General features: G+C 43.4%; 10 protein-coding genes across 15 annotated transcripts; 7 read left to right on the forward strand and 3 right to left on the reverse strand.

Annotated features, from left to right (window-relative positions):
* The first annotated feature begins 21,118 nt into the window (after nucleotides 1-21,118).
* rbm42 (RNA binding motif protein 42) lies at nucleotides 21,119-29,748 on the forward strand. 3 transcript variants are annotated; one of them, XM_079504767.1, is made up of 12 exons: nucleotides 21,119-21,222; nucleotides 22,090-22,152; nucleotides 23,135-23,282; nucleotides 23,668-23,737; nucleotides 24,197-24,265; nucleotides 25,146-25,411; nucleotides 25,994-26,170; nucleotides 26,631-26,768; nucleotides 26,988-27,108; nucleotides 27,804-27,901; nucleotides 28,232-28,328; nucleotides 29,117-29,748. In XM_079504767.1, exons 2-12 carry the CDS (start codon nucleotides 22,091-22,093, stop codon nucleotides 29,227-29,229), a joined length of 1,359 nt encoding a protein of 452 aa, XP_079360893.1. In that variant the 5' UTR covers nucleotides 21,119-21,222; nucleotide 22,090; the 3' UTR covers nucleotides 29,230-29,748. The 3 variants fall into 3 exon arrangements, with proteins under 3 accessions (XP_079360893.1, XP_079360894.1, XP_079360895.1); XM_079504768.1 differs by having other exon boundaries at nucleotides 26,991-27,108; XM_079504769.1 differs by having other exon boundaries at nucleotides 25,146-25,366.
* A 1,997-nt stretch (nucleotides 29,749-31,745) lies between these two features.
* On the forward strand, nucleotides 31,746-106,781 carry arhgap33 (Rho GTPase activating protein 33). 2 transcript variants are annotated; one of them, XM_079504759.1, is made up of 30 exons: nucleotides 31,746-32,061; nucleotides 58,949-59,040; nucleotides 60,263-60,353; nucleotides 65,310-65,393; nucleotides 69,932-70,069; nucleotides 70,910-71,002; nucleotides 72,971-73,093; nucleotides 78,275-78,352; nucleotides 78,899-78,974; nucleotides 79,310-79,375; nucleotides 79,798-79,947; nucleotides 80,202-80,304; nucleotides 82,441-82,585; nucleotides 82,779-82,861; nucleotides 82,994-83,101; nucleotides 83,678-83,823; nucleotides 86,912-87,080; nucleotides 89,777-89,901; nucleotides 90,580-90,654; nucleotides 91,592-91,767; nucleotides 92,315-92,758; nucleotides 92,881-92,967; nucleotides 93,188-93,368; nucleotides 94,569-94,729; nucleotides 95,217-95,387; nucleotides 97,623-98,011; nucleotides 98,922-99,312; nucleotides 100,221-101,564; nucleotides 102,165-106,071; nucleotides 106,332-106,781. In XM_079504759.1, the coding sequence occupies exons 1-29, from the start codon at nucleotides 32,056-32,058 to the stop codon at nucleotides 102,537-102,539; spliced, it is 5,670 nt and encodes a 1,889-aa protein (XP_079360885.1). In that variant the 5' UTR covers nucleotides 31,746-32,055; the 3' UTR covers nucleotides 102,540-106,071; nucleotides 106,332-106,781. The 2 variants fall into 2 exon arrangements, with proteins under 2 accessions (XP_079360885.1, XP_079360884.1); XM_079504758.1 differs by having other exon boundaries at nucleotides 78,899-78,983; nucleotides 102,165-106,781.
* Nucleotides 106,782-108,610: 1,829 nt separating this feature from the next.
* Nucleotides 108,611-120,316, forward strand: ppox (protoporphyrinogen oxidase). 2 transcript variants are annotated; one of them, XM_079504766.1, is made up of 13 exons: nucleotides 108,611-108,668; nucleotides 111,159-111,245; nucleotides 111,423-111,557; nucleotides 112,482-112,597; nucleotides 112,928-113,060; nucleotides 113,418-113,568; nucleotides 113,801-113,994; nucleotides 114,206-114,266; nucleotides 114,591-114,709; nucleotides 116,066-116,179; nucleotides 117,245-117,394; nucleotides 117,890-117,932; nucleotides 118,732-120,316. In XM_079504766.1, the coding sequence occupies exons 2-13, from the start codon at nucleotides 111,162-111,164 to the stop codon at nucleotides 118,866-118,868; spliced, it is 1,437 nt and encodes a 478-aa protein (XP_079360892.1). In that variant the 5' UTR covers nucleotides 108,611-108,668; nucleotides 111,159-111,161; the 3' UTR covers nucleotides 118,869-120,316. The 2 variants fall into 2 exon arrangements, with proteins under 2 accessions (XP_079360892.1, XP_079360891.1); XM_079504765.1 differs by lacking the exon at nucleotides 108,611-108,668 and adding an exon at nucleotides 108,740-108,981.
* A 1,559-nt stretch (nucleotides 120,317-121,875) lies between these two features.
* Nucleotides 121,876-130,270, forward strand: fbl (fibrillarin). The gene is made up of 9 exons (XM_079504773.1): nucleotides 121,876-122,050; nucleotides 123,893-124,090; nucleotides 124,507-124,644; nucleotides 125,297-125,391; nucleotides 125,994-126,164; nucleotides 127,891-128,023; nucleotides 128,592-128,704; nucleotides 128,883-129,028; nucleotides 129,680-130,270. The coding sequence occupies exons 1-9, from the start codon at nucleotides 122,041-122,043 to the stop codon at nucleotides 129,705-129,707; spliced, it is 1,032 nt and encodes a 343-aa protein (XP_079360899.1). The 5' UTR covers nucleotides 121,876-122,040; the 3' UTR covers nucleotides 129,708-130,270.
* A 4,326-nt stretch (nucleotides 130,271-134,596) lies between these two features.
* On the forward strand, nucleotides 134,597-210,627 carry dyrk1b (dual-specificity tyrosine-(Y)-phosphorylation regulated kinase 1B). Of its 2 annotated transcripts, none has more exons than XM_079504762.1 (13): nucleotides 134,597-135,439; nucleotides 195,244-195,398; nucleotides 196,959-197,078; nucleotides 197,554-197,742; nucleotides 198,233-198,380; nucleotides 199,931-200,080; nucleotides 201,263-201,399; nucleotides 203,552-203,698; nucleotides 204,045-204,185; nucleotides 204,678-204,798; nucleotides 206,216-206,398; nucleotides 208,009-208,112; nucleotides 209,814-210,627. In XM_079504762.1, the coding sequence occupies exons 2-13, from the start codon at nucleotides 195,324-195,326 to the stop codon at nucleotides 210,330-210,332; spliced, it is 2,034 nt and encodes a 677-aa protein (XP_079360888.1). In that variant the 5' UTR covers nucleotides 134,597-135,439; nucleotides 195,244-195,323; the 3' UTR covers nucleotides 210,333-210,627. The 2 variants fall into 2 exon arrangements, with proteins under 2 accessions (XP_079360888.1, XP_079360887.1); XM_079504761.1 differs by lacking the exon at nucleotides 134,597-135,439 and adding an exon at nucleotides 175,076-175,778.
* Nucleotides 210,628-214,335: 3,708 nt separating this feature from the next.
* Nucleotides 214,336-224,118, forward strand: zp3d.1 (zona pellucida glycoprotein 3d tandem duplicate 1). The gene is made up of 10 exons (XM_079504760.1): nucleotides 214,336-215,084; nucleotides 217,394-217,786; nucleotides 218,947-219,059; nucleotides 219,216-219,319; nucleotides 219,421-219,595; nucleotides 219,731-219,842; nucleotides 220,208-220,293; nucleotides 220,814-220,884; nucleotides 221,131-223,532; nucleotides 224,018-224,118. Exons 1-9 carry the CDS (start codon nucleotides 214,527-214,529, stop codon nucleotides 223,410-223,412), a joined length of 3,894 nt encoding a protein of 1,297 aa, XP_079360886.1. The 5' UTR covers nucleotides 214,336-214,526; the 3' UTR covers nucleotides 223,413-223,532; nucleotides 224,018-224,118.
* An 11,748-nt stretch (nucleotides 224,119-235,866) lies between these two features.
* Nucleotides 235,867-237,810, reverse strand: LOC306925740 (uncharacterized protein). The gene is made up of 2 exons (XM_079504774.1): nucleotides 237,381-237,810; nucleotides 235,867-236,698 (listed from the first exon to the last, which is right to left on the reverse strand). Exons 1-2 carry the CDS (start codon nucleotides 237,680-237,682, stop codon nucleotides 236,434-236,436), a joined length of 567 nt encoding a protein of 188 aa, XP_079360900.1. The 5' UTR covers nucleotides 237,683-237,810; the 3' UTR covers nucleotides 235,867-236,433.
* Nucleotides 237,811-256,211: 18,401 nt separating this feature from the next.
* LOC306925734 (uncharacterized protein) lies at nucleotides 256,212-260,637 on the reverse strand. The gene is made up of 4 exons (XM_079504764.1): nucleotides 260,295-260,637; nucleotides 259,094-259,482; nucleotides 258,411-258,970; nucleotides 256,212-257,412 (listed from the first exon to the last, which is right to left on the reverse strand). Exons 1-4 carry the CDS (start codon nucleotides 260,539-260,541, stop codon nucleotides 257,169-257,171), a joined length of 1,440 nt encoding a protein of 479 aa, XP_079360890.1. The 5' UTR covers nucleotides 260,542-260,637; the 3' UTR covers nucleotides 256,212-257,168.
* Nucleotides 260,638-266,091: 5,454 nt separating this feature from the next.
* On the reverse strand, nucleotides 266,092-267,228 carry LOC306924959 (ADP-ribosylhydrolase ARH3-like; the record flags this gene model as incomplete). Its single annotated transcript, XM_079503638.1, has 1 exon — nucleotides 266,092-267,228. The coding sequence occupies one exon, from the start codon at nucleotides 267,226-267,228 to the stop codon at nucleotides 266,092-266,094; it is 1,137 nt and encodes a 378-aa protein (XP_079359764.1).
* A 1,330-nt stretch (nucleotides 267,229-268,558) lies between these two features.
* On the forward strand, nucleotides 268,559-285,619 carry LOC306925733 (aldehyde dehydrogenase, mitochondrial-like). Its single transcript, XM_079504763.1, has 13 exons — nucleotides 268,559-268,746; nucleotides 272,365-272,469; nucleotides 274,028-274,168; nucleotides 276,691-276,770; nucleotides 278,236-278,347; nucleotides 279,779-279,907; nucleotides 280,050-280,163; nucleotides 281,176-281,278; nucleotides 281,372-281,556; nucleotides 282,743-282,907; nucleotides 283,163-283,320; nucleotides 283,491-283,605; nucleotides 284,845-285,619. Exons 1-13 carry the CDS (start codon nucleotides 268,627-268,629, stop codon nucleotides 284,875-284,877), a joined length of 1,560 nt encoding a protein of 519 aa, XP_079360889.1. The 5' UTR covers nucleotides 268,559-268,626; the 3' UTR covers nucleotides 284,878-285,619.
* The last annotated feature ends 2,739 nt before the right edge of the window (nucleotides 285,620-288,358 follow it).

Raw genomic sequence — 288,358 nt, forward strand, 5'->3', positions numbered from 1 at the left:
CTGACAAGTGTCCTGCTCACTGACAAGAGTGACATCCTAGCCACCAGTGCAGAGACAGTGAAAGCACTCCAACAAACCACTTCTGGAAAGGCACCAGGAGGTGATGGGTTGCCCGCAGACATCTACAAGAATGGAGGCATGGCACCTGTACCAGGTAATCTGGATAGGGGGAAGTCCCTCAAGACTTCAAGGACGCATCCATAGTGCATGTTTACAAGAGGAAAGGGGACAGGGCATACTGCGATAACCATCATGGTATAGCTCTCATGAGTCCTGAACATCACAGGAAAGATCTTAGCAAGAATCATCCTCAACCGGCTAATCAGCCATGCTGATGCATGGCATGCAGATAATGGTGATGCATCCCCAGTCAGGAATGGAGTGAAGCTCCTGCTGCATCTTGTCTCCAGTCCCTGGCACATGAACAGATTTTCTGGCATAGGCCAGGCTGGCTCTAGATGGACAGGGGACCATCACTGAGAGACCATCCATACTCAGTGAAGGGATGTCCGGCTTGGCGATGCACGTCCCTGTCAGGGATGATTGTCAACATAAACAGAGGAAATGCCAACAGAAACAGTAGAACAAAACCAAAATACAGCCAGAGGGATGTCTTTCTGCAAAGAAACACCCCAGAACAATAATACTTAATAGAGGGAAATTATGGCTAAAATATTTATATATCTCTCATGGTTAGAAACCATGAGTTTGTATTTATAGCTCATCTGGTCCAGAATTTAGAGACAAACCTATTTTCTGGGTGCTAGTATTGTGGTGGCCATATTGGATATCATGGAAACTTCCAATACAAACCATTATGGTATTCAAATTCATATCATTGATCAACCTGTGATGTTTTGTGGAAATATCCCTCAGTTAAAAATGTTGCCCTATTCACCCACATTATAGGCTAATGGGGGCTAATATTGTGGTGGCCATATTGGATTTCCAGCAAAGAAATTGACCGGTGTGTCCATATAGGTTGTGATTCTATTGGGTCATAGATATTTCTGGTGGACAACCTTTGATGTTATGGCAAATGCAGGTATCCAAAAAGGGGTGGTTTTCCCCCCTGGGTAATATGATCTGACAGGAAATGTAATGTCTCTTTTCTTTTTCATGTTTGCAGCCATTTTGACAATATGCAAGCTCAGGAAAATATGTTCCTTCTGTGCCATGAATCTTAGCCAATGGATTAATATTGCTTGTGTTTGCCAAAACAGTCAACAATCATGGTAGAAATCATGGTAAAGCACTATTCCGGGTAGCCACCATCTTGTAAATATGCACAATAAGGGTCCAGACACACCCAATAATAAAAATAGGTATTCCATTGAGTCTCTCATGGTCAGAAACCATGAAATAGACACCAAGTTTGCATTTCTAGCTCATCTGGTTCAGAAGTTGGAGCCAAAACCAATTTTCTTGGTGCTAATATTGTGGCGGCCATACTGTGGTGGCCATATTGGATTTCATGGAAACTTGCAATACACATTTTTTTCGTATTCATATCATTGATCAACCTGAGAAGTTTCGTGGAAATATCTCTCAGTTAAAAAATCTGCCCTATTCACCCCCCATTATAACTAATAGGGGCTAATATTGGGGGCGGCCATATTGGACTTTCGCAACAAAATTGACCGAGTTGTCCATATATGTTGTGATACTATGGGGTCATAGATATTATTTCTGGTGGACAACTTTGTATGTTATGACAAATGCAGGTCAACCCCCTTTGCCCCCTGGGTAAATAGTATAAGAGAACAAACACTCACAACAACACCCGCATCAATCAGTACAATGTTGTCTTTTTTCTTTCTTTCTTTTTTTTCTTTTTTTTTTACAAACATGCCTAAATCCCCATCTGTCCCATCAGTCCTCATACCTCGATGGAGGTTTTACAGTGCGGCCTCTTCGGGTGGTTTTAGCCTGCTTGTATGCACAAGTGTCCTGTTCGTTCACCTGTGCTGCTGCCCTTTGTATTGGGCTTTTTGTCACCTCACCCTGAGGCGACGCTTCCGCAGTCTGCTCCTCCACTCTTCCCGTCCTCATGAGATGTCTACGGTTGCGCCGCAGATGACGTCCCCGGGCAGTCTCTATGAAGTACGAGCGTGGTGTCCCAGCCACATCCTTGATCACAGCCGGGCTCCATTTCCCTGTGTCATAGTCCTTCACCCTCACAGAGTCACCTTTGTGCAGAGGAGGCAGATCTTTTGCTGTCCCGTCGTAGTGTAGTTTTTGCCTTCGTTTCTGTGCGTCAATCGTCTCCCGAATGTCCTGTGTCGTCTTGTGTATCATGGGTAGGAGCTTTTCGGTGGTGCATGGAATGAGTGCCTTCAGTCTTCTGCTCATCAGCATTTGAGCAGGAGAGCCACAGCTGCCTATGGGGGTATTGCGGTATTCAAGGAACCCTATGTGTGGGTCAGAACCCTCCATGTGAGCCTTCTCCAGTATGCGTTTAACGATCTGAACACTCTTCTCCACTAGGCCGTTGGCTTGAGGGTGCCTTGGTGACACCGTGGTGTGCTTGAAGCCCCACTCTCTGCTGAATCTCTTGTACTCCTGTGTGTACTGGGGCCCGTTGTCGCTTTTTACGAGATCGGGAACGCCATGTCTCGCCAGTATGGTCTTTGTCTTCCGAACCACTGTCGCTGCCTTGGTGTCCGGCAGCTGTTCAACTTCCCAGTATCTGGAGTAGTAATCCACTATTATCAGGAAATCATGACCATGCCATGCAAACAGGTCAGTCCCTAGAATTTGCCACGGGCGTTCTGGTGTCTCATGAGGCATCAGTGTCTCCTTTTGCTGTGCATTTCTGAGCGTAAGACAGACGCTGCATTTTGAAACAACGCTCTCGATGTCTTTACTCATTCCTGGCCAGAACAGGAGCTCTCGTGCTCTGAGCTTACACTTTTCTATGCCAAAATGTCCAGCATGTATTGCCTTTAGCATATCCTTTTGCAGCTGTTGTGGTATTATGATCTTGTCTCCTTTCATCATTAGTCCCTCCACTTCACAGAGTTCATCTCTGTAGTTCCAGAATTGTCTGATTTTGACAGGGACCTCCTTTATGTTCTCTGGCCATCCATGTTTCACTATTGTTTTCAAAGTTGCCAACGTGTCATCTCTCTGTGTTTCATTGCGTATTGTGTCCATTTTGTCATCGCTGACAGGCATGTGGCTGACAACGAGGTGAATTTGAGCGTCCATGTCTCGTTCCAGCTTGTCATCTGGGTCCGAGTCATCGTCCGTGACCTTGAGAAACGCTCTAGACAACGCGTCAGCCACATACATTTCTTTCCCTGGTGTGTGGTTCACCGTCAGTTGGTATGGTTGTAGTTTGAGAAGCAACCTCTGTATCCTTGGAGAGGTGTTTCCTAGTGGCTTCTTGAATATGGACACCAGTGGTTTGTGATCAGTTTCAATCTCTGTCTCCTTGCCATATATGAATTGATGAAACTTTTGACATCCAAAGACAATAGCAAGTGTTTCTTTTTCTATTTGGGCGTAGTTGATTTGTGTCTTGGTTAGTGCCTTGGATGCATACGCAACCGCTGCTCCATTCTGTAGTAGGACAGCACCTAGGCCTGCCTTGGACGCATCCACTGACACTTTCACTGGTTGTGTGACATCGTAATACCTGAGTGACAACTGCGCTCTGTCTATTAGAGTCTTCTTGATTTCGTGTACTGCTTCGTCATGTTTTTCATTCCAATGCCACGCAATGTCCTTTTGAAGCAGCTCCCTGAGTGGTTCAGTAGTTGCTGACAGGTTCGGAATAAACTTGGCTAGGTACTTTACCATTCCTAGGAACCTCTCAAGAGCCCGCTTATCCGTAGGTATTTCCATCTCTGCTATAGCTTGGACCTTGCTGGGGTCAGGCTTCAAACCCTCCTGGCTGAGTATGTGTCCAAGATATTTCACTTCCTTTATTCCAAACTTGCTTTTTTCTTTGTTTAGCCTGAGATTCACGTCTCTGGCTCTCTGAAGTACTTCTCTGAGCCTTCGGTCATGTTCATCCTTGTCTTTGGCAAAAATCAAGAGGTCATCGATGTAGGTGACCACTCCTTCAATATCTTCAAACAGTTGCGACACTCTCTTGTGGAAGACTTCCTGTGCACTGTTTATCCCAAATGGCAAGCGTAGATATTTATATCTGCCGAATGGCGTGTTGAAAGTTGTCAGGTTCGATGATTCCTCTGTGAGAGCTATTTGCCAGTATCCACTGCTAGCATCTAGTGTGCTGAAGTATGATGCTCCAGCCAGCTTGCTCATTATTTCATCAACAGTTGGTATTTGAAAGTGCTGCCTGCAGATGGCGGTGTTGAGCTCCTTTGGGTCTAAGCATAGTCGCAGCTTGCCATTTGGCTTTTCTACAGTCACCATAGAGTTAACCCATTCTGTTGGGCCATCCACTTTTGCTATCACTTTCATTTTCTCCATCCTTTGTAGTTCCTTTTTCAGTCTGTCAGTCAGTGTCACTGGTATTTTCCTGGGTGCGTGTATAACAGGCTTCACTTCTGGTTTAATCTGAATGTGGTATGGCTCTGCCAGGCACCCTATTCCTTTGAACACGTCTTTGTATTCCTCCATTATCGGGTGCTCTTCCTTCTCCTCGACGCTTCTCACCAGCCTGACCACATCAAGCCTCTCACAGTCCTTCAGGCCCAGTATGGGCTCAGCAGTGGGCATGTCTACAATTGAGAATTCACACATGTAGGTCTTTCCTTTGAAAGTGCATGGCAGCTTGCATTTGCCCACAACAGACAGTTTGCTGCCTCCATATCCAGTTAGGCGTTTTCTGTGCTGTCTGATATTGAATGGGCAATATTTTTGTATCATTCTGGCTTGCTGTTTTGAAATGGCATTTGTCTGTGCAGCTGTATCTATTTTGAATTTGACTTTGTTGTCTTTAATGCCCAGTTTGACATACCATGCATTTTCCTCTGCACTGCTTGTAACCTCTTCAATATTGATTGCTTCAATATGAAGATCATCATCTGATTCACTATCTGCCTGTATCTCATTCACAACTCTGCTTCTGCAAACTTTTGCAAAGTGATTTGCTTTGTTGCATTTTGTGCACAATTTCCCATATGCAGGGCATCTCCTTCTAGCATGTGTCTGGCCGCAGTATTTACAGTCCACCATGTACTCTCGTTCAGTGTAATCATTCCTCCTGTCACGTGATCCTACTGTCGGAGTTTCCCTGCCTCTGGTGCCGTAGCGCCCTCCGCCTCTCTGCGCATGCGCGTCCCGTACATTCCTTGTCACTGCGCTAACGTTCTCACAAGTGTCAGTATTGGAGCCAGCCGCTCCAGCAGTCAAAGTCTGCATCTGTTGTTGTGTGCACTCTGCTGCACGGCACATGTCAATGCACTTTATCAAAGTTAACTGGTCTTCTCTCAGCAATCTTCTACGAGTGTCATTGTCCCTTATGCCTTCTATTATCCGATCTCTGATAAGTCCATCCAATAAATCTCCATACTCACAGTTTCTGGATAAGATTCGTAGGTCTGTGACATACTGATCGATCGTCTCATCTGGTTTTTGTACCCGGTTGTTGAATACATGACGCTCGTACGCCGTGTTCTTCCTTGGTGTGCAGTAGTCCTCAAACCTTTTAATGAGAGGCGCAATCTTATCCTTCTCGTCATCTCTGAATTTGAACGTGTTGTACAGCTCCTGCGCTTGCTCCCCGGCACAGTGAAGAAGCATTGCACATTGTAGTTTCTCGGCTTTCTTGTCTTTTTCACTGGCGCACATGAACAGCTTGAAACGTTGAATCCATCTTCTCCAGTTTTCTGCTGTGTTCCCGTCAAGACACAGTGTCTGTGGTGGTTTTAATGACTCCATGTCTTTGTATAAAATCGTAGTTTTACTCTGACACCATGCAATATTATATCAATATTCAGAGAGACGCCGGTTCTGGTGTTATCAGTCAGCCATCTTTATTTCAGAATCCCCTGCCTCCCCGCAGGGGGCAGTCTTATCACAACACTAAGCTGGCTCCCTTCCAAGCGAACGCAACAACTCTTCCCCGAATCTCTCTCATGTGACTGAACTTCTCACTCTATCTCTAAGGGAGATGCCAGCCATCCGTCTGAGAAAACTCATTTCGGCCACTTGTATCCGCAAACTATCCGCAACCTTATTCTTTCAGTCATTTCATGACCATATAGGTGAGAGTGGGAACGAAGATTGCTCAGTAGACCGAGAGCTTTGCTTTCTGCCTCAACTCTCTTTTCCTCACAACAGTGCGGTACAGTGACTGCAATACCGCCCCTGCCGCTCCGATTCTCTGGCTGATCTCCTTCTCCATCCTCCCCTCACTCGTGAACAAGAGATACTACTGTGAACCGGTCCAGTGAGAGCTGAAGGTCTTGGACCTGATGGTGCCATCAGGATCACATCATCTGCAAAAAGCAGTGAAGAAACCCTTAGCTGCACTGAGCCGTATACCCTCTCTGCCACAACTTCGCCTCGAGATCCTGTCCATGAAACAATGTGCAGCCCCTGGTGGAGGCCAACTCCCAAGCAGTGTTGTTTTCGTCGACTAAAACTAAGACGAAAAATGTTTGTCGACTAACTTTTTTCACTGACGAAAACTAAACGGAAACTGAATGAAAACTAAGCTATGATGACTAAAACTAAGACTAAATATAGTGACAATTTCGTCAACAAATAAAAACTAGACTAAAATGTTAGGAAGGGACTAGTGGACGAGAGATACAGTACAAGTCATTTTACACTTGGTTGCATGCTGAAAATAGCCGATCTACAAGCTCACAATGCGTCGCAGCGCAAATCAGTCATTACGACGGCATCAAGGCCCACCAAAATACATTTTAGTCGACTAAATTAACTGTAGATTTAGTCTACTAAAATCTTATGATATTTAGTCGACTAAAACTAGACTAAACACTAAAACATTCCAGGTGACTAAAATGTGACTATAACTAAATGAAAGCTATTCAAGAGACTATGATATAGACTACTATATAAAAATTTGCTGCCAAAAACAACACTGCTCCCAACTTAAGTACACAGTCATAGTCACAGCTCTCTCTTTGGGTGTACAGAGATTGGACGGCCCTCATCAACCCGGTCATATGCCTTCTCCAGGATCCCTGCAAGAGTATAGATCTGGTCAGTTGTTCCACGGCCATGGGACGGAATCCACATTGCTCCATCTTGAATCTGAGGTTTGAGTATCGGCCGAACCCTCCTTTCATTGGTACATTGGCATAAACTTTCCCGGGGAGGCTGAGTCATGTGATACCTCTGTAATTGGCAAACACACACACACATCCATGGAGAAAGTTATTACTTGCGCAAGCAGAGCACGCACGTAATAGTTTTCGTCCAGGGCGATGTTTGATGCGTATGCGCCGTGCCAACGTATGACATAATGACTACTTGTGCTTGATATGGCAGTGGTGTCAGATTACATACATGTATACATAGGGGCATTACCTCTAATCCTCCCGACACTAAAACATATCGTCATTATGTCACCATCGAAAACCAATTACACCCTGGCATTGGGTCCTTTAATCCACATCTTTATTACGTCATCATTGAGAGCTAGTTATACCAGTTATACCCCGACGTCATATGCTGCTACGATACATACGCAAAGTAACCACAGTATACCGCTAATCAACTTACAAATGACACATACATATACATAGAGGCATTTCCTTTAATCCACCAGAGTCACCCGACACGGATCGACATATACGCCACCAGTACTTGCGCGCTCTGGCATTCGCCAGAGTGCAGTTCTAGTTCTCCATGGATTCTCATAACTCAACCACATTTCTACACCTGGCCCAATAGCGGTAATTCATAACCTGACTAGGAATCAAGCCATATTAGTATGAACTATGAACATGTTCTGTCATAGCTTTGTCTCTCACACAACCAAACCAACTATTGGTTTGTAAGTGCAGAATATAGTACTTCCTTATTAGTGCTGATTGAAAACAGGCATGTTTCCCTCACACCATCTGTCTTCACAATTATGTCTAGAATAGCATTCCTTGTAATTATCTGTTTAATATACAAACTGATTGTAGTGTATATTGTTAAAGGATAACTTTCTTTCTTTTTTTTAAAGACACAACTCAGCAATTTGTTTAATTTGTGTGAAACTGACACCCTACCACTAGTGAACAAGCGTCGGTAATACTATATTTCACTAGCTAGAAGAGTCCATTCAAAAGCCGTATCTAACAAATTGAGTTATCTACTCACTTTGCTTAAAATGTAAGCTAACTTTATTCAAATATCATATAATACAGCGTTGATCATGTTGTACGTGTCTTTGTGTTGGCAGGTTATACGGATGAGAGAGAGAGAGATAGAGAGAGATAGACACAACTCAGCAATTAGTTTAATTTGTGTGAAACTGATACCCTACCAGTGAACAAGCGTTGGTAATACCTTATTTCAACACACAAAGGATGTAAACTATACAGTATAACTTTATAAAACTCAGTTTGTCAAGAATTGCAGGGATAAATCAATTTACTATATTATGCACAGTTACTAACGGGAGGTCTGACAGCAGTCACCTGCTATATTTTAAGATGCACTTCGACTTACATCATACACTTTCAAAAGTAGTCCAGTGTCTTCTCCCAGATAAACCATCAAGCAGCGAATGATGACCTCTCTGGTCTTGTTGATGTCAGGGTTGCTTGGAGACTGAAATTACAAAAGGAAACAAAGATTCAAGTTCATAATGCAAAAATTGTCCACCGATCTAAAGTTGTTGTAAACACTGATGCAAACTAAAAGTGCATCTTCTTAACATATCAGGCTTATAAGGAAACCCCTATCAAAATCATTCAGGTAATATGTCACTGTGTCCAATGAAAACACTTCCTGTCAGTTTTCTAGGACACCAGCTGACTTCAGGAGGTCATTGTTCCCAGTAAATAATGTATAGCACATGAGCCTATACACCTACACCTCCTACAACCACTACATCTTGCGTACTGTATGGATTAAAGTTCCAGAGGTGCCCGCCCTTTTTTGATTTGAGAGCTACTTTCAAAATGACAAGCTGAAGTAGATCTACCCAAAGAAAATGTTATCCAATTGCTGAAAATAGTTAAACAATGTCCCCGAGTGGGATTTGGAATAGTGACGTTTGCGTTACATATAAGACTAATGCACTTGGAATGGGAAATACAGAGGGAACATTTTGAATTGGTAAGGTTTTCTTGCATATCATTTTATAATGCTACTGACATTTGTGATACAATACTTGCATTTTGGGTTTGAGCTGACAGCAACATTCTCTTATGAAAAACAAACATTAAACCTGCATATAGCGCCCCCTCAATAATATATTTTTAGGGCATGCCATGTGATCTACCTGCACAGCCGATCTACCTTTAGGGCACCCCTGGATTAAACAAACAAAACGTGAATATGTTAAGCAGGGAGCTTTATATGTACTGGTAGGCAACTTTTGTTAGGAAGAAGGAAGGCACTGGTCCTATGTATTGACCTTGAAAAGTCACATCATTTCCACGCAACCATGTTATTAAAACAGGCTCTAATTGTCAGAGTTTGCACGAGTGCCTTCCTTCTTCTACACTTACCAGTCCCGCTCCTGAGATGCACCAGACTGAACTTGGCTTGAGGTGCGTTGGAGCCGCTTTTGTTATGGGGGGCATACTTTGGTTAGACATAGCATTGGTTACACATAGCATTGGTTACACATAGCATTGTTCCGACTGGATTAAGGTTGGTGAGGGGTGCGTTAAGGGTTGGGAGAGGGTTAAGGTTAGGTTTAGGTGTGCTGCCCCGTGGGAGGTTCGGGTGAGGGTTTGAGATATCGGACCAATGGCATGTCTAGCCAGACTAGGTGTTTCCCCGTTTCCACTTTGTATGAGAAGCTACTATGATCCTGGTTGTAGATTAAGTTTAAATCCAACCTGCATCATACAGTCGTATCTCATACAGTATGTAGTTTGATCACAAAATGCATGAAATAAAATAGCAAATATAATACTCAAAGAGTATTTGAACAATACCGTGAGTAGTATGGCCTGTAACTTTACCCCCATGGCTCCACCCTTGGTGTTGAAGAGGTCCATTAGACTAGGAGTGTACTCGTCAAGCTTGGACATGAATGTTGATTCAAGGGACAGCGTTGTTATCCTCAGGAACTCATCCACGATCTGAAAGACAAAACAATGGAACTATCTTTAAGGCATGAAATATTTCAAGTGCACTGTACATATTGCGCTTAGTTTTTTAAAGGCAAGAATCCACCTAAACATTTTATGAACTCCATTTATGCTGATAGCTAACTGTACTGTATGCGTGTGTGTGTGTGTGTGTGTGTGTGTGTGTGTGTGTGTGTGTGTGTGTGTGTGTGTGTGTGTGTGTGTGTGTGTGTGTGTTTTCACATTTACTTAATGATTTTAAATTAGTATTGTTATAACTGTACAATTACACATGTATATTTTCACAACAATCTACTAATATTTCTAATTAGGATGCACTTGTAACTCACATGAAGTATCTCAAATAGAGCAGGCCATCTGGCTTTGAGGTCCTCCATGCTGGGTGACTGGTTGATGATTTCTTGTCTTCGATGTGCGAATGTCTTTGTCATTTTTTCTTTTATCAATGTCTTATTGTCTCTTTTCATTACTTCACTAAGCAACTGAATCCTCTCTTCTTCTTGACTTCCTTCATCCTCACCTGCCGGGTATGGAGGGAGGAAGTTCACTTCTGCCTTCCGTGGCTTTTTTACACCCTTTGCAGATTCTTCTTATTCTTCAGTGCATTGCACATCACCTCAGGATTGTCGAAGCGTCTGAGTTTGGTCCTATGATTTGCTACCTTGTTTTTGATGTATTCTACCCAGCCTAGGTAACCCGCGTAGGCAGTAGGCTCTGTGAGACAAGGATGTTTCAATATCAGTGCTTTAGCAACATGAATTCTGTCATGTTTATCTGGATAGGATTTATATTCGTTCATGGCTATAACCAGCTTTTCAAGTATGTCTTTCTTAACCAATAAGTGAGATATAGGTTTTCCAGTCTTTGTGTATTCTGCATTGCCTTTTTCAAGGCACAACTCGACTTCATTGCCAAACTTGGGAATTGGGAATGGGTTTGGGCATGGCTTATACTTCGTTTGGCAGGAGGCTGGAGTTCTGTGCATTAGATGACCCTGCATCTGACGCTGTCAAATCTGCACTTGCACTGGACTGTGTACCAGAAGGACTAGAATGTGCATCTGGTACACTGAACTGAGATGCACAGGACTCTGCATATGATTCAGTGGACTCTGCATAAGAGGACTCTGCATAGGATGCACTGGGCTCCGTTAAAGATTCATAGTTACAGTCAGTTGATGGTTGAGTTAACAAATTGTCATCAACTGTTAAATATGTCAGAAGTGATTGGGCTGGGTAGTCGAGCTTGATGGTGTCTAGATTTTTTATCTGGTTAGTCCTACGGAGACTAAAGTACTTGTCGAACTCTGAGTCATAGTAGCTAATCTTGAAGTCATAAGAAAGTTCAAAAGTGTCCTTCAAGACGGTTTGGAGCTCCTCCACAGTGGGTGGAATTCCATCAGAAAGGACCAACTTTTCAATCCGGTCTTCATCAATGACTACTCTGAGTTTTGCCTCCATCTCTGCCAGCCTGAAAAGAATGTAAATAGACAAAAGGATATATGAGAACAAACGTACAGTAGTAAAATAGTACAATACAGAGCCTGGAGAAGAATTGTAAAAAAAACATTCAAATTAACCAAAACAGAATATTAAGGTATTTAAATATAACATTTGACATTCTTTATAAAGGAAATATAATTATGAAATGTCATGTGACGGTTGTGACCACTAAAATCCTTTGTACTGTAGGCTGTTTTTCACTCATGAAACTACAATTGTAAAAGTGTAACAGATGTAACGCTTGAGTGTAACCAAGCGTTTTCCTTCCACACTGTATGCAGCCAAGGGGTACACATCACCAAGGTTCTGTTGCTCCAAAAGAGTCATTCTCCCAGAGTTCTCCAGTTGAAAAGATCTCAGATGCTCCTCATACCAGGCAGCAAGCAACTTTACAATAAAATGTACACAGTTGTCCAAAATGGCTATCTGAATAATCTCAGCAAAGTCAGGTAGTCCACCAGTGGAGCCATAAGATGATAAGACAAGATCATTCCAACAGTGTACTTTGTTCCACAGTAGGTGACAGAGCTAGCCAATGTTACAGTCGACATAAGTGGTCATGTTTCTCTTAAAGCTTCCTGTTGATTTGATTGATTGAAGAATTTATTAACAGTTTGCAGAATTACAGTACATTTCAAGCACAAACTCAATACAAAGGCTGTTAACTGTGAGTGGACGACCCAATTAAGCATTACACTTGTTTCCAATAGGGTCCACCATGTTCAAATCATCAAAACATTTAGAGACGTACAAATAGACACTTCTATAGACAGAACAGGAATTCATCATAAAGGAGGTAAAAAGGGAAAGGGAAAGAAACATATACAGTGAGGGAAAAAAGGGGTGGGCGGTGGGGGGGATTCACGTTCAGCTCCATTAATTTGTTTGTTTTCCTGGGAGGAGCTGCGTTGGGTCCCCAAGTCGGCTCCGTGGCCGTACCTTGAGTTGGCTGTGTGGCCGTGACCGTCTCTTGTGTTGTCCTTGTGTTGGGTCCCCAAGTCGGCTCCGTGGCCGTACCTTGAGTTGGCTGTGTGGCAGTGACCGTCTCTTGTGTTGTCCTTGTGTTGGGTCCCCAAGTTGGCTCAGTGGCCATACCTTGAGTTGGCTGTGTGGCCGCGACCGTCTCTTGTGTTGTCCTTGCGTTCGTGTTTGGGGGATTCCGATTTTACTGTATATCTGAATGCTCCCAGGCAGAATCGCCCTCAGAGACGCGTGAGCCAACAATGAGTGGCAACAACCGTATCAGGGCCCAGTTTTCATGGGCATTTCCACCTATAGTTTTACGTTGATGGTGGGTTTCAGGGATAGTTTGAGGTTTGTTGACTTTGTCAACAAGCCAATAGCCAATTTAACATTATTTTAGATGGGGGTCTGCGGCCCAATGTACATTCATGTGGGGGTCTTTGACAGGAATGGTTTGAGAACCACTGAATTGCATGTACATTATACATACCTATTGATATGATTCAGTCAGTAGTTTAACCAGGAACCCTGCTCCTGGAATCCTGGAAACTGCACCTGAAGAGATATTTAGATGAACTTATTCAGTGTAATCAATACTATTATATACACATAACAGGGTACATACATAGCAGTGTTTCCTGTGTGTTATTATGTGGCCACCATGCAATCATAATGGGGGTTCCAGATGGTCCCCAGCTAAATGATGGAAAGCTGGCAAGCAAATTGACCCTTGTAGATCAAATGGACGAGTAAGGGTCAGTTTGGTTTCTTTATACACTCAATTAGAATTACATTATTGAGGGGCGCTAGCCTTTAGTTAGTCTTTAGTTCAATGTTTGACAATGAAGGGAAAATTTACATCATAATGTAACTCATTACGTCATATTGTCTCTTTATTGTTAATGGCATTTAATGTTTGTGTTGGCACCGTTTGTTTTACATCACCAAACCAAATCAACATGAGTTAGACTTTAATATATTAGCGCCCCTCACTTCACACAGGTGTGATTTTTGTTCTGCATTAGGTCTAAAGCCCCAGGGCTCTAATCTAATGCAATGGCAGCAACGGCATTAGGGCTATGGACCTATGGATATAGGTAGGCTGCAACTTGAGTCTACAAATTGAGGAAATTAAATGCAGTGCATGTAATTCATAATTACTCACCTCATCACCTGAGTCACCTCCAAGAACAAGAATGTGCATGAGCGGTGGGTGTAATCACAAGCAGAGTCCTGCAAAATGAAAGTAGATTAGCATATATTTTAAAAAGGCATCAGCTAGCCTATAATGTTAAATGCAGTGTTAGGAAAGTTCACTTTCTACATAAACTAGTTCAGGTCACATTTTCACAAATTTAAAAATAAACAGTTACTTTGTATTTACACGTTGCTGCAAGCTGGGTTTCCCGAACGCATTAAGTACCACAGACGAAAAACAGTCCAAATGTCATTCTGACCCCTCCACGAAAAGACCTCGTTGTCCTGAACCCTTATCTATCATTTATACATATGGATCAATAGTGTGGACTTAGACTGTTATTCGTCTGTGGCATTTAGTGTAAGACTTGTAGTGCCGCACATGCTCAGATGCCCTCTAGGTCGCACAGGGTCTGAGCACACTTTGTCTTTAGATTCCATGCGCGGACAGAAGAAGCTGTGTTTTGCGTCATTTCCAAGTTTTTAGACAGCTGGTGGATGGAAATGAAGCTCCGCACCCACGCGGCAAATTGCCGCGTCGGCCAGATGGATGGTACCTGATATGGTACCTGATACCGGTCACGTGATCGTGTGAGCTGTGTATATAAGGAAGTGAAAATAAACATACAGCTCTCAGCCATTGTCTAAGAAGCAACAGTATATCTGTCTCTCTGAGTTTCTTTGTTTGTCCTCGGTCATGGTTCAGGCTAGCTTTGAGTTATTGTTGGTTTGACGCGATGCGCTAGCTTTGTTTAACAGGTCATGGAGCCCAGTGTTAAGAACAACAACGACCAATGGAGCTGAATTCGTTTTGACGGAGATGAAAGGAACTTTGATCACGGCACTGAGGAATGCAGAAGAGACTTTGAGTGATGGCTTGCTAACAGCAATGGTTCTGAAGGGGCTGCCAGAATCGTGTAAGCCATTTTTCCATCCACATCGCACAGAGTGACGACAGGATCACCTTTGCCGACTTTGAGGCCAAACTGAGGAGTTACGAGATCACTGAAAGGTTCAGTAGCAGTTCCGGGGATGACAGCGTGATGAGACTAAGAAGCAAGGACAACGACATGAGACTGTCCTGTTATAATTGCGGCCAGAGGGGGCACAAATCGTTTGAGTGCGGAGATGTTGCTGGTCAGAGAGAACAGAGACAGTGGTGCAGTCTTTGCAGAAGTCCAACACATAACGACACCAACTGTAGACGGAGAAGACGAAAAGACAGACTGTCCTGTTATAATTGCGGCCAGAGGGGGCACAAATCGTTTGAGTGCGGAGATGCTGCTGGTCAGAGAGAACAGAGACAGTGGTGCAGTCTTTGTAGAAGTCCAACACATAACGACACCAACTGTAGACGGAGAAGACGAAAAGACAACGTCAAGGTGACGCAGGATGAAGAGGAGCACACGGTCGCCTTCGGGGTGGGCCAGGTGAACCGCGACTCGGACGGCGCCGGGAGACCGAAGCAGAGACTTTGTCGGAGTAATACTCTGAGCAGAGGGCTGATGGTCGACACCGGGGCTACGTCACATATTGTGACCGACGTGAAGAAGTTCCGAAACTTCGATGAGAATTTCGAGCCACGGAGGAATGTTCTGGAGATGGCTGATGGAGTGAGGGCCTCTGGCGTAGCGCTGAAGAGGGGTACTGCAGTGTTTTACCTGAGAGATACCAAGGGTCGAGAGGTGGAAACGATGCTGAAGGGGGCGCTGTATGTTCCATCCTTTCCCCAAGACATTTTCTCAGTCAACGCAGCAACATCAAATGGAGCCACATTCATCTTCAAAGAGGGACAGAACAAGTTCATCCAGAGAGACGGCACGACATTCGACATTAAGGTACATGACAGGTTGTTTTATGTAAACACCGTTGATGAGAGTATTGATGTTGATGAATGTCATGGGTGCTATGACATCAAGACGTGGCATGAGATTCTGGGACATTGCAACTACGAATATGTGTTAAAACTGCAGAATGTAACTGATGGTATGGAAATTAAAGGCAAGGTTGATATTTCCAAGTTGTCATGCGATGTGTGTATAGAAGGTAAATTTGCTCAGAGCCGAAATAGAGAACCAGACCAAAGAGCTAAAGCAGCATTAGAACTTGTACACACAGATTTATCTGGACCAATTGATCCAACGGCTAAAGACGGATTCAAATATGCTTTAGCATTTACTGACGACTATTCAGGAGCTACTTTTGTTTATTTCTTGAAATCTAAGAGTGACACAGTCCAAGCTACAGAGAAGTACATTGCCGATGTTTCACCTTATGGGAAAATTAAGTGTATTCGTTCGGATAATGGTACTGAGTATACTTCTGGTCACTTTCAGGCATTGTTAAGCGGAAAGTCCATTAGACATGAGACCTCAGCTCCATACTCACCCCATCAGAATGGGACAGCTGAAAGAAATTGGCGAACGCTGTTTGAGATGGCCAGATGTATGCTGATTGAGTGCAAATTACCAAGGGAATTGTGGGCATATGCGGTAATGACGGCTGCTGTTATTCGAAATAGATGTTTCAATAAGCGTGTAGGACAGACCCCATATTACATGCTGACAGGAAAGAGGCCAAACCTTTCAAGAATGAGAACTTTTGGGTCCCCATGCTATGCATATAAACAAAATAAGAAAAAGTTGGATTCACGATGTGAAAAAGGGATATTTGTGGGATATGATAAGAATAGCCCAGCCTATTTAGTGTTTTGTCCCGACACTGGGAAGGTAACTAAGCACAGATTGGTAAAGTTCATTCAAAGGAATGTCATTGAGATTCAGACCCAAACAGAGTGGGATGATGATTGCAGTGGGGGAAGGACTGTAAACCACCTCCCTGAAGATAGGGAAACTAACGAGACACAAGAACAAGAGGTGTTTGTTGAAATGAGTGATTTGGCAAATGTTCAGGCAGGTGAAGATGGCCAAACCAGTGAGATACAGGAACAAGAAGCAGGGGAGATGGATGATTTGGTCAGTGCTCAGGCAGGTGACAGTGGCCAGAGTGCAACATATCCCAGAAGAAAAGTGAAACCACCTCAGTATTTGGAGGATTATGAGTGTCAAGTAAAATCTGATGACCTAGATGACATAACCTTTGATTATTGTTATAGAGTCATTTGTGATGTGCCACACACAGTAAAGCAGGCAATGGAATCACCTGACTCTAAGTTATGGGCAAGAGCTATGGATGAGGAAATTGAATCACTAAAGGAAAATGACACGTTTACCCTGACTAAACTGCCAGAAGGCAAAGAAATAGTGGGGGGTAGATGGGTGTATGCTTTAAAAACAAATGCAGATGAATCTAAACAATTCAAGGCACGTTATGTAGCCAAAGGTTTCAATTAGGGCCGGGACTTTAACGCGTTAATTGAGATTAATTAACTACAGAAAAATTAACGCGTTAAGAAAATTAACGCATTTAATCGCACCTTTTTTTCCACCGCGGAACGTTTCTCACTGGGTGCGTTTCTAGTAGTACTGAATAGGCTGCAGCACGCGAGCAGCAGCAGCAGTTGTTCACAACTTCACTCTACACTACAGGCTACAGCTCCGTCAGAAAGCCCAAAGTCCAAACCCAAATGAATCGAATGAAGAAGCCGCTTATATCGCTTTTGCTCCATGGATGGGACATTTAGATGTAAAAGCTATCGGATGGACGCGTGGATAGCGGCATGGCTGTGTGCAATGTCAGAGGGAAAGAATCCATTTATGACCAACGTTAGCTTCTATGCTAGGCTTGCTAGCTGCTTCAGTTTAACATGTCTCACAGACCACCGGAGAGCTGTCAAGCTGTCCTCGATGCGAAACATACTGAAGTAGCAAGCGTGGGTCAGCCCCAACCTCATGTGAAATGTTTCCCCCATAATAAAGTTGTTTTTATTTGTTCTCATGCCCCGCCATGTAAAGCACATTTGAGTATTCATATACACACTGAAGACACAATATAGGCACTTGCTGCTCTTGTTTATCTGTTGGGATAAAAAAGTTGTATTGCTTAAAGGGGAATACCACTCATTTTCAACATTTTTCTATGTTGTTGTGTGCACTGGAAATAATAAAGTCACCCCATTATGTGTTGCCTATAGAACTGGAGGTCTGAAAAAAACAGTAACATTATGAAGTACATCTCAGTGACATCACAAAAATGTACTTCATAATGTTACTGTTTTTTTTCAGACCTCCAGTTCTAGGCAACACAGAATGGGGGGGGACTTTCTTATTATATCCACACAACAACTCTAAGGTATATTAATGACAGTAAAATGTTGAAAATGAGTGGAATCCCGTAGTCACTATTCACTGGGATACCAAAAAACATTTGAAAAAAAAGGTTTCTCACTGTTCTCGGGTTGAATATTGATATGCGATTAAAATGCGATTAATCGAGATTAATTAACTACAAAGCCTCTGATTAATTAGATTAATTTTTTTAATCGAGTCCCAGCTCTAGTTTCAATCAAAAACCAGGTGTGGATTATGAAGAGACTTTTTCACCAACGGCAAACCAGACTAGTGTGAGGGTATTGATGCAAAAGGCAGCACAAGAGAATATGATCTTACACCAAATGGACGTCAAAACGGCCTATTTGCATGCACCAATAGATTTTGAGATTTACATGAGACAACCAGAGGATATGACGTTACATCTGAGAATGGGGACATGCTGGTGTGTAAACTAAATAAATCTTTGTATGGTTTAAAACAATCGGGGCGAAATTGGAACAAGATGTTGCATGATTTTTTAACTAAAAATCAATTTATTCAGAACCCAGTTGATTATTGTGTTTACACAAGGGAAATGAAGGATCAAAAGGTATTCATTTTATTTTGGGTCGATGATATAATAATTGCAGCAAGTGATGACAATGTGATGATTGATGTCAAAGAAATGCTTACAGCAAAATTCAGAATGAAAGACTTAGGCAAATTGAAACATTTAATTGGTATTGATTTTGAACAAGGTGAACATTATGTGACTATGTCACAAAGGAAATATGTTGACAAAATATTGACTAGATTTGACATGCAGGACTGCAAGCCAAGAACAACACCCTGTGAGGCAAAATTAAACTACACTGACAGCAGTGAGTCATTGGGGGATGTGAGAAAGTACAGGGAAGTTGTGGGTAGTCTAATATACTTGACTACTTGTACCAGGCCAGATCTGAGTTTTGTAGTGGGAAAACTTTCACAATATTTTTCTAAACCAACAGAAGAGCAGTGGATCACAGTGAAACATGTGCTGAGATATCTGAAGGGAACCAGGGAAAAATCCTTATGCTATAGAAAATGTGAGGAACTAGGCTTGATAGCATATAGTGATGCAAACTGGGCAGAGGATGCAAGTGACAGACGTAGCACTAGTGGTTATTGTGTCAGCCTAAACCCAGAGGGCCCTTTGATTTCATGGAGGTCTAAAAAGCAATACACCGTAGCACTTTCAACTTGTGAAGCTGAGTACATGGCTTTAGCGGCAACTCTACAAGAGTGTTTGTATTTGATTCAATTGTTACAATGTATTGATGAATTTCATTACATGCAGCCAAAGATTTACGAGGACAATCAAGGTACAATAGCGTTAGCTAAAAATCCTGTACAGAGACAGAGGTCAAAACATATTGACATAAGATACCACTTTGTAAGATCAACTGTCAATGATGGTAAAGTGATTCTCGAGTATTGTCCAACTGAACAAATGGTTGCCGATGTTATGACAAAACCAGCCAGGCTGTGTCAATTGAGACATTTTGAGGGTTTCATGTTTGGAGAATAACACACAGTCCAAAGTTTTTTTTTCAAGGGTTCTTTGTTTTTTGTTTGGTTATTTATCTTTATGTTAACCAATTCACGATCAAGTGGGGGTGTTGAGATGTATTAAAAATGATCATTAATTGTCTGTGTATATAAATATATCATTGTCACTGTATGTATATTTATATATTGGAATGTATGATCATTAATTGCCTGTATATATATCACTGTATGTATATTTGTATCTATACCTTTAAGAGCACGTGACCTGATACCGGTCACGTGATCGTGTGAGCTGTGTATATAAGGAAGTGAAAATATACATACAGCTCTCAGCCATTGTCTAAGAAGCAACAGTATATCTGTCTCTCTGAGTTTCTTTGTTTGTCCTCCGTCATGGTTCAGGCTAGCTTTGAGTTATTGTTGGTTTGACGCGATGCGCTAGCTTTGTTTAACACCGTGCATACCATGCAATGGTAGGCCCCAGGCCTGGTATGGCCTGGTAGGCCTCAGGTCTACCATTCTGAAATTTAATTTAATATTTGGACTGCTGGACAGCTGATAGTAGGCTCTTTTTACTCTTTACTCTTACTTACTCTATTATTTTTTTAAGAGTAAAGAGAGCCTACTGATGATATTATTATCATCATCATTATTCATTTTATTTTATATTTTTACATTTTGAAAAAATAGCCAACACTGAGGTGCCCACAATGTGTAGGTGCCCTGTGCCCAACCTTCCTGCACCCTTTTGCAATGTGAAAATGCCACTGAATGTGTAATAGTTTTCCACTTTGCTTGTCTTTATATGGGGAAATGAACCCCCAACTTGTGAAAGCTCATATGCTTTTATTGTGATGGCAAAAGTTTCTGAATGTCACTGACTCACTCACAGCCTGCATATTTCTGCTTGCTGAAAATAACTGATCCACAAGCTCACAATGTGTCACGGACGTGACGGGTTGTGAGCTTGTAGATCAGCGCGCATTTTCAGAACGAGAGCACGGAACACGTATGATGAATAATACATCAGCCTCCACTGCTCACTCAGTTCACTGTGGGAGGGTTTTTGGTCGAGGCGATTAATGTACAGCATGTCTTAATGACTGTTGGTAGGGCGTTCCACATTTTGGTGGCATAGGAGCGAAAATAATTTAGTCCCTTCTTTGTATCAAATGGAACATAACCACCTGTCCATCCTAGACTAATTTAATTGTGTGTATTCCTGCATCTGCATCAAGTGATCTTGGTACATAGAAATTGATTTATTGGAGATTCTGACTTCCAATTGTAGGCTATACATTTTGTTTTGATTGTATTGTTCCACTTTTTGCTTTGGCAATGTATGTTTGCTCATGCCAATAAAGTGTGTGTGTGTGTGTGTGTGTGTGTGTGTGTGTGTGTGTGTGTGTGTGTGTGTGTGCGCGCGCGCGTGCGTGTGTGTGTGCGCGCGCGGGAGGCAGAGATGCGGTGGATATGACGCCAGAGTTATGCGACATGCGCCGGAAGTAAACTACGAGATTTAATACTAGCAACATTGAGCAGCAAACGTCCAGACAGAATCAAAGGCTGGTGAAAGTATCGCACTTTAAAGTAAGATTTACTTTTCATAATTATCCATTTCTTCGTCGCTTGCATTAATGGCTCACCCGTACTCGATGCAATGCAATCTGTTGCGACAGAAATATCAAACAAGTTTGCGAATTAGTGAAGAACTGCAAATAAGTGAAGAACTAGCTAGTAAAGCTAACGGCCAGAAGAAAGCTACTCATGTCTGGTTGTGTGTTTTAGGCCATCACAGGACATGAGCGTTGGTTAATCACTAGCTCTGGTCCATAGCTCTAATGCGTTGCATTTAGACGCATTAGAGCTATGGATCAGAGCTAGTTAACCACACTATTTTGTGCATGTCATAGGCAAACTTTTTAAAATATTTTGAATAGGGCTTGTGTGAGCGGTTAACTTTCGTCTTATCCTCCAAACGACCCTTTGTTGACCACATAGTAATTTCCCCCTCTAAACAGTAAACACCAAATATCTATGGCGAACATAGCCTAACTTCAAGCTTGCGACGTGCGTTGTCGTGAGCTTGTAGATCTGTTTTTAGGTGAATGTTCAACTATGTGGTTACGACTCTATGGAATTGATCTATCTGTGAATGTTTAGTTTCTGCATTTGAGTGTCTTTTAATAGCATTAGCATATGGTCTTTGGATGAGTTGAGGATAGGGTAACACTTTTGACAAATGTAAGTGTTAAACTTGTATCAATGATCTCTGTCTATCACTAACACAAGTTTAAAACCCTCTCTCACAAACATCTGTTTTTTTGTGTGGTTGTGTTTTTAATGGACTGTCACCTCCTTTATTCCTGTAAATATGATTGATTTGCTTGATGAATTATTAGATGACGTATATTGATTGACTAAAAACGGAGTGATACTGGTCGTCTGTGTTTTCAGCATGGCGGTGAAGTCTGGGATAGGAGAAGAGCGTCTGAAGGAGATGGAGGCTGAGATGGCTCTGTAAGTACAAGACATGAAATAAAAACTCGGCTTCAAGAGCTGTCCCGTTTTTGTATAAATCTGTGCCACACTGTGCCCTTTTTGAGGGGCGCTAGTCCCTTCTATAAACCAGCTTTTGGTGTATGTGCAAACTTTGTCCTACACAAACATTAAATGCCATTGACAATGAATGGACAATGTGTAGTGTTTGTGTAAACACAAACATTGCGTAACGCAAACATTGAAGATGAAGGTGAGGAGGACGCAAATTCTGATTGGCCGGAATGAGAGGATGTATGATGATGTACGATTATTTTTTTTTTCAATGTATTTTTATTGAGGCTCTGAGATTTCACAACTGTTCAATCACAATTCAATGTATATAGAACCACACATTTTTCTTTTTTCAACATAGCATAGGAAAACAACAAGAACCACAATACGGACATTACAATGCACAGACAAAAAACAAACAAACACAAAAAAAAAGACAAAACGAGTACACCACAGTCTTGACATGATTACATTACATTACAGGTCACCAGAGTCTTTGTTATTCACTACTGTTCAATAAGGTACATTGAAGCACAGTCTAGAAGGGTCCACTGTATCTAAGACTGGTTCCCATACCTTTGTGAACCCTTCCATGTTATCACGGAGGAGATAAGTCAGTTTCTCCAGAGGAACCACAGTCATTACCTCCTTGTACCAATCATCCAGTGTAGGAACGTCCCTATGAATCCAAAGCTTGAGTATAGTCTTCCTCGCTATGTATAAGAGTATTCCAACCAATTTGGCGTTGTCTGGTCCTTGCACTGGATACCGTAGCTGATAGTACACACTGGAGAGGTATGATGTACGATTATAAGATCGCCCATCACTTCAAAATGCTGGATCCGTGATTGTATGCACGGGTCCACCATATCATGTGATCGTTAACTTATGCTACACACAGGCAATAATGTTTATATTTGTCTAACATCTCTCTCTCTCTGTGGTGTAGCTTTGAGCAGGAGGTTCTTGGTGGTCCAGTAGCGGGTCCAGCAGGTGGTCCTGGTGGACTGGATGCCGTGCCGGCGGCTCTGGCTGTTCCCCCGATACCCACTGTACCAGTGATCCGAGCCATTATAGGAACAAACACCTACAGACAGGTTGGTATCCCCACAGTCTAGGGCTTTAAGCAACTAGTCGACTAGTAAATCCACTAGTATGACTAGTTGATCTTGCTGGTACCAGTTGATAAAAATACGTTTTTTGTTTTTTCCCCGTTTTTGTAGGCCTCAAGATCAGCTAGAATGCTAGATTATAGTCAACAATGTAGACAGTTTTTAAATGTACAAATATTATTATTATTATTATTATTATTTTACATAATGGGTAGTAAAACAACTAGTCGACTAGTAAAAATCACTAGAAGTGAAAGCCCTACCACAGTCCATGTACTGTAATGGGATTATCTCATCTAATTGTTCAAAACCATCCTGGACAGGACTGTTAAAACCAGGCTGCTCTCTCTCTCTCTCTTTTTTCTTTTAGGTCCAGCAGACATTGGATGCTAGAGCAGCTACATTTGTTGGGCCTCCACCTCTTGCATTTGTTGGACCAGGTGACAGTAACACACACACACACACACGGAATGTCTTAGATTAATCCACACCAAGAAGCTCATAATGATTGGTTAACTCATTAAAGCTGCAATACAGAACAGAAGTGAAAAGTGAACTAAAGAATATTACAGGACTGTTGAGATAGAACTTTTATATTGTGATGGTGATGCATTTTAAATGTAAGAGCCTATTACCAGAAGTCTTGATAATGGGTTCCTAAACAAAATATCTGTGTGGTTATTATCATCAACTAAAACTATAAGAAACTGTTATTGACTTTTTTGTTTTCACCAGTGTACTCTTGTTTTAGTTTTCATGTATAAATGTGTAAATTAAATTAAAACGAGCAAAACCACACTGTACTGTAAAGCACGGTTAATCTGAAGTTCACATGAAAATGGAAAATCAAAGGTCATAAATTAAGCATGAGACTGTCCGTCTGTCTGTCCCTCCAACAGTCCCCCCTCTTCGCCTCCCTCCGCCCATGATGAGGCCAGCTTTTGTCCCTCACATCCTGCAGAGACCCGGTAAGACCTAATAATCCACTGACTTTTTCTTACACATGTCTCTGGGAAATTCCTATGGTTTATCTAAAAAGATGAGTGATGTGGGGATGGCAGTGGCTCAGGGGTAGAGTGGCCGGATGGGAACCTCACAGTTCCCAGTTCGATTCCGGGCTCCCTCAGGCCTCATTCACACGTATCAAACACTAATCAAGCAAATGTTTGGTCATTTTTTTAGGCCACCACAATGCTTTTCCAATGAGAGTCACATGGTTTGACCAAACATTTGTGTTTGATTGCTGGTGGTGTTCTTCCCCTCCCCCCCGATCAAACACAAATGTTTGGTCAAACCATGTGACTCCCATTGGAAAAGCATTGTGGTGGCCTAAAAGAACCGACCAAACATTTGCTTGATTGGAGTTTGATACGTGTGAATGAGGCCTCAGAGTTAGTGTTGAAGTGTCCTTGAGAAAGACTCTGAACTCCTAATTGCTCCCTATGTGCAGGTTGGTGCCTTGCATGGTTTCCTCTGCCATTGGTGTGTGAATGGGTGAATGTAATGCACAATCTTTGGATAAAGTAATTTAATGGAAGGAAATAAGTGTGTCCTATAACATCTGAAACGAGTTAATTAGAATGCTGTTTTGCTGACTAAAAGCACTCATGGATGATAAAGAAAATCTTCAACACATAACTAGGCTTTGTTCAGTGTGCAGGGAAATGGGTTTTGCTTCTCAAAGACGATTTTTCCACATTACTGTTGGACATACAGGCTGATGTTTAAAAATTACATTGTTTTGTGTGTGTGTGTGTGTGTGTGTGTGTGTGTGTGTGTGTGTGTGTGTGTGTGTGTGTGTATTTATTTTTTGTGATGCATGCATCTGTTCTGTGTGTGTGTCTGCAGGTGGTCCGAGGATGCCGATGATGCGTGGGCCTACCCATCCGGGAATGATGGCCCCCCCTCTCCCTCGTCCTCCCCCGCCCCCTCCTATGATGATGCACCCTCACATGCAGGGCCATGGTCCTGGCCATGGTCCTGGTCATGGGCATATCCATGTCCCTCCCCAGGCAGCTCCTCAGGCTATGCCTCAGGCCCAGCATCCACATATGAACACAGCGCCCCGGGTCAGTGGAAACCCTCCGTTCACTCCCTCTGATTACTCCTGCTCGGTAACTGACTCTCTGATTACTCGTTCTCTATTACTTTCTCTCCTGCTCGGTAATTCACTGTCTTCGCTATCAGCCACACACACATTTCGAGAGACTTGTTGCCAGCAAAGCCGTTGTTTGCCTATGGTACAGAGGGCCTCCTGGCTTGCGTTCCTCCGTTGCACAGCATTTTGTGTTTTTCTTTTCAGATGTATTTGACGCACATAAAAGTTTAAATATTCTCAACGTCAAGTGCAAGGCGCAGAGTCATTCCAGTCCTGTTTTGAATGGTGGTAGATGTGGTAGCAATGGCAAATACAGAAGTTTCATATTTTGCTTTGTGACTCATCTGCTTGAATCAATTTTTCCCTCTTATTTGATCAGCTGTTTATGCATGGCCCACTCGTAGGTCCACTCTACGGGCAGAGCACTTTGAAGAGTCTGCGTCTGTAGTGGCATGTCTCTGTGTGATGATCACAATCGTTTTCTGTAACGCCTCTTTTTCTCTCTGTAACTCACACCCTTCTCTCACTCATTCCTGTGAAATCTCACGCTCTGACTCTTGCTCACTCTATAACTCTCTCGTCTCTCGCTGTGTTGCAGGTTAATGACATGGCTCCCATGGTGTCGCCTCAGCCCATTAGACCAATCGCCCCGCAGGCCCCTGCCAAACCCGCCCCCTCAGTCTTCCAGGCAGCGCCAACCGTCTATTCTGCCCCCCCTGCCCCCGTCGCTGGACCCAAAAAACCTGACATCAGGGCTCAGAGACAAGCTAGGATGGTAACGCACACACACACACACACACACACACCTGTGTACAGGATCACAGTCTGGTTCAAATTCCTGGATAGGCTAGGAGACCTTGAAGATTGGATATCATGATTTATCATTTAGTTCCATCACACAATCTATTCTGTGGTAAACATATGAAAAAGGATGGGATGGAGAAACAAAATGGTTTTTTTAAAGGTTTTGGGCGTTGTACTGTGTAGAGAAAACACTGTCTTTAACTCTGTGTGTGTGTGTGTGTGTGTGTGTGTGTGTGTGTGTGTGTGTGTGTGTGTGTGTGTGTGTGTGTGTGTGTGTGTGTGTGTGTGTGTGTGTGTGTGTGTGTGTGTGTGTGTGTGTGTGTGTGTGTGTGTGTGTGTGTGTGTGTGTGTGTGTGTGTGTGTGTGTGTGTGTGTGTGTGTGTGTGTGTGTGTGTGTGTGTGTGTGTGTGTGTGTGTGTGTGTTTTTCCAGGAGGAGTTAGCAGCCCGAGTAGCAGAGCAGCAGGCTGCAGTCATGGCAGCAGGTCTGTTGGAGAAGAAAGAGGCTGAAGACAACAGTGCTGTTATAGGACCCAGTATGCCTGATCCTGGACCACCTCCCGGCACAGAGGTACAGTACACACACACACATCCAGGACCAGCTTCCACGAGAGGAACTGCATCCATCACAAAATATGGGGAAATTAAAGTGTGTGTGTGTGAAAATACAGCAGAGTATCTGTAACAAATAAGCAAAGCTTTAGACTGACTTGCAATGTGCTGCTGTTTTCCATGTAAAAAGCACTGAAAACCTGACTGGTCTTGGTGCGTATTCTTTCCTTTGTTCCAGCAGCCAGCAGAGGGCGCTGCAGAGGAGAAAAAGAAAGGGAAGGGGGAGAAGGCAAAGAAGTGTATTCGTACTGCAGCTGGAACGGCCTGGGAGGACCAGAGTTTACTGGAATGGGACTCTGGTAAAATAATAAAAATATACCCACTGGATATCACCGTCTCCTTCTCAGCTTTCCCAATGTCTCTTATACTGTTTCACTCTCAGATGTCCTACTGTCTGTGTCTCATACACTGTCTTCCCTCTTAGCTTTCCTACTGTCTGTCTCTCCTACACCGTTTTTCTCTCAGCTCTCCTACACTGTGTCCTCACCTTTCCTGCTATCCGCGTCTCATGCACTGTCTTCCCTCTCAGCTTTCCTACTGTCTGTCTTTCCTACACCGTTTTCCTCTCAGCTCTCCTACTGTTTCCCCCTCACACCGTCTCTCTAAGCTTTCCTACCGTCTCTTTCCTATACTGTCTCCCTCCTACTGTCGGTGTCAATATATATATATACATAATAGTAATTATACATAATTGCCTACACAATGCCAACTGCCCACTGTACTTTCTTATACTGTATATTGTCGCTGTTGGTTGAAAACCTATGTTCAAAACCGTTCCTTTTTATTATTTTTTTTGTAGTGAAAATAACTGCTCTACAAGTTCACAACGCGTTGTAGATGTGCTATTTCAAACACTACTTTCGTGAAATATCGAGATACAAGCTTTCTGCCTGGCAGCTACGATATACTATACAGTGTACACTATATAGCAATATATTAACATATACATGAAATTAAAAATACAATTCTCTTGTCTATACTTGTGTCTGTGCAGATGATTTCCGTATATTCTGTGGTGACCTGGGTAATGAGGTAAATGATGACATCCTCGCCAGAGCGTTCAGTCGCTATCCCTCATTCCTCAAAGCTAAGGTACTATTTTCGGTTATTAGTTTTTTAAAGGGTATTACTAGCAATAGAATATTACTGATTGATTGATGGAATACTTTATTATCAAGTTGCAAACAGTACAGTACATCAAGTACAATTACGCAAGGAATTCTCAAAGGATAACACAAAAACATGGGTTTGATAATACTTAAACATTAACATGCTGTGTTAATTGTCTAGGGGTGTGCGTGGGTGTGGGAGAGGGGAGTCTCTTTTCACAAATCGTAGATTAGGATGAGGCCTGACAACAAAATGTTTGAGTCATGACTCTGAGATTGTATTTTGCTTCATTCCATGTGTTATTACTACCAGGTGGTGAGAGACAAGCGCACTGGGAAGACTAAAGGTTACGGCTTTGTGAGCTTTAAAGATCCCAACGACTACGTCAGAGCCATGAGAGAGATGAACGGTGAGAAATGCATTACTGCATGGCTGAAGGCAAAGCTTTCTATTACTAGTCTTTTTGTACCTAAATGGATTGAGAGGGCGTGAAACCTGGTAAACCTTGAGTGCCCTGAAAGGCGCCTTATAAATAAAATGTATTATTATTATTAAACGGAAGTTCCCAGGTTCGAAACAACGGCCCTGGAAATGTGTTTAGGTGTCTGCTTTGCGCTGAAGTCTGACCACTTGGGCAGCAATCGACTGGGTTAAGCTGAATTTCCCCGGCAAGATCAAATTATTCTTTCTTATTGTTTAATTTCATTATTATTATTATTACTCGGCACCAGTACTTGAGTCATAAAGTATAGATATACTCCTGGTCAAATATGAATCGCTCAATCGCTCATCCCATGGTTTGCGAAAGTAATTTCTCTAGGGAGAATAACATTGGGTCATCTTAAAATCGTCTCTCATAAGCATTGTGGTCCAAAAATAAACAAAGATATTGTCGGGTAGGTGTCCCTGTATCGTTTAGGACAGTCAGTCACACATATTTGATACAGTCTGTATCTAGTGAAAATGTAACTCAGTCGGCGGCAGTAACATTAGTGTTTTCTCGCAGTCAGTTGATTCTTCATTTCCATATGAGTGAAACTGTTTTCATTTGTTTTTTATCAATTCATTCTTAACGCGATTTAAAAAAAAAAAAAAAAAAAAAAAAAAAAGATAGTATGGGAATTCAGAATGGTTAGGATGTGAAATTACATCAGACTTCAGTGCTGAGTCTATATGACTGACTGTCTGTGTTTCCAGGGAAATATGTGGGGAGCCGTCCCATCAAACTGAGGAAGAGCATGTGGAAAGATCGCAACATTGAGGTGGTCCGCAAGAAACAGAGAGAGAAGAAGAAGCTTGGCCTCAGATAGTAGTGTGCGTGTGTTTTTTTTAATGTATGTGTGTGAGTGAGAGGCTACCAACAGGACACTGATTTTTGTCCATATAAATCGGTAAATGTTTGTTTTTGAAGCTATACAATTTAACAATGGACATTTTATGTCCATTCTCTCCCTCTCCTGACGGACAGATGTAATTGCAACGGTATACGGATTACAATAAAGGTGGAATCTATAGTGTCCAGTCTAGTACACAGTCTGCTTCAAATAACTTTATCGACAGTGTCAGCCAGTAGGTGTCCTACCCAACACCAAATGTGCTAGTATTGTATTACCATACATATACCATACAGATGTGTTAAAATGTTTTATTCATTAACATAAGTTCCGGAATGTAGTTTAAAAATGATTCCCTCAACCGCTGTAGATACATGTTTTTGTTGTTTGTGTTTTTTTTACTTGCAGACAGTAAAACCTTGTGACATTTCAATCCAGATTTACAATGTTGTACAGTACAAAATATGAAAATAAATCATTTTCTGCTCACCCTTACACTCTAGCCTGACGCAATGTATGTGAACAAACACTTATCAGGATGCCTCAGTTCTTTGCCTAAAAGATAATGGTACAATAATTATGTGACCCATAATGCATCTGAATTGCTCCGTTGTAACAGATATTGTCATGTGTTAATAACTTTGTTGTAATGCTTGGTTTTTAAATTCATTAATTCTAAGATGTTTTATTGGTTGAATACTTTATTAACATGATTATTAACAGTACAGTTAGTACAGTCAAAGGTGCTAAAACAAAGGATGTCAAAAAGTCCCAGGAATTTGTTTCCATTGTACTCAATTCATCAGTAATGCATAATACATGGAATACAATAACAATACAAGTGTATACTACAACATATCCCAGGGTATAGCCTATTTACAGAAAAGGGAGGGGAGGGGGTCAGAGAATTCTACTATCAAGGAGTTAAACTATGTTCACTTGTATTTTGACAGGACAGGAATTCTTTTAGGTTGGTTTTGAGTTTGGGTAGGGAGTCGAGAAACTTCATGTTAAGCCTCTGAATCATTTGGATAAATTATGTTGAAATAAAGTCCCTCTGATCATGTGATTGTGATCTATTAATGTAATAGTGCAGTAATCCTCAAACCTTTTCATACCAAGGACCCACAAATTCATATTTATTTGACTGTGGGGACCCCCATCTGAAAATATTCTGTGCCAGGGATCCCCAGAAGAGAAATTTTGTGGTTAAAAAAACCCCATTTATATTGCATTTTTCCACATTTTTTGTATATTTTTTCCAATATTCTGCTTTTAGACCGGCTATTTTTTAATAGCCCTCACATAAATTGATAAAGTGCTTAAAATGATTGCAATGCTATGTTAGCTGTTTTTGCTGGGGGCCCCTTTGAACCCCTCCAAGGACCCCTGGGGGTGCCCGGAAGGCGCAACCCACTTTGAGAACCAATGTAGGGGGCAACCAATAGGGGCAGCGGTGGCCGAACGGTTTGCGGAGCGGTCTTGATACCGGAAGGTCGCCAGTTCGAATCCCCGGACCGGCACGTTAAAATTACCACCGCTGAAGTGCCCTTGAGCAAGGCATTGAACCCCTACCATGAAATGTTCTATGAGCAGGGTGTGGCTGTAAACAAGCATCTCGAGCTTAGTCCACTTCCCTGGGTAAACAAAGAACTTTGTAATAGTTGCATACAGCATTTACTGGGATTTCAAGAGCTCACATGCATTGTCCACTATGTCCACTAGAGGGTACTCTAACTTCGTGCCACTGGCCACAGCCAGTTTAATGCCATAATGAGATGATGAGTCCATGTCGGATTTGTGTGTGACAGTGTGGGGATTAAAATATCTGGAAAGCAGCGGGAATGGAATGCGATAGTCTGATTATATCTATAATGGGAATTGGAAGCAAAGAATTAAGAGTTCATACATCAGCTATGCACAAAATACGATCATTCCAATGTTTCACACCCATTGCTCTATGGTAGTAGGCCTACTAGGCAGTAGGCCTACATGATACATCACAACTGTATGCAATCTAAATGTATTTATGAACATCCCCTTCCCCGAACTGGTCTCTTCTCGCATGTCCCTGTCTCTTTCCATGATGTGTTGTCTCCTCTGGGGTTCATTTAAGGCACCACTAGTGTCATATTTCTGAAGATTGTAAAGGTTCCATTATCAACACGAGTCACACACGTGACACATGTGTGGCACACCTCTGCACATCATGAAGTGTGTGTCATTTTAACAGACGGAATATACAAGCCAATTTGTAGAATTATCTCACCAGTTTTAAATTATAAAAAATGTAGGCCTACACTTTACTATACCTATATTTGTTTTGGTTTGAGCGTCTGTAGAATAAAAACAAATTGTTTTACTCAGTCTCTCTCTCTCTCTCTCTCTCACACACACACACACACACACACGCACGCACGCACGCGCACACACACACACACACACACACACACACACACACACCTCCCTCTTTCCTTCCTCTCCTCCCAGCTCCCACACCGCCTCTCAGCCTCTGACTGACTCTCTCATCTGTGTGTGTGTCTCGGTTTCAGAGAGACGCTCCTTCTTCGTATTGAGAGAAAATCACGTCAGAAGAATAATGAGCCTCATCAACACACAGAACGCCGCTCAACAACAACGAACAACGGTTCGAATGAATGAACGAACGAATCAATGAATTGAACGTGTTGTAGTGATTGTATCACTGGATCTATCTGTCTATAGAGTGGATTATAATCTTCATTCACCACGGCGTCCCTCCGTAACGACCAGACAGCCTGTCCACCGACCCACGACTTCGGAATGGTGGTAAGAGATTTTTTAGATGTTGTCTGCGCGTTTTATATTTATTTAACAAAAAACACCATCCTTTCATGTATTGTATTCTTACTTACGTAATGGGGAGAAGAAAAAAACAGCAGTCACTACTAAGGGGGTTAACCGTTAAAAACCTGCCTGATGTTTCATTATTGCAACACACAGTTCTATAAATTATTCAGGTTCATTTTATTAATTAAAAATACGTCATTTTTAGCTGAAACGGCAAACTTGTTGTTCATGTAGTGGGATTTTAACATGATACATTATAAATAAATGTAACGAGTTATAAGAAAGTCATATTTATACGTCGACGTAGGACTGTACACATGAAGCAGTGTTGGCTCAAGTTGTTGGACTTCATTATTATTTAGGTTTTATTTTTGGTTTGGTTTTTTTACCAAAATAAAACGCCATATAAAGCAATTTTTAATGGACGTTAGGCTCACATTAATACCAACGGAGTGGGTTGTTGTAGGGAATTACAGTACAATGATGCACTATATCTACTGTAATTTCACAACATTAACGTCAACACGTTGTTGTTAAAGTCATTTTGGTCATGGTCGTTGTTGTTGTGATGACAGCCGCTGTTAACTGGACGGGTTGTGTCGTGAACACTTTAATAAAAGACGTTACAGCACCCAGTATAACGTTACAGTAGTTGTTGTTAGCTATTGTTAGCATTGGTGCTAACCCAGGCAGCTAGCCACGTCCTCCTGAAGCCAAACGGAGATGCTTCTTGGCGCCGTTGTTGCCATTAGTAACGTCACTGTTACACAGGCAAATGTGACTTGTCGATTACTGCGACTCCAGCAGGGGGTCTCTCTGCCCTGGTTTGTTGTCTGCAAATGAATGAAGGAATATTTATGAATGGATGGATGCATGAATCAATTAATGGATGGGGTTCATTTCCATGTAACATACAGGGAAATTAAGACAGTGTCCTTTGACATGTAGAAATGCAGAAAATGAGGGAAAATGGCAGCAGTGAGTTTGATTTGATTGAAGTATTTATTAACAGTTTGCAGAATTACAGTACATTTCAAGCACAACTCAATACAAACACTGTTAACTGTGGACGACACCATAAAGCATTACACTTGTTTACAATAGGGTCCACCATTTTCAATTCATCATAACATTTAGAGACGTACAAATATAAGGAGTGAATGCCATCTCCTTATGGAAAAGTGAGTTACCCCCCCCCCTTTTGGTCTCCTGAAAAGATGGAATTTAGGCCTGTTTGATGGATGGTGTCAGCCAGGGCATTCCACATTTTAGTAGCAGAGTATTAGAATGAGAATTTTCCCAAGTTTGTTCAATAGGAGAGTAGCACCAGATCACAGATCTAGAAGTGTCTCTCCATAATGCTATCTAGACTACTATACTTTTATTTTGCCCTGTAACCTGTTTTGAACTGCTGTACTGTCTTTGGCGCTTGGATTACCCTAGCCCTGGTCCAATGAGAGAGAGCTATACGCACTGGACCAGGGCTAGGATTACCTCATCGGGATCAATACAGGTCTTTTATATCTTACCTTCCCAGTTCCCACTGAGAAAAGTCTAATTTCTCAAATAATTAGCTAGTCAATAGAGGGTATGCGCGTGACAGCATCATCAAACCAGGAAGTTATGCAGGAACGCCTACTGAGTGGCAAAAAACTACTTTCTGGCCTTGACAGCCCATACATCCACACAGAAAAGTCATATCTGATTGCATTAAACAACATTAAACAATGTTAAACTCACTTTGCCTGTTGCTTTGCCACTCGATGTGCCATTCACTTTAAGCATGCGCATACTCTCTATAAGATGTAAACAGAACAGTGACCTCTGGCGGTTACACAATTCGATAAGTTCACCGCTCTGGTGTAACTCTTCTCCTCGTGCCGCTCAACTTGGTGACAAATGGCCATTGTCTGTTTTTAGCAGCCAAAGTAGCGTTTAGCCGGTTAGCTCCGACAGGTCTGCCTGCTTCAGCAGAACACATGGACTTCGCATAGTTATATTAATAGTAATATTGATAAATAGTCATGTTGTTGATACATGTCTGTAAGTCTGTTCGAGCAGACAGACCCTTCCATGGTACTAGCCAGCCGGCCCCTCCCTGAATGAACATGTCTCTCCTCATGGCTCCACTGACTGCCAGCTGAACACAACCATCAGCTGGCTTGTCAGTCACACTCACATCCCTTATCATTTCAAGGACCCCTAATTTGATGTGCACTATAGGCCCACAGACACCCATTTGATGAAATGTATTTGTTTTTAATTTCTGGGACAGCAATCTGGGAAGATTTGTTACTGTTGGACACGATTTTGGTCACATGGTCTCATTTGGTCCAGAATCCCTTTACTCAATGTGCTGTAGACCTAGAGATAACAGTCAAGACAGATCAAAATATAGGCTTCATTTTGGTATGTACTTTATTTGCTTTTGCTGCTGGAACCCCCCTCAAAGACCCAGAGGGGTTCCCCGACCCCATGCTGAGAAGACCCACATGGTTTACACACAGCCAACAGAGAGCAGATGATACAATTTGTAAATTAAAAATGTCCTCATGCGTATAATATTATAAATAACAGCTGTAGAGTTTCACTTCCCCTCTTTGTAATAGCCACAAGCGGCGGATCTCAGCTGTCCATGTTGTTGACCCAAGCTTCTGTTCCGGAGTGAATATGTTAAAATGGTCGATTTCTACAGTCAATTGAATTGATTATGGTAGATCATTTTGCTTACCAATTAGGTTGACCTAATTATATTGACTGGGTGGTTACAGCGAGACTGCCGTAGATACTGAGCATCTTTTGTCTCTGCCTCTCTCTCTCTCTCTCTTACAAGCCTCTTTCCATGACCTCTTTTCTTCATTTCACTCTTCTCTCCTGTGTGAGCATCCCTCCTCCTCTCTCTGACTCCTCTCATCTCTCCTCTTCTCCATGTAGGCCAGGGTAACAAGCTGAATATTGTGACAGTTATTGAGGTAGCTGAATCATTTCACAACAACCACAAAGCCCACCTCAAAACGGATCTTACATGAAGGCTATTCGTTTTATGTAGGCTGGATTGTAACTTCAATATTTTCAAATGATGCAATTAGTCATTATTACTCAGAGCTTTGAGTAGCCAGACAACTATTCCACTATCTCCAAATGCTAGTATAGAGTCTGGAACTACACATCCTGAAAGCCGATAACGGAAGCTGTCATCTGTTCATCTTTTTCCGTTCACGAAAATATATTTTTAAAATATCTTTACATTTTATTTTAGAATGTCCATTTCTGATAAACAGCAAGCATTATGCAAGATTATTACAAAAAACAAGTGGGGAGGAGGCTTTGCGCTTTAGCCTCATTGTCAGATCTTGCATTATTCAGACTTTATGAAATATATTATTGCGACCGAAGAACTATGGTTAATCGGGCATTTCCCATCGGTGTGTTGGTTGGTCGTGGTGAGAGACATCACGTGACATCAGGGATGGAGCACGTGACATCATCAGGGATGGAGATCCCTGATATCATCAATATTTTAGCCCATATATGGAGATCCCTGATGTCCTCAATATTGGCTAGCAACTGACCTCAAACCCTTAGATCTCCATATATGGAGCTGACCTGTTCTGAGCTCGGGTTTGGAGAGAAGTCATCAGTTAAAAATCTCATCAGGAAAGTTCAATTTCACTTTCTGTTTTGTGATGCCATAGAAATGACATCAGTAGGTTGGGGTGGCTTATTTTCTGTAACGGCCGAGAACAACGGGTGTCTGCCCTCTTTTCATTGCGCTAGAGACCACTGGGAGATAGATTGCTCGGGTGGAGCGCAACATGTACCATCATTGATGAGGCAGCGGTGGCCGAACGGTTTGAATCCCCGGACCGGCACGTTAAAATTCCCACCGCTGAAGTGCCCTTGAGCAAGGCATTGAACCCCTACCATGAAATGTTCTATGAGCAGGGTGTGGCTGTAAACAAGCATCTCGAGCTTAGTCCACTTCCCTGGGTAAACACAGAACTTTGCTTTGCTTTGCTTAGCTCCCATGTGCTTACTGTAGGTCTTAGTTACTGTGGCTTTATTATTACATCTTGTGTACAGGTGCATAAGAATATTATTATTTAGTTCTTATTCCTTAGACATATTGTAGCAGCAATAATAGTAATAGTACTTTCTTATAACAAGAAGAATAGCAACAGCAACAACAAAAAAGTAATCAAGAATCCGAGGAGCAGCATTATCAAAAAACGTTTCGGTTCTGGCTTGGAATCTTTAAAGACCATAGACCAGGTCAAGACCATAAATAGCATGGTCTTTTTTTGTTGAGGAACGCAATGGAAAGTGTCATGATGATGAGATAACTTCTGTTGTGATTGAATGACTCAGTATAGGACTAGACATGTCCAGATGATGATTCCATAATATTGGAAACTCCTCGGTACTGGTTTCTCGTTCTTTATAAAGTGAACGATGCCCTGGTGTACCGTATATTGAATATAGTATGTTTACAATGGCAGCGGTGGCCGAACGGTTTGCGGAGCGGTCTTGATACCGGAAGGTCGCCAGTTCGAATCCCCGGACCGGCACGTTAAAATTACCACCGCTGAAGTGCCCTTGAGCAAGGCATTGAACCCCTACCATGAAATGTTCTATGAGCAGGGTGTGGCTGTAAACAAGCATCTCGAGCTTAGTCCACTTCCCTGGGTAAACAAAGAACTTTGCTTACTTACAGTTCACACCAGATCTTAGCATGTCTTTACTGCTTTAGGGACGATGCTCTTTGAAAAGCTGCTTTACTTTCATACATAGAACTTGGCTCGAACCGCTTTACAAACAGTTGTGATCATAGAAACGTAAAGATGAGGCAGGAGCAGGCAGGCAGGCAGACAGACAGACAGACAGACAGACAGACATCCCTTTCATCAGCCTCTCTTGTTCCCCATTCAAACAGGTAGTCGGTGGTCTCATAGCAACAGCAGTAGACATGCCTAGCACTTCCCACAAGGATCTGTTTAGTAAAAGAAAACGGAGCTGCCCTTTTGGACATGGGGACCAGCCTATGTCTACGACGGGACGGCTCTGTCAATACGCAGACATCTAAACGGAATAATGGCCTGTCTATAGACCTGACCGTGCCACGGTTCTAGAAGCAAGCGGTGTCCGGTGGCCCGCGGGCCAATAAAAAGTCACATCAGGCCAGCGAAGCAATCAGTCACTGTCCCAGTTGGAAGTAGCACTTGGCAGGGCCTCTGAAGTGCTCACATCCGCCCCTGAGATTATTAATGTGTAGATGAGATGTTAATTTTAGGAGCACAGTTTTCACAAAGCGATGATTCAACCTATTTTCCACCAGGAGCAGCAGATTGTAATAGGATCTCTGTCCTATGTAGACATATACTTTAGACATACTTTACACAGAAGCAGAAACGAAACGATTCCGCCAGCAGCAGCATGCAAATGGGAGCTGTGTGTGTGTGCGTGCGTGCGTGCGTGCGCGCGGTCTGATACTGTGCGTTTGCATGCAGCCACACAGTGATAGCAGGAATTGACTAGCTGAATAAACCCACATGAGACATGACTGGACATGAATCTAACTAACCTGCTCCATCTATACCACTGTTTCCCAAACAGTGGGTCCGGACCCATTATGTGGGTCACAGACCAATTGCGGTTGAGAATACCCCTATTTGTTTCCTGCATTTAGTTTTTAATTATTATTTCAAAAGATACAAAAATAATAATACCCCATTTCAAAAGAAATTCATTAAAAAAAATCCATTAAGTAGAGGGGTAAAATACTTTTCAGAAGTATTGAAAATAGCAGATGTACAAGCTCGTCTTGTCTTGTCTTTGTCTTGTGTGCTTGTAGATCGGCAAATTTCACTAGTTTGGGTCCATGGAGACATCAAATTATTTTTTTGGGTTTATTCGAGCTAAAAGGTTTTTGGGACCACTGATCTATACAACATGCGTACTTGAGTGTCAGTGTTCCATTACTTACTGTATGTGTGCGTACTTTACCACCTGTTAAATATTATATTTCTTTATGGTGTCATTATGGCAATGGAGATGGTGTCGTCGTGTCCTCCTCGTCACTGTGACTCAGCTTCAACTCCATGGGTGAAAGTCTTTGTACAAGCTCCCAACATAAACAAAGTCGGATATAACCAGAAGACCCAATAATATCAAATATACACTGTCAAATGTACATATGGTGCATGTCAGAATATGCATAGTCTTCTGCAAGTAGAGACAACATTTGTAGCACATATAAATAGCAGCAGATATAGAAGAAATCACAGTATCTTGTGCTGGTGAGAGAAAGCCAGCAGATATAAAACATGTACATGAACTAAGGAGTCATATGAGGACTGAAAGCAGTAGAATCCTATTGCTCCTCCTCACTTTCCAAGCAGTTATTTTAGGATTAGCGTTAGGTCAAGGTTTAGGCCACTGGGTCAGGTCACTGGTGAATGCCGTGTCAGACAGTGGAAAGTAACCAGTCTAATGGCCGTTAGCCGCACACTAGGCATGTAGGCACACGGGCATGTGTGTTGTTAGCTGTTAGCAATGCTGGTGGTTTGGTTTTTACATAAAACAAACACAGAGTGGATCAGCTTGTTGAACTAGGATGTGCAGTCAGTTAGACATGACGGAACACGTGCTTTGCTGTACATGGAAGTGTGGTGAAACGTTCAATAAGACCTGGAATAAACCAGAGACCTGAGCGCTCTCTCTCTCTCTCTCTCTCTCTCTCTCGCACTCGCTCTCTCTCTCTCTCTCTCTCACACACACATTTGAATCCACAAATTACAATTCATTTAACAGGGAGACTAATGTAACACCTTGTAACGGGGTTGACAGTTCATGGGCACCTAAGGATACACATGGCACTTTCTCCTCCACACAGACAAAACTGCCTAGTATAACAGCCGAAACAGAGCAATTTTGGCAAGTTGTTTGGCTTTGCTCTTTGTAATGCTAGCTATTGTTAGGCCACTCGTGGTCAGTTTATGTACATGGCCCAGGCTTTCAAATATATTTGGAGATATTTATATATGCAAATATCTTCATCTGTACCGATGGTTTATCACAGACTCATACACACACACACACACACACGTCACACGTGCACGCACGCAGCGCAGCGCACGCACACACGGTTTTCCTGTCAGTGTCACAGCCCTGCTAATCACCAACACTAACAATGGCTGTAAAAACCAAGGGACAGCCTGTTGCTCATACAACTACTTAGTTTGCAAACATAATAAAAAAACAAAGCAAATCGTTTTGGTGTTTATTGACTCGGGGTCAGGTCGGTTTGTTATCCATGTGTTGCGTAAACAGCGAATACTAGCTATATAATTTGTTTTCTTTCAATTCAAATGCAGTAACTGGAATGCAAAACATCTGTAGCTAACCAATAACCATGCATGTCTTGTAGTGGCATCAGGACAAAGTCTGGAATCTTTGACTCTACTCATAGCTGTATTCTGGAATATCTGAGCTGCTTGTATTATGTATATATTTGACTCTACTCGTATCAGGAATATTTGAATATAATATCTGTTTTCATTGTTCTTTCTTTCTACCTCCATTCTTCATCCCTTTCTGAAAACTACATATGGGAGCTTGTACGAAGAATAATTTCACTCCATTTTTTACACATGTAAACCGGCAACAATGTAACAATAAAGTTGAAGTTGAACATTGATTGGATATCGGCAGCTGGAAAAAAAATTACTGATATATAGCCTTTAACCTCTTAAGCCCTATTTAAATAATCGCCAAAAGAAATGGTGAACATAGCCAATCTACAAAGCTCAGTCTGAACTGATCAGATTTTCAGACTCTGACGCTTCCTGAAGCAGTTCACTCAGTTCACTTAGTGCACGGGGTCTGTGGGCTGGAAACCAGGCTAAACTGAGGCAATTTAGCAATTGTGTCTATAATGATGACATGGCCAAATAAAACAAGTAAAAAACCCTGTGTTGTGTTGTGTTGTCTAGTCAGGTGAAGGTGTGTATGTTCAATATGTCCACTGTCTTGAGTGTGCGTGTGTTGAGTGTTGGGCACGGTGCTACAGTTGGAGGCCATCGATATTGTCCTTTTCTTTTTGCTGAGGTTTGCGTGATCTGCGCAAAAGGACAGTTAACCCATTTTGGGCGGGAACCCCTTTTGGTGTTTTAAACATTATGTTATAATTTAGCTATTGAAAAATAGCAGATCTACAAGCTCATAGCGCGCCACCGAGTGGCGCGCTACGAGCTTGTAGGTCTGCTATTTTTGAAAAAAAGATTTTTTTTAAATGTTGAGGTCAGGCCTAAATGGGTTAAATGATAAGGGACAATATCGGTGGCACCCAACTGTATAGTAGAGGAGGACAAAGGCTGGACTGACAGATGGGTTGAGCCGCCGTGGCCCGTGTGTCCCACAGAGTCAGACCATCGTCCTCCTGGACTGTTTCATTACAGCCTCACCACCACTAACGACATGCAGCCATCCACCCTGGATGGAGGGAGGGAGAGGGAGGATCATTTACTGGTTTGTGTGTTGGTTAACTGGGTGGGAGATAGAAGGAGAGAGAGAGAGAGTCTGCACATTTGAGAGACAGGCAGCGCATGAATGTGTTTTTGTTTAGTATTCCGCCGGTGGAGAGTGTGTGTTGTTGCGCGTGTGTGTGTGTGTGTGTGTGTGTGTGTGTGTGTGTGTGTGCGCGCGTTTGTGCGCGCGTGCGTGCGCTGTGCATTAGCCCATTGCTTATCGTTGTATCTTAATGGCGTCTCTTTGCTGCCGATCAATACAACACAGACAGAACACAACATCACTTTGTCGGTAGCATTACAAACCACACAATGTCAACATCATGATGAGACCACACCTTTCACTCTACGACCGGCGTCCAGCTCAGGAGAGTCAGGACAGGTTTAAATTGTATGTTTTTAAAACAAAAACATAATTATTTTGGTATTTATTGTTATTTTGTTTTTGTTCATGGTTTGATGTGCCTGTTCTTGATGTTTGCAGACATTCCTGTCCGAGAGAGCATCAACAGACTATTTACACTAGCGTCTATCTTGAGTGAACGAACCATTTAAAATGCCTCCGTGGACCATGCATTAGGCATTATTGGTTGGAGCGAGAGGAGAGGAGAGGAGAGGAGAGGTGGGCTAACAGTGGAATGCCTTATAATTATCTTAGTTTCCTGTTTATCTCGCCATCCTTCCCCTACATCTCCTCCTCTTTGCTCTCAGTCTGCCTCCTGGAGATGGTGGGGGGATGGGGGGTGGGGTGTGGGGATGGGGGGGGGGGTCAGGCTTTGTAGTTATATAACACCAACAGCCTCAACACACAAAATAGCTAACATGATGCTCTGTGCATGCATGTTTGTGTCTTTGTGTGGGCTATCTGTGTGCATGCAGGTGTGTGCGTGAGTGTCTATCTTCATCTGTGCATGATGCGGGTAGTGGTGCGTTTGTGGTGTTCAGGCTTCAAATGGCTCTTTTCCATTCCAGCAACTGTAGACACAACCTGAAAATAGCTGAGCTCCTTCTGTGACAACATTTTCTCCCCAATGTAGTTATTACCAAATGTCACTTCCGACCCTTACAGTTGGTCTTGGGGGGGGGGGGGGGGGGGGCTGTAGACAATCGCATGTCTCTTCCTATAGAGCGTCGCAGTCCCGCCCCCCCCAGGAAACGATTCTCCGTTCATTTTCCTCATAGACATTTCAGAAAGTATTTAAAGACGTTTACGCCGCGGACAAAGCCAACTCTTGTCGTGACAAATCATGACAACAAACACAATATTTCGGGCCAAACAAAGAATTAGAAAGTAGAAAAAAACGGCAGGTTACAACACTTTCTTTGTTGTTTTTCTTCTATGTAATTATTTGTTTGGTCCAAAATATTGTGTGTGTTGTCATGATTTGTCACGACTCGAGTTGGCTTCGTACGACGCTTAAAAGGTCTTTAAATAAATACTTTTTGAAATGTCTATGGGAAAAATGCATTGTGATTAATTTCCTGGGCCTGGAGTCGTCATGAAAGGGGGCGGGACTGCGACGCTCTATACGTGTGTGTCTCTCAAGTGCTCGGACACCCAGTGGCGTGTCTTTAGTACGCGTGAATGGCACCAGTATACTAAACCGTTTCAGAAGAAACCCTGCATAACATCTATATAAAAAAATCACACCCGTGTGAACTGAGTGGTGCAAGGTCTTATATAGCCTGATCAGCTGTGGTCTGACGTAATGTCAGTGACCACAGTAACCATGCTCATTTCTTTGGGTCCCACGTACAGGTACACACACGTATAGGTACACACATACATAGATACAGACAAAGCTGGTTATTGGAGTGGTTTGCACCACTCAAAAAACTGTTGCTGTAGTCTTGTAGAACTTCTAAATGAATGAACTCGGCCGGTTTGAGGAGGTGGTTTAGTGGTAGTCTGAGAAGACGAGGTCAGAGAAGTCCCTCTCTCTCTGCTCGCTGGGATGATTCTGTGGTTCTGGCCCATTTATTTCTGGTGTGGTTATTGAGCCGAGTGGCAGAACATGTCAGTCATTCTTGCTGTAAACGCAGATCTGGCTAGAAGACGTAGTATGTCCGGGATGTGACTATAGTGCTGTACGATTCTTGCTCAAATGTGAATCTCGATTTTTTTTTTTCCCCCACAAGAATTGAGATCATGATTCTCACTGACGATTCCTATTTTTCCATGAAAATATTTATTGTCTTTTGTCTTTAAACAGACAACATCAAAGTGCTTGACTTAAACCACTCTTAAAGTCTCTCTCTTGTAGCAAAAACCTAAGACAGACTAACTACTGCTGCACGATTCTTGCTCAAATTTAGAAATGAGATCTTTATTCGAATGATTGTACAGCACTAGATGTGACTGGTGGGAATCGAGACTGATTTGAAAGCTTGAACAACGCTAGTGCACACGCATACAGTACACATGCACACGTGTGCACACACACACACACACACACACACACACACACACACACAGGGCTCCTAGGTGTGTGTGTATGTGTGTGCACGCGCACGCGTGTGGGGGGTGTGTGTGCTCTTCCACACACTGTCAGTCAGCATCTCATCACTGTACCACACCCAGAGCTGTGTCTTGTTAGCCATTTCTCCAGCCAAGTATTTTTGTCGAGGAGAATTATGGTGCATCACAAAAGCTCAATGGGGGAAAAGCTTTTTATCAATAAATCTTCCTGTACAGTGCAGTTTTAAGCTGCGACCACACACAGCTTGCATGTCTGTCTGTCATTTTCAAGAGCAAACCTTAAGAGCTGGTAGCACGGGATGCTGTGCTTATCACACATTCCATGCTTTGTTCACACATATTTATCCCATCGAGACCTGAGGCCGATTCTACAAATTCCTTCTAAATTATTTGGACATTTTTCAAACACTTTCAAAGATTCTTTCAAAGATGTTCAAAAAAATTGCAGATGTACAAGTTTCTCCAATGACAGACACACAGGGGACCCATATGCCGACCCTCTGAACGAATTGTTGATTGAAACATATTTTTTCGGGGGGGGGGGGGGGGGGGGGTGTGTGTGTGTGTGATCAAATATTGAAGATGGCAAATATATAAGCGCAAACCATCATACAACAAAGTATAGGCCTAACATATGGCTTAATAATAACATCCCTATACACTGAGCTGCAACTGAGTGGTTGTGCCTCTCTTTCTCTCTCTGGTGTGTGTGACTGTTATTCATTGTTTATGTCTGTTTCCCTTTCAACTGTGTGTGTGTGTGTGTGTGTGTGTGTGTGTGTGTGTGTGTGTGTGTGTGTGTGTGTGTGTGTGTGTGTGTGTGTGTGTGTGTGTGTGTGTGTGTGTGTGTGTGTGTGTGTGTGTGTGTGTGTGTGTGTGTGTGTGTGTGTGTGTGTGTGTGTGTGTGTGTGTGTCACAGAGCGACAGCGTTTGTATGGAGAGTGTGACTGTGTTTTTCTTTCCCTTTCTCTCAGCTGGCATTGAGGCTGTGTGTGTGTAGCGCTTTAGTATGCTGTTGGCGTATGTGTGTGTGTGTGTGCGCGCCTGCGTGTTGCCTGTTGAAGAAAAGGGGCATACATCAGCCTGTAATGTCTACCTACCAGTCTATACAAATGACAGACAGCCAGGAGTGAAACCGCTACACCATTCAAATTAAAAGTTAGATTTGTTGTTAACGGCTGGGTAAATATCTTATGCAACTTATTTCCATTCAGATGCCTTTGTTTTACCCTGGTTTTGTACTATATATTGCCTTGTTTGTGATATTGTGCCATCTGAATTGATCACAAGGTGAATAGAATAATCAGTTAATGTATCAGTAATACCAGCATGTGCTGTACATCCACAAAAGTTAAATTATTTGGTTTCGGTTCATCAACGTTGTAACAGTAATAATAACAAAGACACAATTTGATAATAGCAACAGTACGAAGTACAGAAAAATAGCACAATTTGAGCCGGTGCTGTGTGCAATGGGGCCTACTTCTAAATATTGTGCATAAGTACCTGTAGTGCTGTGAAAGTGCTTCACTTGCTGTGGTATTAATTGACATGATTGTACTGTTTGTAATGTGACCAGCTGTGACATGATGCAGAAGTGTGAGTAACAGAATTAGTTTTGTTGTGAATAGACCAAATTTGACAATTTCATCGGACGCGAGCAGTCGGAAAACTGAGGGCTTCTGATGAGATGTGGTGTGACAAGATGTTGATTTTATAGTTCGATGCACCTGGTTACTACAGACCTCAGCACTTCCTCAACCTAAAGCCTCTAGGCCCAACCTTGCACTCAGTTGTTGGACACTATTTGCACGTACAGTCATATCTTTTCAAATCTCTATTGGTGCAATGAATCCTCCTCATTTTGGAAGTAGTAGAATTGAGCGTGTGTGTTGTGCTCTGGAATCCGATACAGCATTCCTCTCCAGTGTATGGTTTCCCCTCAGTTACTGTCTCTCTCTCTTTCTCTCTCTCTCTCTCTCTCTCTCTCTCTCTCTCTGTGAAGATAAAAGCAAGTGAACTCTCTCCCTTTTAAAAAGAACAGAATTAAAGTTTGTTTATTTTCCTTTACTGGTGGTAGTTCAGCGTTGACAGTCCCAGTTGTAGGAGATACTACCTTGTTGTTTTCACCAGGCCGCTGTTTGTCTCCGAGGAGGTTTTACGAGGAGAAAACATGGAGGGGAGGAGCAGGGGAGAGAGAAAGAGAGAGAGAGTGAGAGAGGGAGGGAGAGTTGGACAGGAGAAGAAGAGGAGGAGGGGAAGGCTGGTGTGAAAGAGGGGTTTCCAAGGGAGACCCTCTGGAATGTCAAAGGATCTAAACCTCCTCCTCTCCTCTCCTCTTCTACATTCAAACGGTTAAAACCAAATTCCCCTCCAAAATAATAGTGCTAATTAGCATTAGTTCCACAAGGCCACAATTTACAGAAAAAATAACGTAGCCTAATGTTTTTAAAACATAGTTACAGTGTTGTTTTACAGAAGTCTGCTGGATGTAATGCATTCCCAAAAAAAAAAGAACATTCTCCAGATAAATAAAAGTAGGTCGTCTTCCCTTTTCTATCAAATCACAGCTTCACTTTATTGAACTCCATATGGCTTTATGATTCGCTGGTTGTTATTAACCCATTCTGGGCGGGAAGTGGGAACCCCTCTTGGTGTTTCAAGCGTCATGTTACACTTTAGCTATTGAAAAATAGCGCTATGAACTTGTAGGTCTGCTATTTTTGACTCCCTATGTGGACATGGAGGAACATGAAGTGATGTTTGTCAGTTTGCTCCCTGTCTGTCTCTTCATCCTGTATATGCTGTCACTGTGCACTCCCGCACGCACGCACGCACGCACGCACGCACGCACGCGCGCACACGAACACACACACGAACACACACAATAAAAGTAGATAACAATAGGAAAATGTGGCTTTTTACGGCGTGAATGTGTTTAGATCATTCTTGTTTTTTCAGACATGGACTTAACACATCCGTGTCATCATTCTGTCATTTTACGGGAGGTGGGCGGGGCTCCCAGGGAAACCATAAAGATGGATTCAGGTTCTGTGTTTTGTGAACAAGCACCCGGGGCTGCAAATCAACCAACCAGATGACAATGAAGATTTTTCCCTTTTTGTTTTTTTTTGTTTTTGACAGGAATAAAATAACAGTTCCATGTCTCTCAGTAAAGTCCTGGTTGTTATTAAACCATTTAGGCCTGACATCGAAATTTAGAAAAAAGTCTTCTGAAAAAATATATATTCAAAGATTTGTGCCGCATTTTCACGATTTTTCAAAAATAGCAGACCTACAAGCTCGTAGCGCGCCACTCGGTGGCGCGCTATGAGCTTGTAGATCTGCTATTTTTCAATAGCTAAAGTATAACATAATGCTTACTTAAAACACCAAAACCCAAAATGGGTTAATATGCGTTTATTTGCACAATGCTAAATAACTCACTCACTCAAACACATGCATGGACGTGTAGTGCAGTGTAGTGTGTAGACAAGACATGCTCACAGATGTTGCACATCTGTTGTGCAACACCCTGAATCCTGTGTCTTTGTGTTCTTGGATGGCAGAAGTGTATTGGTTATTGATTGTTTGCGTCACACTGTGTTACAGTGCGCTATAATGTTTATTGATTGCTGATCGTTTGTGCTTTGAAGTTAACCATGTATTGATTGTTGGTCGTTTATGATTCGACGGTATAGTCATCATGTATTGATTGCTGTGTCATCGTTTCGTTACACGTTGATGATTGTCGTGTATTTTGCTTGTTTGTTGTGTTAATGGTGCGGGGTTTCTTGCAGCCTTCTTGTTTGTTACTAACACTGACCCTGGATCTGTCTTTCTATAGCCAACGGCTTCACAGCAACCTACTTGACTGTATGTAGGACTGCTGGGCTGACCCTGGATCTGTCTTTCTATAGCCAACGGCTTCACAGCAACCTACTTGGCTGTATGTAGGACTGCTGGGCTGACCCTGGATCTGTCTTGCTATAGCCAACGGCTTCACAGCAACCTACTTGGCTGTATGTAGGACTGCTGGGCTGACCCTGGATCTGTCTTGCTATAGCCAACGGCTTCACAGCAACCTACTTGGCTGTATGTAGGACTGCGTGCTTCTTGCTGAACTGGCCTTGTTTAAGGTGTTTAGTAGTTTATACATTATATTCTTGTACTTTAAAGCGTCCTCAGCTGTGTGGATGGAAACTAAAATAGAAAAGATCTGTCTGTCTCTGTCTGACTCTAACAGCACACTTCCTGAAGACAATAGACTAAAGATGTAATTTCTGCTTTACTGACCTCCCTCCGCCCACCCCTCCTCCACCCCAATTAACTATCCTTGATTTGACCCCACTCCTCTGTCCCGTTCATCTAGCCAGCCTGCCTTGTAAAACCTGCTCCCATCCATCAATCCATCCATCCATCCATCTCACCTACCTCCATCCTACATGTATATTCCATCTATTCCTCAACTCCAGGCCTTTCTCTCTCCCCCCCCCCCCCCCCCACTCTCTCACCCATCCATCCTGTATTGTCTTACAATGAACTGATGAGGGATAAGAAAGAGGAGCGGAAGACAATGAGGATTGAGGAGCATCTCTTCTGCTTCACTGATCAGCCCCCCCCCCCCCATCGCCTTCTCCTCTATTGTCTTCTGGAGGGCGACGCACACAGTGTGTGATTGTGGCATGCAGTAGTTATTCTGGGATCGTGTAGTTTATTATTGTGTGTTGTGTGTCGTGTGGTTATTATTGTGCGATTGCACTTTGTGGTGGTGGTGGTTGCGGTTTAGAGCGTGACTGAGTTGTGCGGTGTGGTGTGGGTAATTATTGTGCGATTACACTTTGTCGTGGTTGGTTAGTGCGTGACTGAGTTGTGTGGTGTGGTTGTTGTGTTTGTATTGTTGAGTTAATGGGGTTAGGGCCGGACCACCTGCTGCTCAGCATGACTGACAGTTAACGACAGTATGTTTATATGTTGTTGCTCTCGGGGCAGAAACCTTGTATCTCCAGACTTGGGGTTATTTTAGGGTCTGTCTTGTTGTGAACGAATGCCGTTCTTCATCATATAAGAGTGTCACACAAGTAGTGAAAATACTAGTGCGTTGTTTGTGAGGCTATTTTCACTATTTTAAATATTTGCTTTAAAGAATAATAAAAAGTAGCGGTTTTTGGCGGAAACCTTATAAGACGGCAACGATATGATTATGAAAACACAAGAAAAAACAAATACGGTTTCAGTTCTGTCTATAGTGGTCCAAATAACGTCTAATTAGCATAGCTTAATGGAATAATCAAATCAGATTAGCCAATTGTGAAAATAATAATTAATTTCAGTCCTATAAATACACAAGAAACGGAAGGCTTGACCAATAGATCTCATACAATCAACCAAAAGTCTGACTATAAAATATCTTATCAATGTTCATATTGAAAGAGCGGCGTGCATTTCTTCCATCAAGGGAGCGGAGATCACAACATCAGGCCTATGTCATTTAATTAAAACGTTCCGCCTGCACAATTCAAAGATGGTTATGACATTTAGTCCCTATTGGTGACAAAACCTTTGTTCGGAGGAGAGGAATTTAACCTGGGACCTGTTGGGATAAAGTAGACCTTTAAGCAGTAACCATTCATTATATGAGAGTGCACCTTAGCTGTGCTCAAGCAAGGTCACAGAGCGACAGAAAGATTTCTATATAGTGTCTGAGAAAGTAGAGACACGTCAGAATTCTCCAGGATAGACAAGCCTTCTGTCCTGCTTCCAGGGGCGCCCCGATCAACGGACTGATATGAGCGAATCTGATTTGTGATGTAACAGGTCGTATTTGCTATAATCTATGCCTTTGCTGTTCATATGCATATCACATGACCATTCATTTTGGGATAAGTATCCCGGGAAATCATTAAATATATGATTCCATGACTTATGTATACAGCCTGTTTATTGGACTCTCTGATAACTCCCGAACACCATGACTCATCAGACCACACGGTGGATGTATGTATGTACATCTGGTGGTAATGTGATTGTTTTGATGTTATCACACAGTTTTGTCTTTTAGATATATTCTAAGGACATGCCCGGAATAGGCAGTTGAAAGTGTTCCTTTGTCCAGGACCTCTGACCTAGTTTTGGGTCCCCATCATGCCCAGGTGTTCTGTTTGGGTCCTCAGACCTGCTTTACATCCAGACTATACCAGACTGAAGATGACCTAGTTTGGCAGAACACCTTCAGGCATGGCCGTTCATGACCTCCCCCCCCACCGTGCCCCCCCCCCCCCCCCTCTCTCTCTCACTCTCTCTCTCTCACACTGTAGTGTAGACCTGACTAGAGTTGTTAATATACTTGAGCTCTGTTTTTTTTGTGTCATTTCCTGTTTTCTTCCAGTTGAGAGAGAGAGAGAAAGCGAGAGAGTAGAGAGGTCTGGACCAAGACAGACAGACAGACAGACAGACAGACAGACAGCTACCAGTATTAATGTTAACTGGTACGGACAGACAGACAGACGGACTGTACTCACTCAGACACGTGTGTATCTACTGAAAGCCAACTAGCCTTAGTATCTATTCCTGTTTCCCCTCTGTGTCGTGTTTGTGTGTTTGTGTTTCTGTTTCTCTCTCTCTCTGTGCGTTGTGTGTGTGGGTGGGTGTGCGTGCCGTCTGTGTGGGCGTGTGTGCCATGTATGTGTTTTGGTTTCTGTGTGTGTGTGGAGGGAGGACCTGTAGATTTGTATAGGCAGGGTAAGCTGGACACCACTGTCTGGTAAGTCATCACTGTCTGTCTGTCTGTCTGTCTGTCTGTCTGTCTGTCTGTCTGCCTGCCTGTCTGTCTGCCTGCCTGCCTGCCTGTCTGTCTGTCTGCCTGCCTGCCTGTCTGTCTGCCTGTCTGTGCCTGCCTCTGTCTACTTTTACGTCCGTTTGTCTGTGTGAGTACGCACTACGCAGGTTCCCTGAATAGTGTGCAGTCACTCATTAATGTGACTGATCAGTGTCTCAGGCAGGTCGATATGAACTGTCTGCTCCATGTTGACTGACTGTGTGCGCTGCATCCTTCATGGCATGAATAAAACAAACGAATAAATAAATAAATATGACTGGATGGAGGGTGGGCGTTCATGACGACCTTTGCTGCATGTCTCCCCCTGTCTCTCCCTCTTTCCTGTCGATCTTCACTTGTGTCTGTCAATAAAGGCAGAAAAAGAAGGAAAAAAAATCTTAAAAAAATTATATATGACTGGATGGAAACTTTGGTTGCTACAAATAATGCTGCTCTCTGTGTTGTCTGTACGATATTATGGCCGAAGCTGTGTGCATATAGATGTATTGATGCCGGTATAGGGTCATTTTTAACCCATTAAAACCGGGAAAGCATCATGTCATCTGTGTCATTTCATACTTTGGCTTTATTTTTACTTTGGTTATTCAAAGAAATAGCACATATACAAGCTGATAGCTTGAGCTCATAGCTTGAAGCTTGAGCTTCTGGGGGTCCCTGGAAAAAATATTTTGAGAACTAATGATATAGCAACGTTGAAAAATGGTACCATTTAGAAGACCTTTGCAGAATTGGCCTCAGGTCTTAATGGGTCAAATGTGAGTGTAGGTCAGGTCATACACAGAGAACTGGTTTCCATTCTATTCAGGGACACCAATGCCTGTCTGTCTCGCTGTCTGTCTGTCTGTGTTACTGCATGTCTTTACTCTTTTCTGTCTGTCAGTTCAATTCAAAGGAGCTTTATTGACATGACAAAACACTAAAACAGGTCTATATTACTGAAGCAAGTGTCTAAACATAATAAAAACAATTTAAGAAAAACACGGGGAAACTATGTGCAGTTTGATGGGGGTATAGCATTGCGTTGTATACCTTACTGTTTGTCATATACTTATTGCGACCGAAGGTCGCAGTTAACTATGGAATTGTGCGTTTTTGGACCTAACCCACAATCCCGGTCACTCTGTCATGACACTCGCAATTCCCGTCACTCACCCCAGGCAAGCCCCAGGTCATCGTGACATCGCGTGACGTCAGCCCCCTGGTCACCCCAGGCAAGCCCCCAGGTCAGAGGTGCCCAGGTCATCGTGACATCAGCACCCATATATGGTGCCCAGGTCATTGTGACATCACGTGACATCATCGTTTTTCATTTGCTGCCTTCTTTCGTTTTAGCGATTTCAGCAGTTATTGACAGGGGGGCGGGGGGCATTCAAACATGGGGCTAATTTCTTTTTTTTTTTCATTATTTACTAGTCCTACTAGACCCCAAGAAAGTCGTGAAGACTGTGACCCGTAAAACATGTTCTGTGACCCACAAATGGGTCCCAACCCACCGTTTGGGAACTAGGGATCTAGAGGTCCACTCGGTACAGATAGTGCAGGTCAGGATACTCCGACTCCCTCAACCAGTCTGCTCACCTGGTCCAGCCTCTGACTCGGGTGTAAACTCCCTCATGTCACAATGGATATAATAATAATGATAATAATAATCATAAGGATTCACAACAGAATCGTGGTCTGACCAGGCTCTGACTGAAAGTCAGTATTCAAATCCCAGCTAGCAGCTGGGATTTGAATACTGACTAAACCAACCTGTACCAACCTGTACTGTTAATGCTGCCAATTTGACACACAGGGCCGAAAGACGGGAGGCAGCTGTATTCTGATAATACTGTTATCTTGGGAAGCCCTGAACACACCGTGCTCTCTGTGCGTGTGCGTGCGTGCGTGCGTGTGTGTGTGCGTGTGTGCGTGTGTGTGTGGTTTAACCAGAGATGGTTCAGAAAGGCAACGGCACACTTTTAGAGTCATTTCCTGTATCTGTGTCACATGAGTTTTCAGTTTTGCCACTGTCGGCCCTTTTAAGCAGACTCCAATGGGAGAAGTGAACATGAGAACAGATTATTTTTGACCCATCCTTTCGCCCCATATTAGTCATCAAAGAAAAATATTGGGCTGATTTATCGTGACCCCAAGAATCAACCAAAATCAATCAATTTGTCATCTCACTCATACAGGCAGCAAAATGATGGGGCGTCATGTCCACAAGACAATAACATCCACCTATCGTCTGAACGTGCTTTTTTTTTAAAGACAAATATATTCAATAATATATAATAATATATTTCAGCCTTTTACAGTAGAGCGAGAGACAGGAAACGGGGAGAATATCTGGGGGGAGAGACTTAGTCCGGCCGGCCCAGGAATGGAACCAGGCACTCACAGTCACAGGAAAGGAACCAGGCACTCACAATCAAAAGAGCGTTATGTGGTATCGTATCATTCCACTGTCGCCCCCCCCCCCTATTGTTAATATTATTAATGAATTGTCTTTTTTGATGGCGGATCCTTGGTTTTGAAACCACTGAATGTAGATCAGGATAAAGGACTGAAGTGAATGATGTGACGGCATTGACACACTGACATCAGGAGGGGGGGTGTTGTATGTCACTGTTGTGTAATTATTTTCCCACTCCTCATCATTTTTCCACTCCCCTCAGAGTCTTAAGTCCCCACCGGTGCTCACATCGTAGAGAGACAGCTGGGGACAGTGATCTGTAGCCGGGGGGACAGTGAGAGGGGACGAGAGGCGGCGTGTGGAGCTCTCAGCAGCCGGGGACAATGACAGGATGGACGGGGGGGTCAGTGACAGGAGGGACGTCGGTCACGGACACGGGGGACATGCGCTCTCTTCAACGTGAGCACGGGCGGGGAGTTGGATTGTGACGGAAGTGGAAAAATGACACAACAGGCGCTTCACCATAGGTGATGCCTCTCATCTTTGCCCCGACCTCAACCTGTCATGTCTATTTTGGGCATGTAATTATAGGGGGGCGACTGTGGCTCAGGAGGTAGAGCAGGTCGTCCAATGATCCATGGGTCGGCGGTTCGAATCCCGGCTCCTCCTGGCTACATGTCGAAGTGTCGTTGGGCAAGACACTGAACCCCAAATTGCTCCCGATGTGCTGGTTGGTACCTTGCATGGCTTCCGCCGCAATCGGTGTATGAATGTGTGTGTGAATGGGTGAATGTAATGCACAATCTATGTAAAGCGCCTTGGATAAAGGCGCTATATAAATGCACCATTTACCATTTACCATTAGGGAAAACATTTCTGTTTTTTTTTTCTTTTCTATGGAAATAGCAGATATACTGTATAAGGTCTTTTCGCTGCACTACCCCATCATGCGTTTAAGTATAACACTTTAAGCTTAAAGTTTTACACCTTTTACACCTTTTTTGTCATTTTAGATTTTTGACATTTTTAGAGCTTGTATATCTGATATTTCTGGACATTTCTAGAAAAAATCCTGAACTACTTATTTAGAAGGCAATTGTAGAATGGCCTCAGCAGGTCTTAATATTGGCTGTAATGCTGGACACGCCCCTGGCCATGGATTGGATACCACGGTGCATAGTACTCCAGAGGTCGGGTCACATGGTTCTGTTGACCAGAGGGTTAGTGGGTCAAAGCCCATCTGCATTAGGACAGTCAGTTGGTCATGTGACTGACCACCGGTCACTGGTCTGTTCTACACCTTGACTTTTAACTGACGCTCTGTCCTTCTGACCGACCGACAGAGAGAGAGAGAGAGCACCGAGAGAGAGAGAGAGAGGCTGACAACTCTGACCCATGCTTCTTGTACTCTTAATAACATCAAATATTCAACACTGTGTGTGTGTGTCTGTGTGTGTGTGTGTGTGTGTGTGTGTGTGTGTGTGTGTGTGTGTGTGTGTGTGCCTGTGTGAGATGTGTGTGTGCCTGTGTGAGATATGTGCCTGTTCGCCCGTTCTCTGGTTACCTGCCTGAGTACACAGACCAGTGACAGCAGCAGGCGGACATGGAGGCTCGTTGAGAGATAAAAAGAGACATGACAAAGACATACAGACAGATAAATGGACAGACAGACAGGTGGAAGACAGTGTTGAGTGAGTGAACGTGTCAACGCACAGAAACAGACACCATGTTTAAGAAGAGGAAGATGCAAAAGGTATGTCAGGTGTACTGTAGGGGTGTGAGTGCGTGTGTGCGTGCAACAGGTAGCTCTCCATCTATCATATTGGAAAGCTAGTTGTATCGGTTGATGTACTGCTATTGTTGTTGCGTCAAACACATAGTTACTCGAATAATATGATTTCTAAAAACGTCTAGGAGGACATAGTTAGCAGGTTAGCTTAGCTATTTGAGCTGTGGCTGGTATAGTCATATAGCCAGTTTGCTTAGCAGTTTGACTTTATAGGTCGCTAAAAGCTAGCTCTCATCTTGTGGTCAGACTGGTCAGTGACAGCCAATCGGATGATAGGTGCTGGTTACTTTTCTTTTTCCCTTTTGACTTCATGTCTTTACTCACGTGGAGCCAATCAGCTGCTGGCTTGTTCACAGACAACCAATGTGGTGTCATCACCACGAGAGCTTGTGTGATGGGACATTTTTGTCAAGCTTGATCTTTTCCACATGTGAGTGGCAAATGATGTTACAAAATGAGTGGTAAATGATATTGCCAGAAACACTAGCCATGAATATATATACTAGTGGACTCGGACCTGGAGACTGACAAGTCAGTGTATACTCTAGTGCAGGGGTCCTCAATAGGCGGACCGCGGTCCACGACCGGACCGCGGACCACCTCTCTGTGGACCCTGGGCAAGTTTTTTTTAAACTTGACAAAATAAAAGTGTTCTTTGTGCCTCAACACAATACCTCTCATTTGCTGTGAATTTTTGGAGGGGAATATTTGTGAAACATTTTATTTCCATACTCTGCACCCCAGTATTGGTTGGTTCGCTCTCCGCTGGCCGCTGCGTGGCCCGCGCCGCGCTCATGGGACCGGACCGGAGTCTTTTTCAAAAATGATTAGTGGACCTTCAGCATTTCTAGTTGAGGACCCCTGGCATAGTGTATATGCTCTACACACTACACAAGCATCAATGCAGGGTGGATGCTGGTCCAAGTCTATTCCATGTTTGAGATTTCAATAATTGGGTCTTATCCGTAGGGTACGGTGCAATCATGCGGTACAGTACAGTACAGTACTTTGATCGCACATTGCATGAACAAAATAAGAACATTTTAATTGAAAGTAAGTGTGATTGTGGACCATGTGTCATCAATTAGAAGACTCAAAACCCCTCTGTGGCGGTGATTCAGTATTTAGTCCATTCTGGGCGGGAACCCCTTTTGGTGTTTTAAACATTATGTTATAATTTTTTTATTGAAAAATAGCAAATCTACAAGCTCATAGCGCGCCACCGAGTGGCGCGCTACGAGCTTGTAGGTCTGCTATTTTAGAAAAATCGTGAAAATATTTATTTCAGAAAACTGGAGGATTTAGAAGAATTGTTTTAAATTCCGAGTTCAGGCCTAAATGGGTTAGTCTACTATGTGGCACTGTTGGCCTCACCACTCATTGGGTGTACAAGCACCCCCCCCCCCCGGTACTGAACCAGTACAAGGTCTTGTCCAGGCCGTAAACTGCAGTCTGTTATGTTTCCCGTAGGACCGATGTTTGGCAGGCGAGTTGTGTGTAGTTCGTCCTCCATTAAATGGACAGATTTTTATGAATCCTGCCGGAGTGAAATGTGAAATATTTCCAGTTCCTATTGGCACCGACCGCAGCCACGGTCCCCCATGAGTCTTTAACTGTGCTTAAACGCCCCTCAATTCACATTTAACCCCTCCTCAACAACAGTTGCTCGCTTTAAAATGGCCATTCTTAACCTTTGTTTCATTTCGAGGACCCCCACTTTGATATGCAGTATATGGGCCACACATTGTCACTTGACGCTATCTTTTTAAATTTTTAGCTGGGACCATTTCAACTCTAGACGGGTAGACCTATAAGGGTCCTGGTTCCCGATCGACCAGTCATTTAGCTGGGGGACCCCCTGGAACCCCCTCAAGGAACCCTAGGGGGTCCCCGGGCCCCAGGTTGAGAACCAGTGCTCTAAAAATAAGGAATAAGGAACACTACAACCATCAGCACTCGACTTAAACGGGAAGTGATTTCTCTCTCTCTCTCTCGAATGTTAAATCCTTCCAGTCTAGAAGAACCTCATCAAGGTAATCTTAACGTTTAACTGTACTATTGCTATCGTTCTGCTTATGAATAATTCTATTGTTCTGTATGTTAATGCTGTATATCCATCCGTAGTGTGTCAGTAGTCACCCATTATGACCTGAAGACGATTCTACAACTGCCTTCTAAATCAGTAGTTCTCACACTTTTTCGTGATTCAAAATTGTTCTACATTTTCCTAACACAACAAACAAACAATAGAAGATTTTTCAAAAATGTCACAAAATAGCAGATGTACACGCTCGCAGCTGTGAGCTTCTATTTGCTATTTCTTTCTAATAACCCAACGCAATAAATCCAAAAAAAATGCTTTCCCGGTTTTAATCGGTTTAATAGTTGTAAATAAATATCCTTGTATGAACCTCGGCTCATACTTAGTTTGTTGTTAATATGAACATTCCAGCGTTAATGGCTGCTTATGAAAGGGCAGAGCCTCGGCTCACAACATTGACCTGATCTAATGTACAAACTGTAAAGCAACATCATTGAGGTCAACAAAATGAAGCTGTCATTTGATAGAATCATGTGGCAGATGATGACCACACACAGGAGTTTCCATTGCTGATATTAAATGGCTGAAATGTTACTCTTAGTGTATACAGCTTTTGGTGTTAGCTATTGAAAAATAGCAGATCTACAAGCTCATAGCGCGCCACCGAGTGGCGCGCTATGAGCTTGTAGGTCTGCTATTTTTGAAAAATCGAAGAACGACTGACAGAAACATAGCTTTTTCAGAGAACTGTCAGGATGTAGAAGACATTTTTAGAATCTGATCTCTGGTCAAAAAGGGTTAATTATACATATTATAGGCAAGAATACTATATTAACGCCAGGATAATATAATAACGATAATAATTTGGTCTGCACTCCTCCTAGCTGACCGTGGCGGTATTTGCCACTGTAGATTTGCCTATCTATACCTTTGATATCTACGGTATGTTGCCTGTGCATTTTCCTAAGTACCAGGAGCAGTGGGCTCCATGGGGGCAGCGCCTGCCTTGGGGAGCAGTCAGGGGTTATAAGTCTTGCTCTGGGACTACTTCGACACGTGGGCTGGGAGTCTGGGACGTGAACCCGGGAACCTTCTGTTTCCCAGGCGCCCTCTCAATCTATACCACCGTTTCCCAAACTGTGGGGGACGGTCGGGACCCATTTGTGGGTCGCGGACACACACATTTTTTTTCATGGAGAAATAAAATAAAATAAGAAATTCTATAATTTAGAAAACAACTGTTTAAAGCTGGTCTTTGTGACCTTGTCTCACACTCTTCTAGACTATACACCACATTTCTGGGGCCCAACCCACTGATTGAGAAACTCGGGTACAGAGGATATGAGTGAGGGAACGACAGCAGAGATGAGAGGATATATAAATGTTTTTCTTCATTGCAACACGGGTATGCTCGCGTGCGTGCGTGCGTGCGTGTGTGTGTGTGTGTGTGTCCGTGTGTGTCCGCGTGTGTGTGCGCGAATGATTTCATCGGTATTGTGTACACAGTGCAGCTGTTATTTCCATGCAGGTGAAACCAGAGAAGCACTCAGTCTCCACAGCGCTACAGTACGTCATAGAGCCATAGATCAGATACACTGTTAGGATGCACTTGATTCACTGTTCATGTCACTTGGGTACATTTACATTGTAGAGGAATCTTCACTTCACTGTTTAACTCTTGAGAGTGTAAAATAGTTTGAACGGGTGAATTCAGGACAACACATTTTGCAGTTTTTTTGTTATGTGCCGGGCTGCCAGCTCACTGCCTCAATTTTGAGCATTTCCAATTTTAAGTACTTTTACTTCTACTTCTACTTTTACTTCTACTATTCTGCAAAGTTTTGTTACTTTGTAGATTTTGATTATTATTGCAAAACATACATTTCCCACTTAAGCCCTATATACATGGACAAAGCCATTTGAAAATAGCTCAAAATGCGTTGTGTGAGCTTGGGCCACGTCAAACACATGATAGGCAAACAATCGGTGAAAACGGGCAAACATTTACCGGAGAGATTCGGTGACGAGGGGGGGAAAAAGGAGGAGTAGACCAGACCTCAGCTCAACTGATAAACTGGTGGTGTGACCGTGCACTAGTTCCACATAGTCAAAGTGCTGAGTGGAGCGGAGAATCCTAGCCTCGGAGACCACAGGCGCTTTCGTTTTCACAAGAAAAAGAAAAAGCCTGGGAAAACGAGCCACATGTCCTGGTCTAGGAGTGGCAGTGAACTACAGTGCAGAATGCAGATCGAGGGCCGTCGCGCCAAATGTGGTGACGTCAGTGTTCTCCGCTGTTTTCTACCGGGGAGGGGAGGAGGAGGAGGGGGGCGTGGGCGGGCGCTCAGATCGGTGAAGCAATAGGATCCACCGGCACCCGCCCCTCTATAGCAGACTGGCCGGGCCATGCTAGGTCCAACCTATACTGTAGCTGTGGTGACTCGTCAGGTCAGACCTCTAAGCTGTTGTGAGTCATCAGATCAAGCCCAGGCTGTGGCTGCCAATGGCCATGTGACTACCATCAGTTTCACTGATGGTACAGTGGCCATGTGACTGTACCATCAGTTTCACTGATGGTACAGTGACCATGTGACTGTACCATCAGTTTCACTCAGCGATGTGCAGTGAAGGTGCTGAACATTATATGACATGTGACAACCACATGTTTTGAGAACGTTCTCAAACTGGGATAACTGGCTCCTCTGTTGACGTTTCAATAGAGATTTATCTAATGGATTTCCTGATCTCTCTCTCTCTCTCTCTCTCTCTCTCTCTCTCTCTCTCTCTCTCTCTCACCAGGCTCGGAGCTGTGATCCATTGGATGGTTCAGGTGAGCCAGCCACACATTCAGTGGTCGCTCCAGCCAACCACAAGATCAAAATGAACAAAAGGTACACGCACGCACGCACGCACGCATGCACGCACGTGCTCAGAGAATTCTGAGAAGTGAACATTTAATATAACTTATTATAATAAGTTCTCTTTCCTTCAAAGCAACTGACTTCTGAACTCACACAACATTACATTTATTTATATTAATATGTGATCTACTTTAGATTGAGCACCACTGTTCTACTGTTTGCTCAGTTGGGGCCAGCAGCACTGTCCTATAAGACTCTATAGCGACTGTTTCTTCAGCTTTTTATCTGACCTAACCAATCAACAACAGGCCCTCACGTGGCTCTCATCATGTCACATGTAACGGCTCCATCTATTGGCCGGGGCCGTAGCATTTGGGAAACTATATAAACGGTCTTGTCCCCTCCAGATTTCCAGGAACACACACGCGCACACGCACGCACACACACATAAAGAGGTAATAACGTAGAGTGACTGATGTTGATGTCAGATGCTAAATCTTTAGTCTCACACCTAACCGTGCGTTCATTGGTGATGAATGAAAAGAGTGGATGAGTTGTGATGAAACCTTAATGATCCCTGTGGAGGCATTAGTCTGATTGATCTGTCAGTTAGAACAGGACACTACATTCATGTCTATCTCTCTCTCTCTCTCTCTCTCTGTATATATATCCACTCTTTTCAGTTTTCATTCTGGGAATCAATAAAGGTTTATCTTATCTTGGATGTCTGTACAGACAGACAGACACGCACGCACGCACGCACGCACGCACGCACGCACGCACGCACGCACGCACGCACGCACGCACGCACGCACACACACACTTTATGACTGTAAATCAGTTAAAACACACACACACACACACACACACACACACACACACACACACACACACACACACACACACACACACTTTATGACTGTAAATCAGTTACAACACACACACACACACAACACACACACACACACACACACACTATGTACACTGCATACTGCCCATGGGAAATCGTGTTGAAAGTGTTGTGTGTGTTGTTAAATTCATGGCTGATCTCCCATAGAACACCTCCTGAATGGAGTCATTCACTTGTTCGTTACTTTCCAACAGCTTGTATTGTAAAACACTCTCTGACTGTAAACTGAGCTGAATAACACCCTGCTGTCACTTCTATTTCTGTGTGCGCGTGTGTGTGTGTGTGTGTGTGTGTGTGTGTCTGTGCGTGCGTGCGTGCGTGCGTGTGTGTGTGTCTCTCCAGGTTGTCAGTAGTGAAGGGTCACTTCCCTAAGCTGGCAGACTGTGCCCACTTCCACTATGACAATGTTGACTTTGGATCGACCGGTATACAGGTAGGTGTGTGTGTGTGTGTGTGTGTGTGTGTATGCGTGTGTGTGTGTGTGCGTGTGCGTGCGCACACTGTATGCACATGTGTGTATGTTATGGTATGAATCAATGTACTGACCTTCTTAATACATACAATGTATAGTGGTAGCAAAGCCCATCCCCCTCATGTTGCTTCCACTGATAATGCTAACTGGCGTGAGTGCGTGAGTGCGTGCGTACGTACGTGCGCGCGCAGTCTCTTCATTGCATTCATTCGGAGTACCATGATTTTTATGCCAGAATCCAACCTATCATACTACTACTTCTAGAAATAGCTCTACATTCCAATAGAAATCATAACAATCACTTACAGCAGCTCTAATTCCACTACTAATAGTGTTTACTACCACTACAACAAAAACTAGTTTCAAGATTCAAAGGTTTTATTCGTCAAATTGTCATACATGTACAGCATGTGCAGTGAAAAGTATAACATTGTTATACTTTAGCTATTGAAAAATAGCAGATCTACAAGCTCATAGCGCGCCACCGAGTGGCGCGCTACGAGCTTGTAGGTCTGCTATTTTTGAAAAATCGTAAAAATGCGGCACAAATCTTTGAATATATATTCGTTCAGAGCGAACGATTTTTTTATTCCGACGTCAGGCCTAAATGGGTTATTTATGTGAGTAACACAGGTGCACGGCTAAGCACAAATCAGGGGCTCCCTTTCTTCAGCACGACAATGAGATTGACTACATCCCGAAGGTTTAAAATTCTGACATGTAATTCAACATTTTGTGTATATGCTGTGTGAATACACTCTATTCCCAGTACATTTCATAGATATTTAACCCTTGAACTCCCGTTGTGCGGTTTTGACGTAATTGACGTCAAAATCCAGCACTCCCGTTGACGTAATTGACGTAATGAAAAATAAAATGATTATTTTATTTTTATTTTACACAATTATTATTTTTGTGTTCAAAAATGTACTGGCAGAAGGCACTGAAAAGCTGCTATTAGGGGTGGCAGGTGTCTTTTACTTGCCAAATTATATTTGCTATTGTTTCACTCAGCTATTGTTTAATAGTTGATATATATCGACTATCGTCTATTGTGCTTATACTCAAAACTGTCTGAATGGAAAAGATTGGCTCTCGGCTGCTTGTGTGCGTTGCGAGTCCGCGGGTGCGAAGCTTGGGTAGGACATAATAGTCACGGCTTGCAGCTTTAAATCATAATACACGGATGGACGTTGCTCGTCTGTAACTTGCATAGCTTGCATACAACCTCGCCTTGGGGTTTGACAATCTAACTATTTCTAAAACTGGGCTTTTTAGATGCTAATCACTTTATCTATAGCCTCAGAAACCCAGACGTTTTTATTTCCAGGAAGAAAGAAAAACAAGTCTGGGCTTGAGTCCACTTCAATTCGGCATACAGTAGCACTAACGTCTAAGCTCTCTCTCTCTGCTGATTTCTGATCGTCTGCAGCTTTGTTAAATTGACGCGCACACGTACACACACACACACACACACACACACACACACACACACACACTCCCCTTTTTGTCACTCTAATTAATTAGTCTCATATCCTACAGCTGCGTCTATAGTTTCTCCCGGCGCATCCTGCCGGGAGCTGCCTATGCCATAGAAAGCATAGGTCAGTTCCAGTCTACTTTATCTGTGGTCTTTATCAGCCATGCTGTTATTTATGGTTTCTGTTCAGCTCAAAGAATAGGCCTGCCTTGCATTTGATTTGATTTGATTTTCAGTCCGCTATGAAATCAGACGTGCAGACGTCCATCACCCAACAGTCTGCTCTGAGTGAAAGGGTTTATGTGTGCCTACTCAAAGGGAAGGAATAGAACGGGCCGGGTGTCAATTTATAGCAGCCGTCTTCCTTTCAAATAGTGTTGTGTTAACCACATGTGTGATTGATGCACGTCTACTCAAAGCCAAAGAGTGATGTGTGCCTAGTACCTACTCAAGGCGAACGTGATGGTCATGCCTAGTGCCTACTCAAAAGCGAATGAGTCTGTTTGCTTGTTTTGACCCAAAAAACGCAACGTGGGAAAAGAATCCGAGATAAATGCATTTTCTAAATATGATAACGTGGTGGCGGGCAGCAGGCAAAATGTTCACTTTCGGTTAATTTCCGGTTGTATCTGGTTGCTCAGAAACCTAGAACCATTCATGCGTTGGCGAAGACTGCGATCTATCATAAACCACTGAAAAGACCACATGACAGAGTTCTCCATCAACGGCAGGGAATGTGTTTTAATTTAATGGGTTAAAGGACAAAAGCATATTTATGTTCCCCCATGTTGCATGTTTTCAAGAAATACATGAAAAAGGTCATGCAAGGTGCATAATTTCCCTGACACAAATAAATAAACATGTCATAATGACACAGCGTAGCCAGCATATTTCTACCCAGAGAGACAGGACCTACCTTTATATGACATAATAACAAACAGGTTTGTTTTTCTATCAGCTGACGAACCGTAAAAACCGCACGCACGCACGCACGCACGCACGCACGCACGCACGCACGCACAGACAGACAGACACACACAGAGTCACAGACACACACAAACAGACACACACACACACACACACACACACACACACACACACACACACTGTCATCCATTATTCAGCAGCATTTTACTACTCTGCTACAGTAGGAGACAATATACCTCTTCCTGCTGGAATATAAGCTGCCCTGTTTGTGAACAGCTGCTGTGTGTGCGTGTGCGTGTGTGCGTGCATGCGTGTCCGCGTGTGTGCATGGCTGCATGCGTCGTGCGAGTGTGTGTGTGTTTTTGCGTGCGAGCCCTCAAGAAAGAAGAAAGATGAAAGGGAATATAAGTACATAAGTACATAATGTACCTCTCTCTGATATGAGAAACATGCCTCTTGCCTTGACCTCTTTTCTTCTTTCACTATCTCCTCTCTTCTGTTTGCATTTCCGCTCTCTTCCTCTCCTCTATATCGGAATGTTGATGTTAAAAGATATCCTCTTTAATTCTATATGGGTGTTTATTGTTTAATCAAGCATCCAGCTGATTACAGGCCGGTACAGTCAATTGTGTTGAACCAGTGAGATGAACAGATACCCGTCACATGTTGTACCTTACCTGCATGGTATTGAGATCTGAGAGTGACTCACTCTCAATGCGATCCAAACTAAGATCTTGAAAAATGGTATAAACACCAAACTGAGACTCTTCAAACCTCTCTGGATCCAGTGCAAAACTCCAAATAATGCATGCAGGGCAGAGTTAGGATGATACGCCACTCATAATCAAAATAAAAAAAGAGAGCATATACATTTTATAACCACCTAAAAGAAAGTGACCCAGATGCACTCCATAACAAGGCACTCAACACACACAGAGAAACTTGTCTAGAGAGATGCCTCCTCCGTCCTCAGCCAGCTGGTCCTGGAACTCTGAGCACAAACACAAGCAGAGCCACCAGATAGAAAACTCACTGAACTAAACCAACTTATAAAATAGTGAAAGGAAAGCTATAGGGCTTTAGGCAGTGGCTCAGAGGTAGAGTGGCCGGATGGTAACCGCAACGTTGCCAGTTCGAACCCGGGCTCCCCCAGAGTTTGTGTCGAAGTGTCCTTGAGCAAGACTCTGAACCACTAGTTGCTCCTTATTTGCTGGTTGGTGCCTTGCATGCATGGTTTCCGCCGCCATCGGTGTATGAATGTGTGTGCGAATGGGTGAATGTAATGCACAATCTATGTAAAGCGCCTTGGATAAAGGCGCTCTATAAATGCACCATTTACCAAAGCTACACAGCCAACTGAAAGAAGCAACAAAAAAGCAGAGCAAACTAGAATGCTGTTTGGCCCTAAACAGAGAATACACTGGCATAATACCTGAGCACTGTGACCGACCCAAAACAAAGACAAATCTTAACTAGCCCATTCAGGACGGGAACCCCTTTTGGTGTTTTAACCCATTTAGGCCTGACGTCGAAATAAATAAAAAGTCTTCTGAAAAAATATTATATTCAAAGATTTGTGCCACATTTTCACGATTTTTCAAAAATAGCAGACCTACAAGCTCGTAGCGCGCCACTCGGTGGCGCGCTATGAGCTTGTAGATCTGCTATTTTTCAATAGCTTAAGTATAACACAATGCTTAGTTAAAACACCAAAAGGGGTTCCCGTTCAGAATGGGCTAGATACAGACTAGTATACAGTCTTGTGATCGAGAATGGCCGTCATAAGCAGACCTGCCTGGTTCCCTAGAGAAAAACGGACTACCACTGCACACATTTAAGTGGAAACTGAGCTACGTTTCCTAACCGACATCAGAGACACATACGTACTGTACTTCCCACAGATTACAATCGCCCCAGGATAGTTTGAAAACATGACTAATGACAACAAAAAAAAACGTAGATGTCCCATGAGGACATAGGTGCATGCTGGGAAGCCCAAGCCCAAGGTTTTCATGCAGTAAAACCGTACCACTTCTCTCTATGCCCAGAATGTCAATGCCCCCCCCCCCCCCCCCCCCTTCTGACAAAATGATGAATGGTTCTAGTCTTGAGTGCTTCTTAGAAAGAAAGAAAGAAAGAAAGAAAGAGAGAAAGAAAGAAAGAAAGAAAGAAAGAAAATAACATGTAATAGTCCATTCACAGACTTGGTTCAAGTCATTCATTAGTCAATGATTATGGCTAGCCAGTGCCAACTGGAGTAAAGTATACTTTTCACATACTTAAATATTTTCAACTTTCTTACGGAGCATAATGAATAATCTTAATACCACCTTTTCATGTGTCTTAAAAACGCTTTTTGTGTGTGTGTGTGTGTGTGTGTGTGTGTGTGTGTGTGTGTGTGTGTGTGTGTGTGTGTGTGTGTGTGTGTGTGTGTGTGTGTGTGTGTGTGTGTGTGTGTGTGTGTGTGTGTGTGTGTGTGTGTGTGTGTGTGTGTGTGTGTGTGTGTGTAGCTGCAGTATTACAGCGATCAGAGTGAAACCAACTGGACGTCCTCAGCCAAAGACATTGTCTTCATGGTGCAGGTCACATGTCAGGTAAGATACACACACACACACTGGTATCCTTCCAACAACTCGTGGGGAAGCTACACAGAGCATTGTCTCAACTGTTTCTCAACCATGTCAGTGAAATTAGCTGGATCTGTCGGATGAAACGTGTGTTGTTCCATTTGACTGGGGTGAAGGAGTCACGTACTGACCTTAGAGAAGCTGCTTGCGTGTCTTTGTATGAAGACATGGAGGTTAGCTACTAGCTTAACCACTCTTAAAGCCTACAGTTGGGTGCCACCGATATTGTCCCTTATCATTTGACCCATTTAGGCCTGACCTCAAAATTTAAAAAAATCCTTCTAAATCCTCCAGTTTTCTGAAATAAATATTTTCACGATTTTTCAAAAATAGCAGACCTACAAAGCTCGTAGCGCGCCACTCGGTGGCGCGCTATGAGCTTGTAGATCTGCTATTTTTCAATAGCTAAATTATAATGTTTAAAACACCAAAAGGGGTTCCCGCCCAAAATGGGTTAACTGTCCTTTTGCGCAGATCACGCAAACCTCAGCAAAAAGAAAAGGACAATATCGATGGCCTCCAACTGTACATCATTGACCGGAGTGCCCCCGGGGTCTATACTAGGCTCCCTTTTTGAGGGGCTCTAGCCCCTCCTATATACAGGTTTAATGTTTGTTTTTCCTTAAACAAACATTAAAAACGCCATTGAAATGGACAGAGTTTAATGTTTGTTTTGTCTGATAATTACGTCATGATGTATATATTGCGCCCCTCGCTTCACACGGGTGTGATTTTTTTCCCCTCTACTACACCAACATCTTTTTGCTGAATGTTCGGCACAAAATAGGGATGCTAGAGACGGGGTTCATTTGGTTAAGCAACAAAAATATCAATGATATACTTATATACCAATAAGTACCAAAATCCTGAAACGTTAAAAGATGACCAATTCTCTTTACATTACGAAAGAATGTATAGGCCAACATTTAGGAATAAAAGCTGAACGTGCAATTTCCTTTGATACTCTGACGCTGCTGACAGTTCTGCAGACTGTGAAACTCCACAAATATCCCTGTCAACCGTTTGAAAACACCCCTGTAGCGTAAGAGCACAGCGCCGCTAGGAAGCTGGAGAAGTGCTGACACAGCAGTGCTCCTCCTCTCACTTCCATGTTTGGTAGCTGAACCAAACCTTTCCAACGAGGTCCTGTAGATCGGTGGTTTTCAACCTTTTTCATATCGAGGCCCATTATTTATTCAGCATTTGAGCCACATGGACCACCATTTGATGAGATTTAACCCATTTAGGCCTGACCTCAACATTTTAAAAAAATCTTCTAAATCCTCCAGTTTTCTGAAATAAATATTTTCACGATTTTTCAAAAATAGCAGACCTACAAGCTTGTAGCGCGCCACTCGGTGGCGCGCTATGAGCTTGTAGATCTGCTATTTTTCACTAGCTAAATTATAACAATGTTTAAAACACCAAAAGGGGTGCCCGCCCAAAATGGGTTAACCTCTCGGAACCCAAAACTAAAGAAGATTTTGTTGTCGTTGGATAAGATTTTGTCCACAATTCCATGCTGTATTGATGTTGGTGCCATTAGGAGAGATAACAGGCAAACGTTGATCAAAATAACGTTTTTTTTTACATTCTCTAATTGTGTAGACTTCTTGTAAATTAAGTAATGCAGATTTAACAATAATTTAACTCTTGAGAGTGTAAAATGAAACCAAATGGACCCGGAAGGGTCCATTTCATTTTATTTTACACTCTCAAGAGTTAAAGATCTTATAAGGGTCCATTTGGGTACCAACTCTGCATCATTTAGCATGGGGACCACCTGGAACCCCCTCAAGGACCACTGGTGGTCCCCGGACCACTGGTTGAAAACCACTGAGGCAGATGACAGATTTATTTTGGTAAATCAAATCTATACTGCAGGAAGAGCTCACGATTATAGAGCGTCGCAGTCCCGCCCCCTTTCATGACGACGCCAGGCCCAGGAAATTAATCACAATGCATTTTTCCCATAGACATTTCAAAAAGGATTTATTTAAAGACCTTTTAAGCGTCGTACGAAGCCAACTCGAGTCGTGACAAATCATGACAACACACACAATATTTTGGACCAAACAAATAATGACATAGAAGAAAAACAACAAAAAGTGTTGTAACCTGCCGTTTTTTTCTACTTTCTAATTCTTTGTTTGGCCCGAAAAATTGTGTTTGTTGTCATGATTTGTCACGACAAGAGTTGGCTTTGTCCGCGGCGTAAACGTCTTTAAATAAATACTTTCTGAAATGTCTATGAGGAAAATGAACGGAGAATCATTTCCTGGGCCCTGGTAGGGGGCGGGACTGCGACGGTCTATAACATTGAGGTTTAACCACTCAAGCGTCATATCATCATAAATATCAGTCAGTCAATCCACAGTGAGTATAATTAGGAATATACAATCCAACCACAGTTTAAAAAATATATATACCGGCAGCAGTTCGCCTTAGCGGCCTCTAATTATGATTAGTGAATATCCCAGTAGTCAAAAAAAACGCCAGAGTTATGAGCATGAGTCATTCATTCAAGGACAGAGTTGAACGCCTGGTTGACTTCATGGCTATATCGGCACAAATGTAACATCTGATCTCCTGGATCTCCTTTGCATCATGGGACGATGAATCTGCTGCTGGTGCTTATCTTGGACGAGGTGGCAGGGATTCATCATCAAGATGGATTATATGTAGTCTTTGGGTAAAAGAAGTGTTATATATATGATTGCCATCATTGTCGTATGGCCTGGCTAAATTTAAACCCTTTGTAAAAACATGAACATACATACGGAGAATGAATAGAAACTAATTAACTTAGAATAGAACTGGCACGGGCGGCTGGCGTAGCCGTCTGGGCACCTTGGCTGGTAATCCAATCTGGCAGTGTGCCGCGGGTTCGACTCCCGATCCCGACGGCCTTTACTGCGTGTCACCCCCCCCATCTCTATCTCCCCATTTCCTGTCAGCCTACTTTATACCTATCCCTCTATGAAAAAGAAAATAAAGGCGAAAGCCACAAAAAATATATCTTTAAAAAAAAAAAGAATAGAACTGTATGAATGAATACATCTAGATATGAATAACAATTCCTTACAGGGATATTTCACTTTGAAAAATAATTATCATTTTATCAGGCTTTTCAGAATCAGAATCAGAAGCCTTTATTGTGACATGTAAACACGTTAGGAATTTGGTTTGGTGGACAGCAGAGTGCAGTTACAACATTCGGACAAGTGCAAAACAGGACAAGACAGTGCAAAAACAACCTAGTGCAATGAATAGTGAATAAATATAAAGTGCAGAGAGTTCAATTGTTCAGGTCAGACAGCACAAGTCTTTTTGTTTTTAAGTTACTTGATTCAGTGTTCTTATGTAAAGCGCTTTGGGTATTTAGAAAAGCACTATATAAATGTATTATTAGTAGTAGTAGTAGTAGTAGTAGTAGTAGTAGTAAATTCCATTTGAATCATGAGAGATTCATCAATAACAACGTCCTTGGTTCTGGTGATAAAAAAAAGGGAGAATTAAAAAATAAATAAATCTTTTCTCACACGTAATTTCAGCGATCCTATTTGTTAGTTTCAAAGTAATTATTATTACACAAGAGGGTGTGTGTTATCGAGATTATTGGAACGCCCAGTGATGCGTTCAAGAACAAGGCGGCGCCGGAATTCCGCACTGCCACACTGCATCACTCACACTGCAGTGTGCTAGTGAAATGAATAACATTATCCTCCTAAAGAAGAATGATCTTTCTCTCTGTGTCTGTGGGTATTTCAGGGTATTTCAGGAGAATGATCGTTCTCTCTGTGTATGTGGGTATTTCAGGGTATTTCAGGAGAATGATCGTTCTCTCTGTGTATGTGGGTATTTCAGGAGAATGATCTTTCTGTCTGTGTATGTGGGTATTTCAGGAGAATGATCTTTCTGTCTGTGTATGTGGGTATTTCAGGAGAATGATCTTTCTGTCTGTGTATGTGGGTATTTCAGGAGAATGATCGTTATCTCTGTGGGTATTTCAGGAGAATGATCGTTATCTCTGTGGGTATTTCAGGAGAATGATCGTTATCTCTGTGGGTATTTCAGGGTAATGATCGTTCTCTCTGTGTCTGTGGGTATTTCAGGGTATTTCAGGAGAATGATATTTCCGTTTGTGTCTGGGTATTTCAGGAGAATGATCGTTATCTCTGTGTCTGTGGGTATTTCAGGAGAATGATCGTTATCTCTGTGTCTGTGGGTATTTCAGGAGAATGATCTTTCCGTCTGTGTCTGTGGGTATTTCAGCGTATTTCAGGAGAATGATCGTTCTCTCTGTGTCTGTGGGTATTTCAGCGTATTTCAGGAGAATGATTGTTCTCTCTGTGTCTGTGGGTATTTCAGGGTATTTCAGGGTAATGATCGTTCTCTCTGTGTCTGTGGGTATTTCAGGGTATTTCAGGGTAATGATCGTTCTCTCTGTGTCTGTGGGTATTTCAGGGTAATGATCGTTCTCTCTGTGTCTGTGGGTATTTCAGGGGAAGTCCTGGATGGTTCGGAGGTCTTATGAGGAGTTCAGCACATTGGACGCTCACCTGCACCAATGCATCTATGACAGGAGATACTCGCAGCTCGCAGCTCTACCTTCTCTGGCACAGATAGGAGACAGGACAGAGGTACACACACACACACACACACACATTCACTCTCACCCACACGCACGTTGCACACAACCACACCACATAGACACACTATGATTAGCATGCTGATGATGAGTCATATATTATGATCACATACCATTCCACAGTGAACTAAACATGAGGCGACATAACAGAATATGAAAGCATGCACTCACATGACCACTGTCACCACTAATACTCTCCATGTGTCTCTCACTCTCACTCTCTCTCCCACTCTCTGGGTCCTCTCTCTCTCTTTCTCTCCCACTCTCTGGGTCCTCTCTCGCTCGCTCTCTCTCTCTCTCTCTCTCTCTCTCTCTCTCTCTCTCTCTCCCTCTCTCTGGGTCCTCTCTCTCTCTCTCTCTTTCTCTCCCACTCTCTGGGTCCTCTCTCTCTCTCTCTCTCTCTCCCTCTCTCTCCCACTCTCTGGGTCCTCTCTCTCTCTCTCTCTTTCTCTCCCACTCTCTGGGTCCTCTCTCGCTCGCTCTCTCTCTCCCTCTCTCTCCCTCTCTCTCTCTCTCTCTCTCTCTCTCTTTCTCTCTCTCTCTCCCACTCTCTGGGTCCTCTCTCGCGCTCTCTCTCTCTCTCTCTCTCTCTCTCTCTCTCTCTCTCTCTCTCTCTCTCTCTCTCTCTCTCTCTCTCTCTCTCTCTCTCTCTCTCTCTCTCTCTCTCTCTCTCTCTCTCTCTCTCTCTCTCTCTCTCTCTCTCTCTCTCTCTCAATCTGCCTCTCTCCATATATATCTGTCTACCCTCTCTCTCTCTCTCTCTCTCTCTCTCTCTCTCTCTCTCTCTCTCTCTCTCTCTCTCTCTCTCTCTCTCTCTGTGTCTGTCCATCAGATACTGTGTCCCCTGCTGTCCGAGTATCTCAGTCGTCTGTCCATCATCTTGGACGACAAGCTGAACTGCGGTCCCGTCCTCACGTGGATGGAGGTGAGATTGTTGGAGGAAATGATGATGCCTTGCCAAAAGGCTTGGCACGGGCCAGAGTAATATAGTAAGAGAGTGGCGACACTAGCGTGGACTCCCATTGTAACAATGGAAGTGCTCATTCTATCTCAATGGGATAGTTCCAGCCATAGGAGCAATATTTGAAACTATAGCCCAATAGCCCATAGGCACCCGCTTTGTGGCGAGATCAAAGCATGTCGCTACTCTCCTACTCTACACTCTGGCACGGGCTGGACACAGTGTACCTTTGTTTGATTGAAACCTTTATTTCAGGGGAATCCAATTGAGACCAGGGTCTCTTTTTCAATGGCGCCCTGTATACAAACACGAACATTTACAGCAATGATTTTACATACATGACATGGACACACAGTACAACAAATATAATACACAAGCACATACACACAGAAACAAAACCCTTACAGAAAGCAGGTGCATATGCCTTCCTCTAGTGTGAGGTCAGTTAAGAGTATTTTAAAAGTAGTAAATTAAACAAAAACATTCAACTTCAATTTGTTTTGACAATTATTCCAGAAATGTGGAGCATACACCCTGAAGGCAGTATCTCCCAATTTAGTGGTAGTTTTTGGTACCTTCAATAAAAGCATATCTTGTGATATGCTTTATACTACTTACTTTATCATGGCTTTATCACTTACAGTACTTACTTTATCATGTCTGGGCACAGTGTAGCACGCTGCTCTGAGGTTTATCACCACAGCTCTCATTCTTTCATTTAGTGGTTCCCAAACATTTTAGCTCGAGGCCCAAGAGAGAAATTAGAGAAGAGAAGACGTTTGCCCGGGACACAAACCAGTGAGAATAACAGATCTACAAGCTCAGAGCGCGTCTCTTGGCGCCGCGTTGTGAGCTTACAGATCGGCTGTTTTCACTACTTCTTAAGCATTTGTTTTTCTAATTTATGGAATTTCTTTGTTTATTTTATTTCTTCGTGAAATTACCGAAGAAAATAAATAATTTAATTTGTTCCTAATTCATGAAAAATGTTGTTTTATTTGGGAATGTTTTTTTGAAAATGTTTTGAAATGACGATAATTAAAAACGAACCGTAGAAAACAAAAAGCTAAATGGACCCATACAAATATATCCCACAAATGGCGAAACGGTTGACCACTGGCTAAATGGACCATAAAAATATATCCCACAAATGGCGAACCTAGTTGACCACTGGTGACGTGCGGCGAAATGAGCCAATCTGCGATAAGCTATAAATCAGGCTTCGCTCATCATTGTACTGTACTTGTACTGTACAGCCTGTACAACCTTGAAAGTCCAAAACCGTTCTTTTTCAAGATTAAAAAAAAAACCCAAAAGATTTAAAACAGTAAAAAATGGTGATCTGCAAGCTCACTCAACTCGACTCAACTCAAACTCTATTTATATGGCACGTATCAGGTTAAAAAAAATAGAAAAGACATGCATGGCAACAATATGGAGGAACAGATAGACAAAATAAGAATACATAGAGCTAAAGGCAGTATTTACATAATCAGGCATTGTCGAAGGCCACAGAGACAAAGTGAGCCTTTAATAGGGACTCACAACGCCTCGTGTTGTAGACCTTGATCTGCTCTTCTCACTCTTGTATGATGAAGTAGGGCCATTCTGCCAATAATCATAATTATTCTTTGAGAGATACATCCAAGATTGTTGCTGTAGATGAGGTCTGCATACTTAGTTGGGACACATGTGTGGCGCCCTCTGGTGGACAGATCCACATACAGGAATCTAAATCTAAAGGTAGAAAGTCCTAAGGTCAGGTGTGTGTGTGTGTGTGTGTGTGTGTGTGTGTGTGTGTGTGTGTGTGTGTGTGTGTGTGTGTGTGTGTGTGTGTGTGTGTGTGTGTGTGTGTGTGTGTGTGTGTGTGTGTGTGTGTGTGTGTGTGTGTGTGTGTGTGTGTGTGTGTGTGTGTGTGTGTGTGTGTGTCAGCTTGACAACAGAGGGAACCGTTTCCTGCTGAAAGAGGAAGCGTCTCTGAATGTTCCCGCCATCGCAGCTGCTCACGTCACCAAACGCTACACTGCCCAGGCCTCTGACGAGATCTCTATAGAGGTATACTGTCCCACTACACTACACTACACTGTCCCACTACACTACACTGTCCCACTACACTACACTGTCCCACTACACTACACTGTCCCACTACACTACACTGCCCAGGCCTCTGACGAGATCTCTATAGAGGTATACTGTCCCACTACACTACACTGTCCCACTACACTACACTGCCCAGGCCTCTGACGAGATCTCTATAGAGGTATACTGTCCCACTACACTACACTGTCCCACTACACTACACTGCCCAGGCCTCTGACGAGATCTCTATAGAGGTATACTGTCCCACTACACTACACTGTCCCACTACACTACACTGCCCAGGCCTCTGACGAGATCTCTATAGAGGTATACTGTCCCACTACACTACACTGTCCCACTACACTACACTGCCCAGGCCTCTGACGAGATCTCTATAGAGGTATACTGTCCCACTACACTACACTGTCCCACTACACTACACTGCCCAGGCCTCTGACGAGATCTCTATAGAGGTATACTGTCCCACTACACTACACTGTCCCACTACACTACACTGCCCAGGCCTCTGACGAGATCTCTATAGAGGTATACTGTCCCACTACACTACACTGTCCCACTACACTACACTGTCCCACTACACTACACTGCCCAGGCCTCTGACGAGATCTCTATAGAGGTATACTGTCCCACTACACTACACTGTCCCACTACACTACACTGTCCCACTACACTACACTGCCCAGGCCTCTGACGAGATCTCTATAGAGGTATACTGTCCCACTACACTACACTGTCCCACTACACTACACTGTCCCACTACACTACACTGCCCAGGCCTCTGACGAGATCTCTATAGAGGTATACTGTCCCACTACACTACACTGTCCCACTACACTACACTGCCCAGGCCTCTGACGAGATCTCTATAGAGGTATACTGTCCCACTACACTACACTGTCCCACTACACTACACTGCCCAGGCCTCTGACGAGATCTCTATAGAGGTATACTGTCCCACTACACTACACTGTCCCACTACACTACACTGCCCAGGCCTCTGACGAGATCTCTATAGAGGTATACTGTCCCACTACACTACACTGTCCCACTACACTACACTGCCCAGGCCTCTGACGAGATCTCTATAGAGGTATACTGTCCCACTACACTACACTGTCCCACTACACTACACTGCCCAGGCCTCTGACGAGATCTCTATAGAGGTATACTGTCCCAGGAATACACACACACACTGCCCAGGCCTCTGACGAGATCTCTATAGAGGTATACTGTCCCAGGAATACACTCACACACCAAACGCTACACTGCCCAGGCCTCTGACGAGATCTCTATAGAGGTATACTGTCCCAGGAATACACTCACACACTGCCCAGGCCTCTGACGAGATCTCTATAGAGGTATACTGTCCCAGGAATACACTCACACACCAAACGCTACACTGCCCAGGCCTCTGACGAGATCTCTATAGAGGTATACTGTCCCAGGAACACACACACTCACCAAACGCTACACTGCCCAGGCCTCTGACGAGATCTCTATAGAGGTATACTGTCCCAGGAACACACACACTCACCAAACGCTACACTGCCCAGGCCTCTGACGAGATCTCTATAGAGGTATACTGTCCCAGGAATACACACACACACCAAACGCTACACTGCCCAGGCCTCTGACGAGATCTCTATAGAGGTATACTGTCCCAGGAACACACACACACACCAAACGCTACACTGCCCAGGCCTCTGACGAGATCTCTATAGAGGTATACTGTCCCAGGAATACACTCACACACACTCACCAAACGCTACACTGCCCAGGCCTCTGACGAGATCTCTATAGAGGTATACTGTCACAGGAATACACTCACACAGTGCACACACACAGGTACACTGTACTGGGAACGATGCGATACCTCTCCACCCATTTCTTACCGCTTAACACCTTGAGGGCCCGGACCTATTTAATCCATTAATAAAATGTGCCCATAATTTATAGTGCCCGGACCACTTTTACCGGGGCACCGGAAGTTGTTGTGAATGTCTGTGTAGCAGCTAACAATAGCCACACCACTCTAGAGTCGAGCGACAACAACGGGAGGTAAGAATAAATATATCGCGACTAGCGACTGGACCGCGGAGCGCCGTCTAACACAGGATCTTTTTTCATAATTAGACAGGATGATTTAGATCGCGAGTTATGAACGTTATGAAAGATTTTCGTTTTCGTCCGCTAAACAGGCAGGGAACATTTTCGATGACGTGTCACTGTTGTGCAACACCGAGGATTGGGCAACAAGCGCTCCTAGGCTGTGGAGCGATGCGATCGGTTTTGATATCTTTAATCTCCGTCCCGTTTATCAATCTCCGTCTGGGGCACTTGACCATGAACTTGAACTTGACGGTGATCTCCGTCCTGGGCCCCGATGGTGTTAAAGGACAACTTTAGTTTTTTTCAACCAAGGTTCATGTTTTAGGTTGTAATTTTTTCATTTGCTGCTTTCTTTCGTTTTAGGGATTTTAGCTGTTTTTGACAGGGGGGCGGGGGCATTCGAGCATGGGGCTAAATATGTATTTGTTTTTACAAAATGTTATAGCGATTTATTTTTTTTATTATTTACTATAGTCCTACTAGACCCCAATAAATTACATCTGGCCACAAAAGATCACAGGATCTACTGAATGTGAAGGTAGCTTATAACTGGGGGAAGCCACACTGTGTGTCATAGGCTAATATGTCAGTTTGTCACATTCAGTAGATCCTGTGATCTTTTGTGGCCAGATGTAATTTATTTGGGTCTAGTAGGACTATAGTAAAGAATATAAAAATATAAATACATATTTAGCCCCATGCTCGAATGCCCCCGCCCCCCTGTCAAAAACAGCTAAAATCCCTAAAACGAAAGAAAGCAGCAAATGAAAAAAAAAAATTACACTCACCTTTTACTTTGTCTAATTACAACCTAAAACATGAAGCTTGACAAAACTAAAGTTGTCCTTTAACACGGCAGCCGTTTGGCCTCCATGTGAAGTGGTCAAATGGGTGGGGCGTTTAGAGAGCACGTTTATTTTAATGATCATTTAATAATTTTTTGTTTCGGGCTTGGGTCAACAGAACCAACGTAGTATACTTGAACTCTGTATTTATCTGTACAAACTTTATCACAACTAATTTATTCAAGGTTTTTGTTTTTCTTAAATTCTTCATTACAATTATCAATAAAACCCATAGTTCTTTGTAATGATCTGGGAGCCCGCTTTCAATGTCCTCATGGCCCCACCGGTTGGTTGAGAACCACTGTTCTGTATAACCCATTTTGGGCGGGAACCCCTTTTGGTGTTTTAAAGCATTATGTTATACTTTAGCTACTGAAAAATAGCAGATCTACAAGCTCATTGCGCGGCACCGAGTGCCGCGCTATAAACTTGTAGGTCTGCTATTTTTGAGAAATCGTGAAAATGTGCCTCAAAAGGCTCAAATCTTTGAATATATATTATTACAGAGTGAATATTTTAACTAAAATCTTTGCTTCTGGGGAGGTCCCTGGAACAACATATTTTCTGATGGGGGGCGGAGGCATATTACATATAATTTTTGGGGTCCTTGACACGCTATGGCGCGCTATGAGCTTGTAGATCTGCTATTTTTCAATAGCTAAATTATAACATAATGTTTAAAACACCAAAAGGGGTTCCCGCCCCCAAAATGGGTTAAAGTGGTCAAAAACTAAGGTGACACAGATGCTACCTCAGGTCTAAAATGGTAAATAGTAAATGGATGTTCTAGGGCTGAGTGGCCCACATCAGCCTCTCCTCACACAGAACACACACACTCCAGCCTCTCTCCTCTTTAAGATGTGCTCTCCTTTCTGTCTTAGCGTATCTTTCTCCCCGGCAGGCAGGCTGGCACTCTCCTCCTTTGTTTGATGATCCTCTCTTTAATGTACCTCTCTGACTCTCTCAATATCCTGTGGCTCTTTGTAAGCAAACAGCGCACATCCTCCGTCGTTGGTGCCGAGCCAAACCGTTAAAACAGACGAAGTAGAACAAACTAGCGGGGGCTCGCAGCTCACTTTAACCCATTTAGGCCTGACGTCGAAATAAAAAAAAACGTTCGCTCTGAAAGAATATTATATTCAAAGATTTGTGCCGCATTTTTAGGATTTTTCAAAAATAGCAGACCTACAAGTTCATAGCGCGCCACTCGGTGGCGCGCTATGAGCTTGTAGATCTGCTATTTTTCAATAGCTAAAGTATAACATAATGCTTAGTTAAAACACCAAAAGGGGTTCCCGCCCCAAAATGGGTTAAGGATGCTAAAAAAAATACGATCATGTGTTTTATAGTTATAGTTAAATAGTTTTATAGGTCTTTTGTCAAGTAGTTTTATATACGCCGTCGAAGCGTCTGATTGTTTTTTTGCCTGCTGTGACGCTGTTTATGATCGATTTATTTACTTTTTGCATCCTAAAGTGAGTATACCAAGGCAGTATACCATTTACATAATCAGGCATTGTCGAAGGCCACAGAGAAAAAGTGAGTCTTTAACCCATTTTGGGGCGAACCCCTTTTGGTGTTAGCATTATGTTATGCTTTAGCTATTGAAAAATAGCAGACCTACAAGCTCGTAGCGCGCACGTGGCGCGCTACGAGCTTGTAGGTCTGCTATTTTTGAAAAATCGAAGAACGACTGACATAGAAACATAGCTTTTTCAGACTCACAACGCCTCGTGTTGTAGACGTTGATCTGCTCTTCTCACTCTTGTATGATGAAGTATCGATTTATTTACTTTTTGCATCCTAAAGTGAGTTGCGAGCCCCCGCTTTGTTCCTCTTCATGAACAAACACATCGGAGTCGTGCCTCATCCTGACTTGTACCGCCGTGATGTCATATTGTACCGCTATGAGGTCATATACTGTACCTGTACCGTTGTGATGTCATATTGTACCGCTATGAGGTCATATACTGTACCTGTACCGTTGTGATGTCATATTGTATCGCTATGAGGTCATATACTGTACCTGTACCGTTGTGATGTCATATTGTACCGCTATGGGGTCATACTGTACCGTTTGTTATGAGATCATATTGTACTGTTCTCTCCTTTTGTGTTAACCTCGAGTGCATTGAAATGATTAATTAAAGGTGTGCGCGCGTGTGTGTTTCTGCTTGCACAGGTAGGAGACATCCTGTCAGTCATAGATATGCCTCCGAGAGAAGAGACCAGCTGGTGGAGAGGAAAACAGGGTTTTCAGGTACACGCACGCACGCACGCACGCACGCACGCACGCACGCACGCACACACACACAGGAACTAATGTAATGTTATTAATCACTGTTTTTAACCCATTCTGGGTGGGAACCCCTTTTGGTGTTTTAAGCATTATGTTATGCTTTAGCTGTTGAAAAATAGCAGATGCCGCGCTATGAACTTGTAGGTCTGCTATGTGGCCCAAATGTTTGAATATATTCTTTCAGAGCGAACGTTTTTAGCTCACATCTTTGCGTCTGGAGGGTCCCTGGAACTACATATTTTCAGATGGGGGTCGGCGGCCAATTACATAATAATCTTGGGGGTCGACTGACATAGAAACATAGGGTTTTTCAGAAAACTGCCAGGAAGGCGTTTGTAGAATCGTCCTCGGGTCTAAATGGGATCAGAAATGACGACACTGACATACAAAAGAAAATGCTTTGGTATTTAATTATAGTTATTTTTTACTTATGCTGTAAAAACAAACCATTATACAAAAGTATTCTAATGCAGGTGTTCTATGTATTGTGGTGAATGTCTCCTGCAGGTCGGGTTCTTCCCCAGTGAATGTGTGGAACTCATCCACTCAGAACAACCTCATTCTGTGGAGTGTGCGTCCAGTGGTAAGACAGGTAAAACACACACACACACACACTCACCCATGCAGTGCACGGCGCACATACACATTTGTAGAGTACACAGATAGACAAAGACCATCCCACACATTCATTCGTGTGTGTGTGTGTGTGTGTGTGTGTGTGTGTGTGTGTGTGTGTGTGTGTGTGTGTGTGTGTGTGTGTGTGTGTGTGTGTGTGTGTGTGTGTGTGTGTGTGTGTGTGTGTGTGTGTGTGTGTGTGTGTGTGTGTGTGTGTGTGTGTGTGTGTGTGTGTGTGTGTGTGTGTGTGTGTGTGTGTGTGTGTGTGTGTGTGTGTGTGTGTGTGTGTGTGTGTGTGTGTAGATGGAGACCAAGTCAGCTCCAAGTCTACAGGAACAGGATCTCCTGGGCCCGCCTCCCCTACATCAGGTACAAACAGTTGTAAAAAAAAAAGTGTATATATTGCATTTAACCCATTTTGGGGCGGGAACCCCTTTTGGTGTTTTAACTAAGCATTCATTATGTTATACTTTAGCTATTGGAAAATAGCAGATCTACAAGCTCATAGCGCGGCACCGAGTGCCGCGCTATGAACTTGTAGGTCTGCTATTTTTGAAAAATCGTGAAAATGTACCATCAAATCTTTGAATATATATTATTACATTTTTTTTAATTTTGACATCAGGCCTGGTTAATTTCAACTTGCTGAAACATGCAGTTTGTGACATCATCAGAAGCTTTTCACCATCTGCGATTCAACCCTCATTCATTGTATGACGGAGGAATGAGTGTGTTAATCGTGTGTGTGTGTGTGTGTGTGCGTGTGTGCCTCGCGTGTGTGTGTGTGTCAGTGCATAAGAAGCATGGGAAGCTGCTGGGCTTCCTGAGGACGTTCATCAAGTCCAGGCCGTCCAAACAGAAGCTGAAGCAGAGAGGAATCCTGAAGGAGAGAGTGTTTGGTTGTGACCTGGGAGAACACCTGCTCAACTCTGGACTGGAAGGTAGCACGCACGCACACACATGCCAATAATGTTATTTAGATAACAGATATTTATCTGGTATCCTGGTTGTTTGGAAGCACTCCATTGTTTACTCTGCACTCTTATTTACTTGATCTTCATACTCTTGTGTGTGTGTGTGTGTGTGTGTGTGTGTGTGTGTGTGTGTGTGTGTCTGTGTCTGTGTCTGTGTCTGTGTCTGTGTCTGTGTCTGTGTGTGTGTGTGTGTGTGTGTGTGTGTGTGTGTGCGTGCGCAGTGCCTCAGGTGTTGACCACTTGTTCAGAGTTCATAGAACAACATGGAGTTGTGGATGGAATCTACAGACATTCCGGAGTGTCCTCCAATATCCAGAGACTACGGTAAACATTTAATTTCTGTTTTTTATACATGAAGGCCCTACTCCAGAGGTTCTGTTTTTCATACATGAAGGCCCTACTCCAGAGGTTCTGTTGTTCATACATGAAGGCCCTACTCCAGAGGTTCTGTTGTTCATACATGAAGGCCCTACTCCAGAGGTTCTGTTGTTCATACATGAATGCCCTACTCCAGAGGTTCTGTTTTTCATACATGAAGGCCCTACTCCAGAGGTTCTGTTGTTCATACATGAAGGCCCTACTACAGAGGTTCTGTTGTTCATACATGAAGGCCCTGCTCCAGAGGTTCTGTTTTTCATACATGAAGGCCCTACTCCAGAGGTTCTGTTGTTCATACATGAAGGCCCTACTACAGAGGTTCTGTTGTTCATACATGAAGGCCCTACTCCAGAGGTTCTGTTTTTCATACATGAAGGCCCTACTCCAGAGGTTCTGTTTTTCATACATGAAGGCCCTACTCCAGAGGTTCTGTTTTTCATACATGAAGGCCCTACTCCAGAGGTTCTGTTTTTCATACATGAAGGCCCTGCTCCAGAGGTTCTGTTTTTCATACATGAAGGCCCTACTCCAGAGGTTCTGTTTTTCATACATGAAGGCCCTACTACAGAGGTTCTGTTTTTCATACATGAAGGCCCTACTACAGAGGTTCTGTTTTTCATACATGAAGGCCCTACTCCAGAGGTTCTGTTTTTCATACATGAAGGCCCTGCTCCAGAGGTTCTGTTTTTCATACATGAAGGCCCTACTCCAGAGGTTCTGTTTTTCATACATGAAGGCCCTACTCCAGAGGTTCTGTTTTTCATACATGAAGGCCGTACTCCAGAGGTTCTGTTTTTCATACATGAAGGCCCTACTCCAGAGGTTCTGTTTTTCATACATGAAGGCCCTACTCCAGAGGTTCTGTTTTTCATACATGAAGGCCCTACTCCAGAGGTTCTGTTTTTCATACATGAAGGCCCTACTCCAGAGGTTCTGTTTTTCATACATGAAGGCCCTACTCCAGAGGTTCTGTTGTTCATACATGAAGGCCCTACTCCAGAGGTTCTGTTTTTCATACATGAAGGCCCTACTCCAGAGGTTCTGTTGTTCATACATGAAGGCCCTACTACAGAGGTTCTGTTGTTCATACATGAAGGCCCTACTACAGAGGTTCTGTTGTTCATACATGAAGGCCCTACTCCAGAGGTTCTGTTTTTCATACATGAAGGCCCTACTCCAGAGGTTCTGTTGTTCATACATGAAGGCCCTACTCCAGAGGTTCTGTTGTTCATACATGAAGGCCCTACTCCAGAGGTTCTGTTTTTCATACATGAAGGCCCTACTCCAGAGGTTCTGTTTTTCATACATGAAGGCCCTACTCCAGAGGTTCTGTTTTTCATACATGAAGGCCCTGCTCCAGAGGTTCTGTTTTTCATAGATGAAGGCCCTACTCCAGAGGTTCTGTTTTTCATACATGAAGGCCCTACTACAGAGGTTCTGTTGTTCATACATGAAGGCCCTACTACAGAGGTTCCCAACCACTGGTGCTAGTACCACTGGTGGTACTTTAGCGCCCCCTCTGGTGGTACTCAGAGAGAGTGGCCCAGAAAAGGAGATAAAAGACAAAAGTGGAATGATATATTACTACAGGTAGTTCTTCTGACCAAGCAATTGGTTGAAAAAGCCTATGCTCCATCATACAAGAGTATGTCATTTGACATTTTAGTGTTAGCTGTTCAAAAATAGCAGATGTACAAGCTCGCAGTTTGTACATTTTTTCCATTTTTGAGTGGTGCAACAGCAATGTCCCTATGTCCTAACCTATGTGACTATGTCCGTTTAAAGTACCATTAGGGGCAAAAGTGGCGCTGTTGTGCCAGAAACCGAGAGAGAGAGAGAGAGAGATAGTGTTGCACTGTTGCCTGCTAATGAGAGAGAGAAATGGTGAAATCTTGAAAGTGTGAGAACTACTGATTTAGAAGGCATTAATGGTTTAACTCCCCCCCCCCCCTCTTTCTCTCTCTCCTTCCCCCTCCTACCTCCCTACCCCCCTCTCTCTCTCTCTCTCCCTTCCCCCCTCCCCCTCTCTCTCTCCCTTCCCCCCTCCCCCTCTCTCTCTCCCCTCTCCGTCCCTCCGTCCAGTCATGAGTTTGACAGTGAGATGTTACCAGACCTCACTAAGGAGGTCTACATTCAGGACATCCACTGTGTCGGCTCTCTGTGTAAACTCTACTTCAGAGAGCTGCCCAACCCACTGCTCACATACCAGCTCTATGACAAGTTCGCTGTGAGTGCCCACACACACGCGCGCACACACACACACACACACACACACACACACACACACACACACACACACACACACACACACACACACACACACACACACACACAAACACACACATTGCATTCACATGGACTTATCCATTCTTCTCTCTCCCTCTCTGTGTGTGTGTGTGTGCATGTGCGTGTGTGTCCAGGACTGTATGGGTGACTTGACAGATGATGAGCGCATGGCAAAGGTCCATGATGTGATCCAGCAACTACCACCTCCTCACTACAGGTAATCTGTCTGTCGGTCTGTCGGTCTGTCGGTCTGTCGGTCTGTCTGTCAGTCGGTCGGTCGCTTCAGTTATCTCCAGCCAGTTGTAATCCCCCAGTGTATTCCTAAGAGTCAATACTCTCCTCTCCTCAGGACGTTGGAGTATTTGATTCGTCATCTGGCCAGGTTGGCTACTTGTAGTGGAGAGACCAACATGCACATCAAGAACTTGGCTATAGTTTGGGCTCCTAACCTGCTCAGGTAAGCAGCCAAATAGCCCTTTGACTGAGCCCTCCCTGCCTCCCTCCCTGCCTCCCTGCCTCCCTGCCTCACTCACTCACTCACTCACTCACTCACTCACTCACTCACTCTCTCACTCAGTGGTTGGCACTGTTGGCTCTCAGCAACAAGGTCCAGGGTTTGAACCGTAGGCATAAATACTTAGACCACCACCTTGGCCACTGTACAGTCTGTGCCCCTACTGGGGCCTTCCTGTGTGAAGTGTGCATGTTCTCCCCATGATTTGTTTTGATTGATTGAAATATTTATTAACAGTTTGCAGAATTACAGTACATTTCAAGCACAAACTCAATACAAAGACTGTTAACTGTGAGCGGACGACCCAATTAAGCATTACACTTGTTTACAAGAGGGTCCACCATGTTCAATTCTCCAAAACATTTAGAGACGTACAGATAGACACATTTCTGTCAGTGCCGTTGAGCAACACATGGAATGGAAAATTATAGCGTGCAAGTTTGAATCTGTGTGGTGTGTTTGTGTTTGTGTGTATGCGTGTGTGTGCATGTATGTATGTGTGTGTGTGTGTGTGTCCAGGTCTAAGGAGATTGAGACAGCAGGTCTGGTAGGCTCTGATCCTTTCAAAGAGGTTCGGGTCCAGTCTGTGGTCGTGGAGTTTCTGCTGAGTCACGTTGACGTCCTGTTCTCCGACTCCTTCACCTCTGTCGGAATGTTCACTCAAGGTAAACTCTTCTCTCCTCTTTTTCTACTTCTTCGACGCTGAAACAACGCACCAAACATTCCACTGTTCCGCTATAATGGAGAATGGGAGATATTTCCCTTTGAGTTGAAGGCAATACCTTTAGCCCATTCTGGACAGGAACCCCTTTTGGTGTTTTAAGCATTATGTTACTTTAGCTATTGAAAAATAGCTGATCTACAAGCTCATAACGCGGCACCGAGTGCCACGCTACGAGCTTGTAGGTCTGCTATCTTTGAAAAATCGTTAAAATGTGGAGCAAATTTGGAATATATATATTTTTTAACGTTTCTAACTCAAATCTTTGCTTCTGAGGGGTCCCTGGAACAACATATTTTCAGATGGGCGTCGGAGACCAATTACACATAATTTTTTGGGTCCTTGATACCCATGTTTCAGCACCACTGAAACATGGGTACTTCAGAAAACTGGAGGGTTTAGATAAGATTTATTTTAAATTTCGACGTCAGGCCTAAATGGGTTAGTAAACCACTAGTTGTCCTCCCCAACCACGGGATGCGAAGGCCAATACAGAATCCTACCGACGTCGGAAAATGTCCCGGTTGAGGAAAAGCTTCCCGAACTATAGTTCCGAGTTAATCCATTGAGACCTGGAACGCATCCATGTCACGTTAGCGTTTAACCACATTAACCATTAACCCATTTTGGGGCGGGAACCCCTTTTGGTGTTTTAAACATTGTTATAATTTAGCTATTGAAAAATAGCAGATCTCCAAGCTCATAGCGCGCCACCGAGTGGCGCGCTATGAGCTTGTAGGTCTGCTATTTTTGAAAAATCGTTAAAATGTGCCTCAAATCTTTCCGAAAATTGTCATGATTTAGAAAACTTTTTTTTTTAAATTTCGACGTCAGGCCTGAATGGGTTAAAGTTCTTTCCGAAATTGACGTAAATTTGTAATTATATCACCTCCTTTATGGAAGAAGATCAGAGGGTTGGGAAGGAGTACTATGGACTATGGAAGAGAACGGAAACCTCCTGTATTTCTATTACCGTAATTTCCGGACTATAAGCCGCTACTTTTTTCCCATGCTTTGAACCCTGCGGCCTATACAACGGTGCAGCTAATCTATGGATTTTTACAGCTAACGGCCACTAGGGGACCTTCTAAATCTATCTCTATGGCCGGTTATGGCCTCTATGCGGCTTATAGTCCAGTGTGGCTTGTATATGTACACATCTGTTTTTTCCCTAAATGTAGCTGTTGCGGCTTATATTCAGGTGCGGCTTATAGTCTGGAAATTACGGTATGCTAAATGTGTTATGCGCTACCATGCAGATTGGTTACAATAATGCTTGATTCACAAAAAAACGTTTATGGAATTGCAGCTTTAATTAACCTATCTCTCTGTCTGGGTAAATTGGCTGGTTTTGAAGCTGAAGAACATTCATGTGATAAACGGGGCGTACAGGTTAAAGCCGTGACTAAGAGTCAGTTCCACTTTGTCATCAGATCTTCACACAAAACAAGCCAGTGCAGAGCAGAGCAGAGCACAGAGGCTGCTATAGATCGATGCCAGCATCTAAAAGCAGTGTGTGTGACAAATCATTCCGCTAGCGCAACCGGTGGTCCGTGGACCACTGGTTGTCCGTGAAGGTAGTGCATGTGGTCCCTGACTCTATGCATTCAGTAGTGAAGTGAAGACCAGTTGAGAAACGGCACCGCTACCTGGTGACCTATGATGGCGTGTCAATGTCGCTGGGAAGTCTGAGGTGAAGAAATACCCCAGGCTCACAAGAAGGGATTAAGGGAAAGTGTACCGGATTCACTGGTTGAGTCATCATTATTTGTGTGTGTGTGTGTGTGTGTGTGTGTGTGTGTGTGTGTGTGTGTGTGTGTGTGTGTGTGTGTGTGTGTGTGTGTGTGTGTGTGTGTGTGTGTGTGTGTGTGTGTGTGTGTGTGTGTGTGTGTGTGTGTGTGTGTGTGTGTGTGTGTGTGTGTGTGTGTGTGTGTGTGTGTGTGTGTGTGTGCTCATAATTTACATATAAAGTTTATTTCATTACTTCCGATTTCACACGTTTATCCTATATCCCAGTCTATGAGATCTCTCCTGACTGGATTAAAAATTGATATCTGGCCCTGAAAATGTATTTCAGTATAACAATATCACTTGCATTACACCCCCTTAAACGGCGAAACTATATAGTAATGGTAAATATACCAACTATATATAGTAATGGTGAATGTGGTGTAGTTTCCCGTGTCTAACGGGGCTTCTTAGAGGTTTCACGTATTCACTGGCGTTACAATGTACCTCCTCTGTTGCCATGGATACCACCGCAGACCAAGAACCAGTTGCTACATCTCCGTGGCAACGTGGGGGTGTGAGGTTACTAGGCAACCACGGAGCATGACTAGGCAGACGATGACAGCAGGGTGTGGAACGAAGAGGAGGGGTGGATACAGTCGGCATTATTATTACACTGCTGAAGAGTTGTACTTCAAGGGATGGATACATTAAGCCATTTAGGCAGGACGTCGGAATTTTAAAAATGTCTTCTAAATCCTCATGTCTCTGTATCGGTGGTGCTCAATATTATATGTCAAGGACCCCAAAAATGATATGTAAGTGGCCACCGAGCCCCATCTGAGAATATGTTGTTCCAGGGACCCCCCCCCCTCCCAGAAGCAAAGATTTGAGTTAAAAACGTTCGCTCTGAAAGAATATATATTCAAAGATTTGCGCCACATTTTCAAATTTCTTCAAAAATAGCAGACCTACAAGCTCGCAGCTCGAGCTCAAATATTATGTTCAAATATTATGTTGGAGTGAGCCTGAAAAGATTGAGAACCACTCTGCCCTACAAAGGCAAAGTGCAGTAACTACGTTTTTGGACACACCGACCTATTTGTGTATCCCACAAAGGTCAAATTACCTCAAGAACATATTTACAGTTAGTGCAATATCACTTATTTGCCGATATCTCATTTGGCTGACCAGTTGAAACACTTTTAAACCCGATATCAGGCAATTTATTTTCCTGTCATTGCATTGATGCTAACAGTCACAACAATCTCTCTCTCTCTCTCTCTCTCGTTCTCTCTTTCCAGCAGGTCAGCAGCCGTTTCTGGCCAGACCAAAGTCCTTTGTGTCCACTCGTCTGTTATCTCTGGAGGAAGCCCAGGCCAGGACCCAGGCGCCTCTGCTCCTGCAGGGGGCGCCAACGCCGCCGATACAGCAGGGACAGTACCACACTGTGCTGGACGTGCAAGATAACAGGTCGGTCCCACATGTAGATCTAGGTCAACAACTTGACATATGTTGGACTCACTATGAACAATGAGCTCCGTTTTGATCAACTTCTGTACCCATAAACCATAATACCAGCAAAGTGCCAGTCTGTTGCCTCCCCCACCTACTTTTACTTACCTTATACAAAAGCATAATTCAACACTACATCCTGTAGTGCTGTTCCTCAGGCGTCTTCAACATGTTGACCATCTCAAACAAAAACAAACTTACCTGCAACACACATGCTGCCTCTAAAAATCATTAGCCTTCTCCCCACGGCCCACACCCAAACTCTCGGACATGAACGACAGAGCCGTCACACACACACACACACACCCCTGCCACTCACGATATAACGCCGTCTGACCGGAGATACGGGGAGATACCTTCCTTTAGCAAGGGTTTTGTCCACTCTGCCATTCCTGAAGCATTGAATAAAACTGCCGCACTTACAATGTTGTGTGTGGGGATGTGTGCTGCACGATTCTCGAATATGAATCTCGATTTTGCTCCACAAGAATTAAGATTCTCACACGATTCAATTTTTTTTTGTCTGTAGTTGCTGAACATTATTTACTACATTCAAATTGTGGCACCTGGTGCTTCTCTCTCTTGTAGCAAAAACATAAGAGTGAATTGGACAGCCAACTAGTGCTTTTTTTATTTATTGTGCAGCACTAGATGTGTGGATGTATTTCTGGGGATTCTATGGTCTTTACCTGTATGTTGCTGTGTTGGCTTGTGAAAGCAAATCTCCCTCTGGGACAAACACAGTCTGATCAAATACAGTATACAGTTGATCCTACTGGAATCTAATCTAGCATTACCGAAATCTGCTGAAGCTGCTGAATACTGCTGAAACCTATTGAAAGTACTGAAGTCTTATAAATATTGAAATGTACTCCAAGCTATTACAAATATATAAATCTGTTAAAAGTGTTGAAATCCACTGAAACCTATTAGAATCTACCGTAACCTATTCTGAAATGTACTGAAATCTAAGTATTGAAATTTCTGAAATGGTGAAATCTAATCAAATCAATAAAAAAACTGTATTGAAATGTACTGTCTGAAATGTATTAAGATGTACTCAAATCTGGAACATATTGAATGCTACCTACAACTATTGAAATCTATTGAATTCTGATGAAGTTTAATATATAAAAGGGTCTACCGAAATCTAATTAAAATATTGAAATCTACTGAAATATATTAGAATGTACTGTAATCCATTTAAAGTATTGAATTCTACTGAAATCTAATAAAGTCTTCTGGAATCTACTGTATTAAAAGGTACTGAAATGTATTGATGCAATGAATTCTACTTCAATTTATTGAAAGTATAGAAATGTACTGACCTATTGAAATCTACTAGAATCTATAGAGATCTATGGAAATCTACTGGAGATATTGAATTCCACTTAAATCCATTAAAATAATTGAAATCTATTGCATCTATTGAAAATATTATATAGTGTTAATTTTGACAGCAAATTCTGATTTAGTCTTTTGAATAACACCATTTAGTTTGAGTCCTATTTATTCATCAGAAATTGTTTGTTTAGTCTTAGCCTAGTCTTAGTTGACTAAATATCAAATCTTTTAGTCTTTTGTCTCTTAGTCTTTGCGTGTTTTAGTCTTAGTCTTAAGACTAAGACTAAGACAGTGTTCATTTTGACAGCAAATTCTGATTTAGTCTAGTCTTTTGAATAACACACCATTTAGTTTAGTTTCCTATTTAATCATATGAAATTGTTTAGTTTTAGTCAACAAAATGAACACAGAAGTATTGAAATGTATTGAAATCTGTCTTCAAAGCTACTGAAAGTATCACTGTACTGAAATAAAGTATTGAAATCTATTGAAAACTATTGCAATGTACTGAACTCTATTCAAATCTACTGCAATGTAATGTATTGATGCTTTGAATATGACTGGAATCTAAAGTATTGAAATCTACACACTTCTATTTAAAAGTACTCAAATCTCTAGATGCATTTGAAGTCAACCTAAATCTATTCAAATCTATCTCCAAATGTCCGCCTATTATGACGTGCCAAGAGTTGGGACGTGTCTAGGGTTCAAGAAGTGGTTACATGTACTTTAAAGGACAACTTTAGTTGTTTTCAACCAAGGTTCATGTTTTAGGTTCCTATTAGAGAAAGTAAAAGATGAGTGTTTTTCATTTGCTGCTTTCTTTAGTTTTAGCGATTTTAGCTATTTTTGGGCAGTCGAACATGGTCCTAAATATGTATTTATTATTTTATTATTTACTCTAGTCCTACTAGACCCCAAGAAATTATATCTGGCCACAAAAGATCACGGGATCTATTGAATGTGACAGACATATAGAGCCTACGACACACAGTATGGCATCCCCCTAGTACCTCTAGCGTCACATTCAGTAGATCCTGTGATCTTTTGTGGCCAGATGTAATTTCATGGGGTCTAGTAGGACTATAGTAAATATTAATAAAGAAATCGCCGTAAAATGTTGTAAAAAATGACATATTCAGCCCCATGTTTGAATGCCCCCGGCCCCCTGTCAAAAATAGCTCAAATCGCTAAAACGAAATAAAGCAGCAAATAATAACAACCTAAAACCTGAAACTTGGTTGAAAAAAACTAAACTTTAATGCTATTGAAACGTGAGTCCAGATGTTGATTGAACGATGTCTCTGCAGGAGGAAGAGGGGCCTGAAGGAGAGGAAGAGTGCAGGAAGCTGGAAGACCTTCTTCGCCATCGGGAAGTCGACCCGTAAGCCAATGAGGATCAGCTCCCTGTTCCAGCCCACCATGTCCAACGCTGGTACGTAACGTGACCCAGGGACGTGCAGAGAGTGTTACAGAGGCAGGGGCTACAATCCCTTAACCCATTCTGACCTGAGATCAGATTCTAAAAAATGTCTTCTACATCCTGACAGTTTTCTGAAAAAGCTATGTTTCTATGTCAGTCGTGTTAAGGCAGTCTGTAGGACACATGCTCAGAAAGACAATTATAATAATGAGTCAACACAAGAATTCAGAGTTTGGAAGTATGAGGATTTTACTCAAGTAAGGAGCCAAAAACTTACATGTCGACCTATTCAGGTATGGAAACCCCAGTCTGGCTCAAAGAGCTACATTGGGTCACAGCCTTTATAGCTTCACTCCCACAACAGTCAACCCCCAACATAGCCTCAAGACTTGACAACAAATTGGACAGTAACAGAGTAAACAAACAGCACCACAGGGGTGTGACAGATGAGATAATATCAGAGTGTAACTTAGGAGATACTCTTTTATAAAGGGGTATTATTAAATGTTTGCATCTAAATTTCTACGACAGTCGTTCTTCGATTTTAGACCTGGTACGTTTGCATCTAATGCATTTTTATCCTGAAAAGTTACATTTTCCACCTGAACAAATATAACATCAATAACTCTTTATCTCCCTTTCCCGCTTTGTCTTCGTGTGCGTGTGTGTGTGTGTGTGTGTGCGTGCCAGGTTGTCATGTGGACAGTGGGACTCTCAGGTCAGCTAAGAGTGAGGAGAGTTTGTCTTCTCAGCACAGTGGGCCAGGTTAGTATCACATTACCATAATCTAATGACATCATGTTATCCCATCGAGGACCCAGGGTTGCTACAGAGCTATTCTGAGTCTCCAAGTGATATGTGTTCTTCACAAACCCAAAGCTACGACCACATGAGCCTTCAGTAGACAGCAGTGTTTTTGCGCCAGCTTGCTTGGAACCTTGCCAGAGATATATATAATAATGGTACAAAATAAGTAAATCATTATAATGATAATAATTGGGTCGCCATTCCTAACTATTAGGAGCAGTGCAGTGGAGGTGAGAGAGAGAGTGAAACCAAAGTAGGCGAAAAGACAACAAGAAAATAGTATAGGTGCACAATATAATCGGTAGCGTATCGAAACCGGACGAAAAATGCCATAGCGGCATCGAACCGATCTCAAAATGATCCTGGTTATTTTCACCGATATTGATAATGTAGTAATAATGTGACCTCCAATGGCTTTGTACTCGCAGAGCAGCCAGTCAGCTGTCAGTGGGGAGGTGGGCTTACCATCTACTTTCACCAGCAAAACAAAACATTGAAATAAATATAACATGAGTTCAATATGAATATAATATACCGGTAATAATGTAATATATCGGTATCGGCCAATATGACCCTGCAAATAATCGGAGATCGGGTATCAGTCATAATTTAAATTCCGTGCACCTCTAGAAAATAGCATCGGATCAACACATTGCAGCACATGGTGTCACATTAACATACTGTTACCGGCCCTAGGGCTGATATGGCTTATCGCCCTCTCTGTCATTGTATCACGCTCCCCAACCAGGGCAAATAAAGGCCGGGTGTGTGATCATATTGAATAACACAGCTACAGCTGATTACAGAATATATTTAGCTTACTGCTCCCTTCTTCGGTCTCTCCCCCCTCTCTCTCTCTCTCTCTCTCTCTCTCTCTCTGTCTGTCTCTCTCTAGCACCAGGGGAGGTCCAGCGGTTGCGTCGGCCTCGATCCAGTAGCGATGGCCTGTCATTAGCTGCTGCCATGGAAACCCATCTCCACACTCACCGCCCCCCGTCGCGTCTGCCCTCCTCCCGCTCCTATGACAGTCTGTTGCCAGGGGAACAGCGCCATGACAACCGCGACGAGGAGGTAACCACGTCTTAAATCTTGTGTTCCTTAATTCGTCAAGATAAAATTGTCGAGTTCACGTCTTCCAACTCTGAAAGAATGTCTCTTTTGAATTTCTGTACACTCTAAAACACATGAACACACTTGTTTAATGTAGTTAAACAAGTTAATGTTGTTAAAATTAGGGATGCACCGATGTATTTTAGTTTTTACTCTATGGCTTACCATAAGCTTACCATAATCACGGTAAACATTATCATGTCATTTTTAACTAACTCCAGTCACTTTCAGTTCAACACAGCTGAGGTGTGTGTGTGTGTAACTGGCACCCTATGCCAGTATGCATGCACGTGCTCAACTTTTTTTGAATGTGCTGCAGTGCTGCTGATCCTAGGTCAGCAGTACTTCTCCGAGTCTTCTCGGATCCAGTCTCTATCCACTCTACTCTATTAGCGATACGATAAATAGACCCAGAACTCGAGTAACACGTTTTTCACTATTGGTTGCCATGTGGGCAACCTGCAGAGATAGTTGGGTGAACTGTTTAAATGTGTTTGTTTCGGCTCAGGAGGATGACGGCGATGGAGATGAGGAAGACGAGGATGAGGATGAGGATGGAGACGGCGTTTACATGATGCCAGATTTCTCCAATCAGGAGACAGCGTCTTCCTGGATGGCTGAGGACGTCATCGACTTTAGCCCCACCTTCCTGGAGGACGGGCCAATCGGACTGGGCAGTACTCGGGACTCTCCTCCCACGGGCAGCCCTCCGGCCTATCACTGCCTCAACCACCAAGTCCAGCGTCCAATGACAGAGGATCCAGACTCGGTGCTCAACCAATCGGAAGCTGTTGCCCGGCGGAGTTTGATCCTGGCTGCCACAGCGCCGCCACAGCAGGTGTTCTGTCAGCACCGACCATCCAATAGCAGCCCAGAGCAAGGCGAGGCAGCGAATCAGAATGCTTCTCAAATCGCTTTCCCCGCCCCTGAGAGGCGGTCCTTCACTAAGAAGGTGGGGCTTCTTTAACGTGTTTGGAATATATATGATACTGTATATATGCACATACAATATACCGTATATACTTACATACTATTTCCGCTGGCTTACAGTATGTCATGTTGTCTCCTGTGTAGATGGTCCATGCTTTGTCTTCTAAACCTCCACCCAAGGCAACAACAATGGACATCTCTCAACCAATCGCCATCAGCGTCCCTGCCAAGGTCCGTATGCAACATGTGTTTGTTAATTACTAATTGCATTGTATTGAAATTAAACGTTTATTACTGCTTATTGGTCAATATTATGTTGTTAAACCACCTCGTCTAGATCCTGTTAACTCACGCTGACCTCTCAGTTGATTTCTCTACACTCCCACAATATCCAGAATATATCTCCATTTCTGCCCCGGCCAATCAACTGTCTTCCTTCGCATCCTGTCAGGTTTTAGAGATGATTGGCGGACGGGCGGGCGAATCGCAGCAGCCCGCTGCCCCTGGTGGCTCGGCCCCGCCCCCTCAGATGATCTCCATGTTGCTGAGGTCATGTGACTTCCAGCTGAGTGACAGCTGCCAGCAGGAGCTCCACAGCAAACTGGGGACGGCCGTGCCTGGGTCTGTCAAAGGTGAGAGAGAATAGCCTGGCATGCCCTGACTAATATCACTGCATAGATATTAGTCTGGAGTCTCTGTGTATAACCTGCATTTCCAAGGGGGGCGAATTAAAAACATACCTCTGGTGATTTGCTTACTGGGTCCTGATTGGTGCCCCGCAACTTCGGGCGCAGGGAAATCCAATCACAACCAAGCAATCCAAACACTACCAAGCAGGGCCAGACCAAATCTGGCAGAGGACAATTTTGTTTTGCACTGACCGATTCGTCTGGTTTCCAGGCTAAGCAATTGTGTTGATCTTATTTTTCTCTAGTCTCAATGTTTTCTGTTGAACGTTTACGCTTTTGCCGTCGGTTTCATTCATCTAAGTTTCAGTACAACATTTTTGGATCTTATTATTTTGTGAATCACCGTAATACACACAGTTCCTGCCGAAGCTCAGCCACACGCGCTACTTTTAAATGGTTTTGAATATTGGGAAGAAGTAGTAGCTAGAGACGGTCTATCTGCAGCGCATTAACAAAACACGGAGGACAATGTGAAAAGAAAGAGAATGTTTTACAACGAAGGACTATAGATCTTGCTTTTGTAAATAACACCTGTGACACTATAATAGTTGTTATATGATGCAAAAGAGAGTTGAGCCAGAAGGCAAAGCTCTCTGTCTACCGAGCAATCTTCGTTCCTACTCTCACCTATGGTCATGAAGTGTGGGTCATGACCGAAAGAATAAGGTCGCGAATACAAGCCTGCCGAAATTAGTTTTCTTCGGCGGGCGGCTGGCATCTCCCTTTCAAGTTCAGTCACATGAGAGAGACTCGGAGTAGAGTCGCTGCTTCTTCGCCTGGAAAGGAGCCAGCTTAGGTGGTTCGGGCATCTGGTTAGGATGCCTCTCGGGCGTCTCTCCCTAGGGAGGTCCTTGAGGCACGTCCCACTGGGAGGAGACCCCGGGGCAGACCAAGGCGCAGTTGGAGGAAACACATCGACTCACTGGCCTTGGAGCGTCTCTGTTCAGCCTGTCTAAACGTGTTATTTAACATGCTGTGGTAAGTGTCAGTAGTCATGTATGTCTGTCCATTTATGTCTGTTTTGTCAAAGTATATTCCTTGTGTTTATGAACTGTCTCTCCCTCTCTCTGTCTCGCTCTCGCTGTCTGTCTGTCTCTCTCTCTCGGTCTCTCTCTCTGTCGCTCTCTCTCTCTCTCTCTCCAGGTATACCAGGACCCACCGGAGCCCCTCTGCCCCCCCAGCAGCCACCCCCACCCCCTCCTAAAAACCCTGCCCGCCTCATGGCTCTGGTCCTGGCAGAAAGCGCCAACCGTGCCCTCCGTCAGCAGGGCTCCTCCCCGCCCTACCACCCCCCTACTGGCAAGGTAACGTTCCCTCCCTCCCTCCATGACACATTCAATTCAATTCAAACCTTCATTGTCCCACAGAAAACTAGAGTTCTCAACAGGCCCGAAAATGTAGGCCCTGGGCCCTCATCAAACCCTGTACACTAAAGACACTGCCCCCCACTGCCTCCCTTAGATCTCCATATATGGAGCTGACCTGTTCTGACATTCCATATGTTGATCTGACCACATCAAACCCTGTACACTCAAGACACGCTCCATATAATTATGGCCAGTAAAGAATTCATTCCATATGTCGATCTGACCCCCCCCCATGCCAAAGCGCCAGCGCTCGCCCAGCAGTCTGCTGTCACCTAGACGGATGCGTGCACTTTTCACCCTCAGGCGTCTTACCGGTTATTATTATTATTTAGTTAGTTTTGTTTTTATTCATTAAACATTATGATAAAAATCTCAGTGTTTTGCCTGTTGCTTAGAGTCTCCTGTGTCGTTCTGTCATCCTCAGGCCGACAGAGACTCTCTCCACCAGCTCTCTCTGTCAGCTGATGCTCCGGAGCTGCTGGCCTCTGAACCCACCGTGTACTCCTCTGTGATGCAGCGCCCCCTCTCTGCCTGGATGAACAATAACGCTGCAGAAAGTACACCGCCGGGCCAGGCCACCAGGACACACACACAGGTGTGTTAAATAATAGGAAATTACATCTCGATTGTGCTCATTTACCAGGTGTTAAGTTATGTTTAGATATTATCAAATGTGTTTTTGAGGGGCGCTAGACCTTCCAACGTCTGGCTTTCGGAAATGACGTCTTATGGCAGCCAAGTCTATGGACTTTTAATGAAGTAAAGAAAAAAACAGATGTCATGTGGCAGAGAAGTCTATGGAGTTTTATCGAGTGTGATTATTTTTGAGCAGTGCCTCCACTCCATTACGCAGCAATGTGTGTCCCCGTATGTATGTCTGTATGTCTGAGCACAGACAGCTGCAACACCTAAAGTGGCCAGTAGAGTACAACACAGAGTAAAGTGAGCCCTGGGCTGTTCCTGGGGCTTTGGATGTTCCGGGGACCCCCACACAGACCCCCACATGGTCATGGTCATTTCTCGACCGTTTCGGACGCCGGGCGGCTCGCCGGAACCGGTCCGGCCCCCTGGGCTCGCCCCTCGCACAGTACACTACAATACTGTACAGAGCACAGTACAGTACAGTAACTATAACAATAAATGTATAGTTGCACCACTCAGTTCACACAGGTGTGATTGTTTGATGAGGGACTGTAGGCTTGATTCAGTGGTTTCTGAGAAGGTAACTTTGCATTAACACCATGAGACCATCAGGAGACAATACATTCAGCACTTGGGTGGCGCAGTGGTAAAGGGCCTGGCTTTGGCTTTGTCAAGTGTCTGTACAAACACAATTGGCCTGTGTTTGGGGGAGGGTCATATTTGTCACTGCACTGTATTGACCCAAAGTGTTTTCACACATAAGCCTCTAGTTTGAGGACACTAAGCAGAAGAACCTAACTTCAGTGATGTAAATAGGTTTTCAATGTAATGAGTCCCGGGATGCAGGGATGCTCTTTTAGAAATGAGTCCCAGAGACATTTTATGAGTCCCACTTCAACGACGTTAGGAGTCATATTTTGCCATTTTTACAAATTGCAGCATTTAACTCCCATTTAATTTTATATGGTTAAATGTTGTTATATTCATGTAGAAAACAGAAGAAGAAATTATAACTAAAGCTAGCAAAATATTGCATCATTTTTTATGTGTATTATTTTTACTGTACATGCTGAGTACAGTAGTGCATCCCGTGGATGCAGATGTCGTTGTTTTAACTAACGAACTTAACTATAAACTGCCTTTTGGGATGCAAAATGCACCCTATTTTAATCTCTGCTACTTTAAATGTATGTAGGCCTATGCAAAGTTTTCAAAAGTGTGGTAAAGTCGACAAAGTCACCCTTTAAGTGTGTGTGTGTGTGTGTGTGTGTGTGTGTGTGTGTGTGTGTGTGTGTGTGTGTGTGTGTGTGTGTGTGTGTGTGTGTGTGTGTGTGTGTGTGTGTGTGTGTGTGTGTGTGTGTGTGTGTGTGTGTGTGTGTGTGTGTGCGGTCTTAAGTGGTGCGATTGGGTGTATGTAGGTCAGGTTCTGTTCTAGTCTCTCTGTATGGGTCAGTGGTTGTGGGATTTAAACATCTCTGTTCAGGCTGACTACTAACCCATTAAAGCCAGAGCGCATTCCGTTGCACTTTTGGCGAGGTGAGCTAGCAATTTCCGGCAAGAGACACCGCCTTACCATTACAACAGGGTATACATTGACAGCTGGAAGCATCCCCTAATTAATCAAAGAATCCATAAAGTTTGAATAAATAGCACTTTCTTTTAAAAGCACCAATGAGTGCAGTAGATTAAAGGACAACTTGTTTTGTTTTTCAACCAAGATTCATGTTTTAGGTTAATCACACAATCTTCATATACCGGCTGGTATCATCCTGCTTGCTTGCTGCTCAACCCTCCTCCACCCCAGCTACCACCTGTCGTTTTGGATCTGCTGTTTAGGTACGGGGGATTCGGAGTCCCTATGGTTGGGACTGATGCGCTTGATCAGATTACCTAAAAAGCAGATCCAATTTATCGCCAAACCATAATAAATATATATATATATATATATATATATATATATATATATATATATATATGCTCATTTTATATTCAATAAATCTATATTCCATTCATGAGTTGTCCTGACTGAAGTGGCTAAATATGTCTTTTTTTTAAAGTAATTTGTCATTTGTTTGATCTCAGATTGTTTCCTTACTGTTTTCTTATTTTTGCCATTGAAATGACTGTAAATCCAAATGTACCTCATTCCCACTCTTAATATGTGTGTTTGTTTACGTGTATCTTTCAGGACACCGGCACCCTGTCCTCCGAGACGTCCGTCTCCGACTCCGTGGCCACCGACCAATCGGGCGGCAGCTCCTCGGGAGACGAACACACCCCCAGCCCCGTCTACACCAATCAGAGCCACCAGGGCTCCAGGCGAAGCCCCTCCGACGACCCGCGGCCGGCCAGGCGGAAGCCTCCCGCGTACGGCCGCCAGCTCTCCGCCCCTCATCTGCACCAGAAGACGACCGTCTCTTCTCCCGCCTCCGCCGCCACCACCGTGTCGGCCTCCGTCTCCACCCAGAACATCTCGGCGGTGGCGGCCCAGCAGCCTCAGCTGCAGCACTCCCAGCACTCCCAGTCGCAGTCCGTGGCGTATCCCCAGTCCTCCCAGCTCCACATGCACCACTCCAGGTTAGGGGCAGGCTGTCACCGTCATACACATTTAGTGTAGTGGTTAGAGTGGTGGTTCTATAAATGTACTTTAACCCATTTTGACCTGAGATCAGATTCTAAAAAATGTCTTCTACATCCTGACAGTTTTCTGAAAAAGCTATGTTTCTATGTCAGTGGTTCTGGTTCGATTTTTCAAAAATAACAGACCTACAAGCTCGTAGCGCGCCACTCGGTGGCGCGCTATGAGCTTGTAGATCTGCTATTTTTCAATAGCTAAAGCATAACATAATGCTAACACCAAAAGGGGTTCCCGCCGAAAATGGGTTAAAGGTAGAAATAGCGGAAATAGCTGACCTACAATCTGACAAGTAAAGCTTACAAGTAAGCTTGCAGATCTGCTATTTCTGTTTTTGTATGTATGAACATACAATGAACAAGATGGAAACGATTATGACGATTATGACTAGGGATGCGCGATTAGTCGGTAGCATAATCGGAATAGGCCATATTGGCCATAAAAATGCCATATCGGTATCGGAACGGTCTCAAAATGATACAGTTTATTTAATAGTTTTTTACCAGCAAAAAATAAATATATATATATTTTTAAATCTACATTTAATTTGTGTACTCAACTCAGTTGTGAAAACAGACACAGTACAGTATTATGCTATTTATTGATTGATTGAATACTTTATTAACAGGCTTTGGGCCAAGCCCCTATAGGGCCTAGGCTTGTTTTCATTGTGGTCCTCTGTATAATATCGGATTCGGTCAGAATCGGTATCGGCAGATATGACCCTGCAAATAAGCGGATATCGGTCATAATTTCATAATTGTGCACCCCTAATTAGGACAATAATAAATAATTGCGATTCTCTCTCAAATAATTGCACTGTAATAACAATTGTGACAACCTCAACTCCAGGTCTGAGAGCTCTCCGCTGTCCCAGGCCATCGCTCATCAGCCCGGGAGACCCAAGGTGCCGCCCAAACCCCTGGACCTGGTGGCCCCCCAGCGAGACAGAGACCCCCCGACGTCCCAGAGGAACAGAGACCTGGCTCTCCAGGTGGCCCCTGGGCCCCCCAGGGAGCACCGCGACCATAACCCTCTGACCAGGTCGGAGCTGCGGCGCTCCCTGGACGCCGACAGGGTGCGTCGTCTGGTGGGGGAGCCGCCGGGCGGCCAGCAGCCCCCGCTGGCCCGGGCCTTCTCCGAGCGTCTGAGTGGAGCTCCAGACAGGCTGGCGCGGTACCATGCTGCCCGGGCCGCTAGCCAGCCGGTCCCTGCCTGCCCTCCACCGCCCGCCTCCGCAATGGTACGTACACAGTACATACAGACAGCAGGGAGTACGGGGGGACGTGGGGAAACGGTGTAGAAGAGACGGGACAGTAGGAGAGTGACAGGGATGCAGAATGTTGGAAAGCTGAGAGGGAGGCCGTGTAGTAGAGACAGATCGTAAGAAACGGAGAGGAAGATGGATGACAAACGGTAGGGAGACGGCGTACAAGAGACAGACAGTAGGAAAGCTGAGAGGGAGACAGCTTAGAAGAGACAGACAGTAGGAAAGCTGAGAGGGAGACAGCTTAGAAGAGACAGACAGTAGGAAAGCTGAGAGGGAGACAGTTTAGAAGAGACAGACAGTAGGAAAGCTGTGAGGGAGACAGTTTAGAAGAGACAGACAGTAGGAAAGCTGAGAGGGAGACAGTTTAGAAGAGACAGACAGTAGGAAAGCTGTGAGGGAGACAGTTTAGAAGAGACAGACAGTAGGAAAGCTGAGAGGGAGACAGTTTAGAAGAGACAGACAGTAGGAAAGCTGAGAGGGAGACAGTTTAGAAGAGACAGACAGTAGGAAAGCTGAGAGGGAGACAGTTTAGAAGAGGCGAGGGAGAGAGCGCTCTGGTGGGGATCAGATCCTACACCAGCAGGTGTCCAAAGTGTGTAAAAGGTAGACACACAGTAGCCTTTGTTATTTCTGTTGTAAGCTAATAACTATTTTGTATATTTTTTTGGAAAGAAACAATTATAAAAAGAATATTAAACGTGTCAGTGATTTCTTTGTATATTTCATTTATTTGTCATATCTGCCCTATGCAATTTGTGATTACGAAGCCTAAAGGGCAAACAGAAATACATATTGTAACATTCCAATGTTATATGCAAAAAAAAAAAACACAATCGTCAACTTCATTTTGTAATGGTAACCTCCTGTTCCTCTTCCTGTAGGCTCACCCCATGGCCTCCTCCTGCTCCGCAGACGACCAGGGGAAGATGGAGAACTTCTACTACGAGATCGGGGCTCCCCGGGGCGACGGCCCCTTGCCGCTCCACCCGCACCCCCACCCCTCCCCCTCCGGCCCGCCCAGCTATGCCCGCCACGCCTACCTCAACATGAGGTCAGAGGACTTCCTGTGCGACCGCCCCGGCGGCAGACCCCTGTCCCGCAGCGGCGGCGGTGGCGGCCCGGCTTACCACGGCTATCCGGGGGGCGGGGCGGACGGCGGGAGGCGGGGCGGCCAGCTGTGGTCGTCGGACGCGACCAGAGCCTGGGCCGCCTCCCGCTCCCTGCGTTGCCACGACGACAGCAACAGGCCCCGCCTCCAGCGGCAGCCGGCGTCTGCGTCGTCGGTGCGGCTGCCGCCGGCGCGCAACGAGATGCACCCGCTCGCCAACGCCTCCTTCTCCCCGCTCGTCTCCAACTCCGCGCTGGCCCCTGCCGCGACCCCCTCCCACCCCGCCCCCCTCCACCCCTACTTCCAGAACGGCCGGGTGTATTACCGCTCGCAGCCGGACGAGGCGCCCGCCGCGGGGCAGCACGGCGGCGACCGCCCGGAACCCGTCTACGTCAACTACCCGTTCACCACCTCCTCCTCCTCCTCCGCCCCTCCTCCATACGTCTCCTCCTCTTCTGCTCCCGTAAGCCGCGGTTGGGCCACCAGCGACCTGGACCCTCCTCAACCTCCTCCCCATCCCCCGTCCCCTCTCCTCTCCCCGCTGCTCCTCACTCCTCCCGACCAGGACCAGAGAGACTCCTCCTCCTCCTCTCCCTCCCCGCCGTCTCTCAGCCCCTCCCCCGTGGCTCCCGAACCCACCACGCCGGAGTCGGATGGAGACGCCGCCGGCCGCCGCGGCCACCACCACCCCGGAACGGACGGCGGGACGGACGACCGAGAAAGAGGAGAGAGGAGGGAGGACGGAGGAGGAGGAGGAGGAGGTGGAGGAGGAGGAGGAGGAGCCATGGACGGGAGAGAGCGGAGGTCGGGGGAAAGCCCCCCCGCGGGGTCGCGGGGCCGTGACGTCACCCCTCCCCCTCCTCCTCCCCCTGCCATGTCCGGCCAGGACATCGCCGCTCTGCTGATGGAGAAGATGACGCAGGAGGAGAGAGAGGAGACGAGGAGCGCCAGGGGTCCTCCAGACGCCACCACCACCACCTCCCCGCCGCACGGGCACCCCCCGAACCCCTACGCCCCCGCTCCCCCTCCCCCTCCCCCGCCTTACCACCACCAGGCCGCGCAGCGCGGGGAGGCGTGGTGGCGTGCCGCCTCGGCGGGCGGCCAGCGCTACCGGCAGGTACGGGATGTTAACTATTTATCTATAGACCATTCATTGCCATTAAGAATTTACTCTATTAAATGTATTGATTTTTCAATTGATTTTGGGCTAGTGAAAGTTATAGGTAGTGTGTGTGTGTGTGTGTGTGTGTGTGTGTGTGTGTGTGTGTGTGTGTGTGTGTGTGTGTGTGTGTGTGTGTGTGTGTGTGTGTGTGTGTGTGTGTGTGTGTGTGTGTGTGTGTGTGTGTGTGTGTGTGTGTGTGTGTGTGTGTGTGTGTGTGTGTTATGAAATGTGAGCTTACCATAATCACAGTAATCTCATATTCAAGGAATTTTGGTTAGAAATTAGACAGACTCCATAAAGCACGGCAGAGGGGAGGTGTGTGTGTGTGTGTGTGTGTGTGTCTGTGTGCATGCTCATTGACACTGGTGAATGTTATATACACATCATAACAACAATAAGCAATTATGTTTCTGCACTAATTTTCGGTTTCGGACAAGAATTTTCCTTTTGATCCTACAACAAAACACATCTTATCAATTAATCAATGAATCGATCAATAATGTTGTCACCTAATCAATTATGGAATTAATGGATAATTTGCATCCCTACCGGCAGGTGTTTGACGTCCTGCCCTCCGGCGACCAGGTCCTGAGGTTCCACCGCTCGGAGGAGGAGGAGGCGGCGGCGGCCGCCGCCGAGCACAACCCCTTCCCGACCCGCTCCGGGTACCAGGAACCCCCCTACCCCCACCACCGCTCCTCGTACCCCTCCCACCAGCCCTCCGCTCCCTTCGGGGGTCCCAGAGGGAACTACCCGCCGCCCGCTCAGAGCCAACCGCAGCACACGAGTCACTACCCTCCGCCGCAGCCCCTCTACCCTCCCCGGAGGGAGATGATCCCCGACCCCGGGGCCATGAGGGGTCAGAGAGGCCTGGTCCGACAGGGCAGTCTGCCCGGAGCCCCCTGGAGCCAAACCAGGTCCTACTGCTAGACCACGACTCCCTTCAAAAAAAGATCTAATCGTAAAAAGAAACGAGGCAGGTCTTTTTAAAAGGCGTTCCAGCATTGTTAAGACAGCACAGTTGAGAGACCGGGGATGTCAAAAGCCCAGATTTGAACCCGCAATGTTTTACGACGATGTCTGTGCCTGCGGAGATACAGTCTGAGCCATCAGGGAATCTGATCTCAGATCAGTAGGAGGGGTGTGGCGTCCCATCCCACTGCTGAAAAACATTGAGCCGTTGTGTTCAGAGGAGTGCTAATGCCCTGCTCTCCCATTGCTAGTTAGTTTGATAACACAACCTTACCCCTGTACAAACACACTGCATCAATGATAGCTAGTATGTTGTACCTTCAACTGTGTTGTGGGACCGATAAACATGTTCATATCTTACATCGGTGGTGTCCAAATGATGTGTCATGAAGGGACTGAGGTTTTAGAGTGAAACAAAACACAATATCATTTCACAAAAATTTTAACCAACGACCAACACTGGGGGGATAATTATTAGTGAATGAATCAGCTGATGTAGTGTTTGATTGGGATAAAAACCTATACGCACCCTCCATGGCATACGAGTGGACACCACGGCCTTAGACTGATAGCTCAGAGCGGTGGGGTACGTTCAGCGGGGATTCATGGAACACGCAGCACGTCAAGGCATAGTGTTGTGCCCGAGTTCCCATGCCAAACCTCAGTTTATACCCCATGAGGGAGGAGGCTGCAGGGTGGGAGGCATAGTGCTTCTGTAGTGCAGAACAGCCCTCGGAGAAGTGTGACGCTGCCTTCGACCGAATCTGCTCGGTCTGTGCTGCTGTAATTCGCTCTGGAATAGACCTGAAATGTTCAGCATGGAGATACGGTAGAGCTTCATCGGGAAGCGCTACTCTCTTTGAGTCCTCTCAAAACTCCTGTGGGGTGTACACAGGTCTCAAGACCACAACGAGACAGAGCATTCTGTCACCCGTCTCAACTCTGTTGTTACTTTAGCTGTCGCTCGTCATCGCTCAAAGCGCCGCTCGGACGATTTGCGAAGTGTCAACAGCCTGTAAAGAGGTTGTGGGCTTCTGCTAGGGAGACTATGATTATCAACACAAGCACATGTATACTGGTTGTAGTCAGCGCCAAGGGACCAGGCTGTCACCAGCCAATCAACTCAGCACACCACTAACAGCTGGACCAATGAGGAGACAGAGAGCCAGACGAGGGCGGTACAATCACGGAGAGGAGGAAGTGTCTTATAGGAGAACAGTACCGGCTTGGTTTGACCTAATGGGCTGGTTTTTACTGATACCATTTGCGCTCCACATGGAATGTCCAGGATAAAGGACATGGAATGGAAGCGGATGGGAGCTCTGAGGACTGGGTGGAGAACAGGGCTGTAAGGACCTAATGGACTGGATTTAACTGGAATGGACCAGAACAGGACTGCCTCAGTAGTATGTGTACATAGAGGTGTGTGTGTGTGTGTGTGTGTGTGTGAGAGAGAGAGAGAGAGACTACAAAAAGTGTCTGGCTCACCTATGACGTATTAGTGAGGAGACAGACATGTAGAGTTTAAATTAGCAAAGGCATCATTTTTAAGTTTAGTTTTCGCTCATTGTTTTGTTTTTCGTTGGATTAATTCTTTGTATTTATTTAGTTTGAGCCCTGTTTTCCAGCAATGTTGGGATGGATACAACAGTATAGCTGGTTTATTTACTTTAGTCTGAGCTGCCAATGATTGTGGTGGTGGTGGTGGTGTGTGTGTGTGTGTGTGTGTGTGTGTGTGTGTGTGCGTGCGTGCATGCGTGTTTGCACGTTGTGAGGTGTACAGTAACACTGCCTTCTCGTTTAATAAGTGGCCTGTCTGTCTGTACCTGTCCCTCTGTGTGTGTGTGTGTGTGTGTGTGTGTGTGTGTGTGTGTGTGTGTGTGTGTGTGTGTGTGTGTGTGTGTGTGTGTGTGTGTGTGTGTGTGTGTGTGTGTGTGTGTGTGTGTGTGTGTGTGTGTGTGTGTGTGTGTGTGTCCGGCTGTTCTGCTCAGATATTAGCCATAAGGATTATTATGCCTCTATGCAACGTAATATATTCGTGTCAGGCTCTGCAGATGTACTTCGATGACGTCGTCGTTCAGTCACACAGATAAATAATACTGATCTTGTCTTCTCTCCATAAACACTTGAGGTGTAAAGGGGCGTCTGAAAGGTGTCGACTCACAGGGAGAACCGTTGCTCCTTCACCGAACACACACGTCCTCGGAGGCACGGTTATGGAGTGTGACCGGTGGCGGGAGGAGAAACAAAAAAAACTCTCAAAGTCCCAGACAGTAGCTCGGTAAATCCCGACTGTGTCACTTGGCAAAAGAACAGATTTTCAAGAAAATTTGAAAATTGTGTTTTTTTTCCGGCAAGCGGCGGGTGGCTTTGTGCTCATCCATGTGACTCCAGGCGTTTCAGACCCCCCTCTCCTCCCTGTGATCGGAAAACAATGTAACCGCTATACATTCCACTCCATGCTGATATAAGCACATTGTATGGTAGGCACTGGTCCTGGACTACAGTCTGTATTAAGCTGTGAAGTTTGTCCACCGCGACATTCCCTACTTTCACCATTGTGTCTTAATGCTTACCTCTGTTCTATAACCTGCTAGACTCGCATACACAACGGCCATCAACTGCCTGTCTGTCTGTCTGTCTGTCTGTCTGTCTGTCTGTCTGTCTGTCTGTCTGTCTGTCTGTCTGTCTGTCTGTCTGTCTGTCTGTCTGTCTGTCTGTCTGTGTTTTAGTGTGCAGTCTGTCTAACTGGATTCATAGTTGACAGTTTAGTCGTACAGTATGTCTCAAGCATTGAGATGATCAGTCAGGATGCCATGGAACTACTAAATGGTGCATTTAGATGTAGTATAAACTGCTTCAACAGAGGTATACAGTACTGTGTTATTCAAAAAGTACTGGGAGTCCATGACGTCACGGTCAACGTATAAATCCCAGTACTCCCAATGTGATGAAACCACTAGAGAAGTACTGCATGCCTGCCGGTGGCATTCTGACCTCTACGGCGGGACGGGGAGTAGCTCGTCTTCGCCTCGATTTAAGTCGCCGTGCGGCAGGTGTCATGCGCCGAAAATAACCGATCTATAAGCTTGCAGCGCAAAGCATCCGCGATGTGTTGAGAGCGTATAGTTTGCCTGTTTTCGGCGTGCGGGCCCGTAACACGCGACAGAGCATGCGTTAAGCATTACAAGGTACGTTTGATTAAAACGAATAGTGGCTGCATGTTTCAATATTTAATCGGTACACATTTTTATTTGACCGTTTCTTTGTCATCTTCCTGTACGCCACCTCAGTTTTCAGTACATGTAAGAGACTTTTCTGTTTTAACGTTTATAACTGGACTGTTAAGCCAAAATAATTCTATTCCGTGTGAGCTGAGCCGTGGATGTTGGAGCTATACGCGCCATGAGCCACAGCTTGGCTCACACTGCATAAATTAGGCTTTAGAAACTTTTCATTTGATCCTGCATCAGTTCATATAACTTTTTGAGTGGTGTAAACCACTCCTACAACTGGCTTTGTTAGTTTACGTGTCTGTCCGTCTGTCTGTCCGTCTGTTCGTACCAAAAAATGAGCATGGTTGCTACGGTCACCCAGTTCACCCGGGTGTGATTTCATTAGGAAAGTGGTCACTCAGTTCACACAGGTGTGATTTCATTACGTCAGACATTACGTCAGACCACAGCTGATCAGGCTATATAAGACCTTACACCACTCAGTTCACACGGGTGTGATTTTTTTATAGAGCAGCCAGCTGTGATGCGCGGCAGAGGTCGTTTCGCTTTTTACACACAAAATGGGGAATTCAGTGTGACACCCACCCCGGTTAGGGTCAACACAATTATGCTTCTATGATGATGCGTTTTACACTATATGTTTACATTGTGTGTGTGTGTGTGTGTGTGTGTGTGTGTGTGTGTGTGTGTGTGTGTGTGTGTGTGTGTGTTTCTGTGTGTGTTTCTGTGTGTGTGTGTGTGTGTGTGTGAGAGAGTGTGAGAGAGATACCTGTTCTTTTCATATCTATGCAGTGACATATAAGTCAGTGAAAGTTAGAAACACTTCGTGACTGTACTGTGTGTGTGTGTGTGTGTGTTAACCCCAGTGTATGATAGACTTTGGATCTTGCAGCATTTGTGTTCAGGCAGTGGTGTTGATATTTTGTCCGAATTCTGAGGTGTGAATAAAAGATGCTGGCTCAACAGGAAACAACGAGTGCTGCTTATGTGTCCACTTATGTACCATATATTTCAACCAAATACTGACTAATACTTGTCTGGCCTGGGCTGGCCTAGCGGTCCAGGCACCTAGCCAGAGAGTGTGTCGCGGGTTCGAGTCCCGATCCCGATGAACTTTTCTGCGTGTCTTCTCCCCATCTCTCTCCCTGTTTCCTGTCAACTTACTGTGTATATATTATCAATAAAGGCAAAAAAGCCCCACAAATATATATATTTTAAAAAAAAAGAAAAAAAAAAAAAAGAAACTAATACTAACCTACACCTAAACTACCCCCTTTATCTGGTTGAAGGTCATATCTAGTGCCAAAGATGTCCCCCTGGCAACTGTTTCAACTTTGGGTCAGCCTGATTGAAATATTGAATTGATTGAAATATTTATTAACAGTTTGCAGAATTACAGTACATCCTACATGTAAAAGTGCCCAAAGTTGAAGGGCAGAGCTTCAACTTCAGCTACCCAGTACCCAAGGTTGAAGCCCTTCAACTTTGGGCAGATCTACAAGCTTGTAGTGCGGCACAGAGTGCCACGCTACAAGCTTGTAGATCTGCTATTTCTCAGTGGGGTACATTGAATCACTGGTCCTGGGTCAATCCAAGGGCCTACCACTCCACTCTCTTGATATGTTGTTCCCCAACTCTTGGAGAGTATTTAGGCCTTTTACTGGAGGTCCCAGCCCCTAAAATGACCCCAGGAGGAAGTGTTGACCTTTACTGAATTGCTTCAGTTTGAGTTCATTTGAGCACCTACATTCAGATTTGGGCACCGTAGCATGTGGTTTTTAAGTGGTGGGCCTCGGGTCATCCTAGGGGCTAGAAGGTCCAGGGAAAGGCCTACATACTCTCCAAGAGTTGGGAAAGAACATATCAAGAGAGTGGAGTGGTAGGCCCTTGGCTTGACCAGTGGATGCAATGTACCCCACTTTGAGGTGTCACGTCTTAGGCCTAGATTTAGGGTAGGATTGAACCAGTCGCCCTGTAGCCATACAAAGGCCTAGGGTTCCCAGATTGTAAAATGTTGTTCCTCCATCTTGGGAGAGTATGTAGGCCAGGGGTGCCCACACATTTATGACGTGAGATCTACTTTCAAAATGACCAGCTCAACAAGATCTACCCACTGAAAAAATAAGTGTACCATTGCTGAAAATAGTTTAAATATATAATGTACCTGGGGGGGCTTTGGAATATGGAGGGGGAGAAATTATGACAGGCAGTTTCTGCTGTCAAAATATGTCCCCCCTGTATTTAAAGGGGAATTTCTCCCTAAACCTTTTTTTACAAAAGTAAGTTGATAATTATGTATATTGACCAAAACAAAATATTAAAAAATAAATTAAGATATAGGGGAGCTGGGGCTGGGGCTGGGGCTGGGGCTGGGGCTGGAGCTGGGGCTGGGGCTGGAGCTGGAGCTGGAGCTGGAGCTGGGGGGGTGTAACACCAGCTCACGTAGACCAGGAAGAGTGGTCAATATACATAATTATCAACTTACTTTTGTAAAAAAAGGTTTAGGGAGAAATTCCCCTTTAACTTAAACGCCCAATTTGAAGGAATCAAGAAATAAAACAAGTCCCATGTCATCCTTATTGCCATTGTTATGTTTGGCCATTATCAACCAAAGAGTTTGTCATCCGTAATGCCTGTATGTGTATAAACCATGTATATTTATCTTATCTGCAACAACACATCTTTTGAATTCCATTCCTTAGTCCTAACAGGAAATGTGACTTGTCGATGTTGCTCATCAGGACATGAATGAGTGCAGTTTCTCTTTCAGGCCACCAGGTGGTGGAAATAACAGCCATAAAACAGTGAACATTCACCAACAAAGAAGAATATGTATGCCACCGGAAGCTACGTAAGATATTATCAACAAACATTCACACACACCAAAAGGGTTTTGGATAATTATATAACAGGTCCTCAACTACCAGACGTCGTCAACTACGCCATATAATGCATTCTTGTGAATGTTCATGTATCAGTCACAAAGCTTAGCCCCCGAGGCAGTTTTATTGAATGATGGACGCCGTTAGAGAGGCTTTTATTTTGGAAATTGTACCGGAAGTCTTATTTTGTATTGTGGAGCACTTGACAGAACGCTAGTGTCGTAACTGTGGCTTCTGTCAGTGTCCTGTCAGTCATCATGATATGATATTAAATCCACTAAGGTAAGGTCACCTCTTATCATCTATGTGTGCAGTTTAAAAAGACCGCGTTCTTATTGGCGTTTGTAGCGTTTGTTCATGTAATAAGTCTTAAGAATAAGAATAGTCCTTCAGTGTTGTCGCCGTAACCATGTCACTTTAGAGAGTAGGTAAGAGGCTATACCGTCGGCGGGGGGTTCAAATGATGAGCTGTGGTGTGTGGACTGTGTTGACATGATCACTGATCATGTCAACAGACAGTCCACACATCATTGATCAGGGTGGAAAGTAACTAACTACATTTACCCTTTTAAAGATGGTCTGTAACTCTGAGGGGTCCATTTGGTTCCATTGGTATACCCTTTGATTGATTGATTGATTGAAATATTTATTAACAGTTTGCAGAATTACAGTACATTTCAAGCACAAACTCAATACAAAGAACTGTGAGTGGACGACCCAATTAAGCATTACACTTGTTTACAAGAGGATCCACCCTCAGAGTTATATGAGGGTCCTTGAAATTAAAGAAGTTGAATTGATTGATTGATTGAAGTATTTATTAACAGACTGGAGAATTACAGTACATTTCAAGCACAACTCGATACAAAACTGTTAACTGTGGACGACACCATAAACATTACACGTGTTTACAATAGGGCCCACCATGTTCAATTCATCATAACATTTAGAGACGTACAAATATACACTTCTATATAGCCAAAAACAGGAAATCATCATAGAGGAGGTAAAAAGGGGAAGAAAACATATACAGTACAGATTTTACGGTGGCCAGTTTTGAATTGCAGCCGTCCGTAGGTGCCCTTTGAGAGCGGTTTTGAAGGAGTCAAGGGATTCACATGTCTTAATGACTGTTGGTAGGGCGTTCCACATTTTGGTGGCTTAGGAGCGAAATTAATTTCGTCCCTTGTTTGTGCCAAATCTGGGTTGCACATGGTTTGTTGAGCTCCCTCTGGTGTTGTGGACTGTGAATGAGAACCACTGACTGCTCAGCGGTTTGTTTCATGTCTTTATAATGGTACTTAATTAAAGAGGGAACAGTCACTACTATGTGGCTCAGGAGGTAGAGCAGGTCGTCCAATGATCCCTGGGTCGGCGGTTCGAATCCCGGCTCCTCCTGGCCAAATGTCGAAGTGTGAGTGAGGACTCTGGCGTTGACTGTTCACCGCTTCAACTCCCAATGTATGAATGAATGAACCATTGTGAAGCGCTTTGAGCACTTGTAAAAGCGCTATAAAAATGCAATTCATTATTGTGTTTTGCAACACTTTCTGTCTAGTTTCTCCTATAGAAGCTTAATTCATGTGCAGTTGCACAGTGACGTTTTCTCTCTACAATCTGTCTTTCACATCTGCATTCACCCTAAAACCATGAAACAAGGGTTCTAATTCTATTCCAAACCCTGGTCACTTCTATCAGGGTGTCGCTCTCTCCCTAACTTTAATATTTCCATAAACATGCTTATCTGAGCCATCATGTTTTGCACTGCAGTACAGTTTAGTACTACAGTACAGAGACGGAATAAAACAGATAAAATAACTGCCTGCCTCTTATCAACAGACCTCGCCCCCACAGCACACACAACCCAGCCCTACCCCAGCACACACACACACACACACACACACACACACACGCACAAAAACAACAAGTCTAAATAATAAACACTCTTCTTCGTGTGGAAAGTTGGTTTCACATGGGGAGTTGGGAGTCCCCAAATATTGTGTTCATCCATGTCATGGTGAAGTCAGCATGACAGCACCCATTCATTAACACAATGTTTTATTTGTTTTGAGGGGGATATCTCACAACATATTGTAATAATAATAATAATATCTGGGACTTATATAGCGCTTTTCTAATACCCAAAGACGCTTTACATGTGTGTGTGTGTGTGGGGGGGGGGGGGGGGGATGTTTTTGAGGTGAAAGAATGCTGTTTTTGTGATGTGGTTTACGTGGGGGAGGAATGAGAGGGTAGGGTCAAAGATGACACCTAGGTTGCGGATGCGTGTGGAGGTTGTGATTGTCCTGGGAATTGAGATAAACCAGTACTTGGCACTTTGTGTGTGTGTGTGTGTGTGTGTGTGTGTGTGTGTGTGTGTGTGTGTGTGTGTGTGTGTGTGTGTGTGTGTGTGTGTGTGTGTGTGTGTGTGTGTGTGTGTGTGTGTGTGTGTGTACTAGTGAATGAAGACAGTAGCTGTGTTAGGAGGGGGGATCGGGGGGTTGGCGGCATCTTACTACCTCACCAAGAGCCCCCAGGTTACCAAGGTAACACACACACCTTGCTGATACATTTTTCATCTGTCATCTATTTGTCTTTGAACCTTTTGTTAACTTGTTTGTACTGATGTTTTTCAGGTGCAACTACAGTTGTGCGTCTTCTTGACATTATCCATGTGTTCCAACATAGTAGACTACTGCTAATGGCGTTTATGTATCCTGCAGGTCATCGTGTGTGAGTCCAGTGGGCGTTTCGGGGGCTGGTTGTGGTCGACCCGGAGGTCAGACGGGGCGGTGTTTGAACATGGCCCCAGAGGCATACGACCTGCGGGGGCGGTGGGACAGAACACGCTCAACATGGTACTGTTAGTCAGTGTTGTTGGTTTTTTTTGGCAGCAAATTTTGATTTTAGTTTTAGTCATAGTCTCTTCAATAGTTTTCATTTGGTTTCAGTCACATTTTAGTCACCTGGAATGTTTTAGTGTTAGTCTAGTTTTAGTCGACTAAATATCATAAGATTTTGTATTTTGGTGGGCCTTAATGCCATCGTAGTGGCTGTTTTTACACTTGCTCACAACGCGTCGCGACGCATTGTGAGCTTGTAGATCGGCTATTTTCAGCATGCAACCAAGTGTAAAATTACTTATACTGGATCTCTTGTCCACTACTAGTCCCTTTTTATTTATTTTAGTCTAGTTTTTATTTGTTGACGAAATTGTCAGTATATTTAGTCTTAGTTTTAGTCATCATATCTTAGTTTTCATTTAGTTTCCATTTAGTTTTCGTCAGTGATATTGTGAATGTGAAATATTACTTATTTTGTTACCACATGTTTTTTTGTGGGGGGATTGTGCTGCAGCTTGTTACTATGTCACTGCAACATTTTGTTAATATATTATTACTCCTACAAATTTTGTCCAAACATCACGCAAATCGCTACACATTATCTAATTCATTATTCTTTACACACGCACGCACGCATGCACGCACGCACACAGTCACACACGCACACACACAGTCACACAGTCACACACACACACACACACACACACATCAAGACGGGTCCGTTAGATTTTTTATATTCCAACCTGATTGGTGTATTCCGAACATTGCTGGCCCACAATAAACCTACCTGACGTGGCGGAGACTTGTGCCCTCGTTTCAATGCACATACATGTATGAGTCATTGACAAATAAACCTTGCTGACAAGTCATGACATGACTCTAAAGTCAGAAGAGAAGTTATTAAATAGTAGCATTATTCCCGTCTGTCTGCCTGTGCAGGTGGAGGACCTGGGTCTCCAGGGGGAGGTGTTGCCGGTCACCTACAGTCACGTTGCCTCCAAGAACAGGTATCTGTACGTGGGTGGAGAACTACACCGCATGCCGTCTGGGATCAGGTGAGACAGCTTGGACCATTGGAGGAGGTTCAACTCACTGTTGTTAAGCGTTATTCATAGTCTGGATCTTCGGTGGTGAGGTGACCACCGAACTACAACATGACGTCACGAGCTGCGGTGAAGAGCAAACCACCGCCACCGCTCCAGCCCTTCTCTCTGTTTTTACTCACCACCGCTCAACGTTATTTCAGCTCCGGTGGTCACCTCACCACCGGAGCGGTGGTCACCTCACCACCGAAAATCCAGACTATGAATGAGCCTTTACAGTGGTAGTTTGAATTCGAATTGAACCACCTCTCTCTCTCTCTCTCCCTCCCTCCCTCCCTCCAGTGGAGTGGTCCAGACGGTTCCTCCCTTCTCTCGTCCCATCCTGCTCAGTGTGGCCAGGGACCTGCTGGTGAGGAGAGGCAAGGAGGAAGACGAGTCCATTCACTCCTTCGTCTCCAGGAGGCTGGGGGAGGAGGTGTGTGCGTACGTGCGCGCGTGTGTGTTTGTGAGGAGTGTGGTTCTGAGAGTAAAAATGGAACCACTTAAACCCTATACTGAACTTGTACTTTGTTAACCGGAGTCCTCCAGGGGTCTATATTAGGCCCCCTTCCTTTTTCCCCTAGTCTACACCACCAAATTTCTATGCCAAAAATAGCTGATCTGCAAGCTCACAACGTGTTGCAACACTACACGTTGTGAGCTTTTGAATCGGCTACTTCACAGAATGTTTGCTGTGAATGTTCTTCTAGCAATGTCTACCATACAAATAAATTAACCGTTTTTCCCATTTGAATGTGTGTGTGCGTGTGTGCGTGTGTGCGTGCGTGCGCAGCTGGCAAACATAGCCATTGACAGTTTATGCCGTGGTGTGTTCGCGGGGGACTGCAGGAAGTTGAGTGTGCGCTCCTGTTTCCCTCCCCTGTACAACGCCGAGCAGCAAAGAGGTTCCATAGTGCTGGGCATGCTGCTGGGAACGGGTAATGGTAATTACATGAAAGATACCCCTTTTTTATCAGTGTTATAGCGACATTAAACGTTACTGTAAACACTTCAGCTTTCAGAAATTTCAATTTCAACACTCTAATATGAGGGTTCAACAGTTAATCAAGCTAATCAATTTTTTCACAACATTATAATATCTAGCCCCACTCTAATCCACAACAACTGTAGTTTCCTTTGGAAATGGAATGACAAAACGGCCTCCCTGTCTTCCAGACTCTGGTCCCCAGGTTGTTCCAGGTGCACTGGCCCAAAGGTCCAGGCGAGAGGCGTGGGCTCAGTGGTCGCTACGGAGAGGCATGGAATCTCTCCCCGAGGCCATCGCTGATTGGCTGGCACAGAGCGGGAGGGTCCAACTCCACCCGCATGCCTCTGTCAAACAGATCCGCCCCTCCGTGTCAGGCTGGGAGGTCAGTGAGTAAACGATATCAGAACGCACCCAACCTGGTTTTAATTATCTTGATTAATCTGTACACATACAGTACTAGTGTAACACATGTGTAACCCAACTCTGTAAACCAGCTCATCTTGCATCTGACTTGACGGTTGAGGGGAATTAATGGTGGAAAATAGTTTCGATAACCAGTAGAGTAAACTGTGTGTGTGTGTGCGTGCATGTAGATCCAGTTGGAGGATGGAACCATATCTGCTGACCACATAATCTCTGCTCTGCCGGCCAAAGGTAAACTACTGTCCGGGACCCAAACCAGTGAAAATAGCAGATCTACAAGCGCACGACGCGACCGTTTGCGCTGCGTTGCGAGCTTGTAGATCGGCTATTTTGACTTGGACCACTGTGACCTCACCTTTTTAAGGCTCAATCATAATCACTGCTTCCGTCCGATGGGTGGCTATGGATTCCTATGTGTTCTGTTAACCTTCATAACATCACTAATAGTTTAATTATTATTTTTTTTTTTACCGTAACGCACTATAAAAGCCAAATGTTTGGAACGCTGTATGTATTTGACTGTACTTTAAGAGAGAAGTCTGTCTCTCTCTACAGCTCTGTCGGCTGTCCTTCCATCCTCCCTTCAGACGCTCGCCCAACAACTCCAGGACATCGTCACGGTAACGGTTGCCGTGGTTAACCTGGAGTACAAAGGTTCCATCCTCCCTGTGACGGTAAGAGGCAGACCGTAGTCTCCATTAGGGCTTTAAGCAACTAGTCGACTATTCAACTAGTCGACTAGTAAATCCGTAGTAAAAAGTTAAAGTATTTAAAAAAAAAAGTGGGGGGGATTTCCCATTTTTGTAGGCCTCAAAATCAGCTAGAATAGATTATAGTTATAGTCACCAATGTACACATGTAGTTTTTAAAAATTAATTATAACAATTATTTAAAAAATAAATAAAAAGAAGAATTTTGTTTGTTTTTTACATAATAGGTAAGCCTAGTTAAACAACTAGTCGACTAGTAAACTAGGCAACTAGTAAAAATCACTAGAAGTGAAAGCCCTAGTCTCCATAAAAAACCTAGATGACTCATTCGCTGATCCAGTTCATTGGAGTGATCTGTATCGCGGGGAAGGCGGAAGGCATGCTGCCACTCAAGTGACTACTACGGGCCAATCACAGCGTGTCTTTTCTGGGACGTACGTTTCAATTCAGAGGAGCTTTATTCATGTCACGAGGAAACAAAAGTTTACATTGCAAGTGCCTCTGGGAAAGAGGCAAGAGTCCAGCCTCTGTTTGGCCTAGCAAACGTCCACTCTGTGACGCACACGAATGCTGCCTTCCCTGTATGATGACGCCTGAAATACAGACGCCCCAGAGCTGAAGGAGGCGTCTAGACACCTTTCTATGTCTATGGTAGTCTTTAACCACTGGTTGGACTTGGTTGGTAACAGGAGGAGATAAAAGTATGGTTGTTTCTGTTGGATTCATTAACATCCACACAATTGGCGAGGGTTGGTTCTGTGTGGCATTTCTCTGCTTCTAAAATGCAGGTGAAAATGAGAACGGTCAGGCTGTATTAAAGGAAGGTCGCCGTGGAGATGACACTAATAAAGGTTTCACTCAGTTGTTCATTTATTTGAATAATTAAACTTCTGGTCTACTTATTCATCAAAGTAGTCCATCTGGTCTGGATGAAAATATCACAGAACGGCTGTTCCAGATGATTAGATTGTTCCTCACACCCAACCAAAATATTTAATGCACCACACAAAAGGTTTATTTAAACACGCTATAGCCTACAGTATACTGTACTTTATAGTGAAAATAGCCGATATCCAAGTTGACAACGTGTCTCAATGCAACACGCAGTGAACTTGTAGACCCTCTATTTTCGCTATTGCTTTTGAAATTTTTTGGTGTGTGTGTGTGTGTGTGTGTGTGTGTGTGTGTGTGTGTGTGTGTGTGTGTGTGTGTGTGTGTGTGTGTGTGTGTGTGTGTGTGTGTGTGTGTGTGTGTGTGTGTGTGTGTGTGTGTGTGTGTGTGTGTGTGTGTGTGTGTGTCCGTCCGCCCGCCCGCCCCCAGGGTTTCGGTCACCTTGTGCCATCGTCAGAAGATCGAGGTGTATTAGGAGTAGTGTATGACTCGGTTCCCTTCCCTGAACACAACAGTTCCAATGGAGATACAACACGACTGACGGTATGCATACTCGCATGCACACACACACACATTTTGTTCTGTGATCCACAGACCTGCAAATACACAGATGGTAGTTATCATACATCCAAAACAGCTACTTAACTTAATATATAGTTTGGGATGAAGCTCGTTAATTTCGTCCGAGGAAGGCCTTCGTAACGAAGCGTCCGTATGTTTGCCTGCTGCTGGGGGAACGCTGAAAAATAAAACAATAATCCTGCTGGTATTCTTTTCTATGGACTGATTCTACAAATGCCTTCTAAATTGTTTTTTTCTTTTGGGGAACTTTGGGTACAGATGTACAAGCTCGCGGCGTGGCACGATCTGCTATTTAAAAAATCTAAAATGACGCAGATGCTTTCCCGGTTTTAAAATAAAAATCGAGCGCTCCAGTTCTTGTTGTGGGTCATTCAGAAGTGGCCCATAGATCATCTCTTTTATGAATGGATCATTAAAACATAATTAGATATCCTACGCTACTAAGTATCTTCTTGAGTGCTGTCGTTTTCCAAATCTATCTGTGATTAATCTCCAATGTCACCCATGGTGCCACTCCCCTCTACAAACCCTCTGCATTGCACTGCGTAAAAAAAACAAAAAACAGAACACACATTTCTTTAGCTGGTGTGTTGGAGGTGAACTTCATCTCGGAATATGAAATAATTGCCACACACTGCTCTTTGAGTTAACAAGGCACTGGGGCAGTCACTTTTATTAAATCTAACATTCTGGTCCAATGGTCCATACATCAGGCTTATCGGTGTATTTGTTAGTATCCCCATTAGCAGTGACATACAGCTCCACCTCCTGGGATCTACATATAAATACAATGTTTTTTTTTACATTTCATTACATTTAAAAACACAATTTTTTCCAACGCAACGCTGATTAAGTGCTTACCGACCCCAGATCCATTTTCCAAGGTGTATGCCTCACCTCATCTCATGAATTACTTATTATTTATTGTTATAAAGATTCAAATAAAAATTCACTGAAATTCAAAACTGAACAGTGTGGGTTGAAGCTCATGGCCCCGCTGATCGTTGTGATTGGTTGTCTGCTTAGGTGATGATGGGTGGGGCCTGGTTCCAGGAAGTGTTTGGGAATCCAGAGGAAGTGACAGAGGGGCGTCTCCTAGCAACGGCCACTGAGGCGGTCCGCAGCCACCTAGGAGTTACCGTAGAGCCCAGCTGGAGCAGGGTGGCTCTGCACAGGGTAGGACACTGTCTGATATACCACCCCTTACTCTGTGTGTGTGTGTGTGTGTGTGTGTGTGTGTGTGTGTGTGTGTGTGTGTGTGTGTGTGTGTGTGTGTGTGTGTGTGTGTGTGTGTGTGTGTGTGTGTGTGTGTGTGTGTGTGTGTGTGTGTGTGTGTGTGTGTGTGTGTGTGTGTGTGTGTGTGTGTGTGTGTGTGTGTGTGTTGACCTGTTTACACTGTCCAGAAACCCTGGAAATCTGGTGTGCATATCAGTGATGTTGTGAATGAAATCAAATAATCTCATGTGTTTTTGTGATGGTGTTGTCCTTATTTAAGAAGATCTGCAGCCAGTAGCCACACATACTAGTATATTAATAATGTGTAATAAGTACAGAAAGCTCACATACAGAGATGACAGTTTAGTCTGTTGTGTGCAGCAAATAATCGATCATTGCATCAGGTGAGAGTAGTATATAGTAGGATATTCATGATATTCTGTCTTTTGTGTTCAGGACTGTATACCTCAGTACTATCTGGGACACTGGAGAAGAGTCGGTGAGTTTCCATGGATTCAGTGTTCTATCAGTGTCATACTTTTGTAGTGACGTGAATGATATGCGTATATAATATATCTGACTGTTTATCTTATAGATGAACATGTGTGATACCTTTTTTTATAGAAATCCAGGGCTTCTTGTGTAATAGACCATAATGGAAACAAGCCACCCAGGGCTTTTATTGTGTTATCCTTTTAGCTTAGGGTAAGGGTTAGGCCGCAGAGGTGCCCACACTTTTATGACGTGAGAGCTACTTTCAAAATGGTCTACCCACCATTACTGAAAATAGTTTAAATATGTACCTGAGGGGGCTTTAGAATAGCAGCGCTGGCATTACATATAGGACAAATGCACTTGGAATGGGAAATAAAGGGGAAAAAATCTAATAGTTAGGGTTTTCTTTGTATTTAATTTGTAATGCTACAGATGTTTGTGCACAGCAACACTCTTGAAAACAAAATATTGCATTGTGAGTTTGAGCTTCCAGGCCCCTTTTGTCAATCCATCAAGTCACCTTTAACTCAAGTGAAGTGGCAGATGCCAAAAATAGTTTTTTATATATTTAAATTAAATATTCTTTAGGGACATGTCCTGTGATCTACCTGCACAGCCTTTGTGATCTACTGGTAGACCTTTTGGGCACCCCTGGTAGCGTTAGCGGGACCCTTTTCTTCTCATCCTTTTAGCATAACCTTTGACTGCACTACATGTACTGTTAACAATCTTGTTAATAAACAATCAATCAATCAATCAATCCATCAATCAATCAAACTGTGTATGTGTGTCCCTCTATCCAGAGTCCATGCGTAGGTACATAAAGGAAAGGAACCTCCCCTTGTCCCTGATCGGCTCCTCCTACAGCGGCGTCTCCGTCAACGATGTCATCTTCAGCGGACGCTCTTCTGCAGAAGCGCTGCTGGGAACTGGAGTATGACCGTACCGACCAATCAAGACAGCTGGGGCTCTGACTGACAGACGGCCTGGGAACGACCAACTGCTGATTTCTGCTCATCGCGGCGTTGACTGTGTCACTGAGGACGGAGAGGGTCTGACATTTGTCCTGAACCGTAACGACCCGTTTACAACATGATGTGGCTCTATACAGAACCAACTAGGTTCATTTGAGTTGGTTTCGCTAAATGGGACTATAGGATCACAGATTTGAACAGTTCCCTGTGTGTGCGTTAGGACACAGAAGCAGGTCACAAGATGTTCTGAGAACAACTTTAATATTGTTTTATTTAACATATTTGCTTAATGTTGTGGAAGATTGTTACAATAACACTGGCTGTTATATGCTTGTAAGTAAAATCCTCCATTTATATTGCCTTTAAATGATGTCACGGTGTTGGTAGTATTGGTATAATACTGTGTGTCCTCCTTATACACCATATTAGCCTCAATCTGACAAATGAATTTACTGCTGCTGTCACTCTAAAAGCTTCCTGATTTGAACTATATGGTTACAGGGTTCTTTATGTGCCATCTGTAACGCCCAGGATTCTAACATGGGTCTGCAGCGTGGAAAACCAAACACGCACAAACACAGCCAAAGGGCAGTCCCCCTTTGACCAGGCCTAATAATAGGTTTGATAGGGCTTGACAGTTTCCAGATAGTCTTCATGCAAGGATGATTTCTGAACTGATACAGATCTCGTTTTCCAGTCATTACAGGTCTACAAGTATGAAAATATCTAAACCCTATATACAATATACTCGTTGACCAGAGTTAGCCTGTCATGGTCAGACTAATATCACTGGGGGGGGGGTTCGTCTTCTTTTTCTTTTCTCCTTTGTTTCCAGGCTAGACCAGAGTCGCTGAAGGCTCAATACTATGCCTCACATAATGCATTGTGAGCTTTATAGATTATAGGTTATTTATGCTGAATGTTTGCCCCCAAAATATGGGTGCGGAGGTTCAAATGAAGAACACCAGACCATAGCCCTTTTAACTCATTTGCAGTAGCCGCTGCCTGCTGTCTGATTGGCCTATTGTCGACGGGTAGTCGAATCATGCACACAAAAAATACTTTTTTGTTTGTTTTGCATGATTTGACTGAGCTTTGCAGTTGAATGAGTCTGATTGCATACCATGTCTGATTTAACATATACTTGCTTGGTTTTGCTTGGTTTGCTCTAGCCCTAGAATGTCTCTGTTGTTACATACAGTTGTTACAGTATTTCACATACCAGAGCCATAGAACTCTTCCATAGACTTGCGGTTTCAGCGGCAGAACGGCGGCATAAATGTGGTCGGCACTCCGTGTGTACTCGCTCAATAAATAATTCCAAAGACTTGGGGGTCAGATATGGTCCTCAACTTTCATATCCATGTGAAAGTTCTGTCATAAAATGTTTGTTTGGTCAATATCTCCTCTTTTTCACGAGCTGCACCCGGACAGCTTTCTCTCCGGTTAAAAGGGGACCGGCTGACAGCTGGACTTCATTTATCAAAACTTCCTCTGATCACCACAAACGTCATCACGAATTGACCAGGGAAGCACAAAAGTTTGGGGCACACAATTGGCAGGTGGTGTGATTTACAATTTACAATTTACAATTTAGGCATTTAGCAGACGCTCTTAATCCAGAGCGACTTACATTAGGCAGGAACAAAAGTATGGGAATACATCACATATATAAAATGCATTTATCAAGAAACATGCGTAAGCTAAGAATGTAACTAGAACATATCTATATAATGACACTATACATATTAACTATACATATATACTATACTATGCTATACATATGTACTATGATGTCCTATGACTACATACAATGCAATTATTGTGCTGTCTACATGACATGCTATTAGTCTGTTTCAAATGCTATCTAAGTCTAAAAAGTGCTATCTAAGGGGGTAGGATAAGTGCTATGGGCCATGATGGAGTCTGAAAAGGTGGGTCTTCAGACTACGGCGGAAGATTGGGAGTGATGCTGCAGTTCTGATTGCAACGGGGAGTGCATTCCACAGTTTTGGGGCCAGAAGGGAGAAGAGTTTGGGACGTGTGGAGCATTGTCCCGATTTATTAGGCCTCTCTCACACATAAGACACACGCAAGACACACTTGTGTGTTGTGTGTGTCATGGCCGCCTCAATGCATTTCCAATGGGAAACCTTGTTGCATGGGGGGGAGGGCAGAAGACACCCATGCAACAGCCTTCTAGTATAACTTATATGAGCTTATGGAAATGGAAATTTTGGTTTGTTTAACCAATTAAACCTTATTGTTGAGCAATGTTCTCTAGACAAGTCAGTTTTATTTGTAAAGCACATTTCAACAAGGCAATTCAATGTGCGTTACACAGAACAACATACAATTACAGTGCAGAACGGCAAGAAAAAAGAAAAGTAGCCTACCTCAATCAGGCAGCACAAACAGAAAGTTGTGTTGTAGGGCTGATGGGATTCTCAGATTGTGTTGTAGGTCAATAGTTCCCAAAGTGGGCTCTGGGGACCCCCAGGGGTCCTTGAGGGAGGAAGTTCCAGGGGGTCCCCAGCTATATGATAGTTTGAAACCAAATGGACCCTTATGGGTCTGTAACTCTGACAGTATGAGAGTCCATTTGTACACTCTCAGAGTTAAATTAACATTGATTTTACAATATAAATTTGGGGTCCCAGAGATAGAAAAATATCATGAAATGGGGGTCCGTAGACTAATACATGTCAAACTGGGGGTCCTTGAAATTAAACGGGTTGAGAATCACTGCTAGAGCCGTACAAATATTCTCGTATGGGGGTCCCTGGCATATCTTTTCAAATGGGGGTCCGCGGGCTAATTTTAGTGTCAATTCGGGTGTCCTTGGCAGGAAAAAGTTTGGGGACCACTGAACATATTGGTTTGTGGCGTTCTCTGGTGGCCACATAGGGGGTGGACATAAATGATGAATAGCAACGAGCAAAGCATCATGGGAACTTTCTCTCAGGCCACATGGGCAGCCCGCGCGCATGCGCTGATTGAAGCTCCGGCTCTAACCACTAACCAGAAGAGGAAGAAGAGTCGCAGAAACTACATACGACACGACACACGAGCAGCGTGAAGAAGAGACGCTTCAGCAAAAACAAGAAATAATACTTTACAACCCGCTTTGAAGCAGACATGGTGCCAGGTACTGTTTAATTTAAACTTACTCCTCGGTTGTTGTTATTCGCGCGTCTTTTACACGGTTACAACGGTTCATTTTAGCGTTAACATTCGAAACGTTCTAAAACTCGGCCTTCTGCGCCATCGCTGCCCGACGGCAGCGTGTTTTCAAACTGGATTAAAGTGTTGCGCAGTTGTTTAGTGTTTATATAATTGTACCACACCGACCATATGCATCGTTGAATTGGACATGTTTGGTAGATGAATTTCATCATGACACCATTTAAAGTCGTTACTTGTTGGCTGCTAAGTGTTTCACTAGTACTGTAACTCCACATGGTCGCACTGAACGCGACACACGTGTTATGGTGGACTGACTCCATATGTGCTGCTCTTCCTTATCGGAGGAAATGCATCATTGTTATACCAGTCCTAAAGCATATGTTTATTGGTAGTTATACAGTTCAGTTTACTAGTGAGGTCGAACTTCTCGATATCGTGGTTGCGGACAATGTACTATTTAAATACAGATGTTATGTTTGTAGCGCCCACGCAGTGGAACGAGCTTAGTTCCAACCTCATGTTGGAGCTCAGCTCAGCTTCCCAAACTTTGCCTGTGTTTAAATGTATTGTTTTGCTCTTGGTATTTTAGTATTTTTGTTTATTTTTATTTTTTTATAGTTGAGTACTTTTGTTTCAACGCTATTTTGAATGTGCTTTATAAATACAATGGATTGGAGTTTAATCTACTGGCCCTTTAGAGGGGAATGTCTTGTGTATTCCAAAGCCCAAGATGAGTCAACTCTGTCCACAACCAATGAACCCAAATACAATAGTTTTAATACCATCGAAGGAGCCTATAAACCAGACACTGGTATACTATCAGATAATTTTAACTTTTATTCAGAAATAATTAATATATTATGAAAATAGTTGGTAATTTTAATCTCTACGTTCCGGGGACCCCCACACGGAGTTGCACCACTCAGTTCACACGGGTGTGATTTTGATTAAAACACTTGGTGTAGGTGCAATGCACAAAGAAGCCACGGGGTGGCCTTTATTTATTTTAAAGATCTGTGCCTGAGTGTTTTGGTGTATTTCCTTTGCTACAGAATAATACAATCAGAGCTCTTGTAGTACTAAATACATGGTCATTATTTGGAATCAACGTTTAATGTCATATATCGTATCGTGGTACGTATCTATCGTGAGCTTGCAGGCAATACCCACCACATACATACAAAATATTGGCCTCAAATGATTTGACAATCACTGTAACACTAGTGGGAACTCTGACCTCTTGACACTATGTGAGTCACTAGCAACAAGTTCCAAGATGGTAAAATGTGAAGCATTTATACATTTCAATAGAGGGTATGCGCATGCATAAAGTGAGTGGCAAAGTGAGTTTAACATTGTTTAGTACTTAAAATGCAATCAGAACTTTTCTGTTGGATTATTTTATTTGGATAGTAGTTTAAAGTAGTAGTAGAAAGTCGTTTTTTGCCACTCAGTAGGCATAACTTGCAAACTTCCGGTTTATGATGTCACGCGCATACCCTCTGTGCTATTTCAATCTAATCTAGTTTCTTATTCACCTGAGCAACAAGAGATGCATTTAAAGGCATGTTGACTTTTTTTTATAACCCATTTAGACCTGGTGTTACTTACCTATACATTGTTTTACCTTAAAAGCCGACTGTGCCCTCTGTCTCATATAGAAGCATAATCATTTATTTGTGTTTCTTTTAATAAGAATTAGTTTTTAGGAGGCGTTTTAAGGTTTAATAAAAAAACAAAACACCAATTAGGCATTTAAGTATTTTTTATAACATCTACCATTGTTTCTCTTTTTGTCCTACAGGCTTTAGTCCCCGTGGAGGTGGGGATCGGGGGGGAAGAGGAGGAGGAGGAGGATTCCGTGGAGGAAGAGGAAGTTTTGGTGACCGCGGAGGAAGAGGAAGTTTTGGTGACCGTGGAGGAGGAAGAGGGGGCTTTGGTGACCGTGGAGGAAGAGGGAGCTTTGGTGGTGACCGTGGAAGAGGGGGTTTCAGGGGACGAGGTGAGGACAGGTTGACATACATCTGATGGCTGTTTAAAGTTTGATCTGTGATCATTTGATGGATGATGGAATTTACCCCCCATGTTCCATTATCATCTCTCCACTATCAATATTCATAATCAGATGTGTTTTTTTTAAATGCCATCAAACGGGTTGACTCTCATCTTCATAAGATGGAGATGGCTGTCTGAGTTTTTTTGGTCCATTATTGAGCTTTTGGCAGCTATTCTGCTGAGGAGGAAAATGATTCACAAACGCAAATATACGGTCAAAAATAAGTTGTAAGTGGTGCATTTTAGGATTAGGTAAACTACTGTGAATGGGAGATTGTGATATCAGTATTTCTATTATGCATCTAGTATGAGTCAAATGGCATAAACGGTACTTTAACAGTGGTTTTGAATCTGTTCTTCCAGGTGGAGGTGGAAGTTTCAGGTCACCAGAGGGTGGACGTGGGGGTTTCAGAGGAAGGGGTGCACCGAGGGGCAGAGGAGGAGGCAGGGGGGGCTTTGGTGCAGGAAGGAAGGTCATGGTGGAGCCACACAGACATGAAGGTTGGTATTATCATCATTGATATCACGATTTGTGTTTTATACAAGAAATGTATGTTTAGAATCTACAACTTGGTAGGCTGCAAATAACCAACATAGCCAACACAAAATGCATGCTTATCAACAACAGATAAATATTGGCTACTGCCATTGGTTAATGTCAGTTTTATCAGCCGATACCGATAATGGCAAATATTGGCCGATGCAGATATTTGGGCATTATATCGGTGCAATGAAAATGGCAGACCTACAAGCCTGCAATGTGTCATCCACACTGCATTGTGTGTTTGTTGATCAGCCATTTACAGACTATTCATAATTTGTTGCCCGATGGTTTCTTGTGTCTAAAGTGTTGGACACACACGATTGTTACATTTACCATTCTCTCTTTAGTAGGATTTTGGGGGGTTCCTACCTGATTTAGTCTTGAGATTCTACCTACACAATATTCTGTTTAGGTAGTTATCTGAAACATTTTTGTTCTGTACAAATAATAATACGGTTAATAATACAGTATTGCATTGTACTGATGCATATTGTGGTTTGGATATAATTCAGATCCAATGTATTGTCACTTAAATGCTCTATAGGATGTGTGGAAAATCTATGCTTGGAAGTTCCAATATAATAAAACATGATTTATTGCTTCTTTCAGGAGTGTTCATCTGCAGAGGGAAGGAGGATGCTCTGGTTACAAGGAACATGGTGGTGGGAGAGTCCGTCTATGGAGAGAAGAGAATGAGTGTAGAGGTAAGATTATATAAAGGATAATGACCGCTGCTTCACAATCAATTTTCAATTTGGTGAAAATAGCGGATCTACAAGGTTGTGGCGAGGCATTGCGACCTTGTAGATTGGCTAAGAAGATTTTGTGTGGGATAATGGGAGGCCTAATATTGGGGTTGGGACTCAGAACTGGTTCCGTTTCAGACCCAAACTTGAAGTGAGCCGTTCGGGCGTAATATTGTAATAGCGAAAACAGCAGCATATCGAACAACCACAGAAGTCCTCAGAAGTGTTGTTGGACTTTACCAGTGGGCGCAAAGGTGGTAGCATGTTGACTTTAAGGAAACCTCACCACAGAAACGCAAGGTTAATCTTATCTACTGTATCGTGTGTCGAGTCTCTGAAAATCTGTACCACCGCACACTATCGAGCTGCTGTGGTGGGCATGAGCAGACATGCGCTATACGTTGCATCAAGTTGCGTCCCAGATATAGCCAAAGGAACTGAAGTGCTGCCTGGGCTCGAGCTTTGCTCGGATGGGGATGAATGAAAAGAAACCTTGATGGTGAAAAGGTATGTGACATCAGTTGATTTACAGTGGCTTAATTTCCTGTCTTTTGTCTCAGGAGGGAGAAACGAAGATTGAGTACAGGGCATGGAACCCCTTCCGGTCCAAACTAGCGGCGGCCATCTTGGGAGGAGTAGACCAGATTCACATCAAGCCGGGTGCCAAAGTCATGTACCTGGGAGCAGCGTCGGGGACCACCGTGTCTCACGTCTCGGACATTGTTGGACCGGTCAGTACCATGTCCGTCCTAATGGACATAGAATGTGTTAAATGAAACCACTTTCAACCTGGAATCCCTATTTTGGACATGTCGTAAGACATTTCTTTTTTCAAAAATAGCTGTACTACAAGCTCGCTACATGTTATGGTGACACGTGATTTATTCCAGACACAGTTGGTCCATATACAGAAACAAGACACAATAAAAAACTAGCTTATGTAACAGACTATTTTCACTCCAAAAAGTCTATCAATTAAAAATATAAACAGTGCCTCCAGTGTTTCCAGAAGCATGAGGAAAATATTGTATCACTCTGTGTGATCCCTGTTAAGGCCATAATTAATACATTAATTCCTTCCAGAACTCATAAACATTATTTTTCTGTAGCTTTTCAGCCATAGTTTGCCCCTCATGGCCTGTTCATTTCTTTTGATATAGCGTAGACTCCGTAGAGCATATTTAAATCTAGCATTTGCATGCTTCTTGTGGTCACACTCCGGGCCATGCCTACGTTTTCCTGCTGAGACCCAACATTTTAGAGCATCTTTAGGCTCTACATACATAGACATTCCATCCAGGTCTCATGTTATCATGTTTTTTCTTCTTTTAAATGGATTACTTCCATTAATGAAGTGAGCTTGTAGAACGTCTATTTTCACTGTCTGACAAGCATTTAAACACAGCTTTTTATACCAGCATCAAATGCAATCAAGTGCACATGTAACTGCTGGCCTGAGATCTGAGCCTTCAACAAGGAGTTGAATAGTGAATCATAAGTGCTATGATTCACCATTCAACTCCTTGAAACCAAACGATTGCGTGTAGCATGAAACCATTATCCCCAATTGCAAGGAGTTGCGTTGGTGTGCAATGTCTTTAAAACTGTTGCAAGGAAGGAGTTGCATTGGTGCGGTTTGGGCCTAAAAAATAAACTTTGAGTTACAACATATTCTCCATTTATCTACAATTTGGGGTTCAGTGTCTTGCCCAAGGACACTTTGACATGTAGACAGGAGGAGCCGGGATTCGAACCGCCGACCCATGGATCATTGGATGACCTGCTCTACCTTCTGAGCCACATAGTATGAGCATCAAAGCAATATTTTAAATACTTTGTATTAGCATGTGCATTCCATATATTCCATAGGGCTGGACGGACCACACATAGACTGTTGGATGCCATTAATGACGTTTCTGCAATTGATAGTAGCATGAAGAAATGACTATTTTGCAATCACAGTACATCTACAGATTTTTTTTTCTTTTTACGTGCAGTAGAAATGATGAGTTTCACATGTCTCTTCTCTGACTGAAAAACAATGGAGAGAACTACAACAACTCTGATCTCAGCATTTACACAGAGCAGCGCACATTTGCGTTTTTTTGTTGTTGAGTGGTGCAACCACTCCAAGGAACAGCAATGTCCGTTTTCAACTATGTTTGTGTGTGACTATGTTTGTGTGTGACGTTAATGAGCACCAGTACCAAAAGTGGCGCTGTTGTGCCAGAAACGGAGAGAGAGATGGTGCTGCACTGTTGCCTGCTAAAGAGAGAGAGGGGGGGGGGGGGGGGGATTTGCACCACTTTAATTTTAGTTATAGAGGGCAAGTATAATATTTAAAGGCATATTTGTCATATTAGCCAGGGTTCCTTTTAAACAATTGTGTATGCCTTTTTTTTGTATGCATATACCATGTTTTTGTATGTGTATACATTTGTTGTTCTATGTGTACAGGAAGGGCTGGTCTATGCCGTGGAGTTCTCCCATCGGTCGGGTCGTGATCTCCTCAACGTGGCCAAGAAACGAACAAACATCATCCCCATCATTGAAGATGCCCGACACCCACACAAATACCGCATGCTGGTTGGTATGTACAATCACGTCACAGTAAAAGCACCCAATACTCCACCCTGCTAGTAGTACTGTGTTATGCAAGGTTAAGAGATTTTAATTTATAGCACTGTTATCAATATATATAACATTGCAGTCCAAGGAAGAGTTTAAACTTCAAATGTGTTGTGAGTGGCCTGTATGTACAGTATATTTTGCCTGTAATCCTAATCAGAACCTTCTAAAGATTGTTTATTCACGGAAATTTGTTTCAAAAATGTGGATTTCCTTATTTCTTTCATATGTCAACACTGCCTACAACATGCCCAAAAATAAGGACACAAAGTTGAAAGTGGTTAATACAGCTTCATATGACTCTGGAGCAGGCATTGAAGGGTTTTAAGATATGATACGATCACCCTTTTTTTCTTTTTTTTAAATCCCTGGTGAATTCAGTACAATTACATTTTCTTACATAAAAATGTCATATTAGATCCAACACAAGGTGGTTGTGTTCTTTCTGCTCTCTGCTGTCCAATAAATTACAGATGTCTTAACAGTCTTCATTCAGAGGCTTACATGAGAACTTATGGGTCTCTTTTCAGGCATGGTGGATGTAATATTTGCTGATGTGGCCCAGCCTGACCAGACCAGAATCGTTGCTCTGAATGCTCACAATTTCCTGAAGAATGGAGGACATTTCGTTATCTCCATCAAGGTATGTCGTAATATAAGTACCGGTAATGCATTGAAAATAATTAACAGACACTAAAACGAACAATAACATAAATACCATATAAGTAATGGTCTGTATATATGTACCTGCGACTGTGGGTGACTATGGGTCTCAAACTCACGGCTAATGTAACACTTTAATCCCGACTGTCTCTCTCCAGGCGAACTGCATAGACTCCACAGCAGCTCCAGAAGCTGTGTTTGCTGCCGAGGTGAAGAAGATGAGCTCAGAGAACATGAAACCACAGGAGCAGCTCACGTTAGAGCCCTATGAGAGAGACCACGCTATTGTGGTGGGGATCTACAGGTGGGTGCATGGCACGTCATTGAGCACACCACAACCACACTGTGTTTTAACAGCGGGCGAGCATCGCCCGAAAAGATGAGCGTTACTCTGCCCACTTTTCGACCATTGCCTGTTCGCCTGCTATCGCCGGCCAGGTCCCATAGACAAATAATGCACTTCCGTAAAATTCATCTTGCTGTCGCCCGCTGTTAAAACGTACTGTTAGCTGACCGGCGTCCCCCAGGGCTCTGCTGGGTCTGCTAGTTTTTCCCTTTACACCAAATCTCTTCGCCGAAAATATCTATTCTCGACAAATGTTCGCCCCCCCCTGGGGTTCATGATGTGGTTAACCACTTTCAACCTTGTTTGGGAAAATAGGCAAACATTTTCAAAAAGGTTGACATTTTTTCAAAAATAGATCTACCAAGGTTTCTTTTTCTCTTTCATGACAAAGTATAAAAAGGCTTATACTTTTTTTTAAAAGATGGTATTTGCTTCCCTGAGGCTGTAGTGCGGTTCTGTAAAAAAGATTAAGCATGTTAAATGGCATTGTGTGTATGTACAGCAGTCCATGCCACCTTCCAAAGATTCTTGATCAACAAAACAGACTCATTTCATGACATGCTTTTTTCTCCTGTATGATGTTCTAAACAGTCTTTTCTCTAATTTCAGACCTCCTGCTAAAGAAAAGAAGAAATGAGACCTGTACACCACCTTGATCACAACATCTGTATATGTAAATTACTAGACTTGACAGCCATGGTAAACGGAACCATGAGTGTATATTAAGGGTCATTCAGACCGCTGCCATTTTTCTCCCCAACGTTCCAATGCTTCATTTATGCTCCATTGTACGAGGGTGTTGCACACAAATGGCTGCTGTACAAGCTCACAGCACGTCACATCTGCGATGCGTTGTGTATTTTCAGTGCTGCACACCATTGTGCGATAAGAATACATCGGGCTTAAGATGGGCTTGTCTCTCGACAAATCTTTTGGTCTGAACTGTGCTTTACACATTTATTGATTTTTATTGTTTTATTTTTCTGTTATCTTGTAATTTGCTTTCATGGTTACTTTTTCTGTTAAGTCGAAAGCGGAAGAAAAAAAGATTATAAAAAGTGCCCAATGTGAATTTGACAGCTGAGAAGATGCGTACAGTAGACAGAATATCATTGTTTTGGACTTGTAGATTGGGCCTTGAACTTTACTTGGGCATAATGCCATGTTATTTGTTTTTTAATAAAAGATATTATAACTGTCTTCTGGGTTTGTTTGTAGACTACATGACTATCCCTGCAGAAATATAATGGCCTTAATGACACTATGAATGGGTAGTACCCATACATTGGAAAATAGTTTAATGGAAAACTTAAATATATAACTTTGAAATGGACTACAAGCATTTCCCATTTGACCAACCTTTCACCTACTTATACCAGTATGATGCTAGTAGATGGGTGGATGTGTTTGTTCATGTGTTAAATATTGGCACTGAGCAGTTTTGAAGGTTTTTAGATTACAAAGAGCCTTGGCTCATAGGGACATCAAAAGGCTTCAGTGGTTCATTTTGCAATCTCAAAGTACTGGCTGTAAATGAGCAGTTTGTCTGAAGGTGCATTTGTCTGAAGAAATTTACGAAACCACTGGCCCAATGGAACAGGAAACAAATCAAGCATGTCCCTTGTCCCACCTAGGTTTATTTTTTTATTGAGAAAATGGTAATGGACCCCCCCCCCCCGGTAAATTTAAATATCACCACCTGGCCTGGTGTCTGGAGTAAATATTTGAAGTTCTGCACAAAAAATGAGACAACAGGCGGTCTTGAAGTGAAGTCCCGCTTAAGAGCCACTTGATGTCGCCACTGGGTTGAATCTCGGCTCTCCAGATGAGAGTTCAATATAAATTAACATTAATAAATCGTTATTTCATTAAGATTATGATAGTGTCTGATCTACAGTACAACTATATCTAAGGTTCACCTCCATCTCGTTATTGTAACTGAAACACGGCCGTATCCTCTACTAGAGATCTCGATTCTCGAATCAACCCGTTAAGATGCTTTTATTTCAAATGCGATGTTTCGCTTACGGAAAAGTACGCGGTTTGAATTATGAAAAGCGCGTTTTAGATTTCACGATAATCTGACTTGTGTGACTGAAATCATACTTGTCCTGAACTCTTTTTGACAGGTGCCTGCAGAGTGCCGTGGGTTTGTTTTGGCCGCCATTTTGTGGGGATATTTCACTGGAGCGCGCGGGGCCGTTCTTGCCTTGGTAGAGGTGTTATAGAGAAACGAGTGGACTATCACATTCCGTGACTCCAGAAGACGCTGTTTTACGGCCTTCGCCAATGAGCAGGGGTGCGAAAATGATTGATTGAAAATTGATCGATTGAAAATGTTATTCACAGCATAGGCTAAGTAGAATGGGCAAATTTCAAACGAAAGCACAAGTCAATACAAAAACTGATACGAGGACGAAACCATGAAAAGCACTAACTTCTTTACATTAGGGTCTCGACTCCTCCATTTTAAACACAACCAACCAAACACTACATTACACCAGCTCATTTCACCTTTCTACAACATCGCATAATACAAAGTCCTTCGTTGCCAATCTTTTTTTTATTTAAAGAGTCACTTTGACACTTTTCAAGTTTAAAATGTAATTTTTCTCACTCGAAAGGGTTTTTCACAAATGTCAGAGTTTTAACTCACCGTTATGTTAATCGCATGCAATTCATTATAATTATTTTAATCGCAATTTATTTATTGTAATTTAGGCACACTTTATTTATTTTAGCCATTTGGAGAGTGGTTCTCAACATGTGGGTGGGTCCCCAAATTATTTTGGGAGGTCCCCAAGTAAATGGTAAATGGTGCATTTATATAGCGCCTTTATCCAAGGTGCTTTACAGAGATTGTGCATTACATTCACCCATTCACACACACATTCATACACCGATGGCAGCGGAAACCATGCAAGGCACCAACTAGCACATCGGGAGCCATTAGGGGTTCAGTGTCTTGCTCAAGGACACTTCGACAGTAACTCTGGGGGAGCACGGGTTCGAACTGGCAACCTTACGGTTACCATCCAGGCACCTGAGCCACCGCTGCCCCTTAGATAGGTAGATGATTATTAATGTGCAAGATTGTTTTCTCACTCAACAGTAAACAAACCAATAGGCCTATAGAATATACAGTAACTAAAAAATACATCGCATGGATGCACCTGGGACGTATCCTCAGTGATGTATCCTGAGGTCAACCCCTCACTCAGGCGACCCAGCCGGGGTGATCAAGTCCCGACTTACCCAGTAGCTACCCTCAATCAGTCCCACTAGGGCAAAACCAGGGCCACACAATCCGTTGGAACTACTCCAGAACTACTCTGCCAGGGCTGGGAGGTACGCTTCTCTGGCGCATGGAAGGACTAGGCTCTGTGGGTTGACTCCTGTCCAGGCCCCTTATATCTCACCAGGTCCACTCCTGCTCTCACCAGGCCCAGGACCTGTGCGTTGCACCAGTAAGCCTATTAGTGTAGGCGTGTAGGGTATCTGCAAATGTCTAAGTCAACGTGACAATTTAAGGATATAGGCCTACCTTGGATAAAGGCGCTATATAAATGCACCATTTACCTCTACAAATATATAAATAAATGTGTCAAAAAAAGTAATCAACAAACTATACTTAAAAATGGTCAGGCATGGCTACAATATCCTCCTCAATTTAGTTTTGTTTTATTTTGTAGAATTCTGTAAGAGGTCCAGAACCAAGCATAAAGGTGGACACTAGCTACTCATAATTACTAAGTACATTTAGCAGCCTGCAAAGTGCAAATGCAGTACCATTATGTTTTGTTTTTTTCCAATAAAAAAATGAACATACTTTCGCATACTTTTTCCACTCCCATTGATTGATTGATTGATTGATTGATTGAAGAATGTATTAACAGTTTGCAGAATTACAGTACATTTCAAGCACAACTCAATACAAAGACTAACTGTGAGTGGATGGCCCAATAAAGCATTACACTTGTTCAATTCATCAAAACATTTAGATATGTACAAATATACACACAGAACAGGAATTCATCATAAAGGAGGTAAAAAGGGAAAATAAACATATACAGTGAGGGGAAAAAGGGGTGGGTGGATGGGGGATTCAGATTTTACGGGGGCCAGTTTCAAATTGCAGCCGTCTGTCGGCGAAAGGGATTTGCATGTCTTAATGACTGTAGGTAGGGCGTTCCACATTTTGGTGGCATAGGAGTGAAAATAATTTAGTCCCTTGTTTGTGCCAAATCTGGGTTGCACATAGTTTGTTGCACTCCATCTGGTGTTGTGGGTGTGGACCTCGTTAACATTAAGGAAGTATTCAGACAGGTACATGGGTATGTTGGTGGTGTATCGAATCTTGTGGACCAGACCCATTGCAAGATGCTGTACTCTGTCTAAGCCATTCTAGCCTGTCAAAGTGGGCAGGGGTGAGGTGTGTTTGGGGGGTGAGGCCAATTAGGAGCCTCACCAGTTTGTTTTGGGAAGTCTGGAGCCTTGTTTTAAGGGCCTTTGAGGTGCTGTGGTACCAAGAGGTGCATGCATAGTCGAAGATACCTTGTATGAGGGCTCCTGTTAACGTCTTCAAAGTGTTTTTGTTGACCAATGAGGAGATCCTGTAAAGGAATCTTTGGTTGACTTTTTTTTTTGTTGGTGGTCATTTTATCACCGGAAAGATTAGCCTCCGGAATGGAACCTAGGTAGGTAATTTAATCTTTTCGTGTGATAATATTGTCACCCACTCTAACCTTAAGAAGCCATCTGCCTTGCTGAGATTACTATTTGATCCAAAGAGAATGGATTCCGTTTTTCCCAGGTGTAAATATAGTTTGTTATCAGTGAGCCGGGTGCAGATTCTACCGAGCTCAGAGCTGAGGGCCTTTTCAACCTGCAGTTTGTTCCTGTCCGAGACCAGCAGTGCTGAGTCATCTGCGAACAGGAACAAGTTGCAATCACAAGCTGATGTCATGTCGTTTACATATATTAGGAACAGTAAATTCCGGCAGTGTTCCGTTCACCTCCACCATCTTTTCTCTCCCCTCCAGGTAGGATTGCATCCAGCTCACTGATGTGCGCCTATCAAAACCAATTGCTTTTAGCTTGTTAACCAGTATGGAGTGGTTCAGTGTCAAAAGCCTTTTGGAGGTCCAGCATGACCATGCCGCAGTATTTGCCAGCATGTGTTTGATGTGGTCGCTCAAATAGAGGAGGCATGTGTCTGTTATGTGTCAGTGTCCATGTTAATAATAGGGGTATAAAATACTTTGTGAACAGATACAAAACTAGATAAATCATGCGATTAATTGCAATTAAAATATGTAAAATATGTAATTGGACAGCACTATTTTTTAATATATACAGTAACATTATTCATAATTTCTGCTGTTCATTAAAATGAACCACTGGCACTCTCACCAAGTTGAACTCTCTTGTGCAAATAATACTTGGGAATACAACAATTTAGATTTTCTAGTCTCTGTCTTATTCTATGGCTCTGGTCTAGTCTCAGAATTCGGCGGGTCACTGAATCCCGTGTAACCGGCAGGAACGCGCTTTCCGACCGCTCCGCTCCTCTCCTCTGCTGTGTGTGTGACCGAGATTAACGGCACAGAGGGGGGGTAACCCTGACCAACGCACACACACATCACTTCCAGCTTCAGCTCTGAAACGCACACTGAACCCAGCGGTAGTGTGTGTGGTTTTGTACCGGTGCACAGCGGCCCCCCGGCCCGCCGTTCGGCCGTCCAGAACCAGAACCCTGCAGTGGGCGGACTCATTTTTCTCTCTCAGTCTCCACAAACGCGAATGGCAGCGTTTTAGTCAGCTAGCATGCTAGCTGGCAGCTAGCTAACGTTTTTTTGCATTACATTCTGTTCTATTCGAGCTAGCTGACACGGCTAGCTAGCTAGCTCCCGGGTCGCAGCCGTTAAAGGGGTCTTGGGAGATCGATCGACACAAATCTGTGCTCGAGAAGAACCACCGAACAGGGCGGACATCTGACTGGGGTTTCGGCGTGCGCTGGTGGTGTCCATGGTTATGGTGGCGGTCTGCCATCCTGCCCTGAGCCGCGGCTAGGCTGCACTGCGCCGGGATCCCACCCGACCCCCGTCCCGCAACCCGCTGCTGTCTGTCTGGAAGAGCGAATCACCTCCATCTGCTGCTCAATCTGACGGGGATTTATTGTTATCGTTGTTTAAAAAAACGACCTCTCTGTTGGGATTTCTGTCCCAGAAGAGGGTCGACAGACCGGGGAGGAGGGGGCTCGGTTCGTTTGGAAGGTGGTAGAGAGACATAGAGAGAGACAGAGCGAGAGAGAGAGAGGGGATCTGAACATGGCTGCTTCGGGGAGCTTGGATCGACACGCCGCCTGAGGTAAGCTCTTCCCCGGCCGGGTGGATGTGGTTTCTGACGGGGTGGATGCTGAGCTGCTGGCTTCATGTTCTGCATCAACTCGTGTGTGTGTCTTTCTGACTGTGTGTGTGTGTGTGTGTGTGGGAGGGAGAGGTTGTGGTGGCTCGGAGGCCGTGTGGCGTTGCCTATCCCTCCCCTTCTCTTCCCACATCATCCCCACCCCTGTTCCTACCCCAGCAGCACCCGGCTGCTGGTTCCCGGCACCCGGCTGCAGAACAGACAGCCGGCGGGCGCGATGCACCCGGGCCGTGGAAAATAGATGGTGTGTTCAATCGGTACTGATCGATGGATGGCCGGTAATGTTTAGCCCATTAGCAGACTCCCATGGCGTTAGATGGCATGATGGTGATGATGGAGGGAGGAGGATGCTGCTGCTGTAGCCCCTGCTTCAGCATCAGCAGCCCCAGTGGTCCACCACTGACTCCATCCTTGGGTTTTTTTGGAGGAAGATTGAACGCCCAGCTATCTGACTGTGGTGTGACTGGTTGTGGGATGGGATGGGATGTAGAGGCCACTTAATGAGCCCGCTGTGGCGGCGATCAGTCATGTTTGAGGCGGTACGTGTAGTGGGTATCTAGGCAGGTTTTAGCACCACCTGCCTACACACGCACGCACACACGCACGCACACACAGAATGGGATGCAGGATGCAGGCGGATGGAGATGGATGGGTGAATGAATGAAGGGATGGATGTAAAGACATGGACGGCTTTCTAGCCTCTGTTTTAATGCACCGGAGTCCTGTGTCACTGTATGTATGGTGATGGCTTTAGCTATCATAGCGGCCATGTCCCCTCCCTGCCACCCCCCCCCCCCCCCCCCCCCCCCCTCTCTCCCTCTCTGTGTATCTGCAGCGTTTCATCTGCTGTGGCAGCTAACACTGCTTAGCTACTGCATCAGCCCCAGCCCCAACCCAGCCCTGGAGGAGGGGGGGAGAGGGGCAGATAGGCTGCCCGGCAACGGGTGGGAGAGGTCAGGGGAAAGATACGACGAGAGACCCATTGGGTGTTTCACAGCCAGAGGCAGGGTGACTTTATTGGGCTCTCTCTCTCTCCTCTCTTTTTCCTGTCTCTCTCCCTCTCTTTCATTCTCTCGCTCTCCCTCTTTCTCTCGGTGTGCTGATCCTCTGTATTATCAAGTGATGCTCTGGATCAGATGATGTACTGGTCTGAATCTGTTGGCCACCTTTCTCTAGTTTGAATAACCTTTGTCACAAAGTCGTGTCTCTCTCTCTCTCTCTCTCTCTCTCTCTCTCTCTCTCTCTCTCTCTCTCTCTCTGTCTCCATCTCTGCTGCTTCTGGTGCTTTTGGATAATGAAGACTGCTGGTTTAAAATGGACCCTCCTCTTCTCCCTGCTCCTGTCGTTTTCCCCTCACTCTCTCAGCATCCTCCTCTCCACTCGTTCGCTCCTCTCCTCTATTCGGGTTTTGATGATCATTTCACCACCAGAATACTGTATCTGTATGGACCGATTCTCTGAGACTTAGTGTGTATTAGAAATTCGTATTAGTGTGTTCCTCAAATGTAGGTCCATATGACCAGGTGTTTTTGTATTGCGGATTCATCTCCCCAGATAAAGGACTGGTGTATCGTTTGGATTGACGTCCAAGGCCCAGTGCCACAATGGAACATGCGAGATATGATAGTAAAGGCCTTCCCAGGTACAATTATATTCTAATAGGTTTTTTTACTGTACATTGAAAGACATGCTGAGTAAATGTGACCACAGAGGGAGTTGTACCATCAACGACTTGCAGTGTTTCATCCTTTTTTTTTCTTTCTTGGCTGTTTGTCGGTTTCTTTTATTTAACCTTTTTTCTGAGCAGAAGACATCAATTTAGCAATACATTCTTCTGTACAATGACACAGGATTCTGTTGGACATGCGTTATAACATAGGATAACTCCAGAAGTTGGACAAAAGGGCAGAGCATTACAAAACACTAATTATAAAGGTTTAAGTTAACACCTTACCACTTATAATGCTAATATCCTCTTAGCATTGTTTGTCTTGTCTTGGGAAGACAAGATTTGTTTCTAGACGCCAACAGAAGCATTTCTTACCTTGTTATAACTTAGCAAAGTCCACAGCGTAATTTATTTATTTACATCCAATTTTTAGCAAGTACACGAATCACACACTTTCATTGACATGGCAGAGTCTTCAGAAACAGTCAGAAATAAAGATGATCTCTCTGTAAAACCCCCTAGGGTTCCATCTATATGGTTGATAGTTAGCAACTATCCATCATCTCTCAGTTCAATTAATTATTTTAGTGTCACTCGGCACAAATTTATCAAACAGGGGTCCTTGAAATTAAAAAGTTTGACTGAGAATCACTAGTTTAGGTCAACACAACCTCATAGTGGACGAGGTATGTACTTTGCCAGTAGCTACAAACCCCATATAGGTTTTTGATTGAAGTATTTATTAACAGTTTGCAGAATTACAGTACATTTCAAGCACAACTCAATACAAAAACTGTTAACAGTGAGTGGACGACCCAATAAAGCACTACACTTGTTTACAAGTGGGTCCACCTTGTTCAATTCATCATAACATTTAGAGACGTACAAATATACACTTCTATATAGCCAAAGAACAGGAAATCATCATAAAGGAGGTAAAAAGGGAAAAGAAAACATACAGTGAGGGGGAAAAAGGGGTGGGTGGGGAATTCAGATTTTACGGGGGCCTGTTTTGAATTGCAGCCGTCCGTAGGTGCCCTTTGAGAGCGGTTTTGTAGGAGTCAAGGGATTCACATGTCTTAATGACTGTTGGTAGGTGGGGATGCACACGCAGATCCGATCCTGTTGTCGTTCTAATGCCAGTCGGACCAATAGTATGTCGGAACTCCAGAGGTGAGGTGTTAATATCTACAGCGGTTGCTCACTGACTGTTTGATGGACAAGAAAGAAAGTTAGAAAACCAGCCTCAGCTCCCTGGTAACCACCAGATATCAACCAAATGAAACGCATTGAGTGTGGAACTGGAACTGCTCGTGGAGAAGTCCTGTCCCCCGCCATGAACAGCGCACCAAACAGACGTACATTCCTGAAGCAGTTCATCCCAACACTGCTTTGAAGCTGCAGTCTTAACTTTCATGTCCTACCCTAGATATGACTCCGCCAATCCTGGTCTCCCGCTAATGCGGTAGTGCATGATATGTGTTCATGCACTACCGTACCTCTGGTCAACCATTAGTGGTCCTACCTGGGCCGACCACAGTATCTGATCTCTCAACAGAGGAGCAGATAGACCGCCAGCTACAACCACTGCAGTTGTGTTGGTTTAATACATTGTGTTAACTTTTTAAGGAGGGAAAAAAGCTCCAAGACGCTGTACACTGGCCTTCCTTTTATTTAGGCATGGAGCTGTAGCAGATAGCATGTTGCATTTCCCATTAAATGGTAAATGGTGCATTTATATAGTGCCTTTATCCAAGGCACTTTACATATGTATTACATTCACCCATTCATACACAGATGGTGGCGGAACCGGAAACCATGCAAGGCACCAACCAGCACATCAGGAGCAATTCGGGGTTCAGTGTCTTGCTCAAGGACACTTCGACACTAACTCTGGCGGAGCCCGGGTTCGAACTGGCAACCTTGTGGTTACCATCCGGCCACTCTACCCCTGAGCCACCGCCGCCCAAATGGGCGCCTAAATCAAATGGGCTTCTCCATTAGATAAAAAAACAAGCAAGCAACAGCAGTGCACTCTTATACCCTTGCACACAGGCAGAGGTTGTGTTCTATGTGGTGGGATGCTTGTGCGTGCTGTTAAAGTCAAGCTCACGGTGTTGTTACAGTATGTGTCCTTGTGCATGGAGGAAATTAGCATTTCTTGTACAATTGATATTTGCAGTTTGTGGACTGAAGCTCTCTTTGTAAATATTTCCGTTACTTCCAATATTTTGTGTTGAAAGTCCTGTTATAACAACTCACTCATTCTCTCTAACTCGTGTAGGCACGCACGCACGCACGCACGCACACACCCTGCTAATTGATGAGGCTCAATTGCTCTGTATGGAAAATAGTGAAAATATCTACAAGCTCACGGCACATCACATTGTGGCATGTTGTGAGCTATACTGAGCTTGTAGATCTGCTATTTATAAAAATAAGAAATACTGTAAAACTCTTAGTTTTTTTTAAAAGTTTTCAGATAAAAATAGCGACACCAAGGTGTGTGTGTGTGTGTGTGTGTGTGTGTGTGTGTGTGTGTGTGTGTGTGTGTGTGTGTGTGTGTGTGTGTGTGTGTGTGTGTGTGTGTGTGTGTGTGTGTGTGTGTGTGTGTGTGTGTGTGTGTGTGTGTGTGTGTGTGTGTGAGTGAGTGAGTGAGTGAGTGAGCGTGAGATCCAGGTGTTTTTCTTTAGAGCAGTGGTTCTCAACCTGTGGCCTGTGATTTTGGGGTGGATCCCCAGATGACAGTGAAGTGAGTAATACCTAATGCATAAGAAATTAAATTAAACAAGTACAAAATGACATATTGATATTTTACCAGTTACACACACACACACACACTCACTGAAATGATAAGTTGCCACTGTTGGTAAAGTTAGGGTCCTAATCATTAGTGTTGGTAAAGTTAAGGTCCTAATCATTAGTGTTGGTAAAGTTAGGGTCCTAATCATTAGTGTTGGTAAAGTTAGGGTCCTAATCATTAGTGTTGGTAAATTTAGGGTGCTAATCATTAGTGTTGGTAAAGTTAGGGTCCTAATCATTAGTGTTGGACTGTTGGTAGATTTTAGGGTCCTCCTAATCACAATGGTACAGGTAGGGTCCTATTCTTTAATGTTGGTACTACTATCCTAGGGATGGGAAAGATTAGGGTTTTTACGAATCGATTATTGACAATTCCTCATCATTTCCGTTCATAGCTATAATAATAATTTGTTGTCTACGTGTTGCTGAGACGTCGGCGGGAGGGAGAGCAGACGGCTCACTTCAGTAAGGCTGAAATCCTGCCCCCTCCTGGACTGCATTAGTAAATGTTTTGCTATAAACCCCCCCCAATGTTTTAGTAATGTTTGATCTGTCTGAACTATGAATCTGCATACCGCGAGAAGGAGGTGCGTCAGAAACACATGGAGGGTATGTCTTCATAAATGGGTCGTCACTTGTCACATTGGAGGTATTACCCCGACCATAATCCATATGTGTTGTTGCAGTGACTGTACACAGTCGGCGTCTTATCCACCACGTTGTTATTGTGTCATCAAATCCGTAAAGCCTGATTTATATGACGTTGCAGATCAAGATCAATGCGTGGCATCATTTAGCATCATGGACATGAGATGTATGCAAACTTTACGCTGCGTATTTTGCACTGCACTGTTTTATTTTGTATCTTGTTTGTTGAAATCATCCACATAAGTTAAGTTAACACTGTAAGTGGCCAGCAGCAGCGATTTGAGGAAAGCAAAGCTCCTGAAGGGCGCGGGCACTACCAGATGTGCACACGCACAGAAATGTTTTGAGATCGACTGACATAGAAACATAGGTTTTTTCAGAAAACTGTCAGGATTTTTGAAGGCATTTGTAGAATCGTCCTCAGGTCTAAATGAGTTAAAAATTAAGGAAAGGAAATTGAAAATAGGAAAAAAAGAAAGAAAGCTAATATTAGATTCTGAAGATTAGTATTTTAGAAATGCACAAGTGCAGTAATCTATAATCACAGATTTTTTATTTTATTTTATAGTCACATACCTAGTACTACTAGGTATGGTCCCAATCATTACTATAAAGCCAGATTGCGTAATAATCTGTTGCTGTTTGCTAATGAGTGACTGACTGACTGGGGAGGTCGTTGACTTTAACACTGCCTGGCTATCTGCCTCACTAGTGTCTGTCTGAGTGAGTGATGGGCTCGCTTGCTATTAGTTGCTAAACGACTTTCTAACTGGCTCACCAGTCCATTACTGACTGACTGGATGGCTAGAGCAACGTGGCTCTGGTTAACCTGTTGGCTAGTGGCTACTGTCATGGTTCCTGTGTCATCATGACCCTCATAGCGGGGACGAGTAGGACTGTCACAATTACACATTTAAATTGACGATTAATTATTTGTCACACAAATAGTCAGCGATTGATGATTTTATTGTGTTTTTTGGCATTGGAAATTGGAACATCATGAATAGAAATTGCATTTCTGTTTGGCTTTTAGGCTTTGTAATAAAAAACTGCACAGGGCAGATGTGACAAATATACTGAAATATATCCAGAAATTACTGGCATTTTTATAATTGTTATACTATAGCAGAAATGGCTGATCTACAAGCTTACAACAAGCTTGTAAGTTTGTAGAGCTGCTATTTCAGGTTATTTATGTATGAACATTTTTCAACATGGACACGATTATGACGATTATGACAAAATAATTGCGATTGAACGATTATGTAATAATTGTGACAACCCTAGGGACGAGAGACGTTGGCATCGCGTAACCCCCAGGCTACCCTACATGAGGACCCTGCAGACCGACCGATAGACCCCTTGCTCGTTTGTAAGATCGCGTATAGTTCAAGACGTATTTAAGGGACGTAGTTAATCAGTTGCAGACCAATCCATCCGTTTGCCAAGTCACAGTCTTCATCTGTGCTCACCCATTGATCTGTCTGCCAATTGGCCCGCCTGTCTTCCCGCCCATCTGTCTGACTCCCCTGTTTGTCTGTCTGCCTGCTTGACCCATCCCGGGGCTCTGTCTGTGCACTTGGGGTCCACCTGCCAGCCCTTAACGGCTACAGTTGGGTGCCACCGATATTGTCCCTTATCATTTGACCCATTTTAGGCCTGACCTCAAAATTTTAAAAAATCCTTCTAAATCCTCCAGTTTTCTGAAATAAATATTTTCACGATTTTTCAAAAATAGCAGACCTACAAGCTCATAGCGCGCCACTCGGTGGCGCGCTATGAGCTTGTAGATCTGCTATTTTTCAATAGCTAAATTATAACAATGTTTAAAACACCAAAAGGGGTTCCCGCCCAAAATGGGTTAACTGTCCTTTTGCGCAGATCACGCAAACCTCAGCAAAAAGAAAAGGACAATATCGATGGCCTCCAACTGTACCTGTAAGCGGACTAGCTGAGTGCTGGTTAGTAGTGCTGCACGATTAATCGGCAAAAATATTGAGATATGCGACACATACCTTTTTTATATTTCTAAATTTGACCAAGAATCGTGCAGCACTAGTTGGCCGTCCAATTCATTTTTGTTACTCTTATGTTTTTTGCTACAAGAGAGAGACTTTTAACACATTCCCTCCCGTTACACTAGGCGGGATCGTGAGGCCAGTCAAATGCGTGAAATACCAAAGTAGAAGAAGAGTGTGTGGCGTCACTGTAGGCAGCGGAGGACCCGCGATGGAATTGTTTTGGTCCGCGCGATGTAAGAACAGGGAATAATAACCTTCCAAATACCGGATTTTGTCTCATTTTGAGCAGAAAATGGAGTAATAAGCACCTCAAATCACCTCAAATCTTGTGGAGGAAAATCGAGATTCACATTTTAGCAAGAACCGTGCAGCACTACTGATTAACTAGATACTTGAGTGGCACGCACGCACGCACGCACGCACACACGCACACAGTCACACACACACAAAGACAGACAGACAGACACACACAGACACACACACCCAGAGGCCACGCATTCACGGGTAGAGGACCTGGCCAACCCATCTTTAAAACACCCCAAGGGGGCTTTAAAAGGTTGGCGGATGGACCGGAGTCTCGCGTAATGTTAGCTAAAATTCTCACCTCATGCCCTGAAAAGGTTTAGAGAAGTCCCGCCCATGCTCAACACTGTCCACAGGCCTGCGGCAAGTGGATTGAACCAACTGTCAATCAAAGTATGTCTGTTGCTTTGTCCCTTTAGCTAAACCTTCAATACCGTTGGGATGCAACTAAGGTGTTTAGTGTGATTTCTTTTGTGTGTTTGAAGATGCTTAAAACCTAACCCAGGAATTATAGAAAGAAAAAAAGGGGTGAGTGAGAGGAGTTTGAGAGGAGAGCAGAGCACAGCGTTTTCATTATTTATGAATTTTATTTAAACTTTTTGAAACTTCTCATCTGTATTCTGTAATATGCCCAAAACAGGGATCGATTACTAATTTGATTATTTAATTGAATTAACCATTGTTGATTATTTTGATTGATTGATTATTACATAGATTTGGTTTAACTGTTTAATTGGAGTTACTCTGTATATAGCGTGTTTTTTTGTCTTCGAATAAAGTTGATTTTATTTTGTTGTTCCCACCCCCCTTAGGTTTGAGTTATTACTGAAAAGGAAACTGGGTTGCAGAATGGATGACATGTGTTTTGTTTTGAGATGGAGTCGGACCTGTGTCTGTCTGTGTCTTGTAGGGACGGAGCTATTTATTTGAGACTTGGAAGTTAACATGTTATTGAGAGGGTTCAGTAAAAGACCATCATTGGAGTAAGTAAGTCGTCTTTTACATGTATTGTTTGTTGTATTTGTATGTTTGGGTCCTGTGAAGACAACATATGTATATTTTGTGTCTCTTCTGAAAGAGTCTGGGAACCATTGCAGTAAATCAATAATGTTTCCATGTGCAATCCACCTGTGAACATGCTAAACCATTATATTCATTGGGTGATAAATTCACATATAACATCATTGAATTGCTGCTTACTGCAGTACCGTTCTTATGTCTTCCAGTTAACGGGTAACACCATAGCAGGCCATATGGCCCAGTGATCCAAACCAAACCTGGGTTCCCGCTGACATTCTTCATTTTACCCTAAAAAAAATACATTCTAAAGTAACATAAACAAAGCATGCACACAGGAATACTTTCTGAACCTTGTCATGCCTATTGAATAAATACAGCACAGATGCTCATTCTCTTGATAAAATTGTACAGGTGTTCTACCTGATTTCGCAACGATGTTTGAATAGATTCAATATGTGCATGCATAAAGTGAACTTGACAAAGTGAGTTTAATGTCATTTAACGTCGTTTAGGCCTGACGTCGAGAAAAAAAAAAAAACGTTCGCTCTGAAAGAATATATACCTATTCAAAGATTTGTGCCACATTTTTACGATTTTTCAAAAATAGCAGACCTACAAGTTCATAGCGTGCCACTCGGTGGCGCGCTCAATAGCTAAAGTATAACAGGATGCTTGAAACACCAAAAGGGGTTCCCACCCAAAATGGGTTAATGCAATCGGACAGGACTTTTCTGTTTGGATGTATGGGCTGTCAAGGCCAGAAATTTATTTTTTTGCCACTCTGTAGGCATTCCCGCATAACTTCCGGGTATGATGATGATGATGTCACGCGCATACCCTCTATCTTCACTTCTTGTGCTCAACCACTGCAACGCCTAACATTTTGACAGGGTGGTGAAAGATTAGAAATAAATCTTTCACCAAGTCCTCAAGCAACTTGCAGAACTTCCCTAACGAATATAGCCGATCTACAAACTCACTCACACAATATGTCGCACGGCCAAAGTCAAAGTCGTACGATTAGTCACACACGTTACCGCAGTGAAATTTGTTCTCTGCATTTGACCCATCTCTTGGAGCGGTGAGCCGCAGCGTGCGCCGCACTCGGGAATCATTCGTTGATTTGACCCCCAATCCAACCCATTGATGCTGAGTGCCAAGCAGGGAGGCTTTGGGTCCCATTTTACAGTCTTTGGTATGACCCGGCCGGGGATCGAACCCCCAACCTCCCAGTTTCAGGGCGGACACTCTAACCACAAGGCCACTGTCTGGTGTCACTGCGATGCACTTTGAGCTAGCTGCTATATTTCTAATGCTAGTCATTTACTATGTGCATTGATGAGCACTAAGTAGTCAATACAGTATACTATGTACAACTAGCAACGTATTCCACTTGTGATGTCACTACTGTGATGTTACTATGTTAGTGATGACTTAGTCTCGCGTAGCCAGACAACTATTCCACAGTCTCCGAATGCTATATAGAGTCTGGACCTTTAGCCCCGCATGAGATGAGTAACGGAAGCTGCCATTTCCGTTCACGAAAATATATTTTATTTTCTGCTAAGCAACAAGCTATATTTGCTTAGATGTTTTCTATTTTTATTAGGATAAATGTGCGCGACTGTAAAGACGAAACGGAAGTGGCGAGGAGGCTCCACTTACGCTTTATCGCTTACTCATGAGACCTCTTCCGTTGGCCCAGACTGTATGATGAAGCGTTTGGAAATCGCGGAGGCAACATTCTGGTAACGCGAGACTAGTGATGACTAAGTATTCTGTAGTGTGAAGCTGCTGCTGCCCTGCCTGTAACTAAATTAAATCATATATACCATGGGGTCCCCAGCCCAGGGGCCTGTCTTGAGTCCCCTAATCTTTTCCTTTTACAAACATTACCGATCTACAAGCTCACGAAGAGGTGAACCGCTGTGACTCGCTTGATGTTGATCTGCTATGTTTGCCACATGTTTTCCTATTTTTGGAGAATGTTCACCCATTATGTTGACATGCTCAGAATAGGGAGGCTAGCGTTCACATGGTTATGTGGTTAAAACCTCTTAAGTATCTATTCTGAGCAGAAACTAAGAAGTATACTATGGAGTATCAGGCAGCAGCATGTTGCTGGGGAGAAACTGGTTAAGGCGACACCAGCTGAAATACACTGCACTGATCTGTGCCACCCCATTTACTTAATAATAGGAATATGTGTTGTTGAAAAAGGTTGACGTTTTCTTCAGCAGTGGGCCCGAGTGGGGGTAATCGTGTCTGTATGTTGAGCATTGACTTAACCCTAACTGTTTGTGTGTGCGCGTGTGTGTGTGTGTGTGTGTGTGTGTGTGTGTGTGTGTGCGCGCGTGCGCGTGTGCGTGCGCTAGGTAACCGGCTTCTGCCACAGGGTGCAGCAGATGAGTTTCTAGCACATCTTCTACACAGCACCATCTTCGCCTTCTTCACCCCCCCTCCCCTCCCCCCCTCTCAATTCTCCATCTTTGACCTCATCATCTCATATTTGTCCTCGCTCCAGAGTTGTGCGTGCATGTGCGCGCGTGTGTGTGTGTGTCCTGGCTGGGACCGAATGCGGGGTAGTCATTAGGATGTTTCCAGGTGCCCTTAATTTTACAGTGTATTGCTTAAAGTGCGTGCGTGCGTGCGTGCGTGCGTGCGTGCGTGCGTGCGTGCGCTGTTAAGTGTTTTCATTTCTGCTCCAGAGCTGGAGCCGAACCTCCAACCTCAAAACCCTGTGTACTCTTGAGCAAGCCTCTTCTTGACCCCCATACACTCCAGTGAACAGTAGAAGACTCAAGTTGTACTGGGAAGCTCCCAGTGGATAACCATGCAAGGCTGGTTACACTGGGCAGCTCCCAGTGGCTAACCATGCAAGGCTGGTTACACTGGGCAGCTCCCAGTAGATAACCATGCAAGGCTGGTTACACTGGGCAGCTCCCAGTAGATAACCATGCAAGGCTGGTTACACTGGGCAGCTCCCAGTAGATAACCATGCAAGGCTGGTTACACTGGGCAGCTCCCAGTGGCTAACCATGCAAGACTGGTTACACTGGGCAGCTCCCAGTGGCTAACCATGCAAGACTGGTTACACTGGGCAGCTCCCAGTGGATAACCATAAATACAAGACTGTGGTTACACTGGGCAGCTCCCAGTGGATAACCATAAATACAAGACTGGTTACACTGGGCAGCTCCCAGTGGATAACAATGCAAGACTGTGGTTACACTGGGCAGCTCCCAGTGGCTAACAATGCAAGGCTGGTTACACTGGGCAGCTCCCAGTGGCTAACAATGCAAGGCTGGTTACACTGGGCAGCTCCCAGTGGCTAACAATGCAAGGCTGGTTACACTGGGCAGCTCCCAGTGGCTAACAATGCAAGGCTGGTTACACTGGGCAGCTCCCAGTGGCTAACAATGCAAGGCTGGTTACACTGGGCAGCTCCCAGTGGCTAACAATGCAAGACTGGTTACACTGGATTGATTTTTTTGCTCTGCTGTATATCTTGGTAACTTGTGTTACCAATTTTCACCTAGTACCCTAGTTTCTCTGATGCACTATATTGTTGTCTGTACTTATGTGAATATTTACCTTGTTTGTTGACTGGAGCTCATGCTACTCTTCTTATTCCGATCTTGCTCTTGTAAATCACTCTGGATATAAAGTGTGCTAAATGCCTAAATTGTAATAATGTATTGACTGTGGTTGTACTGTTCGGCTCCCAGTGTCCAACAGTAGAAGACTGTGGTTGTACTGGTCAGCTCCCAGTGTCCAACAGTAGAAGACTGTGGTTGTACTGGTCAGCTGCCAGTGTCCCAACAGTAGAAGACTGTGGTTGTACTGGTCAGCTCCCAGTGTCCAACAGTAGAAGACTGTGGTTGTACTGGCCCGGTCAGCTCCCAGTGTCCAACAGTATGTGGTTGTACTTTTACTTCCAGGCCCCAGTGACCAGCAGTGGAAGACTGTGGCTGTACACGGGGGCAGCAGAAGCAGGTATAGCATCATAAGCGATCATATTAAAGAGCATGTTTCACACAGTGTCAATCTAACCTAACCTGTTATGTATATTAGTTTTCTAACTGGTGCTGTTGCATAATGACGGCCTTGTAAGAAGCAACCCAGCAGAGCTTGATGATGTATGTATGACTATGTGTTAGCATTGTAACCTAGCCTGCTATAGCATGGAGTATGCACAGCGCACACAGCAGACGGCATTAGGATCAGTGAACCTCAGGCAACAGCTGATGTCCGTCCGGACAAAGAGACAGATCTGTGGGAAGTCTTGTTGTTGTCCTTATAAATCCAGCTTTACGGACGGTGGTCCTTTTGAAAGCAGAGACACACGCTCTCATTCATTCTCATCCGACACTCGAAACCATCTGCAAAAACACAATCCAGTGCTCTCTGAGTCTGAGTGGCTGCTTGCTCTGTTTGCTTTAGCCATGTTTCAACCCGGCGTCCCTATTTTGGGCATGTCGGTATCTGCGAAAACGTTTTTTCGCAGCAAAAATAGCAGATCTACAAGCTCACAATGTGTCCTGATGTGATGCTGATGTAGATAGACTTGCTTCTCTGTTGTGCTATACCTGGCAGTGGGAGAGATTAGACGTTTGCCTGGGACACAAACTAGTGAAAATTACAGATCTACAAGCAAACAACGTGTCGCTTCGCGCCGTGTTCTGAGCTTGTAGATCGGCTATTTTCACTACTTCTTAATTATTATCATCTTTTTATTAATGGAATTTCTTAGATTTGTTTGTATTTAAAATGTATGTATAACATCCTTTTCATTGTCTTTATTTAAAAAAAAATCATCTTTTAATATATAATTATATTTTAAATGTAGGTAAAGAAAATGGGATTTTTACTCGAGCCGTGATTGACCCATAAAAATTGGTCTGGGACCCACAAATGGGTCCCGACCCACTGTTTACTATACCAACGTACGATGAAGTAAACTAGGACGAACACTACAGTTGTGGTAAATCTGTCTGTCTGTCTGTCTGTCTGTCTGTCTGTCTGTCTGTCTGTCTGTCTGATATTCTGTCTGATATTCTGTCTGGTCTGATCTCTCTGTGTTAATTTGACCTTTCCAGGTGAAAGGTCATGGCTGATATTCGAAAGGAGGGGGAGGGGTGTCTGTCTGGTTAGAGGGGATTATGACCGGCTAGCCTCCGTTTACTCTCCATTTATGGGTTGAGCAAAGCTCTGGTCCATAGCTCTAATGCCGTCGCATGTAGAGCTACTGTATGTTACCGATGACTTCCGGGGCTCGCATAAATGCAGACCAGCCTCTCGTCTTTAGCGTAAATAAAAAGAACGTCTTTGCTTCTCACCAATACAAAGGCGGGTTGTGTCATTATAGAAAGCCTACTTTCCTTAGTGGAAGCACTCTGAGCCCCCCACCACGCGTATAAAAGGTACTTTTTGGCCAAAAGGGGATTTGTTTTCCACCGGGAAAAAAAATTATACTTTTAGTTACTCCACTGCGCCCTCTACCGATATTGCCAAGAGAAAACACTCGTACAGAATATTTTGTGCTACCAAAATATTCTTTGTATTGGTGAAAAGCAAAAACGTTCTTTTTATTTACGCTAAAGACGAGAGGCTGGTCTGCATTCGTGCGAGCCCCGGAAGTCATCGGTAACATAGCTCTAAATACTAACGGCATTAGAGCTATGGATCAGAGCTAGGTTGAGCAGTACACACACACACACACACACACACACACACACACACACACACACACACCTACTCTTTATTAGTATTGTTCACCTTGACTTCACAGGGGTTAAAAATATTAGGGGAACAAACAATTTTCTTTTGTCATGCGATGAAATACAGCATATCTACAAGCTTGCAACACATCGCACTGTGACCCGTTGTGAGCTTGTAGATCGGCTATTTTCACTGCGCAATACCGGAAAGCCATGTGCATAGGCTACTTAAAGGAGAATTGCGGATCTGATGTTATTATATCCAAGAACAGCCGGTACAGGTGAGAAAAATGTCATAACTCCATCCCGAAAACACCGTAGCTCGGAGCATACACGGTGAGTTCAATGCGAGCCCGCTATGGCAGCCCATTTGGGACATGGCAGTCAAGTGTTGGATTTGGATTGACATCCATAGCAGTCAATGTGTTAAAGCATACAAATACATGCATAGCCTAGTTAGTAATGTCCGACTATAACAACTATTCACACTACAGAATACTTAGTCATCACTAAAAAAAAGCTTGAAGATTTACTGGTTCATTTACACCATCATCAGACCAAATATTAAAAAGAAACAAAAAGGCTGTCAACTTAAAGGGACACTTCACCCTTTTTGCAAAAAAGAAAATATGTTAATGACGTTTAGAAGCTTTAGAACACTTTCCTGGTGGTCTTTATGTGTGTAATATGTGGTTTTAGATATTTTAGATTTTAGCAGTGAGCCCAGTGTCTCTGATGTCATGGACACTGGGCTCACTTCCTTCCTGGACTACAATTCCCATAATACTTTGGTGCACTGCTCCTCCTTGTGGATAGGGGGAAGGGCTGTTTTACTGAGACAACATGTAGTCCAGGAAGTAAGTGAGCACAGTGTCCATGACATCAGAGACACTGGGCTCACTGCTACAATCTAAAATATCTAAAACCACATATTATACACACAAAAACCCCCAGGAAAGTGTTCTAAAGCTCCTAAACGTCATTAACATATTTTTTTTTGCAAAAAGAGTGAAGTGTCCCTTTAATAGTTGACAGACTCATTATGTATTGGGTTCAAATCCGGTTCATCTGTATCACAGGTCAGTCCTGTTTCTATATCACTTCTGTCTCTTTCTTCAGATCTAACTAATACAATCTGTTGATGTTTCAGAAAGAGACGGATGTACAGAGACGAATGGGCCTAATCAAAACAAATTAGACTAAAGTCTGCCAGTAAAAAGAACAGAAAGTGTTTTTCCATCCTAAGTTCTTCAGGAAAGCTATTCGAAAGACTCAAGTCTCAATAACATTTAGTCCTCAGCCTAGACTTTGAAATGAGCTGGAATGGTGCCATGGTTTGTTAATGTAGAAGACGGTACGAGAGCAGGACATTAGAGCGGTCAAGGTGAGGGGATGGACCCTCCGTCTTTGTTCTACTGGTAAACAACAAACTGATCTAAGGGAGCGCTCTTAAAGCTGGATTACTGTGGATGACCCCGACACCGTGACAATTATTACATAATTGTCTATTCGCAATTACTTGAGAAAAATCACAATTATTGTGCATAACTGTCGTAGTCGTTTCCATGTGAAAAATGTTTTCCCAAAATTGTGCAAATAGCCGAGCGCACAACTTGTATCGGCTATTTCCAGAAGTCGTTGGGAACGGGACTCGAACCCAACGACCTATATGTGGTATGCGCCTGGACCGCTAGGCCAGTGGGCGCCCTGTGAGTGTGACAGCCCTATTAACTATAAGCAAAGACAGTATACTGTAGAATAGAGTGAGTGAATAGAGTGAGACCCATATATATAGTGTGTATGTATATATATATATATATATATATATATATATATATATATATATATATATATATATATATGCCAAAACAATCTTCATATATCGCACTTTATATTATTCAAACGTAATTACCGAGATGTGCCTGGCTAACATTAGCTGCTTAGTTATGTACTGTACTGTACAGTACAGTACTGTACTGTACTGTACTGTACAAGGTAATAGGTCTGCTCACTATGAAGATAATTCACAAGCAACAAATCAACAAAGTGCAATCACCTTTAAAATAGATATGAATTCTTATTGACATTGTGGTTACTACATTAATAGTAAAATAAATTACATTGAAATAATCTATCTTAATTTAATGGGCCTGATCTGACCTCACAACACTCCATATTTGGGCATGCCTGACACAGAACTCCATAAACTGGCCTGTTTTAACATCATAACACTCCATATTTGGGCATGGCTGACACAGAACTCCATGTATAGGAATAAAGGGACACAGAGAGACACATACAGAAATCTGACATCATTCTGACGTCGGGCATAAAAGGGACACAGACATAATATCTGGGTGTATTTCCAACTTGCATCGTTCCAAGTAAGCCATTGCCCAATGCTCTATTGAAATGAATAATTATTGATGAACAACTGCATTTTCCTATTCGAAGCGTACATATTTTTAATAACTTCAAATTGGATTTGAATCTTTACATTAGATCTGACATCCTTAGTATGTACTGTGGGTTGATCAGCATTATGTAACAAGGCATACAAAGGCAGGCTAAACATGAATCAGAAAGCATAGCATTGGCTGATCTCATGGGCTTCCCTGCAGGGTGTAATGGGTGCTTCCCAGGCATTTATCAATACCAATGGTGTTCAGATCTCTTGGGGTTTTAACCCATTTTGGGCGGGAACCCCTGTTGGTGTTTTAAACATTACGTTATAATTTAGCTATTGAAAAATAGCAGATCTACAAGCTCATAGCGCGCCACCGAGTGGCGCGCTACGAGCTTGTAGGTCTGCTATTTTTGAAAATTCGTGAAAATATTTATTTCAGAAAACTGGAGGATTTAGAAGATTTTCTTAAAATTTTGAGGTCAGGCCTGAATGGGTTAAGGGACCAAACAGGTCAGAAGAAGAACTACCTGTAGCAATATAAATATTTCATTCCACTTTTGTCTTTTTTCTCCTTTTTTGGGCGACTCCTCTTGAGTGCCACCAGAGGGAGGCTCAAGTACCACCAGTTGTACTAGTACCAGTGTTTGGGAACGACTGTGGTAGAGGGTCATGCCAAATAGCACTGGAACCAGTCTTACTCCAATAAGCCTATCTCACAGAATTTCCCCGCCCCCCCCTAAATACGCCCCCTTTCGGGGTTAGTGGTGATAGCGTGACGTCACTCCATAGACACTACATGTTAACCGAGGTAATTTAAGAAGTCTACAACTTTTGTTTTCTCAAGGTAAGGTTTGTTCTATCTGTTCGACCTGATTTACCATCTTGTTTGCTTCATAATAATATTGGTCTGTCACATTTTTACATTAGAAAATGTACTTAGATTCTCCAGAGAAAAAAACGTGTAAATGCTCATGTTAAAGACACCACTATTTACCGGAAGTGGGCATGGAAAGCGGGCTGTGAGATAGGCCTATTGGCCAAAAAGGGGCGCTATAGCAATTTTTGGAAAATGAAACCTTTGAACAGGCATAACTCATGCCTCGTTTGGCCAAAGGCCGTGGCACTTGTTTCCACATGTTCCTTGGCTCATGACCAGTAAGCTCCGCCCTCAGATATTCCGCCATTTTGAGCAATTTCTGAGCATTTTGCGTGAAACGTTCTACACACAATCTATGGACCATTATCTGAAATGTGAAAATGTGAAAACATGAACAGCGAACACACTCTATTAATGCATAATGCCATGCCCAAAACCAGGACACACGATTGTCATCCAAAACACTGAATGATTTTACTGTTTACCATAAAACAACTGATTTGCGTTTGGATAGCTCTTGCCTTTGGACCACAAGGTTATGGGTTCAAATCCGGACTCAGCATATGAGTCTTCAAATTTAATAAACCCGACCCTGTCACAATTACATGGTCTTCTTTTTGTCAATTTCAGTCTTCCATGTTTCTATGGCTTATTGTTGTGCATATTGTTCTTATTGTTTATTGCCTTCCTGCTTGGTCCCACCTTATCGCTACTTGCAGCTATATTCTTTCTTTCTTTCTTTCTTTCTTTCTTTCTTTCTTTCTTTCTTTCTTTCTTTCTTTCTTCTTTCTTCTCCCAATTTAGTCGTTATGCCAATTCCCTGTGTATTCTAGTCCCATGTGACTGCTAACTCCTAAGGTTGGTCCTGGTGACAGCACAGACAGTCAACCACTTGTCTCCTCTGATACGCGTGATATCAAGGCTGCCTATTTTCACATGACAGTGAGGAGTTTAACCAGCACCTAACGAGCTTGAAGGTACATGGTATCCCGCCTAGTTCCGACTCCCCACTGAACAGGCGCCCTGAAATACCCGTCGGAGTCGCTAGTGCAGAGACAGAGATCACCCCCCCCCCCCCCCCCGCCTTTCTTCCCTCCCACAAACATGGCCAATAGGCTCTATGCACGCAGAATAACTCTTCCTACTTCCGGGCCCCTTCCCTACTGCCTTGTTTTACTAGTCTGTTACCGATGATACTAATGAAGGCTCTGTTCCATTCTGCTCAGTCAGAGTCAGGGTGCTGTTATTGTGCATGCCATGTTGGCTCACTGTGGAAACACTCTGCTACACCAGTGGGTCTCACTAAAGTGTCCTTCAGTGGGTTCCAAATGGCCCCGTATGGGAGTGTAACTCTGAGAGTGTATATACTCTGAGAGTGTGTAAATGGAACCACATGGACCCGTAAGGAAATTAAAATGTTTGAGAACCACTGTCCACTAAATGGAACAGCGCCTTATTAGTATCATCGGTAACACCTGTGAAGGAAGTAGGGAAGGGCTCCCGGAAGTAGTCCAAGAGTTATTCTGTGAGCATATAGAGCCTATTGTGGTCACTGGAGTGCCCAGCCAAGCTGGAGGCACCACGGAGGGTTCGAACCCCTATAGTCCCTGCGACGGTCTGCTGTGCCAGGAACTACACTCATGCACCTCCCGTGCTGAGTCCGGGTGGGTGCCCCCCCATTTCAGTATAGGGTCGTGAAGGATGATGGCAGACAAGTGAGGCCACACACATGAGGGATAACGTCCTTAACCCATTAGGACTGGGAAAGCATCTGTGTCATTTTGCATTTCTTTGGCTACTCAAAAGTAGCTCCTAGCGCATCACAAACTTGTAGATCTGCTATTTATTTTTTTTAATTGTGAAATCTTTTGCAAATCTTTGAATATATATATATAAAGCAAACATTTTTAACTCAAATCTTTGCTTCTGGGGGTCCCTAGAACAAAATATTTTGAGATGGGTGTTGGTGGCCAAATACATATCATTTTGGGGATTTGAGAAGCACCAATATAGCAAGTTAGCAATTTATGGTGGGATTGAAGCTACTTATGGTTACGTGGCTGGTTTGAGCTAGGACTGAGCAATATCCTATATCGATATTAGTTTAAAAATTATCAACTATCATGGGTTGGGCAATACATATATCTATATTATATGAGCCTTGTAATATGAGACTAGATAGATATATCGTCCATGTTCTACAAGCTGTGTGACAAATTGTTAGCTTGTAGATCTGTTCTTACTGTGGGCAACATTGTGGCACGATGGAGCTTAAAGGGACACTTCACCCTTTTTGCAAATTACTTTTTGTTAATGACGTTTAGAAGATTTAGAACACTTTCCTGGGGGTCTTTATGTGTGTAATATGCGGTTTTAGATATTTTAGATTTTAGCAGTGAGCCCAGTGTCTCTGATGTCATGGACTACAATTCCCATAATGCTTTGGTGCACTGCTTCTCGTTGTGGATAGGGGGAGGAGTCCAGGAAGTAAGTGGGCCCAGTGTCCATGACATCAGAGACACTGAGCTCACTGCTAAAATCTAAAATATCTAAAACCACATATTAAACACACAAAGACCCCCAGGAAAGTGTTCTAAATCTTCTAAAAGTCATTAACATATATTTTTTGCAAAAAGTGTCCCTTTAGGTTACGGTCTCCCTGGTGGCGGAACTTCGGAAGGTGTGTTAATCAGTGAAATCTGCTGGTGTCGTGTTTAGCTGGAATAAAAATACACATGACTGGACATATAATAACATCTCAGTCAGCCTCATGGTTTGGGAGGTGAGTTTGTTTTTATGTTGAAAGTTGGTCATGGTCTCACGTTGGAGCTTCCTCTGTCCTGCGTGCATTTGCGTGTGGACGTGCAAACATCTGTGCGTTTGTATGTATGTATCATCTGTCTCGCTGTGTGTGTGTGTGTGTGTGTGTGTGTGTGTGTGTGTGTGTGTGTGTGTGTGTGTGTGTGTGTGTGTGTGTGTGTGTGACTGTGTGTGTGTGACTGTGTGTGTGTGTATATGCGTTTGTGTGTCTCCTCCACCTGTCCTTGTTGGGTCTCTATTTCTGGTTGTTACACTGAACCTGACTCCATCTCGCCTGGCAACAGTACCACTGTGTGTGTGTGTGTGCGTGCGTGCGTGTGTGCGTGCGCGCTCCATGTCGTCTATATGTCTTCCAGCTGGTTCAGAGTCGTATATGTATGACACAGTTGTACCACCAGAATAGTCACTAAGCCCCGCCCATTTCCCTGTGACACCTCCAAGAACATAATGTTGCCTGGCAACAATGTTTCAGGAAGTGTTATGAAATAAAATAATGTAACGTCAGGAGAGAGCCACAAACCGTCTCGGCCAGTGTTCGATCCTAAAGAAAAACCATGTTACGTTTTTATTTTATTTGTTTCGCAAACTTCTTGGCACCGTATCTGTTGTTAATCCTGGCTTAACCCATTCTGGGTGGGAACACCATTTGGTGTTTTAAGCATTATGTTATACTTTAGCTATTGAAAAATAGCAGATCTACAAGCTTGTAGGACATGAAATAGTTTGAGCACCACTGACAGAAACATAGAGTTTTTCAGGAAACTGTCATGATTTAGAAGACATTTGTAGAATCGTCCTCAGGTCGAAATGGATTAATGACGGGGTGCGGGATTTCCCCCCCCCCCCCGTAAACCCCATGATCATCATCAGGTATTATGATTATACTAGAAGGAAGATGTTTTTACAGAAAGTGTTAAAATGATGTTTTTATGTGGCCACACCCACCAGTTCATTAAGTATACCTGGTTTTCACCTGAACTTATGCCGTGCACACAGCATGACACAAAGGGGAGGGGCTGATTTTAGTGTGTCACTAAAGCGGTGTATTTCGATTGGGCCTTTTGACTCGAAGGCTTTCAGGAAGAAACCAAAAATACACAGGGAAGACATATTTGAATATTCTAACCACACCCCAGGGGTCTATTAGACTCAGTAATGTTAACTCCATAGACACATACAAAACAGAAAAAGTAAAAAACTATGGCACCCCATCTTTAAGGTTCAAATCAAATCAGACCCAACACCTAGGACAGTATATCTTCCTCCTCATCTCTCTTTCCTGTCTCTCTCTACTGGCAAAAAAAATGCTTTAAACAAACAAAAATCAGAATCATTTTAATACATCTATCATGAAAAAAGGCATAGTTATTCTATTAATCCCATCGTGTCTTCATAAACGATTTCCGCTGTTGTACAGTATCTGAGCTACAGGTGTGAAAGCAATCGTGGTGTTTGTTTTTATGTCAGGCTGTTTCCCATGGGGAGCTGGTGTGAAGTTTTTAACCTGTTGGTCACGCAGCCAAACAGCACGGGGTAGGGTACTGTTTTTGGAACCAAGGGGGGGGGGGGGGGGGGGGGGGGGGGGTGGTGTCTCCAGTGACAGCTTAGTTAACTTTATGTAGCAGACGGATGTGGCGGGGTTGCTGGGTAGATTCCTGTGTGTGTTTGTGTGCGAGTGTGTGTGTGTGCGCACGTGTGTGTGCGTGCGCGTATGTGCCCATGTATGTATGTGTGTGTGTGTGTGTGTGTGTGTGTGTTACCTCTGAGTGACTCATTGCTGAATGAAGGACATGATGCAGTAATGGATTCCTCAACACAACTGGGAAATGACACAAAACTAGTGAGGCTCGTGCTCCTGTCTGGACTGTCCGGAACACACCTCAAGAAAAGAGGAGGGCACACAACATGATCAAAACATCACACCACAAAGGTCCCACTACTAGTTTGTTGCACTAGTGAGTTTTGTAGCTAGCTTGAAATACACGATTGCTCTGAAAACAATGATTACATTTAGACATCGGCCCATTTATGTTACAGCTTTGTAGGTTTTCAACTGTGCAAGATTATTTTTCTTAGAGATTATTATGCTATCGATTATTACTTTTTTTGTACTAAATAAATTAAACGAGAAATGCCTTTTTATCATTACCTTTTTTAAATTTGTGTGTGGCACGCACGCGCGCACGCACGCACGCACGTGTAACTTCACATTGAAAGTATTGCATATTTACACATCTGTTACACACACACACACACACACACACACACACACACACACACACACACACACACACACACACACACACACACACACACACACACACACACACACACAGCCAAGTGGAAGTTGGGTGTGTGTGGGTTCTAGGTTAAAGGAGTAGTTCACCCAAACAACTACATATTATTACACACCCCATGAAGCCTTGAATGAATTCCAATTTGATGACCGGCGGGAAGATGCATATGGCCTACTGACCGATGACCTGGTCATCAAATTATTGGCTTAGGAATGCGACATAGACAAACTAATCTCCATGAATTCAAGGCTCTATGGGGTGTGTAATTGATAGGAAATAAGTAATATTTTGGGTGAACTACTCCTTTAAGGTTTGTTCTTGCCACATTGCCATCAGGACTTCAATCAGGTTTCTGAAGCAGAAGAATGCTCAGGTGCCACAGGACAGCAATTAGAGAGTTGACCCTGATGATGAAGACCGTTTAGGTCCAGGTTTGTTTAAATAAAGGCTGTATCCTCTTTTTTTTTTTTTTTTCTTTTTTTTTGTTGCTTTCGCCTTTTTTTATATATAGAGGGACAGACAGTAGGCTGACAGGAAATGGGGAGAGAGATGGGGGGGGGGGGGTGACATGCAGTAAATGCCGTCGGGATCGGGAGTCGAACCCGCGGCACACTGCCAGACTTGGACTACCGGACAAGGTGGCTGGACGGCTGAGCCACGGCCCAGGCCCTGTTCCCTCTTTTTAACACAGCGTGCCCGTATCTCCCCTTTTTACCAGAGATCTTCTTAACCACTTGACCCCCAGCATCTTTATTCTGGGGGGAACATTCGCCAAAAGTAGCAGATCTACAAGCTCAAAACGCGTGTGCATTGATGGCGTGCTGTGAGCTTGTAGATCGTCTATTATCTTCAAGAGATATGGTGTAGAAGTAATTCAGGTTTAAGAATTGGGTCTGTTTAAGAATATAGGGAATAACCACCTTAAGTGGTTGAGGTATAATATTAGATGATATATGATATGAGTCATCACTGGAAGTAGAAGTGACTGGTGTGGCTGCTTTTACTTCTGTTTGAAGGATTGCTTGCTAATATAATGCACTTTCCGAATGGTTGAGTTTGCTGTTTTTAGGCTAGGAGGGTCAGGTTTTTTTTTCTTCTTTTTTAAGCCTATAGTTGTTGCCTCAATGTGCTTTTTGAACTGCTGAATGGGGTCATTCAATTCAGAAGGGTCAGTTGTCCATTTAGACTGGTGCTCAGTACACGGTGCTTTCAGAACTGCTGAGTGGCTCAATTCAAGCCAAGATGGGCAGCCGTTAGGTTAGCCTGTTGCTAAGACTAGTACTAGAGAGCGTGTGCTTGCGTGTGTGCATGTGCGTGCGTGCGCGTGCGTGCGTGCGCACTCTGGGGTGTTTGAATTCACAGTTAATCCTGTTGGTAAGTGTTGTGGATCTAATTGAACCAAACATTAGGGATGGGAGGTCACACGAGTTGATAATCTGCTCTCAACGACAGCCCTCTCCTTTTAATTAGCCCAGTTACGTTTCTGTGTTGTCACTCACTCGTAAAATCACAAGAATAGTTACATCATCAGACTCTTTATTTTTTTTCTCATGAAATTCTTCCCTGTGTATGGAATGCACCATAACGGTTGACTTTGACTTTTGTCTGGGTGTATTGGTGAAGTAGAGAGGCCAGACATGTGACTTCTTTTAATAGTAAGGGGCTGCCTGAAGGTGCATTGCGCTAGAGGCCAGCAAAAATACTCACCTGTTGACTCTGACCAATAAGGTGTCACTGAGCAAGACATGCCCAATGTCCCTCAAGTGCCCAGCTGTAACCACTTTAAACCTGGCATGAGCCTGGCATATTGGACATGTCATAAATTCAACTTTTGTATATATATATACAAAAGTATATATATATATATATATATATATATATGGGACCAAGCGATTCCATATTTGGGCATGCCTGACACAGAACTCATTACTTGGACATAAAAGGGGCAGACAGACAGACGGAGGCGTACAGCGAGAATATTTTTCTGTAAAGCTCTATTTCATGCCATGAAAGGTGCTATACAAATATAGATCGTTGTTGTTGTTATTATAATTATTAGTATGATTATCTGCAGGTACAACCGGGTGGGACATGCATTTCCAACTTCCATCGTTCCCGAGTAGGCCAGTGCCCAACGAGCACCGGTCTCGTTAGTCTAATTATCTCTGAGGTACAGTGTTGATTACAGTACGGACACTTATCGGACATGGTCACTGTGTGCGTATTCTTCTTATTGTCTCTGCCAGGCCAAAGGCGTGGCTTAGGGCGGTGCTCCACCGGGCGCGTGCGTGCGTGCGTGCGTCAAAAAACGAACCGGGGCAATTTTAAAGCAGTCACGCAACGCAACGCATCGTAGGCAGTGGAGCCACCCTTCATTGATTAAAAAGGGAACATTCCCTGACGGTGACGCAACGCTGACGCGCCCGGTGGAGCCCCGGCGTTAGACAATGTTTTCGCCCCTGTCCTGGCTGTCAGTCCGTGTGTCTGTCCGTCTGTGAGCAGCTAATCTCCAGCACCGTTCGACCGATTGGTGTGAATGCATACTGCAGTGCACGCATACTCCTTGGAGGCCAAGTAATAACCTCTGTCCCAAATTTCTCACATCAGCCTTTTATAGCGCCACCAGGAGTCCGGTTTTTGCTAAACCCCTTTTATATATATATATATATATATATATATAAAGGGATATATATATAATTCTACAGATTTTGTCCAAACATCACGCACATTGGTACACATTATCTCTATTGTCTTTACGGTGATTAAGGCGCATCTTTCATATTCCATCCTGGTTGGCTAAGATTGTCTTCTAAAGTTTGCAGGAGTGATCTGTTTTGAACAAAATGCCTCAAATCATGAACTCACCATCCGACTGCTGTGAATCTTTGCACACACGTTCCCAACGTCCATCCCAAATCTTTAACATCTCCTCATGGTTGCGCTACAATAGCCCACTTCATGTTTTGGCCTATAACTCTTTAACCATAGGTTGTACAATCAAAATCCTTTTTTCCTGAATTCCTTGGATCATGGTGTAACTTATAGACCCTGTTTGTGCCACATTACGTTTTCTTCCAAACACACTTTTTGTGTGTTTAACAGTTTGTTTAACAGTTAAGCTTTCGGGACCGTGTTGATCAGTTCAACCCATTTTGATTTGGTTGGGTGTAAAGGAGCAACATCTAACGATAGCTAGCGAGGCCTTTAGGCTATTAGGGCCCTATTTTGTGTGTCTTAAGCTGGGGCTCCACTGCAGCCAATCGGTCTTCATGTCAACGCAGAGAATGTTCATTTTTTTTATCAATGAAGGATGCTCCACTGCTGACGTTTCGTTGTGTTCGATGGCTGTAATTCGCCCCGGTTAAAAAATAATTACGCTGTCAGAAGTTCAGAACGTTGTTTTGTTCTGACGGCGCCAAAAACAGTCAGTGGGGCTTCGCCGTTAAGTACCACGTCTTGTGACTTAACTTAAGACCTGATACTTAAAATAGGGCCCCTAGTCTTGTCATAGTGACTTTAGGGAATCTATGTATAAAGTTAGATAGATTTCTGTAGCACAGCCAGCACAGAGTTAAACATAATGATATAACTGTGGCAGCTGCGGAGAGGTACGCAGAACAAAGTTTGTTATTCACCACTGATGGTGACATAGGCTTTTTTGTCTGCTAGCAAAGTTGCTGCATGTAGGCTGGTTGTCTCATCCTATCAGACAATGGTAGTTCTTTGCAGGCCTTGATACATCCAATAAGAATGAGTTAATAACATTCATATCAGTCCCACAGTATGGTGAACTAGACCACAAAGGCCTGGCCCTAGTAGTATTATTACTTTACATATTTCTCCCTGTCAAAATATCAAATTACTTATTACTTAACTTTTTTTCTAGCCCCCAGTAATTTCGTCTTTTGTCCTCAAAAGTCTCTCACTACCCAGTTTTTTCTGGACGATTTAAGGCCCGCCCTTCCAATAATTCAACGTACAGACAAGTGCGCATCGTTTCCGTATCCTCTCTAGAGTCTAGTTCTAGACTGGATCAGCAGCCTGGCAACCCCAACCAGTCTACCATTAATAAACTCAATCCCACAGTACCACCAAGGCTCGTAAAAATTGTAACGAGTTAGTTTTGGAAAAGTAAAGATGAATTAGTTACTAGGCTAGTCCTTATACCCGTTAAAAAATATGAACACCACACACACTCGCGCGACCCGTCATGCGTTCATGATTTGAGGCATTTTGTTCCAAAAGGTGTTTTGCAAAAATCCACCTGTTGGTGGCGCTATAACAGGCCAATGTAAAAAGGGTGGGATATATTCCTCAGCCTAGTAGGAAAGTCCGTGAAAGATTCAAATTCATGATTTGAGGCTTTTTGTTCAAAACGGGCCAATCCTGCAAACTTTGAAAGCCAATGTTAGCCAATTAGGATGGAATGTGAAATATCGGACAGATCCGGCTTGAACACATATAGTATGTAACGATTTGCGGTATTTTTGGACAGAATCTGGAGGAGTAATATCAAAAAATGTGTTTTTCAAAGGTCGGCCTCCTGGTGGCGCTATAACAGGCTGTTCTGGACAATTTGGGGCAGAGGTTCATCGTTTGCATCCAGGGAGTGTGTGTGCAAAATTTGGCATCGACCGGGTTAACGGTGCCGGAGATTAGCTGTACACAGACACACGGACGGACACACGGACACACACATGGACGGACGGACACACGGACAGAGTGCAAAACGTACTCTCTCCCCATGCCTTCGGCCTGGTAGAGACAATACATTTTTAGGTGTTTACATTTGCTATTATTGCGACTGTAGGTCGCATTTACTATGAAAACCTGCATTTCCGTGTGTCACGTCACACCTCCATGTATGGTCACACATCGTGACATCACTCCTCCATATATGGTCACGCCTCATGACATCACGCCTCCATCTCCATATATGGAGCTGACCTGTTCTAACATTCCATATGTTGATCCTTCCCCACCCGTCCTACGAATTCTCAACAGGCCCTCTCAAGTCTCAACAACCCTGTACACTCAAGACACTTCCCTTAGATCTCCATATATGAAGCTGACCGGTTATGACATTACATATGTTGATCTGACCTCCTCAGACCCTGTACACTCAAGACACGCTCCATATATGGTTATGGCCAGTACAGAATTCATTCCATATGTTGATCTGACCCCCCATGCCAAAGCGCCAGCGCTCGCCCAGCAGTCTGCCGTGACCCAGGTGGATGCGTGCAGTGCCGTGCACGCGACCTCGCTTCTCGACCTCAGGGCGTCTTACTGGTTATATTTACACATGAACAGGCAAATATTCTAAATTGTAATTTATACAACCTGTTATGAGCCTTTAGAGTTTAGAAGACACACATGGTAGTCTGATAATAATTTTAAATCATAATGACTTAATAAGTAATAATTTTAAATCACAATCATAATGACTTAATAAGTTAGTTAATACATACAAGGCGATTTAACTTAAGTGTTAAGCACATAGAGTAGGCACATAACAAGAACATAGATTAGAAGTTGTAAAATGTAAAGGAAATACAAATTTAATAAATAAAACAATTGACGAACAGAAACAGGAAATGTCACTTTTGTACAACACGTGGTCTCTAGAATAGATAATAGTGCTGATATTAAAGTTTATTTGAATGTATTTTACTACAACGCAGTCTTTCAAAGCAAATTCTACCTATGGCTATTGGATTGCAAATTGTTAAGAACTTTGTGAGTCTTGTGAAGAATGCTGAACAATGCAACTAATTTATCTTCTTAGGATCTTAATGTTAAAACTGTTGCGAGTGTTCCCCGGATATTCCAGTGTTATTTATTGATTAGCGTTTGAAGCATGGGTTGCTGTATGAGGACTGAGGAGGATTATATTTTTGAAAGCAACTTCCCCAGCTCGGGTTGTTGTCTGTCTCTTATATGTATATTTGGCTGTTCTGCCTGTAGATAGCAGTGAAACCATGCCAGCAGCCTATCTCTGAGCAGCACTAGCTGTAAAGCAACATTCCTGCCTGTATACCCAGTCCAAACTGGGAAGACGAAACGGGAAGAGTCGGCGATACATTCCCACCTTCCCTTCCCTTCCCCTCCCCTTGCTCTTTGTCTCTGTCCCCTCTTTCTACTTTCTCTGTATCTCTGTCTGTCTTTCTCTCTCTCTTTCTCTCTCTCTCTGGCTCCGCTGAGTGGCGAAAAGGAGCAGTCCCCCCTACTTCTGCCGGTTAGCCGAAGACACCTTCTCCAACACTCCTGCCCGTTTCTCCTCTCTTTCTCTCTCGCTCTCTCTTTCTCTCTCTCTCTCTCCCCCCCTCTCCCTCCCTCCCTCCCCCCTCTCCCTCCCTCCCTTCCTCTCTCTCTCTCCGCCTTGCTGTAAGCACCCTGCAGTGGCAGCATGGTAATTCGGCTCCCCTATCTTCCCACCGCATCATGTTTACCTAGCAACAAGCATCACCCGCGGCCGGCCCTCCCATTGGTCATTTGAAAACGCACCCGGGACCAATGGCAGGGCTGTTGCCATGGTACAGTGTGTAGTTGCCGGGTGGAATTTTGCTGCAAGGCACGTGAGTCCTGGAGTCTGTTCGCCTCCTCGCGCTGCCGTTGTAATCTCCGCTGTCTGGGCGCGAGCTAAACGTGATTTACTGGAACACAGTCACTTTCTCTCTCTCCAGAGAGAGAGAGATGGTTGGTATTTATTCCCATTTATCCATACGTTTGTGCGTTTGAACACAATAACAATAGAGTGTTTCCTATGTGAGCAGAGAAGCTGCTCAGCGGCAGAGGAAGGGAACTAGAAAGAGGGGCTGCGTCTCTAACGAGGCCAGTTTTAAACCATGCAGCGTTTGAAGCCGCTATTCTGAATTTACAATATGCTGTGTCACTATAGAACATAAGCTATGGAATCTTTATTGTAGGCGTGCGTTAAAAGCTGGAAGCCAAATCCCAGGCATTTTACAACTAAAATGTCTTCAGTCGAAGAAGCCAAGTGAATAAACAGTGAGCTGTTAAGTGCTGTAAATTGTGTGTTTCCCAGGCAGCTGACACCGATTGTCAGCGTAATGTTGTTAGCATCCCTGTTTTTGAATGTGGATTGTTGAGGAACATTTCATGTTGAGGTGTGTAAAGTAAACTACATTGTAGAATCATGGTAAACTTTAAATTACTGTCAACCATTCTCCAAAGTATACCAGTGATTCTTGGTATAGTCTGCATTTATTTTTTAATTTTATTGTTTTCAGTACTCTTTTCCCTGTCAACTTGTGTTGCATTATCTATCTATATATCCCATCTTATTAAATAATATGCAAGGATTTCTTTTGCAACATTGATTCAAGTATTGAAGTATGTTCTGTAACATTTTAATGATGGGACACTCTAACAGGAGACTTGTCTGTTAATACAGTACAGTATGTACAGTATGATTGAAAAGGTGTGAATAGAAAATCATTGTCAGGAAATTCACCTATTGAAAACGAACCCACATGTTGTTACATGCATTTGTTACAATAATAAAGAGTTAGGGGTTTTGTTTTTTAATACACACTTGGTACACACTTGGTGAGAGTAAACATGACTGTGTCTGTCTTTCATCTCTTTTGCAGTTTGGACACCATCCATTGTGATTAAGCTAGTATAGACTATAGCAGAAAAGGTCACGAAAACTACAAACCCGGGCTATCCTAGTCTGTTGTATGTTAGGTGCATGGCGCAGGGCATGTAATCATAGATCCTTAAGCCTGTCAAATGTCCTACACACAGATATGCCGTGCTCTCTCTTAAACTGCTATTAAACATAACCGCATGTTTTAATTTGAGTGATTATTTCATTTACCTGAATAAACTCATTTCATATTACTCCTCCCTCTGCCTCTTACTCAGACAAATATGCTTTACAATTTAAAGTATCCATGCTAAACATTTTTTTGTAGATCAAACAGAAAGCCCTATTTGACCATTCTGAGATTAGACAAATTCTGACGCCAAACGGATATACCACCATGTTTCAGCCAAATCATTGGAACAGTGCGTGTGGACTTCTTTTAAAAAAAATGACAGTGATTTGGCATTCTGCCAAATGCTTTTAAAATTAATGTCATAAGTCACCATAGATGCAAATAAATGGTGCACTTTGGCTGACTTTGTGTCACTCAGTGCAAATGCTTGTCCGATCTTTGTTACTGAACACCAACACACCCGCACTGTGAGAGAAAGTGCAGAGCAATTGTAGGTCAGCCGGTCCTTTTTGTGTGCTGTACTGTATGCAAATCCCCTGTCACCCTCCTTCTCCCACTGTTCACCTCCTCTCCCCACCCCTCCTCCCACCTGTTACCTGTAGATCAACTCTCAACTCAACTCAGTCTACGCACTCTCTTCTAGCAGTCTCTCTGTCTCTGTGTGTGTGTGTGTGTGTGTCTCTCTCTCTCTCTCTCTCTCTCTCTCTCTCTCTCTCTCTCTCTCTCTCTCTCTCTCTCTATCCCCCCTGTCTCTTCCTCTCTGGCATAGTTAGGAGCTGAAATCTCTCTGGGGTTTGCATGATGACAACAGAAGTTAGATTAACTTGATTTTCCTCAAAGAGAACACACACACACACACACGGCCCGTGGCGGTGGATCAGGGGTAGAGTGGCCGGATGGTAACCGCAAGGTCCCCTGTTCAAACCCGGGCTCCCCCAGAGTTACTGTCGAAGTTACTGTCAAAGTGTCCTTGAGCAAGACATTTTGACCTGAGTCCGATTCAAAAAAAGAAAAGAAAAAAATGTCAGTGGTGCTCAACCTTTTTCATGTCACGGACCCCCAGAATTATTTCTATTTTCCTGCAGACCCCCATCTGAAAAGATGTAGTTCCTAGACTACAATTAATGTTGCCTGACGGCGTGTTGCGGGTTCGAGTCTTGATCCCGACGGCTTTTGCTGCGTGTGACTCGGACTCCCCATCTCTCTCTCTCTCTCCATTTCCTGTCAGCCTACTGTCCTATCAATAATAAAGGCATAAAAGCCCACAATAATTACCCAAAAAAAAGAAAATTATAATAATATCATAGTTGGCAGCTGATTGTTAGTTGATTGGCACTTCATTCGGTGCTCCTAGACTTGGATGAACCTTTGGATTGGGTAGTGATTCACCCTCCACTATGGGTGGGACGGTTATGGATTTTTATGGTACGATTGTAGTGAGAAAACTGTTTCATGATTATCACTTATTATACATTTATTGCACAAAACTATAGATTTATAAAAAATAAATTGAAAGTTAAATTTTATTTTCCCCATAAAATGTATTTTTGTTTTGGCTTTTTAACAAATAATACAGTCCCCAAATAATACGGACAAAATAATAATAATAGAATTTAAACAAAAGGTATATCTCTTTGGAAGTAAATATTAGCTACATCTTCAAGCATCCATGTAAGCTGCAGGACATCTGTCTGCAAGGCCCTTCAACATTAATAATAGTAGCTACTAGCTAGCAACTATTTTATACGTTCTAAATTTATTTTGGACCCAGGTAGATAAGTTCCTTTTATTTCCCCACGTTTATACCGTGTCCCTACAATTAATTAATGAAAAGTTGTTCAAGACAGATAATAGTCCTATATCCCTACCTTCGACTCGTGGCTTCTCCCGGTTCTCTCCGCAACACTGTTGACTCTGCACACACACTTATCGATGAATCTGCTTGCTTGCTTTATCGATGGACGTGTAATGATGACGGTCTGCCTAAGGTTACATTATTTGTATCATATAAGATGACATCACGATGTCAGTCTTCTTCACACCGTCACATGGAGAGACCTCCATCCTCTGTTTGGACACTGTGCCAGACACGGCGTGCAATCAATTTTAATAGGTTTGTTGTAATGTTAAGTTGTTTTATTGTCTACACTTCTAGTGTGTGTGTGTGTGTGTGTGTATGTGGGGGGGGGGGGGGGGGGGGGGGTGAGAGAGAGAGAAAGAGAGAAAGAAAGAAAGAGAGAGAGTCCATCACTCAAACCGATGGACCGATCAACGCCATACTTTTTGTGTACTCTGCCTGAGTCTGCCAGTAGGCCACGGAAGGAATGGCAATTTTCAAATGGCCTTCGTGACCGCGCAAAGCAGGCTGGTGCTTTATGTTTTGGCCTATATCAGTGGGTCATATAATCACATTTTCCCCCTGGATTCCTTAAGGATCACGATGCAACTCTGCATATAGGAGTCTAGTTAGTTTCGACCTAACTAGATTTTCTGCCATTTTGCGTTTTCTTCAAAACAAATCTCAAGTACACACATCTCTGGAGTCATGATGTGATAAACATGTATCATACAGATGTCTTATATTCCATATCAATTGGCTATAATTGGCTTCCAACGTTTGCCGGAGGGCCCATCTTAAAAGAAATGCCAGAAATCAGGAACGCAGCAGCCCGCAAATTTGAATCGCACAACGCAGAGCCAAAAGCTATTTCACTTCTAGGGTCAAGGGCTGCGAAGGGCAAGACCAGCAGCATTCTGAACAGACCAAGGGCAAGACCAGCAGCATTCTGAACAGACCAAGGGCAAGACCAGCAGCATTCTGAAGACCAAGGGCAAGACCAGCAGCATTCTGAAGACCAAGGGCAAGACCAGCAGCATTCTGAACAGCTTCAAGGGCAAGACCAGCAGCATTCTGAACAGCTTCAAGGGCAAGACCAGCAGCATTCTGAACAGCTTCTATAGGTGGGTCAAGAGCAAGACCAGCAGCATTCTGAACAGCTTCCTATAGGTGGGTCAAGGGCAAGACCAGCAGCATTCTGAACAGCTTCTATAGGTGGGTCAAGGGCAAGACCAGCAGCATTCTGAACAGCTTCTATAGGTGGGTCAAGGGCAAGACCAGCAGCATTCTGAACAGCTTCACTTCTAGGTGGGTCAAGGGCAAGACCAGCAGCATTCTGAACAGCTTCCTATAGGTGGGTCAAGGGCAAGACCAGCAGCATTCTGAACAGCTTCACTTCTAGGTGGGTCAAGGGCAAGACCAGCAGCATTCTGAACAGCTTCACTTCTAGGTGGGTCAAGGGCAAGACCAGCAGCATTCTGAACAGCTTCTGGGTCAAGGGCAAGACCAGCAGCATTCTGAACAGCTTCTGGGTCAAGGGCAAGACCAGCAGCATTCTGGGTCAAGGGCAAGACCAGCAGCATTCTGAACAGCTTCTAGGTGGGTCAAGGGCAAGACCAGCAGCACTCTGAACAGCTTCTAGGTGGGTCAAGGGCAAGACCAGCAGCATTCTGAACAGCTTCCATCAAACTGTTGAACAAGGCCTGATCACCGCCTGTCACCAGACTGGCCCGTCAACTGGAACACCGTCCTTGAAACAGACTGTTCTGTTCCACTACTGTATGTGGACTTTACTTTCCATGTGGACCTGCCATGTGCATTTTTACCTGTAAAATTTCTGCTGTGTGCGTGCGTGCGTGCGTGCGTGCGTGCGTGCGTGCGTGCGTGCGTGCGTGCGTGCGTGCGTGCGTGCGTGCGTGCGTGCGACCAACATAGTGTTGGTGTCTAATGTCATGCACATACTGTTGTGATTTTGGTTGACCACCCGCCACCCGGGTGGTGCCTCATGAGGCAGGCGGTCTTGCACGACACATTCTACTTTAGACAACATATATATATATATATATATATATATATATATACACACACACACACACACACACACACACACAGTATTGGACACAATGGATACATGCCGTGCCTAGAAGATATATGTAAACAAGGATAGCGACAAATGAACAGAAACGGAGCACATCTCATATCATTGTGCGCAGACGTTCAGTCTCTGATATAGTAGTTATATGGTCATCATATCATGTATATCAATACGCTTACGCAGATGATTGTTTCACACTGGGTCAAGCAGATGAGGTCGTAAATCATGACGCATACCTGCCGCTGCCGCCACGCCACATGTGGACCTATACCAAGGTGTGGTAATTGATAAACCTTTTGTTACCACAGTGCTCTGTGATGCGTCGCACTCAGAGTGACGAGTGAGTTGATTTCTTTAATTTCTCCATGTCTTCAGAGTCTTTGTAAAGACATGGAGAGAGAAAAGAATCTAACTCACTCTCGTCACTCTGAGCCCTACCAATATGATACCACTTTCGCACCTATATGTTTAATCTCACGACATACTGTATATGTTGGTATTTTACTCTGTGTAAAGATTCCAAAACAAAACACCCTGTCAACCTCAAACTGTTATGGAGCCTCTATAGACTGCACCTGGAAAGCATTTTCACTTCAGCCCACATAGGGGGTGGCACAAATGCGAAAAGTTGCACTGTATGTCATATAAATGCTATGTCCCCCTGTGGCTTCCTCAGGTTCGACTACTGACGGCTCCAATCCACAATTTTACGCAGCCTTGGTTGGCAGCCCAGCCTGACAGAGATATGCACTCCGCAGAGCGCCCCTTTCTATGTATTATTATTACATACCTATGTAATAGAACTATATTTGTTAGGCTGGTTTATTTGACGATGACACTTTAGTTCATTTGAAATGGGGAGTAATTGACTTGAGCCTAATGATCATATTATTACAGTCTTTGTAAACAGTGATAGTATATCAGTATGACCATGCACTGCTGTATTTACATCAGTTGGTGTGACACGCAGGCTGGCAACACTCAATTATGTTGCACTTCTGTCCTATATGTGACACAGTATACGTGGTTAATATGGATACTGCATTAGAAGCAGTTCACATCACAACATGCCGAAGGAAAATATAGAACAAGAAATTGTATCCGGGAATAATGCACAGGTTCAGTATGATGTCCTGAATTAACAATAGTAAAACAGTCTACTTGTTTCTAAGAAGGATGCGGTGTCAGGAGGATTGCATTAGATTAGGATTCTCAGGGGACTAAAAAACGGTAGGTAAAATCTAGTGCAATTTTCACCTTGCAAATGATAGACATGATGACAAGTTTGCATTGGATTAAACCCCTGACAACCATGGCAACACATGCCCAACCCCCAGCTAATATTAACCCCATGCAACTATAGGGCTTAATAAGTATGAGTAGGGGGTTTGTACTTTTTGCTTAGTTACAGTGTGAATTCAGATGTAGCATGAATGTTATATATTTTTTGCTTTCTTCCTTTAAGTTGGAACGAGCTGCCCACTGGTTTATATCTGTGCGCGCGAGGGCGCGTGTGCCGAGCTGTTCCCAGGCAGCCTTGTTCCTGATTTAGCCCAGTAACGGTCGGATAGCAACAGCCGAACAACTTTTTGTGTGTGTGTGTGTGTGTGTGTGTGTGTGTGTGTGTGTGTGTGTGTGTGTGTGTGTGTGTGTGTGTGTGTGTGTGTGTGTGTGTGTGTGTGTGTGTGTGTGTGTGTGTGTGTGTGTGTGTGTGTGTGTGTGTGTGTGTGTGTGTGTGTGTGTGTGTGTGTGTGTGTGTGTGTGTCAGTCACCCATCTCAGCTGTGGAATGCCACTCTATAGGCATGTGCTTATGGAAGCCCTTTTCCTTCTCTCTCTCCGTCCATCTTTCTCTCTGTCCTCTCCCTCTCCTTTCTTCCTCTATCTCTCTTTTTCTGCTCATCCCTCCCACCCTCTCTATCTCTCTGCCCTCCTCTTCTCTATACCTACCTGACATCTTCAAACTATTTCCGCGTCATTCCTGCCTCCCGCCGTTTGAAGAGACACGGGGAAACCAACCCAGAGCCCCGCCTTTGGACCCGGCCCCCTGGCCAATCACAGTGAGGGACGGGACAGGCTCTGACCAATCGCATCGCGGCTGCCGTGGCGTTGGATAGCAACAGAGTGTAGGAGCGCGGCAGCGCGCGCATGCTGGGGGAGGATAGAGTGAAAGAGAGAGGAGCTCACGACAAGGAGGAGAAGACAGGAGGGAGGAGGAGGAGGTGTGTGTGTGTGTGTGTGTGTGTGTGTGTGTGTGTGTGTGTGTGTGTGTGTGTGTGTGTGTGTGTGTGTGTGTGTGTGTGTGTGTGTGTGTGTGTGTGTGTGTGTGTGTGTGTGTGTGTGTGTGTGTGTGTGTGTGTGTGTGTGTGTGTGTGTGTGTGTGTGTGTGTGTGTGTGCGCGCGCGCGCTTTAGCACAGAAAAGTTGAAATAATTTTCAAGGACTGAGGAGTGAAATGAACCTCACTGTGTCTGTTGGGAGGGCAGCAGAAAGAAACTGGTGTTAAACTGCAAATAACAAACCCTCTGCCTATATGGAAGCATATACATTCAGATGCAAGTTGAACAAAAACAATGCGCTGTGACTGATTGACTGACGTTTCTGATTCATTGATTCAGTCTTTATGTGAAAGCATGTAAACCCGATGCTGTGTGCTGTTGGGTTGGGGGTGTGTGTGTGCAGCCATTTAGTTGCCACAGTGACCTCAAACATTGGCACAGACGATAATAGACGTTATGTCCGGTGCCTCCACGTCTCTCTTGTCTTTGTTTGCTTTGATTAGGGGCCGGGAAGATTAGATTGTGTCGATTCATTGGTCATCATGACAGTTTCACTTCAAGCCTGCATTTTTTTTGGGATGTAAACATACAGAACATATCTGTGAATAATTCTATCATTCATTCGATCCTATACTGTTCTCTACAACATCTTACAGCTTCTGGAATGCATACATTTTTCTATACATACAAATTACATTAATACAGATACATATTTTTAAACTTTCAGAAAAAATAAGATGGTGTTTTATCAGAATATGTTGTTATAAACATCAGGTCCTTATCCTATAATTAGTAATTACAATAACATTTAGAACGAAATAGTAATAACAATATGTCTGTTAATCTTGTTCAATATAGATAATAATTCCCTTTTGTCTTGTGTGATGTATCTATCAATTACACATGCATTACACTGTACTATGAATAACCATTGACCTATAAAGTTGTCACTTGTCAGTGTACCTAAATATATATTTCTATATATGTTTTTTAGCATATACGTAATTTGAATAGTTTAAAAGTACGTCTGTGTGTCTATTTATGCGTGTGTATAAAGTTCCAGTATATTATATATATATCCTGCTGTTACTATAAATGGACAGGACAGGGGCGGCCTGCTTGGGCCAAACCACTGCAACCAGGGGAGAGGGGGGGCGCAGTGCAGTTTAGCATTTCGCTAAATTTCACATACCCCCCTCCCCCCCTCATTGTTTTATACCCGTGCACTAAAAGACAACCATACGGAGGGGCTGCGATTTTTATATGCTTCTCCGAGGTGTGTGTGTGTTTTAAATGTGACGTGCAGCAGCATTCTGATTGTATTCGTCGGGGCTGGGAGGGAGTGGGACACCCCCGGCCCGGGCTGAATGGTACAGTCCTGTAGGGCAGGGTGGGGAGAGGAGCTCTCCTGCTAGGCAGAGAACCAGTGAATAACGGGGAACTACCGACAGGGGATACGGGCGAGAAACATGAGCTGAAGTCGCCCCTGCGAAGGTTTCCACCTCGGAGGATTAATATTAAAAAACTACAAAAAAAAACTGAAAAGAAAAGAGGAAGGAAGAGAGGAAGGAAAAGAGAAGAAACGGGGAAGGTTGAGACTTTTGGCGGAAGCTTTCAGGGAGTCGTCCGTCCGTCCGTCCCTCTTGACAGGCAGTTCACAAAACTTCCAACGGGATTTCTTGCTTTTATTGTGGACAACGCCGTCAATTGTTGTTGGTTTCATGAATGTTTTTGAATCGTCGGGTTCGTGTTCTTTTTTTTCTTCTTCCCCTTCTTATTATTTTTCTTTTGTAGTTTTGGTCGGACTCGCGACCAAACGGCGATTCTCCTACGTGCTGCGGAGGAGCGACTGATTTTTTTTTGATAAACAGTGAAGCGAAAGTGTCAGTTGAGTTGGAAAGTGGGAATTACTGCTGCTGCTTTGTTGTCAACCTGCAAAGGGGGAGGAAAAAAAGCAACATTCACCCGGAGACTACACCTGAAAATAGCTCGGATGGGATACAAAACACACGTGATAAGGTTTATTTTGTCCCCTTATTAACGGACGAAGAGGCGGCTCGTCGAGTTGCGGTGTAACTGCGTGTGCGCACGTCGCCGTTGCTCCTGCATAAAGCCTTCTCTGTGACAGTCAGACGGAGACTTTTTGGATACCCAACCGGAGGAACTAGTTTAATTCCCAACTATCTCGGAAGTCGCGTATTTGGGCTTGGCATCAGCACTTTGAACCGGACCCCCCCCACCCACCCCTCCCCGCTCAGTGACAGGGCACACATTTCTCATTGTGAAATCCAGGGTTTGCGGTTATTATTGTCGGGGCTTTTCTCAACTCTCCGGCCCCCCTCTCCCCCTCCTATAGCGGCAGCCAGTGTTTAGCTCGGGCCAGCAGCTGACATCTGTAGGCGGGGGAAGGGGAGCTGAACAACAAGAGAGCAGCGGAGAGACAGACGCTCCCACGGGCCGTGGAACCTCGGGGTGTATAGGTTGTGTGTGTGTGTGTGTGACGGTGGATTAATACAACGGATCACATTGCTCTCTCTTTACCCTGCCCTACTCTGCCCAGTGCACAGGCCAGTTCAACCCTCACAGAAAAGCGCCAGTAATTGGATCTATTTTTAGGGTTAGGGATGGGGTAAAGGCAGGCGGCTGGAAACTCTAACCCCCCCCCCCTCCTCCTCCTTCTCCTCCTCTACCCCCTTACCACCACCCGCCTCGCCCAGCCGCCCGTGGTCAGCATGCGTGCACTAGCCTGGTGGTGAGCCGTGCCAGGTTAGCAGTTACTACCGTCAGTCTTCATATACCAACAGCGAGCTAACTTGGACTAAGTGAGCCAGCCGCGGCGGTTGAAGAAGACTAGGCTGGAAGGGAACTGCTCTGAAATGTCTGGCTACCATGGAGTACTAAATGACTTGAGGAATACTTGCTTGTAGTAGAGCCTACTGTATATGATTACAGTTGACCACTGGGACATCTAAGCCCAGCGCTAGTAATCGGAGCAGCTTCTAGTTAAGAAACTAGGATACTTGTTAGGACCTGAAACTAGGATACTTGTTAGGCCCTAGCTTAGACTACCTAAAACTGAGTCACCAGCGACCTGGAGACCTAGAAACCTCCAGCACTCTAAACAAAACAAAAAAAACAATGCATGAAACTACAGAAAGGAACCTAGAAAGAAGCTAACTTAACTAACCAAATATTCTATCCCCCCCTACATCCCCAATACACAGAAACAGAATATATATGTAGAAAGAGAGATCTATATCTATAGTGTTATACCACAGAAAAAAAAGTTTAAATCCTTTATATTTTTTACTGCAGAAAGAGACAGACAAGCTGCCTGAACGCCGGTCGGTTGCCTTAGAAACCACAGTAATAAAACAAAAAAAAAAGAAGCCAGAGGAGACGGTGCCTTTCGATTGGTTGGTTTGTTCCCCACCACTTCAGGACTGAGTGATTTGATTGGATGTAAGCTTTGTCAGAGTGTGACTTAAGGATTGCAAAAAAAACACAAAACAGAAACGCTTCAGCACGCCTAAATGACCCCTACCTGAACCCCTCGGTTCTGCCCAACCCATCAACACACAGCGCTTTGATTGACAGCATTTCCCTGCCGGACCGACCAACCGCCAAGCGTTTCCATGGTGATCACGTCGTCGTCGGTGGAGGAGAAGACCACTCCCTCCAGCAGGATGGTCCAATCGGATCTGTGGTCCAGTTCGGCCCTGCTCCGCAAGAACAACAAAAGTCAGTTCATGCGTGTGCACACATTACACATGCACACACACACACACACGTCCTCATATCTTCACACACAGGTGGTGGTCAGACAGATGTAGATGGAATCAGAAGCACTTGACTTCACTTAAAGTTTTGTTTTCCTTGCTTTTCCTTTGCACATGTTGTGGTGAAAGCCAAACACAAAACAATTAGCCTAACGCAGAACTACTGCCATCATGCCATGGTACATCAGCCGGGGGCGTACAGGACACACGTCCCAAACAGCATAGCAAGATGAAGATGTATATATTAAATTAATAAAGTATACATTTGGACTTCTGATTGTTGTCATGGCTGAAGACAGCTTGGAGGGGAATTGATCAGCGATCCCCATTGGGGATAACCATGGATAACCATGAATGTGTATGTACAGATTGATGGGTGCCTGGTCACTGGTCAATGTGTCTCTTCCAGAATGGGAACATTTTAGGTGAATTGTCGGTTCCATGAGCCTCATGGATGGACCCATCGGCACAGCCGGCCTGGATTGATTAGGAGTTTTCTGAGTGTTTTTGGCCATGTCTGTGCATTCACATTGTATTGTATGTGGCAGCAGCTGTCAGAATCACCTTATTGGTCATTCTATTGGTGAAGGTTTGCAAATGGAAGTTTGAAATGAATTAGCGGGTTGTTCCCATACAGTTGACCTGTCTGATGAAGATCCACACAGGATCAAAACAGTCTCATGATAAAGGGTGGAACAGCAGGTCTAATATGCAGACGGTTATGTTTGTTGAGCTATAGAAGGTGTGTGTGTGTGTGTGTGTGTGTGTGTGTGTGTGTGTGTGTGTGAATTATGATTTTTTTTTTTACAAAGTAAAACTGGCTTCTTCAGTGTTGTTCATTGTGTTAATCAGTGGCACCACTATTGTATTCAATACAAGTACAGTGCAAGCGTGGTATGTGTCTATAAGACTAGAGAGCTGTCAATATTGGCAAAAAATATGTTTGAATATTATCATAACATTTATGAAAACAACATACGTTTGAGTAATTATATCCTAATTTAAAATGTTACTTGGACTATATTCAATTTTCATTCTCTTCGTGCAAGCCTCTTATCTTGTATTCATTTCCCCACTCAAATATGTTGTTCTTTCTTACAATTGTGTTAGCGTTTGAATATCGAACCAAGATTTAACATCCCTAGTTTATAAATGTGGTATAGTGCAGGGTATCATGCGAACAATAGATGTTAATATGGCCGCACTGTTGCATGGAAGCATTGTGCGCGGCTGTCCCTGTGCAGTGTTTCCCCCATACAGTGCAGGCTGCTATGTGATTCTGTTATTTATCTAGCTCTATACAATTTACCTGCCACGCTACTTTTCTTTTCTATGGTTGCGTTTAGCTTAGCTTTCATCTTCAAAAACGTACTGGCACAGATTTCAATCACTTAAACCAGTGGTTCCCAAAGTGGTGGCTGGGGACCCCCAGGGGTCCCTGAGGCAGTTCCAGGGGGTCCCCAGCTAAATGATAGTTTAAAACCAATTAGACCATTATGGGTCTGTAACTCAGAGAGTGTACAAATGGAACAAAATGGACCCGTTTGGTTCCATTGTAACATTGATTTTACAATATAAATTGGGGGTCCCAGACATAGAAACGCCATTAAATGGGGGTCCGTAGCCTAAATGCATTGTCAAACTTGCGGTCCTTGAAATTTTACGGGTTGAGATTCACTGCTCGAAGAACCGTAAAAGTCTTCTCTTATGGCGGTTCCCTGGCATATCTCTTCAAATGGGGGTCCGCAGGCTAATTATTTGGGGGTCCTTGACATGAAAACGTTTGGGAACCAGTGACTTAAACTGCTGGACTGAACCATCTTCAGCTTTCTGACTGCCATCTCTGACCATTCAGACATGGAACATGTAAAAAACATGTTACATGGGTGCTTTGCTTTTCCTAAAAAAAGTATAAAAAATAATCGTTGGTTTGTCCTTTTGTCTGGTCTAAAGCCCAAACCGCACCTATGATTCGCCATGCAACTTCTTGCAACCATTCTCCCCAATGGCGGTTGCAAGGAGTTGCATTGGTGCGGTTGACCTTAAAACTGTTTTGTTTGCAAGGAGTTGTGACTAGTGGCATTGGTGCGGTTTGGGCTTAACACTAGTGTCCACTTGCTAGTTCTTGTCAATGGATGAGTAGATTGTGACCAGGAAAGGTCCTCTCTTTCTGTGCTGTGCACTGGAGATCCTACAAGGGCCATGGAACTAAGGACTCACTGGTTCTAAATTCTCTCAAATCTGTCCAGAGTCTCCAGACAATCAATCAGAGATCTCTGCCCACATTTAAATTCACTCTAAACTAAAAGATAAAAAATTAACTACATTGCAGAGCCATTGCAAATATTACTTTAGGGTGGTCCTTTATATTGTGATGGTGATATCTTAGAATAGTCTGCCCTGCACAAGACTAATTGGTTCTTAACTGGTTTCAGTCAAGATCTACTTGACTGAAACCAGTTACTGAACTCTGTCAGACTAGCTTTGATAATGATAAACACTGAACAGTATTGATGAGCCAAACTAACACTGGTGGCTGTTGAATAAGGAGTGAAACATAATAATCCTCTGGTATCATGTTTCCGTATCATGTAATACCGTCTGTCTAACAAACCCGAAAGCATCAATGTGTTGTTAAGCTGAAATTGGTGACCTCTGGGCCCTGACCTGTACGACAGGCTTGATATAAACACACAACTTTACGATGCTATTTGACAACTACTTGTTCAGACTACAATTTTCGGGAACACCAAAGCTGCAAATGATGGTTCCTGGTCGAGAACCTGTGGTCATACTAGTTGGACAGCAATGCTTTTGGTTTTTGGGAAATTCACCCCATATCTAGTAAGCCCCTTCTATTCATACTGCAGCCTGCATATTGTTATTTAGAGCTGAAAATGTTTATAGTGCTGCCTGGTACGGTACCAGGCAGTACTGGTACCATTTGACCTGGTACCAGTGGTACCAGGTCAAATGGCTGCAGTAAGAGCAGAGCACTGTGAAGGAAAGACAGTCAGACAAACAGACAGACAGACGATTGACACAATCGTCTCAGTTTTTCGTCTAGTGATGTCTGGAATTGAATGCTGCATGGACAACGTGTCCTTTTAAACAGCTTTCCAAGAAGCAGGAGTAAGTGTGTGTGTGCGTGTGTGTGCGTGGGCAGGTGGGTGGGTGAGAGATATAGCGATATGAGACTGATCTTTGCTCCTTCACTGTTTTTTTCTGGTGGTTTGGTCTGCTCACCCAGTCTGTCTGTCTCTCTGTCTACCTGACTGTCTGTCTGTCTGTCTGCCTTTGTGTCCGTCTGTGTGATCCGTTAGCATGCTGTGTGTGAAAGAGCTTGATGTCAGGTGTTCTATCCCTTTTAGAACAGCTGGGGCCAAGGTTCAGTCATGATGTCAGGTGTTCTATCCCTTTAGAACAGCTGGGGCCAAGGTTCAGTCATGTGAAATAGTGCCGTATGTTTGGTATCTCTTACTCAGTCATGTAACCCCGACGTTCAGTGAATGATACAGGCAACTGAGATGAGACGTTTTATGAGCAACCTTCAACTCTTCATGGTGTTTGTGTTGCTGAAGTGCTGCTGTGTGTTGCTGCCCGATGAACGTTTGCCAGGTATTCCATGGCAGTGTCGCTCTATTGTCTTATCTAGTGAACAAGGCAGTACTGCTGCTTGATGCAATATGGGAAGGATTGTCACCAGAAGGTTGGCAGTCTGCATCCTCAGCCCAGCTGGGAACATCTGTATGGGGGGGGAAATAAAAGTGAAAACCTGGGGTAAAAGTTCTGTTTAAACCTTGCAGATGGTGTGGAGTTAGTTTGAATCGCTGTGTGTGTGTATATTCAATGGCTCACTATCAAATCAGAGCAGAGCACAGTTTATACTAGTGACACTTGGTAAGACGATGGACATACACATTCAAAAATCGAATAAATAGTATAGTCCACTCACAGAAGAAGGAAAGGAATAGATAATACGTCTGTAAAACAAATGAGGTTCTACCCAACCCAGCCCTCTCTTCTGCACACACCTTCCCCGGTCTCTCTCCTCCAAGAAGTTTCCAGGTAGGATGCGTCTTTTTCTTTTTAGTTCCTAAAAAAACAGCATGTCAGAAAGTTGATCAGAAAGTTGAACATCAGTCTTATCAACTATGTTCTCTCCTTGATGGTGGCAGCAGTCAGTCCAGCTTTCCAGGAAACCGTTGTATAATTGTTGTTTTGGAACCAAAATGCACACACACACACGCGCGCACATGCGCACACCACACACACACACACACACACACACACACACACACACACACACACACACACACACACACACACACACACACACAAGAGAGAGACAGTTCATCAGTGTGTCAATCTACTGCCTGCCCTCATTCTAACCCTCAGAACCAGAAGGTTGTGGGTCTGAGTCCTTTCTGTTAGCCGCCTGCACTGTCCTGTCGGGGTTTCCCCAACATAATATGGTCTAGTAATGATGTATGATGTCTCTCTCCAGCTTGTTGGGTGTTACATTATGATATTATTATAAGATGCTGACCGAAGCCTGACTGCCAAGACATGGATAGACTTTTAGCACCACTATGATAGACACCACAGGTTTCACAGCTCTCGCTCTCTCTCTCTGTGTGTGTGTGTGTGTGTGTGTGTGTGTGTGTGTGTGTGTGTGTGTGTGTGTGTGTGTGTGTGTGTGTGTGTGTGTGTGTGTGTGTGTGTGTGTGTGTGTGTGTGTGTGTGTGTGTGTGTGTGTGTGTGTGTGTGTGTGTGTGTGTGTGTGTGTGTGTGTGTGTGTGTGTGTGTGTGTGTGTGTGTGTGTGTGTGTGTGTGTGTGTGTGTGTGTGTGTGTCCCACATGATGATTATTAATAGATTTGATCTGACCCAGCCTGGTGGGTTCACTGGGGGCGTTGGCACGAGTGTGTGTGCACATATGTGTCTGCAGGGAACAAACTTTTTGGCTTGCCGGCCAAAGTGACTGGTGGATATATACAAAAAAAAAAACGATTGTTTACCGGCCGGCCAGGTTTTAACTTTGTTTTATTGCTGTGTGTTGTTGATATTACTATATCATATTCTCAAATACAAATGTCAGAAAGATAAGTATAGATAGTAGATAATATGAGGCTGAAAAGGAATATTGTATCCAAAATGTGTTGAGGGGTCCAGGAATGATCTACGCTGGCAAATATAATGTATAGCAGCCTATCCGAGTGAAACGGTTAACATTTAATGCCATACAGTACTGCAGTTCACATCTAGACACGTCTCAGCTTCTCAGCCCAAGGATGAAAAGAAAAGGCTTTTCTTTAGGCTACATAGGCTATGGTTGATACAGAGCTGACATCTTCTGTTGTATTGTTTACATTTGTAGTAGTCGTCGGGAATAACATTTTGCACCGACAGTTCCACAGAGCTCCACAGTTTTTTCTTTAAAGATTTGTTTTGGGCTTTTCTGCCTTTTTATTGATTGTATCAAGTGAAGACTGACAGGGAAGAGGGAGAGAGAGAGAAGGGGAGAAACAAGAAGCAAAGGTCGTCATGAACGGGACTCGAACACGCGACGCGCTGTCAGGCCAAAGCCATGCGCCTGGACCGCTAGGCCAGCGGGCGCCCAGAGCTGCACACAGCTATATCTATAAGTAAAGTCTATTCTACCCACCCATAGTAATGATAATCACATGATTAAAATCATTTGATAAACCTGGCCATATTGTAGGATGTAGACTTCCGCTACATACGTTTAAAAAAAGAGAATGTATACCTCTGTGTCTGCTCTATACTCAGAAGTACGACCGTTTCGCATTTAAAAAACAAACTTCTACAAGCTGAGATAGGTCAAGCTTGACCTTACCTGTTTGGTTTGTCCTGACTCCCAATGTGCGTGTATCACATGCTATGAACCGACATGCTCGTGTACACACACACACACACACACACACACACACACACACACACACGCACACATGCGCACACACTCACACACACATTGGCACCACAAAGTATGGTTTTAGGCAGAATCACAAACCGACAACAGAAGTTATTTCGCGCAATGGAATTGTCCTAATAATTTTACACGCCAGAGTGGCTGCCTGGCTGGTTAGTCTCCATAATTTCCCAGCCAAAGAGGAAATCTAGACGCCATTGGCGGTTGGCAGGTGCACATTCTGTTCTCTGTGTTTGTAAGGGTACACCGTGTATTATGTACACTTTATTTATAAATTAATGTATTTTATTTGCATTAACAGTGTGTATGTTTTCACTGTTAATGCTCAGTCTGCTGACGCTATGACATTTGTCATTTAATAAACTGTGGTTTTAAATAAGGCTTGAATGCAAAAATAGGGAGTGTACTGCGTGCGTGCGCGCACACACACACACACACACAAACACACACACACACACACACACACACACACACACAGAGCCAAATAAAGTGGTGTCGAGGCTGGTGTTAAAGAGATGCACGTGTGACAGCTGAGACTGTCTCAGAGAGGTGTGTGTGTGCATGCGTGTGCGTGCGTGCGTGCGCACGTGTCTGGTACCTGCTGATCGGTTCATTGGTGCTTAAGCCCTATATACTTTGTTGTACGACAAATGTCAAAAATACTAAATAGCCATTCTAAAAGCTCACAACACATTGCATTGTGACACGTGAGCTTGTAGATCTGCTATTTTTGTAAATCAAATAAAAATACATTTAGAAGATTTGGCCAAAATAGTGCCACCAGGGTTAATGTGGGCAACTATATTGGACAGTCAGAAAAGTTTAGTTGTTCAGGTTTGGGCATTACAGGACTCTGCTTAGAGACTCAAACCAATTATTCAGCACTTTAATTAAAGCGACACTAATACAATTGAGCTTGTACTTAACAAATTGACTCACCGTCAAGTCTATTCAATGCACCAAGCATTGTTTTTGCTGCAAGACCCTCAAGTGGCCTGGTTTGACCAGCCATCTTGGTCCGGGCTTTATTGACCTGAATTTAGCCTCTCTCAGGCAAGTTCTTACTCTGAGGTTGTGTATTGCCCTCTCCAATGGAACGGTTGATATGAGCCGAGAGGTTGTTCAGGTCAGGGTTAAGAGCATGGTTGTGGTTACGGTTTACCTAGGCTAGACGGGAAGGAACTACTGCCAAAAGTCTCTAACCGGGTCTCAGTACAGGGCTACTAGAAGTTCTGCTAAGCTGTGCTTGTCTGGTCAGACACTAGCGGCAGACGTTCTTTTCCAGGTTTCTTTTCTCTTTGTGGTGGTAGAACTGGGAACAAGGTTCAGGTTTACCAATCCTAGTCTGTATTATTATTATTAAATTGTTTTTATTGGGGTTTTTTACACACAACAAGACATAGCAACACACATATATACACCACTAGACTACACATAAGCACACAATAATTAAGAACACCTTGAGAAAAATAAGTAAATAAAAAAGACTGAAATACAGGACCAAAACAGACACACAATAAAGTAAAATAAGGTTATATCATATTGCATTACATTACAATGTTCTAATCCTAGTCTGTATGAGAGGAAATAATGCCCAAGTTACCACAGTGCAAAACAGCCTTCTCGTCATATTCTCACCTACTCGGTGGCAACTTCTAGTAGCCCATCACTTTTAAGTCTGTTTTAAATCACTTTTAAGTCTCGCTGTGGTTCCCGATGATGGAGTTGTGTTGATTTTGTTTCCTTGCACTGTTGTTGTTGCTGCGATGGAAGGCGATTGATTGGAAATAGACTGGAAGCTGATTGAAACCACAGAGGAAGTAGCCTACTGCTCGTGGCCAACAAGATCCGCTACTGCCACACTTTTATTGTATTGCATCGACTTCCTTTCAACAATCTCAAACTAATGTCTGTCAATGCACAATCAACCAATAATTACTTTAAAATGCATTATCGTATCGGACAGATCGACTATTGTTGAATTAGTATTATTATTTGGGTTTATTATTGATACTTTTTTATTTCTTATTGTTTCTTATTTTGTTATTATTTTCCCATGATGAAATGTCCAAAAATAGTCATGCCAGGGGGAAATTGATTAATGGACAAATCTAACTATGCTGACTGGTTAGTGCATCATGACTCAACATCAGAGGTTCAATGCTTTGAAACAAATTAATGAAAGATGCCTCAGAAAGGATGATCTGAGCTGCATGGTGCGTTAACCCATTTTGACCTGAGATCAGATTCTAAAAATGTCATCTACATCCTGACAGTTTTTTGAAAAAGTTATGTTTCTATGTCAGTCGTTCTTCGATTTTTCAAAAATAGCAGACCTACTATGAGCTTGTAGATCTGCTATTTTTCAATAGCTAAAGCATAACATAATGCTAACACCAAAAGGGGTTCCCGCCCCAAAATGGGTTAAAAGGCTCTGAGAGTCACCTTGAATGTGTGTCAGAAGACGTGGACATATCTTGTATGGATTATTCACACATCACACAGGAAAGGCTGCCTACTTCTTTGTTAACGTCCATGGATTCTTGATAGAGGGGAATAATGTTGACTTGTATGATTTATCTAATGAAGTTAGATAATCATAATAATAGATAAAGCCGTTTTACTTGACAGCATTTACTGATGAAATTGTGATATAATTCACGCCAGCATTCTTCCCTGTTCAGCTCTTATTTTGAAGAGCCAAAAATCCAGACCGGATGTTATGATCTTATGGTAAATGGTGCATTTATATAGCCTTTATCCAAGGCGCTTTACATAGATTGTGCATTACATTCACCCATTCACACACACATTCATACACCGATTGCGGTGGAAGCCATGCAAGGTACCAACCAGCACATCGGGAGCAATTTGGGGTTCAGTGTCTTGCCCAAGGACACTGAACCCCACACGACATGTAGACAGGAGGAGCCGGGATTCGAACCGCCGACCCATGGATCATTGGACGACCTGCTCTACCTCTTGAGCCACAGTCGCCCCTGAACTGATGTTCTGATAAACAACTCTATCGACCCCATAAGGAATAGTGAAAATAGCCGATCTACAAGCTCGAAACGTGTCTGATCACAGTGCATCGTGAGCTTGTACAAGTATTAGAACTATTTTATTCATATTATTGTTATGAACACTATTGAAAATAGTGTTACAGTATGTTCAACAATTATGATGGGAGAACTTTGGGACTTTTTGCCCAAAATAAGGGATTCCAGCAGGGTTAGAGCAGTTAATGTTTCATCTACAGCTACACAACTGCAAAACTATTGCAATCGTAATATTGACTAATTCAGATTCCATACCACAAAAACAGTGTTTTATAGAAGAAACCATTTGTGTATGCGTGGGTGTGTGGCTATAAGTGTCCGCATGTCACCTAGTAAAATGATCCTCGAGCTTTGAATTTCAAGGATCCCATCCCAGTTTGATTTGATTTGCATTAACACTTTGAGGGCTTTATATTAAAAGATGACACATACCGAGGCTGGGATTGTTTAATTACCTTTGGAGCATATGCCGAAGTATTTGCGCCTTTTGATCCACGAAAATCCCCCTGAAAATAGACCCATAGCTTGTTGTCGAACCGAAAAAATAATCCACCGTGGTGATGCGGAAGAACAGCAAGCAGTAAGGGCTCGCAGAACCCAGTCAAAACCACCGTTCACTTGCATTGAACTCATTTTCCCAGAAGCCCTTGCAGCCCAGTGCACGGGTCAATTTCCGGTTACGTCATCATATAACGCGACGTCCTCGTCACCAGGTCCGCGACAAATCCGCTATTTATTTTTAATTATTAAAAAACTGTGAATTAAACACTGTGTCGTCGAGTAATACAATATCATATAAAAACATCTCAATACATCAGAAGACCAGGAAAAGGAAAACAAAAGGTATAGGCTGAATTACATACAGTAGGTTACAAATAGAAGCTAAGGCACATTTCAAAACGATCTAAAAACAGTTCCATATTGTGGGGATCTGTATGCTCACCAAGGTTTTAAAACGACTCGGGGGTACCAATGTGGTACATTTTAATGTAGTTTGCAGGTCATTCCATGTATTAGGGCCACAGAAGCTAAAAGCACCTAGATCTACCAAGTTCAGAGTAAACCTTTAGTTCTAGGGGGTCGGTCGGTGCCCCCCAGCCTCCTCCCTCTTTTACTAGCTTTTAGAGAGACGGACAAATGGCACAGCTGTTGCTATAGTGACAGTTATTGGCTGAGGTACTTGATGAGCTGTATGTTTGTATATATCTCGTAAATGCAGTGATTTCAATAGTTTTGCTATACATTGGGCCCCGAGGTGCTCAAAGGAGGTGTCCTGGGTCCTTCAGGGTACCCTGAGGGGGCTTTAAATGGACTCTAACAGGTCTGTAACTCTGAGAGTGTACGAACCAAATGGAACCGGAAGTTGCAAATGGAAGTTTTTAGGTGTTTTAAAATTTCAAATGGTTTTCAAATTCAATTTTTGTATTATTTTTCAATTTGTTGGACCCCAGTCTCTACTGTAAAATCCTGAGTGTTTGTTTATTTAACTCTGACCATGTACAAATGCAGGTCCCCAGACCTGACACTGAGAAGCTATTCTTATTGTTATTATCAGTAGTTGTGTCATTATAGTATTTGGCAGTTAAACTGACATATTATAAACCACTACATGGATACTAGAAACTCCTTTTGCATCCTAACCACATCAGAACATCCTGTGTAAATGCTAGAGTGAACTAAAAAATACACAATGGAGAAAGCCATTGTCTGGGTACGTAGCCTGTGATATAGACAGGGCAGATTAGACGCACATGCACGCGCGCGCACATACATATGAATTTGTTAACCCACAGAGATGACTCATCATTGTTGCGTTAACCACTTAAGACCTATATACACACTACAGTATACTGTACATGTTTGTAGATATGCTATTTTTGAAGATTTTGCATTAACATTTCTCAAAATGTTTGAAAACTGGTGTCTGGTCCTGGTCCTGGTCAGGACCAGGCAGCAACAGATGATTTAATTCATGCATTCTTCTGGTTGAGGGCGTGCTCCCTGTTTCCCATAATTGCACGCCAATGGTTTGTGACTGGGTTTGTCACCTGTTGCTGGGACCAGTGGATCTTTAGGTAGACCACCAGACCCATTCCCAGTGGACTAGGAGAGCAACGAGATGACGGGAGAGACGGGAAGGAAGGAAGGAAGAACGAGAGAGTGTTCTGCACTTTTGGGGGCAAGAAGACCGAAAAAGAGGACAGATGGTAAATAACCGAATAGCTAGAAAAGAGAGCCGTGTGGAAGAGAAGAGGCCTGGTGCCTGGTGAGGTGGACAGACGCCGAAAGAGGAAAAAGGCGCAAGGAAAAGAAAGGACAATAGGACATATGAAGGGAGAACAAATGCAGGTACAGCGTGATGAAGCAGAATGAATGGAGGAACGGACAGTTTTGAGAGAAGAGGAGAGGTTAGGCAGACGGAGAGGTGCTCTTCATTCATACCGCAATGGATACTTAGCAGCATTTATCAAACAATATCACGCATGGAGCAGGGTGTCTCCTGAGGGCCCATGGATTCTCTTTAACCTTTGACCCCTGCTCTGTGCCATTGGACGGAGATGTGTCTGGCCTGGGATTGGTGGTGGAGCTGGCTTGTGTTGCTGAGGGAGAGAAACGGGGAGAGGGAGAAAGAGTATTTTGGGCTGGTTGCTGAGAGATAGAGTATTGTAGGCCAGCTGCTGAGAGCTCGATAGAGCGAAGGAGAGAGAGAAAGAGAGGGAAGAAGGAGAGGGCGAGAGGGAGAGAGAAGTAGCTGTATCTAACTAGTATTGTGGGCTGGTTGCTGAGAGAGAGGGGGGTAGACAGAGAGAGAGAGGGAGCAGGGCTGGTTGCTGAGACAGCACAGGTTTATTTATAGAGCGCTGGCCGGCCAGCCCTTGGATACCGGCAGCCAATCAGCTGATGAAGAGGGAGGGGCCCTGGCCAATGGCAGCGCAGGAAAGGGGGTGTCAGAGTGAGGAAGTGCTGTGAGTGCCTCTCAGCCTCTTAAAGAGACGGCGGTGCATTTCTCAGTGCCAGGCAAATATTCTCTTTCTCTCTCCCTTGCTCTGACTCTCTCTTCCCCTATCTCTCTCTCCATTTCTCTCTCTCCCTCTTCCCCTCTCTCTCACCCCACCTCTCTCTCTCTCTCTCTCTCTCTCGGTTTCTCTCTCTCTGTTTCTCTCTCTAGCAGTGTCATCTCTCTGAGCAGGGCAGAACTCAGTGCCTCATAACAACAGAGTCCTCAGACACACACACACACTCGCGCGCACACGCACACACACGCGCACACGCACACACAGTGACAGAGTGACTAGCCTCTGCTCTAGTTTCCATCCTATCTTGTTGCTGTCCTCGCTGGGAGAACACGCAGTATGAAAGCAGTAGATGCCAGCAGCAGAATCCAGTTCAGTGGCTTCTTGTGCCACCAGTAGAGCCATAAAGAGAGCCCCTAGGGACACCAGTAGAGCCAGTAAAGAGGGCCCCTAGGGACACCAGTTGAGCCAGTAGGAGACCCCCCCCCCCTTGACCCCGCTTCAGGGGTTCTGCAGACACAGCCACGGAGGGGTCAGGGGGACCATTATTAAATGACATATTAAAATTCAACTTGGGTCATTGTCGGCACTCTGTAAGAGTTTAACACAGGAATTCTAGTTTATTCTCCCCTATTGATTTGGATAAATCACAAACAGACACAAGTTTAATTGCCAAGTATGAAATATGGCTTGGTAACTCGATGCAAAACGGTAAGTTAACAAGACTTCTGACAAAGTACAGCAAGTGACAGAAGTCCCGCCCTATAGATATACTTTCTAGGGATGCACACGCAGATCCGACACGCCAAAAGTCCGACATGCGGAAACAACGGTCGAGTATGCGCTGCTCCCGTGCTTGCGGTTATGGGTTAGGGTTTGAGGTGGGTTGTCGGTCTAATGACAGACCAATAGTATGTCGGAACTAAAGCCTGCGCCCACTTTCTAGGCTTTTCTCCTCGTGAGATGAGAAAAGTATGGAAAAGAGCTTAACAGGACTCAAATAAACACAGGCCATAATGTCCAGGACTCGCATACAGGACTCGTATACAGAGCACACACATCCAGGACTCTCATATGAGTCGCATCCAGAACTCACATTTGTTGCTCACGTCCAGAACTCGCAGTTCGTTGGAATGTCAAGAGAGCTTTTATGTATTTATTGTTTTGCAAAATAACATTTTGATGAGAATTGACATGTCATTTCTCTTACTTAAATTAATTTACAGTTTTGAAATGTATATTGGGGCCCCAATATCAATTCTAAAAAGGCTGGGCTGCCTCTCCAAGACCCCTCCCTGGTCCACCTTTACAGGTAATTAATATCACTTCCTCAACACCTGTCTCAACGAGAGCATTTATATAACAATAAACACATTTTTGCCACTCTAGTCGAGCTACAGAAACAATACGACCAAATCAAGTTGGATATACAATACATGAAAACAAGATTCTTCTTGTTTTCTTGCTTGTGGACTCATTCTTGTTGCCACTAAAGCAACATAGTTGCAGATTTCTTTAAACCATTTAACAAAGTCATAGAATAATTACACAATGAGCAGAAAATGAAGAAGCTTTACTTGCTCCTTGCTTTTACAAACTGAACTCCCATTTTTTTCTGCAACTTCTAGCACAATACTGTACTGTATGTACTACGAAAGAACAGGGACCGGAGGGTTAGGCGCGATCTTCCACTAGTTAATCGATCGGGACGGGCGTCATCTTCAGCCCTAACCCAGGAAAACTGTTAAAATGTGTCTCCAAACGGATATACCAGCCAGGGCAACCCCATACAATTGAGTATTTATGTGAAGTTGGAGTTTAAGACTGACACAATTTAAACGTCATGGCTGGTGATGAAGCAGCGTCGTACAAAGGACATCATATTTGTATCAATAAATTACCTGATATTGCAAAATTTGCAACCATGTGCTCCAGAGTTTTGTATGCTGTTTGCATTGGATTGTCCTGTATCTGACCACTGGACTGTTCCTCGTCACTGACCGACGTGTGTGGTGATGTTACTAGTTCTCAAAGGCCACTGTACCACTACTTCAAACGATCATATCTTCTCTTCAGCTCCATGGCCGTGGCAAGACAATTCACAAGACATGTCGGTTGTGTCGGGTAGTAAACAGAGGAACATTCCGTATTTGTGTGGATTGGTGTGCATTATTTCCATCTCTAGTCGGCTCAACATCAACATGGTATTCATCCATTGCTGCTTCAACTCGCCCAGCGCCGGAGTAGTACAACACTATTTAGATGGAGGGATATTTGCCAACTACATCACTACAGCATCTTCCACTGCTACTAGCCTGCGTTCCATTGGAACGCCAATACCTGTGCATCTCAAATGGACTTCCTTTCACTGTTTGTTGTGTTCTGTTACGTCGTGACATAGATTGATTGAAAATAATGGCCTCTGTCTGTTCATGGAAGAGCTGCGTTGATTCTACATTGACGGTGTCTATCTATCTGTCTGTCTGTCTGTCTGTCTGACTTCTGGGACAGGAAACCAGGGCTTGGCTGTGTTGCCACGGATACAGAGGTTGCTACAGCCTGTTACCATGGTGACTGGGCTAGACTGTATGTTGCTGTGTAGTGTGATGTGATGTGATCCCTCTCTTGCCACTGGTTCAGCAGCTCATGTGAACAGCTGGATGTAGTCCTTTTTTTCTGTACGGCTTCTATCGGGTGGAAAACTCACAAGAGTCCAAAACTCTCCCTTTTTATATTATTGTATTTTTTTTTAAATGATTTTAAATGGGGAGTATAGCCGAGCTTGTAGATTGGCTATTGTCACTGTTCATGTGCAACTCTTTTGCATGATGTATTGTAGTAGGGCATCGATTTATGAAAAAAAAAAAGCATAAAATAGTTGAAATATGAAGAAGATATGAGGTTTCTGCCCGGCAGCACCCGATATATGTTCTTATGGTGTCTTGTTGTGCACTTGTGGAATGTAATTTAAGTGATTTTTTTAGGTTAGCCTGCAAACCAATTTTTTTTAAAATCAGCCCCTTGGAAATGCAGGTCCCACTCAGATATCACAGTTTGTTTAGCTATTTAAAAATAGCAGATCTACAAGCTCATAGCGCGCCACCGAGTGGCGCGCTACGAGCTTGTAGGTCTGCTATTTTTGAAAAATCGTGGAATCTTTTTTAAAAAACAAAATCTTTTTTTTGATTGGTGGCGCCCCACAATTTAGGGGGGTTGGTTTGCAGGCTAACCTAAAAAAATTACTTAAATTACATTCCAGAATAATGTCTACGCAGTGACATTATTCTGGCCTTGCCAGGCTACTTTTACTTGACTTTTACTTAAGTATTTAAAAATGTCAAATGTCAACACTTAATATATAACAGAAGCACACATTGTACTTATTTACTCCGCTACAGATATTACAAGTTACTAGATTTAGATTATTAATACGATCAACCAATTATACTTTGTGAGTTGAAAAATAGCTGATCTACAAGCTCACACTGTGTCGTGTCACGATGCGCTGTGAGGTTGTTTTGATGACCTTTGAAAAAAACGTGATATGGGACAATCATTACCTTTTACTTTTGGATAAGTAAAAAAACATATCCGATTACTTTTTTATTTGTTTTAACTTGTATTTAACCAGTAAAAACACATTGAGACCGAGTCTCTTTTGCAAGTGTGAACTGGCCAAGAGGCAGAAACAAAATGACACTTCAATGCTACATCGTACATGTCAAATTTACACAACAGCCAAATAATACATCCATGACATACCTCAAGAAACCTATACAAGGTATACAACACATCTCCAACAATGGTACACTAACAGTGACTGGGTGCAAGAAATTGTGCACAGAGTATATACAGTTGGGTGCCACCGATATTGTCCCTTTTAGGCCTGACCTCAAAATTTAAAAAAATCCTTCTAAATCCTCCAGTTTTCTGAAATAAATATTTTCACGATTTAAAAAAAATAGCAGACCTACAAGCTCGTAGCGCGCCACTCGGTGGCGCGCTATGAGCTTGTAGATCTGCTATTTGTCAATAGCTAAATTATAACATAATGTTTAAAACACCAAAAGGGGTTCCCACTTCCCGCCCAAAATGGGTTAACTGTCCTTTTGCGCAGATCACGCAAACCTCAGCAAAAAGAAAAAGACAATATCGATGGCCTCCAACTGTACACAATGTACATTTTAAAACAGAAAAGGATAAATGTATGGGCCTATGCAAAGGCTAGTACACATCCCAACATGTGCAGGTGTTGGACTGTGCATTTGAGATGATCCTTTTGGAACTTCTCAAAGGAACTTCCAAGGCCAATTTTAGTCTGAGCTGCAGGTCATTCCAACGACCAGTGGCCAAAGAAAGCAAGACACTGTTTACCCCCCTCGGTTTTGAAGCCTGGCACTACACACCGTAGCCAGGCATTTCATCTGAGATTTAGACCATAAATTAGGAGGAAATGTAAAGGGGAAGATCACCAAGAATGGCTTTATAAATGAAAATATACCAATGATACTTCTTGCACCACTGCTGTGTGTGCATGTGTGGGCAGCTGTCCGGTCCAACTGGAAGGTAGATACTTAGGCTAGCTAATACTCACCAGGTGTCACCAATGACACCTAGTTAGTTCTTAGAAAGACAACGTGCAGTGACCGTTAACGTTACATGACGTTTACATTTAAAGGTGCAGCCACTAGTAAGTGCTATTAGTTTGTTTAAAAAAAATCGCTCTGTATTCTGCAATGTTCGCTGTGGTGTTTGTTCAGTGACAGGGCTCTCCCTGTCTTCTCCTGCGCTTTAGTTATACAATTTTTTTTTATCCAATCAGGAGAGAGAACTCATCCAGGACATGGGATGATAAACACGTGGAAGTGGAAGTGATGACACAGAGATGTGAGCGGACACAATCTGAACTGGGACACTATAAACCTGAAGCTGATGAATGGCTGCTCTCTCTTGATTGGCTGGAATTGGCAACCCACCTGAAAATGCACTTTCCTGTTCATTAATGAGCTGGAGAGAGAGAGACGGGGAAACCCCTGTTATTGAACAAACGCTATACGCTAGTATACAGGCAACAGTGGTTCCCAAAGTGGGGTCCGGGGACCCCCAGGGGTCCTTAAAGGAGTTCCAGGGGGTCCCCTGCTAAATGATAGTTTGGAAACAAATGGACCCTTATGGGTCTGTACCTCTGAGAGTGTACAAATGGAACGGGTCCATTTGGTTCCATTTGTACACTCTCAGAGTTAAATTAACATTGGTTTTACAATATAAATTGGGGTCCCAGAGATAGAAATGCCATTAAATGGGGGTCGGTACTAGACTAATATGCATGTCAAACTGGGGGTCCTTGGAATTAAACGGGTTGAGAATCACTGCTAGAGCCGTACAAATCTTCTCTTATGGGGGTCCCTGGCATATCTCTTCAAATGGGGGTCCGTGGCCTAATTAGTGTCAATCTGGGGGTTGTTGACATGAAAAAGTTTGGGAACCACTGCTGCTATACAGCAATGACTATCGGAATACAGAGCTGCAATTTGCTCATTTGTTTTAACCATAACATACAGTGTCACTTAAACTATCTTTAAGTCGCTCAACTGGGGAGGAGACGAGTGTTGTAGTTGCCCCTTAACCCATTTAGGCCTGACCTCGAAATTTAAAAAAAATCTTCTAAATCCTCCAGTTTTCTGAAATAAATATTTTCAAATTTTTCAAAAATAGCAGACCTACGAGCTCATAGCGCGCCACTCGGTGGCGCGCTATGAGCTTGTAGATCTGCTATTTTTAAATAGCTAAATTATAACATGTTTAAAACGCCAAAAGGGGTTCCCGCCCAAAATGGGTTAAGGAATGGACCGAAAATCATGTTAAATGCTCATCAGGCATATTTAATATTCCCTCTACACATTTCATTGTTCATTGGAATAGAATAAAGGTACAGTATATTTCTGATTCATGTGTCGTTGACACGCAATGCAATAAGGTTCTACTTAAACCATTAGAGTGCTGATTGCACTCAGAAACCTCTTCAAACTTTTATTGCGAAGACATTATTTCCCTACAGAGGAGAAATGACAACACACACACACACACACACACACACGGATTTGAACCATGGACGTTCATTGCAGTCAGGTGTGTCTTATGTCACTCAAAGTGGGGTCTCTTTGGGGGGACATTTTATGCTACAACCTGAAATCACACATGACGTTCCTTCACTCCCCGTGGCAAAAACAAAAGTTCAGACAAAGTCCAACAAGGTTGAACTCCAGTTGCAAAGAACAAAAATCAATTTGCAACTGCTAGCGATCGTTTTTGTGTTTGTCCTTAGCGAGGGTTCCAACTAACGTGCATGGGGGGAATGCAACGCATCACGTCACCGCATAGCTTTGTGCTAATGTGGCCGCCGCTCTGCCTCGGTGCTAATCCAGCTGTACTAATGATCCTCCTCAGACTAGATATCAGGTGTATGTGCGGAGCCGAGCGACACCTTTTGTTCTCAAAGCGGGGGTTCCTTGAGGGGCTTCCAAATGGACCCTTAACAGGTCTGTAACTCCTCACGGGTGCAGTTGGTTCCATTTCGCACACTCTGAGTTATATCCTTGGAATCAACAAGTTTGAGAACCGCTGGAGTAGAGAGGGTTTTCCTGTGAAAAGTGAGTGTTGAGTGTGGTGGTTCTTTAAGCTGTTTGGAGGTGTTGTGAGTGTTAAGTGTGGTGGTTCTATATAAGCTGTTTGGAGGTGTTCATGAGTCCATGAGTGACGGTCGATGAGAAGCTGGTTGGCTTGCAGTAGTGTGGGTCTCTAGGACAGAGTTGAGAACACTAGATTAAACCAGCTGGTCTCTATAGGACAGAGTTCAGAACACTAGACTAAACCAGCTGGTAGTCACCTAGTTAACCAGCAGTGTGAACATGATCACGACCAGCCAATCGGTGAGTCTTGCAACATGATTTGCAAATCTCTCTCTCTCTCTCTCTCTCTCTCTCTCTCTCTCTCTCTCTCTCTCTCTCTCTCTCTCTCTCTCATTGCTCACTTCCGTTAGTTGTGGGACAACAATCCCCTTTCTTTGCCTCTCTCTCTCTCTCTCTCTCTCTCTCTCTCTCTCTCTCTCTCTCTCTCTCTCTCTCTCTCTCTCTCTCTCTCTCTCTCTCTCTCTCTCTCTCTCTCTCTCTCTCTCTCTCTCTCTCTCTCTCTCCCTTCCGCTCTCTTCCTGCCAGTTAAATTCAAATCAAAGGGTGCTTTATTGACGACGCAAAATTTGCTGACACCACGACCAAACCATTACTCATTTCCTGTATTGTCTGACAACAATTGACTTTTTCTCTTCTCCTCTCTCCTTCCTCTGTCTCTGTCTCTTTCTGTATCTATCTCTCTCTCTCTCTCACTCTCTCTCACTCTCTAGGTGGAAGTAGCTCAGGATGCCCCCCCTCCACCTCCTCCTCTTCCTCTGCTGCCCAGGGCTTCTCCCCCGCTGAGCCAGCCATGACCAGCCAGCACACACACTCACACACACACCCCTCCTTCAGCTCCATCCACTCCATGGCCGAGCAGCAGCAGGTAACGGGCATGTACACGCACGCACGCACTGTACATTACACATACATACAATGGTTCCAGTGCAGTAGGAGGGTTGAAGGTTAATGTGCTTTTTAACCACTTAAGCCCTATTTATTACAGCTAGTTATTAACTATATATGGCACAAAATCCCCCCCCAACATAACGTTATACTATTTTATATTATCAAATATTCGCCCCAAGCCATCTCCTTGAGACTTGAGTTCGTTATTATAGTAAGCCGTCTACAGCGACCTCTAGCTGTGGGCGGTGTGTAACACCTCCCCTAACCACCCACCCTACCCACTGCTCTGTCAAATAATAATGATCACTAAATGTTTTAAAACACTTTGAGTTGCACTGAATGAATTCAACAACCTGGGTGAAAGTACAAGCGTTTTAACTGTGTAGACTGACCTTTTTTTAGTTCAATTAATTTAACCATAACAGTCCAGTTAACTCTGGACTGTTACATTTAACCCATGTAACAGCCTGGCTAGGTATTAATTAATTTATATATATATATATATATATATAAAATAATCAGCAGATCTACAAACTCACAACGTGCCATGAGAGTTGTGAGCTTATAGTATATAGATCAACTATCTTCGCTATTTGCCGTGTGACAAAGTATATAGGGCTTAAGTGATTAACCCACTAGAGGTGTCTGGTTAGGTCTGAATTCTGTTGATCTGTCAATGTCCATCTGCTTAACAGCCCTTCATTTCACCTTCCACTAGAACAGACTGTCTAACGATGACCTCAAATTGAGGCTGAGAAACCTAGATATGAATGTGACGGTGACTCTTAAGGCACTGTTATATTTGCAAGGATCTTTCCTACTGTACATAGGGAGCATGTTTAGGAAATACGATAGTAAGTAAGTAACTGCTAAGGACAGGATACATCCTAGTGGTACATCCTTAATCCTTGGGCTGTGTAAGATATCCCAAAAGGCCATTGCGGGTGAGGCCGACGACATTTTGGCCATGTTCACAGTTGATTTCATGTGCACATCCTCATCCTCCGCTTCGTCTTCTGAATAAAACGCTAAACGCATGACGCTGCCTGTCTACGTAGTCTCAATACCCGTTACCCTTTGGAGAGGTTACGATTAATCCATTGAGACCTGGAACGCATCCATGTCACGTTAGCGTTTAACCACATTAACCATTAACCCATTTTGGGCGGGAACCCCTTTTGGTGTTTTAAACGTTATAATTTAGCTATTGAAAAATAAGCTCATAGCGCGCCACCGAGTGGCGCGCTATGAACTTGTAGGTCTGCTATTTTTGAAAAATCGTTAAAATGTGCCTCAAATCTTTCTGAAAATTGTCATGATTTAGAAAACTTTTTTTTTTTAATTTCGACGTCAGGCCTGAATGGGATAAGGTGGCACGATGTGCCACGGTGGTAGAATGTATCCTTCCACATGAGACAAGAGCATGGCTTATTGGCTTTCCACCTTTAGTTTTATCCTCATGAACTATCAGTTGTCCTGTGTTCCCAGACCACATGGAAAACCCTAAATGCTTGTATCTTTCCGTGTGTGTGTGTAGGTGCTGTCTGATATGACCATACTCCAGCGGAGGATTCCCCCTAGTTTCAGAGACCCGGCCAGCGCTCCACTGAGGAAACTCTCTGTAGACCTCATCAAGACTTACAAGCACATCAATGAGGTAAGAATGCACGCACCGCACGCACGCACGCGCGCCACACACACACACACACACACACACACACACACACACACACACACACACGCATTGTAAATAACATTGTGCGCTTGTTTACATGGCTGCCATGTTGCATACGGCACAAAATCAAGCAGCGCCGCAGGTGCTCTGAGCCTTTGATTAGACGGCCGCCTGTTATTGAGCTAACACACCACTGAATTCAGTGATTGACAACTCGGAATCAGGCATTCAACCAAGCCGTGTAATAAACTAATATTAAAAACTCTGTCTCTACCAGGTGTATTCTACTAAATATAACGACACGAGCCTCTTTCTCTACCAGGTGTATTATACTAAATATAACGACACAAGCCTCTTTCTCCACCAGGTGTATTCTACTAAATATAACGACACGAGCCTCTTTCTCCACCAGGTGTATTATACTAAATATAACGACACGAGCCTCTTTCTCCACCAGGTGTATTATACTAAGAAGAAGCGGCGGGCGCAGCAGGTTCCTCCAGAGGACAGCAGTACCAAGAAGGAGAGGAAGGTTTACAACGATGGATACGATGATGACAACTACGACTACATCGTCAAGAACGGAGAGAAGTGGCTGGACCGCTACGAGATCGACTCTCTGATCGGAAAGGGCTCATTCGGACAGGTGGGGAGAGAGAGAGAGAGACAGACAGACAGAGGAGAGAAGTAGGAGGGTGCGGGAGGGAAGAAAGAGGACAATGGAGATTAAGTGAAAGTGAAATGGTAGAAGAATAGAAGTGTGAACTGTGTGGGACAGACGGCGCCATTATCCACCTCAGTCCTATATACTTCGCTGTACGACGAGCTCATGCTCACAATTGCATTGCAGTAGGAGGCATTATGAGCTTCTCGATCCCCACTATTTTCGAAAAGGTTGATTGTTTTTATATTTTGAAATGTTGCAGCATGGCCAAAATGGAGGCACCAGGGTAAAAGGTTTTAACTTGATAGGTTTGCATTGAAGGCTCGGCATCAACAGGCAGACGGTTTTAAGTTACATATTCAATAAATATGATAAGATCTCCATGTTGTTCCTGGCTAAAAGGAAACCTGGAGGCTCACCGTGAGGTAAGGGGCGAAGTGTTGTGACCTTTTGACATGCGTTTTACCTGCAGGTGGTGAAGGCCTACGACCATCATGAACAGGAATGGGTGGCCATTAAGATCATTAAGAACAAGAAGGCCTTTCTGAACCAGGCGCAGATCGAACTACGACTGCTGGAACTCATGAACAAGCACGACACCGAGATGAAATATTATATAGGTGAGGCACGCACGCACGCACGCACGCACGCACGCACGCACACGCACACACGCACACACACACACACACACAAACACAGCAAGTGCGGTGTAAATGAAGCTTCATTCTGACCCGGGTTCTCTCCTCTTATAGCTCACTGCTAATATAGGCCATCGACCTACTTCTGCTCAAGAGCATTTTGATATGACACATGGCTGTAGTGGGGATCAAACCTGACACCTTTTTATATTACAGAATGGAAGTTAAACTATTTAAAACGTGTCTACACCCCTAATATTAATAATTATAATAATACACCATTAGCCTGCATGCATGGCAGGGCATTGTAATGGGTAATATATGTGAGTCAATCTCTCTTTGACCAAAATAACTTGACAATGAACGCTTGGCTTTTCAAGAAACGTTGTGGGAATGACCAGTATGCCTCCCCGAAGTGTTAATTCTCTTCAGAGGTGAAAAGGTCAAAGGCACAATGAATAAGAACGAATGGACAAAATAATTGAATTGTACACACTGTCCCGAAGACATTATGAACTTTTTAGTCCAAAAGGTCAGAAGCCAAGGTCACACATTATTACATAATAACTGAGGTTTTGGTGAGAGGTTGGTGCAGATGCGTGGGCTTGTACCAGTCATACACATACCATACTAGGAGTCTAGGACATGTACTAATGTTGAAGCAAACTTATTTGGTGTTTTAAACATTGTTATAATTTAGCTATTGAAAAATAGCAGATGTACAAGCTCGTAGGTCTGCTATTTTTGAAAAATCGTGAAAATGTGGCACACATCTTTGAATATATATTATTTCAGAGCAAACATTTTTAACTCAAATGAGTGTTGCAACTAGTCAGTGACGTCACACACTAACCATAGCAACCATGCTCACGTGGGGCTCACGTGGGGCCACGTACAGGTACACACATACATAGACACATACATAGATACAGACAAAGCTGGTTGTTGGAGTGGTTTGCACCACTCAAAAATCACTCACAGATGCACACTCGCAGTGTGGCTTTTAGAATGCTTTTTTATTTTTGATCACTATATCACCAAAACATATTATTTTAAAGTCGGGCATGCTCCTTGTGTCATTGTAAGTAAGATGCTGTATTTCAAGCCGTTTGTTTTATCTCTGGAATACCAGATCGATGTCACTCTAAACTGGTTATGGTTGCCGATGATAGGAACGTTTCATATGGTAGCCTTTACAGACCGAGTGCATTGGGGTAAAAAAAATACAAAGGAATTAAATGTGTCAATTAAAATATGCCATACTCATGATCCAGACCCTTTGGACCCTTGGATCAGGACATCCCTATGGCTGGAGTTAAAAAATTGCATTGAGACAACCATAATCCTAACCCTACCCTATTTTGACGTTTTTTTGTTTTTGAAAACCCTTTCCTATAATGACATTCCTAATGCCAGGTTGAAAGGGTTTAATTGGAGTCAGATGTACGCTGGGGCTTGCGGGACACTCGCCTTGTCTCTTACTCACGTCCCTCTCTCTCTCTCTCTCTCTCTATCTCTCTCTCTCTCTCTAGTCCACCTGAAGCGTCACTTTATGTTCAGGAACCACCTGTGTTTGGTGTTTGAGTTGTTGAGTTACAACCTGTACGATCTGCTGAGGAACACCAACTTCAGAGGGGTCTCCCTCAACCTAACCAGGAAATTTGCACAGCAGCTCTGCACAGGTAAGCAGCAGCACACTGCTCCTACGCCTACAGCCGCCATACTCCCCCCTATACACAGCAGCTCTGCACAGGTAAGCAGCAGCACACTGCTCCTACAGCCACCATACTCCCCCCTATACACAGCAGCTCTGCGCAGGTAAGCAGCAGCACACTGCTCCTACGCCTACAGGCGCCATACTCCCCCCTATACACAGCAGCTCTGCACAGGTAAGCAGCAGCACACTGCTCCTACAGCCACCATACTCCCCCCTATACACAGCAGCTCTGCGCAGGTAAGCAGCAGCACACTGCTCCTACGCCTACAGGCGCCATACTCCCCCTATACTTGGCGCGCGCTTGTTCCCTCTTCACCGAATGTCTTTGCCAAAACATATAGCCACATCTACAAGGTCACAACATGTCGTAGCGATGAGTGAGCTTGTAGCTTGTTGTATCGTCTTATTTTGCCTAACGTTTCCCCCAGAATTATGATGCTGGGGTTCAAGTTATAACGTATACTTTGTCGTACAACGTTGTTATTTTCGGCACGCGACACTGTCCTGCAGTGCGGAGGACACAGATTTGGAATGACCAATTTGCCCCAGAAAGTTGCAGTGAAGACTGAGCAGAGGCCCTTTCGGGTGACTTGTGACAAGTTCAGCCATACAATGAGCTTCAATTCAGACATGAGCTACATTCCAAGCCAGCAATACAAGGCCCAATGCACAGATAATGGAGAAGTGTGACAGTAAAATAACAGGGTAGGATCTGTGAGAAGAGGTACAAGGATTTGTTTGTTTATTCAGAGGTTGTAGCGCCATCTCCTGGACAGACTTTGACTGACGACAATTAAAATGTCCTTTATAGTCCAATCCAAGTCTCACTTTCAGGAATCTTGACTACATGAGTTTACATGTACTAGTGTATGAACTGTTATGTTAGTCGTTTCAATAAAACAGTGCAAAAAGTTAACATCACTTAGGAAATTCTGTTGGAATGTGAAACTGTTTGTGTGAAAGTATGAAGAAAATAAATGTTTGTGTTCAGACGTTTACATGGAAGTGTTAAAAATGTGTTAAACGTTTAATGTTTAGAGTTTGTAGAAATTGGCTATTGGTCCAGTACCGGTTCAGATGCCATGAATGTATTAATAATAATAATTATAATGGTAATAATAATCATCGTATTGGTTTCTGCCCACAGCATTATTATTCCTGGCCACTCCAGAGCTGTCAATAATCCACTGCGATCTGAAACCAGAGAACATCTTACTGTGTAACCCTAAAAGATCTGCCATCAAAATAGTTGACTTTGGGTCATCCTGTCAGCTGGGACAGAGGGTGAGCAACACACACACACACACCGCATGCATGTGCTGCACACGGAATACAAACATTGTGTGCACGCCATATACCTGCGGAACACAACACACTGCTTAGTACAAATTGATGTGACGCACTGTCTTCCCTGTGCGCGCACACATTCACACACCTGTGTGTGTGTGTGTGCTTGGACGAAACAATATTCTCATTCTGAATTTAAACTGTCAGGCCACAGCACCTCACTGTGGTCAACAGCTTAAATTGCAGCAATGTTGACTCACTCCAGGGTGAATTCACGCTTTCACTCTACAGTCGTCAGTCAATATATCTATCTTTTAAGTTCATTCTATGATATTATTTAATAGTTCATATTGGTATTAAAACATTGTATGTGTGTACTATACAGTAGGGCTGCACGATATTACATGTAATTATTACATTGTTGAATTTTGGGATGACGATATGCCTCGCGATAAGTACACAAATATCGAAGTATACCATTTTATTTATTTATTTTTTGCCTTGCCTTGCCTTTATTTGGACCGTACAGTGGAGTACAGTAGTGGAGTACAGTAGATGGTACTGGAAACGGGAGAATGCCACTGAAGTACACACTTTATCCTTAGGTTTGCTGCTAAGAACCCAGCCAATGATAAATAAATGGATTACTTTATATATATATTTCCATTCTCTAACAGCATGGTTTCACTGAAAACATTCCTGACTACAGCTGCTATTGATCATGAAGCCAGAAACCTTTCACAATACAGTTTCTCACTGCTCCCCTTAAATCAATGTCTTCTATTCTAAACAAATTTAAAATTTCTAGATATTGTGCAGCCATAGTGTACAGTACAGTATATATCTGTGCATGTATTACACACGCATGCGCGCACACACACATTCAAGGTCCCAGTAATCATGTAATGCCCCTTAGCCGTCCTGCATGCTAAAGATAGCAGATGTACAAGCTCACAAGGTGTCGCATTGCGGTGTGGTGTGAGCTTTTGGATCTGCTATTTTGGGAAAGGCAACACCACCGGCACTCATTGGTGTATGAGTTAACCCATTTTGGGCGGGTACCCCTTTTGGTGTTTTAAAGCATTATGTTATACTTTAGCTATTGAAAAATAGCAGATCTACAAGCTTGTAGGTCTGCTATTTTTGAAAGATTGTGAAAATGTGCCTCAAATCTTTGAATATTTACAGAGTGAATATTTTAACTCAAATCTTTGCTTCTGGGGAGGTCCCTGGAACATATTTTCAGATGGGGGGGGGGGGGGGGCGGAGGCATATTACATATAACTTTTGAGGTCCTTGACATGAAATATTGAGCGCCACTGATACAGAAACACAAGGTTTTTCAGAAAACTGTCAGGATTTCGAAGACATTTTCTAAATGTCGAGGCCTAAATGGGTTAAGTGTTATTGTGTTTAATTGTCACCACATCAATAAAGACTCACTTAACATGTTTTATGACTCATGTTTGGTTGGTTCTGTCGTCGCTGCTGTGTTTACTGCTCTCCATTTACAGTTGGGTGCCACCGATATTGTCCCTTATCATTTGACCCATTTAGGCCTGAAAAAATCCTTCTAAATTTTCACGATTTTTCAAAAATAGCAGACCTACAAGCTCGTAGCGCGCCACTCGGTGGCGCGCTATGAGCTTGTAGATCTGCTATTTTTCAATAGCTAAATTATAACATAATGTTTAAAACACCAAAAGGGGTTCCCGCCCAAAATGGGTTAACTGTCCTTTTGCGCAGATCACGCAAACCTCAGCAAAAAGAAAAGGACAATATCGATGGCCTCCAACTGTAGTGTCACATTTGGGAAGCAGTTTGAAATCACACTTTAAAAGCCGTGGTATGAATCATTGTTTCTCAACGTTGGGTCTCGGGGACCACCAGGACCCTTACAGGTGTTTTTAACTCTGAACAAATGTACAAATGGAACCAAATGGACTCTTTGCTTCAATTTGCACACATTCAACGTTTAATGAACACTGAGGATTTTACAGTGGAGAGATAAAAAAATAAAACCATATCTCATGTGTACTTGAAATTAACAAGGTTGAGAATCACTGGTAAAAATGAAGGCTTTCCTCTCTCTCTCTCTCTCTCTCTCTCTCTCTCTCTCTCTCTCTCTCACACACACACACACACACAGATCTACCAGTACATCCAGAGCAGGTTCTATCGTTCTCCTGAGGTTCTGTTGGGCATGCCGTATGACCTGGCCATCGACATGTGGTCACTGGGTTGTATCCTGGTGGAGATGCACACTGGAGAGCCCCTCTTCAGTGGGTCCAATGAGGTACCCATGCCACTACACACACACGTCCAAAACTGTTACTTTTCAGGATTCAAAAGCATCAAAAGTAGCCGATACTATCAAATACAGAAGCTAATGTGCAGACGAGGCCCTAGCAACCTTGCCTAGCAACCGTAGCGCTTAAAAAAATGGAAAATAGCGAGGCATTCTTATATCCATATTATGCGCCTTAGGACGAGTATACTCGTCTAGACTCCAGAGCACCTCGCGTATTTATTTAATTGGACGAGTATACCCGTCCTTAGCATCAAATGTGTTAATAAGAAAGTAGAATTATCTGGTGCGCTATTAAACTTCCTTGTCTTTCCGTGTGTGTGTGTGTGTGCAGGTGGACCAGATGAATAAGATCGTAGAGGTTCTGGGCGTTCCTCCGAGTCACATGTTGGACGCTGCTCCTAAAGCCAGGAAGTATTTTGACAAGTTGTCAGACGGGCTGTGGACGGTGAAGAAGAACAAGGACGTTAAGAAGGTACCTTCACCTCAACCTCAACACACACACACACACACACACACACACACAATCATGTGGAGACTCCCCTGGGGTGGTGAGAATTAACTGCAGTAGATCTGCATAACTAGCGTCTAATAAAAAAATCACACCCGTGTGAACTGAGTGGTGCAGTGACGTCACACACTAACCATAGTAACCATGCTCACCTGTACGTGGGGCCACGTACAGGTACACACATACATAGATACATAGATACAGACAAAGCTGGTTATTGGAGTGGTTTGCACCACTCAAAAGGTGACCCTCAACAGGAAGTCGAGACAACTTAATACGTTATCATCTATTAACATTAAGTGTGTGTGTGTGTGTGTGTGTGTGTGTGTGTGTGTGTGTGTGTGTGTGTGTGTGTGTGTGTGTGTGTGTGTGTGTGTGTGTGTGTGTGTGTGTGTGTGTGTGTGTGTGTGTGTGTGTGTGTGTGTGTGTGTGTGTGTGTGTGTGTGTGTGTGGCAGGAGTACAAGCCCCCAGCCACGCGGCGTCTCCATGAGATCCTGGGGGTGGAGACAGGGGGGCCAGGGGGGAGGCGGGCAGGTGAAGCAGGCCACGCCCCCTGTGACTATCTGAAGTTCAAAGGTAAGTTGTACGGTATTAGTGACAATTGTTTGGGGGTTTACCCCCTTTTCTCCCCAATTTAGTCGTTATGCCTATTATTTTCTCCCCACACACATTTGTGTTGTTGTGTTGTCACTGCTGTTGCTTCCCACTGTGAGGAGTGTGAGGAGGAGCCCCCACCGGGAGGACGTAGGGCCTTCGTCCTACTCCTCCCGCCCAACACTCCCCGGTGGAACGCACACGCAGATTAGACACACCAACAGACCGACATGCAGAAACAACGGGCGGACATGCGATCAAACATGTGCTGCATGTCAAACTGGGGGGTCCTTGAAATTAAACTGGTTGAGAATCACTGCTAGAGCTGTAAAGATCTTCTCTTATGGGGGTCCCTGGCATATCTCTTCAAATGGGGGGTCCTTGACATGAACCCTTTTGGTGTTTTTAGCATTATGTTATACTTTAGCTATTGAAAAATAGCAAATCTACAACCTCGTAGCTACGAGGTTGTAGATCTGCTATTTTAGAAAATGTGGCGCAAGTCATTGAATACGGTATATATATTCTTTCAGAGCGAACATTTTTAACCCACATCTTTGCTTCTGAGGGGTCCCTGGAACAACATATTTTCAGATGGGGGTCCTTGACATGAAAAGAGTTGAGCACCACTGACATAGAAACATAGGTTTTTCAGAAAACTGTTAGAAGACATTCTTTTTTAATCGGCCTCAGGTCTAAATCATAGAGTAATAAAAGGATAGAGACAGAACCGGAGCATTAGCCCCGCCCCCCCGCTATTCATTTCAATAGAAGTTGCTCAGTGGCGTTTTGAAGCACCCGGAAGACTGCCGGAAGTGCAATTATAACTCAATGGCTCCAGTGAGCGGAAGTTAAGCCTGGACCTCAAATTTGAGGTCCTGGGATGACGCAACGTTACGCACATGACGTCATGAACGTCCGTCCACCTCCATGAACGTGCTGCAGTTCCACTTTTCGCCAGTAGGTAGTGGCAGTTTTCAACTGCCTTACTGGGGGCTTGGGTCTAAATGAGTTAAAGGTATATTCAGTGATTTCACTTAATTCAAATATCACTTCTTTTTTTGTTTTGTTGTGATAATCCTCTTTACTATAGAGTGTGCTGACCATATAAGGAGTCCCTCCCTGTCCCCAGTTAACCCCTGGGGGTCAAAAAACCTTAGGTTTCGTTTTTGGCTAGGTGGCAAAGCCTTCATCCAATCAGGATAGAGAGGGGCCTTGATCCGGCAATCATGATCGAGCAAGGGTGGGCCTTGGTTTGTGTGCTGTTGGCCTGTTGCGTGTCCCCCCACTGTAGTGTGTGCATGTGCACATCTTGTTACCGGGGCGGACCGGGGGGTTTTCCAAATCACACAAATCACTGAATGCTCCTTTAACATGAGTGTGTCTTTTGTGTGTCCAGACCTGATCCTGCGCATGCTGGACTACGACCCCAAGAGCCGCATCACGCCCTTCTATGCTCTGCAGCACAACTTCTTTAAAAAGACAACCGATGAAGGAACCAACACCAGTTCATCTACATCCACCTCTCCTGCCATGGACCACTCCCACTCCACGTCCACCACCAGCTCTGTGTCCAGCTCTGGTACATACTCACGCACGGGTCGCACGCACACACACACACACACACACACACACACACACACACACACACACACACACACAGTATAAATCAGACACTGGTGTGCATACGTTAGTTAGACATTCCCACACACAGTCCTACAGTCATTAGTCAGACAAACCCGCGCTGCGGGTTAAGAATCACCCGTGCTGCCCAACCTGTAAATGCCTGTTGTTAATAACCTCAATCTGATTGTAATCTTACAAGTATTTTCCCCCAACATAAAAGAGCCATTTCTCTTGTGAGGACCAGTATTCTCCTCACAATGTCTATTTCTCAAATTGTATCATAATATACAAGTATAGTAACACGCGCGCGCGCACGTACACTCTCTCTCTCACTCTCTCTCTCTCTCTCTCTCTCTCTCTCTCTCTGTTCAGCAGCCAGTTCTCTCTCCCTCTACAGTTAAACAACAGTTACCATGGCAACAGCTACAGCCGCAGCTAGTCACCCTGGCAACAGCTGACTAGGAGCGGTCGCTGTGGTAACAGCACAGTGTTGGTAGTGTAGGGTAGAGAGCGGTCGCCGTGGTAACAGCACAGTGTTGGTAGTGTAGTAATCTGTCAGCTCGCCGGTGGAAACAGTATCAATACTGCAATATAGAAATGCTCTGTTACAATAAATGACCGGAATTCAAAATGTACTTGAGTAAAAGTACAACATTTATAGGCATAGAAATGTAGGTAAAGTACCAAAAGTAAAAGTACTCATTATGCAGAATGTCCCATTTCATGTTTTGAAATGTATAAAAATCATTTGAAAATAGCAGATCTACAAGATCACAATGCGTCGCGATGCTTGTGATGCGACGCATTGTGAGCTTGTAGATCGGCTATTTTCAAATGGGCAAAATTTATATAAGGAGGGATTGGTTACTTTATGTTTTGTAATAATTAAAATCTACAAAGTAACTAGTAGGAAAAAGTACAATATTTGGATCCGAGATGTAGTGGAGTATAAGATTAAGTAAGTATTGTAAATTGGAAATATTCAAGTAAAGTAAAAATACCTCAAAACTGTACTTAAGTACAGTACTTAAGTAAATGTACTTAGTTACTTTCCACCACTGGTAACAGCACAATGTTATGTTGTAGGGGAGAGTAATCTGTCAGCTCGCCAACCCAATGTTTTTGACTAAAAGTATCGATACATTAAAACATTATGAAATAAAATAACAAATTGCAATTGCAATACAATGCAATAAATATTAGAAAATTACAATTCTGCGCTTCAGTGGTTCATGTTAATGGTTGATAAGAGACACTACAGATACAATTCTTTATTTATTGCTAACAAGACATACTTGGTTTGTACAGTATAATATCGTGCTGTCGGGCGGAAACCTCTTATCTGTTACTTTAACTACCGTAAATGAAAGTAGAAAAGTAGCAAAGTAGCAAAAATAGCCGATCTGCAAGCTCAAAGCATGATGCCATTTGAGCTTGTAGAAAAGCTATTTTATTGATATAGTTATTTCTTACACCCGACAGCAACGTTCTTTGATACTCAGGAAGTGCACACAAAGATGCCTGAAAATATACAAGATTTTCATCGTTGTCGTTTCTTTCTTCCAGGTGGTTCCAGCGGTTCTTCCAACGACAACCGAAACTACCGCTACAGTAACCGATACTACAACTCTGCTGTCACACACTCAGACTACGACATGACCAGCCCTCAGGTTAGAAACACACACACTTTACCTGGCCTCTAGCTCACCAACAGCTCTACCCGTTCCATTACAAGACTCGAGTGTGAACCGTGTCGCATGTACCAGTGGAACATGTGTCACGGGTTCTGGGTTTTGTTTTCATACACCACTGGTCCTCAAAGCGCGGTCGAGGGGGTTCCAAACGGACCCTTACAGGTCTGTAGTTCTGAGAGTGTATAAGTCATACGCTACAGCTCGGTTTTAGGCTGCAGGCGTTTATCCGACATGCCAAAGGTCCGACATGCGCAAATTACCCGTTGCTCCCGACATGCGTTGCGTCCGCAACATGCATTGCGTCTGCATGCGGTTAGGGTTATCTATTTTTGCGTTTTTATTTGTTTATTTTTTGTGTCGTTTTATAGTATGTAAATATATATATATTGCAAGTTCTGGAAGGTTTCAGGAAGGGTTACTGTTCGCAACAAAAATGTCCTGAGGACTTGTTTACACATTATTACACGTTATCATTTTAGTCCAAGTGTTACTGTACTACCGAGCTGTTTGTGCATATTTGACTAATGAAGTCAAATCAATCAATAAATGCCACAAACACACATGACCTGACCTCGGGTCACTATAACGCACACTGTGATATAATCGTGACTGTCGGAGGAAACCAAAACCATTACTTTTGTGGAAATGGAATATACCTGTAGATCCTTGTTTTCCAATGGATCAGATTCATACTTTTCATTGGTTCAATATTGATAAGACAGGCGTTGCCACTTTCACTTTCATAGTTTTTCAGAAATAGTGAAAATAGCCAAGCGTTGAGCTTGTCTGTTTAAGCTACTTTCAGGGCATTCATTACAATAAAACTATTATTTCAAAAAGTTTAAATATGGCGACATGTCATCTCGTCGCCATATTTGTGTGGCCACATGTCAGCATGTCATTCCCACTGTCTTTGCTAGAAGAAGCAGTGTCTTTACTAGGCCTAATATATACGGTGCATGTGCAGTCACTTTGAAAAACGGCAACAAACAATAATTGTGTAGCACCATTACATTATAATAGTCAAATAAAGTATTTTGGTCATTTCAAATTCAAGGTTAAACGGCACACCCTTTAATGACCCTAACCTCAGATTGTATTTGGTTTGTTGAACTGCTATACAATTTGGTTCTGCAAGCAAATGTCTGTATGCTCACTGCTGTGACTTGAGGAATACATGTCCATTTGCCAGCTTACAAATTAAAGGAAATGGCATAAACCAACCGATGACGTAACTGAAAACAATCGCGTGGCAGGCAGCGGTTTACAGACAGGATTTGAAAATTCCGACTAGTTCAGTAGGCGAGCCTCATGGCCCGCAACTGAGGCCAAACACAGCGCTCAATTTGGGTTGAACGACAGTATGCTGTGATCTTCAGACCACAATATGAGCATTCCTCAAGTCCAGTGGTTCTCAAAGTGGTGTCCAGGGACCCCCAGTGGTCCCCAGCAAAATGACTGATAGTTCATTTTGATAGATGGGGTCTGTAACTGTGATTGTACAAATGGAACCAAATTGGTCGGTCCCTTTGGTTCCATTTGTAAGGAAGGGGAAGGGTCATACCAAACTAGGAGTCCTTGAAATGAATGTTTGAGAACCACTGTTCCAAGTCAAGGTGGCTCTCTCTCTCTCCTTCCTCACTCACTAAACACTCACATTCATCTGTCCACCCCCAGGCTCCCTCTCAGCAGCAGATGAGGTTGTGGACGGGTGGAGAGGGTGGAGGTGGTGGTCAGGACCCAGCGTACACCCAGCTGCTGCTCCACAAGCCGGCCGCCTCCCAGCAGCACCAGCGACACTTCCTGGACGCACCCCACCACCCCCACCCCGTCTACAGTCACCACGGCAACGGCGGGCGGGGCCTGCGGCAGAGTGGGCAGACCGGCGTCGGAGGGGGCGGGCCCCAGCAGGGAACCTCCCCCCAGATGAGTGACAGCATGGATGTGGGCGTGTCCCTGGGGCTGCACCACCTGGGGGGTGCGGTGTCTTCCATGGAGGCCTCGCAGTTCGGCTCCGCCTCCCTGCCCCTGGCTCTGCCAATCGGACTGTCGGCCTTCCGGACTCGGACGGCCCCCGGCGCCCCGGGGCCGCAAGCCCCGCCCCCCGAGGACTATTACCCCGCCTCCAACAACAACAACCCGGCGGGGGGCGGCAGGGGGAGGCCGGACTCAGACGAAGGGGCGGCCAACTCTTGATAAACCCTGAACCACGCCCTAAAGCCATACGACTTTAACAACGACAACTACTACAGCATACACACCACCTACGCGCGCGCGCACACACACACACACACACACGAACACACACACACACACACACACACACACACACACACACACACACACGTACACACACACAACACGAGTTGGAACAGACATATAGCCCACACACACAGCCAGAGTTCAGAGACTTGAAGAGGTGAACTTTGAGCTGAAGGAGACGGTTTTTTCTGCATGAGAGGAGGAAGAAGAGGAGGACGAAGAGGAAGGAGGAGGCGAGGGAGGGGAGGGGGGGGGTCTCCTTTTTATCCTTTTTCATTGAGTTAGTTTTTTTTCTTTCTTTGAAGGCAGAGGGAGAGGGGGAGGGGCGTGTGACTGTAATTTGAACAGAACAATTCAAGACAAGTTTGTTTTTATTAATATTATTGTTATTATATTATTATTACTGTTGTTTAATATTATTATTTGATTTGTTTTATTTTTTTGTGGTTTGAGGAGTTGTGTGTTGTACTTGGTTGTTTGTTCACGCCTTGAGAGGAGGAGAGGAGAGGAGAGAGAGGAGGAGGGAGGGAAGGGCTGTGAAGGACAGATTGTGATGAAAGGAGAGAGAGAGAGATGTTTTTAAATTCAGCCAGTAATGGAGTTATTTGGGAGTTTGGACTGAAAATTATTTAATTTATTCACACACACACACACACACATACATGCACATTCTACCATCCTGTTCCTTTGACGGCTATTTATAGCTTTGACTTCTGCGGGGACAAGATGTACAGCTACACACACACACACGTTTTGTTACATAGTGGTTTTAATGTACTGAGCCTTTTGGGGGACTAGCAGTCAGAGTGGCAGCTAGCCACGGCTAACACACACACACACACACACACACACACACACACACTGGAAAGGCAGGAATTATTGGAAGGAAAAACCAAAACACTTCTCTGCTCTTGTTGTCTCCTTATCTCCCTCTGCTCTCTCTCTGTCTGTCTCTCTCTCTCTCCCCCCCCCCCCCCCCCCCACTCTCTCTCTCTCTCTCTCTCTCTCTCTCTGAAACAGGACTGAGGTTTGGATTCAGTCACTTCCCTCTGTCTCTCGATTTTATTGTTTTTTATTTTATTTTATTTCTCCCTCCCTCCTTCCCTGTTCAGGAGCACGAAGAGAGGGAAGGATGGAGGAGATGTAGGGGTGTGGTGTGTGTGTGTGTGGGGGGGGTGAAGGGACGTGATGGGACACTCTTAAGCCCTCCTGGCCCCCCCCTCTCTCTCTCGAAGGGTCCTCTTCATCCTTCTCTCCTCTGCTGTTCTCCAGATATCTCCTCCTCTCTGCGCTGCTAATCACCATGACAACTGGTCCGGATTGCTGCTAAAGAAACCAACACAGATCAATAAAGAGATAAATAAAAAAAATAAAAAATAAAAAAAAACAAATAAAAAAAACAAAACAAAAACCCAGAAATGAGAACTTTTTAACCCTCCTGCTTCAGAGAAAAAGGATCAAGTTAAGACCCACTGCATCTCCATGTATTTATTACTATTTAACAAGAAAAAGAAAAAAAACAAACTGAAAAATGACCCTCTTTTTTCTGCTCTACTTTGTTCGGTTGCCTTCTCTCAGCAGGTGAGCTCCGATTGGCTATTGTAACAGTGACGGCGACCGGTGGCGGGCAGCATTGACCAATGGCGTCAGTCTGCCACTGGGTTGGGGGGGGTGGGGGTGCGGGAGGGGGCCGGGGCAAAATAAAAGTTGGATATATAATAAGAATAAAGAATATACTTTTGCACACCAAGGTCAAACAACCATCAGATCTCTGCTTTCCTTCCTGTATATGACCCATGACCCTGCCAGTGGTGGAAAGTAACCAAGTACATTTTACTCAAGTACGGTATTTATTTTATTATTTTTTACCTTGAGTATTTCCAATTTTCAGTACTTCAGTGCTTTAACAATTATTTGAAAACATTAGGTACTTTGCAGATCTAATTTAATGTGTATATTATATTACAAAACGTACATTAAGTACTTAAACCCTGGCCTATTTTATAGTTGGGCTATTTCAAAATAGCTGATCTATTAGCAGTGAGCTTGTAGATCGGCTATTTTCGAAATATTTTGAAACATTTGAGTACTTACTTACTTTACTACTTAGCATATTTTCATGCCAATACGTTTGTATTTTTACTCGAGTCAAATTTGAATACAGGACTTGTACTTGTAACAGAGTACTTTTATACAGGTACTGCATTGGTACTAATTTTACCCAAGTAAAAAAAATAACTAAAAAGAAAAAAAGAGTACTTCCACCACTGGACCCTGCCAGTGCTGAAGGTCACACACAGGTCACGTATGACGCTGGGAACGGGTGCTTATGGCGGCAGGCCCCTTCTGAGTCATTTCCAGGGACGTGCACTGTACACATAGACATCAAAGGGGGCTTCAGCCCCTGCCCTTTTACCCGTCTGTAAAACAACTGCCCTCTCCAGACCACGAATGCAGCATTTACTATGGTGAAAGAAATGCAAATGCCACTCCTTTCCATGCCATGCCAGAAGGCAGCATTCAGGAGAATTTATTTTTTTCCCCAAAGTCTCCTGAACTTGAACGCAGCATTTTGCGTTGAACAAATTTGTTTCGAAATCCATGTGGTATACACAGCATCTCCACTAGCTATTTCTGTCTAAAAGTGCCCTCTTACGGGATGTCAGCCCCTGCCTCTCTAACACTCTCTGCACGTCCTTGGTCATTTCTGTATGGAGAACGACTGTAGGGACAGTGTAGTGAAGTGAGAAGGTTCTGGTGGGATTCAAGCCTTTACCAGCAAGTTTATCTGAATATGGATATTAGGAGTGACCATGTAACACTTGACAGTGAATATGGACCCTGCAGGCACATGTTTTCACGCAGACTGGCTCATTGTATGGGTAAAAGGTAATTTTTTTGCGTTGAAGCGGTGTCATATGGTGAAATGTCAAAAAAATACAGGTTTCAGCACATAACAAAGCAGATATTTATTGCCAGAATCAGTTGTTTACTTGTACTAAGTGTGATTTTAAGACCGACCCAAACATTTTTACACTTGAAGAGTTCAACTAAACACAGGATTGTGTATTAAAGATGGCCTAAAAGAGAGAGAGAAATGCCAGGTAATTTTGACTGATGGTGATGGGAGACCACAGCTGTAAGGTGATTCGAATCTGTTCCTGTGTCAGAGTAGCTGCTACTGTTGAGGGTCAGCCTGTGTAAAGCTGTTTCAAGTTAAAAGGCTTGTTTGCACTACATTCACAGACCAAGAGCCCCTAGTCAATTTTTCTCAGTGCAAAATATAACACCATTCACTTAGCTGTGTGTGTGTGTGTGTGTGTGTGTGTGTGTGTGTGTGTGTGTGTGTGTGTGTGTGTGTGTGTGTGTGTGTGTGTGTGTGTGTGTGTGTGTGTGTGTGTGTGTGTGTGTGTGTGTGTGTGTGTGTGTGTGTGTGTGTGTGTGTGTGTGGAGGCATTTATGAAAAATTGACTGTTGAATGAGTGAGTGTTCTAGCAGGTTCATCCAATCATTCATTAATTATGTTAGACTATATACCTTAAACATTACTGTTGAGATGCTGTTGGTTTTGAATACAAGGTTAACTTAAAGCATTACTTGAATAAGTCCTTAAGATTTGCTTCTTGGAGACAGCTGGGATAATATTGTATATTGGGATACAGCAGCTAGCAGATGGAATTGAACTTGGCTCTGGTAGATACTCGTTCATCGTAAATCATGTGATATCCGAATCAATCAGTAATGACTTTACTGTCACACCTTAGAAATACCTTGCAGTTGCAGTAAAACTAATATTGTGTGTGTGAGTTAGTTGTTACTATAGGCTTGCCTTCCTATTTCCTACAATGGTCAATAAGGAAAAGACGCCGATTTACCATCAAATATCTCACCAAAATGTCAACAGCACAGTGTCACTAGCTGTGTCAGGTTGACTGAAGAGTCACTAACGTCCTCAAGAGGCTTCCGTCAGCCGCCGCTGTTAATTGGCCCCACTCCCCCATGCAGCTGTGTCACCTGCGGACGGTTTGACCCACCAGACAGTAGCGGCTCCTCCGTTGCGTTTTCCCCGGCCCGCAGGCAGCAGTCACAGTGTGCGGGACTGTCTTCAGGTTCTACACCTCGTCCATCATGGTTCCACTAGTCGCGTGGCTGTTGTTCGTCTCCTTTTGCACCGATTCTGCTGCTGTTGCCCAGTCTCCTCCTCCTGCCTCTCCCCTGGGGAGAACGGGCGACCCGCCGCATGGGCATGGTGCCATACAACAGCAACAGACATATGGCCGGCTCCAGGTCCCTCTGTACCACCTCGTCCAAGAACACCATGAGCAGGGCCCTCGGTACCTCTCCGAACACCATGTGCAACAGGAGCAGGACTCTCCTCGATACCTTCCAGAACGCCATGTCCAACAGCAGCAGTACCTTCCTCCTCGGAGTCGGTACCCCCCCGAACACCAGGAGCAGGACCCTCGGTACTTTCCCGAACAACAGGAACAAGACCCTCCTCGGTACCTCCCCGAACACCAGGAGCAGGACCCTCGGTACTTTCCCGAACAACAGGACCTTCGGTACCTCCCCGAACGCCAGGAACAGGACCCTCGGTACCTCCCCAAACGCCAGGAACAGGACCCTCGGTACTTCCCCAAGCACCATGTGCAACAGGTGCAGGACCCTCGGTACCAACAACAGCAGGTAGGATGAATGGATGGATATGGTCCCGTTTGGAACCTCACCCTCTTGCTATTCGCTCCGAGAAGAGGTTAAAATAGGCCTATTTTGCGATGGAAACTAAAGTCAGTGGTTCTCAAACTTGTTTTATTTCAACCCCCATAATAGTCTGCAAGCTTGCCAGAATGTGAACCTGGAACATTTTGAGTACCCTAGGTTTCTTTTGTTAGAAATGTTGAGTATGGGTCCCCAGCATTTAGAAACTGCTGGATGCTAACTTGCATATGTTGGGCAATTTTCATAATTAGCATAATAAGCTGGGGTACCATTAACATCCAATATAAGGCAACATTTTCAAAATTTCATTATGCTTTAAGTAGCATGGGACGGGTCAAACTAGGGGGTTTTCATGATACTGTTATTTAGCACACCCAATGGTAACAGAATCCATTGAAAAATCTCTTCTATCAATTATTTGGGGTTCCAACCATATACTGACATATCTATCTATAGTGGTTTCATTGCAAACCGACCACTAGGGGCGAGACAAATTAGTTTGCAATGGTTTTTGAAAACCTTATGCCCATACCTAACACCATGCCAAAATTTAAAAAGTACTTACGAAGTGCATAATTGTTATGATTTTTTACATATTAAATCCCAGTTTATAGGCATTTTAGCTCATTTTAGCCACTGTGGACGCCATCTTGAAAACGATGCCTTTCTGGTTGTTCGTTTTTAGTACGATTTCAGTATGTTATTTAGCACACCCAATAGTAACAGAATCCATTGAAAAATCTCTTATCAATTATTTTGGTTTACAACCATAGCTATACGTATCTAATATTTGAGTCTGTGCAAACAGCCCACTAGGGGGCGCACCCAACGCGTTTGCACAGCTTTTTGAAAACCTTATACCCATACCGAACACCACACCAAAATTCAAAAACTAGATTTGTTCAGACGCATGATGTAAATTCTCCTTTCATTGTCAATGGCAAATGTGTCCATGGCAAATGTGACACGAGTTAAGGACAAAAAGCTGTATATAGGGCCCCTCAAAAAACATTTTCAGGTGGGTTGCCAGTTTCCGCCAATAAGAGGGTAGTCTACTCAATTATCAGCTTACATTTTGCCTGCTCATTTCTCATCACTTCTATCCTGTATGAGTTTGATTACTATCTAACTACTATACTGAGTGATTACTATCAGACTAAAAAGCTATTTAACACTAATTTAACCCAGAAACATAACTTGCCCTACCTATAATAGTTTCTCGCATCAAACATTGGAACATTTCAAGGAAAATTTCACTTTAAAAATTCAAAGGACATTTTAGTGTGTGAGGAGGCAGTGATTTTTCCATTATTTTTGTAAATGTTTATTTTATTAGAAAGTGAAATATCCCTTTTTATATGTCAAAATTACATTTCTGTTTGCTATTTAGGCTGTAAACTAAAATTGCACAGGGCAGATATGACGTAAATTACATAGCTTATAGTAGACAACAGAGCCATTGAAATACGAGTCGCTATGACAACTCCGTTCACTTCATGGGGCCAGTCCATGCAATGGCTCTTCTACATAGAGTTCTATTGGCGATGTGCTAGGCGAAGAGTGACAAGTCCTGGACCGGAAGTTGGCAGAATGCACTGGACTCGGGCAACAGCCCAGCTTGAATGATCTTAAATTCCTTTATTTTAGATCGTTTTTAGTAATAGTACATAAACATTACAGAGACTTTAGTTGTCACTGTGCAATACTTTAAAACAGTTCTTGTCATGTTGCACACATGCCTACAATTGCTGATATTTGCGCCGCCCTCGTTGAAAACAATGTATTTCAAACTCCAGCTTGTCACAATCCAGGGCTGCATGAACAGCGCTCGAGCGCTGTTTTCTGACCCCTCAATGGTGCAACTCTCTCAGCTATATATAGCTCTTTTATGCAAGAAATTGCATTCTTACTAGCACATTATTTTTTCAACAGATGAATTTATACAGATGAATGGAAACTATTATCTAACTAATAATTTTAGTAATTGTGTCCTCAAAATTTGAGGACGGAATGCATCCGCACATGTGATTGGCTGGAAGGTGTGCCATTCTGCCTTCTCGATTGACTGAGCATCTCATAATGGGTGTGCCACAGGGGGACACCTGTTATAGTGGCAGATAGAGGGGGGGAGAGACAGAAGGAGGGGTGTGTGTGTGTGGGTGTGGGGGTGTGTGGGGGTGTGTGGGGGGGTAGGGATTGGGTATATTATATCCCCGAAGGGGTATGCACTACTAGTGTAAGATAATTCTGATTATCTCAAATAATTGTGACACCAGCAGGTGAATCTGGAGCAGGATGGAGCCCCACCGGGCGATGGCACCTTCCAGTTCCTCCAGCTCCCCATGTTCCGACACGTCCTCAAGCCGGTGGTTCCGTCTGGCCTGTTCCGTCCGGCCCCTGGTAAGACGCCGTTTCCCGACGCCTTGACCAGCCTGCTGTTCCCGTCAGAGGCACTGCCCCCTCCGCCACCCGTGAGAAAACCTCAGCAGCCCACCGTGGAGGTTTGGTGCGGCGACGACAAGACGGTGTCGGTGCGCGTGGACAGGTTCAGGTTGGGACCGTGGGCCTCGCCGGCCCTGTTCCGGCTGGGCTCGTGCTCGTGCAGTGAGGTCACCCCTCAGTTCCTTTACTTCCACTACAAACTGTCTGAGTGCCAGGGAACATTCACGGTAGGTCATTCATTATTGTTTATTTTCTCCACCAGGCCGAAGGCATGGGGAGAGAGTATGTTTTGCACTCCGTCCGTGTGTGTGTGTGTCCGTCCGTGTGTCCGTCCGTGTGTGTGTGTGTCCTTCCGTCCGTCCGTTACCAGCTAATCTCCGGCACCGTTAACCCGGTCGATGCCAAACTTTGCACACACTCTCCCTGGATGCCAACGATGAACCTCTGCCCCACATTTTCCAGAACGGCCTGTTATAGCGCCACCATGAGGCAGCTTTTCACATTTTTTACCTAAAACTGCACCGATCTGTGTGAAATGTTGCACGCACACTCCCTAGAGTCCAAGGACAAACCTTTGACCCTCATTTTCCGCATCTGCCTTTTATAGCGCCACCAGGAGGCCGACTTTTGTAAAACACATTTTTTTGATATTACTCCTCCAGATTCTGTCCAAAAATCTCACAAATCGTTACACAGTATCTCTATGGTCATGTGCTCAAGTCGGATCTGTCCGATATTTCATATTCCATCCTAATTGGCTATAATTGGCTTTCACAGTTTGCAAGATTGCCCCGTTTTGAACAAAAGCCTCAAATCATGAACGCAGCATGCAATTTACGTGAAATCTTTCACACATTGTCTTACTAGGCTGAGGAATATATCCCACCCTTTTCACATTGGCCTGTTATAGCGCCACCAACAGCTTGATTTTTGCAAAACACATTTTTGGAACAAAATGCCTCAAATCATCCAATTGCCATCAAAGGCAAACATGTTTATATTACTCCTAAACATTTTGCCAAACATCTCACACAGTCCTATCTTCCTGGTGGAGACCTGTGCCCAGAAGGGCACTTTTTCTAGTTTACTGTGTATCATCAATGGTGCTCAAACCTTTACATTTCAAGGACAATCGGGACTCGAACCCGCGTCACGGGCGGCCTAGGTGCCCATACCGCTTACCAGCCTAGGTGCCCGGACTAGACCTAGGCTAGTAAAATGATTGAAATGATTGCATTTCTACAGTGTGTTTGTTAAATGTGCAAAATTGCTCAGTTAAAATTTGAGCTCCTAGTGTAGTGTAAAGCTTCTCTAAGTGTGTAGCTCACACTGATTTTAAAGGACTTTTGCTTCTCTCCCTCTCCCAAATTCTGTGTCTCTCTCTCAGACTGTTAATGGTCCGTTGGAATATAGAAACTCTCTGGTCTTCACCCCTCCTCCTCAAGGCCGCGTAGTCAGAGCTGTCCCCCTTGACCTGCCAATCTACTGTCACTACAACAGGTAGGCCTACTGTCCTCTACATCTAAAGGTACAGTATTGTCCCATGCATAGCCCTATTGATCCAAACGTGTACAGGTGTTGGCCTTCTACTGTTTCATATATCTATGTGTATGGATGCTATGCTCCTTGTTCTGTCATGTGTCTCTTGCATTTCAGGTTCCACTACTCGTACAAAGTGGGTTACAGACCTCAGTCCGACCCCAAAGCCTATCTGAAGAGCATCAGGACCAAACGTAGCTTCAGCCTCACTGTCTGTGATGGTAAAACACACACACACACACACACACACACACACACCACATGTACTGTACTAGTATGTAGTATGCATGTGCAGAATTCTAACGTCCAGTCTTGTATTCAGCTCAGTGGCGTCCGCTGCTTCCAGACCAGGGTTTCACTCTGGGAGAGACGGTGAACTTTGTGGCCCGGACTGGATCTCTCTTGGTCGGCGAGAGGTTGTACGTGGACTCCTGCTTCATCACGGCCTCCAAAAACCCAAAGAACATTCCTAGCCTGCACGTCATTACACACTTTGGGTGGGTTGTTACACACACGCATACACGCACACGTGACGGAGGAACAGACCGACAAATGGTTCTCAGGGATTGGCACATTTTGAACTTGTTTCGTTTTACATGAATTTTTATGATTGTATGTACTGTGCGCTCTAGCTGCATTGATGACAGCAAGAGACAGGGCAGTAATTCCCGCTTTTGGCCAGCGGAGGGCAGTGCTGCAGTGTTCTCAGTGGATGCCTTCATGTTCCCTGGATTCACTCAGCAGGTACAGTAAGAGTTGATCTATTTAAGCAAAGACACGTTGGAGTTGCCCCTCGTGACTGTATTTCAGTATAAAAGAATAGCAGTGGTGTAAAGTAACTAAGTACATTTATTCAAGTACTGTACTTAAGTACAATTTTGAGGTACTTTTACTTCTACTCCACTACATCCCATACATCTTTTACTCCAGTCTCCACTACATTTATTTGAAAACTTGAGTTACTCCTTAATTTGTAGATTTTGATTATTATTACAAAACATACAATGAGCACTTGAACCCATACATTTCGGCCATTTGAAAAAAGATCTACAAACTGCGTTGCATTGTGAATCATTTTTATACATAATTTGAAATCTGTGTGTGTTTAGCTCCTCTACCTCCACTGTTCCATGTCGGTAGGCTCCACGCCCTCCAACAGCTCAAAGTCGTGTACTTTCAACACGTCTGCCAGCAGGTAAACAATCCGTTTTCCTGTACAGAGAAATGATTATTATAAAAACAAGTAGACTCGCTCCCAATCTTCCGCCGTAGTCTGAAAACTCACCTCTTCAGCCTCCATCTTAGCCTGTAGCACTTACCGTAGCGCTTGCCCTAGCCTATGCAAAGGCTAAACTTATGTAACTTATGCAATTAAGCCCATATAATTATGGAGATCCCTGATGTCATCAATATTAGTATATGGATATATGTCAGAACCTGTTCTGACATTCCATATGTTGATCCTTCCCCATCCATCCTTCCTCTTCGATGTCTCCCTTTTGACTGATACCTGTCCATTTAAACTCTAGACGGGCCTGCCCCAAAGTTCTATGATTACTAGGGGTAGGTGGGTGGTGGGGAGGACGTAACAAACCGGGCCTGTATAGGTCTATCGGCTAAATTAGTGAAATGTAAATTTACTGTAATTGTAATTGATTGAAGCTGCTGATTAGCCAGATAATCTGATAAACCGACTCTGATTGGCTTGTGTTTAGGTGGGAAGAGCTGGAGGCCCCTCCCTCTGTGTGCTCCTGCTGCGACTCCGTGTGTAGAGAGAAGAAATCCTGTAAGTCCAAAACACACTCAAACTAGCCCAAAGTACACGCAACCTAACAATTGAGCTCTTATATATTGGTGACAACGATGTGGGTTTTTTTTTTGGGGGGGGGGGTTGTAATTCATGTGAAGTATTTTATATAATGTTGTGTTAAATGTCATCTTTCTGTGTCTCTATGATAAATCTACTGGGGATAATGATTCGGATACAATTATGGTCTGTATCTCTTTCTTTCGGACACTCCTCTCGTCTCAGGGCCATCCTATGTCTCTCCAGCTGTGAGGAGTCTAATCAGCAGTGTGGGTTGGACAGTCATGGAGGAGACGCCAGACGGACAGCAGATCGGAGACACAATCAGGACGAAGACGCTGCCTCACCGGGCAGAGGATCCCTGGAGGTCGGAGACGACAGGAAAGCCCTGGACAGCGGACATGACAGGAGAGAAGGACGTGAGGAAATATGAAGGTCTGAATATTCCCCGGGAGTCGAAGCTCATCCCCGAAGAGGAGGTGATCTCTGGGGAGAGTTCTCAGCTTTATTCTGTTGGGGAGGAGGAGTGGAAGAGGTGGAAGAACATTAGAGGAGGTGCAGAGGAGGAGAGTCTGGAGACGACAACCGGACGTCTTGAAGTCGAGAACGCTGCCCATGTCAAAATGTCCACGATGTCTCAGGACAACCGACGAGGAGACGGACACCCATCATGGATGGAACATCATGAAAGGGCTACTGGTGGGAGTGCTGGTCTGTCCAGTCATACCAGCGATGACACTCCAGTTCGATATGCACCTGCTTTTAAGGCCACTGAGTTAGTGTACCGCTTTGACACTAGCAGTGTTACTAGCACACCTGGTTTGATTTCTACCAGCACATCTAGTGTAATTCCTACCAGTGCACCTAGTTTTGCCAACCGTAATGTCTCTACAGCCACGACTGCTATTGCTGGACCTAGTTCTACTAGCCACAGCACTCCTACAAGTAAAATTAGTTCCAGTACCAGTGATGGGACAAAGGGTTCTAGTAGCGGGGATAGTGATGGTACCACGTTTGATAGTGGAGTTAGCAATGGTACTGTTAATGTTGGAAAGACTACCCGTGATACCACTACTGCTAGTGCAGTTCCATATGCACCTGCTTATAAGGCCACTGAGTTAGTGTACCGCTTTGACACTAGCAGTGTTAGTAGCTCACCTGGTTTGAGTTCTACCAGCACATCTAGTGTAATTCCTACCAGTGCACCTAGCTTTGCCAACCGTAATGTCTCTACAGCCACGACTGCTATTGCTGGAGCTAGTTCTACTAGCCACAGCACTCCTACAAGTAAAACTAGTTCCAGTACCAGTGATGGGACAAAGGGTTCTAGTAGCGGGGATAGTGATGGTACCAGGTTTGATAGTGGAGTTAGCAATGGTACTGTTAATGTTGGAAAGACTTTGGTTCCTTATGTCACTCACCAGAGTGACCCGGGTACCACTGTCCTAGGTACTGATCAGGGCTCAGAGGGCCATATGAGTGAGGCAGTCGGTGGACTGGAGCCGTTGGCTTCTAGTACGGGCTTCAAGGCCATTAAAACTGGTAGGGTAGATGCAGTTGACATCAGAGAACTAGAAGGGGCCAGGGAGAGTTCAGGATCTGAGGATTTGGACTGGGCCAGCTTGTTGGAACAGGGCCTATCCGGACCAGTGGAAGGTATACCAGACAATGCACCAGGGATACGACTGGGCAGGTCTGGTTCCAGAGCAGGTCCAGATGGTTTTGATGAGAGTCTGTGGACTAAGGAATCTGAATTGTCTACTGGTCCAACAGGGACCAGTTCTGATCCCAGTAGATTTAAAGTTGCCAGTTCCAATGGTTCAGTATGGACCAGGTGGCCAGAATCGGATAAGTTCTCTGAACCGGTGAGCAGTGACGAAGCTGTATCAGAGGTTCTAGTGTCCGGTACAGGACCAGTTCACTCATCTTCCACTGTCATAGTTACCACCAAGATTTCTGAGACCCACCAGTCGGCTCGTGGGGAGTGGGCAGCATTTGAGTCAGAGCAGGAATTGCAGGGGGAGGGGTCTGCGGAGGAGAACCCACTGCTCTGGTTGGACGGGGAGTTGTTATGGAACCAATTGAATATGGAGCCATTGGCGGAGGAAAAGATCGGGATAATTGGAGATGTTAGGTTTTCTGATGAGGAAGTTCTGGCCAAGAGAAGGGAAGGTGGTGAGCTAATGGACAGTGAGCAGGTTGAGAGGAAAGAAAATGAGTTGGGGAAGGAAGAGAGCAAAGCGACGGAGAAGGAAGACAAGACGGGCAGAGGTTTGTGGTTCAAGGGCATGAGGAGAGGAAGAGCAGAGGTTTTAGAGCAGGAGGGGTTTAGGAGCGGTTCGGAGTCACAGTGGGGAGGTCACAGGAGACCAGAGCAACAGGAGGAGGTGAGACGGTTCCTCCTGGGAAGCAAGGAGCCAGGAGGAATGCCAGAAGACCAAGTGATCTCCGGAGTCCTCCTGGAACACACAGACGACAAAACGGACAAATCCTGGAACCTGGAATGAAGAAAGTAAGAACTCTGAAAGCATTCACATGGAAGATCTGCTGTTCTAGAACTGAAGACTCCTTGCTCCCGGGGAACACCTCGACAGTCAGACCACCAGGAGTTGTTATGGAAGAACCTGGTGAGTACAGATGAAAATTTTCAATTATGTTACTTTAGTTGGTTTTGCTACAAACATGCCAAGCTTTCGTTTCTGAATAAACAAAGTATCTGCATCTGTCTAGCCTAGCAAGACGGCGTATATGAAAATGTTTAACTCTAAAATATACTTTTTTTTTCTCTGGAATTCAGAGAAAGGGATTTTGTTCTAATGAACATCAAAAGACTTGCAACAAGAATAAAATACAGGGAGTGTTGCATTCGTTTTAAAAGTTACGTTTATTTGCTACATTATACTGAAATTCTAAAGCAGAAAATACAGGGTGACCAGACTTCATGCTTGCTGTTGTATTTAGCTCATGTAGTGGGTTGATTTGTAGCTCTGTCAGGGGTCATAGTAAGGGATTATTTTCAGGTATATGTAATCTAAGATTAACCCCATATATTGATGTATGTGACTGTTGTAATTTGGATAATGTGACTGATCCTGGATCTGTTCTTCTCTAGGACAAGCCTGTGGTATGGACCAATGTTTCCTCGTAGAATGTAGAGATTTAAATGAAACATTTTGAATGTGGATATTTCAATAAAATATTTTGATATTTAAACTAGTGCATCCTGTTTTACTTACGTATGTAATTTCAGGCAGTATAGAGAGTATGCGCATGCTTAAAGTGAATGGCACATAGAGTGGAAAAGCAACATGCAAAGTGAGTTTAATATTGTTTAACGTTGTTTAATGCAATCAAATATGACTTTTCTGATTGGATGTATGGGCTGTCAAGGCCAGAAAGTAGTTTTTTGCCACTCAGTAGGCATTCCTGCATAACTTCCGGGTTTGATAATGATGTCACGCGCATACCCTCTATATATACCAGCACTAGGAATTGGAGTTGAGGCATTACATTTTGTTTAACTCTGTTGTTTCATTCTGAAAATAGCTGCTATTTTCACAATTTCCGCCTCTAATATTTGACAATTTGGGTCAACACTAGCCCCTATGCATTTACTATGTATGTTATTTACATTACCTGTATTATAATAGTTCCTCATACAAGCACCAATAAGCATGACTCAAACACTTAGGTGTAAGCATATGCTCTAACTATATACTTAAGGTGCTAAATCAATACAATGTATTGTGCTGAATAGCCAGTTCAAACTTCAGTTGCATTCAGATGACCCCAAAGAAAACAAAGATCTGAATTAGAATTTAATGGCACAAAGAAAACCACTAAATACAAAACAAATCCTGTACAAATAACCGCAGAATATACAGTAGCCCATCATTTTTGTTGCTGTCAGGCAGAAAACGGCTATTTCCATTTTCTACTTTCTTTAATAAAGTGAACACATTTTACAGTTACAGTTTGTGGTTACAGTTTGTGGTTTTTAAAAAGCACTTCTGACTAAACTCCATTGGATTCTTAAACTGTCGTTGAAACCCAAAGGACACATTCAGTATCTGACAATGTATAGTCACCATACCAACATTGATGGGGCAGTATCGCATTGTTTTAAAAACGTGCCTTTTTTCCATTTCTGTTTGTCAAATCAGTTGGTCAACTTTTTTGTGCCAAGGACCACCAAACATTTGGTGTATTTGGCCGTGGACCCCATCTGAAAATGCTTTGTGCTAAGGACCCCACAGAAGAGATGTGTTAAATTGTTCAAAAACAATAATTTTAATTTTCTGAAAAACTTTTTTGAAAAGTGGGTTAATGCTATATACTTAGCACCAGGGCTATACTTTGCTCCTTTTTCCCCCTCTACACCAAATCTCACCCCCCAAAAATAGGGTAGAAAAAACAGTATTTACATATTGAAAAAAGAAACTATCTATTGAAATAGACGGTGTAAGAAAAAAAAATCATTTAACATCATTTGAAAACATTTAATCATGTGGATCTCTCTCCAATGGTCCATCATTGTGGTATGTGTGTACACTTGGAAGTTGATCTAAAATCAACAGAATCAATCAACACAATCCATCTGGCTCCGAGGTGCTTTGGACTTTGGTGGAGGGCATGTAATGTTTTTTGCCTCGTCGGAACAGAATTTTCTGATCTTCTCAAAAAGATAGCTCTGCCTGTCCAAGTTCACTCCAGGTGGAGTTTGGACAGGAAGGTAATCTGCTGAAGGGTGGACTTCAGGGTTGTACAGCAGCTGAAAGACCAATGGCTCTGTGTCACTGTGTTCCACCTTGGCTATAACCACACCAGGTCTCAAGGCATCAAAGCTGTAACAGAAAGAATAGAATCAAGATGGTTAAATCAAGAATGTGTATTACTGTAGTCTGTTATACTGTCTTAACTCATTAAGGAGAATAAGGACTGGAACTCATCTGTGTTAACTTAGCTTTTAACCATTATTTTAAACTTTAGTTATTGATCTACAAGCTCATAGCTGTGCTATTTTTGGAGGGGAAAAAATACTACTTTCCATTGGTTCAATATTTTTGAAACACAGACGTAAATGGTGTTCAACCGCACTGATTTATGCACAAAAAAAACCCTCAAATGGAGTTAGGTTTCCTCCCGACAGCAACGATATATTCTTTCACAGCGAACGTTTTAACTCCTATATTTGCATCTGGGGGGTCTCCGGAACAACATTTTCAGATGGGGGTCGCGGCCAAATACAGATCATTTTTGGGGTCCTTGACATGAAATAGTTTGAGAACCACTGTTATAGAAACAGGTTTTTCAGAAAACTCAGGATTTAGAAGACATTTTGTAGAATCTGGCCTTGCAGTCCTAAATGGGTTAATGTAGTGTTTTTGTTGGTATGTTTTTTTTTGTGTGCGAGTGTCTGTTGGGGGATGTGGGTGGGAGGGAGGAGCGAGAGGTATGTTGGAACACATATGTATATGAGTTGTAACACTAGTACTGTACAATGCCAATAATTACCTGAAGTGCCGGTAGCTCTCAATGTCAGGGAGAGGTCTGAAGTATCTACGGTATCTACGGTCCCAGTCATATGTTTCAACAAGCACGGTTCCATCCTCCAGCCCTACAAGCTGGGGAATGTTCAGTTGCTTCTCAGCAGTGCTGTCCCTCACAACCCCAGCAATGTCTGACAAGGTCTGCACTCTGGTCTTCCTGATGGCCTGCTTGACCAGTCCAAAGAACAAGTCGGGGCCAGACAAGTCATGGCCTGCAATCCGGAAGTGGAGGTCCAGCTTCAGGTGAAGGCTGTGCATCGTCCGCCAGGCACAGTACCATAGCAAACAATTGCTCCTGTTTTGCTCACTGCTATTAAGGTTCACACACGTTTCTCCAACTCCATAGTTGTTGAAAAAATGATGTATGAAGTTTATGCCTGGATGCCGTGGTATCATTCCTTCGTCGATTATATAAGTCACTTGCTTCGGCATCCCTTCACAGCAGACACCAAAAAGTACGCACTTGCGTGGAATAAAAAAATACATGGGCCCAGGATGTTGAGGGTCAGAAGGGTAGTGCACCTGAGAGAGATACACAGATCAGATACATTGAACTCAACATCTGAATACCATAGTATTGTGTATATTAAACCAAATCAATTGTATTATTATTATGTTATTATTACCTGTTGTGCCAAATCGAAACTGTAGCTCATAGTGATATTCCTGCTGGAAGGTCTGGAGGGGCCCAGAGACAGATTTAAATCGTCACAGATAATTCCACATTTAGCATTCATCTCCGAGTACAAGAAGTTCTCCTTTGTGACAAGGTTGAGATGATGCTCCCGTATTAACGAATAATACTGGTCGTTGACATGCAGCTTGAGAAGTTGGCACTGCACGCACAGACTTATCTGGGGTTCCTCGTTTACTATCTGAGGGAGGTAATACTCCCAAATCCTTTTGAACTGGATCAGCTTAACAACAGGCTCTCCTGTGAAGACAGAAATGTTATGAATACCTTTCCAAAAAAACATTACACTTTAGCATTTAACCACATGAATCCTAGCATCTTGGGCATGTTATAGGATATATAGCTCAGTTTGGAACCTCTATATCTACGCTGCAGCTCCGAGATGAGGAACTGTGTCAGGATATCCCTGCACAGGTCGAAATCATAGAGGTCGAAATGGGCTGGGTCAAGCCTGTCCACAAACGGTGACGAAACCGTATCACACAGTACTCTTTTCAAAAAAGTAAAGGTATCAGAAACGAGATACAGTTGATAAACTTAAAGGCACGTAACAAAAGCTCTTCATTTCCTGGAGAAAAAATATATATATTTTAATTTCCTGAAAAATTAACATTTTAGAGTTAGGTGGTTTCTTCCCGACAGCAGAGATGAGGTCCGCTGGTGCCATTTAGATTGAGACTCCTTGTAGATTTGATCGATTTTGACATTTTCATATCTAGGAGTCTTTTTTTAATTAGTGCTCTTCCCCCTGGGGTCAATGAAGGGGCACCAGCGGAGCCCGCAAGGATCCTCCGAAGTATAGAACTTGAACTTAGAATTTGTGGAACGCCCTACCAACAGTCATTAAGACATGCGAATCCCTTGACTCCTTCAAAACTGCTCTCAAAGGGCACCTACGGACGGCTGCAATTCGAAACTGGCCCCGTAAAATCTGAATCCCCCACCCACCCCTGTTTCCCCTCACTGTATGTATATATATTTCTTTTCCCTTTTTACCTCCTATGATGATTTCTTTTTGACTATATAGTTCATCTAAATGTTTTGATGAATTGAAAATGGTGGGCCCACTCACTGTTAACAGTTTTTGTATTGAGTTGTACTTGAAATGTACTGTAATTCTGCAAACTGTTAATAAATCAATCAATCAATATTCTACAAATGTTAAATCAATCAACCCCCCCCCCCCCTCTCGTTTACTTCCTGATTTTTCCGACTTTCACCGGATGCGAATCGGCCACAGTGACAGACGGTATGAAAACACTTTTAAATCCACATACCAAGCTTTTCCACAGCATCTTTGTAGAAACCCCACACTGTGGCTCTGTTCAAACTCCATGGCAGCTTCCACGTACAGATGTCCTTAAAGGGACCACGGCCAGGGTGATGTCCACGCAGGATAATGGAGTGATCCTCTGCATAGTTCAGCATGAACCGCACAGCTCTCATCTCATCCTCCTTGGTGCAGTTACAGTCCAATTTTGGTATCTCGGAGCATGCATAGACACATTTTGGTCTCTCTTCTTCTTCTTCTTCTTCTTCTTCTTCGTGGGGTAATGTTGGTCTTTCGTCCATGACTCTAATTTCTACCCGCAGCTGAAAGATTGTTCACAGAACTTAACTCTGGGATGGTGACGGGCTGAACTGAACGTTCTCTACCTCTGGTCGTAAAGAGAATGAGATACTAACTACAGCAGCAAGCAATGCTGCTTTATTTATGCTTGGTCGAGGCAGGGAAGCACGACCTTAACTTCTGGCGAATAATCAAATATGCTAATCCCCGCCCCCCACCCCACCCTGGAATACAATAGCCATGTTTAACACAATTAATCCATGCTTGGATGACCCACCCCATACTCACACATGCTCAATGGTCCAGGCACCTTGGCTGGTAATCCAGTCTGGCAGTGTGCCGCGGGTTCGACTCCCGATCCCGACGGCCTTTACTGCATGTCTTCCCCCATCTCTCTCCCCATTTCCTGTCAGCCTACTGTCTGTCCCTCCATAAAAAATATAAAATAAAGGCGAAAGCAAAAAATAAATGAAAATACATCCTAATCCCATTCACTCTGCACTATCTAGCCCTATCTGGATGGGAAAAAGCACAAATTGGTTATTGCCATAAAAGGCTGCACAATTTACACAGGCAGCGGTTTAAGTCACATACAGTAGCACGACAACGGGGTGAGAGACACCATCCTGCGACACTTTTTTTGTTAATTGTTATAAAGAATGAAAACACATACGCAGGCCCGGCGCCACGAGGGGTCAAGAGTGGTCGTTGACCCCCAGTGGTGTAATGGTGATTTTTTTCCCGTTACCACGGAACGTCACACGCACGCACGCACGTCAGAGTTACCGTGTGGGGGTCCCCAGGGGGTCCCTCTACTGTACTGTACTGTCACACCCGAAATCATCATATAAACAGTTAATATGTGTGTTTGTGGTAGGCTGCACACCAGTGATACTTGAAAACGCTATTTTCGTGCTCGGACACAGCCAGCCAAAGACACAAAGGAGTGGTTGCATTCAGTGACGTAGACTCTGTGGGGGCGGTGGGGTTCCAGCCCCCATGAGGAATTAGACCTGAATATATATATATACAGTATATATTCGCCGCGGTTTGTCCTGTTTGTACCGCGCCAGGTCGCGCCGCGCCCATTCGCCCAATTCTCGTCTGCCCACAGCCCTCCTATGAGACAGAGACACAGACTGAGTAGAAAAAAATCATGCCATTTTATCATGATTATTAGTGAGGACCTGTTATATGAAGATAGGTTGAAAAGTGGTGAAGTGGTCCTTTAACACCTCTTTTGTCCTCACTGTCGGGGGGGGGGGGGGGGGGGGGGGGGTGCGGGGTGGGCCAAAACATAGCATACTTTGGCAGCCCTTGTGTGTGCAAATTCATTCCCCAGGCACAGGAATTTCAACACATGTTAATTCGGATCACTCACGCAACTGAATGTACGTGACTGACACGATTGTCTCAAACGAACTGCCATTGGGGGGTTTGTTTTGTGTACTGTTCTCCCCTGCTGATGTTGGCAAATGGCAATAATAGCACTGAAAAGATGATAATAATCTAATGTGATGTGTGTAGTTCTTTATAGATCTAGCCTCTTAATTTTTTATCTCAAAGTGCACCAGATTGAAGCATTTATCGCAAATTTAAAAAAATCTGGAGCCAATGGGGGCAAGCCGCCTCGGGCCCCCCACGGCGGGTCAGCGTTAGGATTCCCTCAGTATTTTATGAAGTCTGGGTGGCTACGGCCCTGGTGGGGGGCCAGTGGGCCACCGCAAATAATCTTGCATAGTGCCACCTGAGTCCTAGAACTGGCACTGGCTGTTTGATTTAACAACGCAATATGAAATACAATTTTGCCCCCTCAAAAATCTCGACTGACCGTCATTTCGTCCTGCAGCCGGCTCTGTACATATGTATGTTAAATGTATATATCCGCCTTCTGTAATTTATCTTTCTATTCCCACAACCCTAAAAGACTCTGGGACACTATGAAAAGTATGACCGGTATGTCAACTTCCAATAAGCCAATTGTGACTGACAATGAACTGGTGTTTGCTCATAATGATTTAAACAGCTTCTCTCGCTTTGAGTCTGCAAACAATGATTAGATATTGTATAGACCTACTTGATACGATGGTGCCCTCTAGTGGGGATAGAATCACTATCAGTGAGGAGGAAACCAGGCATCTAAATAAAAAAAAAGCCCCTGGTCCTGACTTAATAATCCTCATTCTGAAGGATTTTGCCACAGAATTGGTCCCTGTCCCTGCCTATTTTCCAACATATTGTTGACAATCCACATACCATCCCACAGGCTTGGTTGACTGCCCACATAAAGCCAAAAAGCAAAATACTAAAGAACACAATGATTACAGACCAATAGCACTTATATTTGTCAGTTCAGTTTTATTTTTTGAATGTTGGACATATAGTACATAATAAACAAACATAATTTTCATTTTTTCCCCCTCCTTCTTTTGAATGTCCGTTGCTTGTGTCCTGTCCAAATATCCGAAAAGGGGCTAGGGAGAAGCCATAGGCTTGTCGGGCCCTACCCCTGGAGGAAAAAATTATGGTTCATCATCTCAACAATGCCATATTTAATTCACAGGATCCATTTCAATTTGCTTACAATTAAGTAAGCCTTCCCTTCTGGCTCCAAAACTATGGAATGCACTTCCCATCGCAGTCAGAACTGTAGCCTCACTCCCAATCTTCCGCCGAAGTCTGAAAACCCACCTCTTCAGACTCCACCATGGCCCGTAGCACTTGCCCTAGCCTAGCCCCTTAGATAGCACATTATGTAGACTTAGATAGTATTTTAAACAGACTTATAGCTTGTTATGTAGACGGCTCTAGAATTGCACTTTATGTAGTCATAGCACTTTATAGTACACATGTATAATATATTATATAGTATAGTATGTATAGTTTACATAGATACTCCACTGTTACGTTCTTAGTTTACGCATGATTCATGATAACTACTTTTTATATATGTGATGTATGCCATGCTTTTTGTTATTGCTTAATGTAAGTCGCTAAATGCCTAAATTGTAAATTGTAAGTACAGAGGATGCAGTTGTCACACTGGTTCACCTCATCTCCAAACATCTCGATAAACCAAAATCCTATGCTAGATTCCTCGATTTATCTTCTGCATTCAATACAATACAGCTGGACTTGCTCCTCACTAAAATGGTTCAGTTACACATTAATCCTTTTGTTATTCAGTTTGATCACACGTTCCTCACTGACAGAATTCAGCATGTAAAGGTAAATAAAACACTCCTCTCCCATCAGGACCAGAGTTGGTGCACCCCATGGATGCATTAGCTCACCTGTACATGGCAGACTGTAACACCAGCGAGTCAAACCACTTTCTTCTGAAATACTCAGATGATTCTACTGATCTACTCTATCTCTGATGACTGACCTGAAACCAGTGTAGCGTTGGCCGGCTTGTAGAATGGTATGACAAAAATGATCTGATTATTAATACTAAGAAGACTGAGGAAATTATCTTTGGTCCTGCTCCTGTGGCTGTGGCTCAGGAGGTAGAGCAGGTCGTCCAATGATCCATGGGTCGGCGGTTCGAATTCCGGCTCCTCCTGTCTACATGTCGAAGTGTCCTTGGGCAAGACACTGAACCCCAAATTGCTCCCGATGTGCTGGTTGGTCCTTGCATGGCTTCCGCCGCAATCGGTGTATGAATGGGTGAATGTAATGCACAATCTATGTAAAGCGCCTTGGATAAAGGCGCTATATAAATGCACCATTTACCATTTACCATTTACCACCGGTGGCAATCCATGGTTCAGATATTGAAGTTCTATCTTACAAATATCTGGGGGTGATGATGATAGACGCCACCTTATCATGGTCCTCTCATATTGACTATATTTGCAGATCGTTTGGTGCTAGCAGACAGATCTTGTCTCTTTTTTGTACTGTAGCACGGCATGGTTTAACAGCATATCTATGGTATATAAAAACAAACTTTATAGCCAAATTAAGATCTGTGCTAAAATTGTTGGTAGGCCTCTTGAGGTCGTGTTACATTCCTTTATCGAGGCCCAGACCAAGAGCATGCTTAGACTGGTGAAGAGTATCTCTTCTGATCCCTTACAATGTAGTAAGGGATCAGAAGGCTTACATGTTTTAAATGATGAATATCAACTGTTGCCCTCTATGAGACGGTTTAGAGTCCCTACATTTAAGAAAAACAGACTAAAGAACTAAAAGAACGCTTTTGTACATCAGTCTGTCCTGGTGGATATGTTCATGTTCTTGTCTGTTATTGTGATTTTTGTCCTGTAATGTCTATCACTTTGCAATGTATTGTGTCTATGTCTTTCTTGTCTGAATCTTGAACGGTGATGTCATGGACGCAAAATAAAGTTGTATCGTAACAATATACAGGAAAAACATGACATATTTTGTTCGAATAGTTCGAATGGTGATTATAATCACGATTAATACATTTTTAAGCTGTGATTAATCCGATTACAATTTGTTATCGTTTGACAGCCCTATTATTGACATTAAATCCCACTTCATTGTCATTGTGGCTGTGGGTCTGACTACACCAACATAAGTGATTTGTATTTTAACAGTCCACTCCAATGGCCCCATCGTGTTGCCATACGCAACGCAACAGGGTCATCAATATGTCCGTACGTGGACAAATGTGTCCGTGGCAAAGACTTGGTCTTGTTTTATTTGCATGCAAGGACCTCCTTAACTCTGAGAGTGTACGGTAATAAGGTATTAAAAAGATCCTACCATACCATGTATATACCTGTACGGTCTATTTTCATTGTAACGCAACAAACCACCACAGATATCCCAATGAATTATTGTCATGAGTCTACACTAGCCCCGTTTGGAACCTCACCCTCTGGCCTCTGCTATTATAGCTCCGAGGGTAAGGTTCCAAATGGGGCTAATATTGCAACAAAAAATCCTATAGTCCAAAGTTCCTATATAATTCTATTGGAACTTCCAATCCTACAGGATTCTTTTTTTTACTAGGGATGGTCATTCAGGGCTAGCCACTCACTTTTGTATGTCTGTGGCAACAATTTAATTTTGACAAAAATATCCACAAGCTAGCATGGTGCCTGTGTAACCACTTAAAGGGGCATTCCACTCATTTTCAACATTTAACTATGTCATTAATATACCAATAGAGGTGTTGTGTGGAAATAGTAAAGTTCCCCCATTCTGTGTTTCCTAGAACTGGAGGTCCGGGAAAAAAATGCAGACCTCCAGTTATAGGAAACACAGAATGGTCGACCGATCTGTGGGGCAGTTCCCACACGCTACAGTGTCCGACCTACCTGTCTTTTTGTGGATAGACTTCTAGTCTAGACATTGTAGGACTGGATGATCAAAACCAGGAACATACAAAGATGAATAGACCTCCATCAAACAAGCTATCTCTCTTCCACAATTCAACGCCAATAACCACGTTTGATTATCAAATACATTTGAGGGGCTATATACAGCTTTTGTCCCCACAATGTCCACAACACAAACATTAAATGCCATTGACAATGAAGGGAAATTTACGTCATCTTGTCCCCACTCATATTTGCCATAGACAATGAAAGGAGAAATTAGGTCAAATGTCTGCCATATGATTTGTGGCAACAGATAACAGGCATTCTGATTGGCCAATATGAGATCATCCATGATGTACGATAAGAGCGCCCCTCACTTCACACGGGTGTGATTTGTTTTATCATCTATTCTATTGATTAGTCTACACCTGTATATTATAAATGATTTGCATTTTGCCCGATCAAGAATTAACACCCGCGAGACTAACGGATAACTTTTTCAACATGTTTTAACTCCGTAATTGTCCTTTCTGGGTAGCAACCTTTATCTAGTTATTGCGAACGCAGTGATTATTGCGAACGCAGTGATTGCGAACGCAGTGAGCATTTACTATGAGACCCAGCAGATCACGTCTGTGTGTCTGTGTGTCTGTCTGTGTGTGTGTCACGCTGTAACACCACCCGCCCACCACCAGAGGGCGCAGCTGTATCACACACAAAAACACACACACACACATGCACGCACGCACACACACACACACACGCACGCACGCACAAAAAACGTAACTTAAAAAAAAACTTAACTTAAAAAAAAACTTAACTTAAAAAAAAAACTTAAAAGGAAAAACGCACACACACAAAAAACTTAACTTAAAAAAAAACTTAACTTAAAAAAAAACTTAACCTAAAAAAAAAACTTAAAAAGGAAAAACGCACACACACAAAAAACTTAACTTAAAAACAAACTTAACTTAAAAAAAACGTAAAAAGGAAAAACGCACACAAAAAACTTAACTTAAAAAAAAACTTAACTTAAAAAAAAACTTAACTAAAAAAAAACACTTAAAAAGGAAAAACGCACACACACAAAAAACTTAACTTAAAAAAAACTTAAATTAAAAAAAACTTAACTTAAAAAAAACTTAACTTAAAAAAAAACTTAAAAAGGAAAAACGCACACACACAAAAAACTTAACTTAAAAAAAAACTTAACTTAAAAAAAAAAGAAACACGCACGCACACATACACAAACTTGAAAAAACATTTAATTTAAAAAAACTTAACTTAAAAAAAACCTTAAAGTACGTAATTTATTCTAATTGTTGTTATTGCAATTTACGAGCTGCGTTCGCTTCCCGCGTTTGCGCGTCTTACTTGTGAATAATAAACCAAGCTCTCAGTGGCTTGGCTTGTAGTGTTTCCATTTGTGAGTCAACACTAGCCCCTATGCATTTACTATGTATGTTATTTACATTACCTGTATTATAATAGTTCCTCATATAAGCACCAATAAGCATGACTCAAACACTTAGTTGTATGCATATGCTCTAACTATATACTTACGGTGCTAAATCAATACAATTTATTGTGCTGAATAGCAGTTGCATTATTGACCCCAAAGAAAACAAAGATCTGAATTAGAATTTAATGGCACAAAGAAAACCACTAATGATACAAAACAAATCCTGTATAAATAACCGCAGAATATACAGTAGCCCATCGTTGATTTGTTGCTGTCAGGCAGAAAACGGCTATTTCCATTTTAGGTCTGTTTGTCGATTTTAAAAAGCACTTCTGACTAAACTCCATTGGATTCTTAAACTGTCGTTGAAACCCAAAGAATTGGGGTAAAGTCACACATTCAGTATCTGACGATGTATAAAGTCACCATACCAACATTGATGGGGCAGTATCGCATTGTTTTAAAAACATGCCTTTTTTTCATTTCCTTAATAGCTTCGACATAGCTGGTTTCTGCCCGACAAGAGATTTGAAAGAAAAACCAGTTTGTCAACTCTTTCGTGCCAATTAAGTACCTCCAAACATTTGGTGTATTTGGCCATGGACCCCATCTGAAAATGCTTTGTGCTAAGGACCCCACAGAAGAGATGTGTTAAATTGTTCAAAAACAATAATTTTAATTTTCTGAAAAACTTTTTTGAAAAGTGGGTTAATGCTATATACTTAGCACCAGGGCTATACTTTGCTCCTTTTTCCCCCTCTACACCAAATCTCACCCCCCAAAAATAGGGTAGAAAAAACAGTATTTACATATTGAAAAATAAACTATCTATTGAAATAGACGGTGTAAGAAAAAAAAATCATTTAACATCATTTGAAAACATTGTGGATCTCTGTCCAATGGTCCATCATTGTGGTATGTGTGTACACTTGGAAGTTGATCTAAAATCAACAGAATCAATCAACAGAATCCATCTTGCTCCGAGGTGCTTTGGACTTTGGTGGAGGGCATGTAATGTTTTTTGCCTCGTCGGAACAGAATTTTCTGATCTTCTCAAAAAGATAGCTCTGCCTGTCCAAGTTCACTCCAGGTGGAGTTTGGACAGGAAGGTAATCTGCTGAAGGGTGGACATCAGGGTTGTACAGCAGCTGAAAGACCAATGGCTCTGTGTCACTGTGTGTCACCTTGGCTATAACCACACCAGGTCTCAAGGCATCAAAGCTGTAACAGAAAGAATAGAATCAAGACGGTTAAATCAAGAATGTGTATTACTGTAGTCTGTTATACTGTCTTAACTCATTAAGGAGAATAAGGACTGGAACTCAAATGTGTTACCTTAGCTTTTAACCATTATTTTAAACTTTAGTTATTGAAAAATAACTGATCTACAAGCTCATAGCTGTACTATTTTTGGAGGGGAAAAAATACTACTTTCCATTGGTTCAATATTTTTGAAACACAGACGTAAATGGTGTTCAACCGCACTGATTTATGCACAAAAAAAACCCTCAAATGGAGTTAGGAGGTTTCCTCCCGACAGCAACGATATATTCTTTCACAGCGAACGTTTTAACTCATATATTTGCATCTGGGGGGTCCCCGGAACAACATTTTCAGATGGGGGTCGCGGCCAAATACAGATCATTTTTGGGGTCCTTGACATGAAATAGTTTGAGAACCACTGTTATAGAAACAGGTTTTTCAGAAAACTCAGGATTTAGAAGACATTTTGTAGAATCTGGCCTTGCAGTCCTAAATGGGTTAATGTAGTGTTTTTGTTGGTATGTTTTTTTGTGTGCGAGTGTCTGTTGGGGGATGTGGGTGGGAGGGAGGAGCGAGAGGTATGTTGGAACACATATGTATATGAGTTGTAACACTAGTACTGTACAATGCCAATAATTACCTGAAGTGCCGGTAGCTCTCAATGTCAGGGAGAGGTCTGAAGTATCTACCGGTAGTACATAGGTGATGGTCCCAGTCATATGTTTCAACAAGCACGGTTCCATCCTCCAGCCCTACAAGCTGGGGAATGTTCAGTTGCTTCTCAGCAGTGCTGTCCCTCACAACCCCAGCAATGTCTGACAAGGTCTGCACTCTGGTCTTCCTGATGGCCTGCTTGACCAGTCCAAAGAACAAGTCGGGGCCAGACAAGTCATGGCCTGCAATCCGGAAGTGGAGGTCCAGCTTCAGGTGAAGGCTGTGCATCGTCCGCCAGGCACAGTACCATAGCAAACAATTGCTCCTGTTTTGCTCACTGCTATTAAGGTTCACACACGTTTCTCCAACTCCATAGTTGTTGAAAAAATGATGTATGAAGTTTATGCCTGGATGCCGTGGTATCATTCCTTCGTCGATTATATAAGTCACTTGCTTCGGCATCCCTCCACAGCAGATACCAAAAAGTACGCACTTGCGTGGAATAAAAAAATACATGGGCCCAGGATGTTGAGGGTCACAAGGGTAGTGCACCTGAGAGAGATACACAGATCAGATACATTGAACTCAACATCTGAATACCATAGTATTGTGTATATTAAACCAAATCAATTGTATTATTATTATGTTATTATTACCTGTTGTGCCAAATCGAAACTGTAGCTCATAGTGATATTCCTGCTGGAAGGTCTGGAGGGGCCCAGAGACAGATTTAAATCGTCACAGATAATTCCACATTTAGCATTCATCTCCCAGTACAAGAAGTTCTCCTTTGTGACAAGGTTGAGATGATGCTCCCGTAATAACGAATAAAACTGGTCGTTGACATGCCGCTTGAGAAGTTGGCACTGCACGCACGGACTTATCTGGGGTTCCTCGTTTACTATCTGAGGGAGGTAATACTCCCAAATCCTTTTGAACTGGATCAGCTTAACAACAGGCTCTCCTGTGAAGACAGAAATGTTATGAATACCTTTCCAAAAAAACATTACACTTTAGCATTTAACCACATGAATCCTAGCATCTTGGGCATGTTATAGGATATATAGCTCAGTTTGGAACCTCTATATCTACGCTGCAGCTCCGAGATGAGGAACTGTGTCAGGATATCCCTGCACAGGTCGAAATCATAGAGGTCGAAATGGGCTGGGTCAAGCCTGTCCACAAACAGTGACGAAACCGTATCAAACAGTACTCTTTTCAAAAAAGTAAAGGTATCAGAAACGAGATACAGTTGATAAACTTAAAGGCACGTAACAAAAGCTCTTCATTTCCTGGAGAAAAAATATATATATTTTAATTTCCTGAAAAATTTACATTTTAGAGTTAGGTGGTTTCTTCCCGACAGCAGAGATGAGGTCCGCTGGTGCCATTTAGATTGAGACTCCTTGTAGATTTGATCGATTTTGACATTTTCATATCTAGGAGTCTTTTTTTAATTAGTGCTCTTCCCCCTGGGGTCAATGAAGGGGCACCAGCGGAGCCCGCAAGGATCCTCCGAAGTATAGAACTTGAACTTAGAATTTGTGGAACGCCCTACCAACAGTCATTAAGACATGCGAATCCCTTGACTCCTTCAAAACTGCTCTCAAAGGGCACCTACGGACGGCTGCAATTCGAAACTGGCCCTGTAAAATCTGAATCCCCCACCCACCCCTGTTTCCCCTCACTGTATGTATATATATTTATTTTCCCTTTTTACCTCCTATGATGATTTCTTTTTGACTATATAGTTCATCTAAATGTTTTGATGAATTGAAAATGGTGGGCCCACTCACTGTTAACAGTTTTTGTATTGAGTTGTACTTGAAATGTACTGTAATTATGCAAACTGTTAATAAATCAATCAATCAATATTCTACAAATGTTAAATCAATCAACCCCCCCCCCCTCTCGTTTACTTCCTGATTTTTCCGACTTTCACCGGATGCGAATCCGAATCGGCCACAGTGACAGACGGTATGAAAACACTTTTAAATCCACATACCAAGCTTTTCCACAGCATCTTTGTAGAAACCCCACACTGTGGCTCTGTTCAAACTCGATGGCAGCTTCCACGTACAGATGTCCTTAAAGGGACCACGGCCAGGGTGATGTCCACGCAGGATAATGGAGTGATCCTCTGCATAGTTCAGCATGAACCGCACAGCTCTCATCTCATCCTCCTTGGTGCAGTTACAGTCCAATTTTGGTATCTCGGGGCATGCATAGACACATTTTGGTCTCTCTTCTTCTTCTTCTTCGTGGGGTAATGTTGGTCTTTCGTCCATGACTCTAATTTCTACCCGCAACTGAAAGATTGTTCACAGAACTTCACTCTGGGATGGTGACGGACTGAACTGAACGTTCTCTACCTCTGGTCGTAAAGAGAATGAGATACTAACTACAGCAGCAAGCAATGCTGCTTTATTTATGCTTGGTCGAGGCAGGGAAGCACGACCTTAACTTCTGGCGAATAATCAAATATGCTAATCCCCGCCCCCCACCCCACCCTGGAATACAATAGCCATGTTTAACACAATTAATCCATGCTTGGATGACCCACCCCATACTCACACATGCTCAATGGTCCAGGCACCTTGGCTGGTAATCCAGTCTGGCAGTGTGCCGCGGGTTCGACTCCCGATCCCGACGGCCTTTACTGCATGTCTTCCCCCATCTCTCTCCCCATTTCCTGTCAGCCTACTGTCTGTCCCTCCATAAAAAATATAAAATAAAGGCGAAAGCAAAAAATAAATGAAAATACATCCTAATCCCATTCACTCTGCACTATCTAGCCCTATCTGGATGGGAAAAAGCACAAGTTGGTTATTGCCATGAAAGGCTGCACAATTTACACAGGCAGCGGTTTAAGTCACATACAGTAGCACGACAACGGGGTGAGAGACACCATCCTGCCACACTTTTTTTGTTAATTGTTATAAAGAATGAAAACACATACGCAGGCCCGGCGCCACGAGGGGTCAAGAGTGGTCGTTGACCCCCAGTGGTGTAATGGTGATTTTTTTCCCGTTACCACGGAACGTCACACGCACGCACGCACGTCAGAGTTACCGTGTGGGGGTCCCCAGGGGGTCCCTCTACTGTACTGTACTGTCACACCCGAAATCATCATATAAACAGTTAATATGTGTGTTTGTGGTAGGCTGCACACCAGTGATACTTGAATACGCTATTTTCGTGCTCGGACACAGCCAGCCAGAGACACAAAGGAGTGGTTGCATTCAGTGACGTAGACTCTGTGGGGGCGGTGGGGTTCCAGCCCCCATGAGGAATTAGACCTGAATATATATATATACAGTATATATTCGCCTCGGTTTGTCCTGTTTGTACCGCGCCAGGTCGCGCCGCGCCCATTCGCGCAATTCTCGTCTTTGCATTGACTTTGCATGTAATCGCGCCGCTCTAACCATCCAAATCTGAACGCTGTGTTCAGAAACCGTCTTCCAGTGACATCATCAATGGGGAATACAAGCTAATAGAAACTGCAGGCTTTCTAGTCCTGAAAAGTTGCAATGCGAAAGTGGAAGCCATCGTTCTCACGATAATGAAAATCTAAACATTTTTGTAAAATAATCTTGTTTAAAAACAAATCTGCCTAATGATGATGTCACTGGAAGACGGTTTCTAAACTGCCCACAGCCCTCCTATGAGACACAGACTGAGTAGAAAAAAATCATGCCATTTTATCATGATTATTAGTGAGGACCTATTATATGAAGATAGGTTGAAAAGTGGTGAAGTGGTCCTTTAACACCTCTTTTGTCCTCACTGTCCGGGGGGGGGGGGGGGGGGGGGGGGGGTGCGGGGTACATCATTCCCCAGGCACAGGAATTTCAACACATGTTAATTCGGATCACTCACGCAACTGAATGTACGTGACTGACACGATTGTCTCAAACGAACTGCCATTGGGGGGTTTGTTTTGTGTACTGTTCTCCCCTGCTGATGTTGGCAAATGGCAATAATAGCACTGAAAAGATGATAATAATCTAATGTGATGTGTGTAGTTCTTTATAGATCTAGCCTCTTAATTTTTATCTCAAAGTGCACCAGATTGAAGCATTTATCGCAAATTTAAAAACATCTGGAGCCAATGGGGGCAAGCCGCCTCGGGCCCCCCACGGCGGGTCAGCGTTAGGATTCCCTCAGTATTTTATGAAGTCTGGGTGGCTACGGCCCTGGTGGGGGGCCAGTGGGCCACCGCAAATAATCTTGCTTATTACATGGCTTGGTTGAATGCTTGATTCTGATTGGTCAATCGCTTAATTCAGCGGTGAGTTATCTCATGATAATGACCGCTCCGCTGTATAATGACCGCTGCCTAATCAAACCCTCTGAGCACCACCAGCTGCGCGGCTGCGCCCGCTTGATTTACTGCCGTTTCCAACATAACAGCCATGTAAACACACACACTACTCACACACAATGTAATTTACAGCTAAACATTGCTCTTAAAAATGTTTTTGAAAACATTTGAGCGAGAAATAGACGAAGCAGCTGGACCCGAAAATGGATTCTATTTGATCAACTCACTTCCTTGTTTTCCGACAGTGCTTCAGCCCTGCAGCTGGGCAGACGCAGCCAGCGCGAAGTTATGGAATACTTTTTTTGGATCAATGGATTAATTTATGTTAGTTAGCCATGTAATAAGCGGGATAATATCTGGCTAGGTGGTCATTGTCGGGATATAATTCACCTTCAGGGAGTGTAACCACCTCGGCTTCGCCTCGGTGGTTAAACTCCCTGTCGGTGAATTATCTCCCGACAATGACCACCTAGCCAGATATTATCCCTTACATAGTGCCACCTGAGTCATAGAACTGGCACTGGCTGTTTGATTTAACAACGCAATATGAAATACAATTTTGCCCCCTCAAAAATCTCGACTGACCGTCATTTCGTCCTGCAGCCGGCTCTGTACATATGTATGTTAAATGTATATATCCGCCTTCTGTAATTTATCTTTCTATTCCCACAACCCTAAAAGACTCTGGGACACTATGAAAAGTATGACCGGTATGTCAACTTCCAAAAAGCCAATTGTGACTGACAATGAACTGGTGTTTGCTCATAATGATTTAAACAGCTTCTCTCGCTTTGAGTCTGCAAACAATGATTAGATAATTGTATAGACATACTTGATACGATGGTGCCCTCTAGTGGGGATATAATCACTATCAGTGAGGAGGAAACCAGGCATCTAAATAAAAAAAAGCCCCTGGTCCTGACTTAATAATCCTCATTCTGAAGGATTTTGCCACAGAATTGGTCCCTGTCCCTGCCTATTTTCCAACATATTGTTGACAATCCACATACCATCCCACAGGCTTGGTTGACTGCCCACATAAAGCCAAAAAGCAAAATACTTAAGAACACAATGATTACAGACCAATAGCACTTACATTTGTCAGTTCAGTTTTATTTTCTGAATGTTGGACATATAGTACATATATAAACAAACATAATTTTCATTTTTCCCCCTCCTTCTTTTGAATGTCCGTTGCTTGTGTCCTGTCCAAATATCCGAAAAGGGGCTAGGGAGAAGCCATAGGCTTGTCGGGCCCTACCCCTGGAGGAAAAAATTATGGTTCATCATCTCAACAATGCCATATTTAATTCACAGGATCCATTTCAATTTGCTTACAATTAAGTAAGCCTTCCCTTCTGGCTCCAAAACTATGGAATGCACTTCCCATCGCAGTCAGAACTGCAGCCTCACTCCCAATCTTCCGCCGAAGTCTGAAAACCCACCTCTCCTCGCTAAAATGGTTCAGTTACACATTAATCCTTTTGTTATTCAGTTTGATCACACGTTCCTCACTGACAGAATTCAGCATGTAAAGGTAAATAAGACACTCCTCTCCCATCAGGACCAGAGTTGGTGCACCCCAAGGATGCATTAGCTCACCTGTACATGGCAGACTGTAACACCAGCGAGTCAAACCACTTTCTTCTGAAATACTCAGATGATTCTACTGATCTACTCTATCTCTGATGACTGACCTGAAACCAGTGTAGCGTTGGCCGGCTTGTAGAATGGTATGACAAAAATGATCTGATTATTAATACTAAGAAGACTGAGGAAATTATCTTTGGTCCTGCTCCCGGTGGTAAGACACCACCGGGGCGACTGTGGCTCAGGAGGTAGAGCAGGTCGTCCAATGATCCATGGGTCCGCGGTTCGAATCCCGGCTCCTCCTGTCTACATGTCGAAGTGTCCTTGGGCAAGACACTGAACCCCAAATTGCTCCCGATGTGCTGGTTGGTCCTTGCATGGCTTCCGCCGTAATCGGTGTATGAATGGGTGAATGTAATGCACAATCTATGTAAAGCGCCATGGATAAAGGCGCTATATAAATGCACCATTTACCATTTACCACCGGTGGCAATCCATGGTTCAGATATTGAAGTTCTATCTTACAAATATCTGGGGGTGATGATGATAGACGCCACCATGGTCCTCTCATATTGACTATATTTGCAGATCGTTTGGTGCTAGCAGACAGATCTTGTCACTTTTTTATACGTGTGTTGTACTGTAGCACGGCATGGTTTAACAGCATATCTATGGTATATAAAAACAAACTTTATAGCCAAATTAAGATCTGTGCTAAAATTGTTGGTAGGCCTGTTGAGGTCGTGTTACATTCCTTTATCGAGGCCCAGACCAAGAGCATGCTTAGACTGGCGAAGAGTATCTCTTCTGATCCCTTACAATGTAAGGGATCAGAAGGCTTACATGTTTTACAATAGCAAAAGACAAACACAGCACAAACAAACATGAAAAACAAAAAATAAAATCGACAATGCGTATCAAACCTTGATTATTATTTTACATATTCCTAGACATATTCTGGTGTTCCTCATTCCCCCATGCCCTCATTGTTCATGATCAGGTCATTAAATATTGTCCATTTGGACCATTTGTCCTCCATTTGTTCCTCCTGCAGTCTCAGGCGTCAGTTTCTCCATGAGCTGTATCTCCTGAATCAACTCCTCCCATTGTCCCTGTGTTGGAGGCTCCTTCTGTCCCCATTTCCTTGTGATAGCCTTCTTTCCTGCCGCCAATAAAATGTTTACCAGATACCTATCCTCTCCTCGTATCTTTCCCCCCATCAAGTTTCCTAAATACAGAACATCACACCTCATAGGCACCTCATAACCCAACACCTTTTGTATCTGATCATGTATCACCGTCCAAAAAGACTCAATTTTGGGACATTTCCAGAATACATGTGAGTGATCCACATTTACATCTCTACAACCCCTCCAACATTGTATCTGTTGCTTCAACTGCTTGCTCTTAATTTTTGGTGTTGTGAAAAACCTGCAAAGATTTTTCCAAGAGAATTCCCTCCATATCCGTGAATTGGTAGATGATTGGTGCATTTTCCACATATGAACCCAATCTTTTTCTGTAATTTCTATGTCTAGTTCTGCTTCCCATTTCTTTTTAATATATTCTGTTGAATGACTGCCATTCATCAAAGTTGTATATATTGCTGATATAATTCGAATATTTTTCCCCTTGTATATATTTTTAATAATTTGGACAATACCATTCACTTCTATGGAGGGCTTCCCTTTGACTTCCTTAATATAATAATCCCTTAGTTGAAGATACCTGAAGAAATGTTTATCCAACATGTATTTAACACTCAAATCTGTGAAACTCTCCAATGCCCCATTTTTCTCCAAAACACACCAGGCTGTCATTCCTCTATTGCTCCATACTTTAAAGCCCTTATCATGTCCTGCAGGTTTAAATGAACTATCAAATGCCATCCATTTTAAAACCTTTATATCCTCTTAAGGCTTACATGTTTTAAATGATGAATATCAACTGTTGCCCTCTATGAGACGGTTTAGAGTCCCTACATTTAAGAAAAACAGACTAAAGAACTAAAAGAACGCTTTTGTACATCAGTCTGTCCTGATGGATATGTTCTTGTCTGTTATTGTGAATTTTGTCCTGTAATGTCTATCATTTTGCAATGTATTGTGTCTATGTCTTTCTTGTCTGAATCTTGAACGGTGATGTCATGGACGCAAAATAAAGCTGACAATAAAGTTGTATCGTAACAATATACAAGAAAAACATGACATATTTTGTTCGAATAGTTCGAATGGTGATTATAATCACGATTAATACATTTTAAAGCTGTGATTAATCCGATTACAATTTGTTATCGTTTGACAGCCCTACTATTGACATTAAACCCCACTTCATTGTCATTGTGGCTGTGGGTCTGACTACACCACCATAAGTGATTTGTATTTTAACAGTCCACTCCAATGGCCCCATCGTGTTGCCATACGTAACGCAACGGGGTCATCAATATGTCCGTACGTGGACAAATGTGTCCGTGGCAAAGACTTGGTCTTGTTTTATTTGCATGCAAGGACCTCCTTAACTCTGAGAGTGTACCATGTTGATCCTGTTATGGTTATTCAGGCCTAGCTCTTTGTGTTTTTGGTCGTATTATTGTCCAATCAGTTTGTGTGTCCGTGGCAAAAATGAAATGTCCGCCTGTGTAATCACGTGACATCATCAGGGATGGATATTAAGCCCATATAATGAGATCCCTGATGTCATCAATATTGGCCAGCAACTCTACATCTGATCTCATACCCTTAGATCTCCATATATGGAGCTGACCTGTGTTCTGACATTCCATAGGTTGATCCTTCCCGAATCTCCATCCATCCTTCCTCTTCGATGTCTCCCTTTTGACTGATACCTGTCCATTTAAACTCTAGACAGGCCTGCCCCAAAGTTATTAGTGTAGCTGTGCCCGGCAGCCGGCGAAAACTAGAGTCCTCAACAGGCCCGAAAATTAAGGCCCGGCCCTACCTGGGCCTACACTGTCCCCGCTGCCACCCTTAAATCTCCATATATGGAGCTGACCTGTTCTGACATTCCATTGATCGGACCTCATAAAACCCTGTACACTCAAGACACGCTCCATATATGGCCACGTAAATGTTGATCTGACCCCCCTATGCCAAAGCGCCAGCTGTCTGCTGTTACCCAGGCGGATGCTTCTCACCCTCAGGCATCCTAGTGGTATCTGTGTGTGTGTGTGTGTGTGTGTGTCATTTTGTCCAATGTATCCCATTCTGGTGATCCTAAAACTACTTTATATTCATGTTATTTGTATATAACATTTAAAATATGAAAAAGAAAACCTAAAATATTCTAACGAGTTACAAGACCTCCAAAGCTCTCTCTCTCTTCCACAATTCAACACTAATAACCACGTATTTGATTATTAAATGATCTTTTTGTTTTATCATCTATTCTATTGATTAGTTTACACCTGTATATTATAAATTATTTGCATTTGGCCCTATCAAGAACACCAGCGAGACTAACGGAGGACTTTGTTTCAACCTCTTTTTAACTTTCTGGGTTGAAACCTTTATCTAGTTGGACTGGCTTGGCATGTCACACATTCAGTATCTGACGATGTATAAAAACATGCCTTTTTTTCATTTCCTTAATAGCTTCGACATAGCTGGTTTCTGCCCGACAAGAGATTTGAAAGAAAAACCAGTTTGTCAACTCTTTCGTGCCAATTAAGTACCTCCAAACATTTGGTGTATTTGGCCGTGGACCCCATCTGAAAATGCTTTGTGCTAAGGACCCCACAGAAGAGATGTGTTAAATTGTTCAAAAACAATAATTTTAATTTTCTGAAAAACTTTTTTGAAAAGTGGGTTAATGCTATATACTTAGCACCAGGGCTATACTTTGCTCCTTTTCCCCCCTCTACACCAAATCTCACCCCCCAAAAATAGGGTAGAAAAAACAGTATTTACATATTGAAAAAATAAACTATCTATTGAAATAGACGGTGTAAGAAAAAAAATACATTTAACATCATTTGAAAACATTTAATCATGTGGATCTCTGTCCAATGGTCCATCATTGTGGTATGTGTGTACACTTGGAAGTTGATCTAAAATCAACAGAATCAATCAACAGAATCAATCTTGCTCCGAGGTGCTTTGGACTTTGGTGGAGGGCATGTAATGTTTTTTGCCTCGTTTTTTGCCTCAGAATTTTCTGATCTTCTCAAAAAGATAGCTCTGCCTGTCCAAGTTCACTCCAGGTGGAGTTTGGACAGGAAGGTAATCTGCTGAAGGGTGGACATCAGGGTTGTACAGCAGCTGAAAGACCAATGGCTCTGTGTCACTGTATGTCACCTTGGCTATAACCACACCAGGTCTCAAGGCATCAAAGCTGTAACAGAAAGAATAGAATCAAGATAGTTAAATCAAGAATGTGTATTACTGTAGTCTGTTATACTGTCTTAACTCATTAAGGAGAATAAGGACTGGAACTCAAATGTGCTACCTTAGCTTTTAACCATTATTTTAAACTTTAGTTATTGATCTACAAGCTCATAGCTGTGCTATTTTTGGAGGGGAAAAAATACTACTTTCCATTGGTTCAATATTTTTGAAACACAGACGTAAATGGTGTTCAACCGCACTGATTTATGCACCAAAAAACCCCTCAAATGGAGTTAGGAGGTTTCCTCCCGACAGCAACGATATATTCTTTCACAGCGAACGTTTTAACTCATATATTTGCATCTGGGGGGTCCCCGGAACAACATTTTCAGATGGGGGTCGCGGCCAAATACAGATCATTTTTGGGGTCCTTGACATGAAATAGTTTGAGAACCACTGTTATGTTTTTCAGAAAACTCAGGATTTAGAAGACATTTTGTAGAATCTGGCCTTGCAGTCCTAAATGGGTTAATGTAGTGTTTTTTTGTGTGCGAGTGTCTGTTGGGGGATGTGGGTGGGAGGGAGGAGCGAGAGGTATGTTGGAACACATATGTATATGAGTTGTAACACTAGTACTGTACAATGACAATAATTACCTGAAGTGCCGGTAGCTCTCAATGTCAGGGAGAGGTCTGAAGTATCTACGGTATCTACGGTCCCAGTCATATGTTTCAACAAGCACGGTTCCATCCTCCAGCCCTACAAGCTGGGGAATGTTCAGTTGCTTCTCAGCAGTGCTGTCCCTCACAACCCCAGCAATGTCTGACAAGGTCTGCACTCTGGTCTTCCTGATGGCCTGCTTGACCAGTCCAAAGAACAAGTCGGGGCCAGACAAGTCATGGCCTGTAATCCGGAAGTGGAGGTCCAGCTTCAGGTGAAGGCTGTGCATCGTCCGCCAGGCACAGTACCATAGCAAACAATTGCTCCTGTTTTGCTCACTGCTATTAAGGTTCACACACGTTTCTCCAACTCCATAGTTGTTGAAAAAATGATGTATGAAGTTTATGCCTGGATTCCGTGGTATCATTCCTTCGTCGATTATATAAGTCACTTGCTTTGGCATCCCTTCACAGCAGACACCAAAAAGTACGCACTTGCGTGGAATACAAAAATACATGGGCCCAGGATGTTGAGGGTCAGAAGGGTAGTGCACCTGAGAGAGATACACAGATCAGATACATTGAACTCAACATCTGAATACCATAGTATTGTGTATATTAAACAAAATCAATGGTATTGTTATTATTATGTTATTATTACCTGTTGTGCCAAATCGAAACTGTAGCTCATAGTGATATTCCTGCTGGAAGGTCTGGAGGGGCCCAGAGACAGATTTAAATCGTCACAGATAATTCCACATTTAGCATTCATCTCCGAGTACAAGAAGTTCTCCTTTTTGACAAGGTTGAGATGATGCTCCCGTATTATTAACGAATAAAACTGGTCGTTGACATGCCGCTTGAGAAGTTGGCACTGCACGCACGGACTTATCTGGGGTTCCTCGTTTACTATCTGAGGGAGGTAATACTCCCAAATCCTTTTGAACTGGATCAGCTTAACAACAGGCTCTCCTGTGAAGACAGAAATGTTATGAATACCTTTCCATAAAAACATTACACTTTAGCATTTAACCACATGAATCCTAGCATCTTGGGCATGTTATAGGATATATAGCTCAGTTTGGAACCTCTATATCTACGCTGCAGCTCCGAGATGAGGAACTGTGTCAGGATATCCCTGCACAGGTCGAAATCATAGAGGTCGAAATGGGCTGGGTCAAGCCTGTCCACAAACAGTGACGAAACCGTATCAAACAGTACTCTTTTCAAAAAAGTAAAGGTATCAGAAACGAGATACAGTTGATAAACGTAAAGGCACGTAACAAAAGCTCTTCATTTCCTGGAGAGAAAAAAAATATTTTAATTTCCTGAAAAATTTACATTTTAAAGTTAGGTGGTTTCTTCCCGACAGCAGAGATGAGGTCCGCTGGTGCCATTTAGATTGAGACTCCTTGTAGATTTGATCGATTTTGACATTTTCATATCTAGGAGTCTTTTTTAATTAGTGCTCTTCCCCCTGGGGTCAATGAAGGGGCACCAGCGGAGCCCGCAAGGATCCTCCGAAGTATAGAACTTGAACTTAGAATTTGTGGAACGCCCTACCAACAGTCATTAAGACATGTGAATCCCTTGACTCCTTCAAAACTGCTCTCAAAGGGCACCTACGGACGGCTGCAATTCGAAACTGGCCCCGTAAAATCTGAATCCCCCACCCACCCCTGTTTCCCCTCACTGTATGTATATATATTTCTTTTCCCTTTTTACCTCCTATGATGATTTCTTTTTTACTATATAGTTCATCTAAATGTTTTGATGAATTGAAAATGGTGGGCCCACTCACTGTTAACAGTTTTTGTATTGAGTTGTACTTGAAATGTACTGTAATTCTGCAAACTGTTAATAAATCAATCAATCAATATTCTACAAATGTTAAATCAATCAACCCCCCCCCCCCCCCTCTCGTTTACTTCCTGATTTTTCCGACTTTCACCGGATGCGAATCCGAATCGGCCACAGTGACAGACGGTATGAAAACACTTTTAAATCCACATACCAAGCTTTTCCACAGCATCTTTGTAGAAACCCCACACTGTGGCTCTGTTCAAACTCGATGGCAGCTTCCACGTACAGATGTCCTTAAAGGGACCACGGCCAGGGTGATGTCCACGCAGGATAATGGAGTGATCCTCTGCATAGTTCAGCATGAACCGCACAGCTCTCATCTCATCCTCCTTGGTGCAGTTACAGTCCAATTTTGGTCTCTCTTGTTCTTCTTCTTCTTCGTGGGGTAATTTTGGTCTCTCCGGGCAGTGGCAGTCAAATATTGGTCTTTCGTCCAAGAACAGAGCGCCACTCCGACGCACCTCCATTCCGACCATTGATTCCCATTGATCGGAATGCCGGGGTGTAACCCTTTCGTCCATGACTCTAATTTCTACCCGCAGCTGAAAGATTGTTCACAGAACTTCACTCTGGGATGGCTCCAAAACTATGGAATGCACTTCCCATCACAGTCAGAACTGCAGCCTCACTCCCAATCTTCCGCCGTAGTCTGAAAACCCACCTCTTCAGACTCCACCATGGCCCGTAGCACTTGCCCTAGCCCCTTAGATAGCACATCATGTAGACTTAGATAGTATTTTAAACAGACTTATAGCTTGTTACGTAGACAGCTCTAAAATTGCACTTTATGCAGTCATAGCACTTTATAGTACACATGTATAATATATTATATAGTATAGTATGTATAGTTAACATAGATACTCCACTGTTACGTTCTTAGTTTACGCATGATTCATGATAACTACTTTTTATATATGTGATGTATGCCATGCTTTTGTTTTACTTAATGTAAGTCGCTCTGGATTAAGAGCGTCTGCTAAATGCCTAAATTGTAAATTGTAAATTGTAAATTGTGACAGACTGAACTGAACGTTCTCTACCTCTGGTCGTAAAGAGAATGAGATACTAACTACAGCAGCAATGCTGCTTTATTTATGCTTGGTCGAGGCAGGGAAGCACAACCTTAACTTCTGGCGAATAATCAAATATGCTAATCCCCGCCCCCCACCCCCCCTGGAATACACTAGCCATGTTTAGTTATTTACTGGGGCTATCAAAATTAGTGAGTTAACTGAGTTAATTCAATTGAAATTAATCAAATTAAAACATTTAACACAATTAATCCATGCTTGGATGACCCACCCCATACAATACATCCTAACCCCGGCCTGGGCCATGGCTGCCCTTGAGCAAGGCATTGAACCACTACCATGAAATGTTCTATGAGCAGGGCCTGGCTGGAAACAAGTTCTTGAGCTTAGCCCAGATACCCTGGGTAAATATAGTAACTTTGCTTTGCTTTGCTCAGTGGTCCAGGCAGGCACCTTGGCTGGTAATCCAGTCTGGCAGTGTGCCGCGGGTTCGACTCCCGATCCCGACGGCCTTTACTGCATGTCTTCCCCCCATCTCTCTCCCCATTTCCTGTCAGCCTACTGTCTGTCTTTCCATAAAAATATATAAAAGAAAGCCAAAAAGACACCATCCTGCCACACTTGTTTTGTTAATTGGCCTGCGTATGTGTATACGCAGGCCCGGCGCCACGAGGGGTCAAGAGGCATCGTTGACCCCCAGTGGTGTAATGGTGATTTTTTTCCCCGGTTACCACGAAACGTCACACGCACGCACACCAGAGTCACCGTGTGGGGGTCCCCAGGGGGTCCCTCTACTGTACTGTACTGTCACACCCGAAATCATCATATAAATAGTGATACTTGGTAACGCTACCAAACGCTATTTTCGTGCTCGGACACAGCCAGCCAGGGACACAGCCAGCCAGAGACACACAAAGCTCCGTATAGGAGTGGTTGCACCCAGTGACGTAGACAAAAGATAGCCTACTTTGGCAGCCCTTGTGCGTGCAAATTTCTGTTTAGTATAGCAAACCACAGCATGCAAGCCACCTTTGTTTTAAATGGTCCCCCAAACCGTTCACACTTCAGACCTATTGGCCGGAGATGCGCTAATCATTCCCCAGGCACAGGAATTTCAACACATGTTAATTCGGATCACTCACGCAACTGAATGTATGTGTCTGACACGATTGTCTCAAACAAACTGCCATTGGGGGGAGGGGTGCTATTGATGCAGTGGATCAGAGAGAGTGGCCAAGTGGGCTGTGGACTATTGTGGACACGCGGAAGAATGTATTCTCTGAGCACTGACGCAGTTCACTTAATGCGGCCCACAGGTTAATATCGGAATAGCCGTGGCACCCAGGCTTTCATTTTCGTCGGCGCAAAAAATGAAAGCCTGGGAAACGCATTGGCCGCTCTGGTCTAGAAGTGGGAGTCAACCCTTCTGGGTGGGCGTTGCTCCAAATGATGTGACGTAGCGCTGCACTAGGGGGGAGAGGAGGGACCGGGGCTGACGGACAGATCGGTGAACCAATCAGGGCGTGCGCAAATCTCAGCCGTGACCCACCCCTCTAGACCAGAAACCTCAGGCTAATATCGGAATACTGTTACAATTCCAAACATGAAAACATGACCCGCTTTAATTACTTCTACGTCTATATTAGTAGCTTAATGTCTAGTACTAGTCTTTTTATGTCCAATGTATTTGCATTTAAGTTCATAATCATAAAGTTAACATAAGAACATATAAATGTATTTGAAATTAAATACAAATGTTACTTTTCAGGATTCCAATCAAAAATAGCTAACAAATAATTCAGGATTCCAATTTAAAAAAAAGCAAAAAAAAAAAAGCAGACCAACAAGCTCAAAATGCATCGCACTGCGACACATTTTGAGCTTGTAGATCACCTATTTTTTACTATATGCATTGTGGCCCTCTGGAGTGAGTGTGAAATATAGTGGCCCTCTCCATCATCAAAGTTGCCCACGCCTGCCCTATCCAATGTTTTGTTTTGTACTTTTGTTTGTTTACAATTTACAATTTAGGCATTTAGCAGACACTCTTAATCCAGAGCGATTTACATTAAGCAAGAACAAAAAGCATGGGAATACATCACATAAAAAGCATTTATCATGAAACATGCGTGAGCTAAGAACGTAACAGTGGAATATCTATATAATGAAACTATACATTTAAACTATACATATATACTGTCTATACTATGCTATACATATGTACTATGAAGTGCTATGACTACATACAATGCAATTATAGTGCTGTCTACATGCTATAAGTCTGTATCAAATGCTATCTAAGTCTAAAAAAAAGTGATATCTAAGGGGGTAGGGTAAGTGCTATGGGCCATGATGGAGTCTGAAAAGGTGGGTTTTCAGACTACGGAGGAAGATTGGGAGTAAATTCTTTTCGCTCCTATGCCACCAAAATGTGGAACGCCCTACCAACAGTCATTAAGACATGCGAATCCCTTGACTCCTTCAAAACCGCTCTCAAAGGGCACCTACGGACGGCTGCAATTCGAAACTGGCCCCTGTAAAATCGGAATCCCTCAAACACGGACGCAAGGACAACACAAGAGACGGTCGCGGCCACACAGCCAACTCAAGGTACGGCCACGGAGCCGACTTGGGGACCCAACACAAGGACAACACAAGAGACGGTCACGGCCACACAGCCAACTCAAGGTACGGCCACGGAGCCGACTTGGGGACCCAACGCAGCTCCTCAAAGAAAACAAATAAATTAACGGAGCTGAACGTGAATCCCCCCCACCGCCCACCCCTTTTTTTCCCTCACTGTATATGTTTCTTTTCCCTTTTTACCTCCTTTATGATGAATTCCTGTTCTGTCCTTTGTCTATATAGAAGTGTCTATTTGTACGTCTCTAAATGTTTTTGATGAATTGAACATGGTGGACCCTATTGGAAACAAGTGTAATGCTTACTTGGGTCGTCCACTCACAGTTAACAGCCTTTGTATTGAGTTTGTGCTTGAAATGTACTGTATGTAATTCTGCAAACTGTTAATACATTTTTCAATCAATCAATCAATCAATGCTGCAGTTCTGATTGCAACAGGAAGTGCATTCCACAGTTTTGGAGCCAGAAGGGAGAAGAGTTTGGGACGTGTGGAGCGTTGTCCCGGCGTTTTTAGTGAGGGTACTTCCAGGTTCCCTGCTTTGGCTGATCTGAGTGCGCGGGAGGGTTTGTAGGGTTCAATCATGCTTGCAAGATATGGGGGAGCCATACCGTTGGTTGCTTTGAATGCCAGCATCAGAGTTTTGTATTCTGTGCGGGCAGCGACCGGGAGCCAGTTTTGTGTACTGTTCTCCCCTGCTGATGTTGGCAAATGGCAATAATAGCACAGAATAGAAAAGATGATAATAATCTAATATGATGTGTGTAGTTCTTTATAGATCTAGCCTCTTAATTTTTATCTCAAAGTGCACCAGATTGAAGCATTTATCGGGCCCCCCACGGAGGGTCAGCGATAGTCCTAGAACTGGCACTGGCTGTTTGAAAAGTATGAGTGGTATGTCTCCTTCCAATGAACTGGTGTTTGCTAATAATGATTTAAACAGCTTCTTCTCTCGCTTTGAGTCTGCAATTCTGCAAACAATGATTAGATAATTGTGTAGACCTACTTGATACAATGGTGCCCTCTAGTGGGGTCTAACCTCATCACTATCAGTGAGGAGGAAACCATCTTCCAGCGTTTAAACTCGAAAGAAGTCCCCATGTCCTGACTTAATAAGCCCCCTCATTCTGAAGGATTTTGCCACAGAATTGGCCCCTGTCTTTTCTTCTGAATATGTATGACACTTACTACAACACTATGCCATATTAGGAGTCCAACTAGCTAGTGGTTCTCAATGTTTTATTTGCATGTAAGGACCTCCTTAACTCTGAGAGTGTACAATTTAGGTCCTGTTATGGTTATTCAGGCCTAGCTTTGTGTTTTTGGTAATATTATTGTCCACTCAATTTGTGTGTCCGTGGCAAAAATGAAATGTCCGTCTGTGTAACCACGTGACATAATCAGGGATGGAGATCCCTGATGTCATAAATATTAAGCCCATATATGGAGTTCCCTGATATCATCAATATTGGCCAGCAACTCTACTACATCTGACCTCAAACCCTTAGATCTCCATGGAGCTGACCTGTTCTGACATTCCATAGGTTGATCCTTCCTGAATCTCCATCCATCCTTCCTCTTCGATGTCTCCCTTTTGACTGATACCTGTCCATTTAAACTCTAGACGGGCCTGCCCCAAAGTTATTAGTGCAGCTGCGCCCGGCAGCCGGGGAAAACTAGAGTCCTCAACAGGCCCGGCCCTACCTGGGCCCTCATCAAACCATGTACACTCAAAACACTGCCCCCGCTGCCACCCTTAAATCTCCATATATGAAGCTGACCTGTTCTGACATTCCATGTTGATCTGACCTCATAAAACCCTGTACACACAAGACACGCTCCATATATGGCCACGTAAATGTTGATCTGACCCCCCATGCCAAAGCGCCAGCTGTCTGCTGTTACCCAGGCGGATGCTTCTCACCCTCAGTCATCCTAGTGGTATCTGTGTGTGTGTCATTTTGTCCAATGTATCCCATTCTGGTGATCCTAAAACTACTTTATATTCAGTCAACATTTAAAATATGAAAAAGAAAACCTAAAATATTCTAACGAGTGACAAGACCTCCAAAGCTCTCTCTCTCTTCCACAAGTCAACACTAATAACCACGTATGTGATTATTAAATGATCTTTTATCTCACACACACACACACACAATAAATGATTTGCATTTGGCCCTATCAAGAACACCAGCGAGACTAACGGAGGACTTTGTTTCAACCTCCTTTTAACTTTGTAATTGTCCTTTCTGGGTTGCAACCTTTATCTAGTTGGACTGTTTCCATTTGTCAGTCAACACTAGCCCCTATGCATTTACTATATTTACATGAATAGTTCCTCATACAAGAACCCGTAAGCCAGCTCAGTTGCATTCAGACAAAAAAAAACATCTGAATTAGACATTTAATGGTGCAAAGAAAACCACTATTACAAAACGTATCATGTACAAATAACCGCAGAAGATACAGTATCGTTGCTGTCAGCGATCTCCCTTTTTTACTTTGCTTTAATAAATCAGTGTGGGTTTTAAAAAGCACTTCTGACTAAACAACTCCATTGTGGCAGCGGTGGCCGAACGGATAGCGGCGCGGTCTAGATACCGGAAGGTTCCCAGTTCGAACCAGCCGTCCGACACGTTAAAATTACCACCGCTGAAATGCCCTTGAACAAGGCATCAACCACTACGATGAAATGTGTTCTATGAGCAGGGCCTGGCTGGAAACAAGTTCTTGAGCTTAGCCCAGATACCCTGGGTAAATATAGATTTCATTTCATTTGGATTCTCAAACTGTCATTCAAACCCAAAGAATTTGACACATTCCGTATCTGACAATGTATAAAGTCACCATACTTAATTTCCTTAATAGTTTGGACGTAGCTGGTTTCTACCCGACAGAAATATGAAAGAAAAACCTCTGATAGAGTATCAACAAAGAAATCATCTATCAGTTTTTCAACTTTTTCGTGCCAAGGACCTCCAAACATTTGGTGTATTTGGTCGTGGACCACATCTGAAAAAGTTTTGTGCCAAGTTTTCTGAAAAACGTATGTCAGTTTTAATGGGTTAAATGTTATATACACTTAGCACCAGGGGCTATTTGCTCCTTTTTCCCCTCTAAACCAAATCTCACCCCCCAAAATGGGGTAGCTATGATTCATGTGAAAACAGTATATACTTATTGAAAAAAATAAAAACAGTATTTACAAATAAAAGATTAAGAAAAAAACATTTAACAGCACTTGAAAAATGTTATGTGGATCTCGGGATCCAATGATCCTTCATTGTGGTATGTGTGTACACTTGGAAGTTGATCCAAAATCAGACAGTCTTCTTCCGAGGTGCTTTTGGTGGAGGGCATATAATGTCTTTTACCTCGTCAGAACAGAATTTTCGGATCTTGTCAAAAAGATAGCGCTGCCTGAGCCAACTCACTCCCGGTGGAGTTTGGACAGGAATGTCTGCTGAAGGGCGGACATCAGGGTTGTGCAGCAGCTGAAAGACCAATGGCTCTGCGTCACGGTGTTCTTTGGCCACAACCATACCAGGTCTCTGGGCATCAAAGCTGTAACAGAATCGAATCAAGATAGTTCATTTAAGAATTTGTATTACTGTAGTATGTTATACTGTATTTAATGTAGTGTTTTTGTTGGTATTGTTTTTGTGTGTGCAAGTGTCTGTTGGGGGCGAGGTATGTTGGAGCGGCGGAGCGTATATGTGAGAGTTTGGTTGTCATTGTACGTTAAATTTTAACAATAAACACAGTTGACAAAAAACACATCTAGTAAATTGAACACCTTTTGCGCTAAGGACGTGTATACATGTCTTTTCTAATGAATCCACGGGGTGCCTTGGATGTGTATACATGTCTTTAGGTCCTATTTAATTATTATATCAAACTAATAATTTTTTGCCCATGCCTTCTTCAGTGATCCACCGCCTGACCCAGCGGCGGTGGCTCAGGGGTAGAGTGGCTGGATGGTAACCGCAAGGTTGCCAGCTCGAACCCGGGCTCCCCCAGAGCTAGTGTCGAAGTGTCTGGTTGGTGCCTTGCATGGTTTCCGTCGCCATCGGTGTATGAATGTGCGTGTGAATGGGTGCACAATCTAAGTAAAGCGCCTTGGATAAAGGCACTATATAAATGCACCATTTAGACATGTTTCGCACATGCGCACTACTGTTCACTTCCTTGTTTGCGGGCCGACAAATGTTGCTCATATCTCTGAATCTACAGTGCTCTCCATGGTTTCGATCATAACGCCAATGTTCTGTCCTCGTTTGGAATATAAACGCTTCTGGAGAGACATCAGTTGTCACAGCACGAGGAATTAACTGAAGATTATGCCTCACAGTTTGGGGGGGGGGGGGGGGGGGGGGGGGGTAATGGAAGGCGGGGCTTTTCAGAGTAAATTCTGCTTGGCACTATAGTGCCTTTTAGGGAAAATGATCCGGCCTAAGACGTGTTCTTAATATATGAACTACTGTCACCAAGTGTGATTTTCACTAATGTTTACAAAATAGAATAGCTGTAGTGTACAATGCCAAATTGCCAATGATAATTACCTGAAGTGCCGGTATCTCTCAATGTGAGGGAAAGGTCTGAAGTATCTAGTACATAGGTGCTGGTTCCAGTCATACGTTTCAACAAGCACGGTGCCATCCTCCAGCCCTACAAGCTGGGGAATGTTCAGTTGCTTATCAGGAGTGCTGTCCCTCACAACCCCAGCAATGTCTGACAAAGTCTGCACTCTGGTCTTCCTGAAGGCCTGCTTGACCAGTCCAAAGAGCAAGTCGGGGCCAGACAAGTCATGGCCTGTAATCCGGAAGTGGAGGTCCAGCTTCAGGTGAAGTCTGTGCATCATCCGCCAGGCACAGTACCATAGCAAACAATTGATCCTGTTTTGCGCACTGCTATTAAGGTTCGCACATGTTTCTCCAACTCCATAGTTGTTGAAAAAATGATGCATTAAGTTTATGACCGACTTCTTTGGTAGCATTCCTTCGTCGATTATATAACTCACTTGCTTCGGCATCCCTCCACAGCAGACACCAAAAAGTTGGCACTTGCGTGGAATAAAAAAATACATGGGCCCAGGATGTTGAGGGTCAGAAGGGTAGTGCACCTGAGAGAGAAAGATAGACAGAAAGAAAAAAATCAGATACATTAAAATCAACATCTTCATACCATAGTATTGTGCTTATTATACCAAATCAATGGTATTATGATAATTAATATTTGTTTTCACCTCTTGTGCAAAATCGAAATTGTAGCTCATAGTGATCTTCCTGCTGGCAGGTCTGGAGGGGCCCAGCGACAGATGTAAATCCTCACAGATCATGCCACATTTAGCATTCATCTCCTGGTACAAGAAGTTCTCTTTTTTGACAAGGTCGGCATGCTGCTGCCGCTCCCGTGATATTTTGCATAATTCCAACCCCAAATTTTCCAATTCCAAAAGTTTCGTGCCAACCTGTGCCAACCTGTTGGCACGAAACTGGCACGAAACTTCACGAAACTTCTGCTTGCTATGGTGGCACTGTAAGCACAGATCTGTCTGGGGTTCCTCGCTTACTATCTGAGGGAGGAAATACTCCCACATGCTTTTGAAGTGGATCAGCTCAACGACAGGCGCTCCTGCAAAGACAGAAATGTTATGAATACCTTACAGCTTAGCCTTAATAGCATTTAACCACATGAATCCCAGCATCCTGGGTGTGTATCTATATATATATATATATATATATATATGAGAGCTTGTAGGTCTGCTGGTCTCATTATCTGATGTAGGTATTTAGAATTAGATTAAGACTTCTCATAGATTTGATAATTGACATTTTCATATCTACAAGTTTGATTGATTGATTGAAATATGTATTAACAGTTTACAGAATTACAGTACATTTCAAGCACAACTCAACACAAAGACTGTTAACTGTGAGTGGACGACCCAATAAAGCATTATACACTTGTTAGAGGGTCCACTTTAATGATCAAGTCTTGGTGCTCTTCCCCCTGTGGTCAATGCAGGGACAACAGCGTTGTCCTCCGGAGTCCGTACACGTACAAAATATAAAGGTGCTTATTCTTTTGCCCCAAATGTTAAATAGGCCTGCGGAGTGCTTGTGCAATGTATTAGTCCGTAGTTTAAAATAAAACGGTGATTTAATCCCGTCTGTGGCGGAACGCCATTTCCCCCTCCTCGTTTACTCCCGGTTTACATTGAGCGAATTTCCGATATTCACCAGACACGCCCCCTCACTGCCACCATTGGGAACGGCCACAGACGGGATGAAAACACTTCTTGTGTGTGTGTGTGTGTGTGTGTGTGTGTCAAAATCGATCTACGAACGAGAGTACTATTAATTAATCTATAGGCCTATAGGCCATATAATCTATATGGTTACGTTTCGAATCAAAAGTAAACAACATTGAACTCTTCTACATACCAAGCTTTTTCACTGCATCTTTGTATAAACCCCACACTGTGGCTTTGTTCGTACTCGATGGCAGCTTCCACGTGGATACTTCAGCAAAGGGTGGACGGCCAGGGTGAAGTCCACGCAGGATAATGGAGTGGTCCTCTGCATAGTTCAGCATGAACCGCACAGCTCTCATCGCATCCTCCTTGGGCACGCGACTGAAACCGTATGACTCAAACTCAGTCTCAAATAAGTCCGAGCTAGAGCAGTCCATGATTCTATACCCACAGCCTTAAATAATGTTCACAGGGATGGTGGTCTGCACTCTGGACGTTCTCTGCCTCTGCCCTCTAGTCAAAACATAACAGCAGCAGTGCAGGCTATATGCTCCTTTATGCTTTGAATGTCGAATCAGGGACAGTAGCCTGGGTAAACCCCTCCCCTTTTCATTCTGCCTGAAAATGTTATCCAGCTGGGGGAGTGGTTAAGGCAGTAGCCTTAACTTCTGGCGGGCTCGCCATGAGAAATTAGCTAATCAATCAACCCCCCCCCCCAAACCAACTGTCATTAAGACAGTTGACTCATTCAAAACCGCTCTCAAAGGGCACCTACGGACTGTAAAATCTGAATCCCCCACCCACCCTTTTCCCCCCTCACTTATATGTTTCTCCCCCTTTTTACCTCCTTTATGATGATTTCCTGTTTTTGGCTATATAGAAGTGTATATTTGTACGTCTCTAAATGTTATGATGAATTGAAAAGTGTAATGCTTTATGGTGTCCACTCACAGTTAACAGTTTTTGTACTGAGTTGTGCTTGAATGTACTGTAATTCTGCAAAATAATTCAATCAATCAATCTTTTCCTCATATTGTACAATTGATTGATTGAAAAATGCATTGATGTAAACAGTTTGTAGAATGGGTTCCTTTCCAAGAAAGTAGGCCTACATGGGTCAATACAAAAACTGCTACGAGGATAAAAACAGAAAAGGCAAGACTTGTTTACATCAGGGTCCTCCATTTTCACATTTAAAGACATACAAATATACACATTATTGAAAATAGAAATAAATAATCAAATACATGCACAATTTGCACAGTTAGAAAAAAAGGAATAGAACAATATAGACAAATAGAAGGCCAAACTAAACTAAAAACTAAATATACTGACAATTTCACCACTAAGCTAAAATGCTACAGAGCTAGGACTAGTGGACAAGAGATCCAGAAATAGCTAATCTACAAGCTCACAAGTTGTGACACGTCTGTTTTTAAATTGGCTATTTTGGCATGCCTTCTGAACGGGCACGGGGGTGCGTCTGTCGCCTCAGAGAGGAAGGATATCCTCTAGCTCCCAATGGTTGTGTATTCGTGGTCGTCTGTTTGTCGACTTGGTTGGGTCCTCGCTCAGACTTGCACATTTACAGAAAACATACATTTACATTGCCAAAGCAAAATGTGAAACAATGTACACTTGAAAGTCAGAATTTCCACTAAATCAATTTCTATGTACCAAGATCACACAATTTACAATTACAATTTAGGCATTTAGCAGGTCGACGCTCTTAATCCAGAACGATTTACAGAACAAAAACATGATAATACATCATATACATAAAAATAGTCATCATGAATCATGCAGTGGAATATCTATATAATGAAACTATGCATATATACTATAGTGCTATGTCTACATAAAATGCTATCTGAGTTACATAAGTTGAGCCTTTGCATACGCTTAGTTGTAAGGTCGGGGCTAGGTGCTAGGCTATAAGATGGAGTCTGAAGAGGTGGGTTTTCAGACTACGGTGGAAGACTGGGAGTGAGTGAGTACTGATTGCAATGGGAAGTGCATTCCACACGATGCAGATAGTGCAGGAATACACAATGATTAGTCTTTAGGGTGGTTGTGTTATATTTGATATCCTCTTCCTATCACAGAAGCTTGTATTAGTTTATGAGAATTTCACGGTATGAACAAAACCACCAATTACAATCACAAAGAAAACATTGTATAAACTGAGGGAGAAAAGTATTTAACAATCTTCACTTAAACCCTTAATTTACTTATAGTTGACAGGGGCCAACCAGGGCTCTATATGGTCTGTTCCCACCCCCCCCCCCCCCCCCCCCCCCTCTAGTCTACAACTGTTTACTGTTTAATGAGAACACAATGTTCCACATTGAAAGCTAATCATCTGGGGACCCCCGACCCACAGGCCGAGAACCTCTGCCCTGTTTGGTGCACAAGCAACACTTTTAGCCTAGCAGGGTTATCCTGCGTATAGATTCCTCTGCATGGTTTCCGGGGTTAATGAATTTGATCAGGTCATTCCATGAGATGTGTGTGCAACTTAAAACACTTCAATTTCCCAGAAAATATGTTTTCCCACCTCAGGAATAAAAGCCTTTCATTGTTCAATTCTGACAGGAGACGGCTGATCTGCCTAACACCAAAATGACTGTACTTTAGCCTAGCCTACACTATTGGTAGGATACAAACATTTGACCGTTCCTATAAATATATAGCAGCATGAAACGTTAAGCCTAATAGAATATAATAAATGCTGCTGAGAATTGATCATCTATTATAGAAGATGCATGTCTTTGTGATATGATATTGTTTTAACACTATACTTACTTAGGCCCATCGCTCCTGATTGAATGATTGATTGAATTTTTGAGGAGCTTTTGTCCAGACAAAATGTCCGCAACACAAACATTAAATGCCATTGGCAATGAAGGGAAAATTTACGTCATCTTGTCCCCACAGTATTGGGCCCCACACGTCTCATATTTGCTATCGACAATGAAAGGAGAAAGTAGGTCAAATGTCGACCAAATATGACGTAAATTTGTGGCAGGCATTCCGATTGGCCAGTATGAGATGATGTACGATGATAAGGGCACCCCTCACTTCACACAGGTGATTTATTTATTTCACAGTATGTATGGGTACATTTCAAACGAAAGCACAAGTCAATACAAAAACTGTTACTTTGTGGACGAAACCATGAAAAGCACACGACTTGTTTACATCAGGGTCCACCATTTTCAATGGAGCATATAGGCCATCTACGACTCTTCTCCATCCAACACGATTTTGGGCTGTTTAACACTGTTTTATAAGGAATAAAAAAAGGGCAAGTAGACCTATGGGAGATGGAGTGATATCAATATAAAATAAAATAAATGGTCTTTTTCTGTAATAAATGATGATTCAGTCTGGACTTAGTAAACCTACACTTTTTAGGGGGCCAAAATCTATTCTACGTCCGAGCATAGACATGGGAACGCCCGCCTGCCTCTGATTGGCCTACCGACACTGCCGGCCTTACCAGACTTTCCTCCGGTGGATAGCTATATGTTGGATTAGTCTGCCAAGACGTTACTCCGTGGTGGGAAATAAATAAATAATACAAGTACGATATAAAACTTTTATGTTTTGTAGAAGAGGCAAACCAATATATTGTTTATGCCATTTATTTTACATGTGTACAGTGTTAACTTGAAACATTATTGTACTGTAAAAAATATTTTCCCTTGATCTTTATCTTTTGTAGTATAATAGTATTAGTTTACTATAATTAGATTAATATCAACACTAACACTTTAATTTAGAACACACCCAAATCAAATCATACAAATACATTCAATCAAAGCAAACGGCATAAACAATATTAGTTTGCCTCTTCTACAAAAATAAAAGTTACAAGTTACTGTCGCACGTGCCAAGCTGTCATTCTCTTGTAGCCTACTTGTATTATTTCCCACCTCGGACGGAGGACAGTCTGGTGAGACCAGCGGTATTCTGTAGTGTCGGTAGGCCAATCAGAGGCAGGCAGGGCGTTACCATGTCTATGCTCGGACGTAGAATAGATATATGTGGCCAAAATACATGCATGCAGTTTTATTCACATAATGTGTATAGTGCCCCAGACAAGACCCGGCCACAACAACTCTGCCAATCAGGCTAATGGCACAGTAGGTTATGTGTTGGTTTGCGGAGTCAGAGATTAGGGTTAGATGATGATCACAGCTCGGCGTGAATCACTACATTACATCATATACTTTGCAAACTTCAAGTCCACCATAGTATATTTTCCACAAGGCTGAATCTCACTTTGGATCCTCCCAAAACATTTCTTCAATTAAAGTTTCATGTAGGCCTACCTATCTTTCAGTCACATTTCTGCATTTGAAAATAGAATATTGCAATTCAGAAATGAATCCTCATAGCATAGCATCTGCCAGCTAAATACCCTCTCTACATCTTATGTCTTTGTTCCAAAGGATCAATTAAAAGTAAATATTTCAAAACACACTTTCTCACAGGATTGGTACAATACACACTACAATCACACCACAAGGGGGCTTACAGTATGTGGTTCTCAATGTGGGGTCCACCGTCCAAGAACCCTCAGGTTTCCTTGAGGGGTCCAAACTCCAAATGGACCCTTACAGGTTTGTAACTCAGAGATTGTACAAATGGAACCAAATGTTTAGTTCCATTTGGACACTCAGAGTGTGCAAAGAGTGTGGTCCTTGAAGTTTTAAAGTTTAAGAACCATTGCACTATAGAGGAAAAGGCTGTGGTCACTACAAGCAGTAGGGCTCATCCTGCATTCCACACATTGGATTTAGAGATATATTCTGTGCAAGTGGAACATTATCATCCATATAGCAGAACTGTGACAAAAACAAATTCTGGTGGTCTGAGTTGTAATGTATATGGGTCAGAACCGTCACAATGTTTTTTGCAGGGGTGGTTTTGTTTAGGTTTTTCCTTTTTCTTTCTTTTTCAGAGAGTCAAATTATTTTAAATTGTATTAGGATATTAGGACAGATATATCTGTCCAAACACAATTGAATGTCCTCATTCTTTGTTCACAACGTGCACTGTCTCTGACAAAACATACCTCAAAGTGAGCAAGTTCACGAGCAAGAAAAAAGTGATTACAAGGAACATTGTTTCAATCTATTCAGAAATGAATCTCTGACCTGCTGCATTGTAAATGGACATTGTAAATGGTGCATTTATATAGCGCCTTTATCCAAGGCGCTTTACATATATTGTGCATCAATTCACCCACGCATTCATACACCGATGGCAGCGGAAACCATGCAAGGCACCAACCAGCACATCAGGAGCAATTTGGGGTTCAGTGTCTTGCTCAAGCACACTTCGACACTAACTCTGGGGGAGCCTGGGTTCGAGCAGGCAACCTTGTGGTTACCATCCAGCCACTCTACCCCTGAGCCACCGCCACCCCAAGCTACAGCCTGCAAGCTACAGCGAACCGAGTAACGATGTCTTTCACCTCTTGACTTGCTGAACAACAACAGTATGACTCTCTAGTGATAGGCCAACTGGTATCAAATGTGTCCTTTTGAGATGATGGTGATGTAGCCCGGGATAATGTGTTAGGTTTCTGGTCTAGAGGGGCAGGTCGCGGCAAGAGATTTGCGCACACCCTGATTGGATCTCACCGATCTGTCAGTCACCTCCGGCCCCTCCTCTCCCCCCCTAGTGCAGCGCTACATCACATCATTTGGAGCGACACCTACCCAGAAAGGGTCGACTCCCACTTTTAGACCAGAGCGGCCAATGCATTCCTCCTGGCTTTCATTTTTTGCGCCGACGGAAATTAAAGCCTGGTACCAAGGCTAATGGTGATGCTGATGCAGTCACAGCCACAAATGTAAATCTGCAAAGTAACTACAGTACTTTTAACTACAGTAAATTGACATTTACATTATTTACATGTGTGTCCTTCCATACAAGTCCAGTTCAAACATCACTCCGAACTCCTTGTGTGCAGCTTATAGTATCTGACTGGTTGTCTGATTCTTCACCACCCAGCCCTGCTTTCCTGTCCCACTAACCTCCCCCTGTGGCGACTGGTGGCACAGCATGTGAAGGCGCTCTGCAGTCACATGGGCCTCTCCAGTTCCCTCACAGCGCCCGATCCACGTCAGTGGAATGGCCTCGATGCCATAGTGGGCCCCGGCAATGGCCCCGGCCATGCACGCTATGGTGTCCGTGTCCCCGCCAAGGGCCAGGCTGTATGCCAGTGTCCTCTCCAGGCCTCCGTAGTGCTCTGGAAGGCCGTCTCGGGGCTGCAGACAGTGGAGCACACAGAAGATGGCAGTGGGGACGGAGTGGAGAGCTGCGATATCGTTACCGAGTTCAGAGATTACCTCTTTTATGCTGACCGTATTCCTGTCCATCAGGTGTTTAACTCTGTTTAGGCGCTCACAGAATGGCTTTTCTGCTTCTTTCATGACTCTGGCATCATTGTGTGCGGACTCATCCTCCTCCACTTCTTCCATCTCTTTGATCAGCCTGCTGATAAATTGCTGGGGAACATCTAGCGCCCCTTGCAGTGAGAGGTGGACAGCCAGTGCCTGCAGTACAGCTCCGTTATAACCCAAAGAACAGGAGTGAGTTAGCATGGCTCCTTGACGGGCGAACCTCTTGACATCAGCAAGGTCAGGGAAAGCCAGAGCGAAGGGGGCCGCCCTCATGGCCCCCCCGTTCCCAAAGGAGCCTCTGCCATTGAACTGGTCCCTGGCTGGCTGGTATACGTCACTGAGCTGTGGACAGGACAGCTTCTTCAATACCCGAACCACACCAGTACCATAACCCCTGCCAGGAGAAACACTGTATTCCTTAGCAAACCTGCCAGCCATGTCCTGCTCATCAAACCCGGCTCGCTCCAGCAGGGACTGGACCACACATTGTGTCATGGCTACGTCGTCGCTGTATTCAAGAATACCATCTCCTTTCGTGGCGTCGTACAGGCTGTTTAGATGTTGCAGCACCGTCTCCATGGGAACCTCCGCCGCTCCCTCAAACTTCCCACCGACACAATCACCCAGAACAGCTCCTACCAGAGTACCCCTGAACCGGGACAGGGAGGACACTGAAGCCATTGCAGACACTGCAGTCACTGCCATGCCCTAACAAAGTGTGAAGGAAAAAAAACTGTTATACAAGGTTATGCTCCCCTTACTGACACCTATCAGACTCTCTGCCTTTTTAAGACCAATAGTGCCATGTTGTCACCGCCACGTCACTGTGATGCACGTGACGTCACGTGAGGCTATTTACTCACGCAGCTCATTATTTTTGAGGGGCACTAGCCCCTCCTATTCCCAGCTTTGTGTTTGTGTGTACCCCATAGTGATGATTTGATTGGCTGAGCACGGAATGTGATGTATGATGATGTATAATAAGAGCGCCCCTCACTTTACATTACATTTGATAAGAATGACAATCAGCTGATTCTGATCCAATCAGAAGTTCACAACACCTCGTTATGCATTGTGAGATTGCTTTTAGATTTGCTACTTTCACTATGTTTGAGGGGCGCTAGCCCCTCCTATGCACAGCTGTGTGTTTTGATTTGTTTTGATTGGCTGAGCACGGAATGTGATGATGGATGATGATGTATGATGATAAGAGCACCCAGCCCTCACTTCAAAAATAAAAACAGATATTGTCATAATATTATTGCCGTGTTAAATGTATTATTAGGTAGGCCATAATTGTTTTCTATGTGTCTATGTGTACATTTTTCTTTCAGCAGGGATGAAACGTGTGTGTGTGTGTGTGTGTGTGTGTGTGTGTGTGTGTGTGTGTGTGTGTGTGTGTGTGTGTGTGTGTGTGTGTGTGTGTGTGTGTGTATTTTCAGTCAGTGCAAATCCTTGTGTAGCCCCTAGAGGGAAGCAGAGATAAACGATGTCAGTGACACAGGTATTTAAGGCCATAGTAGTTCAAGGCCTTGCTAATCTGTGGGTCCTCACAACACCTTACCGGTTACTGTACGTGTAGCCTCGGAAACCCAGACGTTTTTATTTCCGTGTTGTGAGAGGTTTGTTTGAATGCCAACTTGACAAGTGGTATAAAGCCTGTTTGGTGTTTTATTGTTTTTACAGTGTGTTTTACTTTTGCTGTTCTACATGGAAAATGTTTGTTATATCCAGGTGTACCGTTCATTTTTCTATGATACCTTGGGAGTAGGTTGATTATTATGGCGGGGTAACATTTGGTAGCCCATATATATATATATTTTTTAAATAAATCATCCGAGTAGCCTATCGAGATATTGTCTGATTTATTACTATTGTTGTTGTCAACAACTTGTTGCTATTATTTATTTTATTATCATTTATAACCCACACTTCCGACTCTGAAACCAAAACCACGTGACCAAAACCTAGCCACTTGTCGACAGCGCACTGCGCATGCTCCTGTGTTTGACAGGACCATATAAACAGCCGTGTTTGGTCAGTCGCACCTCTCTTCGCATTTAATTTCTTTTACGCACCCACACAGACGCGGCTACAAAGACCATGCAGCTCCGTTCCGGTCTGTCGAGGGCTCTCCCACGGGTCTCCAGGCTCCTGTCCTGTCGTTACTCTGCCGCTGCCATCCCGCAGCCGAACCCCCAGCCTGAGATCCACTATAACAAGGTACTAATGCATTGAGGACTCTAGACGGTGTAGTTCAACGACCGACAGTACCCTGTACAGTGTCTTTATGTGACAAACCTAACCTGCACCATGTGTTTGTGACCGCGTATGTAAACTTCTACTTCAAATATCAAACCTGTTGTCATTGACGACATTACACTTTTTAAGGCCATGCATGCAATCCACTGGCAACAACTTTGTCAGTCAATGCATGATGCATGGCCTTAAAAAGTGATATTTTGCTGTGATCTGTAATTTGGCTTCTAAAACAGTGACTGTTTTGCACTGCGACCTTTTCCTGCTTAACAACAACGCCTACTCAGTCCAGCTCAGTTTACACATTTCACAAAAGAGTACTTTTGGTGCTCTCCAATAAACACTAAAATGAGAAGCATGTTTGCAACATGTTGAGAACACTGGAAGATGAATGAAAGAAGTTTGAACGTGGGAAATATCTTGGTGCAGCTTTAGACAGAGGCCTCTTGACACAGATTGTTATGCAACCACTTCAGGTCACTGGGCGAACAGCCACAGCACACACAGATGCATACACACATACACAGTAAAAATTCCTCCTGGTAGAGCGATATCCGATCAAATGTTTACAAAGTACAGTGGCTGTGTGTCCTCAGATTCCTCCCTCTAATCGCTTATCTTCCTTCCTCTTTCTATCCTTAATTTTAATTGAACCCTCGACTTTCTTGTATCCCTTTCTATTGTCCTCGACTCAACTCTCCTCTCCCAGCTCCATTTGGAAACTCACCCTCCGCTATTGGCTCTGAGAAGAGGTTCCCTCCAAGAGCAGTGGAGAACTCTTTTCGCAGCATTGTATCCCAAAATAAAGGCATTTCCTGAGAGCTGCAGATAATAGAGTTTGCAGTGGAAAGTACAAACTTTGAAGCTTCATAAGCTTTGCAAGTAGTTTTCACCCCACCAACATTTTTACTTTCCACTCCAAATTCTGTCATCTGTAGCTCTCAGATAATACCTTTTACTTTTTGGATACAATACAGGGAAAAGTGTTTTCTCCACTGCTCTTGGAGGGCTCGACCTATGCTGGGATATCCTGACACGGAACCTATTTTCTTCTCGGAGCTAATCGCGGCGGGTGAGGTTCCAACCGGTGCTACTCCTCTCCTATGCTCTGCCCTTGCGTGTGATAAGAGTGTTGGACAGTGTCCAGTCCAGGGATTGTTTTGTAACTGATAAGGGGCAGGCCCGGCGCCACGGTGGGGGGGGGGGGTCAAAAGGGGTATTTTACACCTCAACCCAACATCTTTGACTCCTCATATGAAAAGTGTTTTTTTTAATTCATTTGTTTCTCTTTTGTAATGTCTGATGTGAAGTAATGTGTTGCCGTCTTCCCTGAGGTGATAATGGCACTTCAGTGTGCCCCCTCGAAATGTTCTGACCCCTTAGTAATTTCATCCTGGAGCTGGCCCTGATAAGGGGCATGAAATGTACTGAGTTTATTGGTGGCAGGCTGCATACGGCTAAAGGTGGCCTTACACTAGCCAATTTTTTTCAATCTGAAATCTGATAGCACCACACACTACAGGATAATCGGAGCGGGGCAGAGCAAATATCAAACATTCTTGATGTTGATCGGGCCGATCACGCTTTGAGCGGTCGGGCACCCCCCGAGCGTCAAAAACACCCGATTATCGGCTAGTGTAAGGCCACCTTTAGTGTAGCAATGCAATTAATAATAGCTAGGTGTCACTGTGTTAGATTTAGGTGTGCCAAATACAGTGCAAGCATAGATGATAATGTTGACTCTTGTACTGTAAGTGCTTTGCACATTGGCATTTCATGAGCTGTGGCTGTTCACAGAAACTACTACAAAAGCAGCGTAGGCAAGGGTTTCATTCCCATAAAGGTGACTTATTTAAAATGCAGATAATGCACAGCAGCACTTTATTGTATTTTAATGGTTTTCCTTGGCCACAAGTTTCCTGTCTCCCATGAGGCCTTGCGTGAATTATGGGCATCACTTCCTCATCGTCAGTGGGAAGGAACACAGCCTGACCGGAATCAGAATTGGCTCATATTGGTCTGCCTACTTCCCTACAAGTTATCCCTCCACACAACTGATTAAAAATACAATTATGTTTCACCTGTTTTCTGGACTGGTTGGGACAGTGCCTTCTGCGTAAAGGGGGTAAAACTAGACATGGATGTCTCCCCATCCCCACACTGGCTCCCCGTTTCAGCCACGATCGACTAGAAGCCAAGGTCCTGCTAACCACGTCTATGTCGATTGTCTGTCTATCGAAATGCGGAAATCACCCGTCGCTCCCGGTACACGTTGGTCCGACATGCGTTGCATCGTGTTTTTGGTTATGTTTGGGTATAGGTTGTCGGTCTAATGACTGTCGGACCTTTGGTGTGTCAGAACTAAAGCCTGTAAAATGAATGACCAATTACGCCTGACAATAATTTATCTTAGCTGTAAACCTAAATCCTTTCCTGCCTTTCATTCTTACTGCATAGCTGCTGCTGTTGCTGCCGTGACACCTGAATCTCTTAAGTGACTTCAGCGATCAATATAATCATTGATCATCTATTTAAATCGGCTGTGTGGAGGGGAATCTTGTAGAGTAGACTAATGTTACCCTTTTTGATTTGTCAGGTTGTGTTCCCACATTATAGAGGGTATGCACTATGCGCATGCATTAAGTGAGTGGCAAACTGAGTTTAACGTTCTTTAACTTTGTTTAATGCAATCATATAGGACTTTTCTGTTAGCATGTATGGGCTTTCAAGGCCAGAAAGTAGTTTTTTGCCTCAGTAGGCGTTCCTGCATAACTTCCTGGTATGATGTCACGTGCATACCCTCTATTGTCGATTGATTACCTTTAGCTAAGCCTCTCCCACTTAGACACTCCCACTTGGACACTTTCCAGCCGGGCTCATTCATTCCAATGTAAATATGGATTTTGCACATTAGATACTGGTTCATTTTTGGAACCGGACCTTCAAAATCTCTTCTAAATCCGTCAACAAGGCCTGCCATATGCACTGGAAAAATATGTCCGTGACATTTCTTTTTTAAAACAATGTTTTATCATATAGGACAACTATTTGTCTAAACCATGTTATGCTTAGCTGTGATTGACTGAATTGAACGACTCGCACCCTCTTTTCCCCAGTAAGCTCCCTGGGAAATGTGTGTGTATACTTTGTTGCCAGAGTAGTAATCTCCTCTTTCATGTCAAGAAAAGAGTGGAGAGTCCATTTTGTACTAGTATACAGTAAAGTAGAAATGCTGGCAATATGAATGAGTCTTCTTCATCTCATCTTTTAATGTCGTTTCTGTAAAACTGTAAAGCAGTTTCAGTTACAGGTCAATTTTTACACACGCACTGTTAAACTAACGCTCCAGATCTCAATCTCTGTTAAAGACAAAATCTGAATGTGGATCATCATGACGGATGGATGTTTGTACTACTACTTCATGAAGATCTCCACAGCAGTTTCTGTTTCAAATATATTGAGGATTGGAGCTTTAACCCGTATTGTCTGTGTAGTGTGTTACTGTGTTTAGAAGGATGTCTGGATGGAACACTAATGTGAATTTGGTCCATTGGCAAATCTGATTTGTTGTTTTTGCTTCAGCTGTTCATCAACAACGAATGGCAGGATGCAGTGAGTGGCAGGTCCTTCCCCACCATCAACCCATCAACTGGCGAGGTCATCTGTCAGGTGGCTGAGGGCGACAAGGTATGCACAAGCACGCACACACATGCACAGAGTGAAACCTACAAATTCTCTGTCGCACACTATCAAGCAAAGTTGCTCTGAGAAGTTGAAACGAGAACATTCACTGCTATAAGTAAAGACCAACAGGACCCACCTCCCCGATGCATGATCATCAGCTGACCCTCAACCTTGCTGCCACAGGTTATATGATGATGGTCCACTAAATTGATTAGTCTAACACAGCGCTACTCAACCTTGTCTGTGCAGCCCGTCATGGTCATACCAATAAAAAATATTTTTCTGCTTTCAGTGTGGAAAAGTCTAGCGTTTCTAACCACACAATGTGATCATGCGCTACTGAGCTGTTTGTTCTACCTGCTGACAAAAAGTGGGCAAGTCCACATGCACAGCTGCAGCATGCATCCATAACGCGTTGAGCAGTTGTGATCGGCTCGCGTTCGGTAAACAACACCGTCATATGAGGACACAGTCATATGAGGAAGTGCAAACAAGTTACGGACGCGGACAGAAAACGGCATGTTTTGTGCTTGTGCAAAGAAGATCCTCTTTCGGATCAACTTATGTGAAAGTGCCTTCTATCTCAACAATGGGAATTATCAGTCAAAACAATAATTTCAGTAGTATTGGTCAACCTGATATTTGATTTATTTGCAACAGTAATCTGTTCATGTTCTCTTCACATGTTGTGAATAAGTTGAGTAGCCCACTGCAGCCCTGTTTAACTTAACAGGGCCCCCCCACACATACAATTTAGGCATTTAGCAGACGCTCTTAATCCAGAGCGATTTACATTAAGCAATAACAAAAGCATGGCATACATCACATATATAAAAAGTAGTTATCATGAATCATGCGTAAACTAAGAACGTAACAGTAGAGTATCTATGTAAACTATACATACTATACTATATAATATATTATACATGTGTACTATAAAGTGCTATGACTACATAAAATTCAATTCTAGAGCTGTCTACGTAACAAGCTATAAGTCTGTTTAAAATACTATCTAAGTCTACATAATGTGCTATCTAAGGGGCTAGGGCAAGTGCTACGGGCCATGGTGGAGTCTGAAGAGGTGGGTTTTCAGACTACGGCGGAAGATTGGGAGTGAGGCTGCAGTTCAGTTCTGACATACTTTCTTCCAGAAGTATTTGCACAATCTATTAAATCAATTGGATAACCTTTGCACTCATGCACCTTTAATAATAATACTTTATTTGTATAGCACCTTTCATGACATGAAATGCAGCTCAAGATGCTTTACATAGAAATGGAGAAAGAAAAGCAAGGCATAGAACATTAAAATAATAGCAGTAATGCAGGACATGAATATTAAAGGAATTTAAAAGATCAATTAAAAGCAAGAGTGTAGAAGTAGGTCTTGAGCTGTGCTTTAAAAATGTCTACAGAGGCTGCCGTAGAAGCAGAAAGCTGCTTTAGTGCAATGTATTATGTACAATATCTAATGTGCTTATAGTATACAACATACTTGGCCATGATAAAAGTGTGCGTGTGTACACCACTTACTCACTGTGTTGGGGTCCTATTTTTCCAGGCGGATGTAGACAAGGCGGTGAAGGCGGCACGGGACGCCTTCAGGCTGGGGTCACCATGGAGACGGATGGACGCCTCACATCGTGGGCTGCTGCTCAGCCGATTGGCAGACGCTATTGAGAGAGACTCCGCCTACCTAGCTGTGAGCCAATCACAAATTTCCTTCCAGAGATTAGGTTATATTAGAGATGCCTTCCTTGATCCCAAGGAGGGGAATGGATTAGAAACGGATCAAAGGTTTCCCTCTGGGTTCTAAGAACAGTGAGTTATCTGTCCTTTCCAATTGATGTCGTTATGATGTCGTCGTCACTGTAGCTTAGTTAACCCATTGAGGCCTGGGACTGATGTAGAGTGCATGCATAAAGAGTGGCAAATCAAGTGACAAAGTGAGTTTAGTGTAGAAGTGAGTTTAAATTTGTTTAATGCAATCGGTTGGACTTTTCTGTTTTGGCTGTCAAGGCCAGAAAGTAGTTTTTTGCCACTCGGAACTAGGCGTTCCTGCATAACCTCCAGGTATGATGATGTCATGCGCATACCCTCTATTACAAAGGCCTTCTAAAATCTAAATCGTAGTTCTCACACTTTCAAGATGTTTTAAAAAAAGTTAAAAATAGCAGTTGTACAAGCACGGCATGTCGGGCACGAAGTGACATGCTGTGAGCTTGTATATCTGCTATTTTTGAATACCATTCCATACCACCTATATTTATATAGCACATTTAAATAAGATTGTACCAAAGTGCTTTACAATAAATAACAACTTGATTTAAAAACATACAACCTACACAGTGTAACTTTAAACATCACAAATCAATGCTGGCACATAATAAAGAATAAAGATAAAACTTGAGGCGTGATTTAAACACCTGAATAGCCAAATAAATACAGCACATTGAATACAGATGCATAATCATCAATCATAATTATGGTTGTATAACTAGAAATGATTAGGGTAATTTATGAGGCAGTTCAATACATTTATTCCGTTAATATTCACCTGTCAATCCAAGCTAAAGTCCAAGATGCACTGAATTCAATTATTTCTCATATTCCAAAACAGTTTGAGTTGGCTGGTTTTGTCAGATGCGCTTTGTAATACTTTTCATTGGTGAAATGTTTTTTTTAACCTTCACACAGATCTAAAAGGTTGTTCAATAGATTTGATTTATGAAAGAAATACAGACATTTTGAGTTGGCTTATTTATGCACGACAGCGACGACATTATGGACTATTACAATATCCAAAATTCTAGAGACAATTTAAAGTCTCGTTATCAATATATATTGATATCCACTCGCTATTTTCTCCAGCCTTACTGTATTGAATTCATTTTTACTTTATTTCAGTTTAGGCAACTTATACAACCATATTGAGGAATTTGAACTACTGGTTTTCTATTTGTCTTACAGTTTTATCTAGAGTTTGCATATTGATCCTATAGATTAATCTTACAAAATGAATGACAGCTCAAATATTAATTGTTTAAAATAAATGGTTCCAGTATTCATTTGGAAGGAACAAAACAATGAGAGAATATGGGTGAAGAAGCTGTGTGCAACAAGTATACTGTAATGATGATTTGTCCCAACGTACGTAATACTTTATCAGTAAAGCAGATGTCTGGTTTGCATGACAAAGGAAAGAGGGTGTATGTGTTTGTTTGATACCGGGCGTATAGCAATTGAAAACCACATTGTCTGTTTATCTTACATGTCCCTTCAATGTTTAATGGATATTTCTATGGATACTTACTTGGGGAGGGACATGTTTACATTTGACCATAAGATTACAAATCTGTCCACTCACGTTTGAGCTTTAAAACCTGATCACATGACCAGTGTTGTAGTGCTACTTTTAGAAGTTGGGGGACACCTCAAAAGACACGTGCGCGTGCATGTGTGCACGCATGTGCGCAACGCATGCAGACATGCACTATAAAACATGCAGACCATAGCCTATTTAGAAACCGGGTTTACAATGCTTAATCGTATCTATAAACATAAGTCAAAAAAACATATTTGCCCAAAAATAAATGTAGACGTGGGGGGGGTGGAGCGCCATCCACCCACTACACCCCTGCACATTACCATACTAGCTGCTGGTACAGGAGCTGTGTGTGTGGGTGTGTTTCTCTTGTGCAACAACATTGCACAACTCCATCTGCACCTACAGTGACTTAGCATTTCTTGTTTTTATAATATTTCCGTTCTTGTGACCCAAAACGGAATTAGTTTAATGAAATGTATTCCGCAAGCCTACTCTTGTGCCTAATTTATATTGGACTTTTTCATTATTCTCGTCTATATGACAATGGGGACACCAGGTTGACCCCTTAGATAGCACTTTTTAGACTTAGATAGCATTTGAAACAGACTTATAGCATGTCATGTAGACAGCACAATAATTGCATTGTATATAGTCATAGCACATCATAGTACATATGTATAGCATAGTATAGTATATATGTATAGTTAATATGTTCTATACGTTCTTAGCTTACGCATGTTTCTTGATAAATGCATTTTATATATGTGATGTATTCCCATACTTTTGTTCCTGCCTAATATAAGTCTCTCTGGATTAAGAGCGTCTGCTAAATGCCTAAATTGTAAATTGTTGAAAGTGGCTAAAATATTGTATCCCCCCCCCCCCCCCCCCGACAGGAACTAGAGACACTGGATAATGGGAAGCCATATGCAGTGTCCTACAGTGTGGATCTCCCCACTGTGGTCAAATGTCTGAGGTAACGCACACACGCAAGCATGTCAGGAACATGTGCATTCACATGATTTTAACCACCACTTGTATACTTTGTTGACAGGGCTCCCCAGGGCTCTATACTAGGCGTGCTCCTTTCCCCCTCTACACCAAATCTCTTCGCTGAAAACAAGCTCACAATGCTTCGCTTTGCGAGCTTGATTGTAAATTGGCCATTTCATGAGCATGACGTTTGTTTGGGAAGGCTAATATTTGACCAACTATTATGTACACAGCAGTAAGATGAAGTCGCTGACCTTCATGTAATAAAGTTAATTGATGCAATAGCTTTGGAAAGGCTAAACACATCACCATGGTTCAGTTTCAAAATCAAACATAATCAGATCACTTGAATAAATGATTATCTAAGGTGCAAGAAAGCTTGCTTACTTTTGCTCGGAGAGCTCAGACACGTGGGCAGGGTCACGAGCCGAGGATTCGGTTTCCCCAAGTAGCCTCTCCCACTCAGCTACAGCTAAGGTGTGTGTGGAACATGAAATCAATGAATGGCAACTAAGCTATATATTTTGTCTGTCTATATCGATACAATCCACTCCATACGGCCCGTTGTGGCTCTGTAACTTCAGCTAAGCATTTTTCCAATCAGGTAAATGGTATATCTATATCTTTTTAATGTGGCACAAGATTTGGGAAGTTTGGTTTAGCCTTCCCAAACCTACACTACCTGCCGCCATAGGTCTGAATGTCCCCGCACTATTGGGGAATGACTGTTTGATTTATTTTATTGTTCCCGATGCTGGTGGTCTCTCTAGCAGTGTTCCCATTTAGTTTCGTTGTGTATTGGCTGCCGCTGCATGCTTTCCTTTCACCACAATGACCATTCTGGCTGTATAGAGCGTCGCAGTCCCGCCTCCTACCCTGGACCAGGAAATGAAACCCAATGCATTTTTCCCATAGACATTTCTTAAAGTATTTATTTAAAGACGGTTACGCCGTGGACAAAGCCAACTCGAGTCGTGACAACTCATGACAACACAAACAATATTTTGGACCAAACAAATGATTACAAAGAAAAACAACAAAAAGTGTTGTAACCTGCCGTTTGTTTCTTTCTAATTATTTGTTTGGTCCAAAATATTGTTTGTTATGAGTTGTCACGACTCGAGTTGTTTTTGTCCGCGGCGTAACCGTCTTTAAATAAATACTTTAAGAAATGTCTGAGGAAAATGCATTGGGTTTCATTTCCTGGTCAGGGTAGGAGGCGGGACTGCGACGCTCTATAGCCTACCCTACGTGCAGTAACTGCAGTTTCTCTCTAGTCTCAACTCTCCATCTCCATTTTGTCCCACCCACTTTTACGTCCCGACGGCGCCACTGCAACATTTGGTGCTGCAACATTTTTTTTTTTAATTTCACTGTACTTGTTTTAAAGCGGATGGATACACAAAATGTGTGCATACCTGAACTTGTGTGTGTGTGTGTGTATGTAGGTACTACGCCGGCTGGGCTGATAAGTGGGAAGGGAAGACGATCCCTATCGACGGCGACTATTTCTGCTACACAAGACATGAACCCATCGGAGTGTGTGGCCAGATCATACCGGTGAGGAAGCACATGTACCTACAGTATTGAATTGATCACAAAAGTGTGTGTGTGTGTGTGTGTGTGGGGGGGGGGGGGGTCTTTATTAATGGTCTCTGTTGTTGTCACATGTTCACATATTGTCACACTACGTGCAGTTGACTCTAAAACCACTTATTTAGTTTTAGTCAAATTATGTATTATGTCGCCACTTGACTTTGTATTTTGGTGTAGGTCTTCTGTCGCCAGCAAATCAGAAATTGTGCCCTACAGCAGTTTAAAAAGTAATTAATCGTCTGACTGAGGAATGGAATGCTGTACTACATCATATCGTGTTCCCTGGGTAGCCATTGACATAACCAGTTTGGCAGAGTTTGCACTTGATGTAATACAGACCTTCTCGGTGGCAGATGCTCTGAATCAGTGATGAGAAGCATCCCGCAGCTGAACCTTTTCAGATCGTTTGAGTTTAACCACTTGTATGTGAAAATGTAATGTCCAAAAATGGGGACACCATGTTGAAAGTGGTTCCAAGAATTTTACCAACTGACCAATAAGACAAATAAAATGTTGCACAGGAGGTGAGCATTTTCCCAAAGCACCACTAGAGATGGAGACAGAGAAAGTATCTGTTGATATACAAGTGTTAACACTGCCAGAAGCGCTCCCCTACTTTTTTTCTCTCTAAAGCCAAGCAGCCTCTAATTTACTATGGTTTATTGTAAAGAGAACTTTTAAATAACGTGTGGATTTCTTTCTTTCATATCGACATTTGACACAAAGTGCTTGAGACTGAACTATTTATTTCCACTCTGAAAAACGCTATGTGTGGACACAACCATGCAGTGTTGCCAACTCTCCAGTAACGGAAGTAGCTAGTGGCTCGTCGAAAAGTCGCTAGAGACGCAAATCGCGCGCCGCCCCTAGCGACTTTTGACGATTATAAAAACATTTCGTCTCTGCCTGCACCAAGTGGTTTAAAGAAATCTAACCCAAACAACACATTAAGAGTCACATAGTGTTGTGATTAACTCAGTTACTTGAGGAGGTGGAAATAGTTCTTATAACTGCTGTTATAGGAACTATTCGCGCCTGGGTTCAAGGTTTCGTTATTCTGCAACGTTGTGGCATTGGGAGTCCCATTTAGTGGGCGTTTCCCTCACCAATAAACCAGTGGCAGTATTTCTGCAATGACAGACACACAATACAATTGTGAGAAGCACACCAACTACATGACATGGACTCTGCTCTCTCATTACATTGTCTGTGGTTCTAAACTTGCTACTCAAAACGTGGACGGGCACTAAATCTTTTGTCCCACAGAGTTGTGTAGTCTGTGTCCTTCCATCACTCAGCTGTTCCTCAAAGGGGCAATGAATTGAATCCCACTGCATAGCTTTGTTGCGATATGTGTTTATAGTGTGTGTTTTCTTTTTGTATGTGTCCGTGCAGTGGAACTTTCCTCTGCTGATGCAGGCGTGGAAGTTGGGCCCAGCTCTGGCTACAGGGAACACAGTGGTCATGAAAGTAGCTGAACAGACTCCTCTCACTGCTCTGTATGTAGCCAGCCTTATTAAAGAGGTATGTATATATATATATACACACACACACTGTTACAAACCCTTGCATACACACAGTCACCCCCCCTCCCCTCCACTCTATAGATGTGTGATACACCTATGTACTATTATATTGTAATGATTTGTTTGTGCGTGCGTATTAGGTTGGTTTCCCAGAAGGGGTGGTGAATATTATAGCTGGCATGGGGCCTTCAGCTGGTGCTGCTATCTCTGCTCACATGGATGTTGACAAGGTGGCCTTCACTGGATCAACAGAGGTAACGCACAGTGTAAAAATTTACTACATTTTTATATATAAATATATACGCAAAATTGTATTAACCATCCAGATTTGACTATGGATGGAGGTGTACAATAGTTTAGCTGCATTGGTGTTAACATAGTTAAAGGGTTAAAATTACTAGAAATCTTCTGTGCCGCCAAAAGGATTCCCATAGTTAAAAATGTTTTTTTTTTTTGCGGCTTACGCCTTTTATTGGTTTTTGAAGGGACAGACAGTAGGCTGACAGGAAACGGGAGAGAGATGGGGGAAGACATGCAGTAAAGGCCGTGTCGGGCTCGGGAGTCGAACCCGCGGCACACTGCGACTGGATTACCAGTCGGGTGCCCAGACGGTTACGCCACCGCCTGGGCCTAAAAATGTGTTTTGTTTTGATTATTTTGGTATATCTCTTATTCTGATTTGTGGCGCAACTAGCGAGACTAAACCAATGGATAAGCATTTTGAGGGGAGAAAAAAAACCCAATGCGAAGCCAACCGTAATCTGTCACCGAAATACTATTATGGTTTTCCTTTTTTCTAAACTGGATCACACACTGGCCAGTTTGGAATGAATACAAGGCTTTCCTCCGTGGTGGAAAGCCTAGTGACACATGGTTAATCTTCTATATGTCATTAAGACATGCGAATCCCTTGACTCCTTCAAAACCGCTCTCAAAGGGCACCTACGGACGGCTGCAATTCGAAACTGGCCTCCGTAAAATCTGAATCCCACCGCCCACCCCCTTTTCTCCTCACTGTATATTTTTCTTTTCCCTTTTTCCCTCCCTTATGATGAATTCCTGTTCTGTTCTTTGACTATATAGAAGTGTCTATTTGTACATCTCTAAATGTTTTGATGAATTTAACAAGGTGGACCCTCTTGTAAACAAGTGTAATGCTTAATTGGGTCGTCCACTCACAGTTAACAGTCTTTGTATTGATTTTGTGCTTGAAATGTACTGTAAAACTGTAAATATATCAATCAATACATTGTCATTGTGTGGCAGGTGGGTCATCTGATCCAGAAAGCATCAGGCAGCAGCAACCTGAAGAAAGTGACTCTGGAGCTTGGAGGAAAAAGTCCCAACATCATCATGTCTGATGCCGACAGTATGTTGTTGTAAAATGGCACCCTCTTAGTAAGTAATGTACTGTACAACTGTTTTTGTGTTGACATTGGGTTGTACACTCTGTGTGTCTCAGTGGAAGTTGCTGTGGAACAGGCCCACTTTGCCCTGTTCTTCAACCAGGGCCAGTGCTGCTGTGCTGGCTCCAGAACCTACGTGCAAGCAGACATCTACGATGAGTTTGTGGAGCGCAGCGTGGAGCGTGCTAAGAGGCGTGTGGTGGGAGACCCCTTCAACATGAACACTGAGCAGGGACCCCAGGTAACACACACACACACACACACACACTAAGATATAGACTCTTGTAGATGTAGTTATCGATTCTGACATTTTCAATCTACGAGAGTCTACGCGTACTTGCCCCATGATCGTGAGCACCGAACCCCCTGCCCCAGAATAGCTTTTGTACAGAATATGTACAAATGCCAAATCTAAGGTGCTTACCCTGCTGCCCCACCTGTTCGGTTTATATTCGGAAAGTGTTTGAAATATGTAGGTCCGTAGTTTTCAATAAAAGTGTTTTAACCCATTTTGGGCGGGAACCCGTTTTGGTGTTAGCATTATGTTATGCTTTAGTTATTGAAAAATAGCAGATCTACAAGCTCATAGCGCGCCACCGAGTGGCGCGCTACGAGCTTGTAGGTCTGCTATTTTTGAAAAATCGAAGAACGACTGACATAGAAACATAGTTTTTTCAGAAAACTGTCAGGATGTAGAAGACATTTTTAGAATCTGATCTCAGGTCAAAATGGGTTAATCCACCACTCTGTCTTGGAATCTTTCCGCCATCTTGGATCTGTCCTCGTCTCCCCAAATGAGTGCAACTGGCTGCGCAACCCTGACTGCCAGGGGTGCTGTTGCAATCGAGGAAAGATCCAAGATGGCGGAAAGATTCTGAGAAGGAGTGGATTAGAACAATTTTATTAAACTAACGGACCTACGGGTTTCCGAATATAAACCGAACAGGTGGGGCACCTTAGATTTTGGATATGTACATGTTCATAGCTATTCTGAGGCAGGGGGTTCCGCTCTCACGACCATGGGGCGAGTACACTTGTCTTAGACTATCGTAGATTGAAAATGTTGGAATCGATAAATACATCTACGAGAGTCTAAATCTTAGGCTAACGCTCAAGTAGTTTAATCTCTTTTTCTGTATCTTTCCCGTGTTTAACTGCGCTACTGTTAACATCAATGAAAAAAAAGTGTCACACTAAATTAGTTCAATTTAGAATGTTACATTGTAGATGGGACAGGGGTCCCATCAATAAAGGTTGTGTAAAACGGGGGTCTGTGGCTTAATGCTCATCAAACTGGAAATTTAAAAGGTTGAGAATCACTGTAAATTAAATCAGATCGAGCTAGTTTTGATTATGCACTGAATGTTTTGAGGCATGACAATGGTGAGCCAGTATGTGATATTCTGAACACGACCTGTTCTGTGCAGGTGGACGAGGAGCAGTTTAAGAAGATCTTGGGCTACATCAGCACTGGGAAGAAGGAGGGAGCCAAGCTGCTGTGTGGCGGAGGCGTGGCCGCAGACAGAGGGTACTTCATCCAGCCCACCGTGTTCGGAGACGTCCATGACAACATGACCATCGCCAGGGAGGAGGTGCGTCTATATAATACGTCTGATCCGGGGTAGAATCGGGACAGATTTATCATTTCATACCTTACACATGCATGTATAGACTGTTGTAGATTAATTAGCAATGCTTTTTAGTAGTACTTCTATAAAAGGATGAGAGTGTAAAGTATTCTGTAGGCACTTTAACTTCTCTATTAGAGGATCGGAGTGTATTTGAGTAAATAAAGTATAGGCAATTGAACTCAGAGGAGTGTATATGAAGGCCTCTACTGTCTGCAGATCTTTGGTCCAGTGATGCAGATTCTAAAGTTCAAGACATTGGAGGAGGTTGTGGAGAGAGCCAATGACAGTATATACGGCCTGGCAGCTGCTGTCTTCACCAAAGACCTCGACAAGGCTCACTACATCTCTAATACTCTCCGAGCTGGAACTGTCTGGTAAATTTCACCACCACTACTACTATGTAGACTTGATTGAACAACAAACAAACCTGCCGTCCCTAGTTTGGACATTATATTGTGCAAAGTATGGCTCATGGAAAATCTGGTAAACATTCAATAACATTTTTAAAGTACTTGCCTGTAATTATGTACATGTCTGTCTGTAGGATTAACTGCTATGACGTATTTGGGGCCCAGGCTCCGTTTGGAGGTTATAAGGCCTCAGGAAACGGTAGAGAGCTGGGAGAGTATGGCTTGACCAACTACACTGAGGTCAAAACGGTAAATATGAACGTCACATTTATTTGGGGACTTTGAATCGTTTTCTGTCCAGTTAATTTTGTTCAGTTATGTGCCAACAAAATGCTTCTTAAAATCTGCTTGACTTCTGATTTCCTGTACCTGATAGACACTTACTATTTGCTTGTTTATTAAGTGCTTCTATTGTACCAGTTAAGTTTTGAATGAATGAATGAATGAAAAACTTTATTCCGAACATTATAAAAAATTAGACAAAAGTCAAAGAATTAAAATAAGTTCAATATAGAACAATTAAAATAATATTAAAAAAAAAAAAAAAAAAAGCCTCACTGGCTGCAAGTATAATTATATTTTTTCTTTTTTACTTTTATATATGTTCGGAAAGGAGTAGGGAGAAGTTAAAACTTGTACTTTGTATACAATCATGGGGCTACTAAAATGTATAATATCGTAACGTTTAATCCCAGCGTTATTGCCAGCGGTGAGCTAGCGGTAGGGCTGCCCGGGGCACCGCCCCCACGCACGCCCCCACATGCACGACAATGTGCGTTGGCGACGGCACGCTCAACACCTAAAACAAATCAACCGGTGGCGCCGTCTATAGACGCCTTAACGGACTGTCACACTGATAAGCAACGGCATGCACGCGCATACCGGCAGCACAAGAACCCTGCCTCTCATAAGATGCAATGGAAACGTTTTAACTGCACTTGCGTGTAAAAATGCACCATAAAACTTTCAGATGCTGTTTTTCTCCCAGTGTGTAGGAAGAATGATTAGGATTTTTATTGTGATCTCTCGCCCTTGAAATATATCCTTGCCTTCTGTTGTGTTTGAACAATAATAGCAATTCAAATCAGTTGTCCTCAAAACCACACCGCCAGTCGCTGTCATAAGAACGGGAGGTGTGCTCTTGATCACGGCACCAGAGCAAAGAGCAGAGCCTGTTTGTCCATGGCTGCACACGCACCTGCAACCCATCAAGTGTAATTTATGCTTCGTCCCGTGATGGTGTCTCGCTCACATAAGTATTGCCTTCTATTCTTGATTTGAAACAAAAATAAAAAACAACAAATTTACAATGGAACTAAATAATTAGAATAGCTGGGTTTCCATCATGTAACTAGCACGAGCTGAGTGGCTATGTGCACATGCATGCGTGTGCATGTGACGTCATTAAAATACAGCCCTACTAGTTAACAAATCCACAGCACACCACTGGTTATTGCTGACATTTCCATATCCTGTTTTGTCTTGCAGGTGACCATCAAGGTGCCTCAGAAGAACTCCTAAACAACACCCTTGGAACCATTGAACTGTCCTCAACCCAGGAAGCAGCTGAGAGCAGAAACGGACGATTCAGTTTGTGTTTAGTCCTTTCTGGAAGGAGGCAAATCATCTGACTCAAGTTTGTGTCCCAAACCGGCTTTATCTCAAACAGGAAACCCCGTAACCAGGTTTTTGTCATTTCATGCAGTACTTTTAGCTATGCAGTTGTACTTGAATGCACACTGTGTTGCCTTTTTAAATGTGCTATATGGTGATGCCATCTTCAGTTGGAAAGTCACATATTCTGCTCTTTTAAATTAGCGGTTTTCTGTTCTGATATGAAGTGGACGGACTGGGCATGTTTATACCCACCATTTTGAATGTAAAATGTGGAGCAAGAAGTAGAGCATTTTTGCTGCGACCAAGCTGTTTTTGCTTCTCATGTAAGTAGTTCTAGTGACGATGCATTGATGTATTTACACTAAAACAAGTTTAAAGTTCCTCATGACCCAAATTTGGATTTACATTAAAAAAAAGCACTCTCACTCTCACTCTCACACTCACTCTCACTCTCACACTCACTCTCACTCTCTCACACTCACTCTCTCACACTCACTCTCACTCTCTCACACTCACTCTCTCACACACTCACACACACACACACACTGTATCTCCAACAGCACTTATCAGAGTTATGCTATTTTTCTACGTCGGCCTGTGAACTTTGAGATTACTGAATTTTGGGCAATAAAAGCATTTTCAGACATGATGCTTGGACCTCTTCTGTTGTGACGGCAGGTGTCACTTGTGATGATGTAATGAACCGCATTGGAGTGATGCAACAACCAGGTGGCCATATGGCCAGGGGCCATGCAAAGTACTGCAGTGATGCAACAACCAGGTGGCCATATGGCCAGGGGTCAATGCAAAGTACTGCAGTGATGCAACAACCAGGTGGCCATATGGCCAGGGGCCAATGCAAAGTACTGCAGTGGAGTGATGCAACAACCAGGTGGCCATATGGCCAGGGGCCAATGCAAAGTACTGCAGTGGAGTGATGCAACAACCAGGTGGCCATATGGCCAGGGGCCAATGCAAAGTACTGCAGTGATGCAACAACCAGGTGGCCATATGGCCAGGGGCCAATGCAAAGTACTGCAGTGATGCAACAACCAGGTGGCCATATGGCCAGGGGCCATGCAAAGTACTGCAGTGATGCAACAACCAGGTGGCCATATGGCCAGGGGCCATGCAAAGTACTGCAGTGATGCAACAACCAGGTGGCCATATGGCCAGGGGCCATGCAAAGTACTGCAGTGGAGTGATGCAACAACCAGGTGGCCATATGGCCAGGGGCCATGCAAAGTACTGCAGTGATGCAACAACCAGGTGGCCATATGGCCAGGGGCCATGCAAAGTACTGCAGTGGAGTGATGCAACAACCAGGTGGCCATATGGCCAGGGGCCATGCAAAGTACTGCAGTGATGCAACAACCAGGTGGCCATATGGCCAGGGGCCAATGCAAAGTACTGCAGTGCTTATCACACTATTTGGCTTCAGCACTCCTTTATTTGTTTCACCTTACTAGTTGGTACATTTAAACGAGAACCAGAGCTGGATATGAAACGATGGGTGAGATGATCTGCCTTTGAATATAACCACAAAGAAATGGGAGAGTTGAAATTGCATTTTGAGCACATTTAACTGGCCATACCATTTTGATATTTTTTTTGGTTTTAATGTTCACATAAGTATTGCCTTGCCTTCTATTATTGATTGAATTTAACAGATTGGAGAATTACAGTACATTTCAAGCACAGTCTACGTCCACATTAATTATCCATAATGGATCAGGAGTCAGGACAGCTAGGCCTTTTTGGGGAGGGGTCAGAATAAATGATGGACTTGGACTGTTATTTGTCTCAACTGCTCAAAAATAACTGAAGAAACATATTGCACCTAATATCTCATCGGAAATCAACGAAATTTGCATTGGTCACACCAAACCTATTCCTACACGAACCCAGGGCAAGGCTGACGCCTAGGTTCATTTTGTTTCACTTCATCGTTAATGAATCGCCGTTAATGATAGCGATTCAGGTCTGGAGCCAGCTAGGCTAACATGAAAATCCTGTTTTTTGGCTATTTCAATTCATCACATCTGTAAATGTTATGATTAATTGAAAATGGTGGACCCTCTTGTAAACGAGTAATACTTTGTCTACTGACAGTTTTTGTATTGAGTTGTACTTTAACTGTACTGTAATTCTGCAAACTGTTAAATACTTCAATCAACCACTGTACTGCAAAAACGGAGGTGTAATGTGTTAAACACTGCCACCTCCCGTCCATAATTAGTATTACTGCAATACAATAACTAGCTTACACATTGGTAACAGTAGCTGTTGTGTACCTGTTTTTGAGGGGTGTTATACAGGTTTAATGTATTTCAATGTTTGTTTTAAAAACGCCATTGACAATGAAGGGAAAGTTTACGTCATCTTGTCCCTAACACAAACATTAAATGCCATTAACAATAAAGAGAATGTAATGTTTTGTCACAGTTTGTTTTACATCATAATCAACATGAGTTAGACTTTAATATATTTGCGCCCCTCACTTCACACAGGTGATTCTTTTTACTTTGACCCTCAATGATAATCTGACTGCACTCACCTATAGTAACAAGTGACTGTTGCATGTCTGTTCTGTCATTGGATGAGCTCTTCAGATGACGTGACACTTGCTGTGACTTGCAGATGTAGAGTTGTCAGACAAATTGAAACTGCAGTGCAAAGCTATAACATTTCTAATTTGATTATCAACTATTCCATCAGACTGGTTGTAACTTGTAGCCCAAGGCAGAGCAGTTAAAGGCATTATTCAAAACTATTGTTAAACTATTTGTATTAAAATCTATTGTAATTTTAAATACAAATGGAAATGAATGAATTATAAATTAATTAAAGTACCTAAAAATTGTACTTAATGGTTACCTTCTACCACCATCTGTCTGTCTGCCTGCCTGCCTGTCGGTCTGACTTCCCACCCTGGAGAGTAATGATTACATTGGTTCATAGAAGGTGTCAGTGATGTGTTCTTACATTAAGGATGCATGTTGTATTATTATGGGTTACATCCATGCAGCTGTGTGCACTGTGCAGCAACAGCTGTAAGCAGCATAATCATAATCAAAGTAAATCAATAATAAGAACTCTGGTACACTTCTATACATGCCTATTTGTTTTTGTGGAAAAATAAATGTCATTTTACTGTGTAAAACCTTTTCTGTATGATAAAGTATGTTTATGTTTTTTTCTCCATGGCGAAATGACACATACTGTGACTAATCATGTTATTTCACTGATTGATGAGTTATCATGAATTATTATTTATGTTTTAAATCACACCTGTGTGAAGTGAGGGGCGCTCTAATCAATTATTGACCTTATACTATTACCAACCTTGAAACATACCTTAGTTACGTCACCAAGAATAGTGGTC

Source organism: Electrona antarctica (genome assembly GCF_951216825.1).
Source record: "Electrona antarctica genome assembly, chromosome: 6".
In the NCBI taxonomy this organism is placed as follows: Eukaryota; Metazoa; Chordata; class Actinopteri; order Myctophiformes; family Myctophidae; genus Electrona; species Electrona antarctica.

What these genes read in the sequence shown, in the direction of transcription:
- rbm42 (XM_079504767.1), top strand. Translation starts at nt 22,091, where the DNA reads ATGGCGGTGAAGTCTGGGATAGGAGAAGAGCGTCTGAAGGAGATGGAG. An exon ending in GAACAAACACCTACAGACAG is followed by an intron (nt 23,283 to 23,667) that starts GTTGGTATCCCC and finishes TTTTTCTTTTAG; the next exon opens with GTCCAGCAGACATTGGATGC. An exon ending in TCTTGCATTTGTTGGACCAG is followed by an intron (nt 23,738 to 24,196) that starts GTGACAGTAACA and finishes TCCCTCCAACAG; the next exon opens with TCCCCCCTCTTCGCCTCCCT.
- arhgap33 (XM_079504758.1), top strand. An exon ending in TCCAATATCCAGAGACTACG is followed by an intron (nt 80,305 to 82,440) that starts GTAAACATTTAA and finishes CCCTCCGTCCAG; the next exon opens with TCATGAGTTTGACAGTGAGA. An exon ending in CTCCACATGCACCACTCCAG is followed by an intron (nt 98,012 to 98,921) that starts GTTAGGGGCAGG and finishes CCTCAACTCCAG; the next exon opens with GTCTGAGAGCTCTCCGCTGT.
- ppox (XM_079504766.1), top strand. Translation starts at nt 111,162, where the DNA reads ATGAAGACAGTAGCTGTGTTAGGAGGGGGGATCGGGGGGTTGGCGGCA. An exon ending in CCAGGAGGCTGGGGGAGGAG is followed by an intron (nt 113,061 to 113,417) that starts GTGTGTGCGTAC and finishes GTGCGTGCGCAG; the next exon opens with CTGGCAAACATAGCCATTGA. An exon ending in CCTCCGTGTCAGGCTGGGAG is followed by an intron (nt 113,995 to 114,205) that starts GTCAGTGAGTAA and finishes GCGTGCATGTAG; the next exon opens with ATCCAGTTGGAGGATGGAAC.
- fbl (XM_079504773.1), top strand. An exon ending in GGAGCCACACAGACATGAAG is followed by an intron (nt 124,645 to 125,296) that starts GTTGGTATTATC and finishes TGCTTCTTTCAG; the next exon opens with GAGTGTTCATCTGCAGAGGG. An exon ending in ATTTCGTTATCTCCATCAAG is followed by an intron (nt 128,705 to 128,882) that starts GTATGTCGTAAT and finishes GTCTCTCTCCAG; the next exon opens with GCGAACTGCATAGACTCCAC.
- dyrk1b (XM_079504761.1), top strand. Translation starts at nt 175,673, where the DNA reads ATGGTGATCACGTCGTCGTCGGTGGAGGAGAAGACCACTCCCTCCAGC. An exon ending in CCATGGCCGAGCAGCAGCAG is followed by an intron (nt 195,399 to 196,958) that starts GTAACGGGCATG and finishes GTGTGTGTGTAG; the next exon opens with GTGCTGTCTGATATGACCAT. An exon ending in CGAGATGAAATATTATATAG is followed by an intron (nt 198,381 to 199,930) that starts GTGAGGCACGCA and finishes CTCTCTCTCTAG; the next exon opens with TCCACCTGAAGCGTCACTTT.
- zp3d.1 (XM_079504760.1), top strand. Translation starts at nt 214,527, where the DNA reads ATGGTTCCACTAGTCGCGTGGCTGTTGTTCGTCTCCTTTTGCACCGAT. An exon ending in CACGTCATTACACACTTTGG is followed by an intron (nt 219,596 to 219,730) that starts GTGGGTTGTTAC and finishes TGTGCGCTCTAG; the next exon opens with CTGCATTGATGACAGCAAGA. An exon ending in GTGTAGAGAGAAGAAATCCT is followed by an intron (nt 220,885 to 221,130) that starts GTAAGTCCAAAA and finishes CTCTCGTCTCAG; the next exon opens with GGCCATCCTATGTCTCTCCA.
- LOC306925740 (XM_079504774.1), bottom strand. Translation starts at nt 237,682, where the DNA reads ATGCACAGCCTTCACCTGAAGCTGGACCTCCACTTCCGGATTGCAGGC. An exon ending in GAGAGCTACCGGCACTTCAG is followed by an intron (nt 236,699 to 237,380) that starts GTAATTATTGGC and finishes TTTCTGTTACAG; the next exon opens with CTTTGATGCCTTGAGACCTG.
- LOC306925734 (XM_079504764.1), bottom strand. Translation starts at nt 260,541, where the DNA reads ATGGACTGCTCTAGCTCGGACTTATTTGAGACTGAGTTTGAGTCATAC. An exon ending in AGATGCAGTGAAAAAGCTTG is followed by an intron (nt 259,483 to 260,294) that starts GTATGTAGAAGA and finishes CTGTCTTTGCAG; the next exon opens with GAGCGCCTGTCGTTGAGCTG. An exon ending in GAGAGATACCGGCACTTCAG is followed by an intron (nt 257,413 to 258,410) that starts GTAATTATCATT and finishes ATTCTGTTACAG; the next exon opens with CTTTGATGCCCAGAGACCTG.
- LOC306925733 (XM_079504763.1), top strand. Translation starts at nt 268,627, where the DNA reads ATGCAGCTCCGTTCCGGTCTGTCGAGGGCTCTCCCACGGGTCTCCAGG. An exon ending in AGGTGGCTGAGGGCGACAAG is followed by an intron (nt 272,470 to 274,027) that starts GTATGCACAAGC and finishes CTATTTTTCCAG; the next exon opens with GCGGATGTAGACAAGGCGGT. An exon ending in ACACTGAGCAGGGACCCCAG is followed by an intron (nt 281,557 to 282,742) that starts GTAACACACACA and finishes TGTTCTGTGCAG; the next exon opens with GTGGACGAGGAGCAGTTTAA.